Source organism: Pelobates fuscus, chromosome 2, assembly GCF_036172605.1.
Source record: "Pelobates fuscus isolate aPelFus1 chromosome 2, aPelFus1.pri, whole genome shotgun sequence".
Lineage (NCBI taxonomy): Eukaryota > Metazoa > Chordata > Amphibia > Anura > Pelobatidae > Pelobates > Pelobates fuscus.
In genome coordinates, this window is record NC_086318.1 from 256,295,565 (window position 1) to 256,583,922 (window position 288,358).

The 288,358-nt window shown below is 41.0% G+C and overlaps 1 protein-coding gene across 1 annotated transcript; it reads right to left on the reverse strand.

Moving 5' to 3' along the window:
• Window positions 1-26,010: 26,010 nt before the first annotated feature.
• Window positions 26,011-204,209, reverse strand: LOC134586282 (deleted in malignant brain tumors 1 protein-like). The gene is made up of 26 exons (XM_063441769.1): window positions 204,143-204,209; window positions 203,348-203,386; window positions 177,931-178,245; window positions 169,919-169,951; window positions 150,039-150,059; window positions 149,385-149,541; window positions 129,043-129,263; window positions 126,223-126,537; window positions 113,689-113,845; window positions 103,443-103,663; window positions 102,125-102,439; window positions 97,840-97,872; window positions 96,384-96,404; window positions 80,512-80,668; window positions 69,133-69,353; window positions 67,897-68,211; window positions 63,081-63,131; window positions 60,446-60,466; window positions 49,061-49,099; window positions 48,823-48,976; window positions 37,049-37,266; window positions 36,294-36,435; window positions 34,657-34,877; window positions 29,818-29,993; window positions 28,078-28,466; window positions 26,011-26,687 (listed from the first exon to the last, which is right to left on the reverse strand). Exons 1-26 carry the CDS (start codon window positions 204,201-204,203, stop codon window positions 26,438-26,440), a joined length of 4,263 nt encoding a protein of 1,420 aa, XP_063297839.1. The 5' UTR covers window positions 204,204-204,209; the 3' UTR covers window positions 26,011-26,437.
• Between the last annotated feature and the right edge of the window lie 84,149 nt (window positions 204,210-288,358).

Below are 288,358 nucleotides of genomic sequence, written 5' to 3' on the forward strand. Positions count from 1 at the left end.
AGGACGCTTTACAGACGTGTTGTTGATGAAGGACATGCAGAGCTTTTTAAGTCCTACGCATCACCACAGCCCTTCCGGGTCCACCCTCAGAGAACGACTCGACCGACAGGTAGCAGACTACCTCACCTTAACTGCAGATATCGACACTCTGAGAAGCGATGAACCCCTTGACTACTGGGTGTGCAGGCTTGACCTGTGGCCTGAGCTATCCCAATTTGCGATAGAACTTCTGGCCTGCCCCGCTTCAAGTGTTCTGTCAGAAAGGACCTTCAGTGCAGCAGGAGGTATTGTCACTGAGAAGAGAAGTCGCCTAGGTCAAACAAGTCTAGATTACCTCACCTTTATTAAGATGAATGAGGGATGGATCCCGAAGGGACTGACAGTGGGCGATACATTCGACTAAAAAAGGCCTGATGAGGGGAACTACTTAACACACCACTCCTATCTGGTGGCACATTAGATTGCACGCGCAGTGCCCCAAATTTCAAGTAGGAGGACCGACCAAGCATTTTTTTCCATCTCCCGCTTCCTAAAATCGATGCCTTATATACGCATCCCCTGATAGGGGACGTAACAGGGATTAAACTGATAGGAATAGTACTACTTAACACACCACTCCTATCTGGTGGCACATTAGATTTCACGCGCAGTGCCCCAAATTTGAAGTAGGAGGACCGACCAAGCATCTTTTTCCATCTCCCGCTTCCTAAAATCGATGCCTTATATACACGTCCCCTGATAGGGGACGTAACAGGGATTCAACTGATAAGAATAGTACTACTTAACACACCACTCCTATCTGGTGGCACATTAGATTGCACGCGCAGTGCCCCAAATTTGAAGTAGGAGGACCGACCAAGCATCTTTTTTCCATCTCCCGCTTCCTAAAATCGATGCCTTATATACACATCCCCTGATAGGGGACGTAACAGGGATTAAACTGATAGGAATAGTACTACTTAACACACCACTCCTATCTGGTGGCACATTAGATTGCACGCGCAGTGCCCCAAATTTGAAGTAGGAGGACCGACCAAGCATCTTTTTCCATCTCCCGCTTCCTAAAATCGATGCCTTATATACACGTCCCCTGATAGGGGACGTAACAGGGATTAAACTGATAAGAATAGTACTACTTAACACACCACTCCTGTCTGGTGGCACATTAGATTGCACGCGCAGTGCCCCAAATTTGAAGTAGGAGGACCGACCAAGCATCTTTTTCCATCTCCCGCTTCCTAAAATCGATGCCTTATATACACGTCCCCTGATAGGGAATGTAACAGGGATTAAACTGATAGGAATAGTACTACTTAACACACCACTCCTATCTGGTGGCACATTAGATTGCACGCGCAGTGACCCAAATTTGAAGTAGGAGGACCGACCAAGCATCTTTTTCCATATCCCGCTTCCTGGGTGGAGTAAGAGAGACCTTCAATGACATCAGTAAGGACAAGGAATGGGACATGGCTAGCTTGGTATCCAACCTTGGGCAAATGGGGAGTTTGCGGTTGTGCAAATGGACTGTTTGCGTTTGTTTGCGGTGCGTTAAACGGGGAGTTTGGTCTGTCACTGTGAAGCGGACGTAACCCTTACACTACCTGATCGACACAACATCATACCTGATGTTTTAAAGCACGTTATTCCAAACAATTTAGGAATGTTAGGTGATTTATGCCCTTTATGGATTAAAACCAGACTCTGCATCAACTATGTAATTTTCCATGGGAGTTTTGCCATGGATCCCCCTCCGGCATGCCACAGTCCAGTTGTTAGTCCCCTTGAAACAACTTTTCCATCACTATTGTGGCCAGAAAGAGTCCCTGTGGGTTTTAAAATTCGCCTGCCCATTGAAGTCTGTGGCGGTTTGCCCGGTTCGCCCGTTCGCGAACATTTGCGGAAGTTCGCGTTCGCCGTTCGCGAACTGAAATTTTGATGTTCGCCACATCACTACTCATGATCCAAAGCAACACATCATCTGTAAAACATGAGTCAGATTTCATGGGCATGCATGGCTTCCAAAGGCACTGGGTCACCAGTGTTGATTGACGACATGACAGATAAAAGAAGAGGCCGGATGAATTCTTAAGTGTATAGAGATATATTGTCTGTTCAGATTCAATCAAATTCAGCAAATGGACAATGGCCCAAAACAAACTGCAAAAACATACTGAAAAAGTAACCCAGGAGCATTTAAGGCAAATAAGTGGAATATTATGAAATATTAAAGTCAATCACCTGATCTCAACCCGATCGAGCATGCATTTCACTTGCTGAAGTCAAAACTTAAGGCAGAAAAACAAGCAACAACTGAAGACGAATACGCTAAAGACCTGGCAAAGCATCACAAAGAAGGAAACCCAGCGTTTGGTAATGTCCATGAGTTCCAGACTTCAAGTAGTTATTGCCTGCAAAGGATTCTCGACAAAGTACAACAAATTTATATTTCATTTATAATTGTGTTAATTTATCCATTTATATTCATACTGTGTATGAAAATGATTGCACTTCCTTTCATAAAATATTTTTGTCCAACCTCTTGAATTAAAGCTAAAAGTCTTTGTTTGCATCTCGGTTGTTTCATTTCAAATCCATTGTTGCAGCATACAGATCAATATTTATGAAAATTGTGTCAGTGTCCATATATTTCCAGACCTAATTGTATATAGTAATGTAACTCATAAAATGAGATAAGAAGTTAGCGACATACTACACTAATCATTTGCACTAGAAGTCAACTTACTAGAAAATACTTATAGCAGGTGGCTATATTGACTTACAATTAAATTAGTGAGAAAACAATAACGAGTGATGAACTTATGTTTCTTTGCTAAAGAGCTATGACACTTGTTATGTAACATGCAAATAAAAAAACGGAGTTTCAGAGAAAAAAGTTGAGTTGTGGTCAGAATATAGAGCATGATCTCTGTGCTAGAAAAGGATTAAAACAGGTTGTATATTTAACATGAATACATGAACATCACTGTTTGCACGTAAGTTGTGTAACATGTGAACATGACTGTATACATGCAGAATGGATGACCAGAACTCTATACAGTATATACACTGTTTTGCTAACGTTTACCACAAGATGGAGACAACAGACCAGTAAAAACGACTGCAACACAGTCAACAAAGTTAGCAGTGAATAACCCATCCTTCTAGCCTGTGATAATATCCAGTAGAGATGAGAAGAACAGAATACAAATAAACTATAGAGTCCAGCTGTCTAAATTAACATAAATAATCACTAGCTAGTATCATCATTCTTACCTATTGCCTCTGGTCCAATATTACAGGGCCGGAAAAATGATGAAATGCATGTGTCTCCCTCCACATTTTATATCTGTTCAGTTGGAAAGAAGTGCAGAACTTGAGCAAAGGCCAGTGCGAAAACCAAAAAAAAACTGAATGCCACCCCCAAATACAGGTTAATGAATGAATTAGACTTGACACTTCTGTTGCAGGTGTATGTTTGTTTTTCCTTTTCATTTGTTGGTGTTGAATGGGTTAATTATTTTTAATATGTCCAATTTGATGCATGCATTAATCTATATTAACATTTCAGGCATGAACAATCCTTCACATTTGTAATTCCGTGGTCAATTAATTTCCTACATCTGGTCTGAGGAAGTGAAAATGTATGCCAAAAATGGGCCAACTATATATATATATATATATATATATATATATATATATATATCGATCTGCCTAGTAAATATGAACTGACATTGTTATTTATATGCTTTTCTAGTGGAAATTTTAGCATTAGCAATGAGAAGTTTTCTTACTGACAGTGGCTGAGATACCCAAATATTAAACAGCATTCTGATCAGAGAAAGATTAAGATGCCACAGTACCCTTGGTGGGTTATCAGTTTGTGCCCCACCAACTTTCATTCTTCACATTAGGATGGTGGGCAGGGACAAACAAACTCATGGATGAAGATCCCCTGGGCCCTAAATAAACTTATGATTTATCCTGCTCTAATTCTGTCAAAACATTTCCGAGACACTAAATTTTTGTATTTCCAATACATCAACCTGTGTGTGACAGATGTCCTATGTAAAAGTTTCATATATTATGTTTTTATTAGGATAGATGTCTGTTGGTGTTAGGTGGGAACCTTTATAGAGAGGTGCATGCAACATTAAATATATTGGCATGTTATCTAGTCTGACATTAAGGAAATAAAAGAAACAACAGTTAGTTTTTAATACATAATTTGATAATTTAATAATATGTCCTTTCAAATTACATTCTTCTCTATATGGGTAATGGTTCTAATAGTTAGAGGACACCATACCTTCCTTACCAAGTCACTTTGTAAAGAAAATGTTTCATACAGAAGCTGGATCTAATTTCATGTTTCTGTAACAAGAAAAAATTATTTGCTGTTTTTTTTTCTTTCTCATGAATGCCTTTGCAAAGATTTTTGTGGATTGTAACAAAACAGTAGTATTAAAATATGTAAAAATGCTTTGCAAGAAATTTGGCATAAATTGGAGAATACATTACCCATTGTGTATTATGTCATAGGTTCGGGTTACAAAAATTAGATGAGCTGGGTGAGGCAACACAGGTATCTACAAACAAGATTAGATCAGGGTCGGAGCTTTGCAAAGTAGCCTGAAGATACAAGTTCTGATCAAGCTCAACATAGTATGGATATTGGTACACAGGACTGGTGAAACTTGGATTGTAGTAGAATGTGAGGCCAGCATTATAAAGGCCATACCGAGTCAGATTTTGTTGCACTATATCATTAACATGGTACATGATTTCTACCATGGTATTCTGGTACATCTGGCAATGCAGGTTTAGTCTCAGTTATTGCTTCTTTCAATGATTTCATGAGAGTTGTAACCATTTATAGTATTAGAGTAACTGATGGTGTCTTTTCCCCCCTGTTGAACAAAAGATAGATTTAGACTTCAATTTAGTCCTAAGCTGAAGTACAATCTGTATTTGCATTTGGCTCTGTCCTGTGTGAGGTAGTCTTGGATAAAGTAGACACAAAGCGTATATGCTCATGGTCATCAAGGTACAGTTTTTATTTGCACTAGTTTCAACACCAGGGGTAGGCAACCATTGGATAGCACTGTGTCAAAGAAAAACGTTGAAGTTCCTTATGGTACCGGCCTTGTTTTTTTAACGTTACATGTATATATGTCAGGGAATTAGGCTTGCGTGATGTATTGATGTGGTTGATGCTTTTTGAGGTTGTATATGTGTGTATGTGGGAGGGCTGTATGTATTGTGAGTTATGTTTGTGTGTTGGCTCTTTGTGGTGTTATGGTAATGTATAAAACACCTGTGTGTATTGTGTATCCATTGTTGTTTCTTGGTATTGTATGTCTAGGGGTGTTGGCTTGTAGGGTTCTGTGTGTGAATGTGGGCTGTTAGTGGTATTGTGTGTGTGTGTGTGTGTGGTAGGAGCGGTTTGTGAAGTTATGTATGTGTGGGTTGTTTGTAGTATTGTGTGTGTAGGCTGTCTGTGATATTATACATATGTATAACTGGTTGTGGTATTTGTATTTACATGTGTGTGTATGTGGCCTGCCTGTTATGTAATGTATGTGTGTGCTGTGTGTATGTGGGTTGCTTATATCATTTGTGTGTGTGTTGTGTTATGTGTGTTGGTTATTTATGATATTGTGCTATTATGTGGGCTTGTGTGTTCCTTGCCTTATTTGGCATGTGGTAGGAACTGTCTGTGTTACTTTGTGTGTGTGTGGTGAGGCCTGTCTGTGGTGTTGTGTATGTAAGTGTGTTGTCTGTGTCAATAGTGTGTGTGGAGGTCTTTGCAGAGGTGGAGGTGTCTTTACTAAAATAAATTTGTTATAAACGTATTAATTGCTCACCTCCATCTTGCCTACCTAACCGGGAGGGTGAAAGGAATCTTCATAATTCTATGGTCATTGTTCATAGTAAAGAGTAAACTTCACTCAATATGACACAGATAAAAAGACACAAAATAACCAGACAAAGAGTCTATAAAGCAGTGTGGGCCCCCCTACACTGATAATAGTCCGTGTGCACAATATGAATCAAAATATCTGTAGTGATGTAAACTCAAACGTGTAAGGAAAAATAAGATATATGAAAAATGTAAGCACAAAATCAAAAAAGGGATCAAAAAGAGTCCGGGGGGCAGGGAGCTCTGAAACCCACCAAACCTCTAGATAACAACTAAGGGAGCTGCACTGAAGCTGGCCCCAAGTCTGAAGAAACTCTTGGGGTAAGCCAGAGCAACTTACCCTGTTCGTTGTACTTCGAGTCAGGTTGGGGGAGCACGCCAAACTGCCCGCCATGGAATGCAAGCGTTTGCTTCGGTCCGGTAGCTCCTACTGCCACGAGTCGCTACTGGGTCGTAAATCCACGCTGAAGATGCAGTAAAACTCTTAATTCAGAATGATAGTCAACGCGTTTCGTCCTATATCAAGGACTTTCTCAAGACTGATATATGCTGTTCTCTTGATGGGTATATATACCCTAAAACAAAATAATAATACTAGTGACATCATCCAGTCATTAAACGGATATTGGGAAGGTGTTAAATAGTTTAAAAAATGACTGCAAGAATAATACATATACCCCTACAATAATCCTCACATAAGGAAAGAAAGTATACAGATGAAACCTCCTATATTGACCATAAACATTGATTTCATCTATATTATAACCAGTAAGCCCTTTCCTTTTCAGTATCCATATGTGTCTCAGAAGTATAACATACAAGAATACTTCAACTCAATATGAGGCTGACTTATATTTTTTTTTTAATTATGTCTTTATTGAAAAAGTTTTTCATTATTATTTAACATAGACAACAAGTATGCTGAAACTAATACAGATCAACAAGTGTACACAAGTATCAAACAAATACATAAGTGATAGATGGGACATGATCAAACACAGTGATCGCATGTTCAATTATAGACCCGCATGACAGCATACTAACATAAATTAACCACGACAAAACCAAAAACAACAACAAAAAAAAAAAAAAAAAAAAAAAAAAAAGAAAAAGAAAAAAAAAAAAAAAAAAAAATTTCCTTAGAGCATCTTTTCAAACAACTCCCTTTCCATGGACTGAGGTTATTGGCTTCTGTTTTAATTTTATCCCTTCTTTCTCTGTCTATGCAGATATCTAATTTAACCATAGGAGAACTATCCAAATAATATATTATATTTGTCTAACCATTCACAATACCATCTCTTTTTCTTAGAAGTAAAAGTCGCATTATTGATCAACTCATATTCCATTGATAATTGGAATCTAATTTGGTCTATCAATAGTCGTTTGTCAAACGACTTAGATACTTTCCAGTGTCTTGCGATAATGATTTTAACCGCAATCAAAGAATGAATGGCAAAACAAAAATCTCTTTGTGAATCTAAAGACATATTCAGATGTAAAATAGCCGAAGCAGCATTCTCCGGAATTCTATTTGTAGTCATTAATGAAAAAATATTAAACGCCCAAGACCAAATAGACTTAACAGCTGGACATGTCCACCAGATATGTATGTACGTACCTAAATGGCTACCACATCTCCAACAAGTTGGATCAGAAGAGTGAAACATTTTAGCTAGTCTAGCAGGTGTATAATACCATCTATAGAGAACTTTGAAGTGGCATTCCGACAGGTTCAGACAATGGATATATTTATTCACCCGAGTTAAAGAGGAATTCCAATCGTCTAAAGAAATTTGTAGTTCTAAATCTTGTTCCCACTTCTTAATCAAACTATATGGGGACTCTTTAAGAAGTTCCAGCATTGATAAGGCGACAGCCATGCTTTTTTTAATGGGTTGAGAGTTAAATATAACTTCCAACTTTTTCGCATAGATAGAAGACGATTTGAGCACATTTTTATGAATATAGTTTTTTATCCGTAGATAAGTAAAAATTTCCCTGCGTGGAATGTGGAAAATATCACTAATGCTCTGAAATGGCAAAATATTATCTCCTTGCATAATTTGTGAAAACTTTATTCTATCAGCGTTAGCCCAGTTCTTTAAAGAGAGATCTTCTATAAGAATTTGCAGTATGTCTAATGTGCATGATTTGGGTATCATATTTCCTAGGGCTAGTTTTTTCTTAATTAGTAACCACTCTTCTAGAATTTGGAATAGTATCGTTGAGTTCTTAAACAAATTCATTAGAGAGTTCTTTGTAACTATCCACATCGAATGTTGCAGTCTGTCTGTTTGGACCATTTCAGATTCAATATTATACCATGGTTCTAAGACCTGCTCAGGGTCCTGAAGGAGGTAGATATGTCTAATGATATTAGCATGATAACTGTAGGTAATACTAGGAAAGTTTAAACCCCCGTTAGACAGTTTTCTAGTTAATATCTTTTGAGCAATTCTAGGTTTTTTATTATTCCAGATAAAATTATTGAAACTGGATTGAATCATAGCCAGCCAGGGCCCAGGGACTTTGAGTGGAATCATAGAAAATAAATATAGCCATTTAGGCAATATATACGCATTAATAATATTTATTTTGCCTTGCCAGGAAGTTTCTAAATTTTTCCATCTTTTTAGTTTGAGATTCATATTTCTCATAAGGAACATTATATTCCTCTCCATTATAGCTGTCACTTTGGTAGTTATATATAGTCCTAGATAATTTAATTCCAAGTCTGTCCATACAAATTTATAGGCGTGGGCTAAAGTGTTTACCAGGTCATTGTTCATATTCACATACATTACTGTGGATTTGGTTATATTTAGCTTAAAGTTCGAAATTGTAGAATATTTATTAATTTCGATCATTAAAAATTTTAGAGAAGACTCTGGAGATGTAAGAGTGAGTAACGCATCGTCCGCGTATAATGATATTTTAGCGTCCATCGAATTCGTATGGACACCTTGGATCAAAGGATTATTCCTAATATTGATTGCCAAGGGCTCAATAGACAAGATATACAGCAGGGGGGAAAGAGGACATCCTTGTCGTGTACCGTTTTTAAGTGCAAACCACCCTGCTGTGATATTTGGTCCTACCGTTCTCGCAGTGGGGGAGGAATACAGAGCCATGATGGCGTCGTGTATCCATCCAGTGAACCCAAATGCAATAAGAAGTTCGCTAAGATAACCCCACCCGACCCTGTCAAATGCTTTTTCGGCATCTAATGACAGGGCCAGGAAGGGAATCTGATATCTGTTGGCCCAGTCTAGAGTGTCAATTATTCTTCTAGTATTGTTTGATGCCTGCCTACCCGGGACAAACCCTATCTGATCTGGATGGATCAATGTCGCAATAATAGTCTTTATTCTGTCAGCAATTATGGCCGCATAGATCTTCATATCCACATTAATCAACGCTATAGGTCTATAATTACTAGGGTTGTTACTAATTTTATCAGGTTTCAATATCGGAATAATATTAGCCTGTAGTAATTCAGTTGGAAAAAATTTGTTTAGAGCTATTTGATTAAACATGTCTGTTAAAGGATTAATTAATAAGGACTGCATCTGTTTATAATATAAATTCGTAAAACCGTCAGGGCCTGGTGTTTTATTAATAGGGAGTCTATTTATTTGGAATTTAACTTCATCGGCCGAAATAATCTTGTTTAAAATTAATAGATCATGCGCTGAAACTTTTGGGATCTGCGTGTCCGCTAAATAGTTTTGAATATCCATTAGATTAGGGGACATTTTGAGGTTATATAGATCTTCATAAAATTGATTGAATCTCTCCCCTATTGCAGCGGGTGTTGAATAGACCTTTTGGCCATCTATCAGTTGTTCTACTCGATTTTTCGCGTGGTAATTTTGTAGTCTTTTTGACAAATTTTTATTAGCTCTATTACCTGTACCATAGTTTTTTAATCTTAGTTTGTAAATATTTAATTTAATTTTTTCTTCCACTTTTAAATTAATTAGTTTTTGTACATCATTTATTTTAGTTTTCATTTCTGCAGATGGATTTTGTTTATTTAGCTTAGACAAGTTATAGAACTCGATATACAGATCAGATAGGGTCTTACCCTTCATAGACCTCGTTATATGGGCTAATTTAATTAGATAGCCTCGCATAACTGATTTGTGTGTACACCAGTTATTTGCCGGCGATGTATCAGAGGAGCTATTTTCTAACCAAAAGAATTTTAATAATTGGATTAATTCTTCCTTATTTTTCGTATCATTGATAAGAGCATCATTCAGTCTCCAAGTAGTACGCACCCTAGAAGATCTCTTGCCAAAATCTATTAGAATGAGACTATGATCAGACCATAGACTCTCTTTAATTTCGATTGAATTACATAAGGGTATCGAATTTGCATCTAATAAACATAGATCAATACGTGAGTATGAACCATGCGCACACGATTGGTGGGAGTAGTCTTTTTCCAGTGGATGTAATAGTCTCCAAATATCATGTAAATTATATTGTTTACAGATATTATTAAATTTTTTAGACTGTTTGACCATTCTTTTATCAATTGAAGTAGTCGGGGTATATGTCTTATCCATTTTAGGGTTCGCCACACAATTAAAATCGCCAGCTATAATTAGATATCCCTTAGATACTTTATCAACTCTATCCATTATAGATAGAAACTTTGTCATAGGGTCAACATTCGGTAGATAAACATTTACTAAAGTATAGGGCAATTTATCCATTACACAAATGATAATTATATATCTAGCATCTGGGTCCAATTCGATATATTCAATTTGCAAATCTATATTACTGTTGAAAACAACTGCAACTCCTCTTTTTTTCTTGTCTCTTAAGGAAGCATGAACTATATTATTAAATTTGTCTCCACCCCATCTTTGCTTAAGACCCTGCAACCAATGTGTTTCCTGTAGGAATGCCACTTGGATGTTATGTTCCCCAAGAGTATCATATAATCTGCTCCTTTTTTTATTGGTATTTAAACCTTGGACATTTAACGATAGAAATTTTAACATTTCTGTTTGTCAATAAGATATTCGAATATACTTATATTTAAACCCCCAGTATCCATATACAGGAATTTTACTGTCTTTTGTTGTCCTGGATTTAACAAAAAATTCATATGCTCTATAAAAGGAAAAAACAGACACATAAAAAAAAAAAAACAACACGACAAAGCACCAGACTACACCAAACACGAACAAGTTAAAATTGGATCGGAACAGATCCATCATCTTCATCCAGCCAATGGCTAGAGAAAACGAGGAAAAAAAAAGAAAAAAGGAAAGAAAGAAAAAAAAAGAATTAACCGTAGATCTCTGATAGTGATAGAGATCAACGGAAACAGTGTAGTATCACTACACCAAGAGGAGCAAGCCGGCCACTAGGCCCAGAGAGCTGTCCTAACAAAGTCAACTATAAGTAGAATACAGATGAGGAGAAAAAAAAAAAAAAAAAAAAAAAAAAAAAAAAAAAAAAAAAACACACTTGTCAAACAAAGCTTATATCATAATTTGTACATTGTGTGTCCCCGAAATCTACATCGTGACCAGTTTCTTAAATTATTCTATTGTTAAAGCTATTATTCTACTATTGGGGCTATTATATAGCATATATACTATTCGTGATTAGCCAAAAATGTTTATTAACCTCGTGAAGATATTCACACATATCCTATTTCATAAAAAGTATATCGCTATACTATATTGTGTTATGTCGTTTTATCAATGTGTCCCTCTATTATATTGTATGGTGTCCTTTTATCCCTGTGAAACCGAATATACCCGTGGGAATCCTTCTGCAGTAGTATTAACTACATAATAAGTAACTACTTATATAATTGTGACATTACACACGTAACTGTTGTAGAGAAAAAAAAAAAAAAAAAAAAAGAGCCATCTTAATATTAATTTGACCTTTTATACACCTAATTTACAATTACCTTCCCCCTTCTTTCTTCAATATCTCATTCCTCCACCCTGTCTTTTATATTTTGTTTGTGCACCTTTACTATTTCCATTTTCTTTTTACCTTTTAACCTTGTTCCTGTCTTAAAAGTCAAACATTCCTTTAAAGTAGTGTCTTTTTAAATTAAATTCAACTGTGATGCACCAACCATTTACTAACACACGTGAATTTACCAAATTATCAATAGATCCCTCAGTATTCAAAACCTATAATAAGGCTTGTTATCCTCAGTGACCATTTCATTAGGCTCTTCTAGGGGAGAAATGTAAACTAAAAATTTCTTTTCCTTTTTTCCTTCCATTTCTCCCTTTTCTTTCCTTTCTTTTTCTACCCATTAACCCTGAGGGGGGAGGTTATTGATAATTCTTAACTATCATTGCACCCATAAGCCCTTGACAATTCACGTTGCCCGAAGGGCAGCGTGAGAGAAGACAAAAAAAAAAAAAAAAAAAAAAAAAAAAAAAAAAAAAAAAAAATGCATATATATTCCGGTTACCAACCCCAACCTTAGCCCTTAGATCATCTATTTACAAAGTCAAATTGTTCCTTTTCAGCCAGTCTATTAATTTGGTATTGGACTCAAATAGCTCTCTTTTCCCTTCGTATGACAGACATATTTTAAGAGGATAGAGCCACCTGTATTTTATTTCATGTCGTCTGAGAATTTGAGTAGCGGCGCTAAACAATTTCCTTTTTGTTCTCGTATCAAACGATAGGTCCTGAAACACTTTTACATTTTGGAAACACCCCGAGGTTAACTGATTCTCTCTTGCAGCTTTCCAAATTTTTTCTTTGAAATCATAAGTAATAAAGCGTACAATGATGTCTCGCGGAGCCTCGTTCTGAATGGATTGAGGTTTAAATAATCGATGGCACCTTTCTATATAGTGATTGTGTGAGTTGTACTCCACACCCAGAGCTGAAAAATATTCCATCAAGGTTTGTCTTAAGTCTTCCGTTCTTCCCTTTTCTGCGATATTCCTAAAGCGCAAGTTTTTACGTCTGGAGCGGTCTTCAAGATCATTCATTTTAAGTTCCAGATCTGCGATCTTATGGTGCGCCTTTTGGCATTCTTCTGCTAAATTTTTTACAGTGAATTCCAAATCTTTAATTTGATCTTCAAATTTATCTATTTTTGTCGCTAGTACATTTATTTCTTGTTTTATTTCTGATTTTATTTCTGCGGCAGTTGCGGCGAGTTCCATTTTTATCTGTTGCAGATTGTCCTTTAGGGTAGAGCATAGGAAAGTAATTGTTAAAGGCTCCTTATTGGGCTCTGAATCAAGGATTTCCAAGCTGGCATCAGTATCATTCATCTTCTGTTTAAGACTTTTATGTTGAGGCGAGAAATATGTTGACAGAGATTTGTCCTGGGATGTATCTTTTTTCTCTTTCCTCATAGAGGGTTTTGAGTCTTGTGCCTTTTTAGCAGCCATAGTATGGAATTACCTAAATTACGGTCCCACCAGTAATAGAAAGGCTGGCTTTAATAAAAAAGTATATAAGCTGACTTTACAAAATATATCCCCCAGGTGGGATAAGTAACCGGACTAAATATCTGATAAATGAGTATTAATTCACAAAAGGAAAACCAAAAAAAAAGTTCCTTTCTTTTTCTCCTTGCCCTTTCCCTCCAATTATTACAACTGCAGCGTTGTATATCAGTATTTTATGTCAGCAGGTACCACTCAAAAGTAGAATAAACTGCAGCCTCATATTATAGCAGCTCAGCGGCTGATTTGTATTTCTGCGGCTACAGATTAAATTAAATTGAAACAGCAGATTGAGACAGCTCGGCGGCTGGTATATATTACCACAGTAAAGCGTCGCTGAAGATCCGGCTGCCCCGTATCAATTTTCAGCGTGGCTGATCATTAAGAGCTGGGACACGGAAGTCCTGGAATCCAGCATGGTTAAAAAGCTGGCTGTCCCTCTGCCGATTGAAGGCTACGAGCGGTCGAACTGCCTCCGATATATTACCAAATTTTCTGCAGTTTTAAATGAGCCCTTTCAGTTGATGGCATACGGTATGGGAGAAAAAGAGACCTGGTTCTTCTCGAGGTCGACTCCCGCCGGGCGCACCATTACATGGCGGGCCGCCCCTCCTCTTCCGTCATCACGCCGTCAGCGCGTCAGCACGCCTCAGCACGTCTGCACGTCATAACGCTGACTTATATTATTGTTATTATAAACGCCTCAAACTTTATCATCAGAAATCCTGAGAAAGTGAGCTTAGCACCAAAAACAATTGTTTAGAAAAGGGTATATATTGTAGAACGTATGTACTGGCTGGTAGAATAAACAGATATATCATGACTACTCAAAACAGTAAGACTTCATCATATTAAATCAACCTAGTAAAAACGAAGGGATTTTTATTATATATCGAATAGCCATAAAGTGGTGTCCAGTGGACAAAGGGATTATAAAGCAAGTCATTTAGTTATTTATATAGAGGATTTCTGCATTAAAACTAAAACTTTTTTTTAAACCGGTTGATGTCAATAGTTATATTGACACAACCAGTTGTCACTATGCACCTTGGAGTTCTTCATAGAAGCATATCGAGAGCCTGGACAGGCACCCAAGGGTGATGTACATAGAGCCTGTGTGGCTCCACCTTTGTGAGTTTTTTCCACATGTACTTTAAACTTTTTATACTTTATGTTATGGAAGCACTATGTATATATTATTTGTTTTTCAGATGAAACTACAGTATTTATACTTGTAATAGGTGGTATATTTATACATTGCAACTTTGTTAGTGTGTGTGAATCTATTCCTATTTCCTTATACTGTTTACCTTGCCATGTAAATGCAGTAAGTAAATAACTTTCAAAGGGAAATTGGATGAGCCCAATAACCATTTCCCAAATCAAGATATGTATCTCATACCTATCGCATAAGTCAATTATCACTGTTTGAATGTGAGAGACAGCTAAGTGGTTAATCCCATACTGTGTCTGTTTCCTTGGAATCTGCCTGATTCTCCCATTTCTTGAAAATGTGTATGTTTCTCTTTAAACATGTCTCTAATTATGTGGTGTACTGATTGAATTCTCTCTAAGTTGTTCTTGCAATAAAGCATTTACGTCTATCTTTACAGCTAATTGAATATGTGCATTCTGAACAATAATTACAAAATGTGATACATCTTTATAAACAATTAGAAAAGTAGATTCTGTTTGTAGGTTTTATAAAAACCAAAGATAAGTGTTACTTGCGCACTATCCAAAAGTAATTATTTTCTTTGTTTATTATTGCATTTATTAGGGCTGACGTGTACTATAGTCAATGCTGCCACGCAGGAGTAGTGGGAATTTGAGCGCAGGACTTATTTTTGTGTATTTGTATTTGCTTTTGTATTACACAGCTAAGGGTTATTAAGTGTGTAGCGATTTTTAGCGATTTTTTACCTGAAGCTGAGAGAAGCAAGGTGAATTGTTAGTGTATGACTCACCTAAGACGTTTTGCCTTGATGTGGTAGGTGAGCGTATACTCAAGTGGCCAGTGGGGTGATACTAAAAACCTCCAGGTATTTAAATGTGCACAGGGATTAGGATAGCGTTGGATAGGCTGATGTGTACTATAGTCATTGCTGCCGTCCAGGAGTAGTGGGTGTTTGAGCTTATTTTTGTATATTTTTAAGTTAGAATGTTCAACTATTTCTAAAGCTACTGTTTTACAGTTAATTTTCAAAATACTGTATTAAGAAGGATATATATGAACCCTCAAAATCGAATTATGATAATTCCCTTGATATTCTTCATGCAAAATACATTTTGTACTACAGATATATCTGCTTGATTATCTAAACAGCCTTCCTATTCCCAATCCTGATAGAAGAAGATAATTAATTTAACAGGATTCATTCTTGCTGCAGATATGATGCTGTCTCCCCCCTCCTCCTGAACTGGATCTACACATTTCACCTTTAACCCCTTCAGGACCGCTGACGGTTCAGGACCGTCAGCGGTAAAACGTGCGTTTGGACCGCTGACGGTCCTGAACCGTCATAACGGTCTGGGGCTACTTACCTGATCGCCGTCGGTCCCACGGCGGCGATCAGTGCTCCACCCGGTCCAGGGGGGTTGCCTGTCTGCCCGGGCAGTCCCCCCTCGGCAGATCAGGACCCCACGGCCATGTGATCACTCGATCACATGACCGCAATAGGTGTCTGTGTATCTGCCTGCAGGGGGACTGTCTGTGCTGACAGGCAGTCTCCCTGCAAGTGAAAAATCAAAAAAATAAAGTAAAAAAAAAATCAGTGTAAAATCAGTGTAAAAAAAAATAAAAATAATATGTGTATATATATATGATATATATACATGTATTATATATATATATAATATATGTATATGTATCATATATATAATGTCATATTAAGTGTATTTTTATATTTATATATACGTATATTAATATAAAAATACACTTATATTTAAATTACACACGAATATATACAATATATATAATTGCTATATATATGGTATATATATATTATTATAAAATACAAATAATATGTTAATACAAATAAATAACAAAAAAATAAAAATAATTTTTAATAATTATAAAAAAAATATTTATATATGCAATTTTATTCTAACAGTATTTTGATATATATATATATATATATATATATATATATATATCAAAATACACTTAGAATGTAATGATATATATATCTATGTATAAATAAATAAATAAAAACAATACGAAATATACATATGTCCATATACATAATTACATAAATAATTTCATAAATATACACGTAGACGTCAAATATATAAATATGTATATATATTAAAATTCTACATGTGTATTTATGTAATATTTTTACCTAATTAAGTAATTTTAATGATTGCAATTTGAGGGACCTGCCTGCCAACCCAGGCCGAAAGTCCAGATAATTTAATTTGCTAGCACTGTGTTTAACCCTGTAACTTTCTATGACACCCTAAAACCTGTACATGGGGGTACTGTTTTACTCGGGAGACTTCGCTGAACACAAATATTAGTGTTTCAAAACAGTAAAACATATCACAGCGATGATATTGTCAGTGAAACTGAAGTTTTTTGCATTTTTCACAGACAATCAGCACTTTCACTGAGGATATTATTGCTGTGATACATTTTACTGTTCTGATACACTAATATTTGTGTTCAGCGAAGTCTCCTGAGTATAACAGTACCCCACATGTAGAGGTTTTATAGTGTTTGTGAAAGTTACATGGTCAAATATAAGGCTTGATTTTACTTTTTTTTTATTGAAATTTGTCGGATTGGTTAGGTTGCCTTTGAGAGCGTATGGTAGCCAAGGAATGAGAATTAGCCCCATGATGGCATACCATTTGCAAAAGAAGACAACCCAAGGTATTGCAAATGGGGTATGTTCAGCCTTTTTTAGTAGCCACTTAGTCACAAACACCGGCCAAAGTTAGCGTTTCTTGCATTTTTAACACACAAACAAATATAAATGCTAACTTTGGCCAGTGTTTGTGACTAGGTGGCTACTAAAAAAAACTGGACATACCCAATTTTGAATACCCTGGGTTGTCTACTTTAAAAAAATATGTACATGTTAGGTGTGTTTCGGGGATTTATGACAGATAACGGTGTTACAAGGTCACTATTGATACATTTAAAATATATATATATATTGAAACAGCAATTTCCTACTTGTATTTATAGGCCTATAACTTGCAAAAAAAGCAATAAAGCATGTAAACACTGGGTGTTTTTAAACTCGGGACAACATTTTGAATCTATTTAGCAGTTTTTTTCATTAGCTTTAGTAGATAAGTAAAAGATTTTTCAAGTAAAAGTCCAAAAACATGTTTTTTTTTAAAAAAATTTCACCATATTTTATTATTTTTTTTAAATACAATATATGACATAATACAAATAATGGTATGTAAAGAAAGCCCCTTTTGTCCTGAAAAAAACAATATATAACTTGTATGGGAACCGTAAATGAGAGAGCGGAAAATTTCAGCTAAACACAAACACCACAAAAGTGTTAAAACTGCTCTGGTCCTTAACGTACAAACATCGCAAAAACAGGCCGGTCCTTAAGGGGTTAAAGCAGCTGGTGTTGCCCTTTACTATGTTTAATGTGTACACCTGTGGCTCCCTTGCCTCAGCAATAGTTTTCCTTTAGTCTACCCATAGCAGTCGGGTCTTTCCTGGCATTCTTGGCTTGCCTGTCCTTCTCCTAAACATGAGTTAAGTTTTGTGGCATAGTCTCTATTGTCTCTATTCTGTTCCAGAAAATGTGTACAGAGTCTGTCAGATGTTCCTCCAGGGCCGTCTATAATATGATTAGGACCCTGGGCAATGCATTTTCTTGGGCCCCCTGGGCCCTGCCCCTCCTATCCCTCCCCCCAATTACGCCCAATGCGCAATCACACTGACAGACGTACTGGCACATACAGACACAGACAGACATTAAAACATTCACAGATACACACTGACACACAAATATATACTGGCAGACATACTGACACACACACACAGACACACAGACATACATACACACACAGACACATACACTGGCAGACATACTGACAGATATACTGACACACACAGGCACATACACTGACAGACGTATTGACACACACACAGGCATACTGACATACACATAGACAGACGTACTGGCACATACACACAGACAGACATTAAAACATTCCAAGATACATACTGACACAAACATACACTGACACACAAATATATACTGGCAGACATACTGACACACACACAGACATACATACATACACACAGGCACATACACTGACAGATATACTGACACACACAGACACATACACCGACAGACGTATTGACACACACACACACACAGACATACATACACACACAGACACATACACTGACAGATATACTGACACACACAGACACATACACTGACAGACGTATTGACACACACACACAGACATACACACACAGACACATACACTGGCAGATATACTGACACACAGACACATACACTGACAGATGTATTGACACACACACACACACACACAGACAGACACATACACTGACAGACGTATTGACACACACAGACATACATACACACAGACACATACACTGACAGATATACTGACACACACACAAACACATACACTGACAGATATACTGACACACACAGCCACATACACTGACAGAAGTATTGACACACACAGGCATACTGACATACACATAGACAGACATACTGACACACACAGGCCTACTGACATACAAACACACATACATACATACACAGACAGACATACTGACACACACAGACATACTTACACACAAGCATACATTTAGCCACCCTCCAGGTTCTTACCTTTTTCTGGAGGGTGGTTTCCCTGGGGTACAGTGGCAGGCTGAGGCAGATGGGAGTTCTCCTCTGGAACTCCCCTCCCTGCCATTCTCCTCCCGCGCGGCTGTGCTCTTCGTCGGGAGGAAGTGACGTCACTTCCTCCCAGCCGGTACAGGAAGGGGCCTGGTCGCGCTGCTTAAGCGTCACAGCGCCAGACCGGGCCCCTGCTCACACATGCTCCCCGGGTGGCCCTTAGTGCATGAGCCACCCGGGGAGCCTCCTCAGCGTGCGGGCCGCTGCGGCTCTGTGCAGCCGCACCGCCGGGTCCAAGGGGGGCTGCGCAAATCGCGGGGCCCACGGGGCAGCTGCTCTGGGCCCCCCAGGAGCAACTGGGCCCGGGGCAGCTGCCCCGTTTGCCCCGCGTTAAAGACGGCCCTGTGTTCCTCTAGCAATTTCCTTATTATCGAGTTGTGATGAGGACGGTTTCCTATAATGATAGAAATGTCCTCCTCTTCCAGCCTTTTTATCCTCCTTTCTTGATGTGGAATTCTTAAAATTCTCTCCAGTTAAATCTTTTCCTACACGAGTTTAAGTGTGTTTTAATTTTTCTGGCATTTGCAAATGTCTCTCTGGTGCTAGGAATGCTTTAAGCTGCCTTTCTACATCAAGAATTAAACCTGGACTACTTAGTAAAGGTTTTAAGCATCCCCATAGAGCACATCTTGATTACCCCCTGTAAGTCCTAATAAATATGCAGCTAAAATTCCACTTTATTAACATGTGTCAGTGTGTCAGAAAGCGATGAAAGTGTTAAGTGACAGGTGTTTTGTCATAAAGTGAACTAATCATGGAATTCCAGTCTCTAGCATTTGCCAAATATATGGTGGTGGTAGCAGTAGCAATGCTTGGTTCTGTGTTGGTCCTAATGTTGGATAGACCCCATCTAATGAGTGTATTCTGTCATTTAGCCATAGCAGTCTGTCTTTTTTTTAACTTATTTTTTTTATTATTATAATTTTTTTATTTTGGTTTAATAGGCATTACAGAAGAGATGTCATATAACGTGTGGATACATAAAATGATATACATCGATAAACAAATACAGGGATATTGTTCTACAACATCAGGACAGATGCAACGACAACACTGCAGAGTCACTAACAAGTGGGGTACCATATTTGTGGACTTATGCCCTAGGGTGGGCCTGGTCATGTGTGGTTGTGTGAGCTTGTGAGAGCTCTGGTGACTGCAGTCCCTCTACCGAGGTTCCTTCAGTATGCTGTGAGCCCGGCCCCGGTCTCGGGATCAGTCAAGTGTGTTGAAGAGGATGGGAATGACCAAGCCCCTATTCAATTCAAACTATCTGTAGAGGGAGGTACCTTTTGTAAAGTATTCTCTGCAGTCTGCGGGAGAGTAGCGGATATACAGCAATATATACATAAAATTTCCAAAGGGTCTGATCTTCTGGATTAGTTGCTCCTATAGTGGACATGTAATGAGGAACCCTCGCTTGGGGTGGCTTCCCAATAAGTTAGTGGCTGGGAAAACATGTGCCCTCTAGAGCGTAATGATGGTAGCCTATAATGTCTTAAATATTGTGGTGCAGAGTGTTGTAGCAACTTGGTCTGCATGTGTTATGATGGGTACGCTGTAAGGGGATGGGGAGTAAACGCAACTAAACTAACTTAACATGGTAGGTAACATGTGAATAGAAGTATTGCAGGAATGCGAAATTCTTATTTTTGGTATCTGGATGGCCTTTCCCAAATGTGAATGTGATCTGTTTTTTGTTCAGCTGTAAGATGTCTGGTACCTACTTGGTATCTTTGTGTAGAGTTTCGAGGCATGTCCTCAATATGAGGCAAGGAGGAGAGGGGTCGCAGAAGAAGGGAGGATGTGTTACCTATAGGTATTCTAAGTGGTTGTACCTCTTTGCATATATGATGACCATTGTTCCCAAACTTCCAAGTATGTAGGATATAAGTTCGTAAGTGAGGAGTTCAACTCCTCCATAATGCAAATGGATTCCACTTTCTGGATCCAGTTCCTGCTTGTGGGTGCAGAAGTGGTCTTCCAATTTAGGGGGATCAGCATGTTTGCTGCAGTCAAGAGGTGATTGATGGGTGTATGAGTTGACTTTGGGAGTGGTGAGGGATATAGAAGGAACAATGTTGCTTTTGGGGTGCATGGGATAATATGTCCAGTTGTGGCATGGATAAGGGATGTTATTCATTTCCAGTAAGGTTGTATAGCCTCGCATGTCCACCATATGTGGCCTGGTGTGCCTTTGGATCGGTGACATCTCCAGCATTTCACTAAGGTTTGTGGTAACATAAGGGTGCAGGTGCGAGGGTGTGTAGTGCCAGCTTGTTATTCTTTTGTAATTGCTCTCCTGGGTAGAGTTGCTTATAGAGGTACGGAAAATGTTAGTAAAGACACGTATAGATTTGGTTTCGTAGAACGTAAGGTGGAGTTCCTCTTCCCAAGTGGTCAGAAATCTAGGGTGGGAGAGCGTTGTTACTTTTTGGATCAGTTTGTAGAGCGTGGATAAATGTTTGGTTTTGAGCAGCCTGGTCCAACAGAGGTTCTCAAAGGGTGTCAGGTCTCTACAGCCCTTCAATAGTTCTGGTCGGGAGTTGAGGAAGTGTGTAATTTGTGAGTGACGGTATCGTAGCATGTGGGAGAGTTGTGTCTGAGGAAGAAATTCATGTAGAGGGCGGATTCCAGTTGTGTTGACCACTCTGCCTAAGGTGAGGTATGAGGTGTTGTATAGGGCTTCAAATTGAGCTATCGACATGCCCGGTCTAAATAGTGGGTTGTGGGTAATTGTATATAAGGGTGAGGGATATATGACACATTGGGTATTTTTCGTAATTGTTGCCATACTTTTAGAGTGAACACAATGGTAGGATGGAACGTGTACGTAAAAGATTTACCCTTTTCATGCCAAGGGGCTGTATGTAAGGGTATCTGGAATCCCTGATGTTCTAGTATTATCCAATGTATTTGGGATTGTGGAGAGGCCCACTCGTAGACTCTAGTGAGTATGGTTGCCTAGTAGTATGCGTCAATATCGAGTAGGCATTAGTGTTTTAAGAGGGAGTCTAGGATGTTTGTGCAACTAAATGAATTCGCTAAATATGTGTTTATTAGTGGAGAATAAGGAGTTGGGCAGTGTTATAGGTAGGGTTTGGATGAGAAACAGGATTTTCAGAAGGGTACGACACAGCCATTCAAAAAATTTGGTTGTGCCAGCGTGTGAGGTCTGTTTTAATTGACTGCAGCAGGGGTAAGAAGTTTAGATTGTAAAGCAAATGAAGATCTCTGGGGAGTTGAACTCCGACATACTTTACTGCTGTCTCCGCCCAAGCGAGGGCGTAACTTTGTGGCCAGGATCTTGGTGAAAATGTTGAGGTCAATGTTGATTAAAGAAATGGGACGGTAATTTCCGCAATTAGTGGGATCATTGCCTGGTTTTGGAATCAGGGTGATGTGGGCTTCAAGTTCTGAGTGGGGTAATGTGTGGGAGCCAAGTAGGGAGTTAAACGTATTGGTGAATGGCGTGGATAGTGTATGTACATACGTTTTGTAGTATTTGGTTGGGAACCCATCTGGTCCTGGGATTTTGCCCAATGGTAGCTGTTTAACCACAAAAGGCAAATTCCATGGGTAAGATGGACGAGTCTAAGGCCTGTATGACATTCTGGGGGATCATTTGTTGTAGACGGTCTGTGAGGTATTGCTCAATGCCACGTTCATCAGGTGGCGTTTGTCTGAGGTTATAGAGGGAGGAGTAGATTTCATGGAATGCTGTGAGTATATTAGGGAGGTTATGGGAGATGACCCCTGTAGCGGAGAAGAGGTATTATCCAAGGTATCTCCGCTGGTAGACAGGAAAGGCAATCCAAACAGGTACAAGACAGGTAGCGTAGTTACAATCCCTTCCCTCCAAGAACTAGACCAGTGTTTCCCAACCCAGTCCTCAAGGCACACCTACCAGTCCAGGATTTAAGGATTACCCAGTTTTGTCTAAGGTGTTTTTAGAAAAAAAAGAAAAAAACACCTTAGACAAAACTGGGTAATCCTTAAATCCTGGACTGGTAGGTGTGCCTTGAGGACTGGGTTGGGAAACACTGAACTAGACGACACATAGCTTGGAGGTCAACTGAGGCTTTAATCACACACTTCCAGTATTTATGTGATTTCCCATGCAAGGTTTCCCCTACAGACAATTCAGGGGTTATACAGTAGGGGACTACATGGGAAACTGAACAATCTGGATATTTCCCCCAGCAGCCCCTGCTGCACACGAGGGATACTCCCACTAAAATATACAGTTAAGTGGATTATCCCTCGGTGTAGCAGAACATACAATTTACAATAAAATGCATAACTTTTATAATATTCGTCTGATTTAACCCCTTAAGGACACATGACATGTGTGACATGTCATGATTCCCTTTTATTCCAGAAGTTTGGTCCTTAAGGGGTTAAATGAATGGGCATTCGGCAGATAGCTGGGGTCTGAGCGCACATTTCGTGAAAGTACCGCTCAGATCCCAGCATAAATAACCGAACGCCGCACAAAATCAACATCGCACAAAATCAAGTTACATCCAAACTACCAATTAACTGTAGGGAACCACTTTACCGAAGGACCGGTGCTCCCGAACGGCTTGGAAGTCCAGCGGTATTCGTGCCGCCAAGTAGCCGATTTTAGTTCCAGGCGCTCGACGACCAAATACCGCTGGGCTAACAAAGGACCCAAGATGGCCGACCGCCGCGTGGTCGGTAGCCGAACGACGGCCACCCTGATTCCACTTAATTTACCGATTGCAACAATGTTGCAATCCTTAATGAGAGCCACACGACCTCCTGAGTGTGGTCTCCCTTCGGCAGTTTGTTCATTTCAGAGATGGAATTCACTGTTCGTGGAACGATTACATGAATGCCGACGGGTTTTTATACCGCCAGCATACAAACGCCATAGACCTGAAACACATATTACACACGCATACCCTTGGTTCTTAAAGTGGTACATACATATTCAAGAAAATACAGTTTTAAAGTGGCTGCTGCTGCCACAACCCCTGCCTTCATCTTAATTTTGGAGATTAGTGTAGTTTGTCTTGCATTTTGTAATTTTTTTGCTAGAAATCTGCCACACTTGCCCCTCTGAGAGTAATAGTTATGTTTTGTCAATAATAACTCTTTTTTGGTCCGTGTATTGAACAGTTGTTGCAGTGTTGATCTCTTGAAACCAGTTGTTTATACAGGTCTAATGACTTATTGTGTTTGTGTTGTTCTTCCAGGGTACTTATGGTTTCAGTTAGGTCGGTAATTTGGACGTATCTTTGTTTTTTATTTTTTGATGCCAGGGCAATGAAGTGGCCTCTGGCCACTGCCATGTGTGCCTCCCACATAGTGGTGGGGGAGACAGAGAAAGTTGTATTTTTAAGGAAGTAATGTTTCAGTGTATCTTCCTGGGAAGATTCCAGTGCCATATTTGGGTCTGTCGTGCTTGGAATGGAGTCCACATTATCGCAGAAAAATTTCGTTAGAGCCCTGGATTTTCCAGCTGGATGTTTGCTGGATGTTTGCCGGGTTGGCTCTGAGTGGATAGAGAGCACTTTGGGGTTGTGTCGCCCGATTATGTCGGATCTTGTGCAAGGTCTCTCAGAGCGCCGTTAGAGTGTGACCATTCAGTTTTCAACTTACATAGACAGAGAAATGACAGAAAACTAATACAATTAGAAATTCTAATTAACCTGTTTTTACCCAAATTAAAAATTTTATATTTAAATGTCCATGACAGTACCGTGTTCAAAAAACTGTTCTACAGTTTTGTTGTTCAGTTGTTTTTTTAAAGATTTATTTTCTGTTGACTTTGCAGGTGTCATTATATAATTCTTAATGTTAGTGACTCCACCTAGACTCTTATTGGAAATATATTAATTTCAGGTGGCAAATGATCATCTAATTCTTTGGCAGTGCAGTACTTAGTCCAGTTTAGCTACTGGAGGCTCTTAGCAGCTGTTTCTGGATCAAGACGTGGCTGCAACCAGCACTCAGTGAACCTCAAGTAAGTTGTAAAACTGCTTGGAAATTATTTGACTATATACCCTGCTAGGGCACCAGGACACACTGGGCACTATAACCGCTATAGCAGACTGTATTTGTTTTGTGCTTTAAAGGGACACTATAGTCACCTCAACAACTTTGACTTAACGAAGCAGTTTTGGTGTATAGAACATGCCCCTGCAGCCTCACTGATCAATCATCTGCCATTTAGGAGTTAAATCCCTTTGTTTATGAACCCTAGTCACACCTCCCTGCATGTGACTTGCACAGCCTTCCATAAACACTTCCTGTAAAGAGAGCCCTATTTAGGCTTTCTTTATTGCAACTTCTGCTTAATTGAGATTTTCTTATCCCCTGCTATGTTAATAGCTTGCTAGACCCTGCAAGAGCCTCCTGTTCAATTTAGAGATTGAGATACAATTATTTAAGGTAAATTACATCTGTTTGAAAGTGAAACCAGTTTTTTTTTTTTTTTTTCATGCAGGCTCTGTCAATCATAGCCAGGGGAGGTGTGGCTAGGGCTGCATAAACAGAAACAACGTGATTTAACTCCTAAATGACAGTGAATAGAGCAGTGAAATTGCAGGGGAATGATCTATACACTAAAACAGCTTTATTTAGCTAAAGTAATTTAGGTGACTAAAGTGTTCCTTTAAGTGTTCCTTCATTATTTCAGTATATTATCTCAATAATTAAAATATACAACAACAGCAAATAATAATGAAATACTTTACTTTATTAGCAAGGTTTGTCAATGGTGCATTCCTTGCAACTCCTTAGTCAGAAATTTGATATAGTAATACATAGACTGTACACTGAGAACTGTAAAGCTCTTAAAAAAGAAAGCCTGAATTGTTCCATCCAGAAACAAGCACGCATTAAAAATATAGTTATCCACAATCATCTGTGGTCATTCATCATTGCATTTTATACAGTGCTAATTATAGGTAAGCATTCAGGCTTTAATTGGAGCCCTACATAGATCCCAGTGTCACTTAGGGCATATAATAATTACATCTCAAATTTAAAAACATTGTCCTACAAATTTTACAGTAACAAATCAGAAAAGCATTTGCAAGCGAAAGCCAGATAACAGATGAAGGAATTGTTCTTTGAATTTAAGGAAAGTAGGTAGCGAGTTGCTAATTTTTACGTTCAAATGGCCCAAGAGAGACAGTTATTTGATCATGGACTTGTTCAGCAGCTCTTTTACGTCTAGCAAGGCAGCCCTGATAGCAACGGGAGTTGTAATTATACCGCTGACACACGGTCAGTTTGCACTGAAGATACACACTGGAATAGTTTTGAAGGAATCCAAATGCTCTAAATCCAAAACGAGCCTGGTATGGGTATGGAGAAGAATATGTAGAATATGTAGGGTCTCTTACACATCTGAAAAAAAGAATGTTAAAGTTAAACAAAAATATTCAAAAATACATTTGAATACATTTCTATGTTAAATTCAACTTTTGCAAAACTACATAAGATATTTTAAAAACTTGTAAAAAAAATAGTAAAATAAGTAAAGTAGGTAATGACACACTACAGTAATCATTTCCACTAGAAGTCAACTTACTGGAAGAGACTTATAGCAGGTGGCTACATTGACTTACAATGAAAATAGTAAGAAAACAAAAAATAGGGATCAGCATATGTATGTTCTCTAAAGAGCAATGGCACTTGTTTTGTGACATGCAAAGAAAGGACAGGAAATCTCAGAGAAAAAAATATGATGTTTTCAGTAAATAGAGCATACTAGAAAAGGATTTAAACCTCTTCTTTATTTAGCATGAATACATGAATATCACTGTACATGCAGTAAAGCACGGCGGAATTTGAGGGTGCTATATAAATAACATAATAATAATAATTATGTGTACAACATGTGAACATAACTGCATGACAGAACTCTACAGATGCAAAACAACTCTTACAACTTTCCCATACACTGTTTTATTTTAGTCTACCCCTAGATGGAGACAACATACCATCATAAGCAGCTGCAATAAATACAGAAAACATAGAAGTTAATCACTCATCCTGCTAGCCAATGTGATAATATCCAGTAGAGATGAGAAGAAAATATTACAACTAAACTGTACAGTACAGCTGTCTAAATCCATATCCACATTTCAGTTGAAAATAAGTGCACAACTGTGATTAAGCAATGGCAAGAGGTAACTATAAGAAACACAAAAACTGAATGCCACCCCCCCCCCCCACCTCCACAATACAAGTTAATGAGTGAATTAGACTTTACATTTGTGTTGCAGGTATACCATATATTTGATTTTAACTATAGTCTGTTGGTGTTGAATTAGTTAATTATTTTGTATATGTCCAATTTGGTGCATAAATTATTGCATTTTACAATTTTGGACTTGAAAAATACTGTGTGCGGTGGGAACTTTACAGAGAGGAGCATGCAGCCTGAAATATCTTGGCATGTTATCTAGCCTGACATTAATTAGTAGTAGTAAGGGAAATAACAAGCTTGTTTTCAAAACCATAATATGTCCTTTAAAATTAAATTGTTCTCTATATTGGTAATGGTTCTAATAGTTAGAGGACACTATGCCTTTCTTAGCATTCAGTTGATTATAAAGAGAAAGTCACCTAATAAAGAAAATGTTTCATATGGAAGCTGGATTTCATTTTTATGTTTCTTTTTTTTTCAAATGAATTCCATGGTAAAGGTCATTTGTGGAATTTATCAAAACCATAGAATACAAATATGTAAAATTACTTTGCAATAAAATTAGTACATTTGAGAATATATTACCCATTGCGTATTATGTCATAGGTTCGGGTTACAAAATCAGATGAGCTGGGTGAAGCAACACAGGTATCCACAAACAAGATTAGATCAGGGTCGGAGCTTTGCAAAGTTGCCTGGAGATACAAGTTCTGATCGAGCTGGACATAGTATGGATATTGGTACACAGGACTGGTGAAACTTGGATTGTAGTAGAATGCGAGGCCAGCATTATAAAGGCCATACCGAGTCAGGTTTTGTTGTATTACATCATTAGCGTGGTACATGATTTCTACCATGCTATTCTGGTACATCTGACATTGCAGGTTTAAGCTCAGTTTTTTGCTTCTTTCAATTATTTCATTAGCGTGGTAACTATTTATAGTATTAGAGTAACTGATGGTGTCTCTTTCTCCCTGTTGAACAAAAGATAGAATTAGACTATAGTTGCATTACAATAAACCTTTAGGAACCACATGCCATCCACATAAGCCAAAAAAATAGACCTTGGGCAATCACAAGCCCAACAGTAATAAATACCAGTAATGTCCAGGCACTCCAATAGCTTCGGGCATATTTATTAGAACCAAGGGAACACTGCAACATTTCAACTCAGAATTAGGTCTTTGTCAAGCTTCTGTGTGTATGGAGGTGTTGGCTTGTAGGGTTATGTAAAATGGCGGGCATGTGTGTGACACAAGCTGTTTGTGGAGTTGTGTATGAGTGTGGCTGTGATATTATGCACGTGTATGTGAACAGTTATTAGTATTTGTGTTTGTATGTGTGTATGTGGCCTGCCTGTTGCGTTTTGTGTGTGTGTGGACTGTCTAAGTTTGTGTGTGTTCTGTGTGTATGTTGGTGGCTTATAGTATTTGTGTGTGTATTTGATGGGGCACTCTATGGTGTTGTGTCATAATAATACACAACATCACACAGACTAAAAATAACTTTTCTGGCACACTCTCAGAATTAAGCTAAACGACTCTGCAGTCAGGGAATTTACCAACTGAGCTACCTCACCAGCTGTGTATATGGAGTATTTGTGGTATTGTGTTGCTTTTGGGTTGCTTGTAGTATTTGGTGTGAGGTAGGGGCTGTCTTTTGTCTTTGGTAAAAAAAAGAAAAAGGTGCCCAGCAGACCCCATCTCCCCCCTCCTGTAGTCAGTGCTCTATTTCTGTAGTGAGCCCAGCATGCATTGCGTGCCACGGAGCGTTGTCATGGCAACCTTAGAAGCTGGGCTACTCACACTTGTCTCTTGTTTTGTGTCACCAATAAGGGAGCTGTTGTCTTTACTCCTTTTTATTGACTTTCAATAAAGATTTGTAACTTTAATAACATTATCCCACTCTCTTCCCACTTCTGGATCCTATCCAATGTTGGTATTGGCCAGTTTAGGGTTGTTTATTTTTTTTTTTTTTTTTTTTCCACTGCTCCTGCCCTCTACTTGCATTAGTTACAACTTTTCTGGGTGGTCTGGCATTGTGACCTTGCTCAGGATAATTGTCTTCTCTTCTTTGAAACATGGTGATATCCACTCTGTTTGTTTCAGATACATTGTTAATTTGAAAGATATCAATCCGATTGAAACAAAGACAGATATATTACACTGAAAAACACTGAACACAGCTCTTAAGCATTTCACATATTAATATTACTACATATTTAAAATTGAAATTCATGCTGTTCATATTGAGATTGTGACTGGCTGTCAGAAAAAAGTTAGACATCTTTTACATGCTACTATGCCTAGCAGAAATGTAATTTACCTGTCTCAGGGTGCCACATTGGTTGTAGTATATGTAAAAAGTCAACCAGCTGCCATAAGTCTGCGGGCGACACTGAGGGTCATTTAAGAAAATGTCACTTGGTGAAAAGCCTAAAGACTGAAGATACCAAACAGAAATCCGGGCTTCCATGTAATTTGTTGTACATGTAAGAGTCACTGGTCAGAAAAAACAGAATATGCAGAAATGTTGTTAATTGTTTTTAAGGTACTATTTTTGTTTTGGTGAAACATTAATAATTCGAACATGTTTTTTTTTTATAGAAGTGTCAAAAAACACATTTTAATTACACAATTGTAGCTGAATGGAACAATAGGTGGTAGTAATTTAATATCCATGATACAGCTTTACATACAATTAGTAACATCTTAAAGGGACACTATAGTCACCTGAACAACTTCAGCTTAATGAGGTTGTTCAGGTGAGAACTATAGCTCCCTGCAGCCTTTCTCATGTAAACACTGTATTTTCATTTTTACATTGAAAGCTAGGAACACCTTCAGTTGCAGTCACTCAGAATGAACCAGAGGGACTTCCGAGTTGATTGAGGCATAATATGCCTCCATCCACTCAGATCTGCTGTGCACGAGCATCCTGTGATTCAGTATCTCCTCCCACTGAACTTTCCTCATAGAGATTCATTGATTCAATTAATTTCTATGAGGAGATGCTGATTGGCCAGGGCTGTGTTTGAATCATGCTGGCTCTGCCCCTGATCTGCCTCCTTGTCAGTCTCAGCCAATCCTATGGGGAAGCACTGTGATTGGATCGGGCTATCCATGTCAGCAGACTGCTTGTTTTTCCTGAGCCTAACAGCATGCAGATTTCTGGCTTGAATACAGTAAGATTTTTACTATATTTATGGAGGCATGAGGGGCCCAGGGGGGCTAGATGGTAGTGTTAACACTATAGGGTCAGGAATACATGTAGTTGCACTGGTGATTATAGTGTCCCTTTAATGACTGCATCCTCCATGCTGTTTACAATAATATTCTTTTTAGTGCCATTCTCTTCAGAAGCAAATTAACCAGTTCTGGTACACACCAAATTGACAATGATCTCAACACAAAACTATCCATTCAGTGCCAGCATTCTACCAATGTTTAATAAAAGAGGTTTTACTCTATTTCAAGTCAATTAAGTATAAACTAAATGAATAATGCAGCATGTTTGGTCTTCTTAGATTTAAATATATGGTTTTGTATGGTATATCGGATTTTACAGTAACATGTCTTGCCCTGATTAACATTTCTGCATAGATAAGATGTCCTTAACAAAGATTTGTGACTGTAAAACTTTTACCCATCTACTTGAACTTACTCTGGTATACAAGACTTCCTCTTATCCCTGCTGTTTCTTGGAACCAGATTCGCTGTTCTTTATTCCTTCTATTATACTTTTTTAGACTCCTTAATGGCACATTTAATGCATTCTCCACCTTCCCCAGTGTCTGATATCCTATTGTACTAAACGTTTTATTTCAGGACTGCTTCAGTAGCCAGGATGGTCTTCCCCAGTAGTGACTATTTTCTGATTGCCATTGATTTACCTTCCTGTGGGGTTTCCTCCTTGCCACTTCTCTTTGAATCTGTGATCTTTGTCCCTGTGCAGAAGCATAACTAGAAACCACAGGGCCCTGGTGCAAAAATTGCCCTGGAGGGCCCCATGCATCTCCCCAGTGCCCCTCTATTTGTATAATAGAACACATACAAATACATACAAGGACACACATGCTAATACACAGACACACAGAATGACACATTCAGATACACAGAATGACACTTCTACAGATACAAACGCTGACACACATACAGATACACAGACCCACACTGACACCAGGGCGGTGCAAGGATTTCTGCTGCCCTAGATCCATTTTGCCGCCCCCTTGTGTCACTCAATCACTGACAGACAGACACACTCACTAACAGACACACACTCACTGGCACACATACACTCACTCACTGACATACACACACACACAGACACTCACTGACAGACACACAAAGACATTCACGGACAGACATACACCCACTCACTCACCGACACACACACACACACACACACTCACTGACATACACTCATTCACTGACAGACATACACACTCACTGGCAGACATACACTCACTGACAGACACACACACAGACACTCACTGACATACATACATACATGCACTCACTGACAGACACACATACACACACACACTCACTGACACACACATAGGCAGACACTCACTGACAGACACACACAGACAGACACTCACTGACAGACACACACACACACTCACTGACAGTTAAACACTCAAACACTCACCTCCCTGGGGTCCAGTGTGGGGCAGCTCCTCACTCCTCCCACCCGCTGTTTAGTATACCGGGGCCAGAATGACGTCATATTCCGACTCCCGGCATCACAGAGGGCGCTTGAGGGAGGAGTGAGAGGCTGCAAGAACAGGCCTTCTCCTTTCCCCTCTCCTCCGGATGGTCACTGGCATTTGTTAGCAGAGCAGGCACCTGCTCTTAAGGTAAGCAGGTGCCTGTTTTGCCTTACCTAGCACAGCCTTAGGTGGCCAGATCGCCACCTCTGGGCCTCCCTGTAACAGGGCTCCTCTCGGTGCCCCCACCTTCGGTCACCTTGAGGATCGGCCCAGCGCTGGAGGCGGCTTAAGAGCCACTCACCCAGCACTGCAGCCCAGACAGGGACAAGCAGCCCACCAGTAAACATCCTAACAGTCACGTAACAGTTGCGCCGGCCCTTACTGACACACAGACACCTATACAGACAGATACACACACAGACACACATACAAACAGATACACAGACATACATGCAGATACATGTACACATAGAGACATACAGATACACATGCAGATACATAAACACATACAGACAGGGCCGTCTTTAACGAGGGGCTAACGGGGCAGCTGCCCTGGGCCAGTTGCTCCTGGGGGCCCCAGAGCAGCTGCCCCGTGGGCCCCCACGATTTGAGCAGCCCCCATGAACCGAACGGTGTGGCTGCACAGAGCTTCACCGGCCTGCACACTAAGGAGGCCCCCCGGGTGGCCCATGCACTAAGGGCCACCCGGTGAGCATGTGTCAGCAGGGGCCTGGTCGGGCGCTGTGACGCTTTAACAGCACGACCAGGCCCCTTCCTGTTCGGCAGCCGGCACTCACTTCCTCCCACCGGAGAGCAGAGCCACGTGGGAGGAGGAAGGCAGGGAGAAGGGGAGTTCCAGAGGAGAACTCCCAACTGCCTCAGCCTGCCACTGGACCCCAGGAAAACCACCCTCCAGAAAAAGGTAATAAACTGGAGGGTGGCTAAATGTAGCATGTGTGTCAGTATATCTGTGTGTGTTTGTGTGTGTGTCTCTGTCTCATTAGAGATATCTTTGCCAGAAGCTCAAGGAAGCAAGGTGAAAGGTCAGTGTAGGACCCGCCTAAGAGGCTCTGCCTTGACGTTGGCAGGCGGGCATTCCCTCCAATGGTCATTGGAGTAACTAAATTACCTCCATTTGTTTAAATATACATAGGGATTTAGGAGAGAGTGCAGGTAACTTTTTCTTTGGTTTTTAGTGTATGTCAGTATGTCTGTGTTTTGTATGTCTGTGTGTGTGTATGTCAGCATGTCTGTGTGTGTGTATGTCAGTATATCTGTGTGTGTATGTGAGTATGTCTGTGTATGTCAGTATGTCTGTGTGTGTGTGTGTGTGTGTGTGTATGTCAGTATGTCTGTGTGTGTGTATGTGTGTGTGTCAATATGCCTGTGTTTGTCAATATGTATGTGTGTGTGTCAGTATGTCTCTGTGTATGTATGTCAGTATGTCTCTGTGTATGTATGTCAGTATGTCTGTGTGTGTATGTCAGTATGTCTGTCAGTATGTCTGTCTGTGTGTATGTCAGTATGCCTGTGTGTGTGTGTGTCAGTGTGCCTGTGTGTGTGTATGTCAGTATGCCTGTGCCTGTCAGCATGTCATTGTGTGTGTCCATACATCTCCCAGCACTCTGACGTCATCACAGGGTGCCCGGTCATGCTCTTAAAGTACTGCAGTGCTAATCAGGCCCCAGGAAATTCATTGCCATCGGGTGGCCCCAAGAGCATGGGCCACCCGATGGGCTCCTTCAATGCAGCCTGGGGCCACACCACAATACCTGAAGAGATGGGCCCGGCAGCAGCTGCGACCTCTGCGACCACGTTAGTTCTGCCACTGTCCCTGTGTACTTAAATGGGTATCTCCCTTCTCAGTATTCCCTGGTAGGCCTTTCATCCTCACCTTTTTTAGAAAGATTCTTGTGTGATGAACCACTGACCTTCCTGTCCTTAATCTCTTCTCTTATTTCCTCTTTTCTCCCAACTCCCCACTCCCCACTATATCTCTTATACACACTTTAGCATTTCACACTTATACACACTCTCATGCCAATCCAACACACAGACAGTCCCCATCACTCACATGAGTACACTGCTTAAAAAAAAAAAAAAGTTAAATGTATTTACATTAGTACTTAGTGCAAAAAGCAATTCAACTGTGTATAAATCAAACACACTTAAAGGTGTTGGGTCTTTTTCTTACATATTGCTGCATATTTCATTTAGAAACGTTACAGTATTTAATATCAATGTGTATCTGAATTTGTGGGACTTAGACTTCATTATCTTACATTTTTTAATCACCATGCAGAAAACTCCACCATCGTAGTACTAGATTCTATTATATGATATGAGCTTGTCTCATCTACAACAATTTAGACTCTAGTTTGAAATTGTTTGAATCCTTACTTTTCATTTTAAATTTAGGCTTTATACATTCTATGAAATTGTTCACTTACCATTCTGATTATTCTGAGTAACAAAAACATAGCTGGAGTGAAATCCTCTGACAAAGTTATCATTACTTCCTCTGCTGAAGTAAACCACACTTAGACTGTTAGACGAGGATGTAAAATTTTGTCTATATGATCCACAGAATTTACCCAATAATGCAGAACCAAGAGGGGAGCCATCATACACTGCAACATATGCATTTGCACAAGAGTATGAGTTTTCCAATCTGTTAAAAAATGATGAAGATAATAGTAAGGAACAATCAAAAAGTAAATGTTAATGGGGAGCATAAAATGCAGATGGTGATATGTATTATAATAATACTTATAAGTGCGGCAGATCTGGTTCATATGATATTCTGAATGGCTCTTATCTGCCGTCACATTATATGATTTTATGTTTCTATATACCGTATATACTCGAGTATAAGCCGAGTTTTTCAGCACATTTTTTGTGCTGAAAAACCGGAACTCGGCTTATACTCGAGTCAATAGTCTGTATTATGGCAATTTGCATTGCCATAATACAGACTGAGGGAGAGGGGGCTGGCAGAGATCTTACTTACCCGTCCTGCAGCTCCTCTCAGCTCTCTCCTCCTCCGCGCCGTCCGTTCAGCACCTCGGTCAGCTCCCACTGTAAGTCTCGTGAGAGCCGCGGCTCTCGCGAGACTTACAGTGTGAGCTGACAGAAGAGCTGACCGGACGGCGCGGAGGAGGAGAGAGCTGACAGGAGCTGCAGGACAGGTAAGTTACAGCTCTGCCAGCCCCCTCTCCCCCCCCCCCCCCACTGAACTGCCAATGCTGGACCACCAGGGAAGGAGCCCCCCTCCCTGCCATGTATCAAGCAGGGAGGGGGGACGAAAATAAAAATAATAATTAAATAAAAAATAATAAGAAAAAAAAATATATTAAAATAATAATAAATAATAATAAATAAAATAATAAAATTGCCCACCCCCCCACCACTGCAACACACACACACACACTGCGCACACACACACACTGCACTCATACACATACACACACACTGCACACATACACACACACTGCACTCAAATACACACACACTGCACTCATATACACACGCACACACTGCACTCATATACACACACACACACTGCACTCATATACACACACACTGCACTCATATACACACACACACGCTGCACTCATATACACACACACACACGCTGCACTCATACACACGCTGCACTCATACACACGCTGCACTCATACACACGCTGCACTCATACTCACGCTGCACTCATACACACACGCTGCACTCATACACACACGCTGCACTCATACACACACACTGCATTCATTATACACACACTGCATTCATTATACACACACTGTAAATAAATATTCAATTAATATTTTTTTTTAGGATCCAATTTTATTTAGAAATTTACCAGTAGCTGCTGCATTTCCCACCCTAGTCTTATACTCGAGTCAATAAGTTTTCCTAGTTTTTTGGGGTAAAATTAGGGGCCTCGGCTTATATTCGGGTCGGCTTATACTCGAGTATATACGGTAAATATACGCTATTTGTTTCTATGAATCCTGTGCAACAGTTTTCTATCTTGATTAGCTGTGTATTAGTGTTTTTAGTCATATATATATATTCATATTTTACTTACGCAAAATCATCAAAGCTGATCTGGATAACTTGATTAGACCCTGCTTGTATATGCCAGGTACATTCTGCAGGGTTGCGAGAATATGGGTAGGAAGGACTCTCAATTATTCCCCAAGGATTAGTCAGGATTCCACCACAGTTGACTGCAAATGGAAGCCAATAAGATACATGTAAATTTATGGAATAACAATAACTTCTAACTAAAAATAAGATAAAAACTCAAGCAAGCAAGATTTCTTTCATTTATAATCTATACAAAAAATACAGATATTGAAAACAATGTTGCCACTCACACAACTAGTTGGGCATTCAAAGGAATAACTTAATGCTATACAAATTTAGAGGCAAGAAAAAAAGCAAATTTATTATTCTCATAAACATCTATATATCGAGCAACAATAATATCCACTAACACCACTAAAATTACTCATGTGTTTAAATGTGACCATTACAATATTGCAGTAGTTATAGTTATGTTAGTGAAGATCCTTATTGCTCCTCATATAGATGTTTTAGTATAAATAATTTACTTTGAAAAAAGCTTTTTTGGGGCTCTCCATATTTGTTTACAATATGTTTTTTTCAGTTATCAGACTGTATTGCTGCATTATATTTTTTAGTAATTTTATGGATCTTTGGGTGAATTATTAATTGTGGTCCAATGTAGAGTTACATGACATCTTGTTTTTTTTTTTTCCTTGGATGGATAAATGGCAAATTAAAAATAAAGACAAGCCTCAATGATTAGATATTTACCTGGTGTGCTGTTGTTTCTTTGTGATGATGTGTATACAGCCTGGAAGCCATTTCCTTGTACACTGGAATCACTACGGAAGACTATTCCCATGATATTGGAGTTGGAAATGTATGTATGATTTGCAGATGTGCAAATTTTGTCCAGTTGGGGTGAACTCAATGGTAGGCCATCATATATTGTCACTGAGTCATATACACAATTGTTTGCATACTCTAAACTATTAAAATAGATAAAACCAAAGGGTTAACCATTGATAGAGTAAATCGTGAGAATTAACTTAAGTAAAAACTCAGTTAAGTAAAAACATCCTGTTGATGTTAACTGATTATTGTTTGGACAAAATAGTTTTTTGAATATTAGTATGAATACTTTTCATTGTTCTGGTTTATACATTCATTATGCCAAATGTGTGAAAATATAAGACAATATGATATATATATATTAATTTTTTTTGTGCACGGGGCAACAAAAGCCGTATCTTGTTCTTGATACATTTACCATACATGTAGAGATATTATTCTTATTATTATTTTATCATTTATATAGCGATATTCCGTAGCGCTGTACATTGGATACACAACATTCGGTTGTGGTGTGCTGAAACCGACGTATCGCTAGGCCCGTAAATAAAGTGGGACCACCAAGCACCAAAACATATCGGCCTGTATAGGCCTGTAAATAAAGTGGGCAAAAAGGATGCAAGTCAAAAAAATATATTCAATTAACAATCATCAACATTATTACAACATAGAGTCTTAAAATGCTAAGTGTTGGAATGCTTGTCTAATTTTCTTTTTTGGTTGAGGAATGTATCGGCAGTAGGCTGTTGATTCCCAGCATCCCAATGATTTAATAGTATGGGCAGGAATGTTCCTATTGAAAGGCTGCAGAAGCAGCACCTATCCTGAAGGAGTGTTTGGAATAGTGTATGGGGTTGAACCCTAGTCTCATTAATAGGATTCTAACATATAGCATGAACTGTCTCATAGTGAGAATGGTCCCATGTAAGGTAAGTAAAGGTTGACTCGGAGGTAATTGTAAGTGGCTTAGATTTTAATTTAATTTCTTTTCTGGGCATCATTTATTAAACGTGGGTTAATAAGGGATTTTTACCGTTTGACTGGTCTTGGTGTGTTGTAGAGAAAGTACATAGTAGTCTTCATTTTAATGATTTGTGATATTTTAAGGCATGAACCTAATTCAGAAGCGTTAATGGTGGTGAATTCCCTAGGTCTAAGGAACCCGTAAAAGCTAAGTATATGGTGGCTTTTAAAGTTTGATTGGTCTTGGGTTCGAATGGTGAAGTGTCCAAGATATCTGATAGAGACCTGAATAAGCTCCCTAAGACCAATGCCTCATAAGGAGAGTGCAAGTATACAATTCTGTTTTATTACATAAGACTCTTTACTCTTTTACATGATATTGGCAGAACTTTTTCCTCACGAACAGATATTTACTTATTTATCTAATTACTAATCTCTGGGGAATTCCATATACTCTGCCACTTTTCCTGCACTGACACTTTTTAAAGGAATTTTTTGTGTACCTACATCTTTAATTTCAGGCTAAATGCTATAGCTACTGAGTCAAGTTGAATGCCAAGAAAACAGACTATGGTATCGGGACCTTCTGTGGTGGACTAGCATTACATTCAATGGTGAGAAAATCGTCTAAATAGTGAATTACTGATGGACATCTCGATGAGTTAGGCAGTAACCAGCATAAGGCTTCGGCAAAAGTACCAAAAGTTTTTGGGCTACTTTTCAAACCAAATGTTAGTCTGTTGAAAAAAGAATACTGATCTCTTCACTTAATCAAAGCACCTAATTTTTGTTCAAATTTTCACCCGATATCACTTATTAATAATGATACTAAAATATACTCCAAAATATTGGTGAATAGGTTAGCTCAAATACTTCAATTTCTAATTGATCAAGACCAGGTGGGCTTAGTTTTAAACAGTCAGGCCTTGGACAGCACTAGACGCTATATTCATTTGATTCACCACATTAAAATGAACCGCACACCTTATCACTCTTATCTTTAGATGCGGAGAAGGTGTTTGATAGGATACATTGGGATTTTTTAAAAGAAGTTATGTCGAGGTTTCATATTCCAGACTCTTTCATCAAAGCTGTATTCACATTGTACTGTAATCCAATGGCCACGGTGTCCGCAACTGGCTTTGTATCTGACAGCTTTGCTTTATCAAACAGGACCAGACAGGGCTGCCCGTTTTCGCCACTGTTATTTGTGCTGGCAGTGGAGCCTCTGGCTGAGTCTATAAGACAGTGTGCGGACATCAAGGGTATTGTGGTAGGAGAGAGAAAACACAAAATAAGCTTGTTTGCAGATGACATGCTATTATTGAAAAATCCTTCGACCTCAGTCCCATCATTAATGTCTATCTTGAATTCGGCAAAATTTCTTACTATAAACTAAACACAAATAAAACTCAAGCGCTACCCTTTTTTGCCCCACGGCACATATTGGACACTTTAAAAGAGGATTTTGACTTCGACTGGAGGGATTCATACATCTCCTATTTAGGTATTAATCTCTGTAAGAACCTGTCAAGGATGCATGCATATAATTTAGCTAAGGTCTGGCCCGCTTTTAGGAGATGGTGTAGTCTGGAAATTTCTTGGTTGGGCAGAATAAATTCGGTAAAAATGACTCTCCTTCCTAAAATATTATACTTTCTTAGAACTATCCCTCTAACTATACCTTCCTCTTTTTAAAGAAGGTTCACTCTGCCCCTCCTAGTATTTGTGTGGAATAAAAAAACCTTGCAGAATTCATTTGGCTATTCTACAAAAACTCAGGGATAGTGGAGGTATGGGTTTGCCAAATTTGAGTCAATATTATTTAGCAACTAATGCAGCTAATGCTCTTAATTTAATTTGGTACATGGTCGCCCGCTGTGGTTGGAGATGGAGGCTACTAAGATCTCTCCCTATAAGATAACTGAAGTGCTATGGTCACCCTCCTATCTTCGGCCACGGATGACGAACATGTTTCCAACCACTAAGACCACTGTTGGCTTGGGATGCTGTATTTAAAAAATCAAACCTTCTGCTTTTTGGTCCAGGGCTGCACCTCTGTCGGTGTTGCGATCCTCATTACCTGCTCTGGACGTGGAATATTGTCTCTCTCATTCTGTCATACATACTAATGATTTATTTTTCTCTAATAAATTTTTATCTTATGACCAGTTACAGACCAAATTTGTTCTGATGCCTCGAAATCCCTGATGCAAAGAGAGTGGGTAGAAAAAAAAATCAGCGATCATGTTAATGTGCCTCATCAGGATTTGAATGCTTGTGTAATAGATAGGTCTCCTTTAGAAAAAAAACTATCAATTAAAATCCTGGTCAGAGACAAACCAACTCGATGTGCTACGCTTATTTTGCCGGGACACTTGGTCCAAAATTAAAATACATGACAAAATGGGAGAGCAAGCTGTACAAAAATGTCACAGTTGAGGAATGGCATAAGATCATGTTAGCTTTGCGAGGAGTCACACAATCCACTGCCCTATTAGAGTTCAATTATAAACTAGTATGCAAGTAGTACTTAACTCCCTCCAGACTTTTCAATTTCAAACAATATTGGAAAGATATACACACATTAATTGGAATCCTCACCACTTTAATTCCAACTTCATCACCCACAGTGTGACTCCTGAAGAAACTCCCGGATGGTTTACCCAAAGCTACAGAAATTATAATAAGTCATATCCTGATCTCAGCAACCTCAGTCATACCTCGATACTGGAAATCGGACACTATTCCTTATATGACTTGAAAATTGGTCAGATCTGTGGCAACTGACATTTAATGTGGATAAGTGCAAGATAATGCACCATAGATGTAAAAACCCAAGGGCAGAGTATAAGATATCTGATACCCTACTAACCTTAACATCTGAGGAAAGGGATTTAGGAGTAATTATTTCAGATGACTTAAAGGTAGGAAGACAATGTAATAGAGCAGCTGGAAATGCTAGAATAATGCTCGTTTGTATAGGGATATAGGGTATAGAGGTATTAGCAGTAGAAAGAGGGAAGTGCTCATGCCGTTGTACAGAACACTGGTGAGACCTCACTTGGAGTATTGTACGCAGTACCGGAGACCGTATCTTCAGAAGGATATTTATACTCTAGAAAGAGTTCAGAGAAGGGCTACTAAGCTGGTTCATGGATTGCAGGATAAAACCTACCAGGAAAGGTTAAAGGATCTTAACATGTATAGCTTGGAGGAAAGACGAGACAGGGGGGATATGATAGAAACATTTAAATACAGGGAATCAACACAGTAAAGGAGGACACCATATTTAAAAGAAGAAAAACTACCACAACAAGAGGACATAATGTTAAATTAGAGGGGCAAAGGTTTAACAATAATATCAGGAAGTATTACTTTACTGAGAGGGTAGTGGATGCATGGAATAGCCTTCCAGCTAAAGTGGTAGAGGTTAACACAGTGAGGAAGTTTAACCCCTTAAGGACCAAACTTCTGGAATAAAAGGGAATCATGACATGTCACACATGTCATGTGTCCTTAAAAGGTTAAGCATGCATGGGATAGGCATAAGGCTATCATAGACTTAAGATAAGACTGATTAAAAAGTATTTTGAAATACTGGGCAGACTAGATGGGCCGAATGGTTCTTATCTGCCGTCACATTCTATGTTTCTATGGAACAAAATGCACAGGCTGGTGTCTTGAGTCTAACGAAATGCCTACAGAACAACTCGGTATCCAATTTACTCCAGCTAGTGACCATATTAAACTGGGTCAGAGTTGCCGCTGCTTTGGCCGAGAATTACCTATGATAATCATAAAAGACATATCCGCCATAATTGTGTCCCTGGTCCGCCAGCTTATGCATTTAAGTGTTGAATTCTTCTCTCCTATGTGGCAAGTTAGTACATACCACATCCCTATAGATCCCAAACGCCAGTACGAACTCGGGAATGCTAAGATTCCTACTGAGTCTGGGATCTCTGACTTTCAGGACCACAGATAAGTCACCATAAGAATAAGTCTTATTTTCCACGACATCCTGGGAAACAATAAGAAGGGAAACCAAATTCACGTTCTTGCTTTCCAGGATATCTTTGCGGATATGAGGTGGAACCATATGGGCTGGTGTGATCATGAGAGTATCAATATCATGAGAGTATCAATACAACATTACCCTGTAGAATAGCCGGTGCAGCAGCTAGCTGACAAAGTCGAGTTTACTGCCACATGGCCAGACTCTAATCTCTCGATTCTATCTTAAATTTGGCTCCTAGGTAAAAAAGGAGAGCATTCATCATGGTTTGTAGATCAGCCGTGTTGCTGTTCGCTCTAGACCCTTCCCCTGCGCCTGAGTTGCCGGTGTGTTGCCGGTGCATTAACCTAAAAAACTCAGCTTTCCTGGCAATAGCCGAGAAAGGAACACTCCTTCTTCTGAGTTCAGCTTGAATGCGTGGAATTGTCCAAGATCTAATAGATAATGGACTGGCCGAATCACGTCTCCCAGATGGTGTACCAGACCTAGCTGGGGTGCTAGGGAGTGAAAGTTCATCTCCCCCTTCCGGAACTTGCGACATACTAAAAAGAGAATTGGAAATTAGGATATAGTCACCTAGGGTACTGGCTGCTAATTAGTGCCAAGTGGCGAAAATATTCACTACATGGTGACAGGTGAGGACCTACTAATGCCAAGCAGCTTGAGAGGCTCTATCTATGCGTTGGACCGAGGGCCTAATTACCACGGAGCGCTGTGGCGGGATGTTGGCCTCTCAGTGACAAATTAAGAGAGAATAGAATTGGGAGTGACAAGTGAAGCCCTCTCTATGTAGTTTGATTATAATTAGCATAGAAGTGATATGCTATACGGCCCTTAGAGTGACCTGGTGTATTTTGACGTAAACAAGCAACCTGGAAGTTTATATACCAGGAGGTAGGAGGGAAATGGAGTGTGGAAAAACCAACAATAAACATACAGAGAGACAGATCTATATCTTAATACATACCCCTCCTAAGTATAAGTACCAGCAGCTCTTTAAATGGCTGCAACTAAGTGTTGTCAACTGAGCCAGTGCAGGCTTGTAATAAGAAACATGTAGCTTTTGCTTATACACATACAAATTTTTTTAAGAAGAAAAGAGACTTGGACTTCTGATTTGGCTAATAATTCACAAAATGCAGACCTAAAGAGCCTGAAGCAACAGAAAAGCAATAAATACAAGATTAACAGGAATGTGAATGTAAAGTTGTAGGAGCTATAATGCCTATAACAGACCTGATAAAACCAACCATTCTGACTGAAGAAAACTAACCTCAGTCAGAAAATAATTAAACATACATAAATCACAGTAATAGCTACAAATCCATATTGTTACAAGGCCACAAGGTGGCGATATTAGCTTAGCAATATGACTATCTGGTTTACAAAAAAGTCTGAAACCAGCCTAAATGAGGGGAATACAACTGAATGCCCCTGTTCTGAACTTAAGTGAAGCATTGCTATGAATGAAATGAAAGTGCTGAACGCGGCACACAAAATAGGGAGATTATGCGTAGCCACAGCAATGCTAGGGGAGTTCTTTTATCTGTACTAGGCGCTCCCACAACTCCAGACTCCGCGTTTACACACACACACATGTTGGAAGGCCATTTGGCCTGAATTTGTGGGAGGAGTTATGATCCTATATAAACCCTTCCCCCCCTACTTACCTTTGTCGTGCAAGCTGTTTGTCCCCACCCACCTACACCCATCTATGTAGGCTCTCTTTGTGGGCCCTCCCTGTTGAACAGACTGTATTTTTTGTAGTGCTTTACAGATTAAAATATATCTGGGTTTGGTAAGGGGCGTAAAGTAAGGCAATTGTGATTAAGACTCCATTAAGAGAGCCCACTAGGACCAGCAACCGTCCCAATGGATCCACATGCTGTGTGTTGACTTGGAACACCCAATCGGAGTGGATATAAATGGAGACTCCTTTGGATTTATTTGGGGAGTATGCATGATATGCATGTGGGTATTTCTTGGATATAATTTGTGGTGGATTACGAACACAGAAATAGGTTTCCTGTAAGCAAGCAATTGCTGCCTGCGATTTATGCATTTCAGTAACAGCTAGTCGTCTTTTATGCAGACTGTTCAGGCCCTTAACGTTCATTTTAAAGACATTATCTGCCATCTCTGTAAGTATAGGGGAGCAAACTTGTCTTGTGTCTGAGAGAACTATTATTCAGTCTGTAATCTAACTGTGCTGCCAATTTCTTAATCAGAGTGGCCGTGTCAGTGTGTTGATGCATTGCTCTCGTGGTATACGTGTGAGGTGAGGGAAGCCTTGCACCTACCCAATTGTGCACGTGCATGTACCTTTCAGTGTTGTGCGAATAGTTATCCTTGGGGGACAGTGGGTAGGATAGCAGGACAATTACCAGGAGGGTAGAAACTGAAGAATGGATACAGAGATAGAAAAACTAAAATAAAGTATATACAATTCATCCTTGCTACATACGAAAGAACATGGCTGGGCATGGAACACAATGCAGTGTTTCCCATAATCTCAGCCTGGGGGAGTTTACAGGCATCCGGGAAGCCCTCTATGCATACTTAGGAGATACAGTGTTTACATTACAGCCTAGTGATAACTTCACTGGCCACTCCTCAGATGGCTGTTAGAGATCCTTCCTGGATCATGGCTGCCTAAAATGCATCCACACATTCAGTATCTCCTCCCTCTGCATGCAGACACTGAACTTTCCGCGTAGAGATTCATTGATTCAATTCATCTCTATGAGAAGATGCTGATTGGCCAGTGCTGTGTTTGAATCATGCTGTCTCTACCCCTGTCAGTCTCAGCCAATCCTATGGAGAAGCATTGGGATTGGATCAGGCCACCACTTCTGATTATGTCAGCAGACTGCTTGTTTTTCTGAGGCAGACAGGGCAGAGACAGCAGTTTCAGGCTTGAATACATTAAGATTTGTACTATATTTATGGAGGTATGAGGGGCCCAGTCGGGCTAGATGGTGGTTTTAACACTATAGGGTCGGGAATACTGACCCTATAGTGATCCTTTAATTTACAGAACATGCCCACAACTTTGAAGATTTAAAAAATATATATTTTTTTATTGTGAAGCAAACAAAAAATAGGACAAAATAACAGAAAAAGTCAATGTGCATAACTATTCACCCCCCTAAAGTCAATACTTTGTAGAGCCACCTTTTGTGGCAATCACAGCTCCAAGTCTCTTTGGATGAGCTTGCCACATCTTACCACTGGGATTTTTGCACATTTCTCCTTGCAAAACTGCTCCAGCTCCTTCAAGTTGGATGGTTTGCACTTGTGAACAGCAATCTTTAAGTCTGACCACAGATTTTCTATTGGATTGATGTCTGGGCTTTGACTAGGTCATTCCAATACATTTACATGTTTCCCCTTAAACCACTCAAGTGTTGCATTAGCAGTGTGTTTGGGGTCATTGTCCTGCTGGAAGGTGAACCTCCGTCCTAGCCTCAAATCACGCACAGAGTGGTACAGGTTTTGCTCAAGAATATCCCTGTATTTAGCACCATCCATCTTTCCCTCAACTCTGACTAGTTTCCCAGTCCTGGCTGCTTTAAAACATCCCCACAGCATGATGCTGCCACCACCATGTTTTACTGTGGGGATGGTGTTCTTTGGGTGATGTGATGTGTTGGGTTTGCGACAGACATGGTGTTTTCTTTGATGGCCGAAAAGTTAAATTTTAGTCTCATCAGACCAGAGCACCTTCCTCCATACATTTTGGGAGTCTCCCACATGCCTTTTCAGAAACTCAAAACGTGCCATTTTTTGCTGAAAGTAATGACTTTCTTCTGGCCACTCTGCCATAAAGCCCAGCTCTATGAAGCATATGTATAACGAATAGAATAAAGAGTCAGCGCTAATTAACAAACAGGCAGCAACCCTTAAAAAGGGAGTCCCTCCAAACCCTTTTGGAAAGAGAGAGATATAAAAAATACGAACAAGGGCTGCGCCTAAATAAATATTGATTTCTAGATAAAACAATGTCCAGAAACAATTGTAAAAGTAATGTGCAGAGAAATTCAATCTTGATGTCCTCAATGCTGTCTTGGGGGTAGTGCAGGGGCAAAGTCTTTCAATGGTGTAATGATCCACTTATATGTTAAAAAAAAAATAATAAGAAAGGACACCCAATAGTGCAATATGTATAGGTCAAATAAAATCACTGAATTCAAATAATAGTAGGGAACTGACATTTGACAGAGCTATATCCAGCTCTGGTGTGAAGCACATATAGCGGTATAATCCCCGCTTATGGGATATATGGTGGGTTAAGAAGAAATCCTAGGTGGGGATTATACCACCTACGCTGACAACAAAGAGCAGTCAGTCTGCTCTTCCTTTGTGAGTATATTTTTAATTACCTATCACGGATATTTTTAATATAGAGAGCACTATTAGTTGTCTCTTTTGTCTTCTATTTGAACATTGGATACACCACTGACGGAGGGAACCCACCATATATCCCATAAGCGGGGATTATACCGCTGTATGTGCTTCACACAAGAGCTGGCTATAGCTCTGTCAAATGTGGTGGGTGGCTGTCTCTTGGCAGGTTTGCTGTTGTGCCATGTTCTTTCCATTTGGTTATGATAGATTTGATGGTGCTTCTAGGGATCATCAAAGATTTGGATATTTTTTTTATAACCTAAACCTGACTTATACTTCTCAACAACATTGTCCCTTACTTGTTTGGAGAGTTCCTTGGTCTTCATGGCAGTGTTTGGTTAGTGGTACCCCTTGCTTAGGTGTTGCAGCCTCTGGGGCCTTTCAAAAAAGGTGTGTATATATAATGACAGATCATGTGACACTTAGATTGCACACAAGTGGACATTATTTCACTAATTATGTGACTTCTGAAGGTAATTGGTGACTTCTGAAGGTAAGTCGGAGGCTCCCTCGTTGAGAGGGGATTGATCCCAGTGTTTGCCACCATCTTGACTCACTGTCATTCACTTTTTTGGTATGTTTCATCAGCTTAAGTTGCTTGGTGGGTGCCATCAGTGCTAGTGTGTGTCACCCCAACTTTCCAGCTTGGTTTAGGGGTGATTGTTGCTTAATTGTAATTCTTTTGGGCTTGTAGGAGTCTGGAGCTCTACTCCATGTGACTTCTCTCTCCGTCTGCTAGCCACGCCCCCCAGATATAGATTTAAATTATGTATATTTAAAGGACCACTATAGTGCCAGGAAAACATACTCGTCCCACTCCTGTGGCGCTGAAGGGGGAGGAAGGGGTTAATCCCTTACCTTTTTCCAGCGCCGGGCTCCCTCGGCGCTGGGACTCTCCTCCCTCTTCTTCCGTCATCAGCTGAATGTGCATGCGCGGAAAGAGCTGCGCGCGCATTCAGCCAGTCTCATAGGAAAGCATTATCAATGCTTTCCTATGGATGCTGGCATCTTCTCACTGTGAAAATCACAGTGAGAAGCGCGGAAGCGCCTCTAGCAGGTTTCAATGAGACAGCCACTAGAGGCTGGATTAACCCATAGGTAAACGTAGCAGTTTCTCTGAAACTGCTATGTTTACTGCAAAAAGGGTTAAACCTAGCTGGACCTGGCACCCAGACCACTTCATTAAGCTGAAGTGGTCTGGGTGCCTATAGTGGTCCTTTAAAGTGTGGATAGAGAGAAAAATCAATAATAAAATGGTAAGCATGAAGGTAATGTTTGGAGTTGGAACTATTTTTTTTCTTTTTGTGGCAAAAAATGGAAATTGCTTCCAATAGGGTTTTTTTTACCTTCTTTAAAATCAATCATGTGATGATGATACAGGTAAGGTGAAAGCCTTATGCATAAAAGGTTGCATAAGAGGAAACAGGAGGCATTCATTTTTATGATATAAAAAACATACATTAGTACCGATAGGGAAGATCAACTCTTATCTCAAATTATTAAAAGATGCACATCTGGGTGATTTGTAAATCATTGGAGATTTTTTTTTTATGAGACATTGACTTGGCCAGAGGGACTGTTAACTGTAGTAGTACAGTTAAGAAAAACATATTTTTGAACCTCTTAAATGACACTTTTCTGTCTCACTTAGTAAAAGCACCAACCAGAATTTTACGCTCATATGGATCTTGTAATAGCTAATAATGTTGAGATATTTTGAACATTTAAACATAGTACAGTATCCTTTGAAATTAAACTCCAACCACCATTACCACTTCAGTGATTTGATCACTATGGTGGAAAACAGTTTTTTTTTTTTTTAAATGAATCTCAGAGGTAATATTATACCAATATACGCATATATACAGGGTCAGTACAAAGAGTTATATGCTAACCTGTTCAGCAGCAGGAATATACAGACAAAACATACAAAAGGTCACCATGGATACTGGAAGAAAGGCATTTATGGATATAATTAATATGTATGTGAACATATTGTTGATCCAAGTAGAAATTGCCATGATTGCCATCATGGATTCAAGAAGGGAGTTTTCCCCTTTTTTGTGGCATAACTAGCAATGGCTACAATTGCTTTTTTTGTTTGTCTGCCTTCTTTTGGTTCAACAGCATAAAGCAATATGTTTTAAAGGGTGAACTTGATGGACTTAACACTTTTTTCAACCTAGATAACTATTTCATAGGAAAAATAGATATGTGAATGGTTGAATTACTGCAGACGTTTTCTATTCTATGTTACTACGTAGCCATAAGCAAGACATAATGTTATCAGTATAAACATACTTACTCCATTTGTAAGAAAGTCAGCTCCACTTGGTGACCAGGAGTCACTCGAATTTCCCATACACAATATGCATTATTAGGATAATATCCTGGGTATAAGGGGCTGGACAATAGCCCTGTGGGGTTAGTTAAGAGACCACCACATGTATAGTTAGGAGCTGTAATGAAACCAAAAAATTACTTGCACCTGGAGTAAAACATGTTCAGTAAAAAACAAGGAAATAATTAAATAGCTCACATACCTGTTGTTGACCACTGGTGCCAAGTAGTGTTAAAAGTAACTAAATAAAAAAAGAGAAACTTTATTTTTGACAAGTATAGTATAGGTGTCATCATAATGTGAGACACTGCTTTAGTGATTTCTATATTTATATAAAGTCAGTCAGCTGTGAGGGATTTTGTCCAATTTATCTTTAAAAATGCTATACTTTAGAGCAGGGATTTATAAACACCATGAATTAACCCCTTCCCGCCGTTACGACGTACCATGCTGTCCTGCATTAAATGGGCTTTAAAGCCGTTGCGAAGGCATGGTACGTCATAACGGCTTGCAGCCCCAGGAGCAGAGGTGTACTCACCTCCGCCGCGATCCTCTTCTGGGGGGCTGCCTGACAGCCCAGGCAGCCCCCCTCCGGCAAATGAGTACCCCGGGGGCCATGTGATCGCTCTCAAAGAGCGATCACATGGCCCCCTATAGCTGGCTATGGATCTGCCAGCAGGGGGACTGTCTAAAATATTAGACAGTCCCCCTGCTGGTAGGTAGTGTAAAAAAATAAAATAATTAACATGTTATCAAATAAATTAAATATATTTTTATATATATATATAATATGTATATATATTATATATATAATATATATATGTAACGTCATAAAAGTATATATATATTAATATTAAAATACACTTAGAATGACGTTACATATATAATATGTATATATATTATATATATAATAGATGTACATATATATTATATATAAATACGTATAATTAAAATAATAAATAAATAAAATAATAAAATAAATAAATAAAATATTGAAACAAAATTTAATATAAATTATATAAGCATATGTAATTTCATTCTAACTGTACTTTGTTATTTATATATATCGGTAACAAAATACACTTAGAATGACATTCTATATATATCTATCTATCTATATATAAAATACAAATAACCGCAAATATATATATATATATATATGTAGATAAATACATATAATTACATAAAAGATTACATTAGTATACACGTAGAATTTAAATACCTATAAATGCATATATATTAAAATTCTACGTGTATATTTAAATAATCTTTTCACGTAATTATGTGATTTGATTAATTAAAATTTGATTGACATGCCTGACAACACAGGGAGAAAGTGCAGAGAATTTAGTTTGCAAGCACTATATTTGACCCTGTAACTCTCCAAGACACCATAAAACCTGTACATAGGGGGGTACGGTTTTACTCGGGAGACTTAGCTGAACTCAAATATTAGTGTTTCAAATGGGTAAATTGTATTACAACTATGATATTTTAAGTAAAAGTGAAGTTTTTCACATTTTTTACAATATGGTCTATATTATTGTTGTAATATGTTTTACTGTTTTAAAACACTAATATTTGTGTTTAGTGAAGTCTCCCGAGAATAACAGTACCCCCCATGTACAGGTTTTATGGTGTTTTGGAAAGTTAGAGAGTCACATATAAGGCTTGCATTTCATTTTTTTCACATTGAAATTTGCCAGACTGGTTATGTTGCCTTTGAGAGCGTATGGTAGCCCAGGAATGAGAATTACCCCCATGATGACATACCATTTGCAAAAGTAGACAACCCGAGGTATTGCAAGTGGGGTATGTCCAGTCTTTCTTAGTAGCCACTTAGTCACAAACACTGGGCAAATATTCGTTTTTTGCTTTTTTCACACAAAAACAAATATGAACGCTAACTTTGGCCAGTGTTTGTGACTAAGTGGCTACTAAAAAAGACTAAACATATCCCACTTTCAATACCTTGGCTTGTCTACTTTTTCAAATGCTATGCCATTATGGGGGTAATTCTCATTGCTGGGCTACCACACCGTCTCAAAGGTAACATTACTAATCTGGAAAATTTCAATTTGAAAATTGAATGTTCTATATTTGACCCTGTAACTTTCCAAAACACCATAAAACTTGTTAATGGGGGGTACTGTTGTACTCGTGAGACGTCGCTGATTACAAATATGTGCATTTTTTTGCAGTAAAACCTAACAGTGTTATGACATTCACAGTTAAAATGTCAGACGGAAATGCAAATTAAAAACAAAAAATCTTATTTTCTCACATTTTTTAAAATTTTATTCATAATAAATTATGTTCCATATATGAATAGTTAATGATAGATTAAAGCCATGTTTCTACTGAATCAAACGATATATAATAAGTGTGGGTGCATATAATTTGAAAGAGGGGAACTACGGGTGAACAGACATATAGCGCAAATTCCAGTTTTTGTTTAAGTTTTGTTTTGATCAGAACGTGCACTATTGACTCCGTCCTGAAGGGGTTAAGACACAGCCTTTCTTTTCTTTATGTAGTCAGGCTGTGATTTTTTTTTCTGCAGTCAGTTGCAATTAAAGGACCCCTATAGGCACCCAGACCACTTCAGCTCAATAAAGTGGTCTGGGTGCCAGGCCCATCTAGTGTTAACCCTGCCTGCTGTAAACATAGCAGTTTCAGAGAAACTGCTATGTTTACAAATGGGTTAAACCAGCCTCTCGTGGCCACGCATGCGCATTCAGCCGGTGACGTCAGAAGAGGGAGGAGAGTCCCCAGTGCCGAGGGAGCCAGGCGCTGGAGAAAGGTAAGGGATTAACCCCCTTCCTCCCCCTTCAGCCCAGCGGGAGTTGGACCCTGAGGGTGGAGTTTGTTTTCCTGGCACTATAGTGGTCCTTTAAGTGTCTAAATTATAAACCAAAACAACCCTAGAATTTGTGCTACGCTGTATTTGTTCCATAGCAAATTTAAGGATTTCTATTTAATTGTACCTATACATGTTATGTATTATATATGTATATAGTTTTACATTTTTTAATTTTTGTTGAGACAAGTTACGAACAGTAAGATCAATGTACTATCATAGCATAGTGCCGCACAAAAGAAAGAAGCCCTACCAAAGAGCCAATACCTAACGGTTAAAAGACTAGCTTCTAAGGTGGATACCCTAGATGGGCACTTAAAGGAAATGACTGACAAATTTAAAGATCGTCGCTATCTGACTACATTGTGAAGGACATTAATAGACAAGAGCTATTATTTTGAAAAAGCAGGCAAGCACTTGCTAAAAGAATAAAGTTTATTTCCCAGTATGTAACATTTTCTGCAAAAATCATAAAAATTATAGTTAAACATTATATATGTTTTATCAAATTGCCATCCAGATATTGTAGAATTCAAAGAGAGACCAATGTCAGCGTTTAAACGGCTACCTTCACTTAAAGATAGACCAGGAAAGATTAAAGGATCTTAACATGTATAGGTTGAAGGAAAGACGAGACAGGGGGGATATGATAGAAACATTTAAATACATAAAGGGAATCAACACAGTAAAGGAGGAGACCATATTAAAAAGAAGAAAAACTACCACAACAAGAGGACATAGTCTTAAATTAGATGGGCAAAGGTTTAAAAATAATATCGGGAAGTATTACTTTACTGAGAGGGTAGTGGATGCATGGAATAGCCTTCCAGCTGAAGTGGTAGAGGTTAACACAGTAAAGGAGTTTAAACATACGTGGGATAGGCATAAGATAAGGCTAGACACTAATGAAAGTATTTAGAAAATTGGGCAGACTAGATGGGCCGAATGGTTCTTATCTGCTGTCACATTCTATGTTTCTATGTTTCTATGACTCATGAGGGCAGCACTACCACCAACACAAATTGGGTCAACGAGTAAAAAAGGTTCCTGGCGACCATAGCTTGTTCGCGTTCGCCACGGATGGCGAACATATGCGATGTTCAGTCCGCCCCCTATTCGTCATCATTGAGTAAACTTTGACCCTGTACCTCACAGTCAGCAGACACATTCCAGCCAATGAGCAGCAGACCCTCCCTCCCAGACCCTCCCACCTCCTGGACAGCATCCATTTTAGATTCATTCTGAAGCTGCATTCTTTTTTTTTTTTTTTTTTTAGACAGAAGTGTGTTATATTTGAGCATGCTAGGCTGAACGTGCGTATATATCATGGCTAGTCGCACTGAGGGTATGAGTATATAGCAGTACATTGTTGTGAAAGATGGCTGTCATGTTTAGGGTGTAGCTTGCACGTTATCAACTGTGTATTTATATCAGCAGCTCCACCACTAGTTATAAATCAAGTGTGAGTCGCCCCATGAGATGAGACTAGTGAATAACATAATACATGAACGGTTAAGGTAAAGGCATGTAAGGAACTACGACAATAAATTCTTTAGGAGGTGAAATAATGACATGTTTACACGCTTGCTACTTTACGATTAGTTAATGTGCAGAGAGCAGTTCATGTGATCAAAGGCATGGTGTGAAGGATCGGCTAAGGTGGGACATGCATGGCAGGCTGCTGTTTACTGCTTGTGCTCATCCGATCCCTTCTGGGCGCCAGGTGCAGACCCTGGGAGTCCCTGATACCTGGAACAACAAAGGCAAGTCTCTGGCTGAGTGCCGGGTTCGCGGCTTGAGGTGGTGGAAGCTTGTTTTGTCGGGGGTTGGATCTGTCCCAGTGGTGCTTCACAACCGGAGCGGGATTGTGGTGGCTTAAGGTGGAGGCGAGTGCTTGACGTGGGGCAGGCTCTGCATTTCTGTTTGTGCCTCCGGTTCCGTCTTCGATGCCTTTTGCGGACTGCTTCGCTTAGCTGTGGTGGAGCTTGTTGGGGCTGTGGTGGAGCTTGTTGGGACTGCTTGTTATTTGCTTCCAAAATTGATTGAAGAGTCTGTCCAGCTTAAACTCAATATCCTGCCATGCTTTGCTGGTACCAGGAGGACACGCGGCTGCCGCCATATTCGGAGAGTCGCAGATGAGTATGTCAGCCTAGGCGGCTGTGCTCTGTGCGTCCATTAGCTCCAGACAGCCTCTCAGGGGTGGACCGGGATAACCCCCACCAGTCTGAGGGGGGGTTAACGGAGCGCCTGCCGGGAAGTAGCTGCTCCTGGGCATCCCAGGATCGGGAGATCGGCCGCCTCTCCCACCCGGTGAGCACCAGGCCACACTTGCCACACGGAGGTAAGTAAGACTCTGTAGAGTTGCTGACCGATATTAAGCATGTCGGGTCGGTCAGGTAGGAGCAATATTGCTGGGTCATCCCCTTCTGGGGTGAAATTCACTTGTTGATAGCTGCTTAAAGTGAGATATTGAGGGAGCTCACACGAAGTGTGTCTTTCCTCCATGACAGCTAGGCCCCGCCCCCCGGAAGCTGCATTCTTAGTGAGAGGAGGGACAGTGTAGCTGCTGCTGATTTAATAGGGAAATCGATAGCTAGGCGTATTCAGTGTCCTGAAGGACTCATCTGATCTCTGCTGTAAGGACAGCACCCCAAAAAGCCCTTTTAGGGCTAGAACATCAGTCTGCTTTTATTTTTCCTGTGTAATCTAATTGCACTTGCCTGCCTGCCAGCGTGTGTGTCAGGCTCACAGCGTATACTGTGCCCACTTGCCCAGTGCCACCACTCATATCTGGTGCCACAATAGCTTGCATTTAAAAAAAAAAAAAACTTTTTTGACTGTAATATAATAGCAGTCAGTTTCCTATGTATGCGTTTCAGGGCCTGCCAGGGCACAGTGTCACACCAGTGCAACTCATTTCTGGTGTAACAGTAGTGTACATTAAAAATAAAACTAGAAATTTGACTGTGAAATAATAGCAGTCAGTTTCCTTCACACGTGTGCATTTCAGGGCCTGCCAGGGCACAGTGTCACAGCAGTGCAACTCATATCTGATGTAACAGTAGTGTACATTTAAAAAAAAAGATACAGGGGCTTGTTGTCACCTTTTGGGGACCCTTGGTGTTGTACGTGGCTGGGTGGAGGAAGAGACCTTCAATTACATCAGTGAGGACAAGGAACGGGACATGGCTAGCTTGGTATCCAACCTTGTGCAAATGGGGAGTTTGCGGTTGTGCAAATGGACTGTTTGCGGTTGTTTGCAGTGCGTTAAACGGGGAGTTTGGTCTGTCACTGTGAAGCGGGCGTAACCCTTACACTACCTGATTGATACAACATCATACCTGATGTTTTAAAGCACGTTATTCCAAACAATTTAGGAATGTTAGGTTATTTATGCCCTTTATGGATTAAAACCAGACTCTGCATCAACTATGTAATTTTCCATGGGAGTTTTGCCATGGACCCCCCTCCGGCATGCCACAGTCCAGGTGTTAGTCCCCTTGAAACAACTTTTCCATCACTATTGTGGCCAGAAAGAGTCCCTGTGGGTTTTAAAATTCGCCTGCCTATTGAAGTCTATGGTGGTTCGCCCGTTTTATGTTTGCGACATCACTAATTAGCACTAATGTTTAACCACATATGATTTCACTGTTTAGTTATGATCCACAAGTAAGGGTCTTATTTTTGCACTGTCACTTTAAATTATTGTATACCCGCACCTTAGTGGATACTAAGGCACTTTATGTGTTGAAGAGGTTGTAGGCAGTTTATTAATGCATTTAATATTAAGCACTTTAGAATGGATTGGTTACCACTTACATTTTATTTTAGTTTTTTAGTTTTTTTTAATAAGGATAGGATGTATCTTTTTTAATACAAACATCTCAGAACACTTCACTAGTGCACTTTATGGTTATGCACTCTGTCCAGTTGCATATTTTCTATATATAGTGATTCCATATTAAGAGGAGATATTTAAATATTCAATTTTGGTATTTTATGATTTTATTATAGTTAATTATTCATGTACTATTGCTTTGTAGCACTTGGTATTATGTATTATGGGTGGATGTCTAATGATGTCATCGATATATTTTGATCCTATACCAATGTTCAGTCTTTGTTTATGTCTTTATAAATACTATGTTTTGTTGTGATTTTTTTTATTATTATGTATAACTGAATTGGTACACACTATTTGGCTTATCCAGATGCTTCCTATTTGATCATTTTATATGTCCTTCATAGGATCCTATAGGTGGTTGGCAATAGTTGGCATCTGTACTGTCATATGAGCCAGCTTTACTCTCCCCGCCCTTTGGGAGGCTCTGTAGTTTTATGGTGCTAGTTGGTGTGTCCTGCCCTCTTCAGTAAGTGGATGCCATGCCCACATTTATGCGTGATTACGTCATCGAAATTATGGGGAGGGAGGAGTGGTTCTGAGGTCCCACCCAGTCTAGGAAGTAATAGTCTGGATCCATATGATCAGAACTGCAGTGTTACTTGATTAGTGTATCCATTTCTTCTTTCTCTGGGGTGATTTAAATTAGCTCTTGAGTTGATTCAGCTGGGAACCCCATGTGAGGCAATGATGAGTACCAACATAGACTGAATTGATTATACTAATATCTAATAATAGATTGTTAGTTGATCACTTAATTAGTTTGTTTTACACTTTCACTATGCTTTTGCCTATAAATGGTTGTTATTTCTGGTGTGATGTAGCTTGACAAAGAACCTTTCAGGAATTGCAACATTGTGGTGTCTCACTTGTCCCAATAAACACATTTGAAGATATGTGGAGTGCCTGGATCCGTTTTCTACTACTGACACGAAAGATAGAGGTCTCAAACCAAAGATATAAATAGTTTGGGATTGTACCCACTTGTAGATGATCTTATGTTACCTGAGTAGTTGGGTATTTAGCCAGAGTAACTGACTCCATAAGATAGTATGTTGAGACATGTCTTGGTAGAAGGCAAGCTGGCAACCCTTTAAGGGCACTGTAGGTGAACCCCTGGTAGCTCTCATGATAACCCATCTGTCTGAGTCCTGCACAAATTTGATGAGTACATCACTTGGTGCCTCTGGAGGTGACTTGAGGGCCTTCGGCAGACAAAAACAATAGTCCATCATAACTAATTTTGTCTGTTTCAGTGGCAGCAGGGTAGAGAGAAGCCATTTGATAAAGTGAGACAGTTCTTCAACTATAATGGCCTCGAGATCTCTCTGAGCTGCACATTCTGTCCTTAGTTCTGTCCTTTAAGTAAGCCATACGATTGGACGGACCAGAGAAAGCCGAAATATAGGCGATCTCGGACCTAGCGGTCTGCCTCAGAAACCTCCCAATATCTCAGGATCCAGAACTTTTAATAATTTTTACACATTCAATGCAACTAAATAAAAAGATCTCAAAATAGATCCCTGTATAAGTCCTGATTTGTAAATACCTAATATGTCTAGGATCTATATTAATTTATGGTAGTAATGCTAACCCTATACCAATCTTCCCTAACACTATACTAACCATATCCTTTAGTGCTTACACTAACACTAAACATATACGTACCCTAATCTTACCCTTTATATTAACCCTACAGTATTCTGAACCCTAAAACATCTCTAAGCCAAACCCAGAATTTACCTTACCCGAACACTAACCACACACTAACCCTAACTATAAAGTTCACACTATTATAAAACTAACACTAACCCTACTCCTAACTCTAACCCAAATGCTGTCCTTAAAGATACCACTAATCCTAACCCTATCACTATCCATAACCCTAAGGAAACCCTCTGTTAATATTGTACTGACATTAGATGATAGGTTTCCTGTTTAAAACAGTAAAGAGTGGTATGCTGCCAACTTCTACTGACTTTTTTCAGTATTACAGGAACATTTTCCTGTACTATTGAATGAAGCATGCTTTTTTTGTTTTTTTTTAATGAAGCATGCTATCTTTTTTTCGTACTGTGACTGGTGCTGGGCAGCTGGCAAAGCCCAGCACTAATCACAATTGGCTTCGGGGTAAGCAGGGAGACCCTATCAGCAGCCTGTAGCCCTAGAATCACTGCAGTTTAGTGTAATTTCTCAGCAGCATTGTTCTCAATGTATTTAAAGAGTTGTATTCAATGCTTACTTACAGTGCTGCATACAAAACAGTCAGTCAGTCTGGGGGCACTAAAAATGGCTACAGCTAACAGGTAGGACCCCCGAGGTAATCACTGATACCTTGGTCGTCCTGGTGTGAGCAGAAATGTAGCCCTGCTCACACTGCATTGTTGCAATAAAAGTCCTTTTAAAGAGTTGTATTTAGTTTGAGCACTGCATAAAGCACATTTGTCAGTCTAGGGCCACTAAAAATGTGTCTTTTTTTTCTTCACAGCCTCATGTGTATCCTCCCTCCAGCACCTTGCCTCTTTCTCCCCAGCCCCTTTATGTTGCTTTCTGACTCCCCCCAGCCCCTCCATGTATCTCATCTCCCCCATGTGTTTCATTCCCCAGCCCCCCCATGTGCCTCAATTCCTCCCGCAGCCCCTCCATGTATCTAATTTCCCCCTACCTCCATGCATCTCATTTCCGCAGAGTAACCTGATGAGGGCTTTATGACTCCCCCCCCAGCCCCTCCATGTATCTCATCTCCCCCATGTGTTTCATTCCCCAGCCCCCCATGTGCCTCAATTCCTCCCCCAGCCCCTCCATGTATCTTATTTCCCCAGACCTCCATGCATCTCATTTCCGCAGCCCCCCTTGTGTCTCATTACCCAAGCCAACTCCTTGTGTCTCATTTTTCCAGCCCTCTCCATATGTCTCAATCCCCAAGCCCATCCCCATGTGTCTCAATCTCCCAGCCCCCATGTGTCTCAATCTCCCAGCCCCCCATGTGTCTCAATCTCCCAGCCTCCCATGTGTCTCAGTCTCCCAGCCCCCCATGTGTCTCAGTCTCCCAGCCCCCCATGTGTCTCAGTCTCCCAGCCCCCCATGTGTCTCAGTCTCCCAGCCCCCCATGTGTCTCAGTCTCCCAGCCCCCCATGTGTCAAAGTCTCCCAGCCCCCCATGTGTCTCAGTCTCCCAGCCCCCCATGTGTCTCAGTCTCCCAGCCCCCCATGTGTCTCAGTCTCCCAGCCCCCCATGTGTCTCAGTCTCCCAGCCCCCCATGTGTCTCAGTCTCCCAGCCCCCCATGTGTCTCAGTCTCCCAGTCCCCCATGTGTCTCAGTCTCCCAGCCCCCCATGAGTCTCAGTCTCCCAGCCCCCCATGTGTCTCAGTCTCCCAGCCCCCCATGTGTCTCAGTCTCCCAGCCCCCCATGTGTCTCAGTCTCCCAGCCCCCCATGTGTCTCAGTCTCCCAGCCCCCCATGTGTCTCAGTCTCCCAGCCCCCCATGTGTCTCAGTCTCCCAGCCCCCCATGTGTCTCAGTCTCCCAGCCCCCCATGTGTCTCAGTCTCCCAGCCCCCCATGTGTCTCAGTGTCCCAGCCCCCCATGTGTCTCAGTCTCCCAGCCCCCCATGTGTCTCAGTCTCCCAGCCCCCCATGTGTCTCAGTCTCTCAGCCCCCCATGTGTCACAATCCTCCAGCCCCCCATGTGGCTCAATCCCTCAGTATCGGCTTGTGTCTCATTTCCTCCCATTCCTCCCATGTGTCTTGCCTGCTCTCCACCTCCTGCCCCACCATGTGCCAGCTCACCAACCTACTCCTGTATAGCGTGGACTGTGGCATAGGAGCTTTTTTCCCTCTCCCCAGTCTGACAGGAAGCAGTTTGGTGTTCTCTGTGAGTGCTTCCTGTCAGACCAGACATGCTACATGTTGAGACCATCAGGATGGGAGTGCTGTGCGCTCCCCTCCTACCAGTCAGCCGGATTCAGCACCCTCAGGGTGGGCACCCTAAGGCATCAGCCTGTGCCACCTTACAGTAGTGCCGGCCCTGTAGAAAATCTAAATAGTGATTAGATTGGTGCTATAAATACATGTTTGTATTCCTAACTCTACATTATTTAACTCTTGATCCATTCAAATGTCATGTCATGCTTAACACCAGAAACCTATAAATGCACATAAATGGGAAACATCAATCAGTTCTATGAGGTCAACCCTCACCCTCTGATGCTGAATCCCAATGAAGGCCCTAGAACATAGGACAATATGCAAGTCTATATTTAAGGACCCCCAGTATCTGGAAATTTAATAGAACACAATTGAACAAAACTGTATTGCTAACAACATGGTGTCTCTTTGCCTCTGCGACTCCCCTTTCTTTCACTTACTTGATTCAGGCTACTCCTCCTGACATGTCTTGGAGAATGGGTACCTTATGCACATGTGAGGCGAGCTCAGCGCACATTAGGATTTCTCCAAGTAATGCTTTGTTATAGGGGCTTTCAAGCTGCTGGTCGGACTCAAGGAAAGTGTGAGGAAGTCCAGTGTTGTTCCATGGAGTTAAACTGTGTTACGCACAAGGAAGTGTCTCTAGTGGCTCTCTGAAAGACAGCCACTAGAGGTGGGCCACTGCACCAAGAATGTTTCAACAAGATGAAGTGGTCTAGGTGCCTATAGTGTCCCTTTAAGACAAAACCAATGGGTTTGGGAAAAACAGTAGAGCTAGAAAAGCAAAATACTACTTTGGAACTGCTTTACAAAAAGGTTGTCTCCTGTCCTAGTCTGCCATACGAGTGAAATTTACTAATCATCACCATGTAAAGATACCAAAAAGAAAGTACATCATTACCTGGTGTTGTTGTGGTATAATCTGCAAAAAAAAAAGAGAAAAGATTAAAATATTATAGTATAGATATAGTACTTATATAAAATATGTATACATATATCAATAAAGTTTAGATATGTATGCATTCAGTACAACTGAAATTTAGGTGGCATGCCAAAATGTATATGCATGTATACGTAATAAAAACATCTTTATTAAATGAAAACAAAATGATTAAATATACATGTTTTATGTTCACTTAAGAAGAAATAGTCTGATATTAGTTTGTGAATTATATATACATATTATATATTATTGTCTACTCTGACTCCATATTATATATTATTGTTTACTCTGACTCCATATTATATATTATTGTTTACTCTGACTCCATATTATATATTATTGTTTACTCTGACTCCATATTATATATTATTGTTTACTCTGACTCCATATTATATATTATTGTTTACTCTGACTCCATATTATATATTATTGTCTACTCTGACTCCATATTATATATTATTGTTTACTCTGACTCCATATTATATATTATTGTTTACTCTGACTCCATATTATATATTATTGTTTACTCTGACTCCATATTATATATTATTGTTTACTCTGACTCCATATTATATATTATTGTCTACTCTGACTCCATATTATATATTATTGTTTACTCTGACTCCATATTATATATTATTGTTTACTCTGACTCCATATTATATATTATTGTTTACTCTGACTCCATATTATATATTATTGTTTACTCTGACTCCATATTATATATTATTGTCTACTCTGACTCCATATTATATATTATTGTTTACTCTGACTCCATATTATATATTATTGTTTACTCTGACTCCATATTATATATTATTGTTTACTCTGACTCCATGTTATATATTATTGTTTACTCTGACTCCATATTATATATTATTGTCTACTCTGACTCCATATTATATATTATTGTTTACTCTGACTCCATATTATATATTATTGTTTACTCTGACTCCATATTATATATTATTGTTTACTCTGACTCCATATTATATATTATTGTTTACTCTGACTCCATATTATATATTATTGTCTACTCTGACTCCATATTATATATTATTGTTTACTCTGACTCCATATTATATATTATTGTTTACTCTGACTCCATATTATATATTATTGTTTACTCTGACTCCATATTATATATTATTGTTTACTCTGACTCCATATTATATATTATTGTCTACTCTGACTCCATATTATATATTATTGTTTACTCTGACTCCATATTATATATTATTGTTTACTCTGACTCCATATTATATATTATTGTTTACTCTGACTCCATGTTATATATTATTGTTTACTCTGACTCCATATTATATATTATTGTCTACTCTGACTCCATATTATATATTATTGTTTACTCTGACTCCATATTATATATTATTGTTTACTCTGACTCCATATTATATATTATTGTTTACTCTGACTCCATATTATATATTATTGTTTACTCTGACTCCATATTATATATTATTGTTTACTCTGACTCCATGTTATATATTATTGTTTACTCTGACTCCATATTATATATTATTGTTTACTCTGACTCCATGTTATATATTATTGTTTACTCTGACTCCATGTTATATATTATTGTATATTTTGAACTTTCTCTTTCTTGGCTGTGAAAATATCTAAGCATAAAATCTTACTCAGCAATCAAGACCGTTAAGTGCTACACGAGAGAGGAGCACAGTGTGGATCCACATAATTATAAATACATGAATTATAGATATAAAAAAAAAAAAGACACCCTGCTTTACCATAGAGGAAATTTTGCCCTTCTTTATAACATAAATGTCCTAGTTTAACCAGCACCCACACTAACCTGATGAGGGCTGATGCATTCGGAAATCTAAACACAATGGTAAAAGATTCCCCAGGAGTCAGGACTCAGCACTGATCATGGATAGTACAGTATGAACTGCTATGTCTTAAGGTGGATAGATAAAAAAGGTAAAAAAAAAATCCAAAACTAAGTCATCCCATTCCCTTGTGCAAAAGTGCAGAGCTAATTACATGCGTTCTGTACCTCAATTACACATGCCACATTCAGCAGATTCTCAATACACTTATCTTTGTCCTAAATGTGGTTAAGCCCCCTTAGGCAACAGCACCCTCTAAAAGTGCAAAATACATTAAGTTGTGGTCCTGCTCTCTAGCTGTCCATTTGCCCGCAGGCAAGAGAGAAAAATAATGTTTTTCATTGTCAACATGTTTCTGGTTTCCTCCATGTATTGAGGGCAGTCTTTACCTTGATCTCATAATGTATTACTGGTGCCCAAGATAACTACTGTCAATTTATGTCCCCACTGATAGCCATATGTCTCCTAACTCCCCGACTGTGAATGATCATTTATTTTTTTTACTCTGTGATTCTGCACTAGGCTGGTTCCCCTCAATAAGTTAGGTCCAGTGTGAGCCAGCATATACTTTCTCAAAGCACTGTTTATTATTTTAAAAGCAGGGCAGCTTATCAAATTGTGATTTATAAAATCTGTGTTTACAGATCCCACAAGCCCTAAGTAATCCTTAAATATAATAATTAGTCATTTTTAAGAGACGGTAATGCACTTGAAATATTAAAAATCAAAGGAAATATTACCTGTGTGGTTCCACGATGGAGACTGCGATGAAGCTGTAGAATATAAATATTTCCAATTATACTAACTTAAAAACAACGCATTAAAAGTTGCAGATAGCTTTTCAGGAAGAAAATGGCCAAGGTATGTTTGAGTACATGTTTGGAAAAAGTGGAGATATAATAGTTGCATGATGAACTAAATGCATATTAAAATATTATGAATATTTGTCTAGCTTGTTCTTAGACAAATTTAAACTGAAGAGATAATTAGTCGAATATAGTGTAATATTTATCATAGCACATAGTAGCAACTCCCTTGATCAGTAGTAACACAAATGAGCATATGAGTCATATTTGTGGCAGTTCAGTATAACTACATAATAGCAACTGTATCGATCAATATATTCATATTATTTGAATCCTTACCAAGAATCGTGCATGTTTGTTAAAGCAACACTACAAGCAACATAACCACGTCAGTATAATGCAGTGGTTATGATGCTGAGAGTGCCCTGGTGTCCCCCCAAATGTAAGCAGTCAAAATATTTTCTAAAGCTTCTTACCTGGGGTCTTCTGGGAACCGCTCCCCTCTTCTCTCCTTCCTGAGAACCAAAAGCCCCTACTAGGAGAATCAGATAATTGCTTTCAGGCAATTATCTAACCTCTGCAACAATGAGTTTAGCTCAGGCTTCTGGCTTTTCAGATGAGCAAGGGAAGCAGGGACCAGCACCCAATAAATGTGAAGAAGTCAAGACATTGCAAAATGGTTTCACTAATTGCATTCAGGGTGCATCAGGCCACCATAACTACTATAGCACACTGTAGTAGTTATAGTGTTTGAAGTGTTCCTTTAACTAAACAACAGAGGCATGCATACATTACTAGACTTTACAATTTAAAATGTACAGTGGAATTAAGAACATTATCTGCTAAAAATGATGTGCACCAGTCCCAAAATATTCTCCTTACATGTCCCAAGCTAAAAATGAGCGCCTATTCATAGGTAAGAGTGGAAAAAAACACAGTTTTGAATGGAAATTGATTTTTTTTAAATGATTATGTAAAATAATGAAAAAAAAAACACATCCCTAACTTTAGTATATGAAAGGATCCATTAGGTATATACCATGTACCTAGACTTACACAATGTTTGACAACGTATATAATTTAGTCTCTCTGGTCTTCCCTGCTTTTGTTCAGACAGTGAAGTAGGGGAGATCATGTAGACTAACTGACTATATGCTCTTACTGGCTGACCATTTTAGAAGTAGAGCATTTTGAGTTCAAAACTCAGATTAGAGAGGCAAGCTTCGTCTCTGATGAAGGTGGATCAATCTACATAGAAATGTGCATTGGGATCACTTGGTTTGTATGTTTCACTTAATCTGAGTAACTTGTTGGCAGTTTCTCATTCCTTATAACAGGCATACCATGAGTAGTATTTTCATTGGGTTTAAGTAGACATCTGGAGAGGATGCTCAAAGGAAGTTCAGAGGTAATTCAGAATTAGGTGGTGTTGCTAGGGGGTGATTATAGTCGGATTAATTGTTCCATTGTACTCCTACAATTGAAATTCTACTTGAGATGCCCAGTATTACATGGGGGTATATCATGCATGTGCACAGTACCACTGCTTTACACTGTTACTCACATATACCAGTAGAAATATTTGAGTAGAACCTATTTTTAATGACGATCATGGGCTTCCGGTGGGGGTATTAATGCCATAGTCATGTGGACATGCCAATGCCCACATCCCAAAGTCAGGGCAACTAGTACTACTCATCATCCACCCAGTGGATAGATATCCATAAACCCTTTGCCACCCCCACAAATTAAATTAACCATACCTACCTGCCCTCACCCTAATAATGAGAGGGAAGTGGGCACACCCACATTGGTTGGGGGTGTTGGGTGGACAATAGGACAGCCTTTAATTGGGGGTTGGTGGGGTAACTAGGGGCTTGGAGTCCACGTAACCCTAATGGCAATGCCTTTTACTCCCTCCAGGCACCAATGTCAGTACTTGCACACTTGACAGTGTGTACAAAGATGTCAGGCATTGTTCCTGCATCTCTGATATGGAACGCTGTGCTCCAAATCTTATATATGCCCTCATATAGCTACATCATAAGTGGGTGGCCTAGTCATGTATCCTCGTGACACAGCCAATGAGTACTTACCCGGGACTATATAAGCCCTTTTTCTGGCCTCACTTGCTTGCTCTGTTGTGGTCTCAAAGTGTGTTCTTGTATTTAGTGTGTTTTCTGGTTTCACTTGGTTCTGTGTATTTTGACTACTCTGATTTCTGTAATCCTTGACCATGGCACTGATTGTTAGTGTAAAGTGCCCTTGATTCTGCTTGGCTTATTAATCCTGTGTTTTCTGGAATTGCTTTGATTTTTCACCTGCTAAAAATGTGTTATGCGTGACCATTCTAAAGTCCAGTAATACTCTACTGTCCTTTTTTCCCTCTCTTGATCAACATAGTTTTAGGCACTGTTTGTATGGAGTACATACTTACTTTGACAATTCGATTATCCAAACCTTGACGTTGTTTCTTTTTATTCTATGCTTCGCATACCATCAGGGCCTTTCTAACAGGACAGTTTATGCAGAGAAACTTTATTTTATTTACTTACTTAACAATTCTTATCTTTATGTTTCTTGGTGATTATTTTAAAGAAACGTGAATCACCATAACAACTACAGCAAGCCTGAGGTCTGCTGTATGCTGCTGCCTGTCTTTAATGGAGCTGTAAGCTCTTTGAGCTAATTTTGGCAGTGCAAGGCTTATCTCATTGGCTGGTAGTGATTAGCTGACACTCAGAGCCAATGAACTGGCCTGCACTGCAGGGTTTAGCTCAGGAGAAATAAGAAAGCTCCTAAGATTATGGTTTGACTACTTACATATGCATTCATGTCGCTATAATCACTACAGTGTGCTTTAGTGGTTATGATGCTTAGTGTGTTCCTTTCAGGAAATGTATTTTAAGCACAAGGCTATAAGATGCCTTATAAGCGCAGGACTTCTCTTTTTGGAATTTGTATTTACTTTGTATCACACAGCCTGGTTACAATGCTGCTACCCATCCCATGTGTTCCCTATTAAGGGTTAATAAGTATAGGGGTGTATATAAAAAATACCCCTTTCTATCTCATTAGAGATATCTTTGCCAGAAGCTCAAGGAAGCAGGCTGAAGGGTCAGTGTTAGGACCCGCTTAGGGGGGTCTGCCTTGCCGTTGGCAGGCGGGCATTCCCTCCAATGGCCATTGGAGCAACTAAATGACCTCCATTTGTCTAAATATACATAGGGATTAAGGAGAAAGCGCAGGTAACGTTTTTCTTTTCTTTGGTTTTTACTATAAGATGCCTTAGCTTAGCAAATCACTTTTTGAGAGCATTAACTCTGGCTCCAACAGATTTCAATTTGTCTCTTGACAAGTATAGGCACAGACTGAATATAACAATCAGAGGCTTCTCATTGAGAAGCTTCTGTGCCGGTGTTGCGAATGTACGCATACACACAATTGTAAATGCTTCCTAGTAAGCTGTAGTACAGCTCATTGAGAAGTGGTAAGACAGGCCCAGCATGCCTGTCACTTCTGTTAACTCTGTCAAGCTAATGGAAAAAAAATCTACAGCCAATGAGTTGTTACTGCCCCCAGCACTTTTATGAACTTTGAAAAAAATTCCAGACTCCAGACACATAAGTCTGGAGTATTCCTTCAACACAAAAAGGGCCAATTATCGTCTACAGTTTTTATTTGTTTTTGTTAATTAAAATGATTATAAATAATTATTTTGCTGTACTAGTAAGTGATAAGAAAGTATATGATATTGACAAACTTGGTCATAAGGCTTGTAGAGACCCCACAATGGGGTCTATATGGTCACCTTGTTGTTTATATGTCCACACATAAACCAAAATTGTCTTACTTTCATAAATGGAGAACTTCCACCCATTAATGAAAAAGCATTTACATTGACATTTTATAGAATATGTATATGCATACACAATTGGGGGAAAAAATGCTTTTTTTGGCCTACATTTCACAATGCTTAAATTTCCACAATACATAGTTTAAAGCAGGCATAGGCAACCTTCGGCACTCCAGATGTTTTGGACTACACCTCCCATGATGCTTTGCTAGCATTATGGGTGTAAGAGCATTATGGGGGATATAGTCCACAACATCTGGACTGCCGAAGGTTGCCTACCCCTGGTTTAAAGGAACAATCCAAACACATAATCAACATGGCTTGCAGAAGTGCTTTAAGTATGCAGAGTCTGTATTCTGTTTGATTTTATAAAAATGCTTATTTCAATAGAAATCATTAGTTTTATGAATGAACACTAAAACAATTCTTGTCTGTCAATTAGACAGCTGGGAGGAATTTCTTCCTGGTAGTTTCTAAATTCTAAGGCAGGCACTTGTGTAGAGTGTGTCTGTGATTGGACAACAGCTCCCTGATTAATTATTCCCAAGCACAGATGGGAAACTAGAAGTAGTGGTTTTACTGTAGCTGCAGATACTAGATTTCATATACCCAGAAATAAAAAAATTCAAAATAAATTATGTGCATAATTTCTTTGGGGGTACATTTACAAAGCTGTTAAAATAAATAAATAAAGGAATTCTGTATTTTACCCACTGTGTACATGGACTCATTCCTTTCATAAATGGATCTGCTTATTATTGATATTGCCCACCTGCCTTAGTCACAAATATTCAAAATATTGGGAAAAACTAAATAATTAAGGGATTTATATTCTTTAAGAAAAAAATACATAAATCACAAAAGCAATTTGTGTACCTGAGCAAATGACTCCAGCATCTTCACTGGCACTACAATCATGATTTCCCCATCCACGGTGAGGGCACTCCCAAAGATATTGCTCAGTCCCATTACATATAACATCATCCAATAATATGCGTCCTGAACCTGGTCCAAAATAGGCATTACTTAGAGCTGAAACTGCGGATCCACAGTTCAGTTGCCTGCATACAATATCAGCATTTCTAATGTTCCAGCCATCATCACATACTGTTCCCCAGGCATTTTGATAGTATATTTCAACACGTCCTGCACATTGATCCATGCCACCGACAAGACGCATTGGATAGTTTCCTAAAATACAAATGCATACATAAATCAATATAACAGCTAGATTTCAGCAAACTATCATGTCATGGTTCCTTCTTAAACTGTTACCAGTGTATTTAGATTCTCACACAACACAAATTTCATGCAAAGAAAAAAAAAAAGACAAAACTCGAAAGTTTTCTGCGCTTCTAACATGTGTAAAAAGAAAACGTATCCTGTATTAAGCTTGTTACATGCCGGGTATGCTATATTTAAGTATATTACAAACGTAGGATGCTTATGTAGACCCGTAAGATTTACTAAGCAGTATGAATTTGAATAAATGCAATTATATTAAATAAACTATTTAAATGAAATTAAATATACATCTATTTTTTTTTTCTTCCAGCACCCGTAAAAAAGGTTAAATGCTGGAGCTGTTTTTTTTTTGCACACCGTTTTTTGGTAGTGAAAGGGTTAAACATGTAAACTCTTCTTTACCGTTAATTAAATGAAGGACTTTTTGGACCTTACATAGTATTATGTTGATATTACTGACTGACATATTAACTTCAATGTCTTTTTCAATTTTTCTGGGTAGAGGTAATATAGAGAATAAATGTATATTTTTTAACAATTTTATGTTTCTTAACAAATTAATTGTTGAAACCAAGAAATAATAACACCAGGCAAAAACAAATAGAAATTGGAGATAAACCACTAAAGCTTTCCCATTTAATGCTGGCCACTAAAACTGACTTTACATTGATTAAGGCATTTGATTGAAGAACGGGGTTTCCCTTAGGATGACAACCACTAAAACTGTTTTTTTATAAAAATGGCAAGATTTTATATTAAAGGGTTAAGACTACCAAGACGCCCAGACAACTTGATTGAGTTGACTTAAGTGGTTCTTTAAATCACATATAAAATAAAAAAAAAATAAAGCACCGTAAAACATCTTACCTGATGAATTTGAGGTGATTGATGTAAACACTGCCTGGAATCCACTCAGCTGAATAATAGAATCACTTCTGAACTCTACACCGATGATGTTAGAGGATGAGTAGAAAGTATAGTTCCCAGAGCCACAAAATTTTCCAAGCAGAGATGAATGTTCAGGAATTCCGTCATAAATTGCTACCCAGTCATAGGGACAGAAACTGTTACTTCCACCACTCTCCACACTGTTAGTAAAAAGAAAATACATACATTATGTGTAGCTTCTGTAGACTAAAAATAGATGTGGTTCAGCAGCCTGAATTGCAGGCATATACAGGTCTAGAAACAAACAAGACAGGGGCATTACACCACAAATTTAAATTTGAATATAAAGCTTGCATTCTAATACATCTTATTTTAAATTAATTTGTGAAACCAGCAGTTACTGTATCATATTATTTTATGTAAATTGTTGCTTACTTTTGATCTTACAAAGAGGATAATCTTGAATACATAAAACCATTCACTGGTTCATACATTGCTCATAATGGGGATATTCACTGTGAAGCACTGTTCTTTGTCAATCACTACTCACCGACCAAAGCCCTGTACTATCCACATTACATAGGGGACCATTCACTGAAACATATTTTAAAAAGCATATCACCAGTCGCTATTGAAAGAAAAAATAAAGTTACCTGCACTCTCTCCTTAATCCCTATGTATATTTAGACAAATGTTACTCCAATGGCCACTGGAGGGAATGCTCGCCTGCCAACAAGGCAGACCCCCCTAAGCGGGTCCTACACGGACCCTTCACCCTGCTTCCTTGAGCTTCTGGCAAATATATCTCTAATGAGACAGAGAGGGGTATTTTTTATATACACCCCTATATACTTATTAACCCTTAATTGGGAACACATGGGATGGGCGGCAACATTGTAACAAAGCTGTGTGATACACAAAGTGAATACAAATACAAAAAGATAAGTCCTGCGCTCACTCATATCACTCCTGGGCGGCAGCAACGACTACAGTACACATCAGCCCCAATATATAGTAAAAACCAAAGGAAAAAAAAAGTTATCTGCGCTCTCTCCTTAATCAGTGGTGTATCTTGGTTTTGTGCTGCCCTAGGCAGGACAAAACTTAGACACCCCCCCCCCCCGGCGCGCGCGCCACCCCCCCCAACCCTTCCCCCCTGCCCCGCCTTCTAAATACACACACATTCACTGACAGATACGCATACACTAGCTAACAGACACACACAGTCGGACACACACAGTCGGACACACACTAACACACACACACAGTCGGACACACACACTAACAGACACACACAGTGAGACACACACACTAACAAACACACACAGTCGGACACACACACTAACAAACACACACACACTAACAAACACACACAGTCAGACACACACACTAACAAACACACACAGTCGGACACACACACACTAACAGACACACACAGTGAGACACACACACTAACAAACACACACAGTCTGACACACACACTAACAAACACACACAGTCGGACACACACTAACAGACACACACAGTGAGACACACACACTAACAAACACACACAGTCGGACACACACTAACAGACACACACACTAACAGACACACACTGTCGGACACACAGTCAGACACACACACTAACAGACACACACACACTAACACACACAGTCACAGACACACACAGTCACAGACACACACAGTCACAGACACACATATACTAACACACACACACTAACAGACACACACACACACACACACTCACTAACAGACACACACAGTCAGAGACACACACACACACACACACTCACATTAACACATTTTTTTTTTTTTTTTTACTCCCCCCTCCCCCTACCTTTGGGAATGCTGGGGGTGGGGGGGTTCTCCCATTCCCTGGTGGTCCAGTGGCTGCAGGACGGCACTGGCGGGCAGGCTGGGCGGCCGGTGAGGGAGCTCTTCCCCTGAGCTCTCTGCTCAGCTCCCTCGCGCGCCGCCCGCAGAGTGAGGCTGGGAGGCGGAGCCGGAATATGACGTCATATTCCGGCTCCCAGTCTCACTCTGCGGGCGGCGCGCGAGGGAGCTGAGCAGAGAGCTCAGGGGAAGAGCTCCCTCGCCGGCCGCCCAGCAACCAGCCCAGCATGTCTGTTAGCCGCAAGGCTAACAAGACATTTGCCTTGGGCATTTGGGGGCGGCGTTTTTTGCCGCCCCCTGGAAAATGCCGCCCAAGGCAAATGCCTTGTTTGCCTCGCGGCTAATACGCCCCTGTCCTTAATCCCTATGTATATTTAGACAAATGGAGGTCATTTAGTTACTATTGCACACACTGCTCACTGCATCATTCATACAATTCTCACTGCAAATAATCCAATTTAAATACCGCTCCATGAAATCTTACACTATAATCAGTGCATATAACCCCTTCTGCTACACACTCTTAATTAACAGAACTGGCATAAAGATCTCCCTTCACTAGCATTAACACGGACACCACTAAATGTTTTATTGATATGTCAAAAAACTGCACAGTAACTTTCAACATCAAACACTGCTCACTGAACCCTCAACTGCCACATATAGCTCCCTTCAATGTCACAACAATGCCCAATGAACAGAATTGTGAGTGACACCAATTGTTAATTTACAGCCAGTCAGCAGTTCAGATTGGCATAGACTGGAATAGGTGATCTCATTCAGTAGAACTAAAGACCATTTGGTGGAACCATATGTAGCAGACTCCATTCCCTTATGTTCGGTTATCCATACCCCCTTGTTTGTCTCCCGAAAGACTGGTGTGTGGTCCCTTGTTATGCCCCAGTGAACACTGAACTCCCCTGGCTGTTAACCTGCCATGATTTCCACCATCATTAATTATCGATCAGGCCCCACCTATGTTTCTGATGTCATCAATTCCTGTGATAAAAGGAAGCTGCAGATGATCTCAGGTGCTCAAACAATTTGTCACTTTGATACTTGCTACTGTGTTGCTAACTGCTGAGAGCATTCCTTCTTATGATTACCTGTGTACCAAATCTCTCTGGCTTGATCCTGACTACACTGACTTCTTCACTCCTCAATTAGGAACAGACTTCACCAATGAATTCCTCCATACACTACAGGGAACCATAATCCACATTATTCTGGAAGGGACTTCCATTCTCATTATCCAAAGAAAGCAAGATATGTTCTCCAGTTACTGGGATTAATAATTGGTTCATACCTGTCTGCCCTCTAGGATTCAGCTACTCCTCAGCTGATTATAACTTCCTAATTTAATTCAGTTACTGCCAGGATCTAAAGGACTATGATATATTTTTTTCCCAAAAGTAGGATCTAATTTATTTCAACAATTACTATTGAAACCTAAAATACTCTGTTATATTTCTAAAAGAACACTTGCCATCTCAGTGCACAACATATTCCAAAAGCGCTCAGATCGGGGCTATTCATGAATATGAATTTTGTGGAGTTCCTGTACTGTTTTCATGTATTTTTTGTATTTGAGAGATAATTTAATTATCCTAATTGGAGCTCAGTTATCTCTCAAACACAAAGGCTCTTGGGAAAGAAAACCTTGTACTCTTGACTTGGAAACTTCATGGTAGGGGCAAAGCATACAAGCTGTGTGGCAGAAATAAAGTTAGTTGAACTCCTAGAACTGTGTGTTGTCCAGTTGCTGGGGAGGAGGTGGGCTATTTACTTGTTCCTGATTTTACTCTTGGCGATCCAGCGGAGGAAATTCCTTGCCAGGACTAAGGCTCTGCTAAACCATACCCAATATATAGTTCCCAAAACAGCAGAGAGGGACATGTGTGTGTCACTTAGACTGGAGCAATTGCTAGAAGCAACTTGCTGACAAAAGCTGCATTAAGTAATGCAAAAACATCAAAATGATAAAACTGAGGGGGGCGTGTCCTGACACCCATGGAGAACGGTCGCATGTAGCACTAGCTCCGCCGTCAAAAGGCCCACATAACCACAATTGTGACCCATACCATCCGAAAATACCATCATGTCCCAGGCAAAAAGCAAGAGAGCCACCGAGAAGCAAGAAAAGGCGAACTTCTTCACCTCCAAAGCACACCAGGGGAAAACTATCCAGCCCCTGGAACATAGCCAAGATGGCGCAGAGGAGGAAGAAGAGCAGGCCCGCGGGTCGCCACATCCTGAGCCCCAGCTCACTAAAGACCTGATACAAGGCATGCTGGATACCATGTCCCACAAAATCCTCACCACCCTACAAACGTCCATCGGAGACCTCAGGAAAGACCTCCAAGATTTGGGCGCGAGAACCTCCGCTATGGAGGATAAAATGGCGGACCATGCCGAAGCCCACAATACCCTGACACACACGGTGGATGATCTCGCTGCACGCATGGAATCATACGAAAATAAGCTTGCCGACATGGAAGACAGAGCCAGGCGTAACAACCTGAGGCTCCGGGGCGTGAAAGAAACGGTTGGGGCGACGGACCTTCCAACCTATATAGCGGAACTGCTCAGAAGTCTGGCCCCTGACTTACCTTCCGATGTCCTGCTGATGGACCGAGCCCACAGAACAGCACGGCCGAGGTTCTTACCACCGGACAGCCCCAGGGACATACTGGTGCGTATGCACTATTTCCATGCAAAGGAAATCATACTAAGGGGCAGCAGAGCAAACAGAGCCCTGCCGGATAAATTTCACGGCATCCAGATATTTGCGGACATCTCCCCAGCAACGCTGAAACGCCGGAGGGACTACCAAGACATCACAGCGCAACTCCGAGAACAACACATCGCCTACCGGTGGGGATTCCCTGTTAAACTGCTGGTACATCGTGGGGGGAAAAACTTCACCATCTCCACACCAGAAGAGGGCAGCAACCTGTTGAGAGAATGGGGCATAACAGTTCCCACCACGCACAAAAGACCACCGGAGATGCGGAGACTGTCCCCAGAGTGGAGGAAAAACAAGCGGTAACCCATACACACATAAAGGGACAATTGCACAGCCATCCTAGGTTCCCCCACACCCCTCCTACCTTACACTCTAGAAGCCCCTATACCTGGGCTCACATGTTGCTCTTCCTCATTTAAAAAAAAAAAAAAAAAAAAAAAAAAAAAAATTATAATAAATAAATAAATAAAATAAAAAGATATATAAATAAAAGTAAAAGAAATACCAACACAGTCACGGAGACTGGAATATACTTTGTAAGAATTCGCAACAGACTGCATATTTCATCACTGTATATTGGCCATAGGGCACTTCCCCCACCCACCACCCCCCTTCCTCCCCCCTCCTCATTTGCACTAATGGGTCACATAAATATGTTCACTAAGCTTATCCAAAATGGGCCGGCGCGGCGGAGCGCCTGTCTCCTGTTGAAGCCATAAGCTTCATCCCCCACGGCACTGCTGCGCAGAGCCAAGCCATCATATTGGCACTAGTACTGTTTCAGTTAAGTTTATATTGTTATTATTGTTTTAATTGTGACTATGCTCTCATTGACAACCAACTACTGCAAAATGTATATAAGCCACAATGTTATGTTTATTACCGTTGTTTATTGTTTGTGGGCTATGTGGGTAGCCCCTTAGCAGCGGATGTTCACACACGAGCTGACCACACACATCACAACGCTACTTACCCATCTGGGATATATGCCACACTGCGAGTACCATCTGAACAACCTGAGGGGACCCCGCTGCCTAGCTGGACTGAGCTGGGATGGGCAGCGGACCCCACCATAGATAAGCCACACATAACATTACCATACATTCTGAAAGATGACCCCCCATGAGATTTTGCTCTCTGAATGTAAAAGGACTTAATGTCCCTCACAAACGACATGCACTTGCTAAGGAGCTGAAGTCTCAGGGAGCGGATGTAGCGTGTCTGCAAGAAACGCACTTCCGCACAGGCGACCACCCGAAGATACTGACAACCACATATCCACATCAATTCCACGCCACTTCCCCGACAAAATCGAAAGGCGCCACCGTACTGTTTAGTGCAGCAGTATCCTTTTCACTGGTCACACAAGACATTGACTCCAACGGACGGTATGTTATAATCGTAGGCCACATTAATGACGTCCTGTACACAATTGTAAACCTGTATGCACCCAACACAAACCAACGGAACTTTCTGCACAAGATACTGCACAAAGTGTCAGCAATACAGCAGGGAATAACAATCATCTGTGGGGATTTCAACCACGTCTTGAACCCCCAGATGGATACCACTCTCTCACCCCATAGCGCTAGATATCACACCCTAAAACGACAAAGCAAGGCGATACAAAAGCTCCTCATGCTACATCACTATTATGATGCATGGAGGCTGACACATACCACAGAAAAATCCTACACCTTCTTTTCACCGGTACATAACTCCTACTCCAGGATAGATGGGTTCCTCTTGCAGGGTAACTTCCTCAACCAAATTATTAAGTGTGACATAGGAGACATCACATGGTCTGACCATGCACCCCTCACCCTAGATCTTAAAGACCTCTACGATTTTAAACACCGTAGTCCGTGGCGCTTAAACACGTCCCTATTACAAAACACACAATTCAAAACAGAATTAGACACGGCCCTTCAGCACTACTTCGAGGACAACAACACCCCAGATATTTCCCCCAGCACCCGATGGGTCGCACATAAGCCGGTGATCAGAGGACTGCTCATTAGGAGGGCGTCCTACTTGAAAAAACAATCGCAAACCCAACTGCGAATATGGCAGCAAGAGCTGTGCCACCTAAACACACAAAACCAACTCACACCCAGCACTGAGCTGAGAGACAAGATCGTGTCCCTCACCAGGAGGGTTCATCAACATGCACTGGAACGTACAAACTTTTACCTTACAAAATTAAAAGCCACAAATTACACGCAAGGTAATAAGGCAAGCAAGCTCTTGGCCACCAGGCTCAGGGACCAACAAGTCAAACAAAAAATAGCATACCTCCTCAAACCAAACGGGGAAAAATGTATGATGCCTCGGGAAATCAGCAATGAGTTCGCCAGGTATTATGCAGACCTATACAACCTCAACAAAGACACTAACACCCATCAACCGCTGACAGACAGCATCAACACCTATCTAGACACAATCCAACTACCCCGACTATCGCTAGCCCAACAAACTACTCTGTCCAACCCCATCACAGATAAAGAGGTGGAAGAGGCTATTAGAGCTCTACCAACAGGGAAATCACCTGGCCCGGACGGCTTCGACAATTTTTATTACAAAACATTCCAAACAACACTAACACCACACCTAGTTCAAGCTTTCACAGAAGCAGTCAACTCCGAATTACTTGGAAGGGAGATATTAGCTGCCCACATTGTCACATTACCAAAACCGGGAAAAACCCCCACACATCCCCAAAACTTTAGACCAATTTCGCTCTTAAACACAGACGCAAAGCTGTTCGCCAAAATATACGCGAGGAGGATGAGTGACATCCTCCCCCACATCATACACAATGATCAGGTGGGATTTGTAGCTGGCAGACAGGGCACAGACAACACACGCAAAGTCCTAGATCTCCTGCACAGCTTAAGACGGGACGATCGGGGCGGCCTGATACTCTCCCTTGACGCAGAAAAGGCCTTTGACCGTTTGCATTGGACCTTTCTGGAGAGGGTACTCTCTAAGTTCGGCTTCCCGACAGAATTTACATCAGTGGTCAGGGCCCTATATAGTTCGCCCTCAGCACAAGTACTAAACGCGGGCTTCGTGTCCGACCCGTTTACCATCTCCAATGGGACGCGCCAGGGCTGTCCACTATCTCCCTTGCTATACGTTGTGGCGCTGGAACCACTAGTAACCAGAATTAGGAATAACTCAGATATTCACGGGGTCCGCGTTGGGAATAAAGAATACAAAGCCAATTTATTTGCTGATGATATCTTATTGACTTTGACCCAACCCCAGACATCACTACCGAACCTCCTAGAAGAGGTGGCCACATATGGAAAACAGTCCTACTATAAACTTAACGCGACTAAAACCCAAGCGTTAGGAGTGGGTATACCCAGAGACATCTTGACAACACTACAGACTGCATATACGTTAGATTGGAGGACAGATAATGTTACCTTCCTAGGACTCACTATCACCAAAAACCCTGATGCACTGTTCCACAGCAATTATGGAACACTAGCTGAAAAATTGTCGGCCACATTAAAATCATGGGAGGGGAAGTTCCTCTCCTGGCTGGGCAGAATAGCGGCCATTAAAATGACCCTCCTACCTAAGCTCCAATATTTACTGCGGACCTTACAAATAGCGCTTCCCAAATCTTATATTGACACCCTACAGAGGATGTTTACCAAATTTATCTGGGGACACCGCAAAATTAGAGTAGCATCATCAACCCTACACAAACACATAGATAGGGGGGGACTGGGCATGCCAAACATACGACTCTACTACAAAGCAGCTTTGCTTGCTACAATGATCACCTCACACGCGACAGAAAACCAACCACAATGGGTAGACATTGAGTCCACCTGGACTGCCAAGATCCCGTTAAATCGCCTCTTCTGGGTGCCACGGCGATTGAGACCGGAGTTGCCAGAGAAGCTGCCCCCCACGGACCTCTTACTTAAAATATGGGACGCACACAGGGGAACTCTATGCTCTCGAAAACACTGGTCCCTGGCTGCCCCCCTGCACAGCATGCATATAGCCAACCCCTCATTCGACCATCGCCAGTGGATGTCGGGGGGATGCACATACGTGAGACACCTATACGTAAACAATCAACTAGCGCAATTCCCCGACCTACAGAGCACATTTCAATTACCCTCCAGACTAATATTCTCCTACCTCCAGGTGAAATCCATGTTAACCGACACTGACATGGACACCTCCGCACAACAGCTGACTCAATTTGAGCTAGCCTGCCTTTCTCACCGCACCCCCCGAAAAATACTTGCAATGACCTACAACCTACTAAATAACCAGGGGGGAGACACCGTAGACACACATGTACACGAGTGGCAGATGGACATAGGCTGCACCTTCGACAAGACTGCCTGGAAACAGGCATTTACAGCACATAGAGGCAGGTCCAATTGTGCCTCACACCTGGAGCTCATGCGGAAACTGCAATACCGTTGGTACATGGTTCCGACCAGGCTAGCGCGGATATACCCGGGAACCAATGATCAGTGCTGGAGGTGCCAAAAAGATAGGGGCTCTATGTACCACATATGGTGGTCATGCACTAAAATCAAAACATACTGGAAGATGGTGGGAGAGGTACTCTCAGAAGCACTGCACCAACATATATCGCTCACACCTGAATTGTGCCTACTTTTTATGACATTAAATACATACACCAAACCAAACTCTATACTGCTCTTCCACATATTGATCGCAGCCAACACGCTTATTGCTAGAGCGTGGAAATCAACAGAGACGCCTCTGCAGCATCTCTTGATCAAACAGGTTTCAACAAACCTGGACTATGAAACAATGACCATGCTCCAATCACGGGCACGGCCAGTCCACGCTGAGGCCAGAGCACAATGGAACACCTATGTTACACCACGCACAGGTGACAAAAAAGCTACACTACCTGCCTAAATCCCAGGTACAGGGAAGAGAGGTGGGAACCTGGGGGGAGGCGAACGCACGCAAGACTGGATCACGTTTACACCTGTAACACCACACCGACACACGAGTCTTCAGGCCTACAAAATCAGGTGCTCGCACGCACAAAAAGATCCCACAAGGCAACCCACAATGTATATAGTTAATATGTTAATCTGTTTGTTCACATACCCAACGCCAATCAGTTCAAATGACTGATGCACACATGAGCCAGAGTACAGGAACAGACAATGTGCCAAGGATACCATATACTCCACAAGTTGCATAGATGTTAAAGAATTTGTAACCTATTGTATACCTGAGGCATAACACCAAATGTATTGAATACTGTACAAAAGACTGTATGAAATGCAATTGTACGATCCGATGGAAATATGACCACTGTGAACTAATTCTTAAAAACCAATAAAAATTGTCAAATTGGAAAAAAAAAATGATAAAACTGAGAAAATGTTTGAAAGAACAGTCAGGTTGCTGCTCCTACAGATCTGTTCTAGAGAGGTTTCATGATGAAGACCCAAGAGATAGCTGCAGCTCCTGTAGAGTGTGTAGTAAATCTCTCTAGAGAAAGTTTTTTCTGCAAAGACAATTGTTCCCCTGCTGATATCTCCACTCTTGTTAGAAGAAGATATGTTCCAGCCTGGCCTCTTCTTTCCGTGGATGAAATATTACTGTGCCTTTCTTGAATTCGCACCCCAGACTCTTGCCTGCAGGACTTTGCCAGGGCTGCCCCCTTGTTATGGAATGCACTTCTGAAATCCATTTGACTCTCCCTGTCCCTTTTAGTCCTTAAAAAAATCCTTAAACATGCATTTCTTTAAGGAAGCTTTATCTCTTCATTATAACCGTCCTCTTCCTTGGGTTACTGAATGGTTAGAGGTCCACCTATACACTAAAGTTTTAGTCTTCTGAGCTAGATGCAGTATCCATTCCTGGTAGAGGAAGTTCAACTGTAAAAGAAAAGACCTGTCCACCACCATCCCAATGTTGGGAGATGTGCCCCAAGCACATGAACTTTGACATAAAGGCAATTATAAAAACCCTTTTCCGTACACGTTTGCATACAGTTAATGTAGTGTATAGGTCTACAAGGGGAATTCCTTTCAAAATGTGTCACACATGTATTAAATGCCTCTCACAAAACATAAAAATTACAGAAGATTACTACATTTTTTTTAAATGAGTGGTATATATAAAGTATGTGTTTTATGTGTGCATGTCTATGTTTAGTTCATGGTTGTTAACCATGAACTAGTTACCATATTAATGGTAATTTGATATAGGTAACTCTGATGTTGATGAATTACAACTGATATTATACTCCATCTACAACCTAGCTGAGCATGGTGTGAACATGAAGAAGTTATCATCTGGGATAGGCTATCATTGCACTTGGCTCTTGCTGAATGGACTGTAACAATTAAAGAGATCCTCAAACCTGTTTTCCTGGCACTATAGGGTTAATAGGGCCCCCTCTCCCTCGGGGCCCTCCTCCCCATTGAACCACAGGCACCAGAACAAATAGCTCTGCAGCAGACACATAATGCTAATGCTCATGTCACTCAGGATGGCTTCAGTTTTGTCATGCTATACTGAATTGAATGAGAGTTTGAGTTATAGGACAATTAGTGAGTTAACTGAAAAGTAATAAATTGAAAGGTTGCCATAGAAGTGTCTACACAGTAATATAGTGCAATAATAAGCAAAAAAAAAGTAATGTCTAGAGACACCATCCCCACAGATGTTTGAAATGAACTCACTTGAATGTTTGAAAAGCCAGCTTCACAATGTATCCCGGGTTGGTCCTGATGTCCCATGTGCATCTTGCATTTGGAGGATAGTTGTTTGGGTATAAAGGACTAGTTATGACACCAGAATGTTGGATTAGGAGCCCTCCACAGCTAATGTTACTGGGAACTGGAAAAAAATAACTCATAAATGCTTTGATTAAATATTAGTTAAAATACACATCTTATATGAAGTATGGAGTTGCAAAAATTTAAGAAATATATATGTCAAATAATTATGAAATTATATTTAAACTTAAACTATTTTGACAATCTACATAAAGCAAAGTACAAATGCTACTGCCAAAATAATAAAATGATCCAAAAATAGCAAAGTTAAAGTCTAAAGAGGATTATTCAGAAAACTGGATAATGTGGAAATTATAGAGAATAAAAAAAATTCTACATCAAGTCAGTTGTAATTCCACCTACAAATTGAAATTTCCTTGTTAGTTTTACACAGTTAGAGAATTGGTATATACACCCCTGGGATAATAACTATACCCAATAATTTCTATTGAGTTGTCTCGTAACTAAACTGTGACTTGTGTTCACTTTAAATTATAGACCAGAAAACATTAGGATTTCTCCGAGTAATGCTTTGCTATAGGGGCTTTCAAGCTGCTGGTTGGACTCAAGGAAAGCGTGAGGAAGTCCAGTGTTGTTTCATGGAGTTAAACTGTGTTACGCACAAGGAAGTGTCTCTAGTGGCTCTCTGAAAGACTAGAGGTGGTGCTCTCAGAAACTGCAATGTTTTACATTGCAAGGTTAAATGAACTGGACCACTGCACCAAGAACGTTTCAACAAGATGAAGTGGTCTAGGTGCCTATAGTGTCCCTTTAAGACAAAACCAATGGGCTTGGGTAAAACAGTAGAGCTAGAAAAGCAAAATACGTTAAAGTACTACTTTGGAACTGCTTTACAAGAAGGTTGTCCCCTGACCTAGTCTGCAATACGAGTAAAATTTACTAATCATCACCATGTAAAGATACCAAAAAGAAAGTACATCATTACCTGGTGTTGTTGTTCTATATACTGCAAAAAAAAGAAAAGATTACAATTTTATAGTATTGATATATGTATACATATTTTAAAACTATATCAATAAAGTTTAGATATGTATGCATTCAGTACAACTGAAATTTAGGTGGCATGTCAAAATGTATATGCATGTATACGTAATAAACACATCTTTATTAAATGAAAACAAAATGATTAAATATACATGTTTTATGTTCACTTAAGAAGAAATTGTCTGATATTAGTTTGTGAATTTTATTACATGACAGGAGGCTTCCTATTTTGCATAACTTTCTTTACTTATGCCTCCAGCAGCACAAGTCAATCAATCAAAAAAACTTTAACCAATCCTAGGCCAACATAGCCTGCATATAAGTCTTTGGTGGGCGTGTCTATTCCTCTTTCTTTGCTGCTTCCAGAAGGCACAGGTCAGAGTACTACCTTCAGAGCTTATTTATTTTATATTCATTTCATATTGCTAGGATAATATTCATTGTTTTCCATTATCTAAATGTTTATTTGTATATGTTTATTTTACTAGTCCTTTATTTTTTCTCCCCCTCTGCCCTACCTCTCCTCTCACCCTTTACTGTCTCCTACCCGCGGCGTTTTTTCCGCGACCGCGCTTTTTTCTGGGGTATGGAGCTCGCTTAGGGACCCTTTGGGAGGTGGGTGTGGGGTTGGAAGGGCATTCCGCTTATTTGTGCGGCATTTAGAGGCTTGACAGCGGACCGCGATCACGATCGCGGACCGCACTGTCATTTTGGCGCGAACGGCGGCCATCTTGGATCTCGCTTCCGCGAGACCCACGACGGCCATTAGCGCTCCTAACGGTCGTGATTCAAACGACCCGTCCTTCTTTCTCCTCACAGGTTTATGTCAATATGTCAATTTGGTTTACCTACACTGTGTATATTTTGTGGTATCAGTACCCTAAGACTTCCCCTTGCTAAGACATATTAAAGGCTCAGTGCATGCAGGCTCATCCCCTGCTGCATATCTTACAGACACAGCTTAAGCAGGCTCATCCCCTGCTATACCTTTAAAGGCACAGTACAGACAAACTCATCCCCTGCTGTACATCTTATAGGCACAGTTTAAACAGGCTCATCCCCTGCTTTACTTTAAAGGCACAGTACAGACAGGCTCATCCCCTGCTGTACATCTTAAAGGCACAGTTTTAGCAGGCTCATCCCCTGCTATACTTTTAAAGGCACAGTACAGACAGGCTCATCCCCTGCTGTATTTCTCAAAGTCACAGCTCAAGCAGGCTCATTCCCTGCATTACATCTAGAGTCACTAGTGCAACAGGCTCATACCCTGTTATACACAGAAGAGTCAAAGAGTCACTATATAAACAGACCCATCATCTGTTTTAAATAAGTGCCAGTGCCAGCAGGCTCATCCCCTGCGATAATCAAGTGACATAGTGCCAGCAGGCTCATCCCCTGCTATAATCAAGTGACATAGTGCCAGCAGGCTCATCCCCTGCTATAATCAAGTGACATAGTGCCAGCAGGCTCATCCCCTGCTACATATATATATATATAAGTGCCTAGCTGCAAACAGCCTCAAACAAGTGACAGCAGGCTCATCCCCTGCTATATATATATATTAACTGAACCGATACAAGCAGACTTACCCCTGCTATTAAATCTAGTGACTCAATAACAGCAGGCTCGTTCCCTGCCATACTATCATATATATGTGACTCTATACATGAACTGTATCATACGGCACTCCACGCATTTCAGTTCCTAACACTTTCCTGTCTTCCACAGACAGACCCAACACACAACACAAGATGAGTGATTCACCACAGTTACCACCATCAGATTGGCAGGCACTCATTAACTCGGCGGTAGCCGCCTCCGTGGAGAAAGCTATCGACAAACTGCTTATGCAGAACCCAAAACCGGACACGGCTATTGAACAACCCACGGTTTTTACTGACGATGCCCTTCTCGGAGATTACCACGCTACAAAACGGCAACGGAAGGGCACCATATCGAACACCCAAGGAAAGAGAGGAAAAACACCGCTGAAGAAGAGCCGCCAGGCAATGAAGAGAGGAACTTCCCCTCCATATTCTCCGTCCTCGGAGGACGATGATCACAACCCCCCACCATCACTTGACATCATGGATGAATGGAAGGCGGGAGATTCACACTCGGAAGACGAGGAATGGCTAGACCTCCAGGGAAACGACAGAGACTATGACCAAGACACATACCTTGAACAGGAATTCCCTCAGGAAGAGGGCACCTTCATAGACCCCCAAGGAGCAACCATGTTCGACCCCCGCACGATCCGACATCCAAGATCAACGGAATGGGGATTGCCAGAACACCTGACTCAGTTCGTCCATTTCTGGCTGAGAAAGCCAATGGACAAAGAAGTAAGGGCGAGACTACGGGCAGAATGCCCAAGACCCACACTACCAGATAAAATCGCACTAACCCCGGAATTTGATACTACCGTATCCCTGTTCATGTCCCGTGCAGGTCGGGACCCGCGAAAAGGGATAGAGAAGGGCCTTAGGGAATCCCAAGACAAACTCTTAGACATCCTGGGCCCTCTAGCAAAAATGCTATACTTGGCCGACTTAGCCCTATCCCAGGGCACCACACTGGATGCCCACACTATACGTGAATGGGCGCAACGGGCCATCTGTATGCTGGGTAACACCAACGCGGCAATGTGCGCAGAACGCCGCAGAACTGCATTACTCAAGATGGACCCAAAACTGATGGAGCTGGGTAAAAAAGAAATGGGACCGCTGGCGAACGGTCAACTTTTCGGTGACTCTTTCATAACTGAACTCAAGAAACATGTAAGCATCTTCACCACTCTGAATAAGGCTCAGACCTCCATCAGGCAAGTTTTTCGCACCACCACACCACACCGTGGAGTTTTTGGCAGGGCTGGTCGCCAAAGGGGCCGAGCCACCAGCCGCTTCTGGCCTACAGGCCCCAGATACCAGTCATCTCAAGCCTTCTTCCCAACCTCAAGAACCAACTTCCAGCGAGGATCTTTCCGTTCCAGAGGCACCCGCACCCGCGGACGCGGACGTTTCAATACAGGTGAGCATCCCCGACACACCCTGTCTCTTTTCCCACATGACTGCAGGCAGACTGTCTCTCTTTTCACAGGAATGGGAGAAGATATCTTCGGACAGCTGGATCCTCAATACGGTAACCGGCTACGAGATCGAGTTCTCAGACACCCCGGTACAAGACCGACGCCCACCTCCAATAAGAGCGTCGGCAACACTCACAGGAATCATAGACAAGGAGATTCAAACCCTCTTCGACAAAGGGGCGGTGGAGGTCGCCCCGGACGATACGGGTTTCTTCAGCAACATCTTCGTAGTCCAAAAGAAAACAGGAGACTACAGACCAGTCATCAACCTACGGCAACTGAACGTTTTCGTCACATACAGGCATTTCAAAATGGAAGGAATTCACCTTCTAAGAGACCTACTATTGCAACACGACTGGTTCACTCGACTAGACTTAAAGGACGCCTACCTATCGGTACCGATAGCCTGCGTCAGCCGTCCTTTCCTCCGCTTCACATGGAACCACCTTTCCTACCAATTCACCTGTCTCCCATTCGGCCTCAGCTCAGCACCATGGTGCTTTACGAAACTCATGAAGCCGGTAATGGCTTACCTAAGGGAGAAAGGCATCCGCTGCCTAATATACCTGGACGATATTTTGATTTTCTGCGAATCAGCGCCCAGGCTTCACTCTCAAACGAGATTCATAGTGCTCTTGCTGGAATCTTTGGGCTTCATCATAAACAGAGAAAAATCTTCTCTACAACCTGCCAAGGTGGTTCAGTTCCTGGGATTCGAAATAGACTCGGGGACATGTACCCTCCGTTTACCCACTGCGAAGATTGCGGCAATACGGAAAGAGATACGCCGGGTACTTCGAAAAGACTCAATACCGCTTCGCCTCCTAGCCCGAATGGTAGGCCTTTTATTGTCCTCCATACAAGCGATCTTCCCGGGACCGCTACACTACCGGGCCATGCAACGGGCGAAGGCATATCACTTGAGACAAGGTCAGACATACGACCACTGGATCCCAGTGTCAGCAGAAATACGGACGGAACTCAGATGGTGGCTCCTGCACATGGAAGCCTGGAACGGCAGAGCCATATTCGGTCCGAATCCGGACTTTGTCTTGGAGTCAGACGCCAGCCTATGGGGCTGGGGAGCCCACTGCACACAGGCGTCCACCGGAGGGCCATGGTCGGAGGAAGAAAAACTCCTACACATCAACTGCCTGGAGTTGATAGCGGGCTCCTTCGCGATCCGGAGTTTGGCCAAGAACATGTCCAATTGCTGCATACTCCTGCGCATGGACAACATTTCGGCAGTCCAGTACATAAACCACCTGGGCGGAGCCAGATCACGGGCCCTGACGGAAGCGACGAGGGACATCTATCGATTCTGCCTACCCCGCAACATCACGATCAAGGCAGAATATCTACCGGGTGTCAACAACCTCACTGCAGACTGGTTCTCTCGACACTGGAGAGACAGCAGCGACTGGCGCCTGGACACCACCATCTTCCGCAGGATAAGGCAGATACGAGGTCCGCTACACATAGACCTCTTCGCATCACGGATGAACACTCAACTACCGAGATATTACAGTTGGCTCCCGGACCCTCAAAGCGAAGCAGTGGATGCGTTCCTGCAACAATGGCCACAGTCAGGAGCTTACGCATTCCCACCTTTCTCGATGCTGGCGAGAGTCCTCCACCACCTACGCAGAGCGGGGACCTCTCTGATTCTGATCACACCGTTATGGAAGAGCCAAGCATGGTTCCCGGACCTACTAGCTCTATCACAGGACCATCCGCTACTATTACCAGTGTTCCCATTCCTCCTGGTGAACCCAGACGGGGAACCTCATCCGTTGATTACACAAGACTGGCTGGAACTGGTAGCCTGGAGTCTTTCCGGGGATCCTGGAATGTCTCAGGCCTATCGCAGACGACTAGAGACCTGTTATGGGACTCCTGGGCACCGGGCACTAGACGTAGCTACCTATCCGCATGGAACACATGGAACCGCTGGTGCATGGAAAGGGACCTTGATCCCTTTACAGCACCTATTCCCTGCATTCTAAATTTCCTGTCAAACCTGTTCTCAGAAGGCAGAGCATTCCGCTCAATTAATATCACCAGATCCGCCATCTCGGCGGCCCACACCCCGATAGACGGTACACCAGTGGGTCAGAACACTCTGGTATGCCGGCTACTGCGGGGCATCAGACTAGCCAGACCTCCGGTACCGAAGTATAACACTCTTTGGGACGTTGATATAGTTATCCGATTCCTTAGGAACTGGCCTGACAACGAGACCTTGTCACTGAGACAACTATGAGCCAAACTAACTCTCCTCCTATGTTTAGTTTAGTTTCGTAGGGTCGCAGACGTTAGGGCTTTTGACATAGATGGTTTCACTATTACACCAGTAGGGGTTACCTTCTCGGTATCTCGCAGGACTAAGACGGACTCCACATCCGTGTCTTATCCATTTTTTCCGACGGTTCCGCGGCTATGCGTCGTGACCACTTTGCTTCGGTACGTAGAAGTTACCGAACCACTCCGTTTTTACCGATCAGGTCAACTTCTGGTATCTTACACCAAACCATACAAACCAGTAACTACCACTACGTTGGCCAGATGGGTACGATGGCTCTTATCCCTTGCAGGGGTAGAACCGAATTTCGGGGCCCACTCGGTACGCGGGGCGGCGGCTTCGCGTGCATACTCGGCGGGAGCTTCACTCACGGACATCCTGCGCTCGGCAGATTGGACTAGAGAAAACACCTTCCGAGTTTTCTACTTTCGACAGACATCTCACGCATCTTTTTCGTTGTTACCGCAGCGTTAAAAATGCAAAATAGGAAGCCTCCTGTCATGTAATAAAATTGCAGATTATGTTAACGTAGTGTACGTATAATCTTAATTTTAATAATGACAGGAGGCGAGTATTTTCCCCCCCATAGATCTTGAGATTGTTCCCCCCCTTGATACTCGCTGTTTATAGCATTTTACAGACAATTGTGACATCATGACAGACTGTTACATTCCTAGCATAAACCCCACGTAAACAGTATAGAATTTACTAGTTAACTACTCATAGTACTGTCAATACTATAACCTAATACTTAGTCATGTTTAGTAACTGAATCAGGTCTAGGTTGCATGCGGACAATAGTTCACTTCCACATCTTTCACCTATTTCCGTTTTTTTCCAGCATAAGATGACTTGGGAGCCGGACAACAATATCCATCAAGCTCCAATCCAAGCTACGTTCGTTCAAGTTACAGAGTTCCAGTTTAAAAGATACCTCACAACCTGACATTACAGGACTTCTCACATCAAAGAAAGAGGAATAGACACGCCCACCAAAGACTTATATGCAGGCTATGTTGGCCTAGGATTGGTTAAAGTTTTTTTGATTGATTGACTTGTGCTGCTGGAGGCATAAGTAAAGAAAGTTATGCAAAATACTTGCCTCCTGTCATTATTAAAATTAAGATTATACGTACACTACGTTAACATAATCTGCAATTATATATACATATTATATATTATTGTCTACTCTGACTCCATATTATATATTATTGTCTACTCTGACTCCATATTATATATTATTGTCTACTCTGACTCCATATTATATATTATTGTCTACTCTGACTCCATATTATATATTATTGTTTACTCTGACTCCATATTATATATTATTGTTTACTCTGACTCCATATTATATATTATTGTTTACTCTGACTCCATGTTATATATTATTGTATATTTTGAACTTTCTCTTTCTTGGCTGTGAAAATATCTGAGCATCAAATCTTACTCAGCATGCAAGACAGTTAAGTGCTACATGAGAGAGGAGCACAGTGTGGACCCACATAATTATAAATACATGAATTATAGATATACAAAAGACACCCTGCTTTACCATAGAGGAAATTTAGCCCCCTTTTTTTTTTTTTTTTCAAATTTCATTTTTTATTATAATTTTAAAGACTAAACAAGTATTAAACAGTAATAGTTGTTTCATCACAAGATAAACATCAAAATATGAATATTACATTACAGTGCATACAAAGCTACATAAAAAGACATACAACATAAAAAAGATATCGTGTCAGCCATAGGGATCTGGGAGTTGGACGGAGTCAGTGTCACTTCTTTAAAATAATCATTTAGAGCTAGAGCCACTATTATTGTTATTGTTATTATCCATGTGTTATCTTACAAATGCATCTATGTCAGGGTTATTAATTTAACCCCTTAAGGACCAAACTTCTGGAATAAAAGGGAATCATGACATGTCACACGTCATGTGTCCTTAAGGGGTTAAATAAGGTAGGGATAGTTTATTCTTTGTAGTAATCAAACCATTTCCCCCAAATCTTATTGTAGGAACTGATAATGTTATCCTTAAAATATACCACCTTTTCCATTAAACCTTTAAATTGAATCTGGGTTTTGATCTCTGTTATAGAGGGAGATATATTCTGTTTCCATTTTCTAGCAATGTACAGTTTGACAGCCATCAATACATGTATAGTCAAATATTGAGAGAATTTATCAATTTTTGGGAAGTCTAAATGGAATAAGAATCTTTTCGTTATTCGTCCTGGTGTGAGCAGAAATGTAACCTTGCTCACACTGCATTGTTGCAATAAATGTCATTTTAAAGAGTTATATTTAGTTTCAGCACTGCATAAAGCACATTTGTCAATCTAGGGCCACTAAAACATTTGTCAATCTAGGGCCACTGTGTCTTTTTTTTCTTCACAGCCTCATGTGTATCCTACCTCCAGCACCTTGCCTCTTTCTCCCCAGCCCCTTTATGCTGCTTTCTGACTCCCCCCCCCCAGCCCCTCCATGTGTCTCATCCCCCAACTCCCCCATGTGCCTCAATTCCTCCCCCAGCCCCACCATATATCTCATTCTCCCATCTCGCATGTGTCTCATTTCCCAGACCTCCATGCGTCTCATTTCCACCCCCCCCCCTTGTGTCTCATTACCCAAGCCCACTTCTTGTGTCTCATTTCCCCAGCCCTCTCCATATGTCTCAATCCTCCAACTCCCCATGTGGCTCAATCCCTCAGTATCGGCTTGTGTCTCATTTCCTCCCATTCCTCCCCCATGTGTCTTGCCTGCTTTCCACCTCCTGCCCCACCATGTGCCAGCTCACCAACTTACTCCTATGTAGCATGGACTGTGGGATAGGAGCTTTTTTCCCTCTCGCCGGTCTGACAGGAAGCAGTTTGGTGCTCTCTGTGAGTGCTTCCTGTCAGACCAGACACGCTACATGTTGAGACCATCAGGAGGGGAGTGCTGTGCGCTCCCCTCCTACCAGTCAGCCGGATTCAGCACCCCAGGGTGGGCGCCCTAAGGCAACCGCCTGTGCCACCTTACAGTAGTGCCGGCCCTGCAAAAAAATCTAAATAGTAATTAGAATAGCGCTATAAATACATGTTTGTATTCCTAACTCTACAGTGTTCCTTTAACTCTTGATCCATTCAAATGTCATGTCCTGCTTAACACCAGAAACCTATATGTACACATAAATGGAAAACAACAACCAGTTTTATGAGGTCAACCCTCACCCTCTGATGCTGAATCCCAACGAAGGCCCTAGACAATATGCAAGTCTATATTTAACCCCTTAAGGACCAAACTTCTGGAATAAAAGGGAATCATGACATGTCATACATGTCATGTGTCCTTAAGGGGTTAAGGACCCCCAGTATCTGGAAATTTAACAGAACACAATTGAACAAAACTCTATTGCTAACAACATGGTGTCCCTCTGCCTCTGCAACTCCCCTCGGATATTGATAGAGTTAAAAACCCTTTCTTTCACTTACTTGATTCAGGCTACTCCTCCTGACATGTCTTGGAGAACGAGTACCTTATGCACATGTGCGGCGAGCTCAGCACACATTAGGATTTCTCCAAGTAATGCTTTGTTATAGGGGCTTTCAAGCTGCTGGTCATACTCAAGGAAATCGTGTTGTTTCATGGAGTTAAACTGTCTTTCGCCACAAGGAAGTGTCTCTAGTGGCTCTCTGAAAGACAGCCACTAGAGGTGATGCTCTCAAAAACTGTAATGTTTTACATTGCAGGGTTAAGTGGACTGGGCCACTGCACAAAGCATGTTTCAACAAGATGAAGTGGTCAAAAACCAGTGGGTTTGGGAAAAACTGTAGAGCTAGAAAAGCAAAATACGTTAAAGTACTACTTTACTAAAAGGTTGTCCCCTATGCTACTCTTCCATACGAGTGAAATTTACTAATCACCCCCATGTAAAGATAACAAAAACAAAGTACATCATTACCTGGTGTTGTTGTTCTATATACTGCAAAAAAAAAGAAAAGATTACAATTTTATAATATTGATATATGTATACATATTTTAAATAAGTACTATATCAATAAAGTTTAGATATGTATGCATTCAGTACAACTGAAATTTAGGTGGCATGTCAAAATGTATATGCATGTATTTGTAATAAACACATCTTTATTAAATGAAAACAAAATGATTAAATATACATGTTTTATGTTCACTTAAGAAGAAATTGTCTGATATTAGTTAGTGAATTATATATACATATTATATATTATTGTCTACTCTGACTCCATATTATATATTATTGTTTACTCTGACTCCATATTATATATTATTGTTTACTCTGACTCCATATTATATATTATTGTCTACTCTGACTCCATATTATATATTATTGTTTACTCTGACTCCATATTATATATTATTGTTTACTCTGACTCCATATTATATATTATTGTTTACTCTGACTCCATGTTATATATTATTGTATATTTTGAACTTTCTCTTTCTTGGCTGTGAAAATATCTAAGCATCAAATCTTACTCAGCATGCAAGGCAGTTAAGTGCTACATGAGAGAGGAGCACAGTGTGGACCCACATAATTATAAATACATGAATTATAGATATACAAAAGACACCCTGCTTTACCATAGAGGAAATTTTGCCCTTTTTTTTTTTTTTTTGTTTTTTCAAATTTCATTTTTTATTATAATTTTGAAGATTAAACAAGTATTAAACAGTAATAGTTGTTTCATCACAAGATAAACATCAAAATATGAATGTTACATTACAGTGCATACAAAGCTACATAAAAAGACATACAACATAAAAAAAGATATTGGGTCAGCCATAGGGATCTGGGAGGTGGATGGAGTCAGTGTCACTTCTTTAAAATAATCATTTAGAGCTAGAGCCACTATTATTGTTATTGTTATTATCCCTGTGTTATCTTACAAATGCATCTATGCCAGGGTTATTAATTTAAATAAGGTGTAGATAGTTTATTCTTTGTAGCAGTCAAACCATTTCCCCCAAATCTTATTGTAGGAACTAATATTGTTATCCTTAAAATATACCGCCTTTTCCATTAAACCTTTATATTGAATCTGGGTTTTGATCTCTGTTGTAGAGGGAGATATATTCTGTTTCCATTTTCTAGCAATGCACAGTTTGACAGCCATCAATACATGTAGCGTCAAATATTGAGAGAATTTATCAATTTTTGGGAAGTCTAAATGGAATAAGAATTTTTCTGGAGATAGCGTAATATTTAATTTTAAATCAATAAAACGTTTAGATAATTCCAATTTAAGAATATCTAATCCTGTACAGTTCCACCACACATGTTTGAATGAGCCACATTCACTATTGCATCGCCAACAGATATTTGAGGAGTTAGCTTGGAGTTTACATATTTTCGTAGGGACCAAATACCATCTATGGATAAGTTTAAGGTATGTTTCCTGTATATTTATACGATGGACTGTTTTCCTTAAAGCTTCAACTACTTTTAACTGTATTTTACTTCTTGGTTTAATACCTCCAAAGATCTTCTAACTGCTGAAGATTTATTTTTAACCTCTCCAAAAAGGATCTTATCAAAAGGCGAGTCTTTAATTACAGTTACCATATAAAGAAAGTTTTTTATTCTTAAGTAAGTGAAATGTTCTTTATTTACAAGTCTAATTTTTTCTTTAATACTTGGAAAGCTGCAAATACCAGAGGTATCGTATAGATCCTGAATTTTTATCCCATCTCTAACTAACCAACCAGATAAATTAAGATCTTGAATGAAACATTTTAAAATTTCCAAAGGGGCATTTGAGGAAATGCGATTTTGAGCAAAAAAGTATTTCTTTATTAGTATTATAGATTGAAAAGTGTGGAAGATAATTAAATTATCAATAGGTAGGTTTTTAAAAAGTTTTTTATCTATCCAGAAAAGATCGAAAGGGTCAAAGGTATTACATAAACTCTTTTCATATAAATACCAAGCTTTCAGCTTTGAATTGTTATTTCCCCATTCTAAATAGTGTGAAAACATTACTGTGTCGTGGATATAGAATATATTCAGAAAGGATAGACCTCCTTCTGCTAATCTAGCTGACATAACTTTAAGAGCAATCCTAGGTTTTTTGTTGCCCCAAACATAAGATACAAATAGACCATGAAACAATTGAAGTATTTTCTTTGGGACTCTAAGTGGAATAGTACGAAGTAGATATTCTAATTTTGGAAGTAGATATGCTCTAATGATGTTTATTCTTCCAAGCCAAGACATTTGTAATTTAGACCATTTTAAAATTGTATTTCTAAATTCTCTAAGGAGTATGGTATAATTATCAGTGGTCCATTCTTCAATATTAAAATTTATATTTATTCCCAAATAACATAAAGAATTGGACCATTTAAATTTACAGTTATTTTTCAGGTTTCTTATTAATGAGCTTGGTAGATTATCATGCAAAGCTTGTGTTTTTTGCATATTGATCTTATAGTTAGAAATCTACTATATTCTTCTATACAATGAAGTGTGAAAGGTATAGATGATTCTGGGTTTGTTAAAGTCAGAATTATATCATCAGCGAACATAGTTATTTTTTGTTCCTGATTTCCTAAGTTCACCCCAGTTATGTTATGATGCTGTCTTATATATACTGCCAATTGCTCAATAGAAAGAATATAAAGAAGGGGTGGCAATGGGCACCCCTGTCGGGTTCCGTTTTTAATAGAAAACCAAATAGAATCTAAACCAATACCATACATTTTCGCTATAGGAGAAGAATATAAAGACATTGTTAGATCCTTAAAAGATCCCACAATCCCAAATGCGGAAAGTGTAACTGACAAAAAAATTCCAATTTACTCTGTCGAATGCCTTTTCGGCATCGACTGCTATAAAAACTATAGAGATAGATTTTTACCGACTTCTATCATCATGTTCAAAATTTTACGGATATTATCACTAGCTGATCTTCCTTTTATAAAGCCGGATTTATCTAAATAGATAAGATCTGTAATTATCTGGGTCAATCTATCTGCTAGAATTTTTGAAAATATTTTTATATCAAGATTAATGAGGGAAATCAGACGGTAGTTGGATATGTAGTGTTGATCTTTCCCGGGTTTTGGGATTGGGGAGATCGTAGCCTTCAGCATTTCAGAGGAAAAACTATTGGTGGTTGTTAGATCTAAGAAAGTTTTTAATAATAGAGGGGTTATTATTGTCTCAAAGGATTTGTAAAAGTACGCAGTAAATCTGTCTGGACCAGGTGCTTTCCCATTACTAAGCTTGGCAATTTTGCCCTTTTTGGGAACATAAATGGCCCAGTTTAACCAGCCCCCACACTAACCTGATGAGGGATGATGCATTCGGAAATCTAAACACAATGGTAAAAGATTCCCCAGGAGTCAGGACTCAGCACTAATTATGGATAGTACAGTATGAACTGCTATGTCTTAAGGTGGATAGATAAGAAAGGTAACAAAAATCCCAAGAATACTGTGACTGGTCCTGGGCAGCTGGCAAAGCCCAGCACTAATCACAATTGGCTTTGGGGTAAGCAGGGAGACCCTATCAGCTGCCTGTAGCCCTAGAATCACTGCAGTTTAGCGTAATTTTTCAGCAGCATTGTTCTCAATTGATTTAAAGAGTTGTATACAATGCTTACTTACAGTGCTGCATACAGAACAGCCAGTCAGTCTGGAGGCACTAAAAATGGCTCCAGCTAACAGGTAGGACCGCCGAGGTAATCATTGATACCTTGGTCGTCCTGGTGTGAGCAGAAATGTAACCCTGCTCACACTGCATTGTTGCAATAAATGTCCTTTAAAAGAGTTATATTTAGTTTGAGCACTGCATAAAGCACATTTGTCAATCTAGGGCCACTAAAAATGTGTCTTTTTTTTCATCACAGCCTCATCCTCCCTCCAGCACCTTGCCTCTTTCTCCCCAGCCCCTTTATGTTGCTTTCTGACTCCCCCCCAGCCCCTCCATGTATCTCATCTCCCCATGTGTTTTATTCCCCCAGCCCCCATGTGCCTCAATTCCTCCCCAAGCCCCACCATATATCTCATTCTCCCAGCTCGCATATGTCTCATTTCCCAGACCTCCATGCGTCTCATTTCCACAGCCCCCCTTGTGTCTCATTACCCAAGCCCACTTCTTGTGTCTCATTTCCCCAGCCCTCTCCATATGCCTCAATCTCCCAGCCCTCCATGTGTCACAATCCTCCAACTCCCCATGTGGCTCAATCCCTCAGTATCGGCTTGTGTCTCATTTCCTCCCATATCTACCCCATGTGTCTTGCCTGCTTTCCACCTCCTGCCCCACCATGTGCCAGCTCACCAACTTACTCCTGTGTAGCATGGACTGTGGGATAGGAGCTTTTTTCCCTCTCCCCGGTCTGACAGGAAGCAGTTTGGTGCTCTCTGTGAGTGCTTCCTGTCAGACCAGACACGCTACATGTTGAGACCATCAGGAGGGGAGTGCTGTGCGCTCCCCTCCTACCAGTCAGCCGGATTCAGCACCCCAGGGTGGGCGCCCTAAGGCATCAGCCTGTGCCACCTTACAGTAGTGCCGGCCCTGCAAAAAAAATCTAAATAGTGATTAGAATAGCGCTATAAATACATGTTTGTATTCCTAACTCTACAGTGTTCCTTTAACTCTTGATCCATTCAAATGTCATGTCCTGCTTAACACCAGAATCCTATATGTACACATAAATGGAAAACAACAACCAGTTTTATGAGGTCAACCCTCACCCTCTGATGCTGAATCCCAACGAAGGCCCTAGACAATAGGCAAGTCTATATTTAAGGACCCCCAGTATCTGGAAATTTAACAGAACACAATTGAACAAAACTCTATTGCTAACAACATGGTGTCCCTCTGCCTCTGCAACTCCCCTCGGTTATTGATAGAGTTAAAAACCTTTCTTTCACTTACTTGATTCAGGCTACTCCTCCTGACATGTCTTGGAGAATGGGTACCTTATGCACATGTGCGGCGAGCTCAGCTCACATTAGGATTTCTCCAAGTAATGCTTTGTTATAGGGACTTTCAAGCTGCTGGTCGTACTCAAGGAAAGTGTGTTGTTTCATGGAGTTAAACAGTGTTACGCCCCAAGGAAGTGTGTCTAGTGGCTCTCTAAAAGACAGCCACTAGAGGTGATGCTCTCAAAAACTGCAATGTTTTACATTGCAGGGTTAAGTGGACTGGGCCACTGCACTAAGCATGTTTCAACAAGATGAAGTGGACAAAAACCAGTGGGTTTGGGAAAAACTGTAGAGCTAGAAAAGCAAAATACGTTAAAGTACTACTTTACAAAAATGTTGTCCCCTGTCCTAGTCTTCCATACGAGTGAAATTTACTAATCACCACAATGTAAAGATAACAAAAACAAAGTACATCATTACCTGGTGTTGTTGTGGTATAATCTGCAAAAAAAAGAAAAGATTAAAAGATTATAGTATTGATATAGTACTTATATAAAATATGCATTCATATATCAAAGTTTAGATATGTATGCATTCAGTACAGATGAAATGTAGGTGGTATGCCAAAATGTAGTATATGCATGTATACTTAATAAACACATCTTTATTAAATGAAAACCAAATGAAAACCAAATTATTAAATATACATGTTTTATATGCACTTAAGAAGAAATTGTCTGATATTAGTTAGTGAATTAAATATACATATTATATATTATTGTCTACTCTGACTCCATATTATATATTATTGTTTACTCTGACTCCATATTATATATTATTGTTTACTCTGACTCCATATTATATATTATTGTTTACTCTGACTCCATATTATATATTATTGTTTACTCTGACTCCATGTTATATATTATTGTCTATTTTGAACTTTCTCTTTCTTGGCTGTGAAAAAATCTGAGCATCAAATCTTACTCAGCAATCAAGACAGTTAAGTGCTACATGAGAGAGCAGCACAGTGTGGATCCACATAATTATAAATACATGAATTATAGATATACAAAAGACACCCTGCTTTACCATAGAGGAAATTTTGCCCTTATTTAGAACATAAATGGCCCAGTTTAACCAGCACCCACACTAACCCGATGAGGGCTGATGCATTCGCAAATCTAAACACAATGGTAAAAGATTCCCCAGGAGTCAGGACTCAGCACTGATCATGGATAGTACAGTATGAACTGCTATGTCTTAAGGTGGATAGATAAGAAAGGTAAAAGAAAATCCCAAGAATAAGTCATCCCATACCCTTGTGTAAAAGTGCAGAGCTAATTACATGCGTTCTGTACCTCAAATACACATGCCACATTCAGCAGATTCTCAATACACTTTTCTTTGTCCTAAATGTGGCTAAGCCCCCTTAGGCAACAGCACCCTCTAAAAGTGCAAAATACATTAAGTTGTGGTCCTGCTCTCTAGCTGTCCATTTGCCCGCAGGAAAGAGAGAAATATAATGTTTTTCATTGTCAACATGTTTCTGGTTTCCTCCATGTATTGAGGGCAGTTTTTACCTTGATCTCATAATGTATTACTGGTGCCCAAGATAACTACTGTCAATTTATGTCCCCACTGATAGCCATATGTCTCCTAACTCCCCGACTGTGAATGATCATTTATTTTTATTTTTTCTGCGATTCTGCACTAGGCTGGTTCCCCTCAATAAGTTAGGTCCAGTGTGAGCCAGCATATACTTTCTCAAAGCACTGTTTATTATTTTAAAAGCAGGGCAGCTTATCAAATTGTGATTGATAAAATCTGTGTTTACAGATCCCACAAGCCCTAAGTAATCCTTAAATACAATAATTAGTACAATTTTAAGTGAAGGTAATGGACATGAAATATTAAAAATCAAAGGAAATATTACCTGTGTGGTTCCATGATGGAGACTGCGATGAATCTGTAGAATATAAATATTTCCAATTATACTAACTTAAAAACAACACATTAAAAGTTGCAGATAGCTTTTCAGGAAGGAAACGGCCAAGGTATGTTTGAGTACATGTTTGGTAAAATTGGAGATGTAATAGTTGCATGATGAACTAAATGCATATTAAAATATGATGAAAATTTGACTAGCTTGTTCTTAGACAAATTTAAACTGAAGAGATCATTAGTCGAATATAATGTAATATTTATCATACCACATAGTAGTAACTGCCTCGATCAGTAGTAACACAAATGAGCATATGAGTCATATTTGTGGCAGTTCAGTATAACTACATAATAGCAACTGTATCTATCAATATATTCATATTATTTGAAACCTTACCAAGAATAGTGCATGTTTGTTAAAGCAACACTAGAAGCAGCGTAACCACTACAGTATACTGAAGTGGTTATGATGCTAGGAGTGCCCTGGTGTCCCCCCCAAATGTAAGTAGTTAAAACATTTTCTAAAGCTTCTTACCTGGGGTCTGCTGGGCACCACTCCCCACTTCTCTCCTTCCTGAGAACCAAAAGTTCCCACTAGGAAAATCAGATAATTGCTTTCAGGCAATTATCTAACCTCTGCAAAACTGCTCAGGCTTCTGGTTTTTCAAATGAGCAAGAGAAGCAGGGACCAGCACCCAATAAATCTGAAGAAGTCAAGACATTGCAAAATGGTTTCACTAATTGCATGCAAGTACTTTTGCACACTGTAGTAGTTATGGTGTTTGGAGTGTTCCTTTAACTAAACAGAGGCATGCATACATTACAAGACTTTACATTTTAAAATGGACAGTGGCATCAGGAACATTATCTGCTAAAAATGATGTGCACCAGTCTCAAAATATTCTCCTCTGATGTGCCAAGCTACAAATGAGCGCCTATTCATAGGTAAGAGTGAAAAAACACAAATTACTTTTTAAACAAGGAGGCTCAAACAATGAAGTGAACTTAATCCTTTTGGTCACAAATGAAGGCACATGTGTAAAAATATAAAAACAAAAAGCCTCATGTGTCAGTGAATACAGAAATATAACATTTAAAAAAACAGCTGTCATATCAAAAATAAATTTTAATATAATAATCCTTTTATCAAGTTTTGAAAGGAAATGGATTTTTTAAATGATGCATATGTAAAATAATGAAAAAAACAAACATCTCTACCTTTAGTAGATCCATTAGCTATATACCATGTACCTAGGATCACACAGTGACTTTAGTCTCTCTGGTCTTCCCTGCTTTTGTTCAGACAGTGAAGTAGGGGAGATCATGTAGACTAACTGACTATATGCTCTTACTGGCTGACCATTTTAGAAGTAGAGAATTTTGAGTTCAAAACTCAGATTAGAGAGGCAATTTTCACCCTGATGAAGGTGTATCAGTCTGCACAGTAATATGCATTGGGATCACTTGGTTTGTATGTTTCACTTAATCTGAGTAACTTGTTGGCAGTTTCTCGTTCCTTGTAACAGGAAGGCCATGAGTAGTATTTTCATTGGGATTAAGTAGACTTCTGGAGAGGATGCTCAAAGGAGCAGCGGTAATTCAGTGTTAGGTGGTATTAAAAGGGGATGATTATAGTCAGATTAATTGTTCCATTGTACTCCTACAATTGAAATTCTACTTGAGATGCCCAGTATATCATGGGGGTATATAAAGAATGTGCAGAGTACCACTGCTTTACACTGTTACTCACATTTACCAGTAGAAATATTTGAGCAGAACCTATTTTTAAAGACGACCATAGGAATGGGGTGCATATGTCAATGTCTACGCCCTACCCATGGGCTTCCGGTGGGGATATTAATGCCATAGTTATGTGGACATGCCAATGCCCACATCCCAAAGTTAAGGCAGCTAGTACTACTCATCATCCATACATTAACCATACCTACCTGCCCTCGCCCTAATAATGAGAGGGAAGTAGCCAATGACAAATGCACTCTTATGGCACACCCACATTGGTTGGGGGTGTTGGGTGGATAATAGCACAGCCTTTAATTGAGGGGGTAGCTAGGGGCTTGGAAATCATGTAACCCCAATTGTCATGCCTTCTGCACCCTCTAGGCACAAATGTCAGTACTTGCACACTTGATGTGCATTGTGTACAAAGATGTCAGGCATTGTTCCTGCATCTCTGATGTGGAACGCTGTGCTCCAAATCTTATATATGCCCTCATTGAAGCTACATCATAAGTGGGTGGCCTAGTCATGTATCCTCGTGACACAGCCAATGAGTACTTACCTGGGGCTGTATAAGTCCTTTTTCTGGCCTCACTTGCTTGCTCTGTGGTCTCAAAGTGTGTTCTTGTATTTAGTGTGTTTTCTGGTTTCACTTGGTTCTGTGTATTTTGACTACTCTGATTTCTGTAATCCTTGACCATGGCACTGTTTGTTAGTGTAAAGTGCCCTTGATTCTGCTTGGCTTATTAATCCTGTGTTTTCTGGAATTCCTCAGATTTTTCACCTGCTAAAAATGTGTTATGCGGGACCATTCTAAAGTCCAGTAATATTCTACTGTCCTTTTTTTCCCTCTCTTGATTAACATAGTTTTAGGCACTGTGTGTATGGAGTACATACTTACTTTGACAATTCGATTATCCATTTTTTTTCCAAACCTTGACCTGTTTCTATTTATTCTATGCTTCGCATACCATCAGGGCCTACCCACCTCACAGCCCCCCTACCCACTATACAGCCCCCTACTCACTATACAACCCCCTACCTACCTCACAGCCCCCCTACCCACCTCACAGCCCCCCTACCCACCTCACAGCCCCCTACACACTATACAGCCCCCTACTCACTATACAGCCCCCTACCTACCTCACAGCCCCCCTACCCACCTCACAGCCCCCCTACCCACCTCACAGCCCCCCTACCCACTATACAGCCCCCCTACCCACTATACAGCCCCGCTACCCACTATACAACCCCCTACTCACTATACAACCCCCTATCCACCTCACAGCCCCCTACCCACTATACAGCCCCCTACCCACTTCACAGCCCCATACTCACTATACAGCCCCCCTACTCACTATACAGCCTCCCCTACCCATTATACAGCCCCCCTACCCACTATACAGCCCCCCTACCCTCTATACAGCACCCCTACCCACCTCACAGTCCCCTTACCCACCATACAGCCCCTCTACCCACTCACAGTTCCCCTACCCACCTCACAGTCCCCCCACCCAGCTTAAAGGACACCTACCCACCTCACAGTCCCCCTACCCACTCACAGTTCCCCTACCCACCTCACAGTCCCAGTTACAGGACACCTACCCACCTCACAGTCCCCCATCCCCACTATATATATATATATATATATATATATATATATATACACACACACACACACACACACACACACACACACACCAATAATATGTAAGGCATATATGTATATGTATGCATGTCTTGCCACCCCAGATGATTGAGTAATATACACACATAAAATAAATAAATATATATATATATATATATAGTGTTTATATATATTACTCAATCATCTCGGGTGGCAACACATAGCCATACGTATTACATGTGACAATACATGGCGTAGTTACTTATGGGGCTGGCATTGATTTTTTTCTAGGGCTGCTTTGTATCCCCAGTCCGGCCCTGCTCCAAACACATAATCAACATGGCTTGCAGAAGTGCTTTAAGTATGCATAGTCTGTATTCTGTTTGATTTTATAAAAATGCTTATTCCAATTGAAATCATTAGTTTTATGAATGAACACTAAAACAATTCTTGTCTGTCAATTAGACAGCTGGGAGGAATTTCTTCCTGGTAGTTTCTAAATTATGTGTCTGTGATTGGACAGCAGCTCTCTGATTAATTATTCCCAAGCACAGATGAGAAAATCTATGTTAGGGAAGAAGTAGTGGTTTTACTGTAGCTGCAGATACTAGATTTCATATACCCTGAAATAAAAAATTATAAATGAATTATGTGCATATTTTCTTTTGGGGGTACATTTAAAAAACTGTTAAAAAAAAAAAAAAAATTTAAAATATCAAAAACAAAAATCAGCATTTTGCCCACTGTGTACATGGACTCATTCCTTTCATGAATGGATCTGCTTATTATTGATTTTGCCCACCTGCCTTAGTCACAAATATTCAAAATATTGGAAAAAACTAAATAATGAAGGGATTTATATTTATTTTTTTTAAAGAAAAAAATAAATAAATAACAAAAGCAAAATGTGTACCTGAGCAAATGACTCCAGCATCTTCACTGGCACTACAATCATGATTTCCCCATCCACGGTGAGGGCACTCCCAAAGATATTGCTCAGTCCCATTACATATAACATCATCCAATAATATGCGTCCTGAACCTGGTCCAAAATAGGCATTACTTAGAGCTGAAACTGCGGATCCACAGTTCAGTTGCCTGCATACAATATCAGCATTTCTAATGTTCCAGCCATCATCACATACTGTTCCCCAGGCATTTTGATAGTATATTTCAACACGTCCTGCACATTGACTCATGCCACCGACAAGACGCATTGGATAGTTTCCTAAAATACAAATGCATACATAAATCAATATAACAGCTAGATTTCAGCAAACTGTCATGTCATGGTTCCTTCTTAAACTGTTACCAGTGTATTTAAATTCTCACACAACACAAATTTCATGCAAAATGGATAAGAAAAAAAAAACACAAAACTCAAAACATTTTGTGTTCTTCTTCTTACATCTGCAAAAAGAAAACTCATCCTGTATTAAGCTTGTTACATGCTGGGTATGCTATATTTATGTGTATTACAAACTTAGGATGCTTATGTAGACCCGTAAAATTTACTAAGCAGTATGAATTTGAATAAATGCAATTATATCAAATAAACTATTTAAATTAAATTAAATATACATCTAAGCATTTTTTTTCCAGGACCCCTAAAAAAGTTGGATGCAAACCGTTTTTTTGGTAGTGAAGGGGTTAAACATGTAAACTCTTCTTTACCCTTAATTAAATGAAGGACATTTTAGGACCTTACATAGTATTATGTTGATATTACTGACTGGCATATTAACATATTAAACATGTCTTTTTCAATTTTTCTGGGTATAGAGAATAATGTATATTTTTAACAATTTTATGTTTCGTAACAAATTAATTGTTTTTTTCCTGGTGTTATTATTTCTTGGTTTCAACAGATAGAAATTGGAGATAAACTACTAAAGCTTTCCCATTTAATGCTGGCCGCTAAAACTGACTTTACATCGATTGAAGCATTTGATTGAAGAACTGGGTTTCCCTCAGGATGACAACCACTAGAACTGTTGTTTTTTTTTTTTTTTTTTTTTTTTTTAAATGGCAATGTTTTATATTAACCCCTTAAAAACACATGAGATGTGTGACATGTCACGATTCCCTTTTATTCCAGAAGTTTGGTCCTTAAGGGGTTAAAGGGTTAAAACTATCAGGACACTCAGACAACTTCATTGAGTTGACTTAAGTGGTCCTTTAAATCACATAAAATGACAATAAATAAAGCACTGTAAAACATGCTATCTTACCTGATGAATTTGAGGTGATTGATGTAAACACTGCCTGGAATCCACTCAGCTGAATACTAGAGTCACTTCTGAACTCTACACCGATGATGTTAGAGGATGAATAGAAAGTATAGTTCCCAGAGCCACAAAATTTTCCAAGCAGAGATGAATATTCAGGAATTCCATCATAAATTGCTACCCAGTCATAGGGACAGTAACTGTTACTTCCACCACTCTCCAAACTGTTAGTAAAAAGAAAATACATACATTATGTGTAGCTTCTGTAGACTACTAATAAATGTGGTTCAGCAGCCTGAATTGCAGACCTATACAGGTCTAGAAACAAACAAGACAGGTGCATTACACCACAATTTTAAATTTGAATATAAAGCTTGCATTCTAATACATCTTATTTTAAATTCATTTGTGACACCAGCAGTTACTGTATCCCCAGAGCTCCCTGTACCCCTGGCTGGGTACCTCTGCCAAGGACCGCTTCCTAGCTGGAATAGGGGACAAACTGCAGCACTTCTGCCCACAGTTGCCGTGGCTTGACTGGGGCCCTGGAACCTCTCTCTCCTGGAGCCAAATGGTGTACTCGCTCTAGACACCCCCAGGCACTTGACGACACTCAGTCCTGGGATTCCCCATTGAATCCTCCACACTGGAACAGTGATTAAAGAGACACTCCAGGCACCCAGACCACTTCTGCCCATTGGAGTGGTCTGGGTGCCAACTCCCACTACTCCTAACCCTGCAAGTGTAATTATTGCAGTTTTCTATAAACTGCAATAATTACCTTGCAGGGTTAACTCCACCTCTAGTGGCTGTCTTCTAGACAGCCACTAGAGGTCACTTCCTCCTTCACGCTGTGTGAGGACCTCCAGCGTCGCTCATTTCCCCATAGGAAAGCATTGAAATTATTTTTCAATGCTTTCCTATGGGGAGCGCTAATGCGCATGCCCGGCATTGCCACGCATGCACATTAGGTCTCCTCGGCCGGTGGGCGGGATCAGTCTCGCCCACCGGCCGACGCAATGCAGAGGAGGAGTGGAGGCGGAGGAGGAGACAGCGACGGACATCGTCGCTGCCTCAGGTAAGTGACTGAAGGGAGATGATAATAAATAAAAAGAATAAGACAGCGCTAGATAACTTTTTGGCAGCAACCTTAAAAAAAGGGAATCCCTCAAACCCTTTAAAATAAGATAAATAAATACAATAAAAAAGGCTGCGCACAAATATAAAATCCAATGGTTAAACAAAAAAGGAGAGAATTAGTCGCTATTATGTCCTTACAAGTGTCCTTGGATGTTGAGGTCTTCTACTTGTGTAGTGGTATCACTTGATATGAAAGATAAAAAGGAACAAGGAACAACCAATGGTGTAGTACGTAAAATTCAGGTATAGGCGTGAAAAATAATAGTATAAAACTCACATTTACCAGAGCTAATGTCCAGCTCTGGAGTGAAGTGCGTACAGCGGTTTAATCCCCGCTTATGGGATATAAAGCAGGTTCCTCTCCGTGAGTGGTTTTCAATTCTCGGGATAAAAAGAAGAAACAGCCAATAGTGCTCACTGTATGGCAATATAAATAAGAATAATAAAAAAATTGTACTTACAAAATAAGAGCAGACACACTGCTCTTTGATGACAGCTTGGGTGGATTGATCCCCACCTAAGGATTTCTTTGGGTACAGGAAACTTCCAGGAGTATTCAAGGTTTCTTATAAAACCAGTAAAAAATGATAAAAATAACAATAAAAAGCCAGGGTAAAATAGAAGTTATGTGTCTATAAAAAAGATAATTGGCACAAGCAAATGACCAAAAAATACTTTAATATATAAAACACAATATTTTAAATATCCATAACGCGTTTCGTCACACAAGGACTTTTTCAAATGGAATAACATGTTTAACCTGGCAAGTAGATATTATATAGGAACATAATTATTTGAATTTTGGCGCCAAAACTTGGTCCATCCAATCAGAATTAAAAGCACGTTTAAAACTTAAAATACGTTAATAACTTAATAGAAGCTTTGTTTATAATATAGCAACATGATTCTAATTAATATAAATCAAAAACGAGGGTGAGAAAGTATAAATTTAAACGTTTCAAAATGGTCACATGACCGGCATCACTTCCGCAATTCGGAAGTGTAGCCGCAATGCTCAATGGGAAATGTAGTTTAATTTGGCCGCGAGCGTTAAAATTTAAAATACGTTAAATAACTTAATAGGAGCTTTGTTTGTAATATAGCAACATAGTTCTAATTAATATAAATCAAAAACGAGGGTGGGAAAGTGTGAATTTAAACGTTATAAAAGTTTTAAAACGGTCACATGACCGGCGTCACTTCCGCTTTCGGAAGCATAGCCGCAATGCTCAGTGGGAAATGTAGTTCAATTTGGCCGCGAGCAACGGCCGTTTCCAATCACATTAAAACTTAGACATATATTTACCCATATTCATCTGATGTTAATTCAGAGATAAATTGTAAAAAACGAAAATGCCAAATATTATTTATGGACAGTTGAAAATGGTCACGTGATTATCGGCAATAGAGGCCGAAATGGATTATGGGAAATGTAGTTAAAAAATGGAAGACTAAGAGGCAAATACCCAAAGGGGACTAGTAAAATAAGGGGAATAATATGGGAAGAAAACATAAATACATTTTAATAAAAGGAACAAATACACCTTATATTAAAAAGGGCCAATACTGGTAAAATGGGCAGGATAAATAAAAGGTTGGGTTATTAACAGGTAACAATAAGACCATGATATATGTAAATAAAATATGTAAATAAAATGAATGACAGTAAAATCTTGCTTTAAAGGTACAGGCATCAAATTATATAAATATTTATAAAAAATTATGTAAATCAAAATCTGCATTGAGGCCATGGGGTATAAGAGTCTGAAGTTTATACACCCATTCCATCTCTGTTTTTCCAAGTAACTTTTTTATATCACCTCCACGCCAGGAGGTAGAGCATTTTTTTATACCAACACATTTTAATAGGCGTGGGTCTTTATTGTGCATAATAAAATGTTTGGATACTGTATGGTTTAGGTATCCATTTTTAATATTTCTGCAATGTTCGCTCAGTCTTATCTTTAGGCACCTTGTGGTCATCCCCACATATTGGAGGCCACATGGGCACTCGAGCAGATAGATAACATTTTTAGTATTGCAGCATATAAAATCATAAATATCATACACTTTTTTGGTTTGATTAGACATGAATTTTGTAACTTTAGATGAAATAACATGATCCACAGTTTTACACACAATACATAATTTGCATCTATAAAAACCTTTAGTCTGAGGGAAAAAGGATAGATTTTTTGGAGGAGATTTTTTAGTAAAATTTGTAGTTAAAATTGATTTAAAATTGGGTGCTCCTCTAAAAACAATATTTGGGTGAGCGGGTATAATGGGATTGAGTACCTCATCGTGTTTTAGTATGTGCCAGTGTTTTCTTATTATTTTTTCAACATCGTTGCTTTTATTATTAAAATTAAAAATAACTGGAAGTGATATATTTTCATTATTTTCTTTGTTTTTGTATATCAAAAGTTCATTTCGTTCCTTTTGTTTTACTGTATTAATTGTGGTATTTAGATCTGATTCTGAATATTTTTTTTCCATAAATTTGTTTTTTAAAACCTCTGCTTGTTCATTAAAATCTATGAGTTCAGAACAGTTTCTACGGAGGCGTAAAAACTGACTCTTAGGAGCACTCTCTAACCAAGGCTTATAGTGGCAACTGGATTTGTCTATCACTGTGTTTACACATACTTTTTTGAAGAAAGTTTTTGTCTGGAGTTGGCCTTTATTAATAAAAATATTAAGATCTAAAAAATTGATGGATTGTTTGCTGAATTCATGTGTAAGGATAATGCCTCTATTGTTGGTATTTAAATGATTGATAAAATCAATAAGATGTTTTTCTGGTCCATCCCAGATAAAAAAAAGGTCGTCTATGTATCTAAAATAAGAGACCAGGTTTGCCCGCCAGGTATGATTGCCCCAGATGGCTTCATTTTCTGGTCTCTTATTTTAGATACATAGACGACCTTTTTTTTATCTGGGATGGACCAGAAAAACATCTTATTGATTTTATCAATCATTTAAATACCAACAATAGAGGCATTATCCTTACACATGAATTCAGCAAACAATCCATCAATTTTTTAGATCTTAATATTTTTATTAATAAAGGCCAACTCCAGACAAAAACTTTCTTCAAAAAAGTATGTGTAAACACAGTGATAGACAAATCCAGTTGCCACTATAAGCCTTGGTTAGAGAGTGCTCCTAAGAGTCAGTTTTTACGCCTCCGTAGAAACTGTTCTGAACTCATAGATTTTAATGAACAAGCAGAGGTTTTAAAAAACAAATTTATGGAAAAAAAATATTCAGAATCAGATCTAAATACCACAATTAATACAGTAAAACAAAAGGAACGAAATGAACTTTTGATATACAAAAACAAAGAAAATAATGAAAATATATCACTTCCAGTTATTTTTAATTTTAATAATAAAAGCAACGATGTTAAAAAAATAATAAGAAAACACTGGCACATACTAAAACACGATGAGGTACTCAATCCCATTATACCCGCTCACCCAAATATTGTTTTTAGAGGAGCACCCAATTTTAAATCAATTTTAACTACAAATTTTACTAAAAAATCTCCTCCAAAAAATCTATCCTTTTTCCCTCAGACTAAAGGTTTTTATAGATGCAAATTATGTATTGTGTGTAAAACTGTGGATCATGTTATTTCATCTAAAGTTACAAAATTCATGTCTAATCAAACCAAAAAAGTGTATGATATTTATGATTTTATATGCTGCAATACTAAAAATGTTATCTATCTGCTCGAGTGCCCATGTGGCCTCCAATATGTGGGGATGACCACAAGGTGCCTAAAGATAAGACTGAGCGAACATTGCAGAAATATTAAAAATGGATACCTAAACCATACAGTATCCAAACATTTTATTATGCACAATAAAGACCCACGCCTATTAAAATGTGTTGGTATAAAAAAATGCTCTACCTCCTGGCGTGGAGGTGATATAAAAAAGTTACTTGGAAAAACAGAGATGGAATGGGTGTATAAACTTCAGACTCTTATACCCCATGGCCTCAATGCAGATTTTGATTTACATAATTTTTTATAAATATTTATATAATTTGATGCCTGTACCTTTAAAGCAAGATTTTACTGTCATTCATTTTATTTACATATTTTATTTACATATATCATGGTCTTATTGTTACCTGTTAATAACCCAACCTTTTATTTATCCTGCCCATTTTACCAGTATTGGCCCTTTTTAATATAAGGTGTATTTGTTCCTTTTATTAAAATGTATTTATGTTTTCTTCCCATATTATTCCCCTTATTTTACTAGTCCCCTTTGGGTATTTGCCTCTTAGTCTTCCATTTTTTAACTACATTTCCCATAATCCATTTCGGCCTCTATTGCCGATAATCACGTGACCATTTTCAACTGTCCATAAATAATATTTGGCATTTTCGTTTTTTACAATTTATCTCTGAATTAACATCAGATGAATATGGGTAAATATATGTCTAAGTTTTAATGTGATTGGAAACGGCCGTTGCTCGCGGCCAAATTGAACTACATTTCCCACTGAGCATTGCGGCTATGCTTCCGAAAGCGGAAGTGACGCCGGTCATGTGACCGTTTTAAAACTTTTATAACGTTTAAATTCACACTTTCCCACCCTCGTTTTTGATTTATATTAATTAGAACTATGTTGCTATATTACAAACAAAGCTCCTATTAAGTTATTTAACGTATTTTAAATTTTAACGCTCGCGGCCAAATTAAACTACATTTCCCATTGAGCATTGCGGCTACACTTCCGAAATGCGGAAGTGATGCCGGTCATGTGACCATTTTGAAACGTTTAAATTTATACTTTCTCACCCTCGTTTTTGATTTATATTAATTAGAATCATGTTGCTATATTATAAACAAAGCTTCTATTAAGTTATTAACGTATTTTAAGTTTTAAACGTGCTTTTAATTCTGATTGGATGGACCAAGTTTTGGCGCCAAAATTCAAATAATTATGTTCCTATATAATATCTACTTGCCAGGTTAAACATGTTATTCCATTTGAAAAAGTCCTTGTGTGACGAAACGCGTTATGGATATTTAAAATATTGTGTTTTATATATTAAAGTATTTTTTGGTCATTTGCTTGTGCCAATTATCTTTTTTATAGACACATAACTTCTATTTTACCCTGGCTTTTTATTGTTATTTTTATCATTTTTTACTGGTTTTATAAGAAACCTTGAATACTCCTGGAAGTTTCCTGTACCCAAAGAAATCCTTAGGTGGGGATCAATCCACCCAAGCTGTCATCAAAGAGCAGTGTGTCTGCTCTTATTTTGTAAGTACAATTTTTTTATTATTCTTATTTATATTGCCATACAGTGAGCACTATTGGCTGTTTCTTCTTTTTATCCCAAGAATTGAAAACCTCTCACGGAGAGGAACCTGCTTTATATCCCATAAGCGGGGATTAAACCGCTGTACGCACTTCACTCCAGAGCTGGACATTAGCTCTGGTAAATGTGAGTTTTATACTATTATTTTTCACGCCTATACCTGAATTTTACGTACTACACCATTGGTTGTTCCTTGTTCCTTTTTATCTTTCATATCAAGTGATACCACTACACAAGTAGAAGACCTCAACATCCAAGGACACTTGTAAGGACATAATAGCTGGACTAATTCTCTCCTTTTTTGTTTAACCATTGGATTTTATATTTGTGCGCAGCCTTTTTTATTGTATTTATTTAAGTGACTGAAGGGGTTTTCACCCCTTCAGCAACTGGGGATTGGGAGGTGGGAGGGAGAGGGAACCTCCAGTGCCAGGAAAACGGATTGTTTTCCTGGCACTGGAGATTCCCTTTAAAGAATAGCACTTTCCCCTCCCAGTAACCAGATGACACATAGTTCTGGGAGTACAAGCTGAAATCCTTTAATGGCAGCCACAACTGGCCTTATATGCATGTCCCCATGCAAGGGGCACTCCCCCCTGGACCTGAGAGTAAACCACAGTAGGAACAAATACATAATTATATTGTCTCTCAGGTCCAGGACACTCCCAAACAAAATCAGATAATCCCTCCTCTGTACCTGGGAAATAATTGGATCAATGACTGTACTAATCAATTATCTCCAAGCACAGACAAAACATACTTTTTCTAAAACACCCCAAAAGTACCCTAAAAATACATAAAACCCCACAAAAGTTACATCTCCTGATATCCCTGATCTGGGTGACCAACATATCCAAAAATCACCATGAGCAGTTTATAGGTTCAGGAATTTCATGTAAGTCATTTGTTTGACCGACCACCAGCATGGTCCCATGCACAAACAGTTCGGTAGAATCTGAGGTAGCGGTTGGTCCAGTTTTGTAGTTTAAAAATGATCAAACTACCGAACATAGTCAATGGTTTCACCCTGGAGCTTGTTCCCCTTGTTCAGACGAACGATTCCACCAAACAGTGCCTTTGTAACTTGTGTAGAACCGAACGCAGGTGATGATGGAAGCCTAGCGGTGTTCGTTAGTTTCTGTGTCCGATTTGAGTTCCATGAGATTCATGCCCAAACATCCCTGCCAACAAGATGGCTGCCACCTCAAGGTCATCCATAGGAATTGTGGCCACTCAGACGAACATTTAGAACAGCGCAGTGGAGATTGTTACAAAGTATCAATTAGGCTTAACAAGCTCCAGGGTGGTCTACAGTTGTGCAGCTGTTCGGTTCCAGAACCCTATAGTTCAAATACACGAATGAAGGCATCTACATTATATTTCACAGGGTCCATAGTCTGTGGGTAGGAGGCTGGCAAGCAGGCTCCTCCAGGAACTCGTGGCAAACTTATTTGAAAAGGGGAGTTTGTCACACTCCCTTCATTAGCATTAACACTAACACTACTAAATATTCTATTGATAAGTCAAAAAAACTGCACAATAACTTTCACCATCAAACACTGCTCACTGAACCCTCAACTGTCACATATAGCTCCCTTCAATGCCACAACAATGCCCAATGAACAGAATTGATCGTGCACCAAGGCTAAATGTGAGTGACACTAAGTGTTAGTTTACAGCCATTCAGGAGTTCACACTGGCATAGGCTGGAATAGTTGATCACACTCAGTAGAGCTATAGACCATTTGGTGGAACCATATGTAGCAGACTTCATTTCATTATGTTCGGTTGTCCATAACCCCTTGTTTGTCTCCCGAAAGATTGGTGTGTGGTCCCTTGTTATGCCCCAGTGAACACTGACCTCCCCTGGCTGTTAACCTGTCATGATTTCCACTATCATTAATTACCGATCAGGCCCCACCTATGTTTCTGATGTCATCAATTCCAGTGTTAAAAAGGAAGCTGCAGGTGATATCAGGTGCTCAATCAATTTGCCACTTTGATACTTGCTACTGTGTTGCTATCTGCTGAGAGAGCTCCTTATTATGATTACCTGTGTACCGAACCTCTCTGGCTTGATCGTGACTATTTGACTTCTCCATTCCCAGACGTCAAATTTACTATATTAGAAGTTTTTAATTAAGTAGTTAACTTGTTTATTTATTTCTAAAAGAAGACTTGACATTTTGCTATTTATTAATTGAAGTCAAATTGACTATATTAGAAGTTTTTAATTAAGGAGTTACCTTGTTTATTTATTTCTGCTAAACGCTCTTTTCTTTGAAGCAATACTAAGCAAGATTGCCATGGCTTATACATTATTATTTCCAATTGTTATTGCTGCAGAATATTGCCAAAGTTAAATTACTTAATTTCAATAAATAATATTTTCTTAAAGTGACAGTATCACATTTATTTATTAATTTGCAGTGGAATTCCAAATTAAGTTTTTCTAAAGTATCACATAACCACAAATTAACGACTAGACACCTTTGTTTGAGTGCTTTCCCTGGATAGCCGACATTCATAACCGAACGCACGTGGTCCGGTGAATGGCGGCCATTTTGTCTCCCAAACGCAGGCAGCGCTACTTGGTTGTCGAATGCCTGGAACAGATTTCTGCCTCACGTCTCCGTGAACCCAGGCAAAGATGGTACCGCTGCCTGTCCAATTTCCTGACCACCTATACGAATGACGGTCGGGAGATAGCTTCTACCGAAAAGGGGGAGTATTTGCTCCAAAGCAGCCAGGGGTTCGCACAGGATCCCCCAAAAGTCGACCAGCCATTCTGCCCAATTCTCTGGAACTGTTTTAGGCCCTTCTGGGCAGTCGTTCAAAACTTTGTTCAACAATAACAAAAATCACATTCCCAAATAGCCCCGATCTCAGTGCACAACATATCCCAAAATCACTCAGTTCGGGGCTATTCGGGAATATGATTTTTTGGGGGTTTCTGTACTGTTTTCATGTATTTGTGGGGTATATTAAAATATAAGTTTCTGTATTTGAGAGATAATTGAATTATCCTAATTGGAACTCAATTATCTCTCAAACACAAAGGCTCTTCGGAAAGAAAACCTTGTATTCTTGATTTAGAAACCCCATACTAGGAGCAATGCATAAAAGCCGTGTGTCGCAGAAATAAAGTTATTTGTACTCCCAGAACTGCGTGTTGTCCAGTTGCTGGGGAGGAGGTGATCCAGCAGAGGAAAGTCCCTGCCAGGACAAGGGCTCTGCTATCCCATACCCAATATATAGTTCCCAAAACAGCAGAGAGGGACATGTGTGTGTCACTTATACTGGAGCAATTGCTAGAAGCAACTTTCTGAAAAAAGCTGCATCAAGTAATGCAAAAACATCAACATGATAAAACTGAGAAAATGTTTGATAGAACAGTCAGGTTGCTGCTCCTACAGATCTGTTCTAGAGAGGTTTTATGATGAAGGCCCAATAGATAGTTGCAGCTCCAGTGGAGTGTGTAGTAATTCTCTCTAGAGAAAGTTTTTTCTGCTCAAACAATTGTGCCCCTGCTGAGTTTAGACAATAATCCCCACTATTTGGTTCAACTTGCCGCTAATCCCAGACAAGTGTTGGAAACACCTTGCTGCGACTCCCAGATACTCTGGGTGATGACCCTCACCCGTTTCATTCAGTTCAACTTCCTGAAACGTCTTTTGTTTTCTACTAATTAGTTCAATAGTAAACAAAAAAAGTAATGTCTAGTAAGACCATCCCCACAGATGACTCAAATGAACTCACTTAAATGTTTGAAAAGCCAGCTTCACAATGTATCCCGGGTTGGTCCTGATGTCCCATGTGCATCTTGCATTTGGGGGATAGTTGTTTGGGTATAAAGGACTAGTTATGACACCAGAATGTTGGATTAGGAGCCCTCCACAGCTAGTGTTACTGGGAACTGGAAAAAAAATAACTCATAAATGCTTTGATTAAATATTAGTTAAAATACACATCTTATATGAAGTATGGAGTTGCAAAAATTTAAGAAATATACATGTCAAATAATTTTGAAATTTTATTTAAACTTAAACTATTTTGACAATCTACATAAAGCAAAGTACAAATGATTTAATAAAATGATCCAAAAATAGCAAAGTTAAAGTCTAAGGAGGATTATTCAGAAAACGGGACAATGTGGAAATTATAGAGAATAAAAAAAATGATAAATCATGTCAGCTGTAATCACGCCTACAAATTGCAATTTCCTTGTTAATATTTGCACAGTTAGAGAATTGGTGTATACACCCCTTGGATAATAATTATAACCAATAATTTCCATTGAGTTGTCTCTTAACTAAACTGTGACTTGTGTTTACTTAAAATTATAGACCAGAAAGCAAATGTTGTGAGAAAAAAAAAAATCAGTTTCAGCAGATCTGGGTGTTTTTAGTTTTGCGTTTTAGTTCAAGTTTTACAAGAACGTCCGCTTGCATTTAAAATTATTGTTTTTTCTTCTGTATTTATTAAATATATAGAAAATATAAATTATTTAATAATGTATAAATAAGATAGATAAAAGCAAAATCAAATATTGCTAGTCTATAAATGTCCCCCAGGTGGCCCCATATGAAAATGAATTGATTTCCTAATGCATGATTTTGTATTTTTTGGGAGGCGTATGTCAGTTCAATATTTACTAGCTGGTGCAGAACAAAAAAATACTAAAGAAAAAAAATCCACTCCATGTTTACTAAAAGGTGTGCTGGTTTTATGAGTGTCAGAAAGCCATTTTGTGTCATAAATGCTAAACTTTGTGAAACACCCTGGTAATAATTAGTACAATTCTATAAGAAAATAATATGTATTTATTATTAACCAGCTTTAATTGCTGCTGACAAATAAGTTCATGCATGTTTCCTTGTGCAGTTTAATAGGTACCATTGTCACTAATTGTCACTAGTAAGAACAACAATTCCATTTGTGAACTTCATATATCTTCTGGATAAACTGATCATTTTTTATTTCAACTAGACTATTCCTAGACTGGCAAAGTAAACTTCAAATGTGGATTTATTTTAAATGTTATACCCTGCTTTGTATCATCACTATATTCTAAACACACAAACCACTGTTTTCCTCTAGACGCCAACTACCATCACAAAACAGTATATGGACCCCAAAAGCCATTCCCATATGCATCTACAATCTCTTTCATCTGTACTATTAACTTAATTGTCCGCCTCTCTCTCTCTCTCCCACTCCATAGTAATATCTCTTCAAAAAATATTCACTTTATTTGACTTCAACCTGTTGTCTTGTAGAAATTCCTTGCCCTCCAGTCCCTCATAGACACATACACAATAAGGAAAATATACATTTACTGTATAGGTTCTCTCACTCTGCATTTATGTCGTACAAATGGTGTGTGAGTGACTGTCATGGATTAGCAGAAGTGAGCACAAGCATGAGCCCTCTTCTCAGCAGATGTGAAGCACACATAACATTACACTGTCACCTAATATGGCATGCCTCCTCTTTAAATCAGAATCCTAGAATTATAAAACCTAATTTCATAAGAAAAATATACTGGTTACAATCCGTGGCGAGCCCAAACGTAGATTCTCTTCTAAAAAGAAGCAAGCATCAACAAAGGCAAACCTCTCCAGGGCTGAATTCGCTAAGCCCCAAATGCATGACTACTCAGCTTGTCCTTTTAATATGTTTATAACATAAAAAAAGGCCATTAATAAAATTGCAAAACATGCCAATGTCTCGTGAGGAGAAAAAAAAAATCTATATTACCTGAAGGTGAATTAGGCCAAACTGTTGTAAAAAGAACAAACAAACAAAATAAGCAAAGCTAATTTCATTAAGCTAACATGGTATTAAATTTTTCAGTACAAAAACAGGGTGAATAGATATTCTAATACATTTCAACTGTCTCTTAAAATATACAAAATATAGACAAATAAATCATAAACATCATCTGAAGTCAATTTCAAATATTTTGATTGGAAATGTGTATTGATGCAAAAGTAATCTAGCATTCGGTATAGCAGAGTAATATGGAAAATGCTATCCTGATATCTCAATGTGGTAAGTGTAACCTTTAAAGGGACACCCCATTGCCCAAATACGAAATAAATACATTTCACTGTTTAGTATATATACCCCAAAAGAAAACTTGCATGCATTTAATTATGCTTTTTTTTTTTTTTTTAATTTGGAGTATATCTAAAAACAGCTTGCAAAACCTGCAGTTTTTTGTTTGTTGCCTTTGCAAGCCCTCCCATTCTAACCCAGTCCAGACTTTCTATTGCTGTCCAATCAATGAGAAGTCTTTGCAAGGTAGATGCTCTGGACAATTGCTGCCTCTTGAGTTTAGCTCTACTGAGCTAACCAAACCAGGAAGTAACAGGACCTGCTGTCTGTTTGAAAGCCAACTAAAGTGTAACCAGGTTAATTTATAAAAGCGTACATTTTTATTGAAATCTGCACTTTTTGCAAAAATAAAATAAAAAATAGGGCACATTCTTTACACAAAGCTTTTCAGCAAAAAAAAAAAAGTGCTTTAGGGGTCTGGCGTGTTTATTTAAATTGGGCCGCAGCAATAAATCAGACCATAGCAATTAGAGAGTGACATATCTGAATTATCCAAACAATTGCTAATTATAAAAGTCAGCTATGTTTTCAGTATGCTATGCTCTTAAGGCAGCATCACACCAATTCTTCTGTAACGACTTTTCTAGAGCCTTTAACTCCTGGCTCTAAGGGTAACAAGCAGAGTGCCAATTTTCTTGGGATGGCCTCACCCCAATGTAGATTCTTAAGGGTTCTGATGACTTGATTAAAATGTACATACGATTTATCACAGAAAAAATAAAAACATCTATAGTATAATACAATAATAACACATATGAGAAATTTGGAATGGATCCAACAAGGGATCTAAAGGAAAAGTTTTATAATTTCTTAACAAAGGGCCAGGAAAAGGGTATTCTAAACAAAATCTTACACCAGAAATAAAGTTATGTTTAAGCCAAAAGGTGTTGTATTGCCATAGAAACATTTGCCCATGTTTATTTCTGGTGTAAGATTTATATATCCTTTAGTTTTACACACGTCTTTTCTTTTTTTTTTTTTATTTTGGAAGGAAAATTGCCAATCTGAGGTTTTGTCCTAATTTGCATATTGACTTTACTATCCTTGGAAGCGATTTATATTTACTACCTTTGGACACATCCACCTGTGTCTTTGTTTTTATTATAATTATGCCATTTGTCTCTTTGGTAAACCCTTTTTTCCACCTATTTGGATGTGCAAATATGCTTTCATTATTATAGAGTTGTAGGAATGTAGGCACAACATGAGACACTTGATCTAATCTATACATGTAATAGAATACCCATCCTCTCTACTTTATAACAATTTTATTAACAGTACTTCTACATGTCTGTATTTTTCGATCTATTTGATTCATTTTATTTTTCTTGATTGCTTAATTTGTGTAATTATATTCATTCTCACTTTTTATCAGTAATTTTGTATGTGATTAATTTGTATTACTCTTTTAATAATACATGGACAAGAGAACACCGATATGTATGTAATCCTAAAGAGAAGATGCATACAGTATCGAATATGTTTTAGAATATGTAATCATTCACTGATTAAGCAGGATTGTATTTAAAGACTGCCACCTACAGCCGTTGCACTATCTTGAAAAAGCCCGAGCAAGCGGGCGAAACGCGTTGAAGTGCTATCGGCATCCAGGACGCAGAGGTTTTGATGACGACAGCCTGCTTCTGAAACTGACCACACACAGACACGGTTAAGCTTGTATGCCACACTCCACCCCATCAGCGCTGAGATCGGGCGGGAGTTTTGAACTACCAGAACCAGTGGACGGTAAAACGGCTATTCAGCCTCTGATCCTGTGAAACTTGATTGTGATGTCTTGGAGACAAGTATCACCATTTGCTAATGTATAATCTACACAAGAGCTTCAGTGTATCCATGGATGCTACTTTTTCTACTGCAACATAAGATTAACCCTCCAAAGACTCCAACTCAGAACTTTTGGACCCTTTTGCAAGTTTTAATATATTTCTTTTTGTGTGTATAATCCAACTCATTGTGATATATAGGTGGTTTATTTATATATACACCATTTACCTACAGAGAACAGTGGTTTGCTTTTTCACACATTTACAGATTGCCTAAATGTTAGGCTTTTACATATAGCGCTGACACTTTGTTTATAAATGCTATTTAGAATTTTTTAAGGAATTTTAGTTTGTGTCTAGCTGCTTGAATATATCAGCAACCTATTTTATATTATCTGTTTATTAAGTTTGCGCTCTCCTATCTAAATCAATTTAAACATCTTTAATTTCCCTTATTAATTTTGTAACCCACTTTTGTTAGTGCCATAAAATCCTTCTTTAGAACAGGTGTCAACATTTAAAAGACATATTCAAGATGTAGTCTTTCCATTATATTTTCATCCCAAGAATTAATACTCCTTTTTATACATGAGACTACCTTACTGGCCTTAGCAACTGCTGATTGACATTGCATGTTGGTGCCTCAGTTGTTGTCTATGAAAATTCCCAAATCCTTCCCATGTGTTGTTTTCCCTAATTAACTACCATTTAGGGTGTAAGCTGCTTCTGCATTCTTTACCCCAAAGTGCATAACTTTGCATTTTTCTACCTTAAATAGCATCTGCCAATCCCTCAGCAACAAAGTAATATCCAAATCACATTGTATTAGCTAACCGTGTTTCGTGCCTTCTGCAAATACAAACACATGACTTTTAATGCCTTTTTTCACGATAATTTATAGAAAGGTTAAATAGAAATAGCCCCAGTACAACACCCTGACAGATATTTTTTTATGTTTTTGTGCAGCTTGAAATCTTGGCAAATTTACCAACTCTACCAATTTACAGTACTCAGTCACCCCTAAGGTGTAGGTATCTGGGTCACCCCTAAAGACCCAAAATCAAATACTACAAAAATACCAAAGGATACTGCACTCAAAAAAATAAATAAATAAAAATATTAAATTAAGTGTTAATCGATGCTATGCAATGATAAATGTACATTGCAGTTTTTACAGTAAAGTTCCTGAAGAATAGTCTAGGGATCTGTAATAGGATCTGGTTAGATCCATCTGGGTGAGATCTAACCAGATCCTATTACAGAGTGTTTCTGCTTATATGTTTCTATTATTTTTTCTATTTTTTCACTTTTCTGTTTTTTCACATTCTGCTTTTTTTGTTTTCCATTTTGTCTATTTTTTATGTGATCTACAGCTTCATACTCAGGATTGGGAAAGGATATACGATTCCTAGACTATTATATTAGATGTAGCATTAAATGTAACACAAGGCCCAAAAAAGATGCAGTATTGTCATATACAATTTTTTTTCACAGTACTTATAATATTCATGCATTGGCTAAAAACCATGTTTGACATATTCAAACAGAAATGTGAAATGAGAACATTACTATTTTAAAAACATATAAAATACCCTATTTACATGTGATTGTAAAATACAAAACATAAATTATATAATTACCTGTAGTAGTAGTGTTTGACTGAACTGTAAGAATAAAAAGTTAGTAAAGAAGAAGAGACAATTTATTATTATAATAATTTATGCATAAAGAAATATTCTGAATTTAATTTACAAAGTAGGATTTGGGTTAGGGTGTAAAATATAAATATGAACGTCTTATAACTAGGGATGAACGCCTCTGATTCCCTGTTAATGTATGATTTATGCAACCAGCTTTTCCCTACTTCATACGTCCCAACATTTCAAAAGGCAGAGAGTTACCCTTTAATTTTAGTGCTGTGAGTGAGGGTTGTGGTCTGGGGTGGTGCTGTTCAGAGAAATGTTAGACGACTGACTATTACAATTTTGCAACTAAAATGTGATTTAAAACAAAAGCAATGTATCTCATTCACACAGATCAATTTATAATGGAAAAAAAGAAACATTCAGGCACACCTAATGTTTCTTCTAAAAGGCAGTCTGTATTCAAGGTCTCTACTTCCTTGTTTTAAATATAGACTGTCTTTGAGAAGAATCCGCAGGTGTGCCTGGATAGTTTTTTTTTTCATTTGATGTCTTTAGGGATTGGCCCTCCCTTTCTGGAGCCCCCTGCAGGAATATTCCCCCTTTTTAATATGTGAATTTTACTCTTGTTTTTCTACAGATTGATTTCTAAACACATTTATTGTAGTTTATAGACATACATTACTGTCAGCATTATTGCTGTATATATTGTTCCAATATAAATGCAGATAAAACAAGAATACTTAGATCCTGCAAATGAGGGACATTAGGATATAAAGAAGGGCAGGTGATTTGGACCCACAATTGGGACTGTCCTTCTTAAATAGGGACACTTGGGAGGTATGCTGCTACTTCAACACCAGATTGCCTCTGGCACTAAACTGTGCATCTAATCTGATATTTGCAACTTACATTTTTTTTTTTTCAAAACATTGTTTTTCTGAATTTAGTTCAAGTCAGATCTTTCTGAATATAGCAAGAAAACATTACCATCTTCAATCTAGTAAACAGTGTGAGCTGGTTGGCTACATAAAAACCCTGCAGCTGTCTCATTGTTAATACCGGTTTGCAGTTTGTTTCCAAAATAGTGATTTCATATAAATGTAAAGAGTTTTTTGGCAGGCCTTTTTTTATAGTCCCTTCTTAAAAATGTATTCTTATCTAAGGATTTATTAAATTGATGATTTTTTTTATGTATAGAATATACATGTACAAAGTAACCTTACCTGAAGGTGTTGCAGGGCGAACTGGATGATTAAAAATGTTGCAAAAAATAAAAATAAAAGAATATTTTGTTAGTACAATAATTCAGCATTCAGATGATAACACAGCATGATAATTACACATGGATATATGGCAGTATGGTTAAATGCAATGCTTATTTATGGAACAAGATTAGAAAAAGAATCAGCTAAATATTTTTACATTTATATATTTTCTTTAAAAACTGAAATTGTTAAAAATCCGCTATGATATTTTAGAGCAAATAGCATAAACAAGCAAACCTTTGTATGTTTGTTCAATTTAGCATTCCTCAATTTAGCTATGATATATTCAAAGAAGATAAATACATTATACAAATGTTTTTGTGTCTTCTTGTTGTCTACTCTGCTAATAATTAGCCATTTCAATGGCACGTATGCCAAACTTAGACACGGGCGAGAACTGGGCATACTCTAATGTAGAGTGTCTATTAAGCTCATTATCTAGTTGGAGATAAATATTAGCATTTATCTTTGTAAATTATGTTTATCACTAGATAATAATTATTTTCTTTTAAAAGTATGTTAATCTATAAAATATATTTTTTCTGAAGCATGTTTACAGAAAATGTTGTAGTCCACCACCAGCCCTTCCTTAATATATGGCTTAAAATTTTTGCTATTTTAAACATGACCACTTTTCTTTTGTAATAATTCCAATTTATATTAACAGGGTTATTCACTAAACTCAATTTTTTTGCAAATTAAATACTTCTTAAAAAGAAAGGCAAAAACAGCAGATCTAGAAAAATTATCAGAGTCAGCCATGTGGCAAAAGTGGCCTTGCCACTGTTTTTTGGATGGGCCTGTTTGCCAGCCTGCTACCCTGTGACTATGGCCCTGTGGTGAACTGGGGGTTAGAGATACTGTTTCTGCCTCTTGGACTTCTATTGGAACAGATTTGAACTTTCTAAGTGTCGAAGTGGCCGCTTCGACACTTTCGAACGGTCCGCTTCGACACTTCCGAAATGGCCAGGGTTAAAGCAGCAGGCTATGAGTCCTGGTGCTATGAGCCAATCATGGCCCCTGAGTAGAGAGACCAATAGCATGCCTCAAATTAATGGGTAGCTGGCTCTGAAATATTCATTTTTCAGGAGGGGGTGATTGTGTCACTTTGATCTACTTTTTTCCCTATATTTTTGGCTAATCACCTTTCCCCCAGAAATAGAATATTAGTGTTTATAAACTATTACTAATATTTTTTTCCCACATAAAAAATGGTGCCCCAAGTGCCTCTATGGAAGAGCCTCCTCTCTAAGCAGCAGTACTTCCAACACAGGACATTTGCAATAACCTAAAACATCCCAACTTTGGTCTCTCCCTGCATTTTTACCTTGAGTATGATGTCCTTTATATACGGCACTATTAATACCTAAAATAATCATGACAAGAGGCTGCACATTTTTTAAGTTTAAGAAGTATACAACTGAAGGTAAATTTCTAACCTAATCCTGACAAAATGTATATAAAATACATATACAAAGGGAGAAAGATCTTGGATCCACCATCTCCTATAAACTGTGATGAATCCTCCTAGAGATGTATAAAATGTGTACAGTTCTTTTTTTTTTTTTTTTTTAATAACATTGTCATCATCAATTTCCATATGTAGTGCTATGTTTCTGTCCTTAGAGTGGTAAAATATTATAGATGGAAAAATCTCAGCTGAATTGCCCAACTATATAAAAAAGAAGATCGTATTTACTTGTGTTATGTGATTTACTTTTTTTTTGTCTAAAAAGTTTTATCTAGAACCTTCGGTCCACCGCCAAGTAACACATACTACTAACCAAACAGTCACAATTATTTTCTTTAATAAATGCAATATATGTCACTTATAGTGAATACAAATATCGCTAAAATATAATTTTGCCACACCTTATTAAATTATTACCTGTAGAGATTGCTTCATGAGATGCTGTAAAATAAATATTAAATTGATAATGAAAATGTTGTTCATGATGTTTTACTTGTAAATTTGAGTTCATTGATAAACAACAAAGATTATCCTATAAACACACATGATATTATCCAGTATCAATGCAAAAAACATTGTATCCTATGTAACTCACTACAAGGCACACAAATCACAGCAACATCAGTGGATAATAAAACCACAGTGACAGCAGACACAAATATAGTCATACATATTTTACTCTCCAGTTGTACATACATCAAATAAATATACATAAAAAGGGGAGAAAATAAATCAGTATAGTATATTGAAATTAATGCTTAATATGGAATGTTAAGTAAAACTCACATTTTTCTGAGTGACTTCAATGTAAGCTCAGACAATATAAAGATTTAGATATAAACAACTCCCTGGGACATGGAAGTTCAACCAACATCCTAAACATCAAGGCAGATTGTTGGCTTTAAAGGGACACTATAGTCATCAGAACAAGTACAGCTTAATGTAGTTGTTACAGTCCCTGCAGGCATTTTGCTGTAAACACTGTCTTCAGAGAAAAGGCAGTGTTAACATTAGTGCCTAAGGACACCTCCAGTGGCAGTCACTCAGATGACCACAAGAGATGCTTCCTTTTATAAGCTGCACAATGTTTCATTGATTCAATACATATATATGAGGAGATGCTGATTGGCTAAATTGGTGTTTGGCTTTGCCCCCCAGCCCGCCTCATTGGTTAAGTTCATCAGTTTTTCTGATGTCAACCATGGTGGATTGGGGGCGAAACACTCTTAGCATAGTGCGAGCACCTTCTTTTTGATATTTGCCCCAATCCTGCTGCACTGTCCGGCCACAGTCTACCACGGCCCTCCGGGAAATTTCCCTGTATCTCGGTGGGCCTGTCTGGCACTGAGTTTACCGTATTGTATGCCCTTGTTGGCTTATGTATAGTGGCAATATTGAGAATGAATTAACAAAAGCTGATATGTGTACACGGTTCTTCTTGTGCATCCTAGAGAAGTAACGTATGAGTGGTGTCGAGTTTCATTTCTGGTAGAGCAGTTTAAAAGGATAACCGTGTCTGATTTTAAAGATTTTATTAGTTAAAATGCATTATCTAGCTGGTCAGACGAACTTCTCTATTGTAAATCGTATCATTTATGCTTTCAGGTTACCTTATTATTTGGGTGGGATAAATATTACTAGTGTTGGCAATGCCTCATGTTTTCTTAAAGCCAGTCAACTCCCTTGATGCTGGATAAGTGAGGAGAACAGTGGTGTGCCTTGAGAGCATGGAGAGTTCTCTATATTCAGAGCTGTTATAGCCTGAGCCTAACTTAAAGTAGCTTAGCAAAATGTGAACTTTACTTTATATTCCAAAATATATATTAAAGGGACACTATAGTCACCACAACAACTACAGCTCGATGTAGTTGTTCTGTTGAGTATAATCATTGCCTCCAGGCATTTTCATGCAAACACTGCCTTTTCAGAGAACATTGCCCCTAGGGACACCTCCAAGTGGACACTCCTCAGATGGCCACTTGAGATTCTTCTTAGGGCAGTGCTGCACAGTAGGCAGCACTGCCATTCAGTGTCTCCACGCTCTGCATTGGGACGCTGAATTTTCCTCCTAGAGATGCATTGATTCAATGCATCTATATGAAGGAGTGCTGATTGGCCAAAACTGTATTTGGCCCGCCCCCATCCCACTTACTTGCCGATTTTAGCCAATCCAATGTTAGGGAAATTATTGTATTGACTAAAAATCAGCAATTCTGATGATGTAATCAGGATGCCTTCTGCTCTGCACAATAGTTTTAAGAGGTCAGCAGTTAAGAATAAAAAAAAATCCATAGGCAGGGTGGATAAAATGACTAAAATAGCATTCAAATATGGTAAGATGGCTATACCTTAGCACACTACAAAAAGTAAACTCTAGGATTTGATTACTGGGAAGGGCTCAAACTTTCAAGTCCTAAGTTACTAGCTAGTTGTAAAAGTGAGTTGCCACCATAATTGTGCTTTTGTGCAGTTTTATCAAACTGTCTCAAACATACATATGCATACCTAAACCTACATCCATACACAAAACTTCCCACTCAGTGAACTATAAACACAAATGATTCATTAAAAAGTGTTACCAAATGCCATCTACCCACTCTTACATCGACACCACCCACCCAATCTTTATTACAAATATACACACATTTAACACACTAACTTCCCAACTTCTCTTGCACACACATGCACTACCTATCATGTCTCTTTGATCATCTCATAAAATGAGTCAAGTATATAAATCAGATAACACAATACCATTTACTAGAATGTCTCATAATCAGACTCTTCATGAAAATATAATTAAAACTTTACAACTTAATTAAAAAGGAAAAAGTGAAATATCAGATTGGCATAAGTATTCAGAATATTAAGCTCAGATGGTACTCAAGAGCACATTTTTTTTTAAATACTTAGTAAATGGAAGAAGTATGGAACAACCAGGACTCTTCTTAGAACTGACCACCTGGCCAAACTAAGCTGTAGGGGGACCTTGGAAAGAGAACTGACCAAGAACATGATGTTCACTCTGGGTGAGCTCCAGAGATCAGGCATGGAGATGAGAGAAACTACAACACTCCACCAATCTGGCATTTATCGCAAACTGGTCAGAAAAAAGCATCTCCTAACCCAAGATGCATGAACTATCTCCTGAAAGTATCCCAGACTGTGAGAAACAAGATTCCCTAGTCTAATATAATGAGATTGCAATGTCTGGCCTCAAATTTAAAGAGTCATGTCTTCGGGAAACCAGGCACTGCTCATCACCTACACAATACCATCCCAACAGCATGGTGGTGATAGCATCATGATTATGGGGTGCTTCTCAGCGCAGCAGGAACTAGGAGGCTAGGTCAGAGTTGAGGGAAAGCTGAATGCAGAAAAATACAGTGATATATTACTCACTCAAGTTTACCTTATAAAACCTAAGCACACATCGTCCAACCTGACAGCTTGAGAGGATTTACAGAGATAAATTGCAGAAACTACCCAAATTCAGGTATAAAAAGCTTGTTGTATCATACCCAAAAAGATTTAAGGATGTAATCATTGCCAAATGTGCTTTCAGTAAGAGTGAGAGAGTGAATATGAATTTCAATGTTTTCTATTTAATATATTTGCAATGGTGTAATGGTGCTTTCTTGTTATAATGTATTCAGTGTAGACTGTTGTGAAAAATATATAGTGTAAACAATTGTAGCATAAGGCTGCAAAACAACTAATGAATGAGTCTTACTTTCTGAATGCACTGTATAATCTAATTAGATTTTGCAATGAATTTGTAATTGTTGACAAAAATGTAATACTTGAGGCAGATAAAAGGAATTGTTCATTTCTTTCACCCATAGGATTATTTGGGAGAATAAATGACTAGTTTCCAGTAATCTTTAACCCATGCTGTCGCTGGGTTACATTTAAATGCAATGTATAGATCGTGTTTTCGAACATGTATAATTTATTTTTAATTCAAAATCAATACAAATATTGCCACACATTATATACGTACATACCTGAACAAATGACACCTGCATCCTCCGAGTGAGCACAGTTATGACTTGACCATCCTCTGTGAGAGCACTGTGAAAGGAACTGCTCGTTTCCATTGCAATTTACATCATCCATAATGATGTTTCCAAGGCCTTGTCCAAAATAAGCATTACCTAAAGCTGAAACAGGAGAGCCGCAATCTAACTGCCTACATACTACTTCTGCATTTCTGATGTGCCAGCCATCATCACAAACTGTTCCCCATTCATTCTGATAGTATATCTCAACTCGCCCAGAACAGTTATCCACACCGCCGACAAGACGTATGGGGTAATTTTCTGAAAATATAAAAACAAGACAACAAGAGATGGGTTCTGTTATATTCAGACACTTAACTTATTGTTTAAATACCATTTTTAAATCTTGATTTTATTTTTTGCCTATAATTTCAGTTTTATTAACTTAAATAATTAAAAATGACGTTTTCTTCAATCTTTTACACGACCCTTTTTAGAGTTCTGATCTACAACAGACGAGAAAATAAACTTCTTGGTGATACTGGAAGCAATACAACCTCTGATAAAAGGTTTTAAAGGGACACTCCAAGCACCATAACCACTACATCTCTCCATCGTAAGTAACCAAAACTGTTTTAGAACAGTTTGACTTCTTACCTGGTATCTGCAGGTCACCACTTCCCAACTCTACTTCATAAGCCTAATCCTAATTAGCGGGAAGCAGCCCCTGGCAAATCCCAAAATGGTTTGACTACTTATGTTGATGTGGTGCCAAGGTTTTCCTGATGCCATAACCGTTACAGCATGTTTTAGTGGTTATCATGCTAGGTGTATTCCTTTCTCACACTTTTCTTTCAAAGGACATTCCAAATCCAAATCAACTCCAGCTCATTGGACAGGAGTGACTGGGCTCTATTAAACCTTCAGGGGTTAAATCATTTTCCAATAGTCTAAGCCCAAAGTTGGTACTCTGGTGCCTGACACCAGTGCCCCCTGACTTCTTCCTCAGGTCTGTCACAGTATGAGAAAGATTGTGCCAGGCAGCTGGTGATAGGTCAAGAGCATCCACTGACACTCTCAGCCTATCACTGGCCACCAAATGAAAGAAATAGTATGTACATCCACTGGAATAATCTGATACTACTACTTACTATTTCATATAATTTTATAAGTTGAGTTGATATAATCCGTGTTTCATTAAACCATGTTAATTTCTACTCATAACATTATTGTCTGCAATAAAGCCATAAATATATTCCCTCAACCCCGTCCCAATGGCTGCCATATTGGGTACAGGGGCATTACTTACACAGTCCATTTAAAAGCTTGCATACATGAGAAGCAAGATCATGCTATTTCCTAATGCCTCATCATTGAGAGAATATCAATAGACCTCTATTTAAAAGTGTACATTCCTCAATTGCAGCATGTAAATATTAAGTGGAAAGCCTCAGGATTAAGGCTATGCATTATTAGTCTGTTAAGATGGTGGTGGTGGCAGCACAATTACTGGCCTACAATCACTGTGACAACCAATCACATCAATTGTATGCTGTCCAGTGCTATTATTGGCTATTATTGTCTGCCTGTGGAATGAGATAGTCCGTTAATAGGCAATCAGTACTGATGCTGGCCAGGCACGCATTGTGAAAACCACTCACTGTGCTTGCCAGGCATACATGACAAGCCATTAGTGATCACCTTGAGCAAGATATATTGAGATCATCTCGAAAACAAATATATATATATGTAGCCCAATATCTTGCTGCAAACCTCAGGGGATATTACTCTGAATTAGATTTCTGGCATCCTACTGATTTCCAGGAGGTTAACATTTCTGGGCTCTTATCATGAGCATGGGGAAAATAAATACGTCCTCTACAAGATCCACTGTTGGCAACTCTCATATTTACCAGCACTATGTCCAGAATTAGGTAAGAGATGCTATTGCGCATTATGCATTTCAATAGAATATTTAATACTTACCTATCAAAATACTTTTGAATATTTTGTGTTTCTTTTATTATTATCATCATTAGTATCATAATTATTATTATTACTATTACTACCATATTATAGTATTCCATTAAAAGCAGCCAAAACAGCAATCATAATCTTCCACAAATAAAATAAAAAAATAAATACAAATAAATGCTGAGCAAAATTAAAAAAATGCTAAATAAAACCTAGCACTTACACTGTTATATACATTTTAAACCAAGTGTTTATATATGTGAATGCTATGGAGGTTGTGACTTCAGCCATTCACCACAGAAGATATCAAATTTGGAGTGATAAATTTGTATTTTGCTTATGAAAAAAAGTCCAAAAAATTAATGAATAATGACTAATAGGATGTTGTGCCATGTTCTTTCTCAGTCCTAAACTCGTCAAGTGTGTCAGAAAAAAACAAAAAACACCCATTGCAAGTGTTGAGTTCAAACCTCTACTGCAGATACAGATGTAACTCACATATTAAAAACTCTAATGGTTATCTGAGCACTATGTCAAATTCTTATGCATTTCTAACTCTCAAAATTACTTATGCTTGTTTTATACAAACTAATAAATCAAAGTATATTTTGTTGAAACTTTTATTTTAGATTATGAAGATCATTATTTCATCTGTACACATGATCTTTTTTATTTCATTATGTGTACACATGTATTAGGGTTATTAAACTGAAAACTATTAATACAACTACTCTATAGAAAAGACAAAATGTGCATTATAGTGTAATCTAAAAGAAAATGTAATTTAATAACAAATTAACTACCTGGAGGTGTACATTGCCGTATAATGTACTATAAAACATGTTACTCTACCTGATGAATTTCCGTAAATTGATGTGAATCGTGCCTGGAATCCATTCAATTCAACAGAATTATCACTTATGAACTCTACACCTATGATGTTAGAGGATGAGTAAAAAGTATAATTTCCAGAACCACAAATTAGTCCAAGCAGAGATGAATATTCAGGAATGCCATCGTATATTGCAACCCAGTCATAGGGACAGTAATTATTATTTCCACTATTCTCCAAACTGTTAGAAAAAAAGAAAATACATAGTGTGTGGTTCGTATAGGCTAAAAAGGCAAAGATGATTCAAATGCCTAATTGTTAATTGCAAATCAAGAATCAGAGAAGAGGGATTCATGACACAGAATTTTTCAATTTTGAATGACAAGCAAAAACTACGTCTTTATTAAAAAATTATTTGTGAAAGTGACTGTTACTATATTGTCTAATTGTATTAAATATTTGATTGCTTTTGATTTTACAATATTAAAGATGGCCTTTTTAATACACCCTATCTTCCAATGGTGGGAGGTATGGATCAGGACAAAAAGGAAGGGGCAATAGGAAAAGGATAAGTATACCCAGAAAGTGAACAATAAATCATAATTGGTCGTATTAACCTGACAAGTCGTTATAAGGGCAGATTCTGGATTCTGGAGGGTCCTGCTGGAAATGGGAGATTTGTGAGGTACACAATACACAAAATCACTCTCTCATGTGCTACTTACTGTATGGATATGTTCACTGTGAGATACCGCTCTGTATTAAAAAAAAACTTTCCTGTCGCTCACTAGGCTCCGTATAACGCCCTATACATCTAAAAAAATACACTGCTCAAAGTGATATTCACTGTAATAAACTTGCTACCTCTTATCACCTTTCACTTGTTTATGTAATATTCACTGCAGTTCAACTTCTTCCATCCACTTGTAAGTATTGCTCACATTTACATCATGACAGTCTGGGGGCCAAACTATACATTTCATATTTTTAAGACTTAAAATAAAACATTAAGGGAGCTTGAGGAACCAAATGTTTTTGTAAATATGTATTGCATTTAAAAGGAGAGACCCAGTTCACTCTCTCAGTGTGATGGAGCTAGTTGGGTCTGTCTATGACATGCAAGATCTCACACACCTTAGTCAGTGCTGGATTAAACACTTATTGGGCCTGGTGCAAATGAGTATGATGGATCTAATTGCAGACTTCTACAGACAGAAAATACGAAGACAGCCATTTTAAGCCTGCACATACTCTATGTCAATATCTCTTGTATCCCTCAACTCAGTCTATCCATCCATCTTATAGGCCCCACTGCTCTCATCTCTTTTGCTAATCACAATCCTCACTTCTTCACCTTTCTTTTTACCTTTTTACTAGTAGACAGACGCCTGCTCTTGATATGCAACCTTGGATAGAGAAATAGGTGGATGTAGTGAGTGTAGCAGATAAAGGGATATTTTACTACAAGAGCATGTCAGTGTGACGAGACCAATCTCGCCACATTGCATTGGAGAAGTCTGGTTGCCCACCTGTTGCCTCTGGACTATGGCCCCATGTTAAAAAGCTTGATTTTCCCCTGCAAAGACATGAAAGCCGGGTCCTTCGGTACTTGCCCTATTTGAATAGTGATACCCCAGATAGCTATGCCATGGAGCCCATTTGTATAATGAAAGACTATGTGAAAGACTTTGGCTCCATGGCAATTGAACTGTATGTATGAGATCTGAGCGTCATTCAGTAATAATGTGCGCTCAGATCTAAGCTATCTGGGGATATGTTGAATGTACCTGTTTTATGCAATGGCTGCAGTTATATATTTTTATGTATTTTATTGTCTTTTGCTGCCATGTGTTCAGTGGAGTTTTGCCTCTGTCCTTGGAGATAATTGAATTACTTCCCAATTATCTCCAGGATAGAAGGCTCTGTGGAACTGGTTTTGGGCAGAAAAGCCCTGCTTCATTTGGTCACAAATTACTATGATCTATCTTTTAAACCACTGGACCAATTTGTATGATTTTGACGTATGTTTGTATTTGGAGTATGCTGATTCTGATGTAACCCCTTTTATGCCTGGGGGTGCTGTTACAGTGAGTAATGGATTTGTTGGTGTTTCCAGCTATAATTGACTGGCTTACATCTGTTGGATCCCTACCATTGTGCTTTATTGGCACTATGCTAAAAAAAATAGCAAATATCATTGATCTTTTAACTTTTTCAGAGTATCAGTGAATTCAGCAGCAGCACAGCAATTTATGTTGCCTAGTAAAATGACCTAAAGGTCTAAATTAAATAGATTAAAGGCCCACTATAGTGCTAGGAAAACATACTCGTTTTCCTGGCACTATAGTGCCCTGAAGGTGCCCCCACCCTCAGGGTCCCCCTCCCGCCGGGCTAGATGGAGAGGAAGGGGTTACATTTTACCTTTTTTCCAGCGCCGGGCTCCCTCGGTGCGGGGAACTCTCCTCCTCCTTTCCCAGCCATCAGGTGAATGCGCATGAGTGAGAAGTGCGGAAGCGCCTCTAGCGGCGGTCAATGAGACAGCCACTAGAGGCTGGATTAACCCTAAAGTAAACATAGCAGTTTCTCTGAAACTGCTATGTTTACAGCAGAAAGGGTTAATCCTAGAGAGACCTGGCACCCAGACCACTCCATTAAGCTGAAGTGGTCTGGGTGCCTATAGTGGTCCTTTATAAATATTGTTTTATTAAAATGGTTGCAGGGTAAACAATTCGCAGTTAGGCTATGAGCAGTGCGAAACACGCAGGTTTCAATCGTTCAGAGTCTCGTTTGAGATTTTGAGATGCGCAGATCTCTAAAGAAGTAATAGTAGTTGAGACTCGCAGGTCTCTGAGCACAATAGGTTTCAAATTACGATATTCACAAAGCATGTTGTAGATTAATTAATTACAGTCTGTCAGGTGCATCAAGTTAGCTATGTTCAGGCGGTTTGTAATCGCTCGCTCTGCGTTATGATATTGTTTGTGATCTTAGGTCCTATCGTTCACTCATTCTTACAGGTTGTAAGTGTCTCTCAGTCTTTAATGTCATTCGTCAATATTGGGTCTAGAATGGGGATAATTGGAGGGGTGGGGGGGGGTCGGTAAGCGTGTCGTGTCCTTTAGTAACCCTCTTCCCGTCTGTAAATTCTATGGCCCCTTCTCAAGATGCCGATTGGCATGTGTTTGGGGCTGCGGGAGGGTGACCTTGTACTTTTGTGTGTTCCAGTATAGGGTTTGATCCCTAGGGTCAGTGCGTCTGTTAGTTCGTTCTATGAGTTCCCCTCTCAGTCTCCTCCATCATCTATATGCATTAATGTTGTAATGTTGTAGTGTCGCTGAGGTAGGTGCTGTGTGTTATCTCCTTCCAGCGTGGTTCCTCTTACCCTGGTTCTTGTTTAGTCTGCCCCCTGGCAGTACAGATTTCATTTGTTACTAGTGTGATTCTGCATCTCAGGGGGTCCTAGATAGATCCCCCGGGCACTGGTCTCATCCGCAGGGGCTCTGAGGCAAGGTAGGGGTGTGGGAGGGCCGGAAGGGGGTGTCTTATTTGGGTTTTGGGATGTCGTGCGTGTCTCGATTCCCTATGTGTCTTGTCTCCTTTCTCCCTGTGTCGGTGTATGTGTTAGGTACATGTACCAGGACCCCCACATTTCCGTATGTCTGTTGCTTCTTCCCAGTAAATCAGCGTATTTTGCTTCCGCTGCGTGGATTTCTTCTACTCTCTGTAGCCATTGCGTGATTGTGGGTGGTTGGGTGCTTTTCCACATTGTCGGAATCAGGGACTTGGCTGCATTCAGCAGGTGTCTCGGGATAGATTTCTTGTAGTGTGCGAGTGGTTTTTCTGTGAAGTGAATCAGTGCGGCTTCTATGCTGAGGTCTGGCATATCCCATAGGATCTTGACCAGTTCTTGTTGGATCTCATCCCAGAATGGTTTTATTATGGCACAGTCCCACCATATGTGTCTCACTGTTCCTGACTGGGTTCCGCATCTCCAGCAGGTGTCTGGTGTCCCCGGGAATATTCTATGTAGTAGCGAGGGTGTGCGGTACCAGTGTGAGATCAGTTTGAAGTTGACTTCTTGGTATCTTGAACTGATCGAGCTCTTGTGCTGAAGTATGAGTATCTGCTCCCATTGAGCATCTGTGTATGTTCTGTCCGTGAGGTCCTCCCATCGCCTCTTGAAGGCTATGTTCCGAACCCGGTCTCCTATTATAATCCGTTGGTATAATATGGATACTCTCCCATCTGCTTCTGGTTCATTCACACACAGGTTTTCGAACCATGTGATGTCTCTGTGCACTGCCAGTCTGTTTGGCAGATTGTAGTAAAAATGTCATAGCTGCGCGTAGCGGAACCTGTGCATGAGTGTGGGGGTGTCGGTTCCGGTCCATTCACGTATGTTCTTCAGCCCTGCGTTGGTTAGCGCCTCCTTCAGGGGTAAATAGCCATCTCCCTCTGCTGTCGGCAAGCGCTCCTCGAAAGGCCGCCGCCTAGGTCAATATTATTCGTTAGTGGGATCAGTGGGCTCGGTTGGGGGGATATGTATGTTTCTTTGCTCATTGTGGCCCATGTTTTCAGCGTTTGTGCTATGGGCGAGGTTTTGTCGATGTTCAGGGTTTCCCTCTGGGTGTGATGCCATACCTGTGAGTGCAGGGTTTTGTTTGTGCTTTCTCTGTCTAGTGTCACCCAGCGTTTGTGTTGAGGGGCCGCGTGACAGTCCCTTATCCGTTGTAGGGTAGATGCGTATTAGTATTTGCAGAAGTCTGGCAGTGCTAGGCCTCCCCACGCTTTGGGTAGGCATATTTTATCGTGGCTAAGCCTCACTCGGTTCCCCTTCCGGACATATCTGCTAACCGCTGTCCTCAGAGTTGTGAAGAATTCCGGTGGTAAGTGCCAGGGTATGGTGTTGAAGTAGTAGAGGAGTCTCGGCAAGATGTTCAAATTTACTACTGCTATGCGACCATGCCAGGAGATGCAGTCGTAATTCCAGGTTATCTGGTCTTTCTGTATTTGTTTGAGGAGCAGAGCGTAGTTCCGTGTGTAGGTTTCCGTTGGGTTGCTTGAAATCCAGATTCCCAGGTATCTCATCTGGTCTTCGCAGCTATGAAAGGGGTATGTTCTTTTGACGTGGTCCCAGTCAGATGTTGGTGCCGAGATTTGTATGGTTTCGCATTTCGTGTGGTTTAGTTTAAGCCCCGAGACTCGGCCGTAGCTTTCAAACTTGTCCATCAGCGCCGGTAAAGTGTGTCTCGGGTCATCTATAAAGAAGAGCATATCATCTGCATAAGCCGCAACTTTATGTTCCTGGTCTTATATTGGAATCCTCGTATGGCTGGTGTTCGCCTGATCTTGTCTAGGAACGGTTCCAGTGTTAGGGCAAATAAGAGTGGGGATAATGGGCAGCCTTGCCTGGTGCCGTTGCTAATTAGGAATCCATCCGTGAGTGTTCCGTTGACTCGGATCCACACGTTGGGGTTGCAGTATAGTGTGTCTATCCACGCAAGCATCCCTCTCCCTAGTCCAACTTTGTTGAGCGTCGCCATCATGAATTGCCTTCTCACTCGGTCAAACGCTTTTTCGGCGTCCGTTGAAAGTATAAGTAGATTCTTATTTTCTCTTTGAGCTAGGTGTTGGATAGTAAACGCTCTCAGAGTGCAGTCCCTAGCTTATCTTCCCGGTATGAAGCCCGTTTGATCCGGGTGTATTAACCTGGGCATGTAGGGTTGTAGTCTGGTTGCTAAGATCTTGGAGAATAGTTTGACATCCGCGTTGGGGAGTGAGATAGGACGGTAGTTCCCGCAATTTTCTGGGTTCTTGCCCGGTTTTGGTATGACTGTGATGGTGGCTGTCATTGTTTCGGGGTGGAATCTGCCTCCGTCTTGGAGTTGGTTTAGTGCGGTGGTTAGACGTGGGATCAGGATGTTGCCAAATTTTTTGTAATAGCCTATTAAGAAGCTGTCTGGTCCGGGCGCTTTGCCATTTTTTGCGGCCTTGATTGCCATCCGCACTTCGTCTTCTGAGATCGGTGCTTCCAGGAATTCTGCTTCTTTGCTCGAGAGCGCGTCGGGTTGGAATTCTTGTAGATATTGTTCTACCTGCCTGTTCTCTTCGCTTTGGCGTGTTTCTGTGTGGTTTGCGTGTATGTTGTACAGTTTCGTATAATATGAGCGGAGTTCGTTAGCAATTTCCTCCAGGAACTGTGTGAGGTGTCCCTTTGAAGTCTGTAGCGCCTGTACCTGTGCTCTCGCTCGTTGGCCTCGGATCAGGCGGGCCAGCATTTTGCCACCTTTGTTGGCATGTAGCTAGTAGAAGGCTTTAGAGCGTTGTAGTGCTCTATGGTGTTTACGGTCAATGAGCTCCGTGAGTTGTCTACGCGCTGTCAGGAGTTCCCGGTATTGTGCCTCTAGCTGGCTGCGTTTGTGGAGGGTTCATTATTTGGGCCGTGAGGTCCGCTATTGCTTGCTGGTTCTCTCGCTTTTTGCGTGACGCGATCCGAATAAAGTGTCCCCTGAGGACGCTTTTGTGCGCCTCCCAAAGTGTTATTTTCGACATATCTTCTGTGGCATTTTCTGCAAAGTATTGGTTCAGATGGTCTGCTAATTGCGTCTGGACCAGTACGTCCAGTAAGAGCGATTAATTTATCCTCCACGTCGTTCGGGTGGGTCTGAAGAGTGGGGAGTCCAGATGTATGGAGGATTCGCTATGGTCTGCCCACGGAGTGGGCCTGATTGCAGCCTTTTTCAGGAAAGTGAGGCCTTCTTGTTGTATGAAGATGTAGTCTATGCGCGAATAGCATCTATGGAGGGGCGAGTAGTAGGTATAGTCACGGTCATCTGGATGGAGTGTACGCCAGGTATCCACCAATCTCATGTCCTGGAGTGTCTTGCGAATCCTTCTGATCGCTGCCTGTGCTATTGAGCTGTGTCCTGTGGATGAGTCAGCGAGAGGATCTAAGGTTATTTTAAAATCTCCCCCGAGCACCAGAATGCCCTCCATGAAGGCGGCTAGTTTCAAGAGTGTTCTGCAGAGGAATTTGGCTTGGTTCTTGTTCGGGGCGTACACCGAGGCGAACGTGTATGTTTTCTGGGTTATCGTTCCCTTCACAGAAAGGAATCTGCCATCTGGGTCTGCGATTGTTTCGGAGTGTGTGAACTGTAGGTTGGTGTTGAAGAGGATCGAGACACCTGCTTTCCGAGCAGTTGGGTGATTACTGTGAAAGGTGGTATGGTAGTGCTTGTTTCGTAATCTGTGGTTATCTATGTCCCTGAGGTGCGTTTCTTGTAATAGGGCGATAGATACTTGGCGACGTTTGAGGTCCTGCAGTAAGTGTGCTCTTTTTTGGGGTGCGTTCAAGCCCCGACAATTTTGTGTAATGACATGGAAGGGTGCGGCTGAATATGTCATCCTGTAGGGGTGGGCCGGTATCTTCCGTGCGTGTGTGGATAGGTTCCTATGGGCTTATCTTCTGAGTTCCGTGTACTCTATCGGGGTCAGTATGCTCTTATTGGAGGGTGGGTTTATTAGTCCAGGGGGGTGGGGGTCTCTGCGGGGGATAGCCGGGTGGGCCAAAGGTCGGGTGTCGTGAGTAGGGGGTGGGACGGGACGGTGGTCGGATAGTGTGGTGAGTTAGTGGGTATAGGTGGGGGAGGGGGTGGTTGCCCCAGAGCCCCTGTGACTCAGCCTCGTGTCCGCTACTACATGGTGTTGGCTGGCTAAGGGTTTCTCCTGGTAGTTTTTTTAAAGGAGCCTTGCTGTTTGCGAGTTTATTTACTGTTGTCTAGTGGCGTTTCGTGGTCGTTCCCTATGTCGGTGTTCTCAGTGAATGGAGTACCTGTGTAACTGGGTTGGTTGGCAAAGCCAAACCGCCACTTAGTGTATACTAGGGCGGCAGGGCAGTGTTCCCCCCAGTAGTCTATGTATACACAGGGTTGGGTCGGGGTCGTGGCCCCCTAACCGTTCACGTCTTCCACTTAATACGTGTAAAGTTGGTTGAATTATAGATTGTGGTCTGGTAACGTCAGCCGTCCTGAGTCTCCCGTCCCAATAGCGATTGGTTGTATTTGTTGCGCTAAGTCGCTATATGTGTCTGGTCTTGGTTTGGGTGGTAAGAGTTCTCACCTCATGTGCTCCCTGAGCTTCCCTCAGTCTTCCCAGGTGTGGTCTTGTGGCGTCTTGTCTTTGTAATCGTGTGGGCGTTTGTGGTGGGCATGCGACTGGGGTGGCTCGTCTCCGTTATCTACTACGTTTGGGTGGTCCTGTGAGCTACGTCCTGACCAGTTAGTGGCAGTGCTTCTCGTGAAGGGGGGGGGGTGTCAGGCAGCGGGGAAGGGAGGGGGGGTGGTAGAGGTCATCCATAAGATATTTGTCGTTTAGGCGTCCTACGGTGGCTATTATAAGTACTTTTTCTAGCTCCCTGTCACCGCCAGTTCCGCGTTCGCTGCGGCCCCCCCTTCATATGGCATCTCCTTTTGTCTATCGCTGGGTTTTGTAGCTACCAGTTTCTCCCCCCATCCACCTCCGTCTCACCCATGTCTAATCGAGGCCTCCCCATTGACCTGTACACGTGGTGACTCACCCCATCCCCGTCTCTTTCTCAAACGGTATGGGTATCTCTATAGCTAAATTATACAGGCCTTTCGTGTTTAGGTAGGTTGTCACATGGGGCAGGTGTCTAGCGTCAGGGTCTGAATTGTGGTCAGGCTATCAGAGGAGTGGGCCTAGCCTCCTGTTTGCTTGCCCTGTCAGGGCGTGGTTTCCACTGCAATCGATAGGTAAGCCTTATACAATTTACTAAGTCTAATGTGTAACAAATGGAAACCTTATAACATTAAAACATTTTCACCTTTGCGCCCCCCAGTTTGCTTGTCCGTTTGTTCGGGTTTGATCAATGACCAGGATCAGCGTCCCATCTCCACCCCTGTATCCCCTCCACCCTAAATGTAGTGTTATCCCGTTAGTCCCATATTAGTTGCGTTATTCCCCACCATTTATTCCCAGGTTCTGTTTGTGCGTGGTGAATAGCGTAGTACTTATCTGGGTACTGGGGGTCGCGTCTTGCATCTGGTACCGGTAGAGTCTGCAATCTTATGGGGCCCGCAACAGTCTTTATCGTGAGGGGGGTGGAGGGGTCCTCCTTGTCGGGGCGGGTGTGCCCCTCTGCCATTATTCTTCTGGTTCTGCAGGGTCCAGGTGTCTGCGTGCAGTGGGCCACCTCGGTGATTCACCTCTGCGGCGTCGCTGTGGTTTCGGTGTTTGAGGTCTTGGCCGTTGCTCTAGAGGTCTGAGGACCCAGTCCGTTATCTCCGTGGGCGATAGTTCCAGGCAGTGTAGGAATCCCGGGCTTTCCTCCGGCCAGCGCAGAGATACCCATTCGTTCTGGTGTCTTGCGAGTAGGGCAAAGGAAAAATCCCCTCTTGTAGGGGATATTTCTCTCTCTGAGAAGGGATGTGATGGGACGCAGGGCCCTGTGCGCTTCTAGCGTGAGCGGTGACAGATCCTGGAACAAGGCCACATCAACCCCACGGAATCTCCATAGCGGTCTCGTGCGGGCTTTCTGCATTATCTGCTCCTTGTGCTTATAGTGGTGGAGGCAGCATATGGCATCCCGTGGTGTGCCATCTGGTATCCTGGGCCTGTTTGCCCTGTGGGCACGGTCAAACGTCAGGTCGGCAGGTAAGTCTTCCCCTAATATGGCCTGGAAGAGGGCCTTCAGCGTGGCCTCAATATCTTCCTCTGCCTGTGGTTCAGGTAGGCCGCGCACGCGGATGTTTGAGCAACGGCCTCTATTGTCCAGATCTTCTGTCTGCCGTCGTAGGGCTAGCAACATGTTTCCCTGTCTGGTGACCGCTGTGGTTGTGGTTCCCGCTCTCCCCATAGCTTCCTGCATATTCCCCTCCAGTGTTTGGAGCCTGCCGCTGTGCGCAGTAATTTCAGCCCTCAGGGCTGTTACCTCTAGGTGGATCGCCGCGTGTAGGTCATCTGACAGAGCTTGGAGGTCCGTTTTTGTGACCATTTGTGCGGCCAGCGCTCTGATATCCGCGCTGATATCTGTTAGTGTGGGGCCGGCTGTCTCTGGGGGTTGCACGTGGTGCAGCGAGTCGGCCATTGTTGCGCCTGCCTGCTCGCGGGATGCGGTTGCCGGAGCCTGCAGGTAATCGTCCATGGGACCTGCCTGGGAGCTTGTAAGGTTGCTCCGGGGTGTCTGGGAGCCGTCCGGGTGTTTTGTGCATCCCATTTCCAACCCTCCCTGCTCGTTTAGCGTGCTAATTGTAGCTTTGGGAGACGGAGCTCTCAGCTTAGGCTGCCATTCTCCTCGGTGTCCAGGCCACGCCCCCCTATAGTGGTCCTTTAAACATGATTCCCACTTCAACAGTCTAGAGCTAAAATAATCTTTTCTAGGACTGCTCAATAAAAGTTCAGTTGTAATGTACATCCAATTAAAACCTAGATTTTATTTAAAAATCATAGCTTACCAGAATTTCTGGGTGATTCGACTTTCATTTCATATATAGCAATGTAGAGATTGGTATTGGAATACAAGGTGCTTATGTGTCCCCTGATGAGTTAAGACTAGTGAAAAGCGCATCGTTGTTTTATGTTTGTGTACTTAAATAGCCAGATTAAATATTATATTTAGGGGGAGGTTTAAGATCGCAACAATATCAGCATTCTTTTATAGATGCGATTATTTACCACTGTGGGAGGTCTTCACTCATTTCCTCTCTATCCTCATTTCCATTATTTAATCATTTTCAAATATAAGGCTCTTCTCTATCTTGCTTAACATATATACATACCTTATATAGGTAATAATAATAGATTGAAAGTTTTATGAGCGATCCATTAGCATTCAGATAATGAGTTCTGTTACACCTATTCCTTTCTAAGATTTTTGTTGGGGTTCCACATATTTGTGAACTCGAGCTGATAGCTCAGTTCAGTTTAAGATGTGAAGATGTCAGGATCGGGACAGGGATCCAACACGCAGAGTACAAACAGTAGCCAGATACGTATACCGGACCTTAGAATGGCCGGACTAACGTAAGTAGTACAGTATAGAATGGTCAAAGACAAGCCGAGGTCGAGGGTAACAGAAGACAGGTAAGCGAGAGACAAGCCGAATCAAGGGTAACAGAGATAAGCAGAGTAAGGTAAACAAGCCGGGTCAAAACCAAAAGGGATAATAGAATACACAAGCACTGAGTGACTAGAACAAGCTAGAACCACGACAGGGCAATGAGCTAATGAACGAAGCTCTGTTAAATACCCTGTTCAGAGCAGTAACCACGCCTCCGAGGCGTCCTGATTGGTCCTGCAGCAATTGAGTGACAGGTCATTCCGGAGGAGTGTCCTGATGACAACTTCCTGCCTAGATGCTGTAAAAGGCAGTCACTCCCTCGCGGCCGGCCTTGCATGACCGGATAGACCGTGGGGAAGGGAGCCATCAGGCCGTCTGGATGGAGGAACAGCTAAGTCTCTACCTCTTTCGGAGGTAGAGACCGCAGGTACCCTGACAGTACCCCCCCTCTCAGATACGCCCACCGGGCGGAATACACCAGGGCGAGAAGGGAATCGAGAGTGAAACGCCCTGCGGAGACGGGGAGCATGCACCTCCTCCTGAGGTACCCAACTTCTCTCCTCAGGACCATAACCCTTCCAATCGACCAGATATTGCAGTTTCCCCCGGGAGATTCAAGAATCAACGATGGAATTGACCTCATACTCCTCCTGACCCTCCACCTGAACTGAGCGGGGAGGGGCGATCGTGGAGGAGAACCTGTTACATATTAATGGTTTTAGCAAGGAAACATGAAATGAATTAGGAATGCGTAAGGCATTAGGCAACGCTAAACGATACGCAACTGGGTTAATTTGAGACAGTACCCTGTAAGGTCCAATATATCGAGGAGCAAACTTCATGGACGGCACTTTTAACCGAATGTTTCTAGTACTTAACCATACTCTATCGCCTGGAACAAACACCGGTGCTGCCCTTCTACGTTTGTCAGCGTGTTTTTTAACCAGCGTAGAATTGTGCAGAAGGATTTGTCGAGTTTGATCCCACAACTCTCTTAAATTGGCAACATGAACATCCACCGATGGTATCCCTTGAGAAGAAGACTCCGAAGGAAGGATGGAAGGATGAAAGCCATAATTCAAGAAAAAAGGGCTAGAATGCGTAGAATCACAAATGAGATTGTTATGTGCAAACTCCGCCCAAGGAATCAAACCGACCCAATAGTCCTGGTGGTCTGAAACGAAACAACGTAAATATTGTTCAACTTTTTGGTTAGTGCGTTCAGCAGCTCCATTGGACTGAGGATGATAGGCAGAGGAGAAATTCAATTTGATGCCTAGTTGGGAGCAGAATGATCTCCAAAAATGGGAAACAAATTGGGAGCCTCTGTCAGAGACAATTTGGGAAGGTATCCCATGCAAACGGAAAATCTCCCTGGCGAATATCTCAGCTAATTCGGGCGAAGATGGGAGTTTAGGTAAGGGAATGAAGTGAGCCATTTTAGTAAATCTGTCTACCACAGTGAGGATGACAGTCTGCTTTTTAGAGATAGGCAAATCAACAATGAAGTCCATTGCCAGACAGGACCAAGGCTTTTCAGGAACCTCTAAAGGGTGCAGAAATCCGCATGGAAGCGAATGGGGTAGCTTGGTCTTGGTACAAACTTCACATGCCCCGATGAATTCTTTAATATCCTTGCGTAAGTCAGGCCACCAAAAATCAGTCAGCGCATAAGTCTTGCGGATGCCAGGATGCCCAGCCACCTTGCTGTTATGGAGACAGCGTAGCACCTCCAGTTGGAGAGCGGCAGGAACGAAGTGTCGATCCCCAGGAGTCTGTTTGGGTGCCAAATGCTGAAACTTCATGATCTCAGAAAGCAATGGAGAGTGAATCCTGAGATTCGTGTTCGCAATGATATTCCCCTTAGGAACTATGGAGGACAGAAGTGGTTCAGTTATAGTGGATGGTTCATATTGACGAGACAAAGCATCGGCTTTAGAGTTCTTAGAACCAGGTCTATACGTAAGTACATAATTAAAGTGAGTGAGGAACAAAGCCCAGCGAGCCTGCCTGGCGGACAAGCGCTTAGCCTCCCCAATATAAGACAAGTTCTTATGATCCGTTAGGATAGTAACAGGGTGTAGTGTCCCTTCCAGTAAATGTCTCCACTCCTTTAAAGCCTTAATGACCGCTAACAGTTCCCTCTCCCCGATGTCATATCTGCTCTCAGGCCCAGAAAATTTTTTAGAGAAGAAACCACAAGGGTGTAACGGTTTATCCACCCCTAACCTTTGAGACAGAACAGCCCCAACTCCTGTCTCAGAAGCATCGACCTCGAGCAAGAAAGGCAGAGTCGTATCAGGATGAACTAGAATGGGAGCTGAGGCAAAAAGTTCCTTGAGAGTCTTAAAAGCACCAAGAGCTTCCTCAGACCAGAACTTAGTATCAGCCCCTTGTTTGGTCATATTGGTAATAGGCGCAATGATAGAGGAGTAACCCTTAATGAAGCGCCTATAGTAGTTGGAAAAACCAATAAACCTTTGGATAGCCTTGAGTCCTTTGGGCAAAGGCCAGTCTAAAATAGATTGGAGTTTACCAGGATCCATTTTAAAACCTTCCCCAGAAATCACGTACCCAATAAAGTCTACCTGAGACTGATCAAAACTGCACTTCTCCAATTTGCAGTATAGACCATGTTGCAGAAGTTTGTGTAACACCTTTCTGACCTGTCTATGGTGAGTCTCAATCTCCTTAGAGTGTATTAGTATGTCGTCCAGGTAAACAATAACACAATCATGCTGAAACTCCCTAAGTACCTCATTAATCAACTCTTGAAATACTGCAGGAGCATTGCATAGTCCAAATGGCATAACAGTGTATTCGTAATGGCCATACCGGGTATTGAATGCCGTCATCCACTCGTGACCTTGCTGGATTCTCACCAAATTGTAAGCCCCTCTGAGATCTAACTTGGTGAAGATTTTGGAGCCCTTAAGACGATCAAATAACTCGGTAATCAGTGGGATGGGATAGGCATTTCTGACAGTTATTTTATTCAAGCCTCGGTAATCGATACAAGGTCTCAGCGTGCCATCCTTCTTCTTAATGAAAAAGAACCCCGCCCCGGCCGGAGAAGAAGACCTCCTGATGAATCCCTTTTCTAAATTCTCCTGAATATACTCCTCTAGAACCGAGTTTTCCTGAACAGACAAAGGATATACATGGCCCCTCGGAGGCATAGTCCCGGGTAGAAGCTTAATTTTACAGTCAAATGACCTGTGTGGCGGCAAAGAGTCGGCATTCTTCTTGTCAAACACTGCCCTTAAGTCTAGGTAAAGGTCTGGTATTTGTCTTTCTGTGGACTGAGTAGGATTCTCCTGTATGTTAATATTAGCTATTGGAGAAACCTTGCACAAACACCGATCCTGGCAGCCCTGGCCCCACGAGAGTATCTCCCCTAACTCCCAATCAATAATAGGGTTATGTTCTCTCAACCATGGGTACCCCAGAACTATGGGAACGGAAGGAGACGAAATGAGCAGAAGAGATAAATTCTCCACGTGTAGGATACCAACATTTAACTCAATGGGTATGGTCTCACGAAAGATAACAGGGTCTAGTAGTGGTCTACCATCTATGGCCTCAACGGCCAAGGGTGTCTCCCTTAGCTGGGATGGGAAATTGTTTTTACTAGCAAAGGCTTGGTCGATAAAATTCTCAGCAGCACCGGAATCTATCAAAGCCATAGCCCTTACTACTTCCCTCCCGCAAGTTAAGGAAACTGGTAGCAGAAGCCTGTGATCTTTATAATTAGGAGTAGAGGACAAAATAGAAACACCCAAGGCCTGTCCTCTAGAGAGACTTAGGTGCGAGCGTTTCCCGGGCGGTTAGAACAGTTTGAGAGTAAATGACCCTTAGCTCCACAATACATACACAAACCCTCTCTTCTCCTTTACTGTCTTTCCTCCTCAGAGAGGCGGGTATACCCTATCTGCATAGGTTCAGGAAGCAAAGATACCGTGGAGTCAGGACTTGGAAAAGCGGGGGCTAACCTAAAAGAAGGTTCCTCTCTCGAGTGTTCTGTCTCTCTCTTAAACGTTCATCTATACGAGAGATGAACGAAATTAAATCCTCTAAATTCTCAGGGAGTTCTCTGGTAGCAACCTCATCAAAGATTACTTCAGATAAGCCATTCAAAAATACATCCATATACGCCTGCTCATTCCACTTGACCTCTGATGCCAGAGACCTGAACTCTAGTGCATAATCCACCAGTGTTCGGTTCTCCTGTTTCAGACGCAACAGTAATCTGGCTGCATTAACCTTTCTACCTGGAGGGTCAAATGTTCTTCTAAAAGCAGCTACAAAGGCGTTATAGTTATAAACTAATGGGTTATCGTTCTCCCATAATGGGTTGGCCCATCTCAGAGCTTTCTCAATAAGTAGGGTGATAATAAATCCTACCTTTGCCCTATCTGTAGGATAAGAGCGAGGTTGCAATTCAAAATGGATACTAATTTGGTTTAAGAAACCACGACACTTCTCAGGAGCCCCACCATAGCGTACTGGGGGGGTAATGCGAGAAGAAGCACCCACTGTGGCTACCTCTAGACCTGAACCGACAGGAGAAACAGGGGTATTACGTATCTCCTCTGGTGGGTTATTGGCACGAGATAATAGAGCCTGTAGCGCAAGCGCCATCTGATCCATTCTGTGATCCATGGCTTCAAACCTAGGATCAGGAGAAGCAAGCTGACTGTTTTTACTTGCAGGATCCATTGGCCCTGTCGTAATGTCAGGATCGGTACAGGGATCCAACACGCAGAGTACAAACAGTAGCCAGATACGTATACCAGACCTTAGAATGGCCGGACTAACGTAAGTAGTACAGTATAGAATGGTCAAAGACAAGCCGAGGTCGAGGGTAACAGAAGACAGGTAAGCGAGAGACAAGCCGAATCGAGGGTAACAGAGATAATCAGAGTAAGGTAAACAAGCCGGGTCAAAACCAAAAGGGATAATAGAATACACAAGCACTGAGTGACTAGAACAAGCTAGAACCACGACAGGGCAATGAGCTAATGAACGAAGCTCTGTTAAATACCCTGTTCAGAGCAGTAACCACGCCTCCGAGGCGTCCTGATTGGTCCTGCAGCAATTGAGTGACAGGTCATTCCGGAGGAGTGTCCTGATGACAACTTCCTGCCTAGATGCTGTAAAAGGCAGTCACTCCCTCGCGGCCGGCCTTGCATGACCGGATAGACCGTGGGGAAGGGAGCCATCAGGCCGTCTGGATGGAGGAACAGCTAAGTCTCTACCTCTTTCGGAGGTAGAGACCGCAGGTACCCTGACAGAAGATTAGAATTAAGTCTCAGAATCACTAGATCAGATATAACAGTTTGTCTAGCGGTCAGACATCTTACTCTTTCTATTTCTTTTCTATCATATTTACATACATGACTTGAGTTTAGCTCCACTGAAATAAGCAAACAGGAAGTAACATGATCGGTTATCTGACTGACAGCTGGGGAGGGGTAGTGTAACAAGGTTAATGTATAAACATGCCAATTTCTATTGAAATTTATACTTTTTGTAAAATGAAAGAGAGGACACACTTTTTACACATAAAGCACTTTAGAAAGTTTAAGTGTGTTAGTGATCTGAAAGGATTAGTTTAAGTTGTTATGGGAACAGGAGTTTCCAGACAAAGTCTTATCTTCAGGGGTTAAACTGTTTTGCAACCTGACATTGGGGCTCTGGCAATCAACATCATTGCCTTTGGCTTCCTTCCTGATCTGTTTCCACAGTATGAGGAAGGATAATCCATTTAAAGACAGGGTTGCCCAGTAGAATGAGGGGTCATAAAAATGTTAGTATATCTCATGCTGAAGAGCTCTTGCATGGAAACAATGCCCTGTGTTGTACACAGCACAAGCAAATTTAATCAGACAATTGCAGTGCATTTATTGGTGACTACGCGTGTGCGTAGGGGCAATTGTTTTTAGTATAGTTTGTGTAAAGCAGCCTGGTTGTGTGCATGCAGTGGCGTACACATAATCCATGGGGCCCCAGTGCGAAAATTGATCCGTGGCCCCCCTCCTCCCGGCGCTTACTCTGTGCGGTCTGGGACCGCCACACATGGAGGCAGGCACCACGGTATTTACGCCAGTGCATGCAGATACACATACACTTAAAGAAGCACTATAGGCACTCAGATCACTTCTGTTTAATGAAGTGGTCTGGGTGACAAGTCTCTCTGGTATTAACCCTGCAGCTGAAAACATAGCAGTTTCAGAGAAACTGCTATGTTTCACTGAGGGTTAGTCCAGCCTCTAGTAGCTGTCTCACTGACAGCCGCTAGAGGTGCTTCCGCGATTCTCACTGTGATGACGTCCATAGGAAAGCATTGATTAATGCTTTCCTATGGGTGGTTTGAATGCGGATGCGGATCTTGCTACGCATGTGCATTCGGAGCTGAAAGGCAGATCGGGGCGGAGAGATCCCCAGCGCCAATGGAGCCCGGCGCTGAAGAAAGGCAAGTGCTGAAAGGGTTTTAACCACACACACACACACACACACTCTCACGAACAGACACATACACACTAGCTAACAGACACACACATATACTGACAGACACACAGTGACAGACACACCTACACACTCACTGACAGACAGACACACATACACACTCACTTACAAAACACACGCTCTCACACACACTTACTAACAGACACCAAACAGACTCACTAACAGACACATACAAACTAACACACTTAGTAACAGAAACACAGTAACACACTCACTGACACACACACACTCACTGACACACAAACTAACATGCACACACACACACTGACACTCGCTAGCAGACACACACTAAACAGATGTACACAAACTAACACACAACTAACACACTCAGTAACAGACACACACACAGTAACACACACTGACACACACACTAACACATACACTAACACACATACACACTCACATTTTTTTTTATTTAATCCCCCAGCCTCCCTTTGGGAGTACTGAGAGGATTCCAGATTTCCTTGGGGTCCGGTGGGGCTGCTGGGCGGCAGGTCCTGCAGGCGGCAAGGGAGCACTGATCCTCGTGTTCAGCTCCCTCGCGCGCCACTTGATGCCAGAGCCGGAGTGACGTCATATTCCGGTTCCGGCATCACTGCGGTGCACGCGAGGGAGCTGGGCAGAGAGAGCTCAGGGGAGAATGCTCCCTTGCGTGCCTGCCCGGTGACATCACTGCCAGCCTTGGGGGGCTCTGAGGTGGCCAGCTTCTGTGCCCCCCAGGAGAAGAGGCTGCCGGTGCGCAGTACGCCAGTGGGTGTATGATGTGTGGTTAAGGACTGTAGTGTGTACATATTTCAGTGGCTGTAAAGTGTGCCACCTAGAGGCTGTAGAGATTGTGTGTTTATCAAGGGGAGAGAGCACGTGTGTCTATGGGGTGTAGTGTTTCTAGAGGGTGTACAGTTGGTATAGGGGCTGAAATATGCATTTGTGTGTGTGCACAGGGGAAGTAGTATGCATGTAAATGAATATGGGCTGTAGTTTATGTGTACAGGGTAGTGTGTTGTAATTTGTGTGTATAGGTTAGTGTGTGTTTGCATAGGTGCTGTTGTGTTTGAGTGTATTGGGGCTTCAGTGTGTGTATGTACAGGGGCGCGAGTGTGTTTCTAGGGGCTGTACAGAGTGTTTGTGTGTCATGAGGATGTAGAGTATGTATTTGTCGATGAGGTGTGCCTTTATGATGTGTGCATCTAGTGGCTGTAATGTGCATGTATTTGTATTGGGGCAGTAACATGTACATACCTCACATCTTGGGGCTGTAATTTGCATATAAAAGGGCTGTAGCATGTGTGTATATTAATATATACTATACTGTGTGTGTACAGGTGTTACAGTGTTTGATTAGGAGCTGTTTTGTGTGTGTAAATAGGGGTTTATAGTGTTTATGTACTGGGGCTGGTGTGTAGTGGTTAGGCGGGTAGGGACTTTACTTGAGGGTGCTGGGGGGGAATTATATATATATATATATATATATATATATATATATATATATATATATATATATATACACATACATAACTTTGCAAAATGAAAAAGAAATAAAAAAAAACATTTATTTCCCCCTCCCTTCTGCTACATTTGGTAAAAAATGCATTTATTCCCCCCTCCCATCTACTATGTCTGGCTTCTGCTTCTGAGTAGTTACCCGTGGCAACAATCTGAGTAACCGAAGCCTGCGGGAACAGATCACTTGGCCCCCACCCGAAGGTGAGGTCAATTGCTCCCTGTGCTGCTCTGCCTGTCTGTGCAATAGGCCGGTGAGGGAGATCTCTAATCTTCTCACGGCCCATCAAGGGACATATATGTTTGGACCATGCTCACTGAGCGTTAGCATTGTATGAGGTCGACCTCAGCCCTGTGCCATCGGGTATTTGCCCTGTTTACCTGGTGGCCAGTACGGGCCTGCTCTCTTCATATTCTCCATCACCTTATTTATCTCTCTTTCTCTATTCTCTACACACATTCTGACTTTCTTCCATACACCTTCCCACCTTCTATCCCTCTCTATATTCTCTTTTATCAGGACTAGCCTAGTCTAACATGCAAACTTAAGGGATACAGGGCAGAAGCATGCACCAGTCCTTATAGAGTGTCTATACGTAGACAAAGAGTATCCCAGAAACAGGCCAAGGTCAAGGGTATCAAAAGTACACAGAAGCAAGAAACAAGCCAAGGTCAGGATTATAGAGAGCAAGACTAGTCAGACAAGCCAAAGTCGACAAACAATAAATCACAGGCAATGCAACACTCTTAAGTATACAGAACCACGACAGGACAAGTAGACAAGGACAGCCAGGAACTATATATACCCTATAATTTGTTGTGATAGGTTACAGAGAGCAGTGATGCCGTAAGTATGTTAATATCATCAAAAATCGCCACATAGACTGACACTATAGAAGGAAACAAATGGAAGGATTCCGTGTCATAAATTACATCAGAACGAGGCACCTGGAAGCTACAAATGAGGGCCAGGGTGAGGACACTAGATCTTCTCTGCAAAATAGCAAGTGACTAATAATTAACTAACTAACTAACTAACAGTTGCAAGAAAAAGTATGTGAACCCTTTGGAATGATATGGATTTTTGCACAAATTGGTCATAAAATGTGATCTGATCATCATCATCTAATCCCTAATCTGTATTTTGTATATATTTTGGTCTTTCCAACAGCACCACTTCTTAGAAATTCAGTTTCTGGGTGTACCCCTCAAATCCCCATTTTTTCTAGTTAAGTCAGACATATCAAAAGAACTCACTTGAAATGTTGAAAAGTCAGCTGCACAATATATCCTGGACTGGTCCTGATTTCCCATATGCATTTGGCATTAGAAGGATAACTATTAGGGAAAAATGGGCTAGTTATGACCCCAGAATGTTGCATCAGGAGCCCTCCACAGCCGCTGTAACTGGGGACTGGAAAAAATAACATAATGAGTTATATTTTGTTTCACAGATTATGTGATTTCAAAACGAGTTACATTTTATGCGAAATGTGAAATATCTAGCTGCAAAAATTAAAGCAATACACAGCTCAGTATAAAAAGTATAAAACATTTTGAGTTCTGGCATTGCAGTCATGTTAAATTAAAACATAATTCTGTTTACTAGCTTGCATAACTTTGCTGCCACTCCAAATTGTAAAAGTTTTAGGCAGGAGCAAAAATCATAAAGAACCGCAAAAATCACACAGCTAATTGCTAAATTATATCGCATTTTCACTGGTGTAAAAATGCCAGTTTTTTTTTTTGGTGGAGAGACCAAGCATATTGTCTCATTATGTGGTTGATACCAGTTAACTTATACTTTTCAGTATCAGTAACAAAAGCAATCTATGTTAAAGTTTAAAAATAGAATGAGCAGCATAAAAACAAATACTGCAAAAATTATTTTTGTGTAATATGAGGTATTACCTGAGAAATATGTTTGAGAAACTGTGGGATTAGAAGAGACAAACAAAAGTTAGTGGTATTACTGAAATTTCACCATAATCAAAATTAAATAGTCATTCACCCAAATGCACTTATATTGAAGTAAGCACATGCAATAAATGTTGTTATTCAAAATAATGTCTATTAGATTAACAGCTTAAACATTGTAAACTTAAATGGAGGTCACTTAAACAGCTTTTATGAGGCTTTGGCTTCCTTAAAATGTTGTATTTATCGCATACTCGAATATTGATAGCTTTCTGCAATAGAAGCCTGACTTCTTCCCTCACTATAATATACATCCTGCCTTTGCCAAATATATATCTAGCTCAGCCACTGACAGCACAGGGCAAATAGTAGGATGCATCACATTCTGCTGTTCTCTATTCCTTTCTACTAGACTTGTGCATTCAGTTCAGATGAATTGTGATGCATACGAAAGTTGGACAATTGGCGTTCGGGATTCTGTAATTCCAAATCACCATACGGAAGTATCACCAAACAACTGAAATTAACAAAGATCAAACAGCTATGTTGAATTTGTGATTCATTCTTCTGGCCTTGGTGCTAAAAAGTAGATTGATGGGTATGGAAAAATCACTTAATCAAATAAATAAATAGAATAGGTAAATATAAAAATAAATAAATAGAGGTTTCAGCCGGACAAAACCCTTAAACATCACTACCATATATACTCAAAAGATACCAAATGCTGAAAAACTGAATGTTGTCTACATGTGAACCAAGCTTGAATGGCAAAATACCATTCTATTCCGTCAGGGTTAGCCAGAGTTAGCTTTAGTTATATGAGAATTGCCATATGCATTGATCAGTCACAACATTCAAACTACTACAGGTTAAGTGAATAACATTGATTATATCATTATGATGGCACCTGTCAAGAGGTGGAATATATTACGTAGTATGAGAACATTCAGTTCTAACATTATATGAGTTGGAACAGGAAAAATTGGCAAGCGAAAAGATCTGAGTGATTTTAGAAAGGGCCAAATGGTGATGGCTAGACAACTGGGTCAGAGGATCTCCAAAAAAATAAGTCTTATGGGGTTTTCCCAGTATGCAGTTGCAGGGCTGGTGCTCCCTGTAGGCCAACTAGGTGGCCGCCTAGGGCGCTGCTCAAGGGGGGGGCGCCGGCAGCAGCTACAATGCTAGTCTTGGTCCCTCTATGAGGGACTAATTCTGTATTGCATGCCTCAGGTCCTGCCACCGGGTGCTAGGGAGCACTTACATAGATGCAGACTAGTGCCCGGTGGCATCAACCTCCATACACAACGACCACAAAGAGCCGCCCCCCCACCCATTAAAAAAGCCAGCAGTGCAAGGGTGCATTGGGTCCAGTGGGTGGGAGAATAGTGGAGGCAGAGCTCAGAGCGAGGCAGCAAGGCACACTGAGGAAGCCTTGGACACATGGAGAGCCAATATGAAATTAAGATAAGAGGGGACTTCATAGTGTGTTTTTTTAAAGAGTGTGTGTCTGCTTGCTTCAGGTAATGTGTTTGTATGTCTGCTAGGGACAGTTTGTGTGTGTGTGCTTGGGCCAGTGTGTGTGTGTCTGTCTGCTAGAGATATTGTGTGTGTGTGTGTGTCTGCTAGGGACATTGTGTGTGTGTCTGTTAGGGACAGTGTGTGTGTGTGTCTGCTAGAGACAGTGTGTGTGCGTGTCTGCTAGGGACAGTGTGAGTGTGTGTGTCTGCTAGGGACCGTGTGTGTGAGTGTGTGTGACTGCTAGGGGCAGTGTGTGTGTGTGTGCATGTGTCTGCTAGGGACAGTGTGTGGGTGTGTGTGACTGCTAGGGACATTGTTTATGTGTGTCTGCTGGGACAGTGTGTGTGTCTGCTGGGCACAGTGTGTGTGTGTCTGCTGGGGACAGTGTGTGTGTGTGTGTCTGCTGGGGACAGTGTGCATGTCTGCTAGGGACGGTGTGCGTGTGTGTCTGCTGGGGACAGAGTGTGTCTACTAGGGACAGTGTGTGTCTGCTAGGGACAGTGTGTGTGTTTGCTGGGGACATTGTGTGTTTTTGCTTGGGACATTGTGTGTGTCTGCTGGGGACAATGTGTGTGTGTCACTCTGCATGAGTCAGTAAATTGGTGTGTGCATTGGTCACTGATTGTGATTGTGTGGACCATTGAGTGTGAGTGATTGAGTGAGTGAGTGCGTGAGGGTGTGTATGTATGTATCAGTGATTGCATTTGGGCAGAAAGGACAATTTTTATAAAAAAAAATCAATACTTTTGATTGAAAAAACAAAACAAAAAAACACTATAGTGTTAAGAATATAAACATGTATTCCAAATACTATAGTGTATCTGTCCCTACTTAGATTCAAAGTACCCCATCATAAAATGATTGTAAAAAAATAAAAAGGGAGGGGGGTTTACTTTTATTTACATTTTTTAAGCACCAAGACTCCCCCTGCCTCGCTTAATGTCACTGATGGGAAAACACCAAAACCAATGTTCCTCATACAGGAGCATTGGGGACCTGATTCGCATAAGTGGCAAGCGCAATGTGCTTCTAACAGCATAGGTGCCTCTAGTGGCTGACAGTGTGACAGCTACTAGAGGCATGTTTAACTCTTCAAGGTAAGGCAATGTTTTATCTTGTTGGGTTAAACCTACAGGTCCACCGTGGGCAGCAACAATCCTTGTACCGGCCCTGTGCAGTGGTTAGTAGCTTTGTGAAAGGATATGCAGCCAGTGGTCATTTTTCATCCCAGGCTCATTTCTGCACATGGGAAGCGAAGGCTAACCCTTCTGGTCTGATCACACAGAAGAGCTACTGTAGCCCAAAATGCTGAAACACTTAATGCTGGCCATGATAGAAAACACAGTGCATCACAGTTGGATGCTTATGGGGCTGTGTAGCAGCAGACCAGTCAGAGTGCCAATAGTGACCCCTGTCCAGTGCTGAAACCAGCTGTAATGTCTGACCCAAAGTTTTAGATCCCACTGTAGATAGAGAGTTGGCAGATCAGGAAATTAAAATGGAAAAAAGTGTATTAAGAATGAGGCATTATGGCAGCACAACCTAGTCACATACACACTTAAAGAAAATCAATATATATGAGTTCACACATATTTGTACTATGCTTAAATGCACCTTTGCATTCACACAAGCACACATCAGGCAAAAAACTAACAGTGTTTCAGCTGGTGTGACCGTACCAAGGCCCCAGGGAGTCAGGGGGCCCACTGATGATTGTTGCTCTTACAGGCACTTTTGGGTCCTTCCCACCAGCATGTACATTTTCAGTGCTGTAATCGAGGAAGGCAGGGCTACAGGGAGGCGTCCCAGACCATGGGAGAAAGCCTTTGGAAGTGTGCACAACATGAGGGAGAGCTGTATATGGAGATAGGGTGGATACGTGTGTGTGTGCGCGCATATTTGTCAGTGTTTGTGTATTTGTGTATATTTGCGTGTGTGTGTCTGTATGTATCTTTGCATGTCACGGTATCTGTTCATGTGTCAATCTGTGTTTGTCAGTGAGTATCTCTGTGTCTCAGAGTGTATCTGTGTATATATGTGTCTGTGAGCATCTATGTGTGGCAATGTGTATATGTTTGTGTGGCAAAATGTGTGCACAAATGCAGCCCTGCATTCAAACACTAACACTGCACACAAAAGCACCTCTAAATTCAAACACTAACACTACCAGAGATGTGCAGAGCTAAAAAAAAATATTTTGGGTTAATTTAAAGTTTGGAACGTAACAATTCAAGATTCAGACACCATTATCTCCAATTATTCCAGACTATACCATATAAAGGCACTTTTAAATTTGGTATTCTGAAAAATAGTAATCCTACATAATGATACCAAATAAGGAAGTTATCTACTAAAAAGTTGCCTTAAAGATCAAAACTTAAAAAGGGATTCAAAACTTTAAAAGCTCTTTAGTAAATAGCTCCCTAATTTGATATCCTATCCTTACGGGGGATTGCCATACTCAAGGGCACCAAATTAGGGACTAATCTACTGAGCATCTGAAAGAGCAAACTTAAGACCTTTCACTGTTTTGTAGATAGCTCCCTAGTTTGCTATCCTTAAGGGGATACTATAGTCACCAGAACAGCTACTGTTTAATGTAGTGATTCTTCTGTCTATAGCCTGTCACTGCAAGCCTTTCAAGGTAACCGCTGAATTTTTTTAGAGAAAAGGCAGTGTTTATATTGCTGCCTAGTAACACGTCTAGAGGAAGTCATGTGCTTCCTACAGGTGCTTCCTGTGTCAGTGCTGCATATATTTTTAAATTTTGGTCTTTTAGATGTTTAGTAGATAGCTTCCTAATTTAGGACACTTTTCTGGTAATGTAATTTTTAAGAAATTAAGTAGGAAGCTATCTACAGCTGAACAGTCTTAAATTTGCTCTCTAAGATACTTTGTCAATACGTCTCTAATTTGGTGGCCTTAATCATGTCAATCCCATGTAAGGATCGGATACCAAATTAGGGAGCTATCTCATAAAAAGCTGAAAGGTAAAAGTTAAGAAAAACAAATCTCTTTTCTTAATGTTACTGCTTCAGTTGTTTCGTAGATAAGTCCTTAATCCTTAATTATGGCAATCCTATATTAGGATACCAAATCAGGGAGCTATTTACTAAACAGCTGAAAGTTCAAATGACGGATTAAAGCCATTTTCTTAATTTAGCTGTTTCTGTTGCTTAATTGATATATGTCTCTAAGAAATGGATCTGAAAAATGTTGTTTGAATTCATCCAAAATGTGTTAATTTGTGCACACACTCCATACAAAAACACACATACATTCACACTCGTATAACCTTGCAAACAACAGCTAAAAAACATTGTCAAAGTTGTATAACAGTTGAGTTATACTCACAGCTGCTCTCTCCCTGTATTAGTAAAGCTACTTGCACACATACATTTGTTCTGCCAGTAACAATATACATTACAATGCACATATGCTTTCAAACCAATTCTACACATACACATACACGAACATGTATACCAACAAAGTTATAGCATTGTTTGAAAACCTATATGCACACAGTCATGATAACGTAATATGTAGCACTTGCACAGTGCATGTATATTAGCCTTCAAGGGCCCACGGTCTAATTTTTTCCAGTGTCCTAAATTGTTGTCAATTAATCCATGTCTATGTGTTTTCTTGCCATTATTAATCTTCAGTAAATGATTTTAGGTTGATTTAAATTGAATACACATAGAATATAACTCTTTATATTTACCTGTAGTTGTACCAGTATCTGTAGGATGAAAAATATACAGATTTATATAATCAATATGTAGTTAAACATTTTCTTTATATTTACTTTATCAGCAAATTTGGGTAAAGAAACTATGGGGCTTTATAATTATATAGTAATTTAGGTTGAAAAGAAATATACTCAAGTCCATTCAATTCAACCTTTAAATAGGAGCTGTTATTTCCTATGATTTTTAATACTATGTTTACATATCCTTCTATTGAACAAAATATATATATATGAGGTGCAAATAGTAAAATTAAGTGTTTATCCTGCGAAGGGGCACCTCCATTATTGCTCTGGGCCAATAATTGTTTTAAACTCTGTTCTTTCCACCTTGCAGTCAGCAAGAAGAAAGCAGAGCAGGATGAATCACAAGGTGACCTAAAGCAACTGTCTAGTCCAGGTGTTAGACATGGTCCTGGAACATGAATTACTTTGGCTCTATTCACCGTCCCTATGTGAAGAAAGAAGGAATGGGGCAAACTGCCTAGGATCCCTGTGGATCTTAATTATTTTGTGGAAGATAGCATACAGAGAAGAGAAGAAATTAAACAATGTTTCCCTGTGTCCTCTGCATTTGCCCTATCTTTGCAGTGCTTTAATTGGTTTATGATGTTATTTGATATTTTTCAATATACATTTAAAATGAAATGCATCTCATGAAGAAGTTAGCACACCATAAAAAGGGTAAAAAAAACAAAACATTGTTGACTCCATAATGCCAGTTAGATGTATCCTACATATTATTTAGTTCTAGAATCTGACAAAAAAAAACTGTCTAATTTGGCAGATAATTTCACAAATGTATCCTTCTTACTTTAAAGAACAATTTTGCTCTAAGTGAAAATGTCTTTCTTCCATTTTTCCAATGAATGACCTTTTATCTGTTGTATATTTCTGTTATTAATGAGCAGGTTCCGAGACACTATTCCTGGCTAATCATGGCAGCATCACCCTCAGCTGGATCAGGACAGAAAACAATGAAACAATTAACCAGACTGTAGGCATAAAAGGGTCCTCCTCCCTCCATACCTTAGTCTTTTATCTGTCCTCAGTCAGACAACAGGAATTTTATTCTGATTACTTTTATTTTTTGGCCACCTCCCATGTTTACCATGGGTTTTCGCCACCACAAGAGATGTCCTTTCTCTCCTGTAGTGAGAATTAGGCTGTAGAGCAGAGCAGGAACAGCTCTTAGAAGAGCTTGTGATTATAATGATCCAAAGAGTTTTACATTGAGTCACTCCCATACAGTGTGCACAATCCTTCCCCTCTGTTTAGGAGATATTTGAGTTAATTACTGTATCAACTCAATTATCTCCAAACGAAGTATTTTACACATTTTTGGAAATACCCCAAAAACATAAGAGACCCCCATAAAACATACATTTCCTAATAGCCCCGATCTGGGGGAACAACATACTAAAAAATCACCCAGATTGGTTCAGGGGTTCAAAAGTTAGTTGGCGATCACATTTCTGCCCGGCCGCCAACAAGGCAACTTCCCAGATTAGTTCCATAAGTTCAGCTGGGTCGGCCGGTCTATTTCAGGGGTATGGAAACACAATAAAATAACGAAAGAACTGTTCGTGTCTATGATTCTCCAGTGTCTCTTTTCATGTGCTTCAATGTACCGAACGCCACTGTGTTCTTATGAAAAGGAAACAAATTGCTGGAAGTCTGGAAGTCCCAGCGGTGTTTGTGCAGTCGAGTGCCTGTAAACAGTTCCATACACTCGACAACAAAACACCACTGGCCATTCAACAGTTTTAGATGGCCGCCGCCACGTGTTCGTGCATATGAACGACGACCACCCAGCCGACCGCTCAGAACGTTGAGGTGTTTGCGGTTTCCCAAGGTGTTATACAGGTCAAAAGGGTCCATAGACAGCACTCTCCACTAAGGGGTGGTCGGTCGTTCGGTAATTAGTTTGGTTATTCGAATCAAATCATAATGTACATAGGGGAAGTTAAAATCACCGAACAAACCAACGAACTCATAATGAGTAATATAAAATCCTGGGACAAAGAGGTCTGTCACAGGTGTGTTCAGTTCACACGTTGTTCTACAAGAAGAATCGTTGGCTACCTCATGTGGATACCAGTATAAATGACAAGCATGGTATCAGGGGTTTGTATGCTCAGAATACCCTATACTGATACTATATATGCTATATGCAGGTGTTGGTTATCCTTAATAATCCCCTTTTATATGTTCCCCATTTTTGGAATTGTGTAATTTTCTGCTCAATTTCCATAGGCAAAAGTTTTTGGGAGAAGCATAGAGTGTATTCTTTACATCACAGCATTCACTTATATTGTAGCGAAGTTTTATTGGGGAAGTGTGCACCTCTTTTTTTCATGGTTATTCCAGTTTATTGATCGGTGAGGCAGGGAACATAATGACTATAGATTGCTCATGTGTTGCCTTACCTGTTATATCCTGATGTTTATGGGAGTTAGGCTTTTACCCCTTAAGGACACATGACGTGTGTGACACATCATGATTCCCTTTTATTCCAGAAGTTTGGTCCTTAAGGGGTTAAAGGTATTCTCTTCTGGTGTGCTATTCTGCCGAGCGGCGGCTCTCTGTCCCTGGGAGCCTCTTAGTTGATATTGTTTCGCGCAAATACTGCAGAATGGTGCATCAGAAGAATACATCATCCAGCACTGATGAACGGAATGTACAGCCTCTGGCTGTCTCTAACCAAGCAACTTTGTAGCTGTACAAGTAGATTGCTTACTTAGCCTCAGGATGTACTAATGGGCACTCTCTATTCATTCTTTGATAGGAGTAGCCTGTCCATTATCTCTGTCAACACTATTAGACAGTAATCCTATAGGATTACCTCTCACCTCTTACCTCTCACATACATCTTCTAAGATATTCGACTATACTGCTATTGAGCTACCTTTCACTTCAACACTAGTAGTTACAAATACAAAAAGAGAAGTCATACATAGGGATTAAGGAGAGAGCGCAGGTAACTTTTTCTTTTCTTTGGTTTCAACACTAGTAGTGAGAACCAATCAGGACCTAGACTAAACTTTACATTAGTCAAGAATCAGTGACTAAATATTCGCTTCTATCTCCTCCTTCTAATTTAGAAGTGTTGCTTTGTTTAACCAAATGTATCCTTTATTATATTCCCTATAATCAAGTTGATACAATTCTGTGTCTCAGTACCCTCCATTAGCTACTACCTCTGATTTTTTCATCCCCATCTTTATACAGTCTTTAAACTTTCCAGAGCTGACCAGTCATTATACTCCTACATTAGATGTTTTTCTGTAGGTACCAATGCTGTCTGGGATATAGACTATAAGTGCCATCTGTATACGAATTTTGAGAAACTCTCTCCTCTCCCCCCAGTTTTTTTAAAGGTGTATCACTACTTTATATATCTGTGATTTTTTTTTACCCACTGTGGGTTTGCACATTTTTTGTATTTACCATTTATCTATTTGGCTCTATATACTAATAGAGGTTCATACCACTCTGAGGATATTTTAACTTTTAGAGGTTCTCTGGGTGGAGTGGGTCCCACCTACTTGTGGGTGGATTTCTCACCCCACTTTACATTTTGTCATACTAGTATATCTAGGGTTCATGCCCTTTACTAGCTCCATAACCTATTGAGGGGCATCAGTGTAGGTAGGTCCTACATCTGTAGCCTCTTTTTTTGCATTTGTTGTGGTGCTCGTTTGTGTTTTTTCCTACTATTAGATAGTGCTGCCAAACTATTCATTCTGCTGGGAAGGTAAGATAAATATTAAGAATTAATTTCCTTTCAGTCTCTTTTTTTATTTCCTGTTTTTCTTACTTATAATAATTTTCTTCTTATTCGTATGGCTTCTCCCTCTACCTCAAAGTTTTTATTGGGGGGGGGGGGGGGGGGGGAAATGCCAAATGGGCCAGTAATATATTTATATATGGCCTTACTAATTTATAGCCCCATCAAACTGCTGGACTCTTCTCCTAGAAAACATAAGAAAAGACCAAAAGTTTTTGCGGTTTGCACAACCAGTCTTCAAGCGTTCTTGAGTTGCAAGAGGAATAAAAGAAGTTGCAATGAAACTGCTTCTAGAAGAAGTTATTGTAGAAGTTCCAAAGGCCCAAAGGTACAACAGCCATTATTCTACAATCTTTCTAGCTCCAAAGCCTCTAGGAAGGTGGAGACTGATTCTGGACCTAAAAGTCATAAACACCTATTTAAAGATAAAGTCATTCAAGATGGAATCCATTGTCAGTATAGTATCAAACATAAAAAGGGAGATTGGATGACACCTATAGACCTCAGGGACGCATATTATCAGATCCCCATTCACCAGTCTCATGTATATTTCTGCGGTTTTGGATTTGGGGAAAACATTATCAGTTCAGAGGCCTTCCTTTTGGACTTTCTCAAAAGTTCTCATAACTTTGATTGCTTACCTATGGTGACAGAAGAAAGAGATATTCCAATACCTGGACGACATACTCATAGTGGGATCCTCTGTCCAGGAGGTATTACTTACATAGTTACATAGCTAAAAAGAGACTTGCGTCCATCAAGTTCAGCCTTCCTCACATATGTTTTTGCTGTTGATCCAAAAGAAGGCAAAAAACCTAGTCTGAAGCGCTTCCAATTTTGCAAAAAACTAGGAAAAAATTCCTTCTTGACCCTAAAATAGCAGTCAGATGTCTCTTTGGATCAAGCTGCTATAACCCCACTAATTAGAAATTATATCCCTGTATGTTATGTTTTTGCAAGTATTTATCCAATTGCAGTTTAAACATATGTATGGACCCTGATAAAACCACCTCTTAAGGCAGAGAATTCCATATCCTTATTGCTCTTACTGTAAAAAAAACCTTTTCTTTGCCTTAGATGAAATCTCCTTTCTTCCAGCCTAAACGTGTGACCTCGTGTCCAATGTATAGCCCTGTTTATGAATAGATTTCCACATAATGGTTTGTACTGGCCCTGAATATATTTGTATAATGTTATTATATCTCCTCTGAGGCACTTTTTTTTTCCAAACTGAAGAGATTTACTTATTTTAACCTTTCTTCGTAACTAAAATGCTCCACTCCTTGTATCAATTTTTTAGCTTTTCTCTGCACTTTTTCTAGTGCCATGATATCCTTCTTTAGAACAGGTGCCCAAAATTGCACAGCATATTCAAGGTGTGTTCTTACCAGCGATTTATAAAGAGGCAAAATTATATTTTTTACCCTGAGAATGTATGCTCCTTTTTATATGACAAAACCTTACTGGCCTTAGCAACTGCAGATTGACATTGCATATTGCTGCCCAATTTGTTGTCTATAACAATTCCCAAATCCTTCTCGTGTATGGTTATCGCTAATTCACTACCATTTAGGCTGTAAGTTGCTTGTGCATTCTTGACCCCGAAGTGCCTAACTTTGCATTTCTACATTAAATTTCATCTGCCATTTTAGTGCCCAGTCCACCAATCTATCCAAATTCCTCTGCAGCAAAGCAATATCCTGCTCACATTTTATTACTTTACAAAGTTTTGTGTAATCTGTAAACACGTCATACACCAGCAACTATACTCTGTCTTCAGGAACACTGGATGGATACTGAACATAGAAAAAAGTTCTCTGATCCCTTTTCAACAGATCATTTTTCTGGGTGCTGTGATAAAGACGTCTTTAGCAACGGTATCTCCATCTCTATCTCCAGACAGAATAGTGAAGATTCAGGAGAAGATTGTGAACATTCAAGCTCATCAGTTCCTTTCTGCAAGAGATTATATGAGCCCCTTGGGATCCCTGACATCTACAATAGGACTAGTGAGATGGGCCCGTTGGGAAATTTTACCTATTAAGACCCCGACTGGGATCAAAAGATAGTTCTCCGCAATAATACAAAAGATCAGATAAAGTGGTGGACAAACCAGAAGAATCTTGGTCAGGGGTTACCCTTTGGAAGAACCAAACGTGTTAGTAGTCACAAAAGATGCAAGCTTGCAAGGATGAGGAGCCCATTTTGGGTCTCTTTGGAAGCAGGGACAGTGGTCCAACAAAGCGAGAAAAATGCACTCCAATCTAAAAGAATTAAGAGCTATTTTCAAGGCCCTTCAAGGTTTCCTCCCTTATGTGAAGAATGCTTGGAAAATGTTTTGGACAGACAATAGGGCAGTGGCTTCTTATGTAAACCACCAAGGATGGACCTGAAGCAAACTTCTATTAAAAGAGCTGACACCTCTTATGTTAGTGGCTCAGATTCATCTACCAGGGACTCCGACTATTTTGATGGATTACCTAAGCAAATCGAGAATAATGCCAGGAGAATGGAAACTGCATTCAGAAGTATTCAAGGCAATTACCCTTCCGTGGGGCATTCCCCACAAAGACTTGATGGCAACTGCACGGAACATGCAAGTAACAAAGTTCTTCTCTCTTCACCCAGACCATCAGTTTGTGAGACAGGACGCTCTATTTATTAAGTCAGGGTCCTGTCCTCCATACCAACTCTGAACAGTTGAGATTGGGGGCCTGGCTTTTAAAAGGGAGAGGCTCCTGCAATCAGGGTTGTCTGAGGCAGTGACTGATACTCTTCTGCAGTCTAGAAAGCTTTATACATCGAATTGCTATCACCGTATATGGGAGACATTTAAATCTTGGACACTCAAAACGGGAGTGGATTTCTTGCACCCTGATCAGAACTATATCTTTGAATTTCTACAAGCTGGCTTAGAGAAAAGTTTAAGTCTGAGTACCCTAAAGGTCCAGTGTTCTGCTCTATTGGTCCTATGTAACTATTCTTGGGCTTCAAATCCATTGATTGCTAGGTTCTTTAAGGCTACTCTTTGTATTAGACCTCCTCATCGCAACTATACACCTCCATGGAACCTTCCTCTAGTCTTAGATGCCTTATCAGAAGCACCATTTTCTCCTCTGGAAGAGTTGGATTTCACTTATCCTGGCCATTACGTCAGCTAGGAGAATCTCAGAGGTGAGAGCACTCTCCTGTAAAGAAATGAATACTCAGGTGGTCCATGACAGAGTGGCGTTGCGTCCTAAGCTAGAATTCCTTCCTAAGGTAGTTTCTAATTTTCATTTGAATCAGGATATTGTTCTACCTTCCTTTTTTTCCTAGTCTGTCCTCAGAATTGGAGGTCAAACTTCATCATCTGGATGTTAGGTAATATTTGATCAGATACTTATCTCTCTCTGGAGCTTGTTGTAAAACAGAGCATTCCAATATCATCACGAAAGCTTAAACTTCAAAAGGTTTTTCTCCTCCAGACAAGGTTAAGTCTCATTCTACGAGGCCGTTGGCTACTTCATGGGCTATTTGGGCAGAGGTCTCTCCTGATGACATCTGCAAGGCAGCAACATGGTCTTCTCCTATGACCTTCATTAAACATTACAAGCTGGATGTAGCCTCTTATTCCACACATTTTGGCAGTAGTGTTTTGGCCTCTGTTAATTCTGCGTAATAAACTTGAATGTTCTTGCAGTGATTTAGTGTATTTATTTGTTTTTGTTTTTATTGCAAGCTTGGGTATTACCCATAAGTGATGCTGCCATGATTGGCCAGGAATATCGAAATTTTATTTCATACTTACCAGTAAATTTCTTTTCCTGGCTATTTATCATGGCAGCACCAGGTACCCGCCCAGGGTTTTATGTTTGCTATTCTATTGGACTGAGTCTAGTTAATTGTTTTAGTTTTTTCTGTCCTGATCCAGCTGAGGGTGGAGCTGTCCATAAGTGATGCTGCCATGATAAATAGCCAAGAAAATAAATTTACTGGTAAATATGAAATAAAATTTTGATATTTTACACTGGCTCTGCATATATTTGTGTAGTGCTATCATAACCCTCTGTAACGCCTTAAAAAAAAAAAGTGCAATTTTCTAGCTTTTTTCATATCTAATGTTTTCAAACCCCCATAATAATGTTGTAGCCTTCACTTTTTCTAGTTCTTAAACACTTAATTCACTTTTTTTTCATGTATTCATTTGCATTCATTTAAACCCTTGCACACATCATTTTTACTCTAGTTATGACTACCAGCATGTTGAGCAATTCATTTATCTGACAGAATCCACTAATCACTGTTACAAAGCCTGTATGTTTGCTGAACATGTAAGTGCACCCGTATTTTCAAACAATACAGGAAGTTTCAATGGCTCATATTATACCTATGGTCAGGGAGGGGGAGGAGTGAAACAATTCTACCATATCATTTTTACATTAGCATTCCATAGATTGACAAAGATTGCTATGACAGTTTTAATTACCTTATCTTTAGAAATATGGTATTTAAGTGAATGTGGGCATCAGGCTCAAATACAAACTATTTTTACATTCTGTTGCCATTCATAGTAAGCTGCACTGATGGTGTCTTCAGGGCCATACCAATACCTGGTATTTGATTATTTGTATTATCTACTGTATGTGAGAAAAAGTACATTTTTTTACTTTTATACTTACTTTTCAAGATATATTGCAAAATATTTATTGCAATCTACAGTTTTTAATTTCTTAACTATTTTTATTAAGGCTGAATAAATGAAAAATACAAATTGTATAAATGTATATATTTTTAATTTTTACATGTGTCTGCAAAGCAATATGTATACAAAATTGCTGCTTAGATATGTTTATATGTTTGCTAATATGTTTTCAATCAAAAAATATTGGTAGTAAAAGGGTTAAAACTGGTGCCTAAATTACACTACATATTCTATGTGGTGTCTTATAACTGATGTGAATGATGATTCAAATTGTGTATGAGGGGGGGCGGAGCCTGACCACGAGCCGGAGCGGTCGCACCTCAGCAAAGCTCCCGACCGCAACCTGAAAAAGCACCCGACAAGGGGGGAATAAAAACCCCAACTTACCCACTCCTGACCAGGGGCACCATCGGGACTCTCCCCTACAACCTCCCATGCCGTTTGTGTGCCTTTGTGTGCCGCGGCCTACAAGCCGGCTGCAGCCCTCGATTGGACGGCATTCCTCGACGGCCTCGATCAGCCAGAGGATTCAGCAGGGGACGATCCCTATATAGCACCCTCACCCACTCGGGCAGAAATGGGCCGCCGGTCCCAGAAACCCCCACCGGAGACGGCTTCAGGGTCCAGGGATATCAGCACCATGCTGCAACAACACAGGCCGCCAGCCAAAATGGCGGGAGCAGCGGAGCAGGACACCATGAAGGTACTCAGGGGTCCCAGCCCACATGCCCAATCCCCAGAACAGGTACCTACACCAGGGGGAATCACTGATGGGTCTGCCCCAGTCACCCAGCGGGACTTCCAACACCTAATTGGGGAAATAAAAAACCTCCTGGCGACCAGCATAGCAGCCATTAAATCTGACGTGCAGGCTATAGATGTCAGGGTTCAGGCCACAGAGAACGATGTTGCTAACATCAAACAGGGACTGACAACCTTGCAGGACACAGTACTGGCACTCCAGAATCAACAGCAAGCACTCTCCCTCCACTATATCGCCCTCGACGACAGGACAAGGTGAAACCACATAAAAATAAGAGGAGTACCAGACGACGTCTCCTCAGACGAATTACCTCACTACCTGAGACGCCTCGTGGCCGCCATCCTGCCACCCACACAGGCCAAGAAATTTAACACGGATGGGATATACCGCCTGCCACCTTCGGGCAGGACAGCCCCAAGCTTGGCCCGAGACGTGATTGTCCGCTGTGCTGCCTCCCAAGACAAAAGAATCCTGATGACTGCTCTCCGGGGCAAGACGCCACTCACATTTGAAGGCGCACAGCTTAACATCTACCAAGACCTCACCAGAGCCACGCTACAATGGCGCAGATCGCTGAACCAAGTCACCAGCACCCTCAGAGAAGCGGGGATAGAATACCACTGGAGGTCACCCAGATTCCTGGTGGTCACTAGACACGGAACTGTCCACAAACTCTCCACACTTGAGGAGTTCCCGACATTCTGCCACGCTTTGGGCATACCCGCACCCAACCAGGCCACAGACAAGCGACCTACTCCTGAGGCCTGACTCCAACAACAGAGACTTTACCACACATGTTCTACGTTGCACAGTTATAACTACACATAATCTGCTGGCCTTGAACCACTCCTAGCTTACCTCATCCCCCCCACTGACAAGAGGGAGCGACCGCTCCAAACCTACGTACCCCCCCCCCAGGCCCCCCTGGGCCCTGGGTATACATAGAAGAAGGCCATAACTCAGAACCCGATAGGGTTACTACACACATACTATGGTTACTCACCCATTCTCCCGAGGCAATTCACACACTCACGATAACATACCATTGCAGGCCCACATTCTCTAGTACATGATTTCGTTTAAATGCTATTGTTCATGCCGTACTATGTTTTCGTGATTATGTTTGATGTACAGTTCAAATATTCTTGACCCGCAAGGGTATGAAAAAACAAAATTTCAATAAAAAGAGATTGACAAAAAAAAAAAAAAATTGTGTATGAAATTTAAAAATAAGATCAAATGGTATTATTTGTCTAGAAATGCACCAAAGATAACTCCTCAATTTACCATTTAAGAAAAATACCTGTCAACTCTTAATAATGTATCTGATAAGGTCAGTGTATCTTTTGTTTGGGAACCTGACATTAATCCCTTCTCCTGGGATACAGGAAGAAACTCTATGATTAAACTGGTTGAACGCCACGCAATCTTTTCTTGCCTGGAGCCTTGTAAATGGTAAGGATTGTCATGAACAAAAAAATGTTCAATGGCTACCTTTTATTAGAAATTCACTGAAGTTACAGTATATTTCTCACAAAATGTAATGTTTTACATTACAGGACCAAGACAGTCTCTAGTGCATGTCTACAGACAGTCACTAAAGGCGCTTCTGAGATTTTTCTGGACTATAGGTCGCCTAAATGAAGCTGGATGTCATTGTAAGTGAATAATATTTTTTAACCCTTTATTTGCCGGTGAGTGGGCCGTGAAGCGGGGAGGGTGAGGGGGGCAGAGGGCAACTTTGTGTTCCTAACATTATAGAATCCCTTTAAGTTGTATTTATCATGACAGGTATCTTTTAACTCTTCAAGGCCAGGAGACTGGTAATCCCCTGACCATGTTGACTAATAACAAAAAAAAAAATTTGCCAACTTTTTGTGTATCACCCCTCCCCCACAGCACCTTAGTGGTTCTCATTCTTCCCTCTGGCCCCTCTGTGTGTCTCTTCCTCTTCCCAGTCAATTTGTGTCTCTTTGTCCTTCCCATCCCCTCTGTGTGTCTCTCAGTCCCCCCAGCAACTCTGTGTATCTGTCCCCCCAGCTCTTCTGTGTGTGTCTTTGTCCCCTCAGCCCCTCTGTGTGTGTCTTTGTATCCCCAGCTCCCCTGTGCTTCTCCCCAACCCATCCCTCTATGTCTCTACCTCACCCCTCCCTCTGTGGGTCTCTTCCCCAAAATCCCTCTATGTGCTTCTTAGCTCTGTGTGCATCTCCTCCCCCAGCCATCTGTGTGTCTCTTTATCCCAGCACTCTGTGTGCTTCTATCCCACCCAACACTCCCTAGTGGTCTTTATGGACACCACGCCCCTGGGCGGGTGCACCATAAGAGCTGCCTAATCCACCTAATGGCCATGTCAGCCCTGATTCCAAGAACACTTTAGGAACTATAACACTGATGCTTACCTTTGGTGTAAGAGGTCTAGTGTCTAACTTGTTGTTTGAAGTTCAGCAGTGTGCAAAAATTGCTGTAGATTTTAGATACCTCTGCCTGCAACAACTTACCCATAAAAGTACTTAAATAATGTGTGCACACCATACAAGTACAGACTACATTTATGACTAGTTCTTTTAGAGTTTCATACAAAAAAATTTAGCAGTTGGTCCTGCTCACCCGTGCACGGATAACCCCCTTTAAACATATACCCTCAAAAAGTGCTTCACGTGACAAAATTACAATTTTTAAATAGCAGCTCTACACAAAAGTGTGGGATACCCTCTTCCCCACACACCTCAACAGATATACACCTTCTAGCAGGATAAGAGATTACTTATGCCTCTAGTGAAGCGCTAAAGGAAAACAACATATGCGGGTAACTTACCCCACGTGTACAAACAGATATATCAGGGAATGTGATTTTACACAATTTTAACCCCTTCAGGACGGAGTCAATAGTACACGTTCTGATCAAAACATAATGTAAACAAAAACTGGAATTTGTGCCATATGTCTGATCATCTGTAATTCCCCTCTTTCATATTAAGTGCACCCACACTTATTATATATCATTTTGTTCAGGAGAAACAGGGCTTTAATTTCTCGTGAACTATTCATATATAAAACATAATATATTATGAATAAAATGCACATATTTGTATTCAGCAAAGTCTAATGAGTACAACAGTACCCCCCCATTAACGGAGTTTACAGTGTTTTGGAAAGTTACAGGGTCAAATATTTTTCAGTTTTTTTACATTCAAATTTGCCAGATTAGTAATGTTACCTTTGAGACTGTGTGGTAGCCCAGGAATGAGAATTACCCCCATGATGGCATACCATTTGCAAAAGTTCACAACCCAATATTACCAAACTGGCAAATTTCGAAAAAAAATAAATGCAAGCCTTATATTTGACTCTCTAACGTTCCGAAACACCATAAAACCTGTACATGGGGGGTACTGTTATACTTGGGAGACTTCACTGAACACAAACCTAAGTGTTTCAAAACAATAAAACATATTACAACAATAATATCATTAGTAAAAGTGCCGCCCGTGTAAAAATGCAAAAAACATAACTTTTACTGAAAATATCATCATTGTAATACAATTTATTATTTTGAAACACTGATATTTGTGTTCAGCGAAGTCTCCTGAGTAAAACAGTACCCCCCATGTTCAGGTTTTATGGTGTCTTGGAAAGTTACAAGGTTAAATATAGTGCTTGCGAATTAAATTCTCTGCACTTTCTGCCTGGGTTGTCAGACATGTCAATCAAATTGTAATTAATTAAATCACATAATTATGTTAAAAGATAACTTAAATATACGTAGAATACACGTAGAATTTTAATATGTAATTATATATTTATCTCTCTCTCTCTCTCTCTCTATATATATATATATATATATATGCTGTTATTCGTATTTTATGTATAGACAGATAGATATAGAATGTCATTCTAAGTGTATTTTGTTACACACACACATATATATATATATATATGTATATATATATATATATATATATATATATTAATAACAAAATACATTTAGAATGAAATTACATGTGTATATATAATTTATTGAAATGAAAAAAATATATTGTATTTATTTATTTTATTATTTATTATTGTAATTACACACACACACACACATATATATATATATGTAACTGTATTCTAAGTGTATTTTAATATTAATATATGTAATTATATATATATATATATATATATATATATAAAATTTAATTTATTTTAAACATGTTTCATTATTATTTTTTTACACTACCATCCAGCAGGAAGACTACCTGACAGCCCAGACAGTCCCTCTGCTGGCAGATCCACAGCCAGCTATAGGGGGCCATGTGATCGCTCTTTGAGAGTGATCACATGGTCCCCGGGGGCCTGACTTGCCTGGGAAGGGCTGCCTGGGCTGTCAGGCAGTCCTCCCGAAGAGGATCGCAGCGGAGGTAACTTTCTTCTGGCTCCTGGGGTAGAAAGCCGTTATGACGTTCTATGCCGTCGCAACAAAAGCCCATTATAACGGGGACGGCATAGAACGCCGTAACTGCGTTAAGAGGTTAAATTGGTGATTTTACACATTGGCGGCTCTGTTCTTTCTTTTGGGAGGAATTATCGCATATTGAAGAAGAGGTGTGATGCTGCACTAAGAGCATAATTGCATATCCAACAGAGCCAATTTATATAGGTCAATACTTTGTAACTCACAATTACCATCTGCACTAAGGATTGTGGGTTTTTCTTTTGTATGTATTGGATACATTCCCTGATATATCTGTTTGTACACGTGTGGTAAGTTCTCCCCATATGTTGTTTTTACTTTAGCACTCTACTACAGGTACAGGTTATCTCTTATACCACTAGAATGTGAATAATATAAGGTGTTGCATTACATGTACATCAAATATTGGGGAAATGATCAAGGAATTCAAAACATATCCCTTACAATTTATGGTTTAATGACTAACCGTGACAGGGTTATACTCTAAATTGCAAAGTGTCAGGCCTTTCAAACTAAAATTTGAAGTTGATATGGAAAATACTCATATTTCTATATCTGTTATTTTTCCTAAAATTTACAAACTCATGGTCAAACACAATTTACAGTTTAGTACATAACCCTGATTCCTGTTTCTACTATGATGTTAATATATGGGCACTATTGATCTATTGATTGATTTTAGAGGGTAAACATATTACACATTAGACACTAGATTACGTGAATAAATTCCATTTGAATGAACAATTAGTCTTTAATGTTTAACTCTAAAACATGATAATTTAGGACAATATCATGTAAAACTGACATTAGATATGTTTATGGTTTCTGTTTTACAACATTGATGGTTATATTCCTATATGTTTAAAGACTATTGAAGTTTACTTGTAAACCTTTGTACTGAAAATATATTATCACCTGGATATACGTCTGTGGTTCCTTCATGAGAATCTGTTAAAAACAAAAAGAGTAAAAAATATCATATTAAATTCAGAAAATACCGATGTGACTTTTATGTTTGCATGCATGTGTTTTATAGAGATAGTGTCAAGGTTATTCACCAAAGTACAAATTCAATATGAATTCAAAGTGAGTTTCAAAGTTAAGGTTAAAACAGCGGATCTGGAAAAATTTCTCAAAGTCAGCAATGCTTTCAGTTCAGTTATTGTGGCCTTAAACCTGAAATTCACTTTGGATTCTGACTTTAAAGGGGCACTATAGCCACCAGAACCACGAAAGCTTAATGTAGTTATTCTGGTGAGTATAATCATTGCCTTCAGGCATTTTCATGCAAATACTGTCTTTTCAGAGAAACTTGAATGGACAAACCATTAGCCTTTCAAAGGAAATTGAAATTAACAGCCACGTTGATGTAGTTAATGTTGCAGGTTCAATACCAATATACTATAGAAACATGGACTCCATAATTTGCCTTTGCTTTGCGACCTCTGAGACTTGATACACAGCTAAGCAAATGAGAAAGACAGAACGTAAGAGTAGGGAAAAGGTTGTCTCTATAAAGGGAGAAGCAGAAGTAGAATACTAGTTTTTTGAATTATTAATAATATATATAATACAATTCTGAATGTGCTTCAAACACATTTTTACAGCTAAATTTACAAAAATATACATTTTTTCTTTTTTTAACCCCTTAACGCCGTTACGGCGTTCTATGCCGTCGCGGCTTTAAAGGGCTTTAAAGCCGTTGCGGCGGCATAGAACGCCGTAACGGCTTGCAGCCCCAGGAGCTAGGAGGTACTCACCTCCGCCGCGATCCTCTTCTGGGGGGCTGTCTGAGAGCCCAGGCAGCCCCCCTCCGGCAAATCAGGCCCCCGGGGGCCATGTGATCGCTCTCAAAGAGTGATCACATGGCCCCCTATAGCTGGCTGTGGATCTGCCAGCAGGGGGACTGTCTAAAATATTAGACAGTCCCCCTGCTGGTAGGAAGAGTAAAAAAAAAATATTAAACATATTATAAAATAAATTAAATGCATTTTTATATATATATAATATGTATATATATTATATATATAATATATATACATATTATATATATGTAACGTCATACGTAATGTATTTTAATATTAATATTAGTATATATTAGTATTAAAATACACTTAGAATGACGTTACATATATATAATATGTATATATATTATATATATAATAGATCTACATATATATATTATATATATATACGTATAATTACAATAATAAATAAATAAAATAATTAAATAAATAAATAAAATATTGAAACAAAATTTAAAATAAATTATATATTCATATGTAATTTCATTCTAACTGTATTTTGTTATTAATATATATATATTGGAAACAGAATACACTTAGAATGACATTCTATATATATCTATCTATATATAAAATACAAATAACCGCAAATATATATATATAGATAAATACATATAATTACATAAAAGATTACATTAGTATACACGTAGAATTTATATACCTATAAATGCATATATATTAAAATTCTACGTGTATATTTAAGTAATTTTTTTACATAATTATGTCATTTAATTAATTAAAATTTGATTGACATGCCTGACAACACAGGGAGAAAGTGCAGAGAATTTAATTCGCAAGCACTATATTTGACCCTGTAACTCTCCAAGACCCCATAAAACCTGTATATAGGGGGTACTGTTTTACTCTGCAGACTTCGCTGAACTCAAATATTAGTGTTTAAAACTGGTAAATTGTATTACAACGATGATATTTTAAGTAAAAGTGAAGTTTTTTGCATTTTTTACAAACAAACGGCACTTTTATGGACTATATTATTGTTGTAATATGTTTTACTGTTTTAAAACACTAATATTTGTGTTTAGTGAAATCTCTCGAGAATAACAGTACCCCCCATGTACAGGTTTTATGGTGTTTTGGAAAGTTAGAGAGTTACATATAAGACTTGCATTTCATTTTTTTGACATTGAAATTTGCCAGATTAGTTATGTTGCCTTTGAGACCGTATGGTAGCCCAGGAATAAGAATTACCCCGATGATGGCATACCATTTGCAAAAGTAGACAACCCAAGGTATTGCAAATGGGGTATGTTCAGTCATTTTTAGTAGCCACTTAGTCACAAACACTGGCCAAATATTAGTTTTTTGCTTTTTTCACACAAAAACAAATATGAACGCTAACTTTGGCCAGTGTTTGTCACTAAGTGGCTACTAAAAAAGACTAAACATACCCCACGTTCAATACCTTGGGTTGTCTACTTTTTCAAATGGTATGCCATTATGGGGGTAATTCTCATTCCTGGGCTACCACACCGTCTCAAAGGTAACATTACTAATCTGGCAAATTTCAATTTGAAAATGGAACGTTCTATATTTGACCCTGTAACTTTCCAAAACACCATAAAACCTGTTAATGGGGGGTACTGTTGTACTCGTGAGACATAGCTGATTACAAATATGTGCATTTTGTTGCAGTAAAACCTAACAGTATTATGACATTTACAGCTAAAATGTGAGGCGGAACTACAAATTTAAAAAATAAATTAAAATTTCTCACAGTTTTTCTAATTTTATTCATAATAAATGATGTTTCATATACAAATATTTTATATGAAATTAAAGCCCTGTTTCTCCTGAACAAAATGATATATAATAAGTGTGGGTGCATTTAATATGAAAGAGGTGAATTACGGTTGAACAGACATATAGCGCAAATTCCAGTGTTTGTTTACGTTTTGTTTTGATCAGAACGTGTACTATTGACTCCGTCCTGAAGGGGTTAACATTCTTTATTTTTGCAGTGCAGAGATAAACACACAAACTTGTAATGACATATCAACAAGCTCATAGACGTCAGAAGTCACAAATATAATACCTGTACTTTTTATACAAAATAAAGATTACAAAAATTAACATAAAATTAATGTAAACAAGAAGAGCACAATACCTGCACATGTCATTTGAAAGAAAATTAAAGTCTAGTCCAGGGGTAGGCAACCTTTTAGCAGCACTGTGCCGAAATAAGATTGTGATGTCCCGTAGCGTGCCGGTCCTATTTTTTTTTTTAAGTGAGGTGTTTATGTTGCCGTATTCTGCTTGTGTTATTTATACTGCAGTTGCTTTGTCTTGTTGTATTTGTGCATGCGAGCTATTATATTGTATATGTTCATGAATAGTTTATGGTATTGTGTACCTATGTATGGGGACTGCTTGTGGAATTGTGTGTGGATTGATATGTCACATTGTGTGTATGTGGGGGTCTGTGTGGGGTATTGCATGTGAGAGGCTGTATGTGGGGTTGTGTGTGTATGTGGATTGTCAGAGGTGTTCAGTTTGTGAGGATTGTGTGTATGTTTGTGTGTGGGCTTTCATATTATTTGGATCAGGGGAGAGTTATTATGCAGCTCGGTGTATATCTAGCAGTGTGTGTGTGTTCCAGTGGGGAACAGCAGCTGCACGATGCTCTACTCCAGCGTGGATTCCCATTCACAAGTGCTGGAAGGAAGTGATCTGAGATCACTTCCCTTATGTGCTGCAATCAATACATTGAGGATTGTCCCTCACCACCTTTTCATATTAGCAGATATCTGACATTTCACTGGGACTCCTGATAGGCCCGAGCCTGTTTGGCTTTAGCAGCCTTGAGTGCAGTGCGAAGACACCTCGAGTGCCGTGCATGGCACATGTGCCATAGGTTGCGTACCCCTGGTCTAGAATGAGGTATGCATAGTGTTGAATTTCACTTAAAGTACACTTGAAAAAAACTTACCACCTAGGTATGTAAGCAGATAAAATAGAAAGGTGAACAGCGCTAAAGATCAGAAATTGTACATACGTTTAGTAGAAATACTGGCCAGCGGAGTAACTTAAAAAAAAGGAGAAACAAAGATACAAATAATGGTACAGTATGTATGAACGATATAATTCCACAAGAACAAAGGTGTTATATTCACACTCACACTTTGAGGAGCTATATCAGCTCGGTGTTAAGAGCTTGGACGGAATAATCCCCGTCTATGGATTTCTTGAGGTTCCAGATCGTTGGTGAGTTTATAGGTGTAAGTATTCGTTATATGAAAAACAAGAGTAAAATACACCACATGGTCTAGTACGTAAATATAAAATATTGTAGTAAGAGTAGATGATCCTACTTACATATACTAGAGCAACGACCTGCTCTAGTTTGGAGAATTTCAGGTGGAATAATCCCCACCTCGGGATATAGTGGACCCAGGTATAGCAGCAAAGCAGTATTAAATAGGAAGGAGGACAAAAAAAAAAAATGACTGGATGGTTTAAAAATTATATATACTTTAATACAATAAGTAAAAAGTGAATAATACACTATAAAACCCGTCCTGTATAAAAGTCCAAAATTCTTCCTCACTTGACGCGTTTCGCCGAAGCTTTCTCAAAAGTAAATCACTTTTTTTTTAATTTGTTTCACTTTTGAGAAAGCTTCGGCGAAACGCGTCAAGTGAGGAAGAATTTTGGACTTTTATACAGGACTGGTTTTATAGTGTATTATTCACTTTTTACTTATTGTATTAAAGTATATATAATTTTTAAACCATCCAGTCATTTTTTTTTGTCCTCCTTCCTATTTAATACTGCTTTGCTGCTATACCTGGGTCCACTATATCCCGAGGTGGGGATTATTCCACCTGAAATTCTCCAAACTAGAGCAGGTCGTTGCTCTAGTATATGTAAGTAGGATCATCTACTCTTACTACAATATTTTATATTTACGTTCTAGACCATGTGGCGTATTTTACTCTTGTTTTTCATATAACGAATACTTACACCTATAAACTCACCAACGATCTGGAACCTCAAGAAATCCATAGACGGGGATTATTCCGTCCAAGCTCTTAACACCGAGCTGATATAGCTCCTCAAAGTGTGAGTGTGAATATAACACCTTTGTTCTTGTGGAATTATATCGTTCATACATACTGTACCATTATTTGTATCTTTGTTTCTCTTTTTTTTAAGTTACTCCGCTGGCCAGTATTTCTACTAAACGTATGTACAATTTCTGATCTTTAGCGCTGTTCACCTTTCTATTTTATCTGTCCATTTATCACAAGGTAGAGGGAACACCTTGTTGGTGAACTGCTGCTCACCCTTGAGAAGAGAGCGCTTATTACCCTTTTGCATTAGGTATGTAAGCAAGCGAGTTAGCATTAACAAGTGTAAACATTGCACGTTAACAAGAAAACATGATGATATCAAGTCATGTAACAGAAAATACTGCATGAATAAGATAATAGAGTGACAAAATACATATTAATGAAAGAAGCAAAAATATGCCCTGCTGCCATCCCCGATGTAGGAGTTCAGCCAATGCCTGCCAGACAGGCTTTGCCACAGCAGAAAGGTATAAATCCCAAAGTTCCCAGTTAGTCTTCTCACCATCCCAAGATCCCATTCCAATATAAATTTAGGGTGAAAATAGCTGAACTCTGGCCTTAAATATGAAATTCACTCTGACTTCTCATTTTAGTAAATAAACCTGTTTTTCTGTGTTTGAGTAAGTAAGTTCTTGTGAGAACTGCCAGTGATTTATTTACCACAATCATGAAATAGAAGATCATCTGTTACACTTTCACCCAGCAATAGAAAGGTCATTGCAATATTTTCCGTTTTTGCCTGCACCACCACTCACTGCTAACTGTTCAGGGTGCACACACATCTTTGATATATGTTTATTCAGGAATTCTCATGCATACATAACCATTAAACACAATGTTCCCTCATATGTCCTTAAATTTATTCTTAAACTATCCTTGATTTAATTTATTATTGGACATTGATCAGCCAAAACATTAAAACTTATTGCAGGTCCCTATGTGCTGCAAAAACAGCTTTGATGTTACTTTTCACTACAAAGTTACTTCCACTCTGTGGTTTACAGGAATGTACATGGTTGCAGCAACCATTGTTTTAAAGGTTAACAACAATGAAATTAGGGCATCAATACATAATTAACTTCTATGCGACTAACATTTTTCTTTTTAGTCTTATCTTTTTAATGTAGTGGGGTGAATGGCTAATACAGCATGGCTTGAGGTTAATACAGCAGAAGTTGAGTTTATAAAAAGAGAATTACATACTACTACAAATTCAATCAAATATTAGGTAAATCACAATGGGATTTATAGAAGAAATTAAGGTTTATGGCTAGACAAGGAGGAGTTTTTCAATACATGCATAAGAGGCCAAACATTTTAGCCTTGAGCTGAAGCCCCTGGCTTTAGCACCAAACAATTCCCCTGTTTAAAACCTTTTCATAAATTCATAAGCATAGGTTTGTGACTAAACATATTAAAATGTGCGACGCATCTTTGTTTTCCCTTTTGATGTAATTTTGTACTTTGCGCATTATAGAATAAAAGTGAATAAATAACAGAATGATTGTCTGGTTTGCAATTTAGTGCACCCACCACTCTTCCCTTGTGGTGGTTTGTGATTTTTATTATGGGACTGGCAGAGTTGTTTCAGAGTACATTGACTCAAGGCCATATATTGAGGAGTGATGGGAATATATTTGGAGCTCATGTTCATGTTGAGCCACTAAACTTGGGCAAGACTAGATATATGTCCTAGCCTAAATTAGAGCTTATGAACTGCTTAGAATGGATTTCACTTCACTATTTGGAAATGGTTGGCAATTGCATGTCTACCCCCACTGTTTAAGTAGAGCCCCTATTATTTAATTAACCAATGTGTGGGGCATGGGGGACACTATTTCATTCCTCCTGAATATTATTATTATGGCACCTATCCACCACTAATGGGTGGGGACCTGAAAAGGACACTAGACCCTTCTGAGTCAGAGGAGAAAATGTTATTAAATCCCTTTGCTTATTTTAAAGTTCCCCACCCAATGCCCAAGAGTGAGGGCATGGGGGACTATGAGGTATTTCTAGTGAATGGGAAGCAATGGCTCGCTAGTTGCAAGTTTTAGACATTTACTAGACATGCCTTTACTTTACTTTTTTAACTATTACATGTGGCGGATGGCTAGCAAGCGCTGGCCACCTACCAATAAATTAAACTTTGCACTGCCAAGAATTTTTTAACTATTTGCCCACTGGCTGCTTGTGCTACTTAAAATTAGAATTTGCTTGCATAAAAGCAATTGAACAGTAACTTGTAAATGTGCATCCTGCTGGATGCATTCTGTCCCTATTAAATTTTAAAGGTACATCTACTTTTTAACCATCAGGACTAATAAATGTTAAATTTTCTTACCGTTTTATTAGAGAGGTATACAACAAAATCTCTTACTATTGATTTCTGTAATTTTTAAATTAAAGTGGCTCTGTCACCATCTGGGGTCTTTGTATACTTTGCATGGACCCAATGTGATGATATCACCACCACAGTCCAGGGTGCAGAAATTGTGAGTAAAACTTACCTGACGATGTCTCCCACGGGTGCTGTCATCTTTGATCGTCAGCTTCTGATGTTTCATTTGCCATGAGCCCAGGTCACAAGAGCTCAACTCTAATGTCTGTGGAGGATCCCACATAGCAATAAACTAGACAATACCATATTCCAACAGCCATCACTAGCAATGGCTGTGAGAATTGATGAAATTTGATGACAATAGTTTTGATTTTGTCAAGTTAGATATTTTCCATAAGACAAAGTAGCCAAACTTTTGACAGTGTTGGTAACTAAATCAAATTCCCACACAGTCTTTATGAGCATTTTCAAACGGTTTTAATTGTATTTATTTTTTATAGGTGGTAGGGGGACAGAGCAACTTTAATTGGTAACCCTATTTAAAATCTACAGCACATATACTCACAAATAATAGTCAAGCCTGTTCCCAAAATATTTTACAATACATTTTAGTAGAACACACACTATGATTTTTATATATTACAGTATTATTTAAGTAATGTTGAACTGATACAAAGAAATAAGACATACCTGAACAGATAACACTAGCATCTTCGTGTGGGCCACAGTTATGGTAGCCCCAGCCAGCATGTGGACATTGCCACAGGTATTGCTCACTACCAGTACAGCTCACATCATCCAAAACTATGTGCCCGGAACCTTGTCCAAAATATGCACTGCCATGTGCTGCAGATGCGTAACCACAATTTAATTGTCTGCAAACAACAGCTGCATTAGCAATGTCCCAGATATCATCACATACAGTGCCCCAAGCATCTTGATAGTATATCTCCACACGTCCACTACATCTGTTCCAGCCTCCAACCAGGCGCATTTGAAGATTATCTAAAATAAAATAAAGAAATTAAGAAATTCAGAGTGTTGAAAAAAAATTAAATCAGTAAATGAAGTAGGCCAGGCGGGTCAGGTTGCTGGGTGGCTAGAGAAGCAGGGCGCCCAACACGTACTGTGCTCTTTCAGCACAGCTCCATTTGCGCTCTGCAGTGAGCTGGCAGCTGGGATATGATGTCATTCCCACATTGGCATCACTACTGGGTTTGTGAGGGATCTGTACAGGAAGAGCACATCTCAGATGCATCTCAGCAGCAATCACAGGCCACCAGGGAGAGCACCCAATCTAGTTCTCTTAGAGCAAGGTAAGGAGGCTGGGTGGACTGCTTAATTACTAAATGTGTATGTATGAATGTTATGTTAGTGTGTGTATATGCCAGTATTATGTATGTGATTGTGTGTCTGTGATTGTATGTGTGTGGGTTTGTGAGTGTGTGTGTGTGTGTATGTCTGTGATTGTGTGTATAGGTCTGTGATTGTGTGTGTGTATGCCTGTGATTATTATTATTATTATTATTATTATTATTATTATTGCCATTTATATAGCGCCAACAGATTCCGTAGCACTTTACAATATTATGAGAGTGGGGATGTAACTATAAATAGGACAATTTCAAGAAAACTTACAGGAACAATAGGTTGAAGAGGACCCTGCTCAAACAAGCTTACAGTCTATAGTGATTTAGTGTATATGTGTGGATGTCTGTGGTTGTGTGAATGTATGTGTGTATAGCTCTGTGATTATATGTGTGTGTGTTGTGTTTGTATCTGTGATTGTTTATATCTGTAATTTTGTGTATATGTTCATGCATGTATATGTGTTTAGTAGATAGCCCCCTAATCTGGTATTCTTAAATATGGCTAAACCATATAAGGACAACAAATAAGGGAGTTATCTACTAAAATGAAATATCTAAATTAAGAAAATGGCTTTTGAAGTTGTATTATATAAATTAATTAAGTAAATAATAATAATAATAATACATTATTATAATACATTTTTATGTGTGGCCCAAGAAAATTCCTCTTCGCTCATTGTGGCCCAGGGAAGTCAAACGGTTGGACACACACAAATTAGACAGTAAATGGTGCATGAAATCAGACACATTACTTTTTAAACATTGTAAACAAATACTTGACAAACAGTGTCAAAAAATACAAAAAAAAAAACTTATCAACAATAACTGGGTCGGTCATTAGTTGGATGTCAGTACCCCAGAGTTTTAATGGCTCACCAAAATGAAAACAACACTTTGGCATATGCATTATAATGAATACAAATAATAATTGCATTCAAACCATTGTTGTAAAATAATGTCTTATTTCTATCTAGCACCAAGTATTTTGTCATGCCCTGGGGCACTACACTGAATTTTAATTTTAAAAAAAGTGTGCAAAATGTTCTCTATAATTGTGTGTATACTTTTTGCGAACAAAATAATAGAAAGCTGGAAGCCTAGAGAAAGCACTCAAACAAAGGGGTTAACCCTAGGAGAACTACCAAGGTAGTGAAAAATTAGAAAGAAGAAGTGAGTGCCCTAAATAGTTAATACATAACCTTTAATAGTGAACTTAAAATTAATGTGGAGATAGCCACAAAAAGTTGGTATAAAAACTGACACTAATATAAATCTTGTAGGAAGCATGTATCTGTGGAAGGTAGAAAGTCATTGGTATGTAAAGGTTAATGAGCCTCCCATCTAGTGTCTGTAAAGTATTCCGACGTTTAAAGGTAAAGCCAGTAACTGTGGGACACTTAAACGTCAAAGAATAGAAAGCTTCCTGATGGGATGAATAAAGAGGACCTGTTCAAAAGTTTTCAGTGTCCTCAATACAGAAATTCCGTGCAAAAAATAATAATTTTGCACATTATGCTATTCAGGCGAGAAAGAACATATGTATTGGTGTATGCTGGAGCCTCCTGGATAGAGGCAGCAATACACGCAATTGTCAATAACATACAGGCTAGTATAGTACACAGCAAAGCCTTAAATATGGATACAAGGGTAATGGTGTCGGCTGAGACCTCCTGGATAGAGGCAGCGATACACCCAATTAACAATGTAACTTCCAGGCTAACATAGTACATAATAAAAAGCCTTATACAGTACCCAATAAAGCCTTATATGTGGGTACATGGGTTCAATCACGGTCAATAATGAGCCCCAAAAATAAATAAATAAAAGACTGACTGCTACACACAGAGGGTCGGTATACAGAAAACCGGCATGGTAGCTAAATAGTGGTAAGGTGATACGGCTAGTTCACAGCAATAGGGACTAAGTCGTTGCTCATCGCCCTCCCAGGTGGAAGCTGAAAGTCAACTCGAGATCTGCAGTATAGCATAAGAAATAGTGAAAATTTATCTGAACACCAACAAATTTCAGTGACTGAGGATCGCCGGGAAGCCCCTAAAGCGCGCGTTTCGCCTGCAGCTCATCAGAGGTATACTTTTTACATTAATGTGAGTACTTATTTGTTTCTTTTTCTTGTAAAAAAGGAGGTTGAAAAAATATATTTTACAAAAAACAGGCTATAAGTAGTTGAGTAGGTGGTTTTATGTGAGACTCAAGGGGGTATTCTCTCCAAATATGGACTTTAAATAACCATTGGAATTGTTGTAGTATCGATGATGGTATATGCTGGGCTGGAGCAACAAGATATTGTGGCAAAGAAAGCCACCTTAGAGCACACCGGCCCAAGGGGAAATGAACAGCTTAATGTCAGACTGAGATACAGAAGATCCTTTACTGTGTTCTGCTCAGCAACGCTACAAAGTTGAGGTAAAGAAGCACACCAGGAGGTGAGGAGGGACTACAAAGGAAGGGGGGTTGGAAGAGAACACATAGAGAAACATGGGTGTAATAAATCACAAAGGGAAGGGGGTGGAAGAGACCACAAAGGGAAGGGGGTAGAAGAGACCACAGAGGGGAGAGGAGTGGAAGAGACCACAAAAGAACGGGATGGGGGTGAAAGGAGCTGAGATGATAAAAGAGACACACAGAGGTGCTGTGGGGAGAGACACACAGAAAGCTGGGAAATGTGTGAAAGAGACAAACAGAGTCACTGGGGAAGAGGAAATTAGACACACAAATGGGGCTGAGGGAGACAAACAGAGGGGAAGATGAAAAAGACACAAATATGGGCTGGGGGAGGTACATGGTGTTGGGTGGAAGAGACAAAAAGAGGGGCTTAGGGGAGAAGGAGACACACATATGAGGTACAGAGAGAATGTGCTGGGGGAAGAGACACACAGAGTGGCTTGGAAAAGAGAGAAAGAGACACCCAAAGAGGCTTTGGGTAGAAATAGAGGCACAGAGGAGATGGGGAAGGAGAGAATAGCACACATGGAAGGGACTTGGGAAGAAAGAGACATATAATTTTATTTAACTTCCATCTTTGCAACCAAGAATCTTCATTTGAGAACTGCAGCTTTAAGGCCCAATTTAACTTCCATCTTTGCAACTAAGAATCTTCATTTGAAAACTGCAATGTCACCATTTTTACTTATAGTTTACTACTGTAATATTTGTACTTGCAGTTACCTGTAGTAATTAATAATCTGGCTGATAGGATTTAATAGGCACATATTTTAATATGTGCAACAAATGGCTAGTCTATTCCACCACTCCTCCCCCCCTGATCCCCTACCCCCCAAATCTCCACCCCTGATCCGCGTGGCACTCACACCGCGAGACTTGCAGTAGAGCTGACAGGGGAGCTGACCGGACCGGAGGAGAAGGGAGCTGACAGGAGCTGCAGGAAAGGTAAGTTACAGCTCTCTGCCAGACCCCCTCCTACACAGCCCATCCACTGGACCACCAGGTCCCCCACTTCTACCTGCTTGCCACTCCTAGCTGTAAATTCCTTTATATAACTGAGCATCCTTCTTTTTCCTTAGGCCCAATTTAACTTCCATCTTTGCCACTAAGAATCTTCATTTCTACTCTGCTCTAGCCACCCACCATGCCCCTCCTCCTGCCCACCCTGGTTCCTTCTAACTATATAGCATGACTCCTCCAGCTGTTTCCAACCACAGTCAATCACATCCTCATTCCCTTCACATGTTATCAATCACTGCAGTCACACTATGAATTATATATAAAATTATATAAGGGGAAAAAGAGACACAGAAAGGGGCTGGGGGAGATAGACACACATATAGGCTGGGGAAGGGGAGAAAGAGACACACAAAATGAGTTTGGGTGAGAAAAAGAAACAGTAAAGGGCAAGATCGTATCGCTTAAGAGGTAGATTTAGGAACTATCTATTCCACATAGACGTTCATTAGATTAAAAACATTCACAACTTAATGCAATATATATGCTATATACAGGGCGGACTGACCGGTCGGGCACTTCGGACATGGTCCGAGGGCCCGGCCAGGAGGGGGGCCCGCCACCAGCATGCCCGCCACCTGCATGCCCGGGCCCCCAGCCCTTCATTCTGCATATATATATAGCGAGTACCGCTTTATATATATGCCTCTGCGGGCCCTGCTGGCTTCCAAGCAGGGCCCAGGACACACTAACCTTCCCCCTCCGGGACTCGCGAGCCACAGCAGTAAAGCGTTGCCGCGGGTTGCCGTGACAATGCTCCGCGGCACGCAATGCATGCTGGGCTCGTTAAAGAGCACTGGCTGCAGGAGGGGGAAGATGTATGCTGGGCCCCTCTATGCTGGCCCATAAAGCTGAGCCACCGGACCACCAGGGAATCTACTATCCCCCTCCCTGGCTACAGGTAAAAGGCAGGGAGGGGGAAATTTTTTTTTTATTTTTTAAATAAATGAATAAAAACTCAACTGCTAAAAAAATACCCCCCAGCAGCATTTGTCACACATCCACCACACACATACATCAAACATACAAAATGCATCCACTACACACCCACACATATCATCCACTACACAACCACACACATCATCCACTACACATCATCCACTACACAACCACACACATCATCCACTACACAACCACACACATCATCCACTACACATCATCCACTACACAACCACACACATCATCCACTACACAACCATACACATCATCCACTACATAGACACACAAACTGCATCCACTACACAACAACATACATCATCCACTACACAAATACACATCATCCACTACACAACCACATACATCATCCACCACATAAACACACAAACTGCATCCACTACACAACCACACACTACAGTGTCCACCATCCCTGGCTACAGGTAAGAGGCAAGGAGGGAGAAATATTTTTTTTTTTTAAATTATAAAAATTCAACAGCTAAAAAATACACACGCGCAGCCTCCACTACACAAACACACGCGCAGCATCCACTACACAAACACATACGCAGCATTCACTACACACACACAGCATTCACTACACAAACACACATCATCCACTACACAAACACACACATCATCCACTGCACAAACACACACACAGTATCCACTACAAACACACACACACACAGTATCCACTACACAAACACACACAGTATCCACTACACAAACACACACACAGCACTCACTGCACAAACACACACACAGCACTCACTACACAAACACACACACGCATAATTCACTACACGCTACATCCACTACACAAACACACACTCTGCATTCACTATACACACACGATTCATTCACTCTACACACACTCTCTATCCACTACACAAACATTCAATCTGAATCCACTATAAACACTGGATCCACTTTACTCATGCATTTTGCATCCACTACACACATTCTACAGCCACTATACACACACAACCAAATTCAGTACACACACACACTTCATCCTTGTGGGTGGACTCAAGATGGGTTATGTGGGCTGACTTGGGGGAGGGCCATGTGGGCAGGCCCCGGAGGCCCAGACATTGAACTGCGTCAGGGGCCCCAACATTTCTGGTGGCTGCCCTGCCCGCCCGCGGCGCCAGTGCACTGTGCGTGCAGCCATGCACATAACAGAATGTGCACTGACTACAGAGTTATTTTCACCCGGCTATCGGGGCACGGCGGCCGGCGCTACTTACCTCAGCATAGGAGGAGGGGCCCGGTCCTGGGTTTCCATGGAGTCATGTACGTCATGCCGCCCGCACAATCCGGATTTCATTGTATTCCGCACACTGCCTTACAAAGCCCAAAAAACTGGGCTCGGCCACACCTTTGTCCGCAATCTGTAGAGGCCAGTCAGCCCACAGGCCAGCCAGCCCACAGACCTCCAGGCCAGTAACTAGCCAGCTAGCCAACATGCCAGCAAGCCAACCAGCCAGCCCACAGGCCACCAGTTAGCCAGCCCACAGGCCAGCAGCCAGCCCACAGGCCTACAGCAAGCCACAGGCTTACAGCCAGCAAGCCCACAGCTGCAAGCCATAGCCAGCAAGCCACAGCTTGCCAGGCGCAGCCAGCCGGCAGTAGCCAGCAAGCCCACAGCCTGCCGGCAGTAGCCAGCAAGCCCACAGCCTGCCGCAGTAGCCAGCAAGCCCACAGCCTGCCAGCAAGCCACAGCCTGCCAGTCTCAGCCAGCAAGCCCACAGCCTGCCATCAGTAACCAGAAAGCCCACAGACTGCCAGCCAGCAACAGTAATTAAGGTGAGAGGAGCCAACTTGGCCTAGGTATCAGCGTGCTATGCTGTGTTGCTATATTGTGAATAAGAACCAGAGTGTTGGAAAGACATCCCTCCAGGCCCCATTAGACTCCATTGTAGTCTCTAATGGGGCCTGGAGGATATTCTTTCGAACACTCTCTCTAAAGGACACTGAGATAGCCTCTGCTAGAAAGACCCCCCCCCGGCCCCCCTTCAGGGCCCATAACCCATTAATTGTAGTCTCTACTGGGGCCTGGAGGCGACTGTTTCTAACAGAGGCTCTCTAATGGACGCTGAGATGGCCTCTGTTAGAAAGACCCTCTTCCAAGCCTATTAGACTCCATTGTAGTCTCTAATGTGGCCTTGAGGGGATTCTTTCTAACACTCTGTAAAGGACACTGAGATAGCCTCTGCTAGAAAGACCCCCCTCCATGGCCCATTAGCCCTCAATTGTAGTCTCTACTGTGGGCCTTGAGGGAATTATTGTTATTTATTTTGCACAGTTTGTTTTTTACATTTGTTAATTATATTGCACTTGTTTAGAATTGATTGCACTTTTCTTCCTTGTGTCTAAAGATTGTGTAGGGTGTGGCTGGAGGCGGGACAAGGGTGGGGCTTGCTGCGAAGCATGGGTGAGGCCTGTAAGGGGGCCCTTGATTTATTTTGCCCGGGGGCCCTGAGGGTTCTCAGTCCGCCCCTGGCTATATATTTTCTGATATATATATATATATATATATATATATAATACCAATTCATAATCATAATTACTTATTATTTATTTACTTTTAAGATACTATGTTATCATTTAGATTTATTACCCTTCATACGTTTTTATTATTTATGTAAAAAAATGGGCTTTAGTGCAATGTCATCATCAATAATATGATACTGCTTAATATTCGACCCATCCCTCCCTCCCGGATCCACCCCCTATTTCTATATAGTTTTTTTTTATTAGTGTTGGTTTATTGTCTGTCTGTCCTTCATGTTTGGTTCCCAGAGAGTGTGAGAGCCTGTTATATCTGGTTTAATTTCTATATATTACTATTTTATTTGTCTGTCTTTGTTCAGGGTTGTTTTACCCTCTTTCTTTCTTTTCACTTTGTCTGAGAGAGAAGAAGTAAGGTGTTTATGTGGGACACTGACAGCTTAGTAGATCATCCAGTGTATTTATCCATGTCTCCCAGTCCTCTATGTGTTAATATCTATTTCCCAGGTTTACTAATATACCGGTACCTCTTTCTATTCTTGCTTTACAAGTTGCTTGTTTTATTAATTCATTAATATTTGGAATTGTACCTACTTTTCAATTTCTTGCAAGGAGTAATTTGGCTGCCGTCATAATATGTGATATCACCATTGCTGTTTTCTGTGTCATTTCTGGCCAGTGCAAGTTTAGTAAAACCACTTCTGGCTTACAGGGTAGTTTTACTTCTGTTATTTGGTATATTATCTTGATGACTTCTTTCCAGAATCTTTTTATGGGTGTGCACTGCCACCACGTGAATGAATCAAGTTGCCTTCAGCACTTTTGTATTTCCAGCATCTGTCTGATAGTTCTGGGAAAATTCTCTTTTAGGCGTTTGGGTGCTAAGTACCATCTGTTTGATAGTTTAAACTGGGTCTCTATAAGATTTAAGCAATGTATATTTTTGCTCAATTTATTTAGGGAGTTTATCCATTGTTGTCCATTGTTGTTCCTCTATAGTTATTTGTAGTTATTTTTCCCATTTGTTAATCAATGTCTCCATCCATATATAATTTTATTACATGTCTCCATCCATATATAATTTTTGCGCATTTGGCTATTAAGCTGTTATAATTCTTTAGTTCAAATATTTGTATAAGGTTTTTGGTATCCTCCTCTTCGTTTTTAAAGAGGTGTTTTGCTAAAAAGCTTTTCATTCGCAAATAGTTGAATGTTTTACTGGAGGGGATGTTAAAATCCTTCATAATTTGGTTGAAAGGTTTAAGGTTGTCTTCCTCCATGATATCTTTGAGTTCCATCACCCCCTTTAACATCCATAATTCTGTTGTTATATTTTCTAACATATCTGAGATGCTTATGAATGGGAGCGTGTCAATTATTTTATTTCTGAGGTCTTTCTTGTTTATAAATTTTTCCCACCATCTCGTCAGCTCTTTAAGTATTTGGATTTGCTGCATGCTATTCTCATAGATATTTTATTTGCCTCAACAGGCCAAAATAAAGAGGATATGTTTCCAACTCCCGTTTTAGCTTTCTCCATTTTATTCCATTGTTCTTGGGTAGCCGCCTTACTTTGTATGGGGGCAGTGCGGGTATGGGGGCAGTGTGTGTGGGGGGGCAGTGTGTGTGTATGGGGGTAGTGTGTGTGTATGGGGGCAGTGTATGTGTAGGGCAATGTGTGTATGGGGGCAGTGTATGTGTGTCTGGGGCAGTGTGTGTGTATGGGGGCAGTGTTTGTGTGTCTGGGGCAGTGTGTGTATGGGGCAGTGTGTGTGTATGTGGGCAATGTGTGTATGGGGGGCAGTGTGTGTATGGGGGCACTGTGTGTGTATGGGGGGCAGTGTGTGTGTGGGGTGGCAGTGTGTGTGTGGGGGCAGTGTGTGTGTATGGGGCAGTGTGTGTGTATGGAGAGCAGTGTGTGTGTGGGGGGTGCAGTGTGTGTGTGGGGGGGCAGTGTGTGTGGGGGGGCAGTGTGTGTGTATGGGGGCAGTGTGTGTGTATGGGGGGCAGTGTGTGTGTGTGGGGGGCAGTGTGTGTGTATGGGGGCAGTGTGTGTGTATGGGGGCAGTGTGTGTGTATGGGGGCAGTGTGTGTGGGGGGCAGTGTGTGTGTATGGGGGCAGTGTGTGTGGGGGGCAGTGTGTGTGTGTGGGGGCAGTGTATGTGGGGGGGCAGTGTGTGTGTGGGGGGAGAGGCAATGTGTGTGTAGGGTGTGAGAGTGTGTTATAAGGCTAGGGGAGGGGGGCTTTTTTATAATATGACTTTTTTTAAAATGTATTTAATCAAAATAAATATTAATTATGTTCCCCCTCCCTTCTTACCTTTATTGAGGAGGAGGGGGGACATTTCTCCATCCTTGGTGGTCCCAGTGGGGATTCATTGATGGTCCCAGTGATAGGAGTGAACTCTAGGCTGTGCTCCAGGGCTAGAGTTCACTCTCGCGAGATTTGGAGCTTTGCCGTGGTAACCGCAGCAACGCTCAGTGCTCGCGAGAGTAGGACCCGGAGGAGCTGCAGGCTGAGCTCCCGGGTCCTCTCTCACTCCCTCCCCCCGCCGCCTGCCAGCATAGTGTCTGCAGACTGGGAGGGAGATCTTTGATTTCCCTCCCTGGTCTGCAGGCACATTGCAGGGCTGGCGCCAACATGTGCTGGCAGAGGAGAGGGAGACCCTTGCCCCGTTGCCCCCCCCGGATCCGCCACTGACCTGACCATGAGAAACCCATGCCTTTCCAATCCCTTAGATTTTTGTTGGTTTGCTTTAATAGGGGTAGAAAATTAGCTTCTATCAAATCTTTTAGTTCTAAAGTTATGTTGATACCCAGATAGTTTAGTTTATCGTTGTTTTCAGATAGCCCAGTATTCTGAACAAATAATTTGATTTTCTTTTTGTTTGTATTTTTAGCGATAAATGTCGATTGTAACCCCGACTGAGTACCTCCGTTGAAGGATGCTCCTAGCGCTTCCTGAGGGCTCCAAGCACTCCAACCGACACCATAACCACCGTAGACTCCTCCAAGAGCAAGACAGGAACACGTTCTTAAAAGAGCTTAGTAGTGATTAGCTAAGGGAGTATGCAGAGCATAGCAATCCCTTGTAGTGATATAGCAATTCCCCCAATAAGAGACAGAACTCTAGATAGAGGGTGAAGAAGAACTCTGGTTTAATGACACACACTCTGCTTTTATGCAAGGGAGACACCCACAGACAATTATACATTAGCCAATCAAACAATGGTTACAACCCACAGATTCCCTCCCCTCTGCTTGGGAGATAATTGAGTTTCTTACGGTATCTACTCAATTATCTCCAAGCTGAAAAATCATACTTTTTATACATTTTTATAACTCCCTGATTTTACATCACATACGAATAAAATATTTCATATATATTTATTCTATTTCTGTGATCAGCATAACTTGGGGAGCAACATGTGTAAAAATCACATGAATCTGTCCAGGGGTTAAAAAGTTAGGTTGAGGTCCCTTTATGACTGAGAAAATGACTAAGTCCCATTCGAACGAGCGTTCAAATCTTTGAATGGTACATAGTCTCCAGCCGCAGTGTCAAAGTGGAGTAGAAGGTACGGGTCAGCGGTGTTCGTGCAATTGGGTAGCCGAAAACAGTTCCATAGATTTGGCTGCACACACCGCTGACCTTGTTCGAATGAGTTAAAATGGCCGCTGCCACGTGTTCGGTTTTCGAATGGCGGCCACTTCGACGACTTCGGCACTTCGACTGCATCCGAAGTGCCAGTTTAAAAGTCCAAATCCTTTCTCTGGGAATTAAAGGGCCAGAAAGAGCAATATAAAAATCAAATATGCCCAAATCAGTTCCTAGAAGGGCAATACATCCCAGGGCCATAGTCGCAGGGCAGGAGGCTGGCAAACAGGCCCCTCCAAAAACCAGTGGCGAGGTTACTTTCGCCACATCGATTTTTCCACATTGTCCTGACAGCTAGTGTGGTCTAACACGCAGAAACAATGTAAACATATACATATAAAAAGAAAGGAAATAAAAGGACAGAGTGTAAACCGGACCTTAGAATGGCCGGACTAATACGCTAGAGATAGAGAATGGTCAAAGGGAAAGCCGAGGTCAAGGAAGCTAGAAATACTCAAATACCGTTTAGACAAGCCAAGGTCAGGGGAACCAAAAATAAACGCACTCTTGGGAACCAGGAACAGGAAACCATGACAGGGCAAGGAACTGGAGTGAATTAGGGATTTAAATATCCCTCTCTGGGCTCTGATTGGTCAGAGGGTGACCGCTGACCCCAGAACGTACGCGTGCGTTGACGTTGTGACGTCACATGCACATCCGTATAAATTTGAGGGGCGGAGCTTGTGATGTGCGTGACCACGTGGTCAGCGCCATCTTTGTTTTGGGCGCACTGCCCAAAAGACGCGGAGGAGCGGTTCCCGGCTCGCCAACAAACAGGTAAGCTCGCTATATCGGCAAGGTTGTGCCAGACGGGCACGGCTATTTAAATCCTGAAACTTTGGAGTAGTTGTTTATGTCTTTAAGTAGTTCTGGGACCAAAGTGATTGGCTCTTCTAGTGTTAATAGAATGTCATCTGCATAGATGTTTAGTTTGGTTTGTCCTATTAAGTTTGTAAATCCCTTGATTTTATTATTCTTTCTTATTAGAATTGCTAGAGGTTCTAGCACCATTATGTACAGGAAGGGCGAAAGAGGACACCCTTGTCTAGTCCCATTTTTTACATTAACATTTTGTGATGTAAACCCTGATCCTGTTATTTAGCTGATGTAGAACTATAGAGAGCAGATATGTAGAAATGATCCAGTAATTCCCAAATGGTTTAAAGCGGATAACCTGAAACCCCATCCAACCCTGCTAAATGCTTTCTTTGCATCTATTGACTATTAAAAATTATTAGAGGGGTTCCACTGTTCTCTGATTCCCTCATTATATTTATTATTAACTGAGGACCTCCCTGGTATAAATCCGACTTGATCATTATTAAGTTGTGGTATTAATCTATGCGCTATAATAGAGGATAGTATTTTAATATCGTATTAATTAATTATATGGGTCTATAATTGCCTATATTTTCTAGGTCTTTATCTGCCTTTGGGATGGTTACAATATTTGCCCTCAACAGCTCTCCAGGGCAATCTCCTGTTTCCATTATATAGTTACAAATATTGGTGAGTTTCCCTTTTAGTTGATCCTTCATTAATGAATAAAATTTATATGTAAAGTCATCTGGCCCTGGAGCAGTCTTTATTTTGAGTTTTTCTATTGATTTACCAACCTCCTCTTCTGTTATGGGCTGGTTTAATTGTTTTAATTGATATGGTTGAATTTTGGGCATGGGAAGATTCTCGAAGAACTTCTCAATCTCTTTTGCATTACCAAATGCTTCTTCTGGTAGGCTGTATAACTTTTGATAAAATCTTTCAAATGCACCTCTGATTTTGTTTAGTTTGCAGTGCTTCTAGTTGTTTAGATGCTTTATTTATTAGTTGTTTATTAATCTGATTTTCTATTACTGCTTACTTGCTATTTGTGTAGAGGGTATTAGTTTATTTTGCCTTTTATGTTTGCTTAATGTTATGTATAGTTTCGATAAAGGCGGTAATCCTTTTTATTTTCAATCAATGCCATTTTTATCAGTTGACCTCTAACTACACGGTGATGTCTGGTGTTCCTTTGCCTTTATTTTCACTAAAAAAGAGATTTGTTATCTTTTCAATTTATTCCACATTGTTATTTTTTGTGTGTAGTATAAAATCTTTTATTCATCACTCTTTCCGAAAGTTGTCAAATTTATCTTTATAGTCTAGCATAATAGGGCTATGATCTGACCATGCTATGTCCTGTATCTCTATTTTTTTAAAACAATATACAGCATAGCCACGTCTCCAAGAATATATTCTATTCTGGAGTATAAATTGAATGTTCTAGAGTAGTATGAATAATCTAGATCTGTGAGGTGAAATGTTCTCCACATATCTCTTAGGTTGTAATTGCTAGTTTTGCAGTTTGATTTCATCTTTGTTTATGTTTTTATTGTCCTTCTGGCTTTTTCTATTTATTATTGGGTCTGCTACACAATTAAAATCTCCCATGATTAATAATAGACCTTGTCTTATCTGCTCTATCTTTATAAGCATTTTTTATATAAATTATGTTGCTGCTTTATTTGGTACATATATATTAACCGCTTCAGGACGGAGTCAATAGTGCACGTTCTGATCAAAACAAAACGTAAATAAAAACTGTCACATTAAGTGCACCCACACTTATTATATATCATTTTGTTCAGGAGAAACAGGGCTTTAATTTCACATTAACTATTCATATATGGAACATAATTTATTATGAATAAAATAAAAAATGAAATGTGAGAAAATAAGATTTAAGATTTTTGTTTTAAATTTGTATTTCCGTCTGACATTGTAGCTGTGAATGTCATAATACTGTGCACGTATTTGTAATCAGCGATGTCTCATGAGTACAACAGTACCCCCCATTAACAGGTTTTATGGTGTTTTGGAAAGTTACAGGGTCAAATATAGAACGTTACATTTTCAAATTGAAATTTGCCAGATTAGTAATGTTGCCTTTGAGACGGTGTGGTAGCCCAGGAATGAGAATTACCCCCATAATGGCATACCATTTGAAAAAGGAGACAACCCAAGGTATTGAAAGTGGGGTATGTTTAGTCTTTTTTAGTAGCCACTTAGTCACAAACACAGGCCAAAATTAGCGTTCATATTTGTTTTTGAGTGAAAAAAGCAAAAAACTAATATTTGGACAGTGTTTGTGACTAAGTGGCTACTAAGAAAGACTGGACATACCCCACTTGCAATACCTTGGGTTGTCTACTTTTGCAAATGGTATGCCATCATGGGGGTAATTCTCATTCCTGGGCTACCACACGCTCTCAAAGGCAACATAATCAATCTGGCAAATTTCAATGTAAAAAAAATGAAATGCAAGCCTTATATGCGACTCTCTAACTTTCCAAAACACCATAAAACCTGTACATAGGGGGTACTGTTATTCTCGGGAGACTTAACAAAACACAAATATTAGTGTTTTAAAACAGTAAAACATATTACAACAATAATATAGTCCATAAAAGTGCAGTTTGTTTGTAATAAATGCAACAATTGTCACTTTTACTTAAAATATCATCGTTGTAGTACAATGTATCAGTTTGAAACACTAATATTTGAGTTCAGCAAAGTCTCCTGAGTAAAAAGGTACCCCATATGTACAGGTTTTATTGTGTCTTGGAGAGTTACAGGGTCAAATATAGTGCTTGCGAATTAAATTCTCTGAACTTTCTCCCTGTGTTGTCAGGCATGTCAATCAAATTTTAATTACGGTAATCAAATCACATAATTATGTTAAAAGATTACTTCAATATACATGTATAATTTTAATATATATATATATATGCATTTATAGGTATTTAAATTCTACGTGTATACTAATGTCATCTTTTATGTTATTATATGTATTATGTTATTTGTATTTTATATATAGATAGATATATATAGAATGTCATTCTAAGTGTATTTTGTTACCAATATATATATATATATTAATAATAAAATACAGTTAGAATGAAATTACATATGAATATATAATTTATATTAAATTTTGTTTCAATATTTTATTTATTTATTTTATTATTTTATTAATTTATTATTGTAATTATACGTATATATATAATATATGTGTATATATCTATTATATATATATATATATATATATATATATATATATATACATATATATATACATATTATATATATGTAACTTCATTCTAAGTGTATTTTAATACTAATATATGTACTTATATTAGTATTAAAATACACTTTGTATGAGGTTACATATATATATCATATGTATATATTATATGTATATATATATATATATAATATATACATATATTATATATATAAATATATTTATTTTATTTTAAAACATATTTAATATATTTTTTTTAATACTTCCCACCAGCAAGGGGCTGTCTGACATTTCAGACAGTCCCCCTGCTGGCAGATCCAAAAAGAGCAATCACATGACCCCCGGGGGCTTCTTTTGCCGGGGGAGGGCTGTCTGGACTGTCAGGCAGTCCTTCCGAAGCAGAGCACCATTAAGGTAAGTATCCCGGGCGCTCCAGGGCTCAAAGCCATTACGGCGTTCTATGTCGCCTCAACAGCTTTAAAGCCCAATGAAAGCGAGACGGCATAGAACACCGTAACGGTGTTAAGGGGTTAACTAGTGTGAATAATTTATTGTTGATTTCACATATCAAGATAATATATCGCCCTTCTGAATTATCATTTAGATCTTAGAAACAGTTAATACTTACACAAGGTAATTACACTACACTCAAATTTCCTACAGTTTAACATAAGTGTAGGAAATAAAGTTCAATAAAGTAGCCATAACATAGGGGGTCCTTAGGAAAATATTAAACTTGAACGCATCTACAGTATTTTAGAGAAAAACATTTAGGTATATACAGGTATATACAGTTGTGCTCAAAAGTTTGCATACCCTTGGAGAATTGGTATATATTTATATACCATTTTTAAATAAAACATGAGTGAGCAGGCAAAACACATTTCTTTTATTTCTTATGGGATTCATATCCAACTGTAGCTTATAACAGAACGGCACAATTATAAAACAAAGCATGGCAACAAAGAAAAAAAATGAGATGACCCCTGTTGAAAAGTTTACATACCCTTAGTTATTAATACTGTGTATTGCCCCCTTTAGCAGCAATGACAGCATGCAGTCTTTTGTAATAGTTGTCTATGAGGCCCCTAACTATTGCAGGTGGTATAGCTGCATATTCATCTTGGCAAAATGCCACCAGGTCATGCAAAGTCTTTGGTCGTCATGCATGAACCGCACGTTTTAGATCTTCCTGAGTGGATTGATGATGTTAAGATAAGGAGACTGTGATGACCACTCCAGAACTTTCACCTTTTTCTGCAGTAACCACTGGAGGGTCAACTTGGCCTTGTGTTTAGGGTCATTGTCATGCTGGAAAGTCCAAGTGCGTCTCATGAGCAGCCTTCGTATAACATAATGCCAGTATTTCTGGTAACATGTTGAATTCATCTTGCCATCGATTTTCACAAGATTTCCCTTGCCTCTAGAGATCACACTCCATCAAAACATCAATGAGCCACCACCATGCTTCACAATGGGGATGGTATTCTTTATTCTTTTCACTAGAGGCCTTGTTGACCCCTCTCCAAACATAGCGCTTATTTTGGTCTCATCACTCCAAGTTACAGTGAGACAAAAGCTGTGAGGCGTGTTAAGATGTCAGGCATATTGTTACTGGGCTTTTTTGTGGCATTGTCACAGTAAAGGCCTCTCGACCTTGCAGCTCCTTGTTGTTCAAGTATTTTTGTATTGTGCTCCTTGAAACAACCACATCGTCTTTTTCCAGAGCAGCCTGTATTTCTCCTGAGATTACCTGTGGGTTTTTCATTGGATCCCAAAACAATTCTTCTGGCAGTTGTGGCTAAATTCTTTCTTGGTCTACCTGATATTGGCTTGGTATCAAGAGATCCCATAATGTTCTACTTCTTAAAAAGTGATTGAACAGTACTGACTGGCAATTGTAAGGCTTTGGATATCTTTTTTTATCCTTTTCCATCTTTATAAAGTTCCATTACCTTGCAACACAGGTCTTTTTACAGTTCTTTTCTGCTCCCTATGGCTCAGTATCTAACATGCTCAGTGCATACAGTGCTAACAAACTCATTGAGTATTTATACACTTACACTAATTTATAATTTAAAAAGCCACACGTGTAGGAAATTAGCCTTTATTTGCCATTTTAACCTGTGTGTGTTACCTTGTGTGTCTGTAACAAGGCCAAACATTCAAGGGTATGTAAACTTTTGATCAGGGCCATTTAACTGATTTCTGTTATCATTATGATTTTAAAAGTCAAACACCTATGTGTAATATAAATGGCTTCATATGATCACTATCCTTCAATACATTTTTTGTATGATCAGTCATATTTTCAAAACCAATGCCAAAATTTAAATTTTTTTGCCAGGGTATGCAAACTTTTGAGCACAACTGCATATTGCTTTAATGATTGCAATAAGGGTGGAGCAATTTCATCCCATCCACAGGCCTTCTAAGACCTTGGAGGAATGTTCGCTCTTATTTTATCCTGACAGATGGTGAGCCAAGGTTTTAGTTTTTGTAAATACTTTAGTTTAATTTTGTTAAATATTTCTGCTTATCTTTTTTTTCTTTTTCCCTTTGCTGCTGAGCGAGCTTACCCCAATTGATAGTCATGTTATAATGATATTGGTATTGTGCACACCACATTTCTGATTTCCTTGAATGTCAAAGGCCTAAACTCCCTACAAAAGTGAAAACTATTTAGGGAGCTAAAAAACTCAAAGCAGACATTGCATTTTTTCAAGAAATGCATCTTAATACAGGTTAACACAGTAGAGGAGTTTAAGCATGCATGGGATATACATAAGGCTATCCTAACTATAAGATAATGCCAAGGAATAATGAAAGTATTTAACAAATTGGGCAGACAAGATGGGCCGAATGGTTCTTATCTGCCGTCACATTCTATGTTTCTAATAAGTCCAACACACTTTGACTTACAGGCAACTATTATTCCAGTACCGTTTTTCAAATGCCATCTATAAACACAACTGAGTTGCAATACTCTTTCATAAACATTTTGTAATTCAGATAATCAACACTATTCAGGATTCATATGGACATTTTCTATTAGTATCAAGAGTTATGGAGTCATACAAACTTCACCTGCTCAATAGATATGCCCCCAATACTCCAGATAAGATTTCTTTTTTGGGGGGGGGAGGGGGGGGATTGAGTGACCTTGTCAGTACACTTATGACAGACCTCCTATTGATCAGAGGAGATTTGTCAGGGTATTTATATCGGCAGACATTTTGTGCTATGATAGAAATTAAAAGTGTATATTCTGAAGTCACTTTGAACAGACCAGACTCCATTTTGTTATTTTCAAGCTAACAAAAGACACAAGATTTCTATCCTTCCTGTTACACTAACTACTGAGCCAGAGCTAAGAATGTCTTGTATAAACAAACCAAGTGATAAGAGACTGTCTAATTGCTAATGGAATAGAATAAATTCTAAACCCAGACATAGGTGACAGAGAAGATTAAATAATTAAATTTTATTTTCTATACTAACAAGATCCCATTTTATTGAAGAAGTTAATTTTTAGTTCACAAACTGTCATATTAGAAATTACAGCAGAATTTGGAGACACATAGTCTGAAGAAAGCCCAAAGAAACTGTTAGATCTGACGAGAAAACGTGAGTTATGGTAACATATAGATAAGCCAAAATGACGTCAAAATAGCCACCAGGAAAAGTTAACTCTTTCCTGGATAGGTATGTTTAGTGGGACGAGACTGCCATCTATAGCCCAAATACTAAGTTGCCATTTAAAAGGTAACCAAACCCCTAGTGCTTCTATTGGTCTATAGCTAGTGACGAACAGAGAATCTGTTCCTTTAAAAGTTAAAACAAAGGGAAGAGAGATTCATTCAGAGAATCAGGGCAATCAGGCAATCGGCAATCAGAGCAATCAAAGAACAGGCGAGGAATGCAAGGGTATGCAAAGGAAGCAGAGAAGTGAGCAGTCGGGGACAATGCAGAGAGGCCTATGACACTCAGAAACTCTTACACTCCATGCAGAGAAAGAAACCCATGACAAACAAGTTCCTGAGACTACCTACCAATCTGATGACAATATCTACTTACTGGTAATTATACTTGTGACGAAACCAACCTCGCCACTGAGAACTGGAGAAGCCTGGTTGCCCGCCTGCTGCCTTTGGACTATGGCCCTGGGAGATTGGGCCCTTTACAAACAGTATTCGGCCCTAACAGAGTGCATGTCACTCATTCTGGCCCTTTAAATACAGTGGGGCCATTCGGTACTTGCCCTGTGTGAGCAGTGATACCCCCCAGATAGCTATGCCATGGAGCCTATTCATATAATGAAAGACTATGGGAAAGACTTTGGCTCCATGGCAATTAAACTGTATTTGTGTGGTCTGCGTGCCATTCACCTAATAATGTGCACGCAGACCTGAGCTATCTGGGGATATGTTAAATGTCTGTGTTTAATGTATAAAATGTGACTTTATGTATTTTAAAGAGTTTTATGTTGTTTTGCAACCATGTGGTTAATGGAGTCTGCCTCTAGTCCTGGCTAATTAGATTTCTTCTCCAATTATCTCCAGGGCAGAAGGGAGGAAGCCAGGATGCATTGTGGGGATGTTTTACTTTTACTGTTTGAGCCAGGGGGAATAAAAGATACTTTTACTAACTCAACCCCTGGTCTGATTCATGCCATTTTTAAATATGTTGTTCCCCTGAATGGATTGATTGTGGATATGTATTTTTATGTGAATGTGATGTATGGTTTTAAAGTTATGAAAGTTGGGTAAAAGTATATTTTGAACTGTACACATAATGGGATTAAGTGTCACACTAAGGGGAGGGGATGTGTGGGAGGTAACATCTATGTTATTGGTTATTTTATGCCTCTCCCTGGGTGTGGCCTGTATGTGTACTCATGTAATAAAAACCAGGCTGGGTGCCCAGCACCTCAGACCACTGCTTGACCTTCAACACGGAGCCTTGTCTCGTTCTTGGGGGGATTCACTGTATGCTGTTGGAGATTTGACTGCTAGGAGTGTAAGCTGATGTCTGCTTTTCCTATTCATCTGCTAGCAGCTATTTGTGAGGTTCCAGCTGGAGTGCTACCTTATTCACCTATATCCAGTTCGTGAGTTCTGATGTTCTGCAGTAGCTGTGCCTTTCTGAGAAAAGGGGATTATCGCCTAAACGGATTTTAACCCCTCATATGCTGAAACGGTCCGTTACAATACTGGCTTCATTTAATTAATTTAAATTAATTAACATTTTCTAGTAGCATGATATATGACTGGATAAATCACGATCAGATTTTGATATTTAGAAATCTTAGTTAACTAAGAAATCTATATTAACTTTCCATTCTGCAGGTGAAGATTAATCATATATTTGTGTGATTAATATCACATGTTAGCATATCATGACATTTATCCAGCTGTATTGATTTGCTATAAAATAAGATTAAATATCTGTTTAAGCAAATTAATACAAATTCAGCTTGTAGAATTTGGTAGATTTCTTCTCATTGGATGGATCCAGGAAATGACTAATGAACTGGGTTAAATGTTATTTTATTTAAAATTACATAAGAATAGATCTTAAATGCCTAGAAGAGGTCTAGCCAGCATTGAAAGGGTTATTCTGTCAGCTAAAGCTTTTACGACTTCACGCTGCACTCTAAGGAATTCTCTTCTCTCTGTGAAACTTTTTATTTGTCTCTGTGAAAGACAGTCATAAATCTTCTTGACAATTAAGACTGTCTTAGCCATTGGGAAATGTTTTTATATTACCAATTGTATTGCATACTCATGTTATACTGAATTTCCATTGATTATTATCACGCATGTTACTTATTATTATTATTTTAAAATGTCACAATAAATTGTATCTATTTTTATAAACAATTTGTGATTTTATTTATATGGTATACATTTCACTTACACGATACGTTCTTTGGAATCTGAGAATTTAAATAGTGGGAAATTCTCTCTGTTTACTATTATTATCCCATAAATAGCCCCACAGATTACACAGTCTCATGTCAAGCAGTAGATATGAGCACTAAACCAAGATTGTTATATTCTCTAGATCATAAAGGGCAAGATAAATTATTATACAAATGTATTAACAAATACAAATTAATAGACATATGGCGAGCACAGCACCCTGGGGAATCCCATTACTGGAGTTTACTACCGATTTTGCACTTGGGTACAAACTTTATAGCCATAATGAATTGCACCTAAATGGAAGAGGGTCTGCAGTGCTGGGGCCAGGATGACTAGAATGTTTGAGAAGATTTTAAACTAGAGTGAACCACGAAATTAAAAATAAGAAAAGGGCATTCAAAGCCTTTAAATCGGACAAATCAGTGGCATCCTATAAAAGATATAAGGAAGCCAATAATGCGTGCAAAAAGGTGATAAGATTCGCTAAACTACAAAATGAGAAAGTGATAGCCAAATAGAGCAAAACCAACCCCAAAGCATTTTATAAGTACATACATTCTAAAAAAATGAAAGTGTAAGTAAACAAAAAATTGGGAGGGGGATATAGTTATTGAAGACCAGGAAAAGCCAGAAATTTTAAATAACAATTTCTCCTCTGTATATATTAAAGAAGAACCTATGGCAATAGATATGCAAATGTTACCAAAAAAACTTGCAGAAAAAATGTAATTGGATGACTCAAAACAAGGTGCTACAGCAACTAAAGAAAGTTAGTATAAACAAAGCTCCAGGGCCTGACGGTATTCATCCTTCGAGTACTTAAAAAGCTATGTGTGGAAATAAGTGGACCTCTGTTTTTAATCTTTCAAGATTTTTTATTTCAGGAAGTGTACCAAAGAATTGGAGTAAGACAGATGTGGTTCCTATATTCCAAAATAATTCAAAATCCTTACCTGGACATGCTGGACCTGTGAGCTTAACTTATGTGGCTGGGACAGCATTTGAAAGGTTATTAAGGAATAACATTTGAAAATTATTTGGGAATAATGTGGTTATCAGTAAAAATCGTCTGGGTTTTATGAAGCACCGGTCATGTCAAACTAACTTGATTGCATTCTATGAACAATTAAGTTAAAGTATCGATCAGGGTGTTGCAGTAGATGTACTTGGATTTTTGCCAAGACTTTTGATACAGTTCCACACAATAGATCAGTGTTCAAAATTGGTCAAGATGAAAATTCTTGTTCTTTGGAAGAACATTGACTTACAAATAGAGTACACAGAGTTGTCATTAATGGTAAATTTGTAAGCTGAACAGAGGTGGTAAGTGGTGTCCCTTAGGATTCGGTTCTGGGACACCTTCCATTTAACATAATAATAAATGATCTTGAAAAAAGTATTGAAAGTCATGTTTCAGTGTTTGCAGATGACACAAAACTCTGTAAAGTAATACAGTGTGAGCAAGATATTACTTTGCTGCATAGGGGTTTAGATAGACTGAGGGACTGGGCACTCAAATGGCAGATGAAATGTAATGTTGAAAAATGCAAAGTAATGCACTTTGGCATACAAAAATGCACAATCAATTTATACTCTAAATGGAAGCAAATTAGGGATAACAACACACGAGAAGGATTTGGGAATTGTTATAGACAACCAACTATGCAACAATGTGCAATGTCAATCAACAGTGACTAAGGCCAGTAAGGTATTGTCATGCATGAAAAAGGGCGTTAATTCTCGGGATCAGAATATAATTTTGCCTCTTTATAAATCACTGGTAAGACCATATCTTGAATATGCTGTGCAATTTTGGGCACCTGTTCTGAAGAAGGATATTATGGTACTAGAAAGGCTGACTACATAATTAATCAATGGAATGGAACATTTTAGCTATGAAGAAAGGTTAACAAATTTAAAGCTCTTTAAACTACATAGAATGAAAAAAAACTCCAACTGCCTTATGTTGGAGAGGTTGAGATGAGATGAGAGATGACTGGATGAAATTCGAACAAAAACTAATTAATACATTTAATGTGGCGCTAGGAGGGCTCTGGACGCAGTAGTTAAAAAAATAAAAGATAAACACCTCATGGATTAGTTTAAGCTCCAGGTAAGAAGCACAATGAAAACATTCTAAAAAGTTTGGGCCCTTGGATGGCCAGCGATATGGGTGGCTAGGGGATGTGCAAAGTGGGTTCAGTCCCCCACAATTTCCGCTCCTCCACGCTTCCTGCCTTAAACGGTTGCTGGATCCACCCTTTATCCCCTGCAGGGGGACTTTAAGGATCCCTCTGGGGGATATTACCCAAGATAGATCACTCTCTGGAGCAATTGCCTCTTTGGATACCTTCCCCACCCATTCTTACCCCCGCGCCTCCCTTCCTCTTCCTCCTACTTCTCTTTCCTTTCCAATTTTTTTCTTTTCTTTTTTCTCCCTACCTACACACTCTTCTTGGGGTGCCAACCATCCTTTGGGTGGGGCCTCAACTAAGGTGGGTTTATGATTTCCTTGACTCTAGATTGAGGGTGAAGTATAACTGAAAGGTTAATGGTACAGGTTGGCAACAATGAACGACACTCCCACATACAGTAAACAATCCCTCCCCTCTGCCTGTGATATAATTAAGGTAGTTAATGCATTAACTTAATTATCCCCAGGCAGAAAAAAAATAAATTTTTATAAAGTACCATAAGTACCACAAAACACAACATATCCATATAAATGTTACCCCCAGAAATTGTATGTAAGTCATATTTTTGCCCAGGCAAACCCAGGATTTCATGCCCAAAACAGTTCAATAGATTCGCGACTAAGTGCCGCTGGAGGATCGACCAGGTTTTCATGGCGAAAATAATTCCAGGGCATTCGCGGCTAAGTCCCCCTGAAGTCTATTTGGGGTTTTAGTCCATGCAAACAAGATGGCCGCTGCCACCACGTGTTCAAATGTCGAATGGTGGCCACTTCGACTGTGAGTTCGAAGAACCATTGTCTAAAGTCCCAATAGCCACAAATAGGGTCTCTCAGCCAAAACAAATTAAAGGGGCCATAGTCACAGGGCAAAAGGTTGGCAAGTAGTCCTCTCCAAAAACCAGGGGCGAGGTCACTTTCGCCACATGCATGATAACTCAATTATTTTAACTTGATAACATGTCTGAAGAAAATATACCAGAATGGTCTTGAAAGCTGGAGCTCTAAATCTACTTAGCCAATTACAGGTTCACAACTACTTATTTCCAGTGACAAAAACAGCATACTTTTCTTACCATCTTTCTAAATGATTGCAATCAGTGTTTAAAATTAATACAAATGCAGAAAGAAAAGTCCTGCGCTCACTCCCATCACTACTGGGCGGCTGCAATGACTATAGTACACATCAGCCCCAATATATAGTAAAAACCAAAGAAAAACAAGTAACCTGTGCTCTCTCCTTTATCCCTATGTATTTTTAAACAAATGGAGTTTTTTTAGTTACCTCCAATGGCCATGAGAGGATGAGCCCACCTGCCAACGTCAAGGCAGACCCCCCTGGGTGGGTCTTAACTCTAACCATTCACCTTGCTTCCTTGAGCCTTGGCTCAAGCCTCGGCTCAAGGAAGCAAGGAAGCCTTGGATCAAGGAAGCAAGGTGAATGGTTAGAGTTAGGACCTATCTAGGGGGGTCTACCTTGACGTTGGTAGGTGGGCTCATCCTCTCATGGCCATTGGAGGTAACTAAAAAACCTCCATTTGTTTAAAAATACATAGGGATAAAGGAGAGAGCACAGGTAACTTGTTTTTCTTTAGTATTTAAAATGAGTCACAAACATTCATTCTTGCACACGTTTATATATAAAAAGTATTGGATCAATTTACATTTTCATTCTACAAATGACTGATAGAAATGTTTTGACACACGTTGCAGACTTATTAAAAATAGTTATTCTCTAAATTGAAAATGGATCAGGGCACTGCCCATTTTACTGTCCAAAATAGATCATTTAGAAAAAGGTTCCTCACTCTACTTCCAGTTCGGCTATGGCCTAAAATCAGTTTAGTAGATAACTGCGCTACTGACTGTTCTATAGTATGAGTCATTTTTTTAAAGTACTTTTTGAGCCCTCCTAAAAAAAATTTATACAATTGGCAATCCCTAGAAGAACTGCGAATAACATACCTGGTACTGTTATAGCATTAGTACTGGCTACCGTAAATCCTGGAAAAGAAGAAAACAATGGTAACACCCATACCTATCTTTTGAATAGGAATAGATATGTCAAAAAAATAATAATTTGGTAACACACTCTTCCTATTGCCATATGGATTCATTTATTACGAATGTACATTTGTCAATACTATACATCAATACTAAATACAAAATGTGATATTATAAATAATATTACTTAGAACATTAAAACATAGAATGTGATGGCAGGTAAGAACCACTCGGACCATCAAGTCTACCCAGTTTTCTAAATACTGCCATTAATGCCTGTCCTTAGGATAGTTAGGATAGCCTTATTCCTATCCCATGCATGCTTAAACTCCCTCACTATGTTAACCTTTGCCACTTCAGCTTGAATACTATTCCAAGCACCCACTACCCTCTCAGTAAAGTAATACTTCCAGACATAATTTTAAACCTTTGGCCCTCTAATTTAAAACTGTCATCTTGTTGCTGTAGTTTTTCTTCTTTAAAATATACTCTCGTCCTTTACTGTGTTGATTCTATTTATGTATTTTAATGTTTCTATCATATCCCCCCGTCTCGTCTTTCCTCCAAGCTATACATATTAAGATACTTGCATAGTTATTCCATCAAAAGTGATTTGATCATAAACTGTAAAATATTTAGCATTTCAAATTTCTGATTTATATTTTTAAATTATAAACTTAAAATTGTAGAAAAATGGTTTATAAGTTGACATTGTTGCTGATTCAAAATCCCTTTCAGTGCTTGCATTCATATTACCTGAAGAGAGGAGAGGTTCAACAAGAAAAAGATAACACAGTGCATGTATTATTGTGCCCATTCTGCTTTTTTGCATATATGAAGAGAACTGTAGGAATACATATGTGTATATATACGAAAATGCGTTGTCTCATTTAATCATTAAACACCCTCATTTTCTCCTTATCAGTGAAAGGAAGTTATAAAAATCATTAAATACAGAGCTTCTTGCAACACAATAAGGTAAGTGTAAAATGTTACTTGGCTACTAAGAGCAATATCATTGAACTTTATACTAGGAATTTGCATAAATAAACTTATTTCCAGCTTGCGCAATTACACTCTATTTTTGGCAGCCAACATTTTATATACCGTAGAAATATTATTTTACTAATTTTAATATAAAATGTTATAACCTACACAAAGTCCCTTCACTACTAGGTTTTCAAAACAATTAGGTTCAGAAACTGAATACTTAATGTTATGGAATTCAACAATGTCTGGATTGTGTAAATCAGGCCCTGAACAAGCCCATATAAATAAGTTTAGTTTAAGCATGTATTTCCTCAATTTCTTCCCTTCTAATATAATTGAGGTGATTTGCCCTTCCTTATTAGGGATTTTTTCGGCATTCAACTGTGAACTGATCATTGAAGGAATATTGACCCCTTAAGGACACATGACATGTGTGACATGTCATGATTCCCTTTTATTCCAGAAATTTGGTCCTTAAGGGGTTAAACAATTAATCTGTCAGTATTGTATAAATTGAATTATTTTGTAAATGTATTAGCAAGCTCTTTTTGCAAAACCGCTTACAAAACATAACTGAAAGTCACAAGTTATAACAGTTCTTATGTAACAGGAGACACTTAGCCACAATGTACATGTGATATTTTGTAAGAATAGATTATGGAATATTGAACGTAACAGCAGAAACTACTTCCTCTTTTATGTATCTCAGTAACCTTTTTGTAACCTTTTGTAACCAATGTTGTGACAAGTATAGTATAATATAGCGAATCTTGAATAAATGATCAGAAGATTATGGAAAAGCAAAGAGAGTGTGTCTGGTTAATCGCTTCCATATCTTCCCTGAATATTCAGCTGACAATCGAGGGTTGAAGAATAGTGACCAGAGGGACCGAGTCACCAGAGTAGCAGATTTACCTTTCAATCATGTCAAAGCGTTCTGAAGGCAGGGGTGAGCGAGAGTTGTAGCATCATTTTCAGGGTTAGGCAAATGTCAGCACAAAAGCTCATTGGTACAGCCTTAGGTGCCAGAACAGCTGGCAAAATGGCACCTGAGGCTAGAATAGGAAGGGACTTTGCCCATAACACATTCTAATTGGAATATACATTCATCATGCGATCGTGCCGGATTAAGGCATACTCACATAAATACAGAGGCTGGAAATAAGAATTTAAGAATGCTAACTGAGGAAGCCGTATAGGCAAAATGCATTTTTGCAGCTACCAAAGATTGGACTTTATATTATTTACTTTGTTGCTTCTTTCTCTTGGTATTTTTAATATTTTATTTTTAAATTGGGTTACAATAAACTTGATTTGAATACACCAGAATAGGCTTTTGATCTTCAGTCTCCTACTAGATTGCTTTGGGGGGTGTCATCCCACAACATTGACACAAGTTCCTATACCTTAGAGCATGAAGTGGAAAGGCTCTAATTAAGGTGAGCAATATCTGAAAATTGATATATATGATATACATCTATTGCACTAGCTATTGTCCATACTTTATGACAGGAGATACCACTTGATGAAAGGTGGAGTGCTACCTGAGAAGGCACACGTGCATATAAAATGAGTCTCTATTTTTAGGCTCATGCTCATGTGAGTGTACTTATTGCTATTTTTCTGTTGTACTTTATAACATACAATCTGCACTATACATTTTTTGTGTTCCTTTTCATTTTACATATATTGTGGACTTTACTCCTTGTAAATTACATGTACAATAAGATAAGATATCTCCCTGTTGTTTTCTGGCAGCGCTCCACTTCTAGTTTATGTGTTTTAACTTTTTTTATTTAATTCTTTATTTTTTGTGTCGATTCACAGAAAAAAACATTTCACAATACATAAGAATGATCGTTGAAACAGGTTCTTGCACAATAGTCAACAATAACGACAATATGTGTTATACGCATACATTCTATAAACTAACTTTTTATGTTTTATGATGATGTAGAAGCTAAATATACAAGAGTAAGACTAAATTTGAATACTTCAAATTTGAGGTACTAGGGGGCTTCCCAGGTCGTTTCCCTTTGTGTGGTCAATACAGGGGTCTCACATAGTGAATTGGGAGGACCTGGTCTTCAATACAGTGTGGTTAGTAGAGTTTAGGGTTTAATACCTTTGATTAGGCTATATAGCACTATTATTTCATGATGCTGTTTAAAGGCAGGGGGTGGGGGGGGGATATATCTTTGGTTGAGTATTCCCATGAACTGAGGGTGGTCAAAGCAAAGGTATGATGTTACCTACAATCACGCTTTAAAATAATGAAAAATTATACATTAAATTAATGAAAAATTGAAACGGAGCACTAAGCAGGAGAACGGGCAACGATATTGAACCCCGGTGTGGTCACCAGTTCACATGGTTGTACAGGTAATGTACGCTGCTGCGTTGTGCGGCGTGGGCTCTCTAGGGGTGAATGGTTTCACTGTAGCAGGGTTCCATCTGTGTGGGGCTTGTTCTGCCCTGGGGGTCTCCTTTGGAGCCTTGGGCGACATGGGAATGCGGACGAATCCCTCCAGGCCCACCATCTTACCCTGTCGTGGGGGCAGCAATTCGGTAAATAGACGCCAAAAGGAGGTGGGGTATTTCAGCTGCCGGCACATTCTCTTTGATGCCTCTTATTTTCACGTTTGTTCTGCGCCGTGTGTCCAGCGCAGCAAAGTGTTGGTGTGTCTGTCAAATCCTGTAGTGCCATTAGGTACCCATGATAGTGGTAATCTGTATGAGTGGTCAGGATCGGTCAGCTTTTTTTGTATTCCAACATTACATAAGGTATGGGAGTAAACCATCTGCAGTGCTATTCACCTCTGTTTGTGGGTCTTACAAGTATAACAAAAACCCTTTGGGAGAAAAGGGGTGTAGGGGTCAAGCTAGAGAGAGGAGGGGGGTATATGAGATGTTACTCTGCTACATCGGTTTCCTTGTTGCAGCGCATTTGCGCAGGTGTCTTCATCATCATTGCCAACTACATCGTTGTTGACTTTGGTGGGTTGGGTGTTGTATGCGGTAGGACTTCTTCTCTATGGCATGTTAGAGGGTGATTTTGTTACGTTCCTAGTGGGATCTTTTGGTTTAACCCCTTAAGGACACATGACATGTGTGACATGTCATGATTCCCTTTTATTCCAGAAGTTTGGTCCTTAAGGGGTTAAAGTGCCCTTCTCTGTCCATTTAGACCAGATTTGGTAATAGTGCATTAGGGTTCCACTTATTGTGTGTGACATTTTTTCGTATTGTGTGACTCACTTTAGCAATAACTATCGTTATATCTGGCGCAGTGAGTGATTTCCATAGGGCGGCTACGCAGGTTTTTGCAGCTAGTGTAATGTGGACGATCAGAGCTGCTTCATATAGCGTAAACCCTTTAGGTAGCATATGGAGCAGGTAGTACTCAGGTATTACTGGTAGGAATTTTTTCAGTTTCAATTCTATCAGCCCTAGCATCTGTTTCCAATAGGAATTAAGTGCATTGCAGTAATAGAATATGTGGTTCAGGGTGCCTACATGTTGGCTACAGCACCAGCACATTTGCTGTGCCCCTGGGTAAATTTGAGCTAATCTCTGGGGTTAATCCATATCTCAGGGGTTAATCCATATTTTGTAGGCTACCTCCACATGATCTAGGCAGTGTGTAACTTTTTTTACTAGTGCCATGGCTTCAAGCCACCTACTTGGTTCAAATGTGCGGTTAAGCTCTTCTTCCCATTGCAGCATATATTTCTGTTTTGCCGGTCTGTCTATTTCTAGTAAACTTAGGTAGCATAAGGAGAGCATTTTTTGGGGGGGGTCTTTTGGCCCTGGCATAGCATGTCAAAAGGGTTTTGGGTTTTTGAGAGTTTTGTAACCTGTTGTGTGTCTCTAATGATGTGTTTTATGCGTAGGTATGTGAATAGTTTGCTACTAGGGAGGAGATAAAGTTGTTGGAGCTCAGGAAATTGTAGCAATCCGTCAGCTCCTATTAGGTGCGATAGCTTGGTCACTCCCCTTTCAATCCAGCCTTCCAAGGGCAAATCACTTGTTTGGTATTGTAGACTAGCTAATGGAGCAAAGGCCTCCATGGGTTCGTTGAGTATTTTTGGGGCCCAGCGTAGCCACATCTGGAGGGACAGTCGAGTAGTTGTGAGGGATTTGGAGTGTTAGAGTTGGGCTTAGGCTGGGACCCATATTAGGTCTCTGAGAGAGTGTGGTGCACTTTCTAGTTGATGCCATATTGGGTAGTCTGGGGATAGCAGGAGGTGTGCCATTAGGGACAGGTTTGTTGCTAAGTAATATTTGGCTATGTTGGGCACCCCAACTCCTCCTCCTCCCATATTCAGGCTGAGACTCGCTAGAGAGACCCTAGGTGATTTCTTTTTCCAGATGTGTGCATTAAACAGGCAATGAGACTGCGTTTTGGGAGTTCAATAGGTAGGGCCCTGAAGACGAATAGGATTTGAGGTAGGATGATAATTTTTATGGCGTTTACGCGTCCCAGCCAAGAGGCGTTTTTGTTCCCCCAGCTTTAAAAGAGTATGTTTTGACGGTGCTAGCTATGTGCCTAAGTAGGAGAGGATGTCTTTCCTCCATTCAAATAGGTAAAGTGTTTGCAGGGCTGCGAGTTGGGTTCGGGGTGTGTTCAGGGGTAGTACTTGGGTTTTCACCACATTGTTTTTATAGTAAGAGACTCGACCATAGTCGTGGAGCAGTTTTATAAGATATCATTGGCAAATACCGCTATTTTTTGTAAGCCTATCGGGGAGGGGATGGCCGAGATCCGGGGGTCTTCTTGATCTTGTGGATTAGAGGTTCCAGTGCCAAAATGAAGATGAGGGGTGAAAGTGGGCATCCCTGTTGCATGCCGTTTGTCAGGGCAAAGCGTCTGGAGGTGAATCCGGAGCTCATGACTGTGGCTTGGAGGGAGGAATAGAGGGAGAGAAGTCCATTTATAAATTTGGTCGTGAAATTGAATCTGCATAGGACTTCCGTCATATAGCCCCAGTGGAGCCTGTCGAAGGCCTTATCCAAGTCTTAGGCCAGCATTAGGCCTTGTGTCTTGTCTATGTTCATGAGTTCCATTATGTCTAGTGCTCGTCTGGTGTTGTCCTCTACTTGGTGTCCCGGGACAAAGCCTGATTGTTCAGGGGAGATAAGTTTACAGAGTAAAGGGCGGATTCTATTTACAAGGACTTTGAGAATAGCTTTGTGTCCGCATTGAGTAGTGATATTGGGCGGTAATTGAAGATTATGCTAGCTTTAGTGTACTAATAATCTTAATTTTAATAATGATGGGAGGCGAGTATTTTACATCAACTCTCTTTACTAACTCCACAGCAGCAAAGAAAAAAACATCAAGAACAAAGAACCAATCAATCAACAGCAGAGTATATAAAGGTCATATTGAACCAATCTCTTCCTCTTTCTTGAAACAACATCAAAGTCACTATGAAACGAAAACCATAAGGGACATCCAGAAGCACCATCCAATAAAACGAGGAACGTGAAGAACTAAAGACAACGTCCAACAAGGATCCTGAAGTGGGTTACACTGAAAAGAGAATGTGAAATAGGCTAGGCACTGGTCCGAAGACTGTCAAAGCAAACGAGACATCACTGGATATATCCCTAATTAACTTCTGTTAAAGAAAATGTAATTCTAAGAACAGTAACCAAACTAGCCATAGACTAAGTTATGCTAGTCGTAAATTAAGGGTAGAATCCTAGCCACATACTCTAATTGTCAGAACCAAAGAGAACACAACAAGAGAAATAACAGGACCCACATGATATACCAGGAAAATCGAGCAATAGTAGGAAACATAGTGTACGGAAATATAGCATCTATCCTGGAATCCCCCCCACCCCCAATAGAAATAGTAAAGGGAAGGGAATAAGGGAGGGAAAATACTTGCCTCCTGTCATTATTAAAACTAAGATTATTAGTACACTAAAGCTAGCATAATCTTCAATTTTACAACATGACAGGAGGCTTCCTACTTTACATTTTTAATGCTGAAGTAGAGAAAAAACAGCATTAGAAGAAGGACGGAAATAGAATATATGGAACGTAGATTCCCATGACCAGTCCGCCGCACGTACGATATCTGCCAGCGACGCGCCCGCTGCAAAGGCTGAAGAAGCCGCCGCACCACGTACTGAGTGAGCACTGAATGAGGAATCTATCCCCGCCAGGGAGAAAATCCAATGGACCCATCTAGCAAGGGTAGTAACTGACACGGGGCCATGAGGTCTAACGTACAATACAAGTAGTTGACCGAAAGCGGAGCCCCATAAGTCAGCAGTAACCTCGACGTATCTACGTAAGGCCGACACCACACATAATTGTGGGTTGTCAGAGAAAAAGGGGTAGAAAACCGAAGTAGAATCCGATTTAATACGACGGGAGATCCGAAACGTCACACCGGATTGATAGAAAAAGCATCCACGTCAAACGCCCGAACATCCGATACCCTCCGAAAAGAAACCAAACAAAGCAGAAAGGTGAATTTGGACGAAAATTGACAGAGTGACAATCTTTCATTAGGAGGCCAATCTAGAAAGAACTGGAGGGCAATACTAACATCCCAAAGATGGGAATACTTGGGGCCCAGAGGGCGGTGTAAATGCATACCTCTAAGCAAGCGACAAACCAGAGGATTGCTGGCGAGATTGCTGAACGAACAACGTTAACCGACCGGTAAGACCGACCCGAAGAGAACAGTGAGGATAGAAAATTCAGAATCATGGATACCGTAGCTGTTAACGGATCAGTGTCCCATTCCACGCACCAAGCGGACGAGGAGGCCCAAGCGGAAAGGTAGCAGCTTCTCGTCCCTGGGGCCCAGGAATCCCATAGGAGTTCCCTAGCAGCTTGCGATAGTCTGACAATCTGCCAGGAACCCCGGAAAGAGTCCAAGCCACCAGGGGTAGATGATTCTCCCGCAACAAGGGGTGACAGTTCCCCTTGGGATCTGTGAGGAGAGTCGGGAAGAATGGTAGTAGCAGCGGGTCCTCGCATGAGATCTGGGAACCAAAGTTGGCTCTGCCATAGCGGCATTATGAGCGTGAGCGTCACTTTTTGAGTCCGGAGGTGATGATGGGTTCTCGAAATCATCGCAAATGGGGTAACATCATAGGCCCCGTTGGGTGGCCAGTTCTGTAAGAATGCGTCCGTCCCCTTGCTCTCCAGATCCAGAATCCAACTGAAAAATTCTGGGGTTTGATTGTTGTTGCGGGAAGCAAATAGATCCAGCCAAAAGGGACCTCTCAGGAACGCGATGGCCGCGAACACCTGGGGGTCCAACTTCCAGTCGCTTACATCCCTCCAGTGGCGAGAGAACCAATCTGCCGTGAGATTGATCTCCCCCGGGAGATATTCCGCCTGAAGGGAGATGTTGCGGGGAAGACAAAATTTGAAGATGTCCTTAGTAATGTCCAACAGTAGGTGAGATCGGGCACCCCCCTAGGTCATTCATATAGCAGACTGCTGACACGTTGTCCATTCTGAGGAGAATGCAGCAATTGGACCTCTCCCGTGCTAGACTGCGTAGTGCGAAGGAGCCCGCCAGCAGTTCCAGACAGTTTATGTGCATCTAGAGTTCCTGTGACGTCCACACGCCCCCGTGGACACTGCGTCGCTGGTCGCACCCCAGCCCCATAAGCCGGCGTCGGATTCCAGTATGAAATCCGGGGTGTCCCCAAATATCGCCTTGCTGTTCCAGGCCTGCATGCTGTCCAACCACCATAGAAGTTCCTCCCGTTGTATGTGGGGTTTTTCCGAAGAAAACTTGCCTTGAGGCGTTGCATAGCCCTGTAATGCAGTGGGCCCGGGAATATGGCCTGAATGGAGGCCAAGAGGAGACCTATGATTCTGGTGAAATTGCGTAGTGGGATGGAGTCTCAGCGGAGGACCTTGCGGATCTCTTTCCGAATAGACAAGATTTTGGAGACGGGAAGTCGATCTCGAATCCCAGGAATTGAATCGTCTGGGAGGGAGTCATCTCCGACTTCAGATGGTTTACCATGAAGCAAAGGGACTCCAGTAGTTCCACCTCAAACCGAGTGTGTTGTCGTAGTCTGGACTTCTTGGAGCAGAAGAGAAGTATATCGTCCAGATAGATAATGCAACAGATACCTCTGGACCGTAGATGAGCGACCACCAGTTTCAGCAGTTTGGTGAAGCACCAAGGAGCGGAGCTGAACCCGAAAGAGAGGCAGGTGAATTGACAGGGTAGACCGTGCCACAGGAAGCGTAGGAAGGGGCGGTAATCTGGGTGTATCGGGACTGACAGATATGCATCATTCAGATCCAGCCTTGTGAACCAGTCGTTGTCTTGGAGATGGTCCCGTAAGAGATGAATCCCTTCCATTTTGAGATGGCAGTACATTGCGTTGAGGTCTCGAAGGTTGATCACTGGACGGAAATCTCCCGTCTTTTTCTGGACCAGAAAGATATTGTTGAAGAAGCCTCCGGAGTCCTCGGCCGGTTGTATGGCCCCTTTGCCTAACAATTCCTGAAGTTCCGTGTCTGCGAGACACTGGTCAGCTGAAGAGAAGTGGATGGATCGAGGCGGATCCGGTTGTAATGGGGATCCGACGAGGTCTATTTTGCAGCCTCGAACCGTCTTTAGAACCCACGTATCCGACGAAAGATCGGCCCAATTCTGGAAAAAGAGGGAAATACTACCTGCCATACGGTTGCACATTATGTAATGAGAAAAGTCTTTGCTTACCTGATGAGAAGCGGGAAACGTCCATGTCCGCGGATTCCGCGGCCCCTGTCCGGGCCTCTGGAGTAGGAGAATGGTTGTCTGTTACCCGTTGACGGGTAGAATGGAGGTGGTTGAGCGGAGCGGGGGCCTGAAGGCCAAAATGGGCATGTCCCTGTTGCCGTCCAGCCCCGCCCCAACACCCCTCTCATTGGGTTCCCTCTGAAGACTTTCCCCAAGCAGGACTGAGCTTTGGTGAGGGAGGTATAGATGCTTATATGCTTATTCAGTTCCTTAAGGAACGCCTCTCCAAATAGTTTGCCTTGTGCCTGGGGACCAAGCTCTTTGGCGGCTTACTCCGCCAATTTTTCATTTATGCAGAACAGCGCTGCTTTGAGAGCGTAACGTTTGTGTTTCCAATGAAGCAGAAACATCTCTGTGCCCACTCTTGTATGTCATGTGCCCATTCCCTAATATTATCAGCATCGAAGGAGTCAGCTTTCACATAGGCATCGTCCGCCAGATACATGATCCGGGAGAGGGGACCGATGGAGTCCAACAGTCTGTCCTGGGCACTCCAGAATCCTTTTTCCACTCCTCTCTGAGGGTCGCATCCACCCCTCATCATGAATGTCATCATTACTTTGTCAAATTCAGGTGTCTGAGCCACCTTATCTGGTAGGGAAGGGCATGGCATTCAGACCGGAGTCGGTTGCGGACCTCATTTTCTAGAGGTTTGCGGAGCCACAGGTGCATAAACCTGGAGAGGTGCTCTGGTGGTGACCAATCCCCTGAGCAGGGGTGATGTATATTTCTTGGGTCAAACATTTTCTGGCCCGTCAGGTCCAGAATCGTGTCAGAATCGAGTGGGGGGTCCGCATCCACAGGACCGTCACCCATCTCTCCCTGGGCATCACCCAGGAAGGTCTCATGCAGGAAAGCGGAGGATAGATTTGTCCTCCGAACCTCATGCGTCATCGTCTGAATCAGATGGGTCCGCCACTCATCTAAGACCGACATGGAGTGGGGAAAGGCTTGGTCTTCTTCCAAAGAGGGTTCATGATGCGGGGTCGGAGCGTTGACCTTTGAGGTCTTATTGCATTTAGCCTGAACCTTACCCTTGGGTACTTTGGGTCTAGCGCCCTCGCCTTTCCAATGGCGTTTGCTTGGACGAGCATCGTCTCTCGCGTGGGAGTCTGAGAACTCAGAGTCAGACTCGTAGTGGAGACGTCTGGAGGTAGTGGTCTTGGGTGGTTCAGAACCAGTCGTCAGCACTTTAGACGCCTTCTCCACGGACGCGGCTACAGCCACATTGATCATAGATTGGAAGTCCACAGGGCTACTCCGGGTGTCTTCCATAGTCTGAGGGTAGGCTTATGGCTCAAATTTCCTATTAGGGAGTACAGATAGCTAATGGCACCCAGGTCTTGTGGCAAACAGGCAAATCAGGCATGGGGTCAGAGTCGCTGGAACAGATGAAACCAGCAGGACCAGTATTAACTTGGGACAGGGACCCCAGCAGGGTACAATAATAGTGGTGGCCTAATCAAACTGGAGCTCACCCAGTGACAGGAGGCAGCCAAAGCAAGTCTCCCACTCAGCAGCACAATATGTCAGTATGACAATGGGGGCTCACCCCGGGTGCACAGGGATTGGGACCTTTAAGTGCAGGCCACAATATTGACAGGCAGCAGCACTGACCTGAATGACCCCAGCCTGAGTGTTATTCTTATATATTAGGTCATGTAAACAGCTCCGGTGAGTCTCTGTATGGGAGCAGATCTGGCAGGGTGAGCGAAAAGGGTCCGGTTGCAGAACTCGCGCGGCGAAAAAAGATGGCCACTTGGATTTCGCGAGACGCGAGATCCAAGATGGCCGACGCAAGAGAAGGCCGCAAGAGAAGGCAGTGAGAAGCCGGGGGCTGTAGTATTGCGGTGATCCGCATATCGGCGGCCGGCGAGCCATGAGCGGTGGTGGTCGCAAACAGGAGCCCAGAAGGGTATGGAAATAACCCACCAGTGAAGAGAAGGGCTGGGGAAGTCTAGCAGACCCAGAGGACCCAGAGGAAACCGGCTACCCGCGCTGATGGGTGATGAAAGCCCACAGACAGAGAAAGCAGGTACATGCAGTGACAGAAAAGGATCCAGAGCAGTGTGACCCTAGAATAGGGACAGTAATGGATAGACAGAAAGGAAGATCCTATGATATAAACAGGCATAGAGTCAAAGTTAGATGTGTATAACAGAACATATACATTAATCCAAGGGAAGAGCAAAAACTCTGACCTGTCTGTGGATGTTGCAGCAAAGTTCTTTCTAGATTGGCCTCCTAATGAAAGATTGTCACTCTGTCAATTTTCGGCCAAATTCACCTTTCTGCTTTGTTTGGTTTCCTTTTGGAGGGTATCGGATGTTCGGGCGTTTGACGTGGATGCTTTTTCTATGTTTGGTTACTGTTCTTAGACTTCTTAGCTTTGACAGTCTTCGGACCAGTGCCTAACCTATTTCACATTCTCTTTTCAGTGTATCCCACTTCAGGATCCTTGTTGGACGATGTCTTAAGTTCTTCACGTTCCTCGTTTTATTGGATAATGCTTCTGGATGTCCCTTATGGTTTTCTTTTTATAGTGACTTGGATGTTGTTTCAAGAAAGAGGAAGAGATTGGTTCAATATGACCTTTATATACTCTGCTGTTGATTGATTGGTTCTTTGTTCTTGATGTTTTTTTCTTTGCTGCTGTGGAGTTAGTAAAGAGAGTTGATGCAAAATAGGAAGCCTCCTGTCATGTTGTAAAATTTACACAGGAGTCCGTGGGCTTGCCTGGTTTGGGGACTGTAACTAGTTGGTCCTCAAAGACTTTATAATAGTGAGCGGAGTAGCCATCAGGGCCTGGGGCTTTGCTAGGATTGGGCTGGTTAGTGTCGTGACTTGGTCGATGGATTAGTGGATCGGAGGTGGGAACATGGGACTCCGGATCTGTCAAGATCAGGGTCCAACACGCAGTTGAAGTCTCCGCATATAAGCGTTTGCCCTTGTTTCAGTCTGTCAAGATTTTTCAATGCTTTCCTAAGAAAGTCGTATTGGTTGATATTGGGTGCATATAGGTTTGCTATAGTCACCTGGTCGTCATTTAGTAGTCCCACCAGGAGACTGGAGTCTGCCATTAATGCTCTTATACTCCTCTACACATTGGAAATGCCAGTCAGAGTGAAACAATATACTAACTCACCTCATTTTGTTAGGTGCTAGGGCATGGTATGCCAGTGGGTAGGTGGCTGAGGAGAATTAATGTATAACCTGTTTTATGGATCATGAGCATGTAGCTATAAAAGCAAATGTGTGAACCTCTGGAGAGCTTCAATTAAAGTATGAATCAGAACTAATATCTAAAACTTTGAGGATCCCCTGAAGTAATGTTATATCCATTATCAATTATGTATAGAATATGATCTAACTACACCTGTTTAAAGAAGTCCATTCACCAAAATGTAGTGGCTGAGTATTGGAGACCTTAGCCAGATAAACAACCTACAGGCTAATGACCACTCTAAACATATAGAGAGATCCACAGCTGATATTGAAGAAACGTTCCATGAAGTTGGACATGTATAGAAATATATTTCTGAAAAAAACAAGCCTAAAAACATATGAAATTCCATTTGAAATTTGTGAAATACATATGAGACTCACAAAGAAATTTTATTTGGCCAATGAGATGAAAACTGAACTTTTGGCTTTGTGTATGGCACAAAGCATTGACATCATCTCTTCAGTGAGACATTGTGGTGGATAGTGTTAGAGCCCTATTCAGTAAACTTCAAAAGGAAGACCTGTTTCAGACTGTGAATGTCACGTTATTTGGCTTAGCCAGACCATAATCTGAAAAAAATGTGTTTCCACTGAGTATTCAAACAAACAATACATATCTGTTGGCTGACATCTGTTTTGAAACCAACAAATGTCTATTATTAATTCATGTATTTCACTTGTGTATAATGATATAACACATTTGTTCACCTTAAAAATGCAAGGTAATTTGTGTAAAACAAATGGAAAAATCTCCACAAAGTCTGTTTTGTTTCTTAGTTCTGTCAATAATTTTCTTGGTTGAAATACATTTCTAAGCACACTATATTCTTGCACGTAGTCACACTTACATTTAGCCAATCACCATACTCTTAAAGTATTGTCTGTCGCAATAGGCTACAGGCCCACTGATATAGCACATTGTTTATGTCTTGCATATCCGTTCACATAGATGCTAGAACTCACTCACTCCACAAATTAAGTTTTTAACTCTTTTACCTATGCCCCATAGTCCATAATGCTTTCACAGTTGTTAAACTAAACAACGTTGAATGGGAGTTCATATTGCCAGGGCATTGTATATGCCACCTTTTCAATATTTTGTTTCAAGTATTCTAATTAAGATTACATTTAACAACATATGAAAACTGACAAGAAAAAGTTAATGGGTTATTTAAAAAAATATAGCCCAAATTATCCAAATAGAAACTGTGCCTTGTTTGCCAGTATAGTCTAAGTTTCCTGTGATTAGGTGGCTCTATATTACTATATATTTTATGGCCAAGTGACATATTTTAACGTTTCATATGCTTTAAGAGGAAGGAAATATCTTATGACACTTGGTGTAGTTTACTCTAATTATTCATAAAGCATCAAAATAGTCTGCAGTGTTACCCTCTTAGTACTGGTTAAATCTGAGTTCAAAGCACTGTACAGACCACCTTACCTGTAAGGGTCATTGGGCAAGACACCTAAAGACATATATCCTCTTACCTCAAATCCTGATAGATTGCAAACTCATTTGAGCAAGGATTTTTGTCAACACAGGCGAAGATGCATTTTGCTCATCCCCCCTTCCCCATTACTCCTTTAAAATGAATTTTCACCTGTGTATCCTTTCATACCCCCTCTCAAATTTATTACCCCTTTTGTGTTTCTTATCATTCGCTTTTTGTCTTACAATCACCTTTAGTATATCTTATCCCCCATTTTTCCCTTTGTGTCTCTTACACCCCACCCTTTGTGTATCGCTTACTTCCTTCCAGCCCCTTTGTCTGTCTCTTTCTACTCCAGCCCATTTGTGTGTCTCTTTCTACTTCAGCCTCTTTGTGTGTATGTTTCTCCCACCAGCCCCTTTGTGTGTCTCTTTCTACCCCAGCCACTTTGTGTGTCTCTTTCTGAGTCACCATGTGTCACACTTCCCCCCAATCCCCTCATGTGTCTCATTCCTCCAGGCACCTATGTGTCTCAATCCCCCAGCCCCAAGCTGTCTCAATCCTCCAGCTCAGTATGTGTCTCATTCCCCCAGCCTCTCATGTGACGCATTTCTTCTCCTCCCTCCCCCATAGGTCTTGCCCACTCACCCCATGTGCCAGCTCACCTCCCTCCTCCTGTGTAGTGTGGCTAAGTGCGCACCACAGTAGAGGAGCTTGTTTCCCTTTCACTGGGCTGACAGCACTTTGGCTTTCTCAGTGAGTACTTCCTGTGAGACCTGGGAGAGAGAAACAAGCTCCTCTCCTGTGGTGCGCGCTCAGTCACGCTACACATAGAGAACTGAACCCTGCCCCAGGTCAGAGAGCCATTAGGCTCTGAGTAGGACCTTCACATATCCCCTTTCTATAATGGAAAGTGTTGCTGAATATGTTGGAGCTATATAAATGCTAATAATAATAATCACAAGTTTGACTTACATGACCAAGAGGTATTTAGGGACCTACTCAAATTAACTCACAATCTTAAAGAATTGGGGCAAAATGACATATTAGTTTACTGCGCAATTACAAGACTTTGATAGTATCATTATCATTCAAAAATACAAAACAGACAATAATAAACTTAAATGTATCATTCTCTGGGATTGAGTGTTTTATTCTTTAAATGGTAATTCCAGCCATTTGAAAATATTCCAGGCTGCCTAAGTGTGCCAAGTGTGTAGCTGGCCCCTGATACACAAGTGCAAATATCAAATTTCCTGCAAAAACACTGCACATATAGGCTCCAACCACCATGAGCACGTTAATGAAACAAAGGAAGCAGGTGGTCACCGTGGTGTTTTTGTCTTTGTTTTGACTCATTAATATCAATATACATTTAGGTGTTCCTTTTAAATCATCTTGTGTTTGAAATTGCGCAGTAGTTTATACTATTGTTTAACAAGTTCCCATTATTGGTAAAAGATGGCTGTTTTTTTATTTTATTTACTTAAGATAGTATAGGACATTTTACATTTGAGTCTTGTGTTGAATATTTTTCTGCCATTTAGGATTTTTCATAAGTCACCTACCATTTATGTACTGCTGGAAGTCTATGCACTCAGCTATTTCCCAAATATTTGGCATTTAGAGCTGTATGTATGATAGTTACGTGAAATAACTTTTTAACTAGATTTTCTTCCATACGCCTCAGTTTTATCAGTGGAATATATTGCCTTTATCCTAATTGTTCCTGACTGCAATTAAAATCACAATTGTGACATCAAGATAGATAATAATGACATTTATCATCTGGTGAAAGCATAATGTTTATTATTTATTGACTTTGAACATAGTTTTGACGTATTTGAAAGCCCTGGGGATCATATCTGACCATGAGTGTAGAAATTGAGGAGGGTGAGAGGGACAAATCTAGTGAAATGTCTAGTGGAAAGGAATGAGAAGGGTTAGACTTCCGACAGCCATGATGGTGTATTATTTAACCCCTTAAGGACCAAACTTTTGGAATAAAAGGGAATCATGACATGTCACACATGTCATGTCCTTAAGGGGTTAAAATCATATGATTTATTCAGAGCCCAACTCTGTCACTCTCCTCTGAAAAAACTAAATACAGTTGCAAGAAAAAGTTTGTGAACCCTTTGGAATGATATGGATTTCTGCACAAATTGGTCATAAAATGTGATCTGATCATCATCTAAGTCACAACAATAGACAATCACAGTCTGCTTAAACTAATAACACACAAAGAATAAAATGTTGCCATGTTTTTATTGAACACACCATGTAAACATTCACAGTGCAGGTGGAAAAAGTAGGTGAACCCTTGGATTTAATAACTGGTTGAACCTCCTTTGGCAGCAATAACTTCAAACAAACGTTTTCTGTAGTTGCAGATCAGACGTGCACAACGGTCAGGAGTAAGTCTTGACCATTCCTCTTTACAGAACTGTTTCAGTTCAGTAATATTCTTGGGATGTCTGGTGTGAATCACTTTCTTGAGGTCATGCCACAGCATCTCAATCGGGTTGAGGTCAGGATTCTGACTGGGCCACTTCAGAAGGCGTATTTTCTTCTGTTTAAGCCATTCTGTTGTTGATTTACTTCTATGCTTTGGGTCATTGTCCTGTTGCAACACCCATCTTCTGTTGAGCTTCAGCTGGTAGACAGATGGCCTTACCTTCACCTGCAAAATGTCTTGATAATCTTGGGAATTCATTTTTCCTTTGATGATAGCAATCCGTCCAGGCCCTGACGCAGCAAAGCCCCAAACCATGATGCCCCCACCACCATACTTCACAGTTAGGATAAGGTTTTGATGTTGGTGGTCTGTGCCTCTTTTTCACCACACATAGTGTTGTGTGTTTCTTCCAAAACACCCCAACTTTGGTTTCATCTGTCCACAGAATATTTTGCCAGTACTGCTGTGGAACATCCAGGTGCTCTTGTGCAAACTGTAAACGTGCAGCAATGTTTTGTTTGGACAGCAGTGGCTTCCTCTGTGGTATCCTCCCATGAAATCCATTCTTGTTTAGTGTTTTATGTATTGTAGATTCGCTAACAGGGAAGTTAGCATTTGCCAGTGACTTTTGTAAGTCTTTAGCTGACACTCTAGGATTCTTCTTCACCTCATTGAGCAGTCTGCGCTGTGCTCTTGCAGTCATCTTTACAGGACGGCCACTCCTAGGGAGAGTAGCAGCAGTGCTGAACTTTCTCCATTTATAGACAATTTGTCTTACTTTTACTTTTTTTTTTTAATTCTTTATTTTTTGCACTGATAGACATGCAACAGTATGACATATCAAGCTTATGCAAAAGCCAAAACATAGTTGCGGTATCTTGTGGGTTACAGAAAGGAATGTTTTGTCGTTAGTACAATAGTAATTCTACATACATTAAACAACAGTTGTTTCCCGTTTAATCAGGTTTTTTTTTTTTTTTAACATCAATTGTATACACTGGCAGTACCTCGAGGAGATGACTGCCTCGGCTAGTTACATTTAATAGGTGTATTCTCGTTCAATTCTTTATTTATCATTTCCTGCCGCATGGACATTTGTACATGCAGCGATCAGAGGTGTACATATAGGTTGCTCTATTGCTTTTACAAATTACTAGTCACAGTGAGTACCATTCTGCTTACATATAGTGTTTTGTCAATATTGATAAGTTGACATGTGTATGCTAATATGAGGTAGCCGCAGAGCCCCTCCATATGGTTACAGTGGTCTACTGAAAGAGCCGCTGCTCCAGTCCTCCTGCGCCTGTGGGGCTCCACTTCTACTGCTTGTGTATGTAAGGCTTGTACCTTCCCATGCCTATCCTTTCACCAGCAATGTATATTCAGCCTGGACCTTTCAGATTCCGTCCACTGCATGCAGGCATGAATGTTTTACATGAGGTGACCCTTTGCGGGTCTGAGTAGGTGAGTTTGAGTAGGTGAGTCAATATTGGTCCTTTCCGGGTAATTAAATTATACAGTAAAGCATACTCACATACAGACACATACAATCTTACGGATGCACACAAATAGGCTCATTGACAGACAATTTCAATGACACACACAGACAAGGTTACTGACACACACACACACACACACATTTAGTACAGACAAACTCTGATACACACACCAGCTTACTACAGACAAGCTAACTGTCACACACACACGCTCACTTCAGACAAGCCCACTGACACACACACATGCACCCTACAGAAGAGCTCACTAACACACAGATTGACTACAGACAAGCTCACTGACACACACATGCTCACTACAGACAAGCTCACTGACACACATTTGGTCACTACAGACAAGCTCACGATCACACACATGCTTACTACAGACAAGCTCACTGTACACACATTGTAACGGATCACCTGGCACCCCGACTTGGTACCTCCGTTAATGGATGCTCCTAGTGCTTCCTGAGGACTCCAAGCACTCTGGCAGACACCACAATCACCGAATCCGAGAAACCTTTAAATTCTCCCAAGCATATGAATGCTGTAGACCATTGAATAGGAACCATACGAATAGGCTTGTACTCCTAGCAGTCAACTGGAACAGCATACAATAAATCCTTCCCCCAATAATGAGACGACACATCACTTTGAGGGTAAAACAGGAACTCTGGACTGGCTCATCCAGCCTGGCTTTTATTTCCAACTCACACATACAGGCCACACCCAGGGGGAGGCATAAAAGAACCAATGACATAGATGTTACCTCCCACACATCCCCTCCCCTTAGTGTGACACATAATCCCATTATGCATACAGTGTAAAATATACTTTTACACAACTTTCATAACTTTAAAACCATACATCACATTCACATAAAAATACATATCCACAATCAATCCATTCAGGGGAACAACATATTAAAAAATGGCATGAATTCGACCAGGGGTTCAAAAGTTACTAAAAGTATCTTTTGTTCCTTTCTGGCTGGCAGAAAAACATCCCCACAATGCACCCTGGTTTCCTCCCTTCTGCCCTGGAGTTAATTGGAGAAGTAATCCAATTACCCAGGACTAAAGGCAGACTCCATTAACCACATGGTTGCAAAACAACATAAAACACTTTAAAATACATAAAGTCACATTTACACATAACACACAGACATTTCACCTATCCCCAGATAGCTGGGATCTGCACGCACAAAACTACCGAATAGCGCGCAGATCCTACTCACACAGTACAATTGCCATGGAGCTAAAGTCTTTCCCATAGTCTTTCATTATATGAATAGGCTCCATGGTATGGCTATCTGGGGTATCACATTCCCATAACGTCTGGTCCATAGTCCAAAGGCAAGAGGCGGGCAATCAGCCCCCTCCAAGGACATGTGGCGAGGTCGGTTTCGCCACACTTCTCCCCTTTACCCCCCAGACTAACAGGGTACTTGACCTCCTGCCAGTCAGTGCCCTTGTTAGTCCAGCAGCCCACCCACAAGACAGAAACAGCAGAGCAGCCCACCCACAATAAACAGTTACTACACCTGGGTGAGGGAGAATCTTGTCCAGGTTCAGGTGCCTCACCACGGCTGTGTGGGGGACTGGTAGGCTGCCTTGGTAGGTTGCTGAGGGGGCAGAGACCAGCGGTACTCTGTCCTGTTGCCAGCACTACCACGGGAGTAGTCTGGTTGGAGCCTGGTTGCTGGAGACCGACTGTCTCCCCTTTAAATACACCGCTCTGCTGCTGGAGACCGACTGTCTCCCCTTGAGTTACACCGCTCTGCTGCTGGAGACCGACTGTCTCCCCTTGAGTTACACAGCTCTGCTGCTGGAGACCGACTGTCTCCCCTTTAGTTACACAGCTCTGCTGCTGGAGACAGACTGTCTCCCCTTTAAATACACCGCTCTGCTGCTGGATACCGACTGTCTCCCCTTGAGTTACACTGCTCTGCTGCTGGAGACCGACTGTCTCCCCTTGAGTTACACAACTCTGCTGCTGGAGACCGACTGTCTCCCCTTTAGTTACACAGCTCTGCTGCTGGAGACAGACTGTCTCCCCTTTGGCTAAACAGCCCTGTTGTGGGGGGGCAGGACCGACCGTCCCTACCCCCTGTGCTGGAAGTGCAGAGACCACGGTCCCATCTGCACAGGTGTGGGGCTTACAGTCTCCCCCTGGTACATTAAGCTGCCGCTGGGGAGAGGTGGTAACCACCTCCTCTCCCATTAGAACACTCTGCCGCTGGGGAATGGAGACTGGGCTCTCTATTCCCTGTACATTAATGATCCGCCACTGGGGAGAGGTGGTAACAATCTCCTCTCTCTGAACTGTAACCTGCCGCTGGGGATCTGGGCCGACTGCCCAGCATCCCTGTAGGGCCGGTAGAGAGACCTCGATCCCATCTCCACCTGCCATCTGTGGGTCTCTCCAGGACCAGTCTATGAGGTCCCCTACTTCTGCAACTGGTAGTGAAGCAGGGGGTACCTCTGCCGCGTTTTCCCAGCTATAGGCTAGCAGGTCTGGGTCTGCCACCCAGTTTTCCCGGTCTGCGTCCCTGCTCTGCGGCTGGCAGGAATTTAATAGTTCTACATAGTCCATCTCCAGCTCTCGTTCCATGGCAGCGAAACGGCGGAGGTCTTCTCCCAGTCCAATAGATCTCGGGCCCTGTATCATCTCACCTCGGTAATGAAAGATAGCCCAGTACCGTGACTCTGCTGGACTGCCGAAGTCGACATCCTCCACTAAGGCTTTCCACAACAGGCCAGGGCTTGTGTAGTTCTCCCCCTCTGGCTGGATGCCCTCTGCCCTCCACGTCTCTGGCTGGACAGTGCACCACCACAGTGCCCGGTATGAGGCGTCCAGGCTCAGTTCCCTTTCCACGAGGTACTCGAGTTGTCTTACCCGCTGCCCTCCAGGTTGATCTCCCAGAAGTGGCATCTGCCGGCCCATTTGTTCCTCCAACTGGTATGCGACACCAGGAAGGCGCTGCTGCCGTTGATACTGGACTTCCTCCAGGGCATCGTACCATAATTCTTTCCGGGCATTATCTCTCCATTCTAATTCACTCTCTTCCTCAGGTGTGTGTGTTGCCCAGGGGTCTACGAGCCCCATTTTCCCAAATCTTTGTGTAGACAGGGACGCTGTAGGCACACTAGCGTCGCCCTCAATTTGTAAATCCAAACGTACTGTGTCTCCGAGCTGCTTTACCTCGCACTAGGACGCCATCCCACTGCTTGCCACCAATGTAACGGATCACCTGGCACCCCGACTTGGTACCTCCGTTAATGGATGCTCCTAGTGCTTCCTGAGGACTCCAAGCACTCTGGCAGACACCACAATCACCGAATCCGAGAAACCTTTAAATTCTCCCAAGCATATGAATGCTGTAGACCATTGAATAGGAACCATACGAATAGGCTTGTACTCCTAGCAGTCAACTGGAACAGCATACAATAAATCCTTCCCCCAATAATGAGACGACACATCACTTTGAGGGTAAAACAGGAACTCTGGACTGGCTCATCCAGCCTGGCTTTTATTTCCAACTCACACATACAGGCCACACCCAGGGGGAGGCATAAAAGAACCAATGACATAGATGTTACCTCCCACACATCCCCTCCCCTTAGTGTGACACATAATCCCAATTATGCATACAGTGTAAAATATAATTTTACACAACTTTCATAACTTTAAAACCATACATCACATTCACATAAAAATACATATCCACAATCAATCCATTCAGGGGAACAACATATTAAAAAAATGGCATGAATCCGACCAGGGGTTCAAAAGTTACTAAAAGTATCTTTTGTTCCTTTCTGGCTGGCAGAAAAACATCCCCACAATGCACCCTGGTTTCCTCCCTTCTGCCCTGGAGTTAATTGGAGAAGTAATCCAATTACCCAGGACTAAAGGCAGACTCCATTAACCACATGGTTGCAAAACAACATAAAACACTTTAAAATACATAAAGTCACATTTACACATAACACACAGACATTTCACCTATCCCCAGATAGCTGGGATCTGCACGCACAAAACTACCGAATAGCGCGCAGATCCTACTCACACAGTACAATTGCCATGGAGCTAAAGTCTTTCCCATAGTCTTTCATTATATGAATAGGCTCCATGGTATGGCTATCTGGGGTATCACATTCCCATAAAGTCTGGTCCATAGTCCAAAGGCAAGAGGCGGGCAATCAGCCCCCTCCAAGGACACGTGGCGAGGTCGGTTTCGCCACACACATGCTCACCACAGACAGGCTCAGACACACCCACCCAAAATCCTGAAATACTGCTGGGGCATTACAATGACCACTCCTGGTGTTAAAGGCAGTCTTCCACTCATGACCCTCTTTAATACCTACTAGATTGTAGGCACCCCGGAGATCCAGCTTAGTAAATACTGAAGCCTGTTTAAGTCTATCAAACAATTCTGATATCAATGGAATAGGATAGGCATTTTTTATTGTGATCTTATTACGAGCCCTGTAGTCATTACATGGTCTTATATCACCTTGCTTCTAAGATACAAAAAAGAAGCCTGCCCCGGCTGGAGAAGTGGATCTCCTGATAAACACTTTCTGTAATGATTCCTTGATGCACTCATCCATGACAAGGTTCTCTTGGGAAGACAAAGGATACACTTTCCCTTTGAGAGGTATAGAACCAGGCAGTAAATCAATAAATGGTAACTTTTCAGCTTCTCTTTTGTCAAATACTGCTCTTAAAGACATGTACTGAGGAGGTATAACAGTAGACAAAGGAGGTGCTGTTGGTGTGTTAATAGAATTCAAATGAATAACTTTGGTGATACAAGAGTCATGACATTTGGTACTCCATAATTCTACTTGACCTGACTCCCAATTAAGAGTGGGATTGTGTAAAAGCAACCGCGGATGCCCTAATCCGATTTGAGAAGAAGGAGAGGAAATTATCTGGAACTGAATCATTTCGGTATGCATCAACCCTGTAGGTGTTCCATTTCATACGTAATCACTGGGGAACATAATGGTCTACCATCTATGGCATCAGCGGCCAAGGGTATCTTGTATGACTTTACAAAGTTGGAATCAATGAAGTTCTCAGCCGCATCGGAGTTAACCAGGGCTGGAACATTCCCTATATCTATTAAACTGTTGAAACGCAGGGAAACAGGTAGAAGCAGTCTATTTAGAGGCAAATGTGGGGACTCTGATGTCACACCCAAGGCCGGTCCCCTATGCGGTCTTAGGTACGGGAGTTTTCCGTCCGAACGGGACACTCTCTTTACATGTGAACTTCTTTTTTTTTTTTTGTCACAGTAAAGACAGTCCTTCCTTCCTCCTCTACAGTTTTTCTGCATCAGTAAACTTGGTAACACCTAATTGTATAGGGTTCTACCTCTGGTACCATGGAAATCTCAGGAACATCAACCTTAGGCGTAACGGATACAGTAAGGCGTCTATTTCTATTCCTGGTGTATTGTCTATCACAAATGCTATTGTCTATATCGTTGAGGTACTCAATAAGTCAATAAGGATACAGGATTCAATACAGTAACTGATAGACCTTCCATAAATGCTGTAACAAGCCCGCTGTTTGTCCAGGCTTCCTGAGAAGCCAAGTTTTGAAACTGGATTCAGTAGTCAGTGACCGAACTGGATCCCTGTTTGATTCTCATCAATGTTTTAGCTTCATTTTTAGCCCTGTTGGTAGTGTCAAAGGTCCTGCAAAAAGGTATAAGGAAACCTTGGAAATCATGAACCAGAGGACCATTAGCCTCCCATATGGGATTAGCCAACTCAAGTGCTTTATCAGTGAGCTGATACATGAGGAACCTGTTGGTGGGAATGGATTGGGATCACATCTAAAATAGTAGAATTCCACTTGATTAAGAAACCCCCTACAAGTCTTAACATCTCCGCCAAACCTAGGAGATGGAGTCAGGTGTGCTGACGCATTAATCAGGCTAGATGCTGTAATGAGAGGTATGGGTTGAGATGGTACAGATACCGGTGTCTTGGGGGTCAAATAAGCAGTTCTGGACAAAAGTGTCTGAAGCGCCTGGGCCATCTGGTCCATACGATGGTACTGCTCTTCAAACCTCACCTCATAGGTGGCCATTTGCTGTCCTAAACATGCAGGGTCCATGGCCCTATCGTAATGTCAATCCCTAACACAAAGAGTTTAGGAAAGCAAGGGACAAGACTAGGATATAACGTATTACCGGTTCTTAGACTGGCCGGACTAAAGTCAGACAGAGATAAAGAGTAATCAGAGACAAGCCAAGGTAAGGGTAATGGAGAGACAGCGAAAATGAGAATTAGCCAGAGTCAGGTACACAGTAATCAGTCAGACGGGCAAACAAGACAGGAAAGGGTTAAAAATAAACTCAGAGTCATGAACAAAGCCAGGGTCAATAACAGAATAAACACAACAGATGAAGGAACTCTCAATGGTACTGAAACAGAAACCACGATAGGGCAAAGTTTAAATATCCTTTAACTAACATTTGATTGGCCCACGTCATGCCTACGCCCCCAAAACATGTGTAAAATATCTCAATGTTTGTATATGGACCTTCTAATTTTCATTGTTCCAGTGTGGAAAGTCAAGGGAAGGAAGAATTTGTTCTGTTGTGCTTTGTCTGCTTTGAATACTTGGGAAATACATTCAATGGCTTTCATTTTAGTTTGTGCTATGAGGACATGAGGATGAAAGCCCCCCTCCAGGAATCTGTTCCATATTATTCGAAGTTGTCTGTCCCTTCTTTCTGGTTCACTGTTATATCTCAATGCTCTCATAAATTGAGATATTGGTAAAGAGTTCTTGAATTGTTGTGGGTGAAAACTTGAGAAAAAAGAAGTGTGTTTCTATTAGTCTCTTTCCAATACAATGTATATCCCAGAGTGTTGTTCTTTTTATAAACCATAGCATCCAGAAAGTGCGTGCAAGTCTGGTTACACGTAGTTGTCCATTTGACTGGTAAGGGCAGAGAATTAATCTGTTCTACCATTTGATTTCATTCTCCTGCAGTACCCTACCAAATAAGGAAAATGTCATCCACAAATCTTGCAAAATTCACAATTTTCTTCTTGTATGTTGCTAGGATATATTTTTGCGTTCAAAACAAAACATAAACCCGTGGGAATATGAGGACGCCATCTCCGCCCTCATCACTGTTCCAGCAAGTTGCAGGCAGAAAGTTCTTCAAATTGAAGCAGTTACATGTCAATGCAATGCCTAGCAGCTCCAACAGATATTCAATAGGTGGGCTTGAATAGGTCATAAATGATGATGATAAAATTTCTCCCCTTGTTCGTGAGGTATTATTGTTTACAAACTTACATCCATCCATAGATTTTCACATCCATGGCGACCAACAATGTCTCTTCCTCATCCAAGATCACAGTTCCAATGCGATCCAAAAAGTCTGGTGTGTCTCTAAGATACATGGGTAGACTCTCTTTAATATGGAAATCAAGAAGTTTCACTATTGGTTTCCAAGAGACCATCTTTCGCGGTGATTTGGGTTTTCTACATTTCTATGGATCTTAGAAAGTGTGTGCATCACAAGGTGTTTATGTTGTTTGATATACAGGTATTTTACCAATTTAATGTCAAAATATCCAAGAGTCAGGTCCATATCCTAGAGATTGCTGATTTTCTTTTGAAATTTACTCACCGGATCAAATGTTAGCCTGAGATATGTGGTTTTATCATCCAACTGACGCATCATTTTTTTTGTCTGTATTTCATATATGCTTGTATTATGATCACTTCCCCTTTATCATCCCAAGGTAAAATGAGCTATGTGGAGGCTCACTGTGGACTTGAGGGAATCTCTAGCAGAGCACGCCAGACACTTTTGTTAGCTCAGTGAAGTTAATGGAAAAGGAAGAGAATCTATCCCACTGTTTGACACCTGATGAGGCATTTCTTAAGTTATCCGTAAATGAGCTTATTCCTCAAAGAATATACATGTTTATAAAGTGCAATTCAGTAAGCTGAAGTGCTTTATGTATGTATAGTGGTCCTTTCATATTAAATTTCATTAATTCTGAGAACCAGAAAAGGATGAATGTTAGAAAACTAACCTTCTAGTTTTATGTAACCCAATAAGCATGCCTCCTTTGCAAAATATTTATTTCAATGCTATGTTGATTGGGTCTGAATTAATTTTAAAAATATATATTTTTTTGTGATTCTCCTTTTACACCTATCATTCAAATATGTTAATAGATTACATGTGTTTCTTTTAACAGTGTCTTTTTGCTGTGCATTTTTTTTATAATTTGCCATTCCCCTGGAGTTACCATGTGTTGTTTAAGTTTATAATTTGTATATTATGTCATATTCTGAGAAAGGCACTTTCTGTGGTGATACATTTATTAGTGGGTTAATACTTAAAAGGATTGACCCTTCCAGGAGGCTAAAATAACTTATGGGACTTTTCTGGAGCCCTATCTCCTGGGCATGACAATGTAATTATACTCTGTACCCTCCTGCCAATAAAATTAAAACAGAGGAGAGGTCTCTTAATAGGAGTTTTTTTTATTATTTTCCTTTTATGGAGTGACCCGATCAGTGAGAAAGCCATTCAGGTCTCTGAAAATATTGTGTATTTTCTTTTCTCAGTCCATTTGACTATTTATAGCTGCAAAGTGGACAAAAAGCAAAAGCAAAAACAAGAAAGCCAACAGGGTTATTAACTAAAGTCCAGTGGCCTGTACTAAATAGGGCAAAACCATCCAGCTACATACATGGTAATTTGGACTACAAAATCCGGACATTGAACATGCTAATCAACATGCTAATGTCTGGATTTTTGCAATTAGATTTCAGCTGGACCGAACACTGCCAGAGGGCTGAATCCTGAATGTGTTGAAACCAGGAAAATAAATCCAAACTATTTGTGCGCTGGCTGCTAATGCTTAAAATAGGGTTTATTATGATGTAGTTTTGTGCTACATTAAAAAAGTTTAAAAAAATAAAATAAAAAGCCTATGGGGGGACAAAAATAATCCATAATTACTATATGGGATTCTTATTTGGGTTATAACAGAATGGCACAATCATTTAAAGAAAACATGGCAACAAATAAAACAATGAAAGGACCCCTGTTCAAAAGTCTGAATACCCTTAGTTCTTAATACTGTGTATTGCCCCCTTTAGCATCAATGACAGAAGCGTGCAGTCTTTTGTAATAGTTGTCTATGAGGACCCTAATTTTTTCAGGTGGTATTGCTGTCCATTCGTCTTGGCAAAATGCCTCCAGGTCACTCAAAGTCTTTGGTCGTCTTGGATGAACTGTACGTTTGAGATCTCCCCAAAGTATGTTGATGATGTTAAGGTCAGAAGACTGTGATGGCCGCTCCAGAACCTTCAACTTTTTCTGCTCTAACCGCTGAAGGGTCAACTTGGCCTTGTTATTTGGGTCATTGTCATGCTGGAAAGTTCAAGAGCTTCCATATGCAGCCTTTGTGGAGAAGAATGCAAATTTTCTGCCAGTATTTTCTGATAACAAGCTGCATTCATCTTGCCATCAATTTTCACAAGATTCCCCATGCCTTCATGCAAGATCTTGCACTTCAATATCAGCTGCCACAGCTCTGGCCATTTTTCTAGTTTACATAAATCATTTGCCATTTGGCTTATCCCTCCTGGAACATGAACCATGTTACACATTTTAGCATATTTTCATCAGCAAAAAGACATACCTTACCATCAGGACCTTCTGCAATATCACTAATAAAAATATTAGGGGCCCCTTACACAGCTCAAGGTCTGGGCCCCAGGGCCTGACAGTGAGTATGCCCATAAGGCCCACTCATAAGTTCCACCCACCCTCACAGGGAGTGGAGTGTGTAGGGGATGTGTTATGTGTTATTATAGAGGATCTAATATGTGTGCTTATGGTATGTAGTGTATAGGGATACCAGTTTGTGCAGGTGATGCAGTGTGTTTGTGTGTAGTTGAAGCAGTGTGTATTTGTGTATAAGGGATGTATTATGTGTTTCTGGTTGTGTGTAAGGGATGCATTGTGTGAATCTGTGTTTGTATGCATAAGGGATGCAAGGTGTGTGTCTGTATGTGTGTGCATTGAGTGTAAGAGATGCATTGTGTTTCTGTGTGTATGTAAGAAAAGAAGTGTGTGTGTACGGGTTTGCATTGTCTGTTTCTGTGTATGTGTGCAAAGGATGCATTGTCTTTGTGTGTAAGGGTTGCATTGTGTGTGTGTGTAAGGGTTGCATTGTGTGTGTGTGTGTGTGTGTGTGTAAGGGTTGCATTGTGTGTGTGTGTGTGTAAGGGTTGCATTGTGTGTGTGTGTGTGTATGGGTTGCATGTTGTGTTTCTCTGTGTGTAAGGGAAGCATGTTGTGTTTCTCTGTGTGTAAGGGAAGCATTGTGTGTTTCTGTGTATGTATAGGGATGGTGTGTGTGTGTGTGTGTGTTTCTCTGTGTGTAAGGGAAGCATTGTGTTTTTCTGTGTATGTATAGTGATGGTGTGTGTGTGTGTGTGTGGTGTGAAAGAGCTCCCTGTCTTGCCCCCTGTCCTATAGAGCTGTCCCTTCTGTCCCTTAGAGCTCTCCCCTGCCCCTTAGTGGTCTCTCCTCTCCCCCACCCTCCCCTAGCGGTCTCTTCTCACACTCACCCACCCTCCCTGTGCTCTTCTCATCCCCCCTCCACCCTCCCTGTGCTCTTCTCATCCCCCCTCCACCCTCCCTGTGTTCTTCTCACTCCTCCCTCTATGTGTTCTCCTCCCCCCGTGTTCTTCTTACCCCCCCTGTGTTCTTCTTACTTCCCCACCTGTTCTTCTTACCCCCTTCTTACTCCCCCTTTTTGTTCTTAACCCTCCTACTTCTTCTTACCCCCCTTCTTCTTCTTACTCCCCCTTCTTCTTCTTACTTCCCCCTCTTCTTCTTACTTCCCCCTCTTTCTTCTTACTCCCCCTTTTTCTTCTTACCCCCTCTTCTTCTTACTCCCCCTTTTTCTTCTTACCCCCTCTTCTTCTTACTCCCCACTCTTTTTCTTACTCCCCCCTTTTTCTTATATCCCCTCCTTCTTACTCCCCCCCTTTTTACCCACTTCTTCTTACTCCCCACTCTTCTTCTTCTTACTCCCCCCTCTTTTTCTTACTCCCTCCTCTTCTTCTTCTTACTCCCCCATATTTTCTTACTCACCCCTTCTTCTTCTTACCCCCCATTCACCATACACACACTAAAACCACAACACAAACACGCACTGCATTCACCATACACACACTAAAACCACAACACAAACACTCTGCATTCACCACACAAACACACACTTTATCTAAAACACACAAAACTACATTCATTATACAAATGTGCAATCTGCATCCATTTTACACACCACACAGGCCATCCTTGTGGGTGGACTCAGAATGGGCCCTCGGGGGTGGGCCCAGGGGGCCCACACTTTGAACTGTGTCAGGGACCCCGAAATTTCTGATGGCAGCCCTGAATCTGGATTTACAGTCTTCATGCCTTTTCACTCCGGGGTCTCAATAAGACCTACCCTCTTCAGTGTTTTTGGAGTAGGTGTTGAATCGCTATGTTACTTATTTGATTGCTCAATACTTCTGTGGTTAATTTATTTCTGATAGCAACTTGATTTGTAAAAGTCTTTTGCTCAGTTTCGGGTGATGCTCAGTCCACATATATTTGCTATGTTCTCTGTTGTGCTTGATCCGAGGTTTCTCTATATGGTAGCATTTTTTCATTACACAAATTATAATAGGGCTTTGATTAATTTAGCTGCATGACATTTTCCTTTTGCAGCCACTATTTGCTGGTTAGTTTTCAGTCAGGCTATTGTCTGAAAAGATCTCAATATTTAACTGTTCTACTATGATTTCTTTTATGTATCTATTTCTTAGTGGTGCAACATAATTGTTACTCATGTATTGGTTCTTATTAATCTTATCTCTCTGTTTTTTTGCACCTTGATCGGGTTCTGACGTTTGCTCTATTTTTGTTTAACAATATGTTTGTTTTATGCAATAGGTGGTGATGTAATTTTGGCGTCAACAATTCAACATCTTTCAACATCAACTCTCTATTTCATTTGAGTCCCACTTTTTAAAATATCCATGTATTCTTCTGTCTTTTGTATTGAAAATAGTCCGAGAATAACAACTGAAATGTTGGTGCTATATGTTTTACTGCTGATATAAAAGCAGATCTTTAACCCCTTCAGGACGGAGTCAATAGTACACGTTATGATCAAAACAAAACGTAAACAAAAACTGGAATTTGCGCTGTATGTCTGTTCAACCGTAATTCACCTCTTTCATATTAAATGCACCCACACTTATTATATATCGTTTTGTTCAGGAGAAACAGGGCTTTCATTTAATTTTCATTTTATATATGAAACATCATTTATTATGAATAAAATTAGAAAAACTGTGAGAAATTTTAATTTATTTTTAAAATTTGTAGTTCTGCCTCACATTTTAGCTGTAAATGTCATAATACTGTTAGCTTTTACTGCACAAAGATGCACATATTTGTAGTCAGCAATGTCTCACGAGTACAACAGTACCCCCCATTAACAGGTTTTATGGTGTTTTGGAAAGTTACAGGGTCAAATATAGAACGTTCCATTTTCAAATTGAAATTTGCCAGATTAGTAATGTTACCTTTGAGACGGTGTGGTAGCCCAGGAATGAGAATTACCCCCATAATGGCATACCATTTGAAAAAGTAGACAACCCAAGGTATTGAACGTGGGGTATGTTTAGTCTTTTCTAGTAGCCATTTAGTCACAAACACTGGCCAAAGTTAGCGTTCATATTTGTTTTTGTGTGAAAAAAGCAAAAAACTAATATTTGGCCTGTGTTTGTGACTAATGCCTCGTTTCCACTGAGCGGATCGGTTCGGTTCAGTTCGGTACGGTTCGCTATTTTGGGTGTTTCCATTATGAAAGTAGTCCATACAAGCGAACCGTACCGCACCATTCAGGGTCCTGCTTCAGATGTAGGCCATAGAAAATGGAACGGTTCGGTTAGGGCGGAACTACTATACAATCCATTGATTGGTGGACAGGAAGAGCATTTTTTCTAAACCCTGCATGGCCCTGAAGGTCTGACTTGCAGTGGAAACGCTCACCAGAATGGGCTGGTCCATTCTAAACCTTCCAAACTGTACCAACCCGAACCGATAAGCTCAGTGGAAACGAGGCATAAGTGGCTACTAAAAATGACTGGACATACCCCATTTGCAATACCTTGGGTTGTCTACTTTTGCAAATGGTATGCCATCATGGGGGTAATTCTTATTCCTGGTCTACCATACGGTCTCAAAGGCAACATAACTAATCTGGCAAATTTCAATGTCAAAAAAATGAAATGCAAGCCTTATATGTGACTCTCTAACTTTCCAAAACACCATAAAACCTGTACATGGGGGGTACTGTTATTCTCGGGAGACTTCACTAAACACAAATATTAGTGTTTTTAAACAGTAAAATATATTACAACAATACTATAGTCCATAAAAGTGCAGTTTGTTTGTAAAAAATGCAAAAAACTTCACTTTTACTTAAAATATCATCGTTGTAATAAGATTTACCAGTTTTAAACACTAATATTTGAGTTCAGCGAAGTCTCCCGAGTAAAACAGTACCCCCTATGTACAGTTTTATGGTGTCTTGGAGAGTTACAGGGTCAAATATAGTGCTTGCGAATTAAATTCTCTGCACTTTATCCCTGTGTTGTCAGGCATGTCAATCAAATGTTATTTAATCCAATGACATAATTATGTTAAACAATTACTTAAATATACACGTAGAATTTTAATATATATGCATTTATAGGTATTTAAATTCTACGTGTATACTAATGTAATCTTTTATTTAATTATTTGAATATATCTATATATATTTGCGGTTATTTGTATTTTATATATAGATAGATATATATATAGAATGTCATTCTAAGTGTTTTTTGTTACCAATATATATATTAATAACAAAATACAGTTAGAATGAAATTACATATGAATATATAATTTATTTTAAATTTTGTTTCAATATTTTATTTATTTAATTATTTTATTTATTTATTATTGTAATTATACGTATATATATATATATATATATATATATATATATATAATATATGTGTATATATCTATATTATATATTATATATCTATATTATATATGTAACGTCATTCTAAATGTATTTTAATACTAATATATATACTAATATTAATATTAAAATACATTACGTATGACGTTACATATATATATATATATTTATATATATTATATATATAATATATATATACATATATTATATATATCTAAATACTTTTAATTTAATTTTACACTTGTCTAATATATTTTTTTACACTATCTACCAGCAGGGGGACTGTCTAATATTTTAGACAGTCCCCCTGCTGGCAGATCCACAGCCAACTTTAGGGGGCCATGTGATCGCTCTTTGAGAGCGATCACATGGCCCCCGGGGGCCTGATTTGCCGGGGGAGGGCTGCCTGGGCTGTCAGGCAGCCCTCCAGAAGAGGATCGCGGTGGAGGTGAGTAGGTCTCTCCTCCAGGGGCTGCAAGCCGTTACGGCGTTCTATGCCGCCGCAACGGCTTTAAAGCCCTTTAAAGCCGCGACGGCATAGAACGCCGTAACGGCGTTAAGGGGTTAAACATTATACCAAATGTATATATATATATATTTTATACATGACAATACCTTACTGGCCTTAACTACTGATTGACATTGAACATTGTTGCCAAGTTTGTTGTCTATAACAATGACCAAATCCTTCTTGTGTGTTGTTATCCCTAATTCACTATCATGTATTATGTAAGTTGCTTGTGCATTTCTTACTCTGGAGTGCATAACTTTGCATTTATCTACATTAAATATCATCTGCTATCTATCTATCTGTCAGGATCGGGACAGGGATCCAACACGCAGAGTACAGACAGTAGAAAGGTACGTATACCGGACCTTAGAATGGCCGGACTAACGTACGGAGATAGAGAGAATGGTCAAAGGCAAGCCGAGGTCGAGGGAACGAGAAGACAGGTAAGCGAGGAACAAGCCGAGTCAAAGGGTAACAGAGATAAGCAGAGTAATACAAACAAGCCGGGTCGGAACCAAAAGGATAACTGGAATACAAGAGCGCTGAGTGACTAGACAGGCTAGAACCACGACAGGGCAATGAGCAAATGGAAGAAGCACTGTTAAATACCCTGGCTCAGGAGAGTAGGCACGCCTCCGACGAGTCCTGATTAGTTTCCAGACAATTGAGTGACAGGTCGGTCCGGGTTGGCGTCATGACGTTGACTGCTGGGCGTCGTGTTACAAAAGGAAGTGGATCCCTCGCGGCCGGCGTGTAAATGACCGGAAGGACCGCGAGGGACGGAGGAAACAGCCCTTCTGGACGGATAAACTTCTAAGTCTCTACCTCTCTCAGAGGTAGAGACTTCAGGTACCCTGACAGTACCCCCCTCTCAGATACGCCCACCGGGCGGAAGGAACCGGGACGAGATGGGAAGCGGGAGTGAAACGCCCTGCGGAGGCGAGGAGCATGAACATCCTCTTGAGATACCCAACTCCTCTCTTCAGGACCATATCCTTTCCAGTCGACCAGATATTGTACTCTCCCCCGGGAGATTCGAGAATCGATGATAGAGTTGACCTCATACTCCTCCTGACCCTCCACCTGAACAGAGCGAGGAGAGGATACCGTGGAGGAAAATCTGTTGCAGACTAGCGGTTTCAGCAATGAAACATGAAAGGAGTTAGGGATGCGTAAGGCAGATGGAAGAGCTAGACGATACGCAACTGGGTTAATTCGAGTCAGAACCCTGTAAGGTCCAATATAACGAGGAGCGAACTTCATGGAAGGCACTTTTAAACGAATGTTTCTAGTACTCAACCATACTCTATCGCCTGGAACAAAAACCGGAGCCGACCTTCTACGTTTATCAGCGTGTTTCTTAACCAGCATAGAATTGTGCAGAAGAATTTGTCGAGTCTGATCCCACAACTTCCTCAAATTGGCAACATGAATATCAACCGACGGTACCCCTTGGGAAGGGGAAACCGAGGGAAGAATGGATGGATGAAAGCCATAATTCATGAAGGGGCTTGAATGAGTAGAATCACAAACGAGATTGTTGTGCGCGAACTCCGCCCAAGGAATCAAACCGACCCAATCGTCCTGGTGTTCGGAAACAAAACAACGTCAATATTGTTCAATCTTTTGGTTGGTGCGTTCAGCAGCTCCGTTAGACTGAGGATGATAGGCGGAAGAGAAATTCAATTTGATACCCAGTTGAGAGCAGAAGGATCTCCAAAAACGAGAAACAAATTGGGAACCTCTGTCAGATACAATTTGGGAGGGTATCCCATGTAAACGAAAAATCTCCCTTGCGAATATCTCTGCCAACTCGGGAGAAGACGGAAGTTTAGGCAGAGGAACGAAGTGAGCCATCTTGGTGAATCTGTCAACCACGGTGAGGATAACAGTCTGTTTTTTAGATATAGGTAAATCGACAATAAAGTCCATAGCCAAACAGGACCATGGCTTCTCTGGAACCTCTAAGGGATGCAGAAATCCACATGGAAGCGTATGAGGTTGCTTGGTCTTAGTACAAACCTCACACGCACCGATGAAATCTTTAATATCCCTACGTAAAGCAGGCCACCAGAAGTCTTTAGAGATCAAAGCGCACGTCTTGCGAATGCCAGGATGTCCAGCCACCTTGCTGTTGTGGAAACATTGTAACAGTTCCAGTTGAAGAGCAGGAGGAACGAAATGTCGACCCCCGGGAGTCTGTTTAGGGGCTAGATGTTGCAGCTTTAAGATCTCGGCAAGTAACGGAGAGTGAATCCTGAGATTCGTGTTAGCGATAATATTGCATTTCAGAACTATAGAGGAAAGAACAGGTTCAGATATAGTAGAAGGTTCATATTGGCGAGACAAAGCATCGGCTTTAGAGTTCTTAGAACCAGGTCTATAAGTAAGCACATAATTGAAGTGGGTCAGGAATAAGGACCAACGAGCTTGTCTGGCGGACAGTCGCTTAGCCTCCCCAATATAGGACAAGTTCTTGTGATCCGTTAAAATGGTAACAGGATGTAAGGTCCCCTCCAATAAATGTCTCCACTCCTTTAAAGCCATAATGACCGCTAATAATTCCCTGTCACCGATGTCATATCTGCTCTCAGGCCCAGACAGTTTCTTGGAAAAAAAAACACAAGGGTGTAGTGGTTTGTCCACCCCTAACCTTTGTGACAGAATAGCACCTACGCCTGTCTCAGAGGCATCGACCTCGTGTAGGAACGGCAGAGTCGTATCAGGATGGACTAAAATTGGAGCAGAAGCAAAAAGTTCCTTGAGAGTCTTGAAAGCAACGAGAGCTTCAGTAGACCAAGTCTTAGTGTCAGCACCCTGTCTGGTCATATTGGTAATAGGCGCAATAATAGAAGAGTATCCCTTAATGAAGCGCCTATAATAATTGGAGAAACCAATAAACCTCTGAATAGCCTTGAGTCCCTTAGGCAATGGCCAATCTAAAATAGACTGGAGTTTGTCGGGATCCATCTTAAAGCCTTCCCCAGAAATCACGTAACCAAGAAAGTCTATCTGAGACTGGTCAAAACTACATTTCTCCAATTTGCAGTATAACCCATGTTGAAGAAGTTTGTGTAATACCTTTCTGACTTGTCTGTGGTGGGTCTCAATCTCTCTAGAGTGTATAAGTATGTCGTCCAGGTACACAATAACACAATCATGTTGAAATTCCCTAAGAACTTCATTAATCAAATCCTGAAATACTGCCGGTGCGTTACAAAGACCAAAAGGCATGACCGTGTATTCATAATGCCCATAACGGGTATTGAACGCTGTCATCCACTCGTGTCCTTGCTGGATTCTCACCAAGTTATATGCCCCTCTGAGATCCAACTTGGTGAAAATTTTAGAGCCCTTTAGGCGATCAAACAGCTCGGTAATCAAGGGGATCGGATAGGCATTTCTGATGGTTATTTTATTCAAACCTCGGTAATCAATGCAAGGTCTTAGGGAACCATCCTTCTTTTTAGCAAAAAAAAAACCCAGCCCCGGCAGGAGAAGAAGATCTCCTAATGAATCCTTTGTCTAGATTCTCCCGAATATATTCCTCTAGAAGTGTATTCTCTTTGGTGGATAGAGGATATACATTGCCCCTCAGAGGCATGGTACCAGGTAGTAGATTAATTTTACAATCAAAAGTCCTGTGTGGAGGTAGAGTATCAGCATTCCTTTTGTCGAATACTGCTTTTAAATCCAGGTACAGAGGCGGTATCTGTATATCTGTAGACTGGGTAGAACTACCTGGTGTGTTAATTACACCCAACTGAGAAACCCTCCGTAAACACCTCTCCTGGCAACCCTGGCCCCATGAGAGTATCTCCCCTAACTCCCAATCAATAATAGGGTTATGTCTCTTTAACCATGGTTAACCCAGGACTATGGGAACAGAAGGGGATGAAATCAGCATAAGCGATAAGTTTTCCTCGTGTAAGATACCAACAGTTAAGTTAACGGGTATGGTTTCACGAAAGATAACAGGCTCAAGTAACGGTCTACCATCTATGGCCTCAACGGCCAAGGGTGTATCCCTTAACTGGGATGGGATAGTGTGTTTAGTAGCAAAGGCCTGGTCGATAAAATTCTCAGCAGCTCCGGAATCTATCAAAGCCATGGTCTTTAGTACTCCCTTCTCCCAAGTTAAAGAAACTGGTAGCAGAAGCCTGTGATCTTTATAATTATGAGTAGAGGACAAAATAGAAACACCCAAGGCCTGTCCTCTCGAGAAACTTAGGTGCGGGGGTTTCCCGAGCGATTAGGACAATTCAGGCGTAAGTGACCTCTGACTCCACAATACATACACAATCCCTCCCTTCTCCTGTACTGTCTCTCCTCTTCTGAGAGGCGAGTATTGCCTATCTGCATAGGTTCAGGAAACAGTGAGGTAGTGGAATCAGGACTTTGAAATGCGGGAGCTAATTTAAAGGAAGGTCTAAAGTTCCTCTCTCGAGTGTTCTGTCTCTCTCTTAAACGCTCATCAATACGAGAAATGAACGAAATTAAATCCTCCAAATTTTCAGGGAGCGCTCTAGTAGCAACCTCGTCAAGGATTACATCTGATAGCCCGTTCAAAAATACATCTATATAAGCCTGCTCATTCCACTTAACTTCTGCCGCCAAAGACCTGAACTCTAGTGCATAATCCACAAGTGTTCGGTTCTCTTGTCTCAGGCGCAAAAGTAATCTAGCTGCATTGACCTTTCTACCAGGAGGGTCAAAAGTTCTTCTAAAGGCAGCTACAAAGGCATTATAATTATATACTAACGGGTTATCATTCTCCCATAATGGGTTGGCCCATCTCAGAGCTCTCTCAATGAGTAAGGTGATAATAAATCCAACCTTCGCCCTATCTGTAGGATAGGAGCGAGGTTGTAATTCAAAGTGGATACTGATCTGGTTTAAAAAACCACGACACTTCTCAGGTGAACCACCATAACGTACTGGTGGGGTAATACGGGAAGAGGCACCTACAGTGGCTACCTCTAGGCCTGAACTCACAGGGGAAATAGAAGTAGTACGCGTCTCCTCTGGTGGGTTATTAGCACGAGATAATAACGCCTGTAGTGCTAGGGCCATCTGATCCATTCTGTGTTCCATGGCTTCAAACCTAGGATCGGAAGGACCAAGCTGACTGTCTGTACTTGCAGGATCCATTGGCCCTGTCGTAATGTCAGGATCGGGACAGGGATCCAACACGCAGAGTACAGACAGTAGAAAGGTATGTATACCGGACCTTAGAATGGCCGGACTAACGTACGGAGATAGAGAGAATGGTCAAAGGCAAGCCGAGGTCGAGGGAACGAGAAGACAGGTAAGCGAGGAACAAGCCGAGTCAAAGGGTAACAGAGATAAGCAGAGTAATACAAACAAGCCGGGTCGGAACCAAAAGGATAACTGGAATACAAGAGCGCTGATTGACTAGACAGGCTAGAACCACGACAGGGCAATGAGCAAATGGAAGAAGCACTGTTAAATACCCTGGCTCAGGAGAGTAGGCATGCCTCCGACGAGTCCTGATTAGTTTCCAGACAATTGAGTGACAGGTCGGTCCGGGTTGGCATCATGACGTCGACTGCTGGGCGTCGTGTTACAAAAGGAAGTGGATCCCTCGGAGGAAACAGCCCTTCTGGACGGATAAACTTCTAAGTCTCTACCTCTCTCAGAGGTAGAGACTTCAGGTACCCTGACACTATCTATCTATCTATCTATATTAGCTGCAGTTTTATTTTTTTCTGATGTAAAAAATGTATCTTGTCATCCCATGGCTTTTGCAATTCTCTTTAAATGTATTTAATATTTATACATATATAAATGAAGAAAAAAAATATTTTCTCACCCCTCCTCTCAGGTCCTCTGCCAAAGGCCTGGGAATCTGAGGGTTCTGCACATTACCTTAGCTGTTCCTTCCTGATGTCACTGGATATTTTCAAATCCACCACCACTACAGTCTTCCGTTCCTTTTTTACCACCAAGATGCTTGTCTGTCTGGATCTGAAAGACCCACAGGACTTGGGCATGTCCAGCCCAAATTCTGAGCAGATATTTCATTACACAATTCCAGCAACTTTGTTTGGTATCTCAGTGTATGCTGTCCCTGCTAACATCTTGCACCCAGCTACTGTGTGCTGGATTGTCTGATTGTTTGAATTGAGTGACTGTTCTTGAGCTGCTAGGATTAGTGCCTCAGTGCTGTTTTTCAGTCCTGTAGTCTTGAATTTTTCCACTGGTAGGATAGCATAGTGTAAACCATATCTACTATCTGCTAGTGATACACCCCATCGAGGGGTTTGTCTCAGGAATTCCCTTAGCAGTTGGGAGCCATCTTTGAGCTTTACTTGTAGATGACCTGTGTTCCACTCAGGACTGTGACCTTGACATTAGTCAGGCCCTGGCCCTGACTATTCTCTTGGCCAGGTTATTATTTCAACTGGTACCTGATGACTGGTAGGGCCTATGTGATAATGGTTTGGATCTTCTTCTTGCCATTGAGCTGGGACTTCAGGACCTGTCTGACTCTCTGACGGTACTTGGTTTTCTCTCATCCTTGTCTCATGGTTGCCATGTCTGTTTGGTACAAGAGCAGAGGTATAACTAGAAACCAACGGGCCCTGGTGTGAAAATATACCTGTGGCCCTCCCCATGTGTCTCATCCCCCCTCACCCCTCCATGTGTCTAAATCTTCCACTTAGCACCTCCATGTGTCTTATCTCCATTTGCCCCTCAGCCTCTCCTCCAGTCCCTTCTGTGTATAATTAATTCTCCCTCATCCCCTCCATGTGCCTCATCTCCCCATCCCCTCCATGTGCCTCATCTCACAAACCTCCCAAGTGTCTAATTAATTCCCTGCCCACCCCTCCATGTGTGTCATTCCTTCCCTCCCCCAACTCCTCCATGTTTCGCATTCCCTTCTTCCCAGTCCCTTCATGTGTATCATTTCCTTCCCCCCAGACCCTCCATTTACCCAAAGTCCCTCCATGTGTCTCTCCCCCCTCCCCTAGCCCCTCCAAGTGTCTCTTTGTGTAGTTAATCTAATTCGAGTTGTGACACTAGTTTATTCTTGAAGAAAAGATGATATCCCTGAATATTATTTTTGTTGCAGAATGGGTTCACATATAAAATCTTATTCCTCTCTGTTCAGCTGTCCGTCCCCCCCCCCCTGTTCATTTATCAAATGGAAGATGTGTGGTCTTCCCTTTTATACACCCCGAACACCGACCCCCCCCCCCCCTGTCTAGTTAACTTCAATTGTTCTAGTGAGTGGGGGCCATTTTGTCTTCTGAACTAAGGCAGTGGTACATGCTCATCGAATGCGTAAAACTCTTTGCTAGCTGCGCAATCCTGTGAACTCTGGGAAAACTGTACCGCTGCATGTTCAGCTCCGAGACAAGTTAGGAGAACATTGTTCGGGAGAAAGGAACTACCGACTGGGGGGGAGCATTCACTCCCTAAATGCTAGGTAGAGCATTTGTTGGTGTTCACACAGGCTGTTGCCTCTTTTCCTTTGGAAATATTTTGAGCTATTACCTTGTGGCCGGCCGGTCAGAACTTTACTCGAATGGCGATTCCGTTCTACCAAAGAGATCTGATTTGAGCGCTATTTGGACAACTTGGGCACTTATATCTGGTCTATTCAGGAATTTAAGACTTGTGGGGTTCCTGCACATTTTGAATAGGTATTTTGTATATTTTTGTATATTTTCCTGTAAGAAAAAAAGCCTGTAAAAGCCAAGTGTGGCATAATAAACCTCAGTTGATTCCCACAACTATGTGTCATCTAGTTGCTGGGGAAAGGAAGAGTTATGGTCACTGAGCAGCGCTTCTTACAGCTTCGAGGAAGAATCAGTGGAGATACCTAGTCAGAGTATTGGAGCTCTGCTACACTGTTTTTGCAAGTATATATCCAGTTGCCCATTACACCTTGTGCATACTCTGAAAAAACACCTCTTCAGCCAGAGAATTCCACAACCTTATTTTTCATACTGTAAAAAACCCTTATACTAAATTTACTTTCTTTCACTCTAAATGTGTGACCTTGTATCCTATGTATAATCATGTTTATAAATAGTGATGTACCGAACGGTTCGCTGGCGAATAGTTCCTGGCGAACATAGCGTGTTCGCGTTCGCCGCGGGCAAACACATGCGCGGTTCGATCCGCCCCCTATTCGTCATCATTGAGTAAACTTTGACCCTGTGCCTCACGGTCAGCAGACACATTCCAGCCAATCAGCAGCACACCCTCCCTAGCAGACCCTCCCACCTCCTGGACAGCAACCATTTTAGATTCATTTGGAAGCTGCATACATTTTTTTTTGTATTTTTTTTAATTATTTTTTGTATTTTTTTATTTATTTTTTAAATTCTTGATTTTTGTAGTGCATGGAGGTATAACAAATGAGCATGTGGTACCCCAACAGCATTCCTCATGCTTTTCAAGTAACAATTGTAACAATAGGGTATATGTTAATACCCTAGTCTGCGCGGAGCCCTCCATGGGTGAAGATGGATTATTTATTTTTTTTGCGCTCGGGTTTTTTTATTTTATTTTTAAGTTCGACGGGTATGATGGCTTTTTATTTGGCCTTTTTGGGGGCTGAAAAATGAAGATTTTAGAAAAAATAAGACGTTGAATAGTAAGTTGAATTTTACTTTACAGGGTAGTAATTTTATTCCCCCCTCACTATTTTTTAGGGTGAGGGGGGTAGGTAGGGGCTTTTTTATTTGGGTGTGTGACTAGGGGCTTGTGGACCACTAGTCACCTTTGATGGGGGAGGGGGGAATTTAATTTAGGGCCCCCACACACTGCACACACTATGCACACACTGCACACACACTGCATACACTATGCACACTCTACACACACTGCATACACACTGCACGCACTGCATACACTATACACACACTGCACTAACTATACACACACTGCACACACTATACACACACTGCATACACCCTATACACACACTGCATACACCCTATACACACACTGCATACACACTATACACACACTGCATACACACTATATACACACTATACACACTGCACACACTATACACACACTGCATACACACTATACACACACTGAACACACTATACACACACTATACACACACTGTACACACTATGCACACACTGCATACACTATGCACACACTATACACACTGTACACACTGCATACACACTGCACACAATATACACACACTACACACACTGCATACACACTGCACACACTATACACACTGCACACACTATACACACACTGCACACACTACATGCACTACACACACTGCATACACACTATACACACAAACTATACACACACTGCATACACTATGCACACACTGCACACTCTATACGCACAATGCACACACTATACACACACTGCACACACTGCACACACTCTACACACACTGCATACACTATACACACTCTACACACACTGCATACACACTGCACACATTGCATACACTATACACACACTGCACTAACTATACACACACTGCACACACTATACACACACACTGCATACACACTATACACACACTGCATACACAATGCATACACACTATATACACACTATACACACTGCACACGCTATACACACACTGCATACACACTATACACACACTGCACACACTATACCCACACTGCACACACTATACAAACTATACACACACTATACACACAATATACACACACTGTACACACTATTCACACACTGTACACACTATTCACACACTGTACACACTATGCGCACATTGCATACATTATGCACACCCTATACACACATACTACACACACTGCATACACACTGCACACACTATACACACTGCACACACTATATGCACTACACACACACACACACACACACACACTATACACACACTGCATACACTATACACACACTGCATATACTATGCACACACTGCACACTCTATACACATACTGCACACACTATACACACACTGCACACTATACACACACTGCTTACACTCTACACACTCTACACACACTGCATACACACTGCACACAATATGCACACACTACACACAATATACACACACTATGCACACTGCACACACTATACACACACTATACACACACTGCACACACTACATGCACTACACACACTGCATACACACTATACACACACACTATACACACACTGCATACACGATGCACACACTATACCCACACACTATACACACACTGCATACACTATGCACACACTGCACACTCTATACACACACTGCACACACTATACACACACTGCATACACTTCATACACTATACACACACTGCATACACATACATTTAAAACAAATTGCAGTTGTTTTTTACATTTCAAAGTTGGGGAGGGGGATGCCAAATAAAGGCTCCGCCCCGGGTGCCAAATGCTCCTGTATAGGGGGGAGCCATGTTACTCTGTATATAGAGAAGAGCTATGTTTACACTGTATATAGAAGGGAGCCATGTTACTCTGTATATAGAGGGAGCCATGTTTGCATGGTATATAGAGGGAAGCAGGCCCGGACTGGCCATCAGGCACACTGGGCAAATGCCCAGTGGGCCGCGGTGACCATGGGCCGAGGCCGGCAGGGGAAGGTCCCAGGATCTCCCCTGCCGGTCTATGCAGGGCCGGCACTATCCGAGCGCCGGCCCCGCTGTTTGCTATGGCGGGCCGGTGAGGAGATCAGAGATCTCCCTCACCGGTCCATTTAAATAGACATTGCGGCTGGGGAGGGAGGGAGAGGACCCGGCGGAGCTCTATCTTGCAGCTCCGCCAGGTTCCTCTCGCGAGATCCGGAGCATTGCCATGGCAACGACCGGAACTCGCGAGAGTGAACTCTAGCCTCACAGGCTAGAGTTCACACACCCACTGGACCACCAGGGATGGTGTGCGAGCCCTGGTCCGCCCTCCAAGATACCACCATGCCGGTCCCCCCTCCCACTCACCAGTGTGCCGGTCCCCCCCTCCCAGGCTAAAGGTAAGAAGGGAGGGGGGGATTACTTATTTTTACTTATTTTAATTTTTTTACCCCAAAACACACACACACAATTCCTTCTAATTCTCACCACAGCACTCTCACACCCATCACACACAGCACTCTCACACCCATCACACACAACACTCTCACACCCATCACACACAGCACCCATCACACACAGCACTCTCACACCCATCACACACAGCACTTTCACACCCATCACACAGAGCACTCTTACACCCATCACACACAGCACTCTCACACACAGCACCCATCACACACAGCACTCTCACACACAGCACCCATCACACACAGCACTTTCACACCCATCACACACAGCACTCTCACACCCATCACACACAGCACTTTCACATGCATTACACACAGCACTTTCACACCCATTACACACAGCCCTTTCACACCCATCACACACAGCACTCTCACACCCATCACACACAGCACTCTCACACCCATCACACACAGCACCCATCACACACAGCACTCTCACACACAGCACTTTCACACCCATCACACACAGCACTCTCACACCCATCACACACAGCACTCTCACACCCATCACACACAGCACTCTCACACCCATCACACACACACAGCACTCTCACACCCATCACACACAGCACTTTCACACCCATTACACACAGCACTTTCACACCCATCACACACATCACTTTCACACCCATCACACACAGCACTCTCACACCCATCACACACAGCACTTTCACACCCATTACACACAGCACTTTCATACCCATTACACACAGCACTTTCACACCTATCACACACAGCACTCTAAACACCCATCACACACAGCACTCTCACACCCATCACACACAGCACTCTCACACCCATCAGACACAGCACCCATCACACACAGCACTCTCACACACATCACTCTCACACCCATCACACACAGCACTTTCACACCCATCACACACAGCACTCTCACACCCATCACAAACAGCACTCTCCCACCCATCACACACACACAGCACTCTCGCACCCATCACACACAGCACTCTCGCACCCATCACACACAGCACTTTCACACCCATCACACACAGCACTCTCACACCCATCAGACACAGCACCCATCACACACAGCACTCTCACACCCATCCAGGGCCGGTGCAAGGACTTTTGCTGCCCTAGGCAAAAAAAAATTGCCGCCCCCCCATATGTCCTGCCCACCATGTGACATCACAATGCCCCGCCCATATGCTCTGCCATATGGGCCAACGCCAGTCTTCACAAAGTGTCTTTTATCTGAAAAGACAGTGTGTTTACATTCAAAAGCCTACAGGCACAGGCTATAGACACCAGAACCACTACATTATGCTGTAGTGCTTCTGGTGACTATAGTATCCATTTAATGTGAGGTAAATTAGAGATTAGTGCCACTAATAATATATTGGATTGCCTACTTACCACCAGATGAGGACAAGAAGCTGATGATGGTCTCAGTCTGGCTCCACAGGTCTGGTGTAGAAGAGGCTCTCTGGAGACTGTTTTTAACAGTGCTCACAACAATTAACGAACAGGAAGCAGCTCCATGTTTTAGGGCCCCTTACACAGCTCAAGGTCTGGGCCCCCAGGGGGCATACGCCTACAATGCCCACCCATAAATCCACCTACATGGCCCATCCATGAGTTGGGGATGTTTTATGTGTGCAATTTGTGTAAGGGATGTAGTGTGTTTATAGGGGATGTAGTGTGTGTTTGCATGTAAGGAATGCATTGTATGTTTCTGTGTGTGTGTGTGTGTGTGTAAGAGGTGCATTAATTATGTAAGAGAACGTAAGGGATGCATTGTGTGTTTCGGGTGTGTCTGTGTGTGAGTAGGAATGCATTGTATGTTTCTGTGTGTGTGTGTGTGTGTGTAGGGGGGGGGGTTGCATTGTGTATATGTGTAGTGTAAAAGAGAGGGTTTGTGGGGTAGGATAGGGACCGAGAGGGGAACAGCTCTTTATTTTTGTAAAAAAAATTCATAGTGCTCTCCCCTCCGGTCAATTATTGATTTCCCCTTCCCTTCTGTCCCTCCGTGTTCTCCCCTTCTGTCACTTAGTGCTCTCCCTTGGCCCCCTGTCCCTCTGCAGTCCCCCCTTGGTGGTCTTCTCACTCCCCCCTCCCCCCCTTAGTGGTCCTCCCTCTCCCAAACCCCTTAGTGGTCCTCCCTCTCCCAAACCCTTTAGTAGACCTTCCCCTACTCCCCCCCACCCCCTTAGTGGTAATCTCCCCCCCTTAGTGGTCCTTACCCTCCTCCCCTCTCCTTAGTAGTCCTCCCTCCTTACCCCACTTTGGTGGTCCTTCCCCCCTTTAGTGGTCCTCCCTCTCCCAAACCCCTAGTGGACCTCCCCACCCCTGTTCCCCCTGTGTTCCTTCATCCCCCTCCCCCAGTGGTCCTGACTCACCCCTCCCCTAGTGGTCCTTACCCTCCCCTCCCCTAGTGGTCCTTACCCTCCCCTCCCCTAGTGGTCCTTACATCCCCCTCCCCTCCCCTAGTGGTCCTTATCCTCCCCTCCCCTAGTGGTCCTTATCCCCCCTCTCCCTCCCTCCCCTAGTGGTCCTTATCCCCCCTCCCTCCCCTAGTGGTCCTTATCCCCCTCCCCTAGTGGTCCTTATCCCCCTCCCCTAGTGGTCCTTATCCCCCCCCCCCAAACTCTCCTAGTGGTCCTTATCCCCCCTCCCTCCCATAGTGGTCCTTAACCCCCCCTTCCTCCCCTAGTGGTCCTTATCCCCCCCTCCCTCCCATAGTGGTCCTTATTCCCCCCATCCCTCCCCTAGTTGTCCTTATCCCCCCTCCCATAGTGGTCCTTATCCCCCCTCCCCCCATAGTGGTCCTTACCCCCCCTCCCTCCCAATATTGTCCTTATCCCCCCATCCCTCCCCTAGTGGTCCTTATCCCCCCCATCCCTCCTCTAGTGGTCCTTATACCCCCCTCCCTCCCCTAGTGGTCCTTACCCTCCCCTCCTGCCCATGTAGCGTGGCCGGGCGGTGCGGAACGCGGGACAGGAACCTCTGTTTCCTGTACCCGGCCGCCGGCGGACTGACAGGAAGTGCTCACTCAGTGAGCGCTTCCCTTCAGTCCGCCGGCGGCCGGGTACAGGAAACAGAGGTTCCTGTCCCGCGTTCCGCGCCGCCCGGCCACACTACATGGAGAGACTGGCAGGAGGGAGCGCCCTGCGCTTTCCTAATGCTGGTCACTCAAACCCGGCCACCCTCCATGCAGCAGTGCTGCGCCGCCTGAGGCTTGTAAAAGCGCTCAGGCGGCGCAGCATGAGGAGGCGCAGTGGGGACAGGGATCCGGCGCCCCCTGATAAGTTGCGCCCTAGGCGGCTGCCTAGGTCGCCTTACAGGTGGCGCCGGCCCTGCACCCATCACACACAGCTCTTTCACACCCATCACACACAGCACTCTCACACACAGCACTCTCGCACCCATCACACACAGCACTTTCACACCCATCACACACAGCACTTTCACACCCATCACACACAGCACTCTCACACACATCACACACACCACTTCCACACCCATTACACACAGCACTTTCACACCCATCACACACAGCACTCTCACACCCATCACACACAGCACTCTCACACACATCAGACACAGCACCCATCACATACAGCACTCTCACACACATCACTCTCACACCCATCACACACAGCACTTTCACACCCATCACACACAGCACTCTCACACCCATCACACCCAGCACTCTCGCACCCATCATACACAACACTCTCGCACCCATCGCACACAGCTCTCTCGCACCCATCACACACAGCACTCTCGCACCCATCACACACAGCACTCTCACACATAGCACACTTAGCATTCTCACACACATCACTCTCACACATAGTACACTCAGCCCACACACATCACACACAGCACCCCTCAAACACAGCATCCATCGCACACACATACTGCACCCTTCACATACACACTACATCCCTCACAGACACCCACTGCACCAAACACACACACACACACACAATACTTCCGAACATATTTATATATATATATGTATATATATATATATATATATATATATATATATATATATATACACACACACACACACTACAGCACCCCTCACACACATACTGCACTCCTAAACACATTACGTTCCAGACACACACTAGATACCTTACCCAACTTTGGATCATATACGAACACTAGATCCCTTTATACACTCTGAATCCTTATATACACACACACACTCACTAGATCTCCTACACATTCTGGGTCCTTCAAACACACACTAGACTCCTGTATACACAAACACTGCGCCATCTACACACACACACTGCATTCCTAAAATACACACTCTGGATCCCTTATAAACACATACACTATAAATGGATACCAGGAGACAAAAGGGCCAGTAAAGAGTATTGTGCATGTGTTTGGAGCCTGCTTGTTGTATTGCGTGTGTGTAGAGTGAGCTGATTGTGGTGTGTTATTGTGTAATAAGGTCGGTTTTAGTAGTGTTGTGTTTTTGGTGTAATGTAATGCATATATGGCGAGGGGCTGTAGAGAATGTGTGTATAGGGGATGTAGTAAGTGTGTGCATATAGGCTATAGTTTGTGTGTGTATATAGGTGATGTAGTGTTTGTAGGGGTTGTAGAGAGTGTGTGTTTTGGGGCATAGTATGTGTTTGTTTACAATGAATCTAGTGTGTTTATAAGGGATCCAGAGTGTGTATTTTAGGAATGTAGTGTGTGTGTGTAGATGGCGCAGTGTTTGTGTATACAGGAGTCTAGTGTGTGTTTGAAGGACCCAGAATGTGTAGGAGATCTAGTGAGTGTGTGTGTATATAAGGATTCAGAGTGTATAAAGGGATCTAGTGTGCTTATATGATCCAAAGTAAGGGATCTAGTGTGTGTCTGGAACGTAATGTGTTTAGGAGTGCAGTATGTGTGTGAGGGGTGCGGTAGTGTGTGTGTGTGTGTGTGTATTTTTATATATATATATATATATATATATATATGTTCGGAAGTATTGTGTGTGTGTGTGTTTGGTGCAGTGGGTGTCTGTGAGGGATGTAGTGTGTATGTGAAGGGTGCAGTATGTGTGTGCGATGCATGCTGTGTTTGAGGGGTGCTGTGTGTGATGTGTGTGGGCTGAGTGTGCTATGTGTGAGAGTGATGTGTGTGAGAATGCTGAGTGTGCTATGTGTGAGAGTGCTGTGTGTGATGGGTGCGAGAGTGCTGTGTGTGTGTGATGGGTGTGAGAGTGCTGCGTGTGATGGGTGTGAGAGTGCACTGTGTGATGGGTGTGAGAGTGCTGTGTGTGATGGGTGTGAAAGTGCTGTGTGTGATGGGTGTGAGAGTGCTGTGTGTGATGGGTGTGAGAGTGCTGTGTGTGATGGGTGTGAGAGTGCTGTGTGTGATGGGTGCTGTGTCTGATGGGTGTGAGAGTGCTGTGTGTGATGGGTGTGAGAGTGCTGTGTGTGATTGGTGTGAAAGTGCTGTGTGTAATGGGTGTGAAAGTGCTGTGTGTAATGGGTGTGAAAGTGCTGTGTGTGATGGGTGTGAGAGTGCTGTGTGTGATGGGTGCGAGAGTGCTGTGTGTGTGTGATGGGTGTGATAGTGCTGTGTGTGATGGGTGTGAGAGAGCTCTGTGTGATGGGTGTGAAAGTGCTGTGTGTGATGGGTGTGATAGTGCTGTGTGTGATGGGTGTGAGAGTGCTGTGTGTGAGAGTGCTGTGTGTGATGGGTGCTGTGTCTGGGTGTGACAGTGCTGTGGGTGATGGGTGTGAGAGTGCTGTGTGTGATGGGTGTGAAAGTGCTGTGTGTAATGGGTGTGAGAGTGCTGTGTGTGATGGGTGCTGTGTGTGATGGGTGCTGTGTCTGATGGGTGTGAGCGTGCTGTGTGTGATGGGTGTGAGAGTGTGAAAGTGCTGTGTGTAATGGGTGTAAAAGTGCTGTGTGTAATGGGTGTGAAAGTGCTGTGTGTGATGGGTGTGAGAGTGCTGTGTGTGATGGGTGCGAGAGTGCTGTGTGTGTGTGATGGGTGTGAGAGTGCTGTGTGTGATGGGTGTGAAAGTGCTCTGTGTGATGGGTGTGAAAGTGCTGTGTGTGATGGGTGTGAAAGTGCTGTGTGTGATGGGTGTGAGAGTGCTGTGTGTGAGAGTGCTGTGTGTGATGGGTGCTGTGTCTGATGGGTGTGAGAGTACTGTGTGTGATGGGTGTGATCCCTCCCTTCTTACCTTTAGCCTGGCAGGGGGAAGCATATTGTGTATGCAGTGTGTATATAGTGTGTGTATAGTGTGTATGCAGTGTGTGTATAGGGTGTATGCAGTGTGTTTGTATAGTGTGTGCAGTGTGTGTATAGTGTGTGCAGTGTGTGTATAGTATGTGCAGTGTGTGTATACAGTGTTGATGGGTGTGATAGTGCTGTGTGTGATGGGTGTGAGAGAGCTCTGTGTGATGGGTGTGAAAGTGCTGTGTGTGATGGGTGTGAAAGTGCTGTGTGTGATGGGTGTGAGAGTGCTGTGTGTGAGAGTGCTGTGTGTGATGGGTGCTGTGTCTGGGTGTGACAGTGCTGTGTGTGATGGGTGTGAGAGTGCTGTGTGTGATGGGTGTGAAAGTGCTGTGTGTAATGGGTGTGAAAGTGCTGTGTGTGATGGGTGTGAAAGTGCTGTGTGTGATGGGTGTGAGAGTGCTGTGTGTGAGAGTGCTGTGTGTGATGGGTGCTGTGTCTGATGGGTGTGAGAGTGCTGTGTGTGATGGGTGTGAGAGTGTGAAAGTGCTGTGTGTAATGGGTGTGAAAGTGCTGTGTGTAATGGGTGTGAAAGTGCTGTGTGTGATGGGTGTGAGAGTGCTGTGTGTGATGGGTGCGAGAGTGCTGTGTGTTAGTGATGGGTGTGAGAGTGCTGTGTGTGATGGGTGTGAGAGTGCTCTGTGTGATGGGTGTGAAAGTGCTGTGTGTGATGGGTGTGAAAGTGCTGTGTGTGATGGGTGTGAGAGTGCTGTGTGTGAGAGTGCTGTGTGTGATGGGTGCTGTGTCTGATGTGTGTGAGAGTGCTGTGTGTGATGGGTGTGAAAGTGTTGTGTGTAATGGGTGTGAAATTGCTGTGTGTAATGGGTGTGAAAGTGCTGTGTGTGATGGGTGTGAGAGTGCTGTGTGTGATGGGTGTGAGAGTGCTGTGGGTGAGTATTAGAAGGAATTGTGTGTGTGTTTTGGGGGGTAAAATAATTTAAATAAGTAAAAAAAAAGTAATCCCTCCCTTCTTCACCCATGGAGGGCTCTGCACGGAATATGGTATTAACATATACCCTATTGTTACAATTGTTACTTGAAAAGCATGAGGAATGCTGTTGGGGTACCACATGCTCATTTGTTATACCTCCATGCACTAAAAAAATAAAGAATAAAAAAAAATAAAAAATAATAATAATAAAAAAAATACAAAAAAAATGTATGCAGCTTCCAAATTAATCTAAAATGAATGCTGTCCAGGAGGTGGGAGGGTCTGCTAGGGAGGGTGTGCTGCCTATTGGCTGGAATGTGTCTGCTGACCAAGAGGCACAGGGTCAAAGTTTACTCAATGATGACGAATAGGGGGCGGATCGAACCGCGCATGTGTTCGCCCGCGGTGGCGAACGCGAACACGCTATGTTCGCCAGGAACTTTTCGCCAGCGAACCGTTCGGTACATCATTATCCCTAATTCACTATCATGTATTATGTAAGTTGCTTGTGCATTTTTTACCCTGGAGTGCATAACTTTGCATTTATCTACATTAAATATCATCTGCCATTTGAGTGTCTCGTCCCCTAATCTATCTATCTATCTATCTGTGACGGACTGCCTATCGATACTCTATACTATAGTGCTCACCAAGAACTCCAAGCACTCCATCAGCACTGTATTCCCCATGTCCAGCATTACAGCTTGGCTGGGACCTCCCCGTCCTCCTCCCACCCTGGACCCAAGACCAGGATCCAGCTTCCAGTGCGTGAACCTCTCCTACTCCAGAGAGTATAGCAGGAACAGCTCATATAAGAGCTAGTGATTATAATCCCAGGGGAGTATAGTGATATAGCAATCCCCAGGGTAGTGGTTCACTCCCACACATGAGACGAGGCTCTATGTTAAGGGTAAGCAGGAACTAATTTTAATGGTGCCACACTTGGCCTTTTATGACAATCCCCATGCAAAGGGATCTCCCACATGGACCTTGTGGGGAAATAGGTTACAAAGTCACAGACCAATAATAACTGTGTTACAATGTATGATACTCCCACACATAGCATCCAATCCCTCACCTCTGCCTGGGAGATAATTGAGTCAGATACTGTATTAACTCAATTATCTCCAGGCAGAAAAAAACACATATTTTTATAAAACCCCAAAACTACCCCAAAAACACATAAGATCCCCACAAATGGGGTTCAGGAATTTTATGGAAGTCCCATTTTGACCGACCGCACTCATGGTCCCATGCCCAAAACAGTTCCAGAGAATCAGGCTGTGCGGTCGGTCCACTTCGGGAATTTGAAGCAGGATACAAAATACCGAATGTAAGAGTCCGTATGTCACTAAGTCTATGTTTCTGGTTCAGGAGCTTATTCCCACCAAATGCCGCTCGATTCCCGTTCGAATAACCGAACATCCATGGAAGGTATATGTCCAGCGGTGTACTCGCTGTTCCGATTTGAGTTCCATGTACTCGACAATCAAACACCGCTCATTGTGCTCGCGGCTTGAGATGGCTGCCGTCATGTGTTCGAATGCCACTTCGAACTCCCGAAGCGGTTCGAAGAGGCATTCGAACACATGACGGCAGCCATCTTAAACCGCAAGCACAGTAAGCGGTGTTTGATCGCCGAGTACATGGAACTCAAATCAGACACTCGACGGTGCGTACAACGCTGGACACATACCTTCCACGGATGTTTTGCTTCGGGAGTTCGAAGTGCTGCTTCACAAACAGTTTATTACAGGGGCCATAGTCACAGGGTAGGAGGCTGGCAAACAGGCTCCCCCAAAAGCCAGTGGTGAGGTTACTTTAGCCACTCTATCTATCTGCCTATCTTGATAATTTACCATAAATATTGTAACGGACCGTTTCAGCAGACAAGGGGTTAAAATCCGTTTAGGCGATATGCCCCTTTCTGAGAGACAGGCACAGCTACTGCAGAACACCAACCTTCACGAATTGGATAAAGGTGAATGCATCAAACTCCCGAACGGCATACAAGGGAATAAGGTAGCACTTCAAACTGGAACCTCATGAATAGCTGCTAGCAGACGAACAGGAAAAGCAGACATCAGCTTACACTCCTAGCAATCAATCTCCAACAGCATACAGTGAATCCCCCCAAGAACGAGACAAGGCTCCGTGTTGAGGGTCAAGCAGTGGTCTGTTTATTGAGGGCTACCTGTCCCTGTATTTATGCAGGTCTCCCACCTGGTGGACACTCCCCTAGGGGACCAAATGGAAGACTGTAACACAGACAGACATGTATCACATTACAGACTCACAGAAGCAAAACATCCCCACAATGCATCCTGGCTTCCTCCCTTCTGCCCTGGAGATAATTGGAGAAGTAATCCAATTATCTCCCAGGACAAAGGCAAAACTCCATTACACATGTGGGGACCTAAATACAGTAATATGCTTTAAAATACCTAAAGTTACTTTTTATACATTAAACATAGACATTTCACATATCCCCAGATAGCTCAGGTCTGAGTGCACATTATTAGGTGAATGGCACTCAGACCAACCGAATACAGTTTAATCGCCATGGAGCCAAAGTCTTTAATCACACGAATAGGCTCCATGGCATAGCTATCTGGGTTACCACAGTTCACATGAAACAAACTACCGTATGAACGGCTGTTCGGCTACATTCCCATGAATAGGAACCAGGAGACGGACGGCTCAGCGGTGTTCGTGCAAATAAGTGTCCGTTTATAGTTCCATAGTTTAGGTGCCAAACACCGCTGGGCGTACGGTACTTGTAAAATGGCCGCCGCCACGTGTTCGGACGACGAACAAAGACCACCCTGCCTTTGTCAATTAAGCTGCGGTTAACCGCAGCTTCAGGGTGGTCAATTGGCGGCACACTCCAGCTCCCAGGGGGTCGTGCAATCGGTAGTTTGTTCGGTAGATAAAATCTACCGAACACCCCGGCAGAAAAGGCACGAATAAGCCTTTCTGCAGGGAAAATAAGTCTTTTAATGTCTGGTCCATAGTCCAAAGGCAGTAGGCGGACAACCAGGCTCCTCCAATGCAATGTGGCGAGATTGGTCTCGTCACAAATATCAACTCTCTATACTCTGTCTTTAACCCAGTTTTCTACCCAAGAACAAGAATTTCCATCTAGAGCAATCTATTTTAGTTTAAACACTAACCTATTGTGTGGCACCATATTAAATGAACCCTTTGGTAGATCAAGTAGATCACATCTGCTGCAACACCCTGATCTATACTTCTAGTTACTTGTTCGTAGAAGTTACTTTGACATGACCTATGTTTCATAAAACCATGCTGAATATTATTCCTCAATAACTCTTCAAATACTTTCCTAGCCACAGAAGTGAAGCACACATGTCTATAATTTCCAAGCAAATATGTTGAACCCTTTTTGAATATAGGAACCACATCTCTTTCTTCAATCCTCTTGTACAATTTCTGAAAGAAAATAATCCAAAAAGCTTACTATAAAATTATTTATTTCCCTACTTAGCTCCTTAACTATACATGGGTGAACACAGTCAGGCCCCGGAGTTTTGTTTACATTAAGTTGCTTTAGTTGCTGCAGCAGGTTGCCTTGAGTCATCCAATCACACTTTATGCCAGTTTTTTTTGCCACAATCATTTACCTATCTATTGCCATATGTTTCTCCTTAATATAGAGAAACATAGAAACATAGAATGTGACGGCAGATAAGAACCATTCGGCCCATCTAGTCTCCCCAATTTTCTAAATACTTTCATTAGTCTCTGGCCTTATCTTATAGTTAGGATAGCCTTATGCCTATCCCACGCATGCTTAAACTCCTTTACTGTGTTAACCTCTACCACTTAAGCTAGAAGGCTATTCCATGCATCCACTACCCTCTCAGTAATATCATGAGGAAAAAATGTGTTTCAAAATGTCTGCCTTTTCCTGGTTTTCATGAACTAACACACCCATCTCTGTTATCAGTGTATACTTAAAAATTTAGTCTTTTTAGAATTTATGTACTTAAAAAAAATTGGGGTTGGTTTTGCTCTCTATAGCTACCACTTTTCATTTTTTTTGTTTAGCCCATCAAATCATTTTTAAATGGGTGATTACTGGCTTCCTTATATCTTATATAGCATGACTGATTATCTGATTATCATGACTGTTATCACTATTCCCTAAGTGCTCCCCTACTTGTTTGCTGAAAGATCAGCATTATTTGTTATAACCAGATCCAGACAAGCGTCCTTTCTAGTTGGTGCTTGTACCAGTTGTGACATGAAGGTGTCATTTAACAAAAGCTGACCCCTCCTTGCTGAACTACTAGTCCCTCTATTCCAATTTATGTCCGGGTAATGACAATCTCCAATAAGTAACGTGTTCCTCAGATATGCAGCTTTGCCATTTTGCTCTAACAACTGTTCTTCCTCTTCAATATCAACATTAGGTTGTGTATAACATATCTCTTGCTTATGCAATATGTGTGCTAATGATATAATTAAATATCTACAGCAATAAAAGTCAATGTTGCAATACTATATTATGTGCTTTGCTATGACATTTATTATCTTTGAATTTGCAGCCAACTGAACAGATTGAACCTATTATCATTTGACACCATAACATTTCAAATATAGTTAATATTTGCCAAAGAAAAAAAGTTACCTGTGCACTATCCCAAATCCCTGTGTACATTTTAATAACCGAAGGTCTTTAGTATCCCTCCAACGGATTTTATGAGACAGAGAGGGGTGTTTTATTTTTTAAACCCCTACACACTTATTAACCTTTAGTAGGGAACAAATGTGGTGTGTGGCAGCAAAGTATCATGGCAGTATAATACAAAAGCAAATGCAAATATACAAAATGAAGCCCTTCTCTCCAACTCCACATACTCCTGGGTGGAAGCAATGACTTCACCTTCATATCTGGTATTTAATAAGCTTGTTTTAGCCAAAATTACGTCATAACGCTTAGTTTAGACTCTGGCCACATAAGGAAATTCCCAATATAAAGACCATCTCAAATCTCTTATACAGCAAATTCCAGAGTCCTCATGGTACAGAATAGCAAACACCATCTGTTCTGTTTAACCCATTAGACAGCCACGCCTTAATATGTATTTGAATAGGAGCATATAGAATATGCTATATTCTACATATTGCAGTTTTGTATTTTTTAAATATTGAAATAAATATCAATTTTTTAAAATCAACTTCGACTCCAGCAGTTTTAAAGAAGGGTGTGTGGTCCTTAACCTCACTAGGCACCTTATGAGCCATCATACAGGCTCCACACTTGTGAGTATAATAATTGCTGTTTATTCACTATATGGAAGTATAAGGGTATCTGCACCATTGCTGTGTTTCTTTTATCCTGAGTAAAACAAGGAAAGGAAAGAGCAACATAACTAAAAGATCCAGAAGGGGGAGTGGTCGCCCATAACGGACCAATAAGCGATACATACCAGAGCTAGGTTACATAGCCCTGGAAATTGTGAGTGTGCAATTGGCTTTTTCATATATCTTGCAATTGTTTTTAATGATTTTACACAATTGCAGTGTGTTTCTCTATTTAAAGGAACACACACAGAATTGAAGTTCCTCAATAACGAATTAAGCTAAGTGTCTTTTAGTACATATGTATATATGAATTGTCTATGTATCACACTAAGATAGCACTCCACTATTTTCTGTATATGCAAAAATTTACAATAAAACTACAAGCAACATTACAAGTTATAGTGGTTAAGGTACAAGGAGTGATCCGAGTGATCTGGCACTCCCATTGTAAGTAGTCAAATAATTTGAAATGGTTTCACTTCTTACTTGGGATCTATTGGGCAATGATAAATGCTTCCTCTACTAATGAAGGATAGCCAGAAGTTCTTAAGGTAAAACATAAATAAATAAATAAATAATATATGTTTAAGGCCGAAGGCCTGTATTTGTGGGAGGAGTTAGAGTTCCTATTTAAATGCTACTCCCCCCTTCCTACTTTGCCGTACACAAGCTGTTCACCTTCGGGCCTGCTCACCTCCCCTTGTCAGTGAACTTCCGGCTCCCGTCAGAGCTCATCCGCTCCCGTCATCCTCGTGGCTTTCCCGCCAGTCGGCACCCTCGTTTGCACAGATAACAAACGAACGCCAGGTAATCGGCGAGAATAGCCGCATTCAGGCTATTCCCGCTGTTTGACATTTTCATTTCACGGTTTTTCCTTCCCAATACATGTGAACAGTTGTTCATTTGTTAAACCAGTTCATTCATTTAATTCTGATGAACAGGGTCTTGTGTTTAAATATCATGTTATCCTTAATAGCCATCAATGCAACTCTCGAACGGGCCATGGGCATTTCTTTACAAACTGCTGATCAGGGACTATGTGAATAGGAACCACAAGTATTAAACCGTATTCATTGCATGTCATTAGGTCCACTTAGGCCATTATGGTCCCTTTCGACCTCTGACCCTGGTAAATTCAATACAAGGTGCATTGGCTGAATCTCTAAGTCACTGAACACAATAAAAACCTGCTTGCTTGCTTGCTTGCTCACTGCAGTTTGACAAATTATCCCTCAAACGAGGGATGCATAGAATCTTTTGAAGCAATATCCTGACATAGTGATTGCTCAAACGTAACATTTCAGTGGAAGAAGGGAAGGCATGTTGGGGAATGTAACTTCTGCTCTAACTGTTAAGTTTCACAGTGTATCTAAAGTTTTAGCCCCAGTATCTTTCTCACCCCATTACCTGAGAGCGTGCTTCTTGCATTGACCTTATTGATGGTGTTGGATATATTTCCATCGAACAATCTTGCAGCACGTTCATATGGTTCTAGCTGGTGAGCACGCTGCCCCAAGCATCAGTATACTTAAGTCTTGACATCTGCATTCGTAGGAATTAATTGTTATATCTCTAGTTCGGTTAATTAATTTTCCATCACTAACTGGTGTAACGTTTCACTGTCTGGTCAAAAACAACATTTGTGTCAATCAAGTCAATTCATGCAATTACTATGCTTTATGTTTAAGTTAAACAAATGAAGTTAACCGCTGTGTGTAATGTATTACTTTATCTGTCAACCATTAAGACAGATTTCAGTGAAAATATGGCGCAATTTCTGGTATATAAATTAAAATCCCCTCCGTTCAGACATTTAGTACAACTTGGTTGTTACTCCACTAATTTATTATTACCATACAAGGGTTGTTAACATACAAGGGTTGATTACTCGCCTTGCCTCGTCAGGCCACGGCGTCACTCGACTACTGGTCATACGTTATAATCAACTCACTATCTCGCAATAAACATCCTAAACTCCTGTAACACCTTTCATTCCTTCACCATTTTCCCTCCATCAATACTACCACACTTTAAGCACAACATTTTCAAGGATCGCCTTATAAGGGAATTACTAACATTAAACATACACCCGTCACACCTGCTATGCCTAGTTCCTTTCCATTTTTCCATCCAATATGATGTTTCGTGCATTTACTGTTCCATAGGTTGAGTGAATCTTTAACAACATTGTCCATTTTATTCATGTACTATTCTGTTATTATGGTAATTAATTATGGGATGTAAGTATACAAGGAAATGATAGCTATATAACAGTTACCTGCTAAGAAGGGGGAAGGTCGATTGTCGTTTTATTATAAGCATAACTGGTTGGAATCCGTTCATTTAATTCCCTCCCACTGGGTTAGAATGCCCCTACTTTAAGTCAAACATTATCACGTCATAAGTTTGAAATTTTGCAATTGAACAATCTCCATTACATTTATATATGTTTCCCTAATTTATATGGAGGTTGCCTATTACCATCTGCTAAACAACATAACAACATCTGATTAAGCTTGTTAATTACATGGTTGGCGTAATTTAATACCACTAATTAAGAGGAGGCTGTTATATATTTAGAGGTCACCTAAAGAAGGTCTTTTCCCTTCTAAACCCCCCCCCCCCAAAAAAAAAAATACAGCACCTTAATTTCAGGTTTCTACCAGGAGACAGTTACTGGTTCTTTAATGTCTCCTGTCTCTATCAGGTACAAACATTTTGTTCACATTGCAGTCAACTGCCTCCACAAGGCCACACATTTACACAATTGGGTATTAGGGTACGGGGGCTTGATTCCTGCCTTGCCTCGACAGGCCACGGCTATACTCGATAACATGTCATACGTTTATTCGAATTTACTATCTGTAAACAATCATCCTGTTTCTAACAAACCTCGCTCATGTCACCTTATACCTTCCGCCACTTACTATCTTGCTTTCACGGCACGACGCCTTCCTAAATCTCCTTGCAGGGATATATAGTAACTATATATCCCACCCTCAGGGCCTAAGGGTCTAAGCACCCTCAGGGCTATCAGCTACGTGTCTAAGAACTACACAGTGCTAAAAATAATTTTCTCTCTCTCCTCTCCCTCCAACACAGCTCCGTTGCTCTTCTGTCTTCTTCCTTTCTCTCCCTTCTTTTGTTCTCTTTTTCTGACATAGGGACCTCAAGGTTACTTTCACAATCACGACCCACGCCCAAATCATAGGTAGAGCCTCTCACCAGCCGCTTGGCAACTAGCAGGGCCTCACTTGTCATGGGGTAGAGAGCTTTTCGCTTCGGCACTAGTAAGCCAGCCAGTTCTATATTACTTAACCGTATTGTTGTTAATCAGTTCATTGTTGTTGTCATATTCTTTTTCAGTATGTCCTAAGAAGTCAACATCGGACAAGGGATTGCAGCATTTACATAACTATTAGGGATTACTGACCAAGAGACACTCGGTCTCGTACCTCACCCAACTGACAACACCCGAGCATAATCCGTGTTTTAGCATTCCCATTCGGTCACCCGGCTATTGGGGCTCGACAACAAGTTATCACCATAGAATTATTCGCTTGCACTAAGATACATACGACAGAGACGTGACATTCTTCCAAGACTCAGTGGAACACAACATCCACAGGCATACCGATCAACTTGTAGTCTTTTCTGCATTTTTTACCACCTTTCATTCAAACCCTTATACAACACTATCGCACTATACCAATCAGACATACAACAACACGTTCTGACAAGCCTTTCAAACCATACCCCGTCTTCGTAAATGCTTAACATAAGAGATCAAGGTATAAATATTTGCTTCATCACTCTACAATTACATACATCCACAGATGGAATTCCAGGCAGTATCAGACTCCCTAAACAGCATCCGTACCACACATACCCGGTCTTAAACCTCTGTGCCTTTAACCGGTTTCCGGAGCCCTACAACTTCACGATCCCAGCTAATCGAACTGGCAAGTCATGTCTTCTCAAGGGAAATTTAAGAAGGCACAGACACTACCTCATGTCATGACAACATTCAAACCAGACAATCAAAACAATTGATCTACTAAATAATCCCCTAACTATTTCTAAATGGGGTTCTACATTCATACTCATTGCATTAGATTAGGTTGGGACCTCTGGCTCCCATTTAGAACAGCCTATCATCAAGTACAGCATCCAGTAGCAGCACGCTGGCACACATAATAATTAGTCATTGGAATCAGCAACGTTACAGAAACGGATAAGAGGTAAGGCAAACAAATCTCATTGGATAATTATATTGCAATAAGTGTGTTTTTCTTGCATTTCCTTTTGCCGTCTTTTACAGGCCTACCCCCTACGTCGGTTCCGGCACACACGCCAACTTAATTCCAATCACAAGGTATTTCACCATATGATATTAACTGACCACAAATATTATTAAGCACTCTGTGGAAACGGCACTGACCAAAGTATCCAATGATCTACTTGCTGCAAAATCTTGTGGTCACTACTCTATCCTAATTCTACCTGACCTATCTGCAGCTTTTGACACTGTTGATCATCAACAGCTTCTTCTCGTCATCTGCGATATTGCTCTCCCTGCTGCTCCTCCTACCTCTCCCAGCACTCTTTCAGTGTTTCTTTCTCTGGCTCTGCTTCTTCTCCCCAACTCCTCTCTGTTGGTGTCCCCCAAGGTTCAGTCCTTGGTCCCCTACTGTTCTCCATCTATACTGCCTCCCTTGGTAAACTCATTAGCATCTATGCAGATGACACGCAAATCTACCTGTCCTCTCCTGATCTCTCCCCGTCCCTCTTGACTATTGTCTCTAACTGCCTCTCTGCTATTTCTAACTGGATGGCTGCCCACTTCCTTAAACTAAACTTGACCAAAACTGAAATTCTAGTCTTTCCTCCCTCAAGTGTTGTTACTCCTGTGTCTGTCTCCCTCCAAGTCAATGGTGCTACCATCAGCTCCACCACGAAGGCTCGCTGCCTAGGTGTTCTCTTTGACTCCGACCTCTCCTTCAAGCCTCATTTTCAGTCTATCGCCAAATCCTGTCATTTCCATCTCAAAAACATTGCGCGCATCTACCCCTACTTAATGCCAGATGCGACTAAGGTGTTGGTCTATTCCACTGTCCTTTCTCGCCTTGACTACTGTAATCTGCTTCTCAGTGGTCTTACGTGCTCCCAACTTGGGCCGTTACAGTCCATAATGAATGCAGCGGCGAGGTTCATCTTCCTGTCCGCCCGCATCTCCCATGCCTCACCCTTCTGTCAGTCCCTACATTGGCTTCCTATAAAATATAGAGCTCAATTTAAAATTCTGGTTCTTGCTTTCAAATCGCTACATAATGCTGCTCCCACTTATCTATCCTCCCTTATACACAAGTATGTCCCGTCTAGGCCTTTACGATCTGCTGAAGACTGAAGACGTCTATCTTCTGTCCGTACTCCCACCTCTGATGCTTGCCTTCAAGATTTCTCAAGGGCTGCACCTTTCCTGTGGAACACTCTTCCCTCCTCTGTTAGATGCTCACCCAGTCTCCACTCTTCAAAAAATCGTTAAAAACACACTTCTTCATAAAAGCGTATCAATTAAACTGTTAATAGCTCCTGACTGATTCCTCTTCTGCAACTGTCACTAGTCTAATACTATCCTTACCTTTTTGTGTAATTTTACCCCACTCCCTCTAGCATGTAAGCTCATTGAGCAGGGCCCTCAACCCCTCTGTTCCTGTGCGTCCAACTTGTCTGGTTACAACTACATGTCTGTTCGTCCACCCATTGTAAAGCGCTGCAGAATTTGATGGCTTTATATAAATAACATAATAATTATATATATATATATATATATATATATATATATATATATATATATATATTTGTCAGGCAGAATGTGGGGGGAGGAATCTGTAGGTTATAATTAGTAGTCAATTTGTTGTCAAGGCGCCATTTTAGTTTTAAATGAAACCCTGGTGAACTTATCCCACCCTCCCTCCCTTTATGTTTTGGTTCTCTTTATTAGTCACAGTCGTGGGCAGGAGCTTGCCAAGTATTCATCTGGTTCAGGCCTGGTGTTATCAATGGTGGTAATGATCGGTGGGAGGTTCCTGATTGGAAACTGGGTACCTCAGGTAGTGGACAGGCATCTGGGTATGCCTGCCCCAAACTGGCTTTATGGAGGTAACCTTCATGGCAAGCTGGGGGTTTTAGTTAAAGTTTGTTGGGGTTGGTTTTAATGTGTTTTGGATCATTGTCCATGTTAACACATCTATTTACAGTTACAGGTTTTATAACCGGGCTGTGGTATTTTATACCCATAGTTGGAGTTGTGTGTTTATTTAATACAGTAAGCTTAGTCTAAAAATCGAAGCTACAGTGGTCAAAATTCATTACTATAGACCAGCGGTTCCCTAGGACCAGCGGTTCCCCAGGACGTGCACACAGGGATACCGCGGAATGTTTTTCCCAATTGTGCAGCTCTTACAGTGATATCAAGAGCACATATATAATCCACAAATAATCATGCACTCTCCAAATTCCAAACTTTGATGCCCGGTGCTCATCTGCACTAATACATACAAATCAAAAAAGCCCTCCAGAGACTTGCTCCAATGAAGTAAAACTTGTATTGCTTTACATATATAAAAATCGACGTTTCAGTCTGCCCCAGCAGACTTTCATCGGGATAAACATACAATAAAATCATACACCAATATATACCATATACCAAAAAATAAGTAAACTCACCCCACCAATGTGTAAGTTGTTCCAAGAATGCCCCAGCCAGACTGCACGCAAGGCGCAACCATGATACTCCATAATACTCTAAATATCATAATAAAAAAATTTGTATATATATATATATATATATGTGTGTATATTATTTCCATGGATGGTCAGCACTCCTAGGACTTTGCAATAAAATAATAAATTAAAAGTAAAATTTGAATTGCAAAGTTTCAGGAGTGCTGACCATTCTTGGAAATTTCAACCTAAACTGCAGGCTACTATTACTAGGCATCTGTTAATGAACATGCAAGGAATGCGTGTTATATATTCTATACATATTCTAACACCGCTACACAGCATACACATTCTAACAGAGCTCCTGCACTCTGGCTCTTTCCTTTGCAAAAATTAATTACTTGAACACACTCATAAGCACACTGTCCCGTCAACCCAAATGCCTGTTTCACAATTTTAATGCTCTCCTTTGCCATGTTACTCCCCCTCCCCCTACCACCATGTCCACCTCAAACTTTGCAACTCACTTCACTGAGAATATTTCTACAATCAGGGAAGAGATCTCTCACCTCTCTCCCTCCCCTTCCCATACATCTTCCAATACATCACCCAACCCCACTCACTTCACAGTTCTATGCTCATTCGCACCTACTACAACAGAAGAGGTTTCTGATCTGCTCCGTTCCTCCCGCCCTACCACCTGTTCCCTTGATCCTGTTTCCTCATATCTCATCCGCACTCTGTCTCCCTCTCTTGCTCTTCCCTGACTAAATTTTTCAATCTCTCTCATTCCTCCGGCACATTTCATTCACCCTTCAAGTATGCAACTATAACGCTGATTCTTAAAAAGCCCAACCTTGACCCCAACTCCCCATCCAACTACTGCCCTGCATCATTACTGCCATTTGCCTCCAACATCCTTGAGAGAGTTGTGTATTCAAGATTGACAGACTTCCTTGAATCCAACTCTCTGCTTGACGTGCTTCAGTCTGGATTCCTCGCTTGTCACTCTGTTGAAACACCTGTGACCAAAGTATTCAATGATTTAATTGCTGCTAAATCTCGCGGCCATTACTTTATCCTAATTCTCCTTGATCTTTCTGCTGCCTTTGATACTGTTGTGGAAGTAGCAAGAAATATAAAGTGTTTTAATGAACATAAAATACACAGAGATATCTCTTGGGAGATTATCAAAAAGTAATCTGACATCACGTTACAACCCTTTGCTTCTTATACTTCCTTTTAGCTCAATCAGAACTCCAAATATGGTCACATTTCCTATTGGCTAAATTCTATTTTAAACGACAGTTTGAGGTTACAATAAGTTCAGGGTTCAAGTAACATGTTTCAACAGATCTTTCTAACAGATGGCTTGACCACAGTAACGACACAAGAAACTTACATAAGTCTAGAATTTCACCTGTTCAGTGTTGGCATGTGTCTTACCTAATCTAAACAACTAATGATGTCGCGAACACGAAATTTTCGGTTCGCGAACGGCGAACGGGAACTTCCGCAAACGTTCGCGAACCGGCGAACCGGGCGAACCGCCATTGACTTCAATGGGCAGGCGAATTTTAAAACCCACAGGGACTGTTTTTGGCCACAAAAGTGATGGAAAAGTTGTTTCAAGGGGACTAACACCTGGACTGTGGCATGCCGGAGGGGGATCCATGGCAAAACTCCCATGGAAAATTACACAGTTGATGCAGAGTCTGTTTTTAATACATAAAGGGCAGAAATCACCTAACATTCCTAAATCACAATGGATATGGATTGACACCTGACATATGACATATTGACACCTTGACATATGGATTGACACCTTGACATATGGAATGACACCTGTCCTCAGAGACCCTGATACACACTGACACAGAGCAGAATAGGGACTGTTCCTCCTACATAGGGTCACTTGGCAGGTATGGATTGACAACTGTCCTCAGAGACCATAATACACACTGACACAGAGCAGAATAGAGACTGTTCCCCCTACATAGGGTCACTTGGCAGATATGGATTGACACCTGTCCTCAAAGCCCCTGATACACACTGACACAGAGCAGAATAGAGACTGTTCCCCCTACATAGGGTCACTTGGCAGATATGGATTGACACCTATCCTAAAGATCCCTGATACACACTGACACAGAGCAGAATAGAGACTGTTACCCTTACATAGGGTCACTTGGCAGATATGGATAGACACCTGTCCTCAAAGCCCCTGATACACACTGACACAGAGCATAATAGAGACTGTTACCCCTACATAGGGTCACTTGGCAGACATGGCGTGGTCGTGGGAGGAGGAAGATGACTTTCACCTCTTCCCCTGTTAGATTCCCGTTGTGCTGTGACATCACCCTTATACGCTGTGTAAAGCATACTTTTTAATTTATTTTGCAAATGCTGCATCCTTTCCGACTTGTAATTCGGTAACATTTCCGCCACTGTCTGCTTATACTGGGGGTCTAGTAGCGTGGACACCCAGTACAGGTCGTTCTCCTTCAGCCTTTTTATACGAGGGTCCCTCAACAGGCACGACAGCATGAAAGACCCCATTTGCACAAGGTTGGATGCCGAGCTACTCATTTCCCATTCCTCCTCCTCACACAGAGCAGAATAGGGACTGTTCCCCCTACATAGGGTCACTTGGCAGATATGGATAGACACCTGTCCTCAAAGCCCCTGATACACACTGACACAGGGCAGAATAGAGACTGTTCCCCCTACATAGGGTCACTTGGCAGATATGGCGTGGTCGTGGGAGGAGGAGGATGACTTTCACCTCTTCCCCTGTTAGATTCCCGTTGTGCTGTGACATCACCCTTATACGCTGTGTAAAGCATACTTTGTAATTTATTTTACAAATGCTGCATCCTTTCCGACTTGTAATTCGGTAACATTTCCGCCACTGTCTGCTTATACCGGGGGTCTAGTAGCGTGGTCACCCAGCACAGGTCGTTCTCCTTCAGCCTTTTTACACGAGGGTCCCTCAACAGGCACGACAGCATGAAAGACCCAATTTGCACAAGGTTAGATGCCGAGCTACTCATTTCCCGTTCCTCCTCCTCACACAGAGCAGAATAGGGACTGTTCCCCCTACATAGGGTCACTTGGCAGATATGGATTGACACCTGTCCTCAAAGACCATGATACACACTGACACAGAGCAGAATAGGGACTGTTCCACCTACATAGGGTCACTTGGCAGATATGGATTGACACCTGTCCTCAGAGACCATGATATAAACTGACACAGAGCAGAATAGAGACTGTTCCCCATCCTCAGAGCCCATGATACACACTGACACAGAGCAGAATAGGGACTGTTCCCTCTACATAGGGTCACTTGGCAGATATGGATTGACTCCTGTCCTCAGAGCCCATGATACACACTGACACAGAGCAGAATAGAGACTGTTCCCCCTACATAGGGTCACTTGGCAGATATGGATTGACACCTGTACTCAGAGACCATGATACACACTGACACAGAGCAGAATAGAGACTGTTCCCCGTCCTCAGAGCCCATGATACACACTGACACAGAGCAGAATAGAGACTGTTCCCCCTACATAGGGTCACTTGGCAGATATGGATTGACACCTATCCTAAAGATCCCTGATACACACTGACACAGAGCAGAATAGAGACTGTTACCCTTACATAGGGTCACTTGGCAGATATGGATAGACACCTGTCCTCAAAGCCCCTGATACACACTGACACAGAGCATAATAGAGACTGTTACCCCTACATAGGGTCACTTGGCAGACATGGCGTGGTCGTGGGAGGAGGAGGATGACTTTCACCTCTTCCCCTGTTAGATTCCCGTTGTGCTGTGACATCACCCTTATACGCTGTGTAAAGCATACTTTTTAATTTATTTTGCAAATGCTGCATCCTTTCCGACTTGTAATTCGGTAACATTTCCGCCACTGTCTGCTTATACCGGGGGTCTAGTAGCGTGGACACCCAGTACAGGTCGTTCTCCTTCAGCCTTTTTATACGAGGGTCCCTCAACAGGCACGACAGCATGAAAGACCCCATTTGCACAAGGTTGGATGCCGAGCTACTCATTTCCCATTCCTCCTCCTCACACAGAGCAGAATAGGGACTGTTCCCCCTACATAGGGTCACTTGGCAGATATGGATAGACACCTGTCCTCAAAGCCCCTGATACACACTGACACAGGGCAGAATAGAGACTGTTCCCCCTACATAGGGTCACTTGGCAGATATGGCGTGGTCGTGGGAGGAGGAGGATGACTTTCACCTCTTCCCCTGTTAGATTCCCGTTGTGCTGTGACATCACCCTTATACGCTGTGTAAAGCATACTTTGTAATTTATTTTGCAAATGCTGCATCCTTTCCGACTTGTAATTCGGTAACATTTCCGCCACTGTCTGCTTATACCGGGGGTCTAGTAGCGTGGTCACCCAGCACAGGTCGTTCTCCTTCAGCCTTTTTATACGAGGGTCCCTCAACAGGCACGACAGCATGAAAGACCCAATTTGCACAAGGTTAGATGCCGAGCTACTCATTTCCCGTTCCTCCTCCTCACACAGAGCAGAATAGGGACTGTTCCCCCTACATAGGGTCACTTGGCAGATATGGATTGACACCTGTCCTCAAAGACCATGATACACACTGACACAGAGCAGAATAGGGACTGTTCCACCTACATAGGGTCACTTGGCAGATATGGATTGACACCTGTCCTCAGAGACCATGATATAAACTGACACAGAGCAGAATAGAGACTGTTCCCCATCCTCAGAGCCCATGATACACACTGACACAGAGCAGAATAGGGACTGTTCCCTCTACATAGGGTCACTTGGCAGATATTGATTGACTCCTGTCCTCAGAGCCCATGATACACACTGACACAGAGCAGAATAGAGACTGTTCCCCCTACATAGGGTCACTTGGCAGATATGGATTGACACCTGTACTCAGAGACCATGATACACACTGACACAGAGCAGAATAGAGACTGTTCCCCGTCCTCAGAGCCCATGATACACACTGTCACAGAGCAGAATAGAGACTTTTACCCCTACATAGGGTCACTTGGCAGATATGGATAGACACCTGTCCTCAAAGCCCCTGATACACACTGACACAGAGCAGAATAGAGACTATTCCCCCTACATAGGGTCACTTGGCATAAATGGCGTGGTCGTGGGGGAGGAGGATGACTTTCATCTCTTCCCCTGTTAGATTCCCGTTGTGCTGTGACATCCCCCTTATACGCTGTGTAAAGCATACTTTTTAATTTATTTTGCAAATACTGCATCCTTTCCGACTTGTAATTCGGTAACATTTCCGCCACTGTCTGCTTATACCGGGGGTCTAGTAGCGTGGTCACCCAGCACAGGTCGTTCTCCTTCAGCCTTTTTATACGAGGGTCCCTCAACAGGCACGACAGCATGAAAGACCCCATTTGCACAAGGTTGGATGCCGAGCTACTCATTTCCCTTTCCTCCTCCTCACACAGAGCAGAATAGAGACTGTTCCCCCTACATAGGGTCACTTGGCAGATATGGATTGACACCTGTCCTCAAAGCCCCTGATACACACTGACACAGAGCAGAATAGAGACTGTTCCCCCTACATAGGGTCACTTGGCAGATATGGATTGACACCTGTCCTAAGGATCCCTGATACACACTGACACAGAGCAGAATAGGGACTGTTCCTCCTACATAGGGTCACTTGGCAGATATGGATTGACACCTGTCCTCAAATAGATTCCTGGCAAATTCGCAAAAAAAACGTGCAAACATGAATCCTGAAAGTACAGAAAGACAAAACCACAAGAAGAATTTTTTGAAGACGACAAATAGCTGTCTGATATAATGTAGAAACATTTTATTCACCAGATAAAAAGAAAACAACCGACTTAATACAGTTTTTTTACAACTTTGCTAGTTTTGCATTGAATTTTTTTAGCCAGTACTTCCTTTAGATATTGCACTGAATATAGTAAACTCTGTAGTATGTTACTTTTAGTTGCCAGAAAAGCTAAATAATAGTTTTCACATTTGGTAGATAGCTTGTGTGTGCTAATATTCATACTTGCGTTTTGAATTTTAAAGCAGTATTTCTTTTTTATAAGCAGATTTTGATATTTTTGTATCTTTTTAAACATATATTTTCTCAAGCCGCTTTGATAGATTAACATTTCTTTAGTTTATTAATCAACGTGCTTAATTGTATTGGTGTACTAATTTCCAGGATATCTAAAAATGTTTTACATATTTTCTGATTTTAATTGCCATGTGTACCTTTCGTATGCCAATGTGAAACGTTTTACCATTTAGGGCCCAGAGTGGGGTAATTTAAACAGATCATACCTCGAGTGCAGAGTGCGTTTAATCCGACTCGTTAATGTTAGTTATTCACTAAGCTTAGTTAAAACATAGTTGGCTTAAAGATGTTTTCTATTCAAGTTCCCCACAGTTCAAATTAACATTCAAATTACAATTCATGACAGATCACACAAGTGAATAGCCCTGCCAATGTCGTCTCAGAATTTTTTTGTTATCTAAAAAGAAATAAAAATGCATATCAACGAAAAATGCTGGCGGGCTCATAGTTCGGACAAGCCAACTGTCAGACGCTGGGCAAGGGGGTGACTTTGTGACATTGGCTTCTTACGCTCAAACATGTCCTTGACAGACACCTGACTGTGGGCAGATGAGCGGGAACTGCTCAAGGCGAGAGACAGAGTGGCGGATGGTTGAGAGGGGGCAAGGAGGACAGCAGTGGTTGACGTGGCTGAAGATGCTGGACCAGGAGGAGGATAGCGGCTTTGAGTTTGTGTGCTGCTTGTACTCATGTGTTGATCCCATAGGCGATTGTGATGTGCGATCATGTGCCTACGCAAAGCAGTTGTACCTAGGTGGGTGTTGGACTTCCCACGACTCAGTTTCTTTTGGCACAGGTTGCAAATGGCATCGCTGTTGTCACAGGCAGACACACAAAAAAAAGCCACACTGCTGAGCTCTGCAATGACGGCATTCTGGTGGTGGACACAGCATGCATTGATTGGCGTGCTGTCGTGCTGACCCCGGGTGCCGATGCATGCTGTCTGACTATGCCACTAGCTCATTGCGACGACCTCCCCCTGCTTCCAACTCGTCTCCTCCTCTCTGTCTCCCCATCTGAACTTTCCCCCTGTTCTTCTTCTCTTCTAGCGGGCATCCACGTGATATCCATGGACACATCGTCATCATCAACCGCTTCACTTGTATCTGACAACTCAGCAAAGGAAGCAGCAGCGGGTACAACATCATCATCATCACACCGTACATCCATGTGTGTAATGCTGCCTGCCTGAGACATAGACCAGATATGAGTGGCACTGTGCACTGGCAGAGGTCTGCAGAGCACACGCTGTAGGCCTGACACACCCGCTTGAAGACAAGTAACTGCTATTCAATCTATAACAGTGAAAAAAGTTTTTTGGTTTTAAATGCACGCTATTGTGACACCAGATATGAGTGGCAATGTGCACTGGCACAGGTCTGCAGAGCACACACTGTAGGCCTGACACACCCGCTTGAAGACAAGTAACTGCTATTCAATCTATAACAGTGAAAAAAAGTTTTCTGGTTTTAAATGCACGCTATTGTGACACCAGATATGAGGGACAATGTGCACTGGCACAGTTCTGCAGAGCACACGCTGTAGGCCTGACACACCCGCTTGAAGACAAGTAACTGCTATTCAATCTATAACAGTGAAAAAAGGTTTTTGGTTTTAAATGCACGCTATTGTGACACCAGATATGAGGGGCAATGTGCACTGGCACAGTTCTGCAGAGCACACGCTGTAGGCCTGACACACCCGCTTGAAGACAAGTAACTGCTATTCAATCTATAACAGTGAAAAAAGTTTTTTGGTTTTAAATGCACGCTATTGTGACACCAGATATGAGTGGCAATGTGCACTGGCACAGTTCTGCAGAGCACACGCTGTAGGCCTGACACAGCCGCTTGAAGACAAGTAACTGCTATTCAATCTATAACAGTGAAAAAAGTTTTTTGGTTTTAAATGCACGCTATTGTGACACCAAATATGAGGGGCAATGTGCACTGGCACAGTTCTGCAGAGCACACGCTGTTGGCCTGACACACCCGCTTGAAGACAAGTAACTGCTATTCAAACTTTAACAGTGAAAAAAGTTTTTTTGGTTTTAAATGCACGCTATTGTGACACCAGATATGAGTGGCAATGTGCACTGGCACAGTTCTGCAGAGCACACGCTGTAGGCCTGACACACCCGCTTGAAGACAAGTAACTGCTATTCAATCTATAACAATGAAAAAAGTTTTTTGGTTTTAAATGCATGCTATTGTGACACCAGCTATGAGTGGCAATGTGCACTGGCACAGTTCTGCAGAGCACACGCTGTAGGCCTGACACACCCGATTGAAGACAAGTAACTGCTATTCAATCTATAACAGTAAAAAAAGTTTTTTGGTTTTAAATGTACGCTATTGTGACACCAGATATGAGGGGCAATGTGCACTGGCACAGTTCTGCAGAGCACACACTGTAGGCCTGACACACCCGCTTGAAGACAAGTAACTGCTATTCAATCTATAACAGTGAAAAAAGTTTTTTGGTTTTAAATGCACGCTATTGTGACACCAGATATGAGTGGCAATGTGCACTGGCACAGTTCTGCAGAGCACAAGCTGTAGGCCTGACACACCCGCTTGAAGACAAGTAACTGCTATTCAATCTATAACAGTGAAAAAAGTTTTTTGGTTTTAAATGCACGCTATTGTGACACCAGATATGAGTGGCAATGTGCACTGGCACAGTTCTGCAGAGCACACGCTGTAGGCCTGACACACCCGCTTGAAGACAAGTAATTGCTATTCAATCTATAAGAGTGAAAAAAGTTTTTTGGTTTTAAATGCACGCTATTGTGACACCAGATATGAGTGGCAATGTGCACTGGCACAGGTCTGCAGAGCACACGCTGAAGGCCTGACACACCCGCTTTAAGGACACTGACTGCTATTAGCTTACACTGGAAAACTTGTTTTCTTTGTAAAAGCACGTTATAGAGACACCAGATATGAGTGGCAACTGTCAAAGTACACAGGCAGGGGTCTGCAGAGCACACGCAGAAGGCCTGACACACCCGCTTTAAGGACATTGACTGGTATTAGCTTACACTGGAAAACTTTTTTTCTTTGTAAAAGCACGCTATAGAGACACCAGATATGAGTGGCAACTGTCAAAGTACACAGGCAGGGGTCTGCAGAGCACACGCTGAAGGAGGCCTGACACCCAGACGCTTGCAGACAACTAACTGCTCTTCAATCTATTACAGTGAAAACATTTTTTTTTAAAATGTTAAGCTTAAGCTATTGTGACAATTGATATGAGCGATGGCACTGACTGGGCAAATGGGCACAGCATCCACTGAGCCTGACACAGAAGCTGGCAGACAACTAACTGCTCTTCAATCTATTACAGTGAAACATTTTTTTAATGTAAAGCTTAAGCTATTTTGACAACAGATATGAGTGGTGGCACTGACTGGGCAAATGGGCACAGCATCCACTGAGCCTGACACAGAAGCTGGCAGACAACTAACTGCTCTTCAATCTATTACAGTGATTTTTTTTTAAATGTAAAGCTTAAGCTATTGTGACAAAAGATATGAGTGGTGGCACTGACTGGGCAAATGGGCACAGCATGCACTGAGCCTGACACAGAAGTTGGCAGGCAGGCAACTGCTCTTCAATCCATTACAGTGATTTTTTTTTAAATGTAAAGCTTAAGCTATTGTGACAACAGATATGAGTGGTGGCACTGACTGGGCAAATGGGCACAGCATCCACTGAGCCTGACACAGAAGCTGGCAGGCAGGCAACTGCAATTACATTACACAGAAAAAAAAATAAAGCAGACTGATGTTCTAGCCCTAAAAAGGGCTTTTTTGGGGTGCTGTCCTTACAGCAGAGATCAGATGAGTCCTTCAGGATTGTAGTGGACACTGAATACCCTAGCCTAGCTATCAATTTCCCTATCTAATGAGCAGCAGCTACCCTTTCCCTCCTCTCACTAAGCATGCAGCTTCCAAATGAATCTAAAATGGATGCTGGGAGGGAGGTGGGAGGGTCTGCTAGGGAGGGTGTGCTGCTGATTGGCTGGAATGTGTCTGCTGATCGTGAGGCACAGGGTCAAAGTTTGCTCAATGATGACGAATAGAGGGCGGATCGAACCGCCCATGTATTTGCCCACGGCGGCGAACGCGAACACGCTATGTTTGCCGGGAACTATTCGCCAGCGAACAGTTCGGTACATCACTAATCCTAACACATTGTCAACTGTCCATTCATGTCTCAATCCATAAAACCTTAACTTCCTCTTCTAGAACTGATCACACACCTCCCTCCCCCCTCTCCCCTGACAACGGCTAACAGGACACTTGCAAAATGTCTTTCCTGGTACAGTTCAAGAAATAGTCTTTGTAGAAATGAACTTGAAAAACAGTTAGTAAAAAGCAGCATATAATTATAGGAATAAGGAAAATAGGAGAACCTATTAACGAAATTATAGGCAATAGGTAGAAGGTGAAATAATAGAAATAGAGGTTTAGGCAATATGCTCCAAACAGGTTATTAACAAGATATAATTGGATATAAAAGTATAGGATATTTAGAGAGATAAGTAAAACAAAACAGAACAGCAAGCTTTCAGAATTGCAAGTAAAATAGATGCCGCCACCAGATTGATTTTCCCCTCTAGTCGTTCCTCTTACTCCTTTGTCAGTCCTTACATTGGCTTCCTGTATCCTATAGGTGTCAATCCAAAGTGCTAACCCATACATAACCCATACATAACCCATACATAACCCATACATAACCCATACATATAAAGCACTGAACAATTTTAGACCCTCTTATATCTCTTCACAGATCCATAGGTATGCCCCTTCTCGGTCCTTCCACTCTGCCCATGACCTTCTCCTGTCCGCTCACACCCGTACGGCCAACTCGCGCTTGCAGGACTTCTCGCTGATGGCTCCTTACCTATGGAATAGCCTGCCTACCCTTATCAGACTCTCTCCTAGTTTTCAATCCTTTAAGAAGTGCCTTAAAACCCATCTCTTTAGGAAAGCTTTTGGCCTCCCAGAGTAACCTCTACCTTACCCTGTCTCTTGCTTTCTCCTAAAGGGCAGCACTCTACTCTCTCCTCCAGATCTGCTTCACTCCCACCTTATTTGATTTATATTTACTGTGCTAATGTGTTTTATACCCCACCTCCTATAGACTGTAAGCTTGTTTAAGCGGGGTCCTCTCCAACCTATTGTTCCTGTAAGTTTTCTTGTAATTGTCCTGTTTATAGTTAAATCCCCAACTCTCATAATATTGTAAAGCGCTACGGAATTTGTTGGCGCTATATATTATAAAAAGAGATAATAATAATAATAATAATAATAATAGACAATTAGGAAATCAGGCCCTGGAAGGAGCACTGGTAATTCAGGCAAATAATAATGGTTAGTAGTGTAGTCCAGGTTGGTATGATACAGGTTTGTAGTGTAGATCAGGGTGATATAAAGCAGGTTAGTAGCATAAAACAGGTTGATAGCGTAGTTCAAGTTGGTATGAAGCAGGCTGGTAATAAAGCAGGTTTATAACAAAGGTTGATAACGTCGATCAGGTTGGTATCAAGAAGCTTGGAAAGGTAAAGTAGATAGAAGCCAGGATCAGAAGTCATCTTATACAAGCTCAGTCTCAGAACCGGTGAGAACACTTTGTTAGTTCGTTAAAGGTCTGTGGGAACGTTACCAAGTAAAACTCACCTCAGCAGCGGACACGCCTAGAAGCATGTGAGACGCCAGTTGCTGTGTGCTAGAGTATTTTATGGCCCTTCTACTCTGTGCCCATAATTTTCTTGATGTGTGCATGATGTCACGCTGTCACTCATGCATGTTCCTACCGTGTCCCTCCTCTGTCCCCCACCCATTGGCTGTGGGTGGGGACACTTAAATTACAAAGGGGGGGACCTACTGTCTCCCCCATCCATTAACATGGGTGGGGGCCTTAATTGGCAAAAGGGGGGACCAACTGTTCCCCCAGCCCCCACCCATGAATGGTGGGTGGAGGTCCTTAAATTACAAAGGGGGACCCCTTCTGTCTCCCCTATTCATGAGCGGTGGGTGGGGCCTTAATTGGCAAAAGGGGGAGACCAACTGTCTCCCCCCGGATCCCACCCCATGGGCTGCAGATGTGGGCCAATAATTGACAAAAGGGGGGTATCTACTGTCTACCCCTCAGCCCCCATCTATGAACGGTGGGTGGGAGTTCTTAAATGACAAAGGGGGGGACACCGTCTCACCCACCCATGAGCGGTGGATAGGGGCCTTAATTGGCAAAAGGGAGGGGACCAACTGTGTCCCCACCCAAGCCCCTACCCATGGGCTGCAGGTGGGGGCCATGAAATGACAAAATGAGGGGACCTACTGTCTCTCCCCCACCCACCCATGAGCTGCAGGTGGGGAAACTTAAATGACAAAGGAAGAGCTACTTTCTCCACCCCTCAGCACCCACTGATGGGCTGCAGGTCCTTAAAAATAAAAAAGGAGGACCTACTTTCTCCCCCTCCTGGCCCCCACCCATGGGTTGCAGCTGGGGGCCCTTAAATGACACCCAGGTGTGGTGGGTGTGGATCCTTAAATGACACAAGGTGGGGGAACCTACTGTCTCCCAACCCGGGCCCTACCCATGAGCGGCTGGTGGGGGACTTAACTGGCACACAGTTAGTCTACCCCCTGTGACAAACTGCCCTTTGCCACTGGGCATTGGAGAGGACTGATCGCTAGCCTCCTGCCCTGCGACTATGGCCCTGGGATGTATTGCCCTTTAAGAACTGCATTTGGGCATAATGGATTTTTGTATGCTGTTCCTGGCCCTTTAAATACTTTGGAGCAGTGTTACAACTTTTAAACTGGCACTTCGAATGCAGTCGAAGTGCCGAAGTCGTCGAAGTGCCGAAGTCGTTGAAGTGGCCGCCATTCGACAAACGAACACGCGGCGGCGGCCATTTTAACTTATTCGAACGCGGTCAGCGGTGTGTGCAGCCAAATCTATGGAACTGTTTGCGGCTACCCAATTGCACGAACACCGCTGACCCATACCTTCTTCGACACCGCGGCTGGAGACTATGTCCCGTTCGAAGATTCGAACGCTCGTTCGATTGGGACTTAGTCAATTTATCAGTGTAAAATAGACCGACCGCACAGCCCAAATCCATGGAACTGTTTTGGGCATGAAAATGTGCTTGCGGTCGGTCAAAAGAGACTTTTTAATATTTCTGGAACCACTGAGCGGATTTTCACGAATTTTGAATATGTTGTTCCACAAGTGTGTTGTTCATAAAAATGTAAGTTTTATTCATGTACTATGTAAAATGAGAAAGTTATAAAAGTGTATGAAAATGTATAAGTTTTAGCTTGGAGATAATTGAGGAGATTTAACTTATCTCCCAAGTAGAGGGGAGGGAATATGTGTAATGTAACTGTTATCTTACTGGTTAATGCCTAATTGCCTATGGGCGTCTCCCTTGCAGGGGAGCACTGCATAAAAGCAGAGTATCTGCCATTAAACCAGAGATCTTCTTGACCCACAATACATAGCCTTGTCTTGTTATTGGAGGGAACTGCTATATCACAATGGGGATTGCTATGCTCTGCATACTCCCTTGAGCTTTAATCACTTAGCTCTTGCTCCTGATACGCTCTCCTGGAGGAGAGGTCTTCCCCACACGGTCCTGGAGGACAGAGGCTGATTCCAGGGTGAACGGAAGACGGCGTGGCTCCAGTTAAGCTACGGTGGTTGTGGAGTCTGCGGTGGTTGTGGTGTCCAGTGCGGTGCTTGTGGTCCTCGGCGCAAGCTAGGAAGCATCCATCAACGGAAGGTGATCCGTTACACCCCCCTTTTGCAAATTAAGGCCCTCACCCATTGTGGCGAAACCAACCTCGCCACTGGGCCCTGGAGAAGCCTGTTTGCTAGCCTCCTACCTACTGACTATGGCCCCTGGGTTATTTGGGGCATATTGTACGTTATATGGCGGCTACTGGCCCTTTAAAATCATCTATGGACAGATTGGGACTTTTGGGACTACTGTCCCTTTAAGACTGTGGAGCATATTTCAGTATATTGCCTTTCATATTATATATGTTATACTGTGTTCAGTTTTACCTGGGATATGTATGCAGCATTCACCTGATTGTTCGGTAGAATCCCTCCATTCAGTATATTGAGGGAAACTACCGAACAACCAGACCACCCAGGACTAAGTGTGCCTCCAATTACCGTTTGCAACAATGTTGCAAACGGGTAATTGGCAATCCGTGCAGTGTGGTCTTTGTCCTCTGGGTGGCCGCCATTCGGGAAACGAACACGTGGCGGCGGCCATCTTAAACTCCCGAACAGCGGTGTTTTGCCGTCGAGTGTCTGGAACTAAAATCGGACACTCGACTAGGCAAACACCGCTGAGACCTCCATACTTCCAGAAATTCGTATAGAAACTACCGAATGGCCCGCCGCTCGGTAGAAAGAACCCCTCAAACAAGGGAATTCATTCAAACCCTCTCCAGGCTCTATAACACAGGCAATTCGCCTGTTTTCATTCCCTTGTTTGTGACCGACCGCAGGGCCAAAATGCATGGAACTGTTTTCGGATACTTTACCCATGCGGTCGGTCAAATCTTTGGAACCCCATATCTCACGAACCGTTCATCCGAATGACTTGAATTTTGAATATGTTGTCCCCCTGAATAAGGGCTTTAAAGGTGTACCCCCTGTTTTTGGGGTACATCCAGAACTTGGCTGGAAAAGTGTACCGGATAATTGGGTTTAATGTTATCTGAGGGGAGGGGATGTGTGGGCTGAACCATGTATGTGATTGGTTATTTTATGCCTCCCCCTGGGTGTGGCCTGTATGTGTATTATTGTAATAAAAGCCAGGCTGGATGAGACAGTCCAGAGTTCCTGTTTTACCCTCAAAGTGATGTGTCGTCTCATTATTGGGGGGGAGGATTTATTGCATGCTGTTCCAGTTGACTGCTAGGAGTACAAGCCTTTTCGTATGGTTCCTATTCAATGGTCTACAGCATTCATATGCTTGGGAGAATTTAAAGGTTTCTCGGATTCGGTGATTGTGGTGTCTGCCAGAGTGCTTGGAGTCCTCAGGAAGCACTAGGAGCATCCATTAACGGAGGTACCAAGTCGGGGTGCCAGGCGATCCGTTACACCCATCGATCATGGCTGGGGGCCACGAAGGGGGGAGACAGAAGGTCATGGGTGATGGTCGAGGGGAGACACTAGGTCCCCTGTTAATTATTTTTATAGGTGCCCCACTAAGGGGGCCACATGCTGTTCACTGTTTAGTAGACATGACTCTACTCGCAACATAGCGATTAGGGGCATTAGAGATTTTGTAACCACCCTTATGCTAATATGGGGGTCGTATTTACCCTCATATAGTAAAGGGATGTAAGGGGGGGTTATTAAGTGATGGGGAGCACTGCTCCCAACGGCTTCTATTTTTACATATTACATGGAGGGAGCCATGAGCCTGTAGCTCCCTCTTTGTAATAAATGAAATGAACTGTCTTCATTCTGTCGAAGCCCGTTCACTCATTGAAATTTCTATTCATTCCCATGCATCTTTCTGACAAATGAACAAATAGCCGTACTTCCTGTCTTTATTTTGGACAATAGCGAATGCCCAAGTTAAACTGGGCTCAGGTGGGAATTTCACAGTGCTATCTAGTGTGGGTAGATGACATATCCCACAGGGCTTCCATCTGCCCACTCTGATATATTGGCGCCCAGGACCTAGGTCCAGGCAAGAAATCAACAGGTAAAAAAGATTGCAATGGGGAACCTACAGGCATTTGGGGATGACTAGGGGGACAATTAGATGTAGTAAAGTCGGGAGGGGGGGATAAAAAAATGTATGTGGCCATGACAGTGTCCTTTAAGTTTTGCATGTTGGTTATTAGACCTTCTTTGAATTGAGTCATCACACTCCTGGGAAAAATGTATCTTAACCCGATCAAGCATAAATTTAATTTGCTAAAGACAAAACTGAAGACAGAAAGACCCATGAACAAACAACAATTGTAGAAAGCATCAGTAAAGGAAACTCAGCATTTGGTGATGTCCATGCATTCAAGACTTCAAGCAGCTATTGCTTCTCGACAAAGTATTAAAAAATAACATTTTATTTATTATTGTGTTAATTTGTGCAATTTCTAAATGTTTCATACAATACTTTTGTTCAACCCCTTGACTTAAAGCTGAAAGTCTGCACTTCAATTGTATCTTGATTGTTTCATTCAAATACATTGTGGTGGCATACAGAGCCAAAATTATGAATACTGTGTCAGTGTCCAAATATTTATGGACCTAAGTTTCAGCAAGTGAACAGTCATTTCTTGAACTTCAAAATACAAGATACACCTTGAAAAAATAAAAGCAGAGAACATACATAGTGAAACACCATTAAGTAGAGTGTTTTTTTCACGTAAGGGTTTGTCAGTCAATATATTGTAAAGATACTGTTATCTTACTGAAACTGGCCTTTTTAAAGTTATATGTTTAGTATACCCCATGTGCATTTGCTTTTTTTAGTTTGTTTTAAAGGACACTATATTGTGATCACTATTTCCCAAGTGCTCATCTACTTGAATGTTGGTCAAAAGATCAACATTGTTTGTTATAACCAGATCTAGACAAGCATCCTTTCTAGATGGTGCTTGTACAAGTTGTGACATGAAGGTGTCATTTAACACCTTCAAAAACCTGATTCCCTTTGCTAAACTACTAGTTCATCTATCACAATTTATATCCAGGTATTTAAAATCTCCAATGATTAATCTGATACCCAGATATGCAGCTTTGCCAATTTTCTCAAACAGCATTTCTTCCTCATCAATATTAACAACATTTGGTTTATAATCTATCCCAACCAATAATTGATTTCCCTTCTTTTGCCCCAAGCAGATATCTACCGATAAAGCTTCCACATTTTCCTCATTACAGGCATGGGTAATAACAGGTAATATCTCAGAAAATACCACCTTGGATGCCAACTTCTTAAGTTTGCTACTTAATTCCCTAAACTCATTTTTTTAAGATCCTCCATCTACCTCTAACTTTGTCATTCGTACCAATATGGACCATGACAGCAAGATCATTACCAGTCCCTACCAATAATCTGTCCACTCCATCAGCAACATTCTGGACCCGAGCACCAGTGAGACAGCAAACTGTCCGGCTGAGATGATGAGTGCGGCAGATTACCCTATCTGCTCTCTTAATAATAAATTTCCCTACTACCACATCCTGTCTAGCCTTCCTTACATTCTCACCCTCACATGTACTAGAGGGGTTGTTCCTTTGGCTGTTAGAAGGAATAACTTCCACCAGTACAGCTACTATGGAGCTGAAGCTCCCAACGTCTTCACTTAAACGGACAAATCACAAAGTCAGGACTAGTTAAACCTTTACTCTTCCCTTCCCCCGCTATGTCGCCCAACTGTCACCCTTCTTTGTGCTTGTTTCCCAGCTGTCTTAGGTCATCACACTCCACTACCTGCCCACACTAAACTCTGCTCAGTGAGCAGCAGACCCCTTTAGATTGTCAATCTGTTTCAATGTCGCATTATGCTTCTCCAGATTTCCAATCTAAGCTTCCAGAGAAGCCACACACATGTCACAGAGGTATGGATCCTGGCAGGTACATCCAGGCATGCATACATGTTACAAGATGTGCACTGAGTCAGACAAGCAATATTGCTAACACTCATTTACCCAGTTACCAAAAATACATAAATAAGTAAAATATCTTGATACTTTTTCTATTAGACCGATAATCGATTAACCCAATTTAATAAAACAACAATACAAATAGATATCCTCTTCCATTAAGGGATGCAACTGTATTTACTAAATTGGACTTGGACTTCTAAGAATAGGGAAAGAATGGCAGATAACCTTCTGAACCAGGTATGGACATTACATATACTATATAATGCATTTTGGACTATACAATGCCCCAGTTGCCTTTCAGCATTTCATACACAATGTATTCAGAGATATTCTCTTATTCTCCTCTGATCTTCAACAACATTGGTTGCATGTAAAAAAAAAAAAAAAGATTAGATCATAAATTACATGTCAAACCAGAGAAAAGTGTTTTCTGGGATATGTCATTTCCAAATCTTCAATCCAAACGAATTCTAAGAAATGTGAAGCTATATAAAATTGGTCTATCCAAAGACAAATAGGTCAAAGATTTAATTGATTTTCTAATTTCTAACAAAAGTTCATATGTGATTTTTCTTCTATTATTTCTCCACTAAGCTTGTGCCAATCTTTCATTCCAGTGGGGTCCTATAAAACAATCTGCTTTTGACTACTTTAAGAATGTATCTCCACTTCTCCCTTTTTACAACAACCTAACCCACATTTACAATACATCCTTGAAGTTGATTTATCCAATCAAGCCATTGGAGCAGTACTGTCACAAGGGGAATGTCGATCCAAACTATAGTATCCTATAGCATTTCCATCTAAAAATTGTCACTTGCCAAAAGCAGTTGTAGTACTGGGGGAAAAGTACTTCTTTCTATGAAACTTTTCCTCAAACAATGGAGACATCTATTAGAGGATAGTCTTCACCCTCTTCTCATTTTTACTGACCATAAAGCATTAAGGGTACATCAAAAGACAAAAAATTGAACTTGAAATTATGATGATTGCCATTCTTTTTTGAGCGCTTCAAAATGCTATTTATTATTGTCCTGAAATAGAACAATTCCACCTCAACAAAATATTTTTAATCTTAACCAAAATATTAGACTAATGAATATGATCACTCATGGAACTCCTGGAATTCTCTTTCCAAAAATGATGCAACTCAGAATTGAATCATATAGGAAATATGGGCTCTTGTATAAAGTGTTTTTAGTGTACATGCAGGGCCTCTAAAATTGTACATTTTACAGGAATTCCTACAATTGCAGATTTTACACTTGCCAAGATTTTTTAAAACATTTTTATTGTAGCTCACAAATTCAAAGATATGTGAATAATCATAATAACATACAATAATATCATAAAGAGTGGATTGTACAATATTCTCAATGATGCTAGTGAGATTATTAACAATATAAGTCTACAAGGAAAGGCAGGTAAGTAATGTCAACAAAAAAGAAATGAAAATACACACGCTTGGCGTACGAAATGAACAAATCATCATACAAAATTGCATCGATGGAGATTTAGCAATTTGACATTTAGTTCAAGTACCAATATTCAGGCAGGCTCCAGAGATACTATGTAATCTAATAAGGTATATATCTAAGGGGAAGGGTTTTTCCATGCTCCCACAAAGAATAATTTAGCTGCAAATAATATTGTAGAAATAAGGATTTTAGAGTCACGTGAAAGAATTTTAAAAGAGCATTTGCCTCAGGTGAAAGGAAGAAATATATTATGAAAGCACTTCATCTCAGAATGAAGAAAGTTGTGCACAAGACCATAAAATATGGTCAGCAGTATCCCTGGATTCGGGTACAGCTCGAGAAAACACTGGGTACATTTTTGATGGCCTGTTTAGAGTAAGGTACCAATTAAAAAAAACTGTTTCTACAAGCCTCCAGATAATTTGCATTTTTACAGTATGATTTACTAAAGAACATCTGCATTCGGAGCATTGTTGATGGAATTTTCTGGAATTTGGACAGAATAAAATAAATCTTTGCCCAAAGGTTATAAAACTAAACCTGCATTAAAAACAAATCTGAACTGTTTACCCACTGGCAGTACAAGTATCCAGCAGGCAAATAGTTAAAAACCCTTGATGCCTTAATAATGATAAAGGGAAGGGGGTAGTGTCCCCTACCTGTCCGCACCCATGGGTAATATTTGGGAGCACTAATAGTAATAATGAAGGTGGGATGTATAGTCCCTTCCTCTGTACCCCCACCAATAGGGGAGGAGACTGGTCCTATATTTAAAAATAGCCCTTTCCCGATAGTCACAGGCAGACTGTGTTCCCCATGTTATTTCATAGGCCATGATATTGATATTGATATATTACTGGATGTATTCAGTTTATCTTCTGCCTCCCTTATGGAAATAATTAATGATTTGGAATGGTTGATAGAAGCAACCACATTGTACAACATGTGCAGAAGGGTTAGAGCAAGCATGTCAAACTTAAAGGCTGACATGGGCCAAATAAACAAGGTTATGTTTACGTGGCCCGCAAATTGATTCCAACCCGAAAGTGACGGGAATGGCACAAGTGTCGTTATGACTTAATGACGCTCGCAGACAAATCATGTGTGATGGACCACCTGGCACCCCAACCAGGTGCCTCCGCCAATCGATGCTCCTAGTGCTCACTGAGGACTCCAAGCACCACCAGACACCATCAGCACTGTAGTCCACACATCCAGCGTTACAGCTTGGTTGGGAACTCACCGGCTGAATAGTGATATAGCAATCCTCAGGGTAGATATAGCCATTTTCCCCACACATGAGACGAGGCTCAATGTTGAGGGTCAGCAGGAACTTTTTTTAATGGGACCACACTTGGCATTTTATGACAATCCCCATGCAAGGGATGGAAGTCTGAATTACAAAGTCACAGACCAATGACAACAGTGTTACAATACATAAACGGATAATCCCTCTTCTGAGCCTGGGAGATAATTGGATCAGGAACTGTACTAATCTAATCCAATTATCTCCAAGTACAGAAAAACACACTTTTTCCCAAACACCCCAAAAGTAACCCATAAACACATAAAACCCCACAAATGTTACATCTCCTGATAGCCCTGATTTGGGTAACCAATATATCGAAAAATCATCCAGATCAGTTCAGAGGTTCAGAAATATTCTGGAAGTCAATTATTTGACCGACCGCACGCATGGTCCCATGCCCAAAATAGTTCCAGAGAATCAGGGCTTGCAGTCGGTCTAGTTCGGTAGTTTAAAAACAAATAAACTACCGCACATAGTCAATGTTCTTACTTTGAAGATTGTTCCCCTCATCCAGACGAACGATTCCACTGAACACTGCCCTTCTAATTTGTATAGAACCGAACGCAGGCAATGATAGAAGTCCAGCGGTGTTCAGGAGTTTCTGTCTCCGATTTTAGTTACATGATTCATTTTAGATTCATGCCCAAACACTGCTGCCTGTGTTCATGCAAACAAGTTGGCCGCCACCTCGTGGATGTCCATAGGAATTGCAGCCACCCAGTCGAACAATTAGAACACTGCGGTGAGAAGTTGTTAATAGGTGTTCACAAGCTCCTGGTTGTTCGGTAGTCGAATGGGACAATTTTAAAATAGGAGGGGAATGCAAACTACCAAACAGAATAGCCAAAAAGGCACGAAGAAGGTCCTTTATGAGCCTTTGTGCATGGCCCATAGTCCTGAGGCAGGAGGCTGGCAAACAGGCCCCTCCAAGAACATGTGGCGAGGTTACTTTTGCCACATCTTGCTTACTAGGAAACCAGTTAAACCGTGAGACCAAGCCAACATGGTAACTAGGTGATAAATCAACAAATATCACAAAGTGAAAATGTATATATATATATATATATATATATATATATATATATATATATATATATA

Coding starts and splice junctions, on each gene's coding strand:
- LOC134586282 (XM_063441769.1), bottom strand. CDS start 204,203: ATGGGCACAATAATACATGCACTGTGTTATCTTTTTCTTGTTGAACCT. Junction 129,264..149,384: donor CTGACTTTTCAACATTTCAA/GTGAGTTCTTTT, acceptor TTTTTCTAACAG/TTTGGAGAATAGTGGAAATA. Junction 26,688..28,077: donor TATGACATAATACGCAATGG/GTAATATATTCT, acceptor TCTTTTTTTCAG/ATGTGTAAGAGACCCTACAT.